This window comes from Platalea leucorodia (assembly GCF_965183815.1).
Source record: "Platalea leucorodia genome assembly, chromosome: 4".
Classification (NCBI taxonomy): Eukaryota; Metazoa; Chordata; class Aves; order Pelecaniformes; family Threskiornithidae; genus Platalea; species Platalea leucorodia.
The window spans coordinates 215,524-459,316 of NC_138826.1; the positions used below are offsets into that span (position 1 = coordinate 215,524).

The 243,793-nt window shown below is 43.2% G+C and overlaps 4 protein-coding genes across 51 annotated transcripts; 1 reads left to right on the forward strand and 3 right to left on the reverse strand.

Moving 5' to 3' along the window:
* Positions 1-63,852: 63,852 nt before the first annotated feature.
* Positions 63,853-103,621, reverse strand: ALDH18A1 (aldehyde dehydrogenase 18 family member A1). Of its 15 annotated transcripts, XM_082310539.1 has the most exons (21): positions 103,549-103,618; positions 101,915-102,111; positions 100,305-100,415; positions 96,325-96,466; positions 94,083-94,206; positions 89,339-89,562; positions 87,569-87,718; positions 87,374-87,478; positions 85,775-85,933; positions 85,125-85,215; positions 83,391-83,515; positions 79,720-79,864; positions 76,652-76,725; positions 75,909-76,008; positions 74,578-74,798; positions 70,251-70,388; positions 69,946-70,141; positions 69,690-69,811; positions 67,196-67,382; positions 65,551-65,646; positions 63,853-64,548 (listed from the first exon to the last, which is right to left on the reverse strand). In XM_082310539.1, exons 5-21 carry the CDS (start codon positions 94,174-94,176, stop codon positions 64,367-64,369), a joined length of 2,409 nt encoding a protein of 802 aa, XP_082166665.1. In that variant the 5' UTR covers positions 94,177-94,206; positions 96,325-96,466; positions 100,305-100,415; positions 101,915-102,111; positions 103,549-103,618; the 3' UTR covers positions 63,853-64,366. The 15 variants fall into 15 exon arrangements, 13 of the variants coding, with proteins under 13 accessions (XP_082166665.1, XP_082166668.1, XP_082166659.1 ...); XM_082310542.1 differs by lacking the exon at positions 96,325-96,466 and having other exon boundaries at positions 85,781-85,933; XM_082310533.1 differs by lacking the exon at positions 96,325-96,466.
* Positions 103,622-106,293: 2,672 nt separating this feature from the next.
* Positions 106,294-125,705, reverse strand: TCTN3 (tectonic family member 3). Of its 12 annotated transcripts, none has more exons than XM_082308604.1 (16): positions 125,637-125,705; positions 124,814-124,955; positions 124,335-124,410; positions 120,430-123,139; positions 119,596-119,717; positions 115,727-115,857; positions 115,294-115,402; positions 115,104-115,222; positions 113,952-113,987; positions 113,492-113,566; positions 113,275-113,400; positions 112,213-112,308; positions 111,847-111,944; positions 111,067-111,232; positions 110,178-110,315; positions 106,296-107,176 (listed from the first exon to the last, which is right to left on the reverse strand). In XM_082308604.1, exons 4-16 carry the CDS (start codon positions 120,759-120,761, stop codon positions 106,955-106,957), a joined length of 1,770 nt encoding a protein of 589 aa, XP_082164730.1. In that variant the 5' UTR covers positions 120,762-123,139; positions 124,335-124,410; positions 124,814-124,955; positions 125,637-125,705; the 3' UTR covers positions 106,296-106,954. The 12 variants fall into 12 exon arrangements, with proteins under 12 accessions (XP_082164735.1, XP_082164730.1, XP_082164729.1 ...); XM_082308603.1 differs by having other exon boundaries at positions 125,059-125,695; XM_082308602.1 differs by adding an exon at positions 124,616-124,785 and having other exon boundaries at positions 124,906-125,695.
* On the forward strand, positions 123,155-231,903 carry CFAP46 (cilia and flagella associated protein 46). 23 transcript variants are annotated; one of them, XR_014227845.1, is made up of 62 exons: positions 123,155-124,402; positions 126,139-126,292; positions 126,859-126,983; positions 127,977-128,108; positions 130,608-130,672; positions 131,207-131,371; positions 134,840-134,963; positions 136,371-136,465; positions 137,317-137,424; positions 138,439-138,538; positions 141,315-141,413; positions 142,737-142,927; positions 144,960-145,188; positions 146,382-146,502; positions 149,006-149,129; positions 150,076-150,206; positions 152,790-152,935; positions 153,497-153,630; positions 155,200-155,412; positions 156,729-156,942; positions 157,281-157,430; positions 158,177-158,284; positions 160,069-160,250; positions 162,211-162,342; positions 164,425-164,590; positions 165,350-165,434; positions 165,545-165,683; positions 166,211-166,394; positions 166,845-167,004; positions 169,225-169,448; positions 171,513-171,635; positions 172,042-172,209; positions 172,592-172,740; positions 174,220-174,318; positions 174,583-174,712; positions 175,651-175,797; positions 177,170-177,370; positions 178,987-179,093; positions 179,918-180,100; positions 180,908-181,043; positions 182,011-182,199; positions 182,928-183,116; positions 183,841-183,975; positions 184,916-185,095; positions 186,649-186,816; positions 188,218-188,315; positions 189,018-189,097; positions 189,530-189,681; positions 191,169-191,290; positions 191,721-191,803; positions 192,885-193,049; positions 194,827-194,903; positions 195,497-195,557; positions 195,654-195,689; positions 197,650-197,752; positions 198,971-199,083; positions 200,609-200,690; positions 203,442-203,578; positions 215,174-215,302; positions 216,931-217,030; positions 219,094-219,196; positions 230,998-231,903. XR_014227845.1 is itself a non-coding variant. In XM_082308581.1 (60 exons), the coding sequence occupies exons 2-60, from the start codon at positions 126,244-126,246 to the stop codon at positions 205,649-205,651; spliced, it is 7,932 nt and encodes a 2,643-aa protein (XP_082164707.1). In that variant the 5' UTR covers positions 123,155-124,402; positions 126,139-126,243; the 3' UTR covers positions 205,652-215,160. The 23 variants fall into 23 exon arrangements, 17 of the variants coding, with proteins under 17 accessions (XP_082164707.1, XP_082164720.1, XP_082164719.1 ...); XR_014227846.1 differs by lacking the exon at positions 230,998-231,903 and adding an exon at positions 227,678-230,920; XR_014227847.1 differs by lacking the exon at positions 230,998-231,903 and adding an exon at positions 227,693-230,920.
* On the reverse strand, positions 221,134-235,753 carry LOC309588869 (opsin-VA-like; the record flags this gene model as incomplete). Its single annotated transcript, XM_082308611.1, has 5 exons — positions 221,134-226,326; positions 227,493-227,732; positions 232,916-233,033; positions 233,643-233,853; positions 235,393-235,753. The coding sequence occupies 5 exons, from the start codon at positions 235,751-235,753 to the stop codon at positions 226,096-226,098; spliced, it is 1,161 nt and encodes a 386-aa protein (XP_082164737.1). The 3' UTR covers positions 221,134-226,095.
* Between the last annotated feature and the right edge of the window lie 8,040 nt (positions 235,754-243,793).

Sequence of the window (243,793 nt, forward strand, 5' to 3'; positions counted from 1 at the left end):
GAAACCACGTCAGGACTCGCTGTCGCTACTTACAAGGCTGGCAATGCTTCTCGGGAAAGCGACGCCGATTCCTCCTCTTTTGTCCACGTCTCTCCTTGGACCTTGATCGCTTTTAGTACGGACGCTAGTATCGCAGTAAGCTTTTCGAGACCTACTGTAAGATATTTTAAAAACTTATTGACTGAAAAAGCACACAGCTTTTATGACAAAAACAAAGCCTGTTTCTTCCGAACGCCTGAACTCTCACAAACATTGTCTTTCCTCTTTTAGGATAAAATTGTTTTCCCGATATCCTTTCCTAGTAAGCGCACAGAAACACAAGATTGCGCTTTCGGGAAGGCAAAATAAACGGAGGGAAGCCGACTTTGCACAGGCGTTAACACGCTCCAGCGCAGACCTTCTTTGACTTTTAGTATCTGCCTTAAAACAGTTCCTAGAAAAACTACAGAAGGAAGGAGAGCCGGCACATTCTTGACGTTAACTTTGAAGTCCGTACTACAAGCGCCTTAGGAAAAACGCGGACACGCATCGCGGACGTACCTTGTACTCGCAGACCGCTATGGAGCCTTTCCGTCCGTCTTGCACTTTCACGGCAGAAGAAAGGGCGACCACGGTGAAACGGCGGCAGCTGACACTCTGCTGAGAGAGGAAAAAAAAAAAACCCGTAGCATAAAGCTGGGTAGGAGTCCCAAGCTTCCTGGTTTTGTGAAGTTTTGCAAAGACTACAACCGAGGGAAGGAAAAAATAGCCGTTTGGAACATGTTGCCAAACAACATTTGGCCGTAAAACTCGGATGCGTTTGACACGCGCCCATTTTTTGGGAACTTGCTATTTGCTTCCCGTTATCGTTGTTCTTCCTTCAGAACCTCTGCTTGTAGCCAACTTGATTTGCTACCGGTTCAAGCGCTTCCCTTCCCGGTATTACTGGCACACGGACCCAGGCAAGTCACTGAACCGCTCTTCTGAACTTCTCCAAACGACAATTACAGCCACGAAAGAGGAGTTCAAGAGAGGAAAAGGAGAGGTCGGGCAGCAAAAGAGCCCTGCAGGCTGCCACCAGTCAACACTGCGCTCTTTTTTTTCTTTTAAATCCACCCCCCCCCCGCCCCCAAATACAAACAAAACCAACCCCCACGACCTTGTATTTTTTGCCTTTGGGAGCTCATCCCTGTCTCAGCACGAAGCGCAGACGACCCGTATCCCGATTTGCACGTGACGAATCCGTGTTCGGAAGAAATAGGCCAGATCCGTAAGACTGGTGTTATTTTGCGGGTTTTAACAATCGCAACGCAATCGCATCGACCGACGCGTTTGTGACAAAACTCATTAACTTCTAAACGTAGCACCTCCTTGGGTAAAAAAACGTGTTTGAGACTGAAAACAAAATGATGATTCAGAGCTCCCGCTCCTGATGGAGCCGTGGGGGAAGGAAGGAAAGTGAAGACAAACAGCAGCAACATCAAGTGAAATTCGCCTCCAATTCCGAGCACGTGCCTAAGAGACTCTGCAAGTCCACACCTCAATCCTAGGAGCGACTAGCCCTTTTCTGGAAGGACAAACTTCCTTACTTCAAAGTCCTAGACCGAAGGCTCCACGGAACAGAACGTGGACCGAGCCACAGGACACCGTGCCATCCACGCCCGTACGGCAAAGAAAAATCACGGAAAACTAAATTTAAGTATCAGTTCCCATCGAGCTTCATTCCTTACGTTTCCACTGGCACCTGGGTGCTCAAAAATGAACTCTACTGACACCGCGTATTACTAACAATTTACTTCTGCGTATCAAAACAAAAGGCTATTTCCAGCTCGCCCATCCAATTAGCACGACCAACCAGAAGTGAAACACCGGACCCTAAAGAAGGGAACAGGCAGCTCTTCATTTCTCCTAAGGCAAAGTCTGTTCTTTTGCCTGGAAGGCAAACATCCGTAACTCCCAAGGGAGCACTGCAGGAACGAGGTGCGCTCTCTTACCTGCAGTTTGTCCTCGGCTTTTCTGCACGGGCAGCAGATTTGCCTTTCCTCTGGCTTTGATGTGGCGCACCTGTGGCGTCCTTGAACCGGCAAGTGTTTCTCCCCGCTCCCGCAGCCCCAGACGCGCCATTACCTGAGCAGCGAGCGGAATCAAGCACGCAGGATTTTCTGCACGGGACGCAGAAGGTGACACTGGAAAGGAGGAGGCAAAAAGAGAAGCGGTTTGCCCGGCAGCCACGACCATAGAAACTACACCTGCCGGCACGGCCCGGGGAACCAACGTGGCCGACCAAAAGCCCCGGGCTCCAAGATGCCGCGAGACGCAGCCCTCCCTGCTTTTGACCCTGCGGGGACACCGTTCCCCACGCCATCGCCGCACGTGGAAGCCCCGCCGAGCCCCCAGCACGGCTCCGGGCAGCCCCCGCCACCGGCTCCGGCCGGCCTCCCACCACCGGCGCCGACCCGCCGACCCCTGCCGCCCGGCCCCGAAGCGGCGCGGTGCCCCCCGCCGCCCGGCCCCGGAGCGGCGCGGCGCAGCACCTCCCTGCCGCCCGGCCCCGGAGCGGCGCGGCGCGGCTCGGCGCCTCCCCGCCGCCCGGCCCCGGAGCGGAGCGGCTCGGCGCCCGGCCCCGGAGCGGCTCGGCGCGGCGCCTCCCCGCCGCCCGGCCCCGGAGCGGCGCGGCTCGGCGCCCGGCCCCGGAGCGGCGCGGCCCCCCCCCCCGCCGCCCGGCCCCGGAGCTCAGCGGCTCGGCGTCCGGCCCCGGAGCGGCTCGGCGCCTCCCCGCCGCCCGGCCCCGGAGCGGCGCGGCTCGGCGCCCGGCCCCGGAGCGGCTCGGCGCGGCGCCTCCCCGCCGCCCGGCCCCGGAGCGGCGCGGCTCGGCGCCCCCCCGCCGCCCGGCCCCGGAGCGGCGCGGCTCGGCGCCCGGCCCCGGAGCGGCGCGGCGCCTCCCCGCCGCCCGGCCCCGGAGCGGCACGGCTCCCCCCCGCCGCCCGGCCCCGGAGCGGCGCGGCCCCCCCCCCGCCGCCAGGCCCCGGAGCTCAGCGGCTCGGCTCGGCGCCCCCCCGCCGCCCGGCCCCCGAGCGGAGCGGCGCGGCGCCCCCGGCCCCGACCGGCTCCAGGAAGCTCCGCCCGCCGCCTCCCACACGGCACCGCACCTTCCCCGCTCCGTGCCTCCCGCCGGCCCGGCCGCTCCCCCGCAGGCACCGCCGTCCTCCTCGGGGCTTTCCCCGCTCACCTCCTCGCTGCCTGCAGCCGCAGCCCAACGACCGCGCCGCTCCGCTCCGCGCGGGGAACCTCCGCCCACCGCCCCATGCCCGCCCCCGACGCACCGCGCATGCGCCGGTTGGGACCGCCAGTTTAATCTCGAGGCGCTCGGCGACCTTCTGGATCATCCAGGGGACCTCTGGTTTCATCTCTATGCTCTGGACGACCTTCTCTATCGTCTGGGTCGACTTTCGCTGTCATCTCGATGGTCTGCGGAGCCGCTCTATACTCCGGGAGGACTTCTCCTTGCAGCTCTATGGTCTGAAGGACAGTCTTTCTCATCGGGGAGGACTTTCTGGCTCATCTCTATGCTCTGGAGGACCTTCTCTGTCATCCGGGAGGACTGTGTCGGCTAGTTTGGTGCTTTGGACGAGTTCGGTTTTTGCCGCGCTGGGTTTTGCTTTTTACACTTTTGTGTGCTGTGTACAATTTTGTTTGAATGATTGTGGTTGCATTTCTCGTTGTTTATTGTTTCTTTTGTTTTGTAGGGGGTGCCAGAGAAATGTAACTGCTTTGAATAATTAGTTGATTCAGTTTCATAACAAGATGGTAATTGCCCTTCCATGTGGGAGGAATGAATTGTTATAGGAATATGTGGTGTTACTAGTTTAATCATTGCTTCCTCCCACCTGGGAGGGTGTATGTATATATTTGTATACATATTTATATAGTACAAAGGAAAAAAAAACCAAATAACAAACACTATAAAAAAAATGAACTAAAAAAAAAATTAAAAAATGGTAAGGCTGGTGCAGCAGTAGCAACCAGCTCCTACCCTGGGAGTAATTTTTTTTTTAATTTAAATTAATTATGACTCCCAGGGATAATTGTCATAATTGTCATTTTGTTTTCATTTCTACGTGTCTGCAAAGGAAAAATTTCAATTCCACCTGGAACCTGCAAAGAAACAAAGCACCCCCACACCATCATAAAAGGTTAGATACATTCCAAACGCACCGCTCATTCAGCTACCACCCAAACCACGCCTCGGTCTCGGCCGATCCGTTCCACCACCAGCACGCCACAACGGACCGTCGCCCTGCCTCTGCGGCGCTCCCTGGGAACGGTGTTCCCGAGGGCCTCAAAAAAAAAAAAAAAAAAAATCGCCCTGCCTGAGAAAACCCCGGCCCGAGCCTGACCTCCGCCCAAACCTTGGCGATGATCATCGCCTCGCAGAGCAGCCGGGACCGGGGGAAAAAAAACGCAGCGGGGGGGAGGGAAATGCCCCAGCTGGGGTTTTTTTATTCTATAGTATATATGAAATAAATTACTCTCAACATTACATACGACCTGCAATAAAATACTTCACACGTACAAGGTTAGGCACATTCAGGAACCGAACAATCCTTCAACCACCGCTCACTCAAACCACTACACTTACACCACCCAGCTGCCACTGCAGCACAGCCCCCCGGTTCCAGAGCTATCCCTGCAACTGCCTCGCCGCGCACCTCTAAACAACCTTGGGCTCCGTACGATTCCCAAGTTTCACCTTCCGCTACGGCAAGGCGAAGAAGACGCTTCGCTACGTGCGCCGGTCCAGCCTCCGGCACCCGCAAAACACAACAGAAGTAACTGCGGCACCTGTCTACAGCTGCTTGCCTCGAGATGGCCCGTACAATCTTTGCCTACAGATACTGTACAAATGGACGTATCACCGTGAGGCTATGCTACCCCCAACTCCAATATCGCAACGCTCCTGGGCAGAGCGGCTCCAACCCCGACACACAGACAGACACTGCACACAGATGCCACAAACGACGTGACCTCGAGACCCGAGAAGATCACGAGCGGGAACGACTCCGGTAGGGAAGACGCCTCCGGCACGGAACCCCTACGGTGCCTGCCGTGGCCCAGGAGATAAAACTACCATCTAAAAAAGATAAATGGATGCATGACAAGCCAGGATTTAAGACCTAAGACCATTAAGGAACCAGGGATGAAACCCCTGAAGACGACCGTAGAAACGTAACTCTCAAAAGCAGACCTGCGGAGACCGCCCGGCCGGCCACCGCAACAGACGATCCCTCGGAAACATCTGGAACGCGACGCTTCCCGGACACGTCCGTGCTTTAAGCTACGACGGCAAGATAAGCAGGGCTCAAGAAACGCTATGCCGATGAGGCGATGCGTTCGAGACGCCCTCGAGGTAAGCCTCCCGAGGGGCCCGATGATCACAAAGAGCTACGGAAACATCGAGACCTGAGAAAGCCATGGTACGAGACACAGAAGACAGACAGACTACGCAAAAGCAAAACGCACAGACACAGGATGGAACTGCCCTGCTCAGCAAACGTCAGCAGCGCGCTAACAACAGTAACCCGCTCCTTTGCCCTTCCCAAAGGAGACTGCTCCTGGACAGGCCTCTCCCCGACACCAACTTTATAACCCCTCCCTGCAATTCCTATCCTTGTTACCTCCTCAGCCCTGATCCCGCAACTGAGCTTTCAGAGGGCCAGGGATCTGAATCGACCCTCAAAAAAAAAAGAAAACCACCACACACCTAACTAGAACATTCCTGCACTCACCCAGTTCCTCTTCGTCATCTAAAACAAAACAAAAAAAACACAAAAACCACACAACAAAAAAACCAAAAAAAACCAAAACAAAACAAGAAACCACACAAACCACACAAACCACACAAACCACACAAACCACACAAACCACACAAACCACAAAAAAACAACAAAAAAACAACAAAAAAACAACAAAAAAACAACAAAAAAACAACAAAAAAACAACAAAAAAACAACAAAACAAACAAAAAAACCAACACCAAACTCCCAACCCACAAACCCACAACCCACTAACAAACTAAAACACAGCGCTGGTATTCAGCATCGGTCTGGTTACTGCCAACCGCTTCTGCGACACCCTCCTCCTCAAAAGCACCGTACCGCTCCGCTCACCTGCTCCACGCCTATTCTAAAGAAAGATGCTGCGACTGTCACTCGGTGCGCCTAGGATGCCAGGAGACACAAAGTTCCCGTGGCGCTCGGGTGAAATAGCCAGCCCCGGGTGCCTCCCCTCTACAACCCAGCTCACCTCAAATTCTCAGCTGATTCTAAAGGCAGCCAGCACAGCTCCCACAAAACCAAAAGGTAAATGATTAATCAACGTGCCATTTCATACTTTACTATTAAATGATGACCCGGCTGACAACCACCTCGCCTCCTCCAACCGCTCCTCAGCGGGAAGCTACGCCCCCTCCGAGGCTGTTAAAAGGGAGGACCCTAAGGAAAGAGAAGAACTAACTGCAAACTAAAGACAGGGAACGGGATAAAAGCAAAAAAAAATTCAAGAGTGACGGGAATTAGGGCAACAAAGAGAAAAAAATGAAAAACAGGGACAGTGAACTAAAAGAGAGACGTAGGAAGAAAACGGACAAAGCAAAGGTACTAATAGAGACAAGGAAGAATTAAAAAATGGAAACGGCAGACGGAATACAAGTCGACAGAAGCTTTTGTCGTGGTTTAACCCCAGCCAGCAGCTAAGCACCACGCAGCCGCTACGCGGGAGAAAATTGCAAGGGTCGAAGTCAGAAAACTCGGGGGTTAAGGTAAGAACAGTTTAACAATTGAAGGAAAAGACAACAGAATAGTAGTAACACTAGTAGTAGCAGTAGTAGCAGTAATAAACCAATAAGAGTATACAAAGCAAGCGCTTCACTAGACAGGGGCTCACCACTCGCCGACCGATGCCAAGCACGTCCCCGAGCTGCCATCGCTGACTCCTGGCCAACGCCCCCCCAGTTTCCAGACCGAGCGTGACGTCCCACGGTAGGGAATAGCGCTGCGGCCGGTCTGGGGCAGCTGAGCTGCCTGTGGCGCCTCCCAGCTTCTTGCGCACCGGGCAGAGCACGGGAAGCTGAAAGGTCCTTGAGTGGTGTCAGCGCTACTTAGCGACAAACAAAACGTCAGCGCGTTACCAACATGATGCTCATCCGAAATCCAAACGGCAGCACTGTGCCAGCTACTAGGAAGAACCTTAACTCTCTGCCAGCCGAAAGCAGGACGTTTGAACAGCAAGGGCGACGGAAGAAATAAGGAAAAAACTTAATAAATAGCGACAGGGAGCTCCATCGGGGAAGGAAAATTTAGAAAGCGAGGGCACTGAGGGAACACTAAGGGAAGAGAAGAAACAATTAAACCCAGCTAAACCCCCAGGGGAAAAGTCAACCTAGAACATGGAAAAAGCCACAGGGATTAGGGAAATAAATGGGAAAATTAAAAAACAGGACAGCGAACTAGAGGGACGGAGAAGGAAGATTCAAAAAACGAGGGCCCTAAGGAAAGACAAGAAAGAATTAAAACAGAAATACAGGGGAATAAAGGCAGCAGCAAAGAGGAGAAAAGGAGTCAGGAAAGTGTTTAAAGGAAGCGGCGATTAAGAACATCGGGAAGTGATTTAAAAACCCGCATGGGTGAACTAAAACGGAGACGGAAAAAAGGGAAAAAGACAGAAAATTATTTTTTAATAATTTATATAATACAGCAGATACAGGTTTGTATTTTGAAATCCTCCTTTTTAAAAACTTATTGACTGAAAAAGCACACAGCTTTTATGACAAAAACAAAGCCTGTTTCTTCTGAACTCTTGCAAACATTGCCTTTCCTCTTTTCGGATAAAATTGTTTTCCCGATATCCTTTCCTAGTAAGCGCACAGAAACACAAGATTGCGCTTTCGGGAAGGCAAAATAAACGGAGGGAAGCCGACTTTGCACAGGCGTTAACACGCTCCAGCGCAGACCTTCTTTGACTTTTAGTATCTGCCTTAAAACAGTTCCTAGAAAAACTACAGAAGGAAGGAGAGCCGGCACATTCTTGACGTTAACTTTGAAGTCCGTACTACAAGCGCCTTAGGAAAAACGCGGACACGCATCGCGGACGTACCTTGTACTCGCAGACCGCTATGGAGCCTTTCCGTCCGTCTTGCACTTTCACGGCAGAAGAAAGGGCGACCACGGTGAAACGGCGGCAGCTGACACTCTGCTGAGAGAGGAAAAAAAAAAAACCCGTAGCATAAAGCTGGGTAGGAGTCCCAAGCTTCCTGGTTTTGTGAAGTTTTGCAAAGACTACAACCGAGGGAAGGAAAAAATAGCCGTTTGGAACATGTTGCCAAACAACATTTGGCCGTAAAACTCGGATGCGTTTGACACGCGCCCATTTTTTGGGAACTTGCTATTTGCTTCCCGTTATCGTTGTTCTTCCTTCAGAACCTCTGCTTGTAGCCAACTTGATTTGCTACCGGTTCAAGCGCTTCCCTTCCCGGTATTACTGGCACACGGACCCAGGCAAGTCACTGAACCGCTCTTCTGAACTTCTCCAAACGACAATTACAGCCACGAAAGAGGAGTTCAAGAGAGGAAAAGGAGAGGTCGGGCAGCAAAAGAGCTCTGCAGGCTGCCACCAGTCAACACTGCGCTCTTTTTTTTCTTTTAAATCCACCCCCCCCCGCCCCCAAATACAAACAAAACCAACCCCCACGACCTTGTATTTTTTGCCTTTGGGAGCTCATCCCTGTCTCAGCACGAAGCGCAGACGACCCGTATCCCGATTTGCACGTGACGAATCCGTGTTCGGAAGAAATAGGCCAGATCCGTAAGACTGGTGTTATTTTGCGGGTTTTAACAATCGCAACGCAATCGCATCGACCGACGCGTTTGTGACAAAACTCATTAACTTCTAAACGTAGCACCTCCTTGGGTAAAAAAACGTGTTTGAGACTGAAAACAAAATGATGATTCAGAGCTCCCGCTCCTGATGGAGCCGTGGGGGAAGGAAGGAAAGTGAAGACAAACAGCAGCAACATCAAGTGAAATTCGCCTCCAATTCCGAGCACGTGCCTAAGAGACTCTGCAAGTCCACACCTCAATCCTAGGAGCGACTAGCCCTTTTCTGGAAGGACAAACTTCCTTACTTCAAAGTCCTAGACCGAAGGCTCCACGGAACAGAACGTGGACCGAGCCACAGGACACCGTGCCATCCACGCCCGAACGGCAAAGAAAAATCACGGAAAACTAAATTTAAGTATCAGTTCCCATCGAGCTTCATTCCTTACGTTTCCACTGGCACCTAGGTGCTCAAAAATGAACTCTACTGACACCGCGTATTACTAACAATTGACTTCTGCGTATCAAAACAAAAGGCTATTTCCAGCTCGCCCATCCAATTAGCACGACCAACCAGAAGTGAAACACCGGACCCTAAAGAAGGGAACAGGCAGCTCTTCATTTCTCCTAGAGCAAAGTCTGTTCTTTTGCCTGGAAGGCAAACATCCGTAACTCCCAAGGGAGCACTGCAGGAACGAGGTGCGCTCTCTTACCTGCGGTTTGTCCTCGGCTTTTCTGCACGGGCAGCAGATTTGCCTTTCCTCTGGCTTTGATGTGGCGCACCTGTGGCGTCCTTGAACCGGCAAGTGTTTCTCCCCGCTCCCGCAGCCCCAGATGCGCCATTACCTGAGCAGCGAGCGGAATCAAGCACGCAGGATTTTCTGCACGGGATGCAGAAGGTGACACTGGAAAGAAGGAGGCAAAAGAGAAGCGGTTTGCCCGGCAGCCACGACCATAGAAACTACACCTCCCGGCATGGCCCGGGGAACCAACGTGGCCGACCAAAAGCCCCGGGCTCCAAAATGCCGCGAGACGCAGCCCTCCCTGCTTTTGGACCCTGCGGGGACACCGTTCCCCACGCCACCGCCGCACGTGGAAGCCCCGCCGAGCCCCCAGCGCGGCTCCGGGCAGCCCCCGCCACCGGCTCCGGCCGGCGCCCCCCCACCGGCACCGACCCGGCGCCCCCCCGCCGCCCGGCCCCGGAGCTCAGCGGCTCGGCGCGGCGCCCCCCCGCCGCGCGACCCCGGAGCGGAGCGGCTCGGCGCGGCGCCCCCCCCGCCGCCCGGCCCCGGAGCTCAGCGGCTCGGCGCGGCGCCCCCCCCGCCGCCCGGCCCCGGAGCGGAGCGGCTCGGCGCGGCGCCCCCCCCGCCGCGCGGCCCCGGAGCTCAGCGGCTCGGCGCGGCGCCCCCCCCGCCGCCCGGCCCCGGAGCTCAGCGGCTCGGCGCGGCGCCCCCCCCGCCGCCCGGCACAAGCGGCGCGGCGCCCTCCCGCCGCCCGGCCCCGGAGCGGCGCGGCTCGGCGCGGCGCGGCGCCCCCCCCGCCGCCCGGCCCCGGAGCGGCGCGGCGCGGCGCGGCGCCCCCCCGGACCGGCTCCAGGAAGCTCCGCCCGCCCGGCTCCCACACGGCACCGCACCCTCCCCGCTCCGTGCCTCCCGCCGCCCTCCTCGGGGCTTTCCCCGCTCACCTCCTCGCTGCCTGCAACCGCAGCCCAACGACCGCTCCGCTCCCCTCCGCCCCGGGCTCACCCCGGCCCCTCCGCGCGGGGAACCTCCGCCCACCGCGCGATTCCCGCCCCCGACGCACCGCGCATGCGCTGGCGAAGCTCCGCCCTCCCCGCGGCAAACCCCGCCCTCTGCAGCAAAGCTCCGCCCTGCACACACCACGCATGCGCCAGCGAAGCTCCGCCCTCTCCGCGGCAAGGCTCCGCCCCACGCGGCAAAGCTCCGCCCTGACACAGCGCGCATGCGCCCGTGGAGCTCCGCCCTCACACGGCAAAGCTCCGCCTTACCACCGCAACGCTCCGCCCCCCGCGGCTAAGCTCCGCCCCCGACACAGCACGCATGCGCCAGCGAAGCTCCGCCCTCCCCGCGGCAAGGCTCCGCCCCACGCCGCAAAGCTCCGCCCCAACACAGCGCGCATGCGCCCGTGGAGCTCCGCCCTCACACGGCAAAGCTCCGCCCCCCGCGGCTAAGCTCCGCCCCTGACACAGCACGCATGCTCGGCCAAAGCTCCGCCCTTCAGGGCAAAGCTCCGCCCCCCCATGCACTGCGCATGCGCTGGTGAGGCCCCGCCCCCACGCGGCAAAGCTCCGCCTTACCACCGCAAGGCTCCGCCCCCCGCGGCTAAGCCCCGCCCCTGACACAGCGCGCATGCTCGGCCAAAGCTCCGCCCTTCAGGGCAAAGCTCCGCCCTCCCACTGCAAAGCTCCGCCCCCCGTGCACTGCGCATGTGCCGATGAGGCTCCGCCCTCACGCGGCAAAGCTCCGCCTTACCACCGCAAGGCTCCGCCCCACGCGGCTAAGCTCCGCCCCCGACACAGCGCGCATGCTCGGCCAAAGCTCCGCCCTTCAGGGCAAAGCTCCGCCCCCCCCGCGGCAAGGCTCCGCCCCCTACGCACCGCGCATGCGCCGGTGAAGCTCCGCCCTCACATGGCAAAGCTCCGCCTTACCACCGCAAGGCTCCGCCCCCCGCGGCTAAGCTCCGCCCTGACACACCGCACGGGGTGGTCTCCAGGGGCGGGGCCTGTCGCTAGGGGTGGTGCCCTTCCCCTGCCGGGGAGCTCCAGGGGCGGGGCCCGTCGCTAGGGGAGGGGCCGCTCCACACCAGGACGGGGGCGTGGGCCGGGGCGGGGCTGCAGCGGAGGCCGAGGCAGCCGTGCCAGCAGCAGCCAGCACCTCCCGGGCGGCGAGAGCGGCGCTTCCTTACCGGGAGGCAGCAACGGCTGCGGCGGCATCGCCCCGCGGGCGCCGCGCTGTCGCATGCCCGGTACCGGCCACCGGCACCGGGGATCACGTGCACGCCACCGCCCCTGCGCGGCTCCCGGCCTGCAGTACCCGCTTTTGGACGCCAGGCGGCAGCACCGAGGCACGGCCAAAACACCCCACCGCCCCCGGGCGCCACCCGAGCTGCAGTACCCGCTTTTGGACGCCAGGCGGCAGCACCACACCGAGCCCCGCGCCCCGAGCGCTCCCCGCGGGGACAAAGGACTCGCACCCCGGCCCGCCTTGGGCCGCCCGCAGCCGCCGCCGCCGCCTTACGGGGGGGGGGGGGGGGGGGGCCACAAGCCTCGCCCTTCTCTGCCCCTGCTCCCGCTCACAGCCCACGCAGCCAGAGCCATTGCCTCGCCCCCAAAAAGCACCCAAGCGGCTCGAGCATTTCAGTCCTCTGCGCTTGACAGCTCGCAGAGGGCTGCTGGCCCTTTCTCTCCGCGCCCCTCACCCCAGGACCCAGCCGGGGGAAGCAGCGCAGGGAACCTGGTCAATACCTTTGCCTTGGCTCGGCTTTTTTGCCCCCAGAGTAAGCCCCCGGGATTGCTGGATTCATCTGCAGGTGGCATCAGGGGTGGGAGAGTGACACCAGCGAGCCAACAGACCCTGGAGAGATTTTATTAAAAAAAAAGAAAAAAAAAGCGACACTGATGACATCCTGAAGGCACGCGAGGAGATACTGAAAGCTGCTTTGTGTGAGAGGGGCAGCTACGATTATCAGGAAGCGGTGCACGCGAGCAGACCGCCGGCAAGCGCGCGATCTGCGAGCGAGCGATACGCCGGTGACCCTCGGGCTCTGCCGCGGTGCCCTCCGCTCATCCTGCGCCGCCCCGGGCTTCCCGCGCAGGGCTTGCCACTTAAATAAGACCTGCGCGATGTTACTTACCACCCTGCCCTGCGGCACGCAAAGGAATTAGACATGAAACAGGGAAAGCAAAGAGGCCCGTCGGCTGGCCGCACCAGATGGCCCTAGAGCCCTGCCGGTTCCCTCGCCGCTCTGGACGGCAGCGCAGCTCTGCGCTCCCTGCCGCTCCCGCCAGCGAGCGCGGCGCCTGCGCTTTGACCGCCTGCGGCGCGCCAGACTCGGGAGGCTGGAGGGGCTGGTCCACCAAGGCAGCTGAGCCGCTCGCTTCCTTCGGCTGCCTCATTTGCCGCCTTCAAACAACCACTTCCACGCTCCCTTTCTTTGTTTCAGACCCCTCTCAACATCTCCTGGCCTGCAAGCCATTTGCAGCAAGCAACACGGCTGAAATACCGTGCTGCTAGAGACCTAGCTGTCGTCTTGCTCCCACGTCCAAAGGCTTTGGGAACCTGAACCCCCTGCTTGTTTTGGCATCGAGACTGCGAGGCGAGAAACACGCCTGGACTCCAACAAGCCAGACGCCTGCCCCGTCGCTCAGCACAGTGCTACGCGGCTGCCCGACCGACACCTTCTGCCGCTAAAACCAGAGCGCGGTTCCCTTCTGAAGAGCCACCGGCAGCGCAGAGAGTCCCTCGCCTTTCCCTGCGCCAGGTCCCCCGGGAACAGCGTCTCGCTCGGACCGGAGCGTGCGGCAGCCTCCGGTCGTCCCAGCCCCTCGCCCGTCCAGAAAGCGCCTGCCTGTAGCAGCGGCAGAACCGCTGCTGCCCAGGGGGAAAGGAACGGCTCGGGGTGAAGCTCCCCAGGCTGCCCGTGGCCCGTGCGGAGCTGGGGGTCCAGAAGCAAAGGGGTTAGGGGAGGGGTGGAGCAGGGGAGCGGGGGCGCGAGACTGGAGGGCAGGGGACGCGGGGGGCACGGCCCAGGGAAAAAAAAAAAAACACCCGCACGGGGGGAAAAACCTTGTGTGGGGGGACGTTCGGGTGGAGAGCACTCGGGAGGGCGGAGAGACACGCAGAGGAGGACAGGGGGGAGGAGACGGACACGGACGGACGGACGGACGGCGGCTATGTGTGGGTACAAAGGTGCACGGGGGGACACGGGTGGGGATGACCTACACCAGGGGGTCCACCCGGCATAATCCACAGCAGATAACTCACCTGGGATAACCCGCAACGGATATTCCGCTCCGGAGAAGGAATCCACGCCAGATAATCCCCAGCAATGCCCCTCAAACTGTCCGCGGTTCACCCCAGATTTGGCCCAAATTGGCGCCGGTTTTTCGTTTGGGGTTTTTTTGTTTGTTGTTGTTCTTCTTTTTTGTTTTTTCTTTTACGTCATACAAAACTTGGGGGTTTCTGCTTTTCCAAAATATTCAGTTCTGGGGTTCTCCGGCGCTTTTCCACATCATAACAATGGGTCATTTTTGGTTTTCTGCGTTAAAATGCGGGGGGGCGGGGGGGGGTGTGAGTGTGTGCGTGTGCGGTGTGTTTGTGCTTGCTTTCCAGCTGCACAAATCCAGGCGGATTCAGCTTTCCTGGGAGCCCCAAACTGTGTTGCTCTTGGATATTGGATATTTTGCTCTTGGACTTGCATATTTTGACACTTTGATATCTTCGACTTCTCTCTTTAGACTTCAGTATCTACTTACAATCCTACCTCTTTAGACTTAGTTATCTGTTTACACTTCCATAGAACCTTTACTTCGATTACACGGGATACCTACTTAGGCTTACTCGGTGACACAGGGTAAGCGTAGGTACTTCTACCTATCCAGACTGACTTCTGGTTTAAATTCCTTCACCTACATCATCTCTTTTTGCATTTTAAACTCCTTTATTTCTTAACATAGAGACAAGTTCTTTTTTATTTTAAAACCCTATCTATCTCCATTGAGATTTTTTAATAATTTCTATAACATAGCAGGTACAGGTTTGTATTTTGAAATCCTTTTACATATATATATATACACACACATAAAAACGAATATTATTTTTCAATATATATATATATATAAAGGCGAGAGATTTTTTTCTACTGCAATGCCTCGCACCCGTATTTCCAGTTCTTCACATGGTTAATCACACACACACACACACACACGAGTTTTCAGGCATTTTGGGACTGTGACCCCCCTTCTCTGGGGGGAAACCTCCCCGTGACACCTTCATCCCCCACTCACCTGCTCCTCTGTTTCATCATCACGCCCCCGCCCCCCGTGACGTTGGGGGGCCCCAAATGACATCATCACCCCCCAGGCCCCTCCACACTTTTTAATCACCCCCCCCAAAAAGGCACAGAACAAGGAAAACAGCTACTTTAATAATGCCATTTACATATGTAGGCGCCCCCCCGAAAAGGGGAGCTCCGCCAGAAAAATAAAATGGGGGCAGCCCCCCCAAACGGCTGCAGCCCCCCCCGGCCCCCGTCCCGCAAGCCGGCGGCTGCCCCACGCCGCGGGGGGAGCCTGCCGGGGGACGGTGCCGCACCTCTCGCTCAGGCTCTGCTCTGCCGTGCTCCCCCTCCGTTCCCGCGCTGGGACGGGCTCCCCGGGGCAACGAACCTCCCCGCTCCCTCTTGGCCCGGGACTCGCCCCACCACGCAGCCCTCGCTGCCGCACCCGCGGGGCACCCGCCGGAGACAGAGCCGGGAGCCTCCAGGCACGGGGCCGGCCCCTTACCCTCGGGACGCTTCACGACAGGCAGGCCAACCTGGGCCGGGGGGTACCTAGCGAGCACCACGAGACGCTTGCAACAAGACACCTGAAAAACAAAAAGCCCAAGCGATATTTCAGCATGTGAAAAAAATAGCACAGCAGCGAGTACAGGAATTCAGTCAGAGCAAGGGAGAGGAGAGCAGCTGAGCTCAAGGAGGATTCGAGGTAAGCAGGTCAGCTCCAAATACAAGACATCCTTTAAAAGCTAGAGCGACCTGAACGCTTCCCATCAGCATTAAGACTAACCGGTACGATTCCGAACATGTTCTTCGCATACAAGCACACGCTCTTGCCGGCGTTGGAAAACGTCTCACCCCTTCCTTACGGCACGGCTGCAGGGAGACGTCCCTGCGAGGCTGCAGGACGAGGGCGTACCGCAATCAGAATCTACGCTTACAGGTCCGCCGCAACAGCTACGGCCCTCGCAGCTGCTGCTGCACATCTTGCTGGCTCGGTCGACAAAGCTGGAAGCGAAGCGTAACGCTTTCGAGGGGAAAAGGAAAAGCAAAGGACAAATCGCAGCAATTCGCTTCATACTAAAAAAGCTGTGCGTGTGTTTATAAACATCCAATAAAAATACTTCTGCTGGAGAAGGACTGGATTTTCCTTTGGCGTTAATTTAACTTGCACAGCTGTGAATCGATACCAGTAGATTATCTGTCTCCAAGATACGCAGTTATCATTTGACCAGGGGTTTTTTGCGCCTTACGTCATTAGGAGCGACATCTGGCCAGCCGCGCCGCCCAAGAGAGATGCTGCTGAACTGCCAGGGAAACGCACCCTTGAAAGCCAGACAGAAAGAAAGTACTTCAGAGCACTCCGTCAAAAGAGCGGGGGGGAAAACACCCCGTAACGTTCAGTTGCCTCTCCTGGTCAACGTTCAGAACAAATACCTAACTGCTTAAACACACCTAAGCAATTGTACGCCACAGCTAGTTGGCAGTTACAGCTGAAACAACGCAAGGCAGTTTGTAGATCCAATTTTAACTTTTTTTTCCTGAAGTTACATCTAGGAGAGAAAAATCCGTGACAGAAGAGATCCCCCATACGGTTTTACTTTGGGGGCAGAATCCAATCCCCGGGGCTGCAACGCGTAAGGCTACCAAAAAGGACCGGCAGATTTGCTAACGCTTTTGGCTGCGCCGAAGCACGCAGAGGAACGCGTGTTGATGACATCTCGGCTGTTGCAACTGAGAACCAGCGATGCCATCAACTTCTGGAAGACGTGCTGTGCTCGGGTCTTTGGAAGCAAACGGACTTTTTTTTTTTTTTTTTTTTTTAAGAGAGTGGAAAGTCTTGCTGCTGCTGACTTCCACTGCCAAGCGCATCATCTCTGAAGATCCCCACTCTGATGGGGAGCTCATAAAACACAACTTCTTTGAATGAGAAAGATTTCCATTCTGGAAAATCTCTTTCCAGCTGAAGTAAGAAATCACACGCTGTAGGTTAAGAAAAAAGGATGCTGCCGAAGCAGTAACTCACCGAAACCACGTCAGGACTCGCTGTCGCTACTTACAAGGCTGGCAATGCTTCTCGGGAAAGCGACGCCGATTCCTCCTCTTTTGTCCACGTCTCTCCTTGGACCTTGATCGCTTTTAGTACGGACGCTAGTATCGCAGTAAGCTTTTCGAGACCTACTGTAAGATATTTTAAAAACTTATTGACTGAAAAAGCACACAGCTTTTATGACAAAAACAAAGCCTGTTTCTTCCGAACGCCTGAACTCTCACAAACATTGTCTTTCCTCTTTTAGGATAAAATTGTTTTCCCGATATCCTTTCCTAGTAAGCGCACAGAAACACAAGATTGCGCTTTCGGGAAGGCAAAATAAACGGAGGGAAGCCGACTTTGCACAGGCGTTAACACGCTCCAGCGCAGACCTTCTTTGACTTTTAGTATCTGCCTTAAAACAGTTCCTAGAAAAACTACAGAAGGAAGGAGAGCCGGCACATTCTTGACGTTAACTTTGAAGTCCGTACTACAAGCGCCTTAGGAAAAACGCGGACACGCATCGCGGACGTACCTTGTACTCGCAGACCGCTATGGAGCCTTTCCGTCCGTCTTGCACTTTCACGGCAGAAGAAAGGGCGACCACGGTGAAACGGCGGCAGCTGACACTCTGCTGAGAGAGGAAAAAAAAAAAACCCGTAGCATAAAGCTGGGTAGGAGTCCCAAGCTTCCTGGTTTTGTGAAGTTTTGCAAAGACTACAACCGAGGGAAGGAAAAAATAGCCGTTTGGAACATGTTGCCAAACAACATTTGGCCGTAAAACTCGGATGCGTTTGACACGCGCCCATTTTTTGGGAACTTGCTATTTGCTTCCCGTTATCGTTGTTCTTCCTTCAGAACCTCTGCTTGTAGCCAACTTGATTTGCTACCGGTTCAAGCGCTTCCCTTCCCGGTATTACTGGCACACGGACCCAGGCAAGTCACTGAACCGCTCTTCTGAACTTCTCCAAACGACAATTACAGCCACGAAAGAGGAGTTCAAGAGAGGAAAAGGAGAGGTCGGGCAGCAAAAGAGCCCTGCAGGCTGCCACCAGTCAACACTGCGCTCTTTTTTTTCTTTTAAATCCACCCCCCCCCCGCCCCCAAATACAAACAAAACCAACCCCCACGACCTTGTATTTTTTGCCTTTGGGAGCTCATCCCTGTCTCAGCACGAAGCGCAGACGACCCGTATCCCGATTTGCACGTGACGAATCCGTGTTCGGAAGAAATAGGCCAGATCCGTAAGACTGGTGTTATTTTGCGGGTTTTAACAATCGCAACGCAATCGCATCGACCGACGCGTTTGTGACAAAACTCATTAACTTCTAAACGTAGCACCTCCTTGGGTAAAAAAACGTGTTTGAGACTGAAAACAAAATGATGATTCAGAGCTCCCGCTCCTGATGGAGCCGTGGGGGAAGGAAGGAAAGTGAAGACAAACAGCAGCAACATCAAGTGAAATTCGCCTCCAATTCCGAGCACGTGCCTAAGAGACTCTGCAAGTCCACACCTCAATCCTAGGAGCGACTAGCCCTTTTCTGGAAGGACAAACTTCCTTACTTCAAAGTCCTAGACCGAAGGCTCCACGGAACAGAACGTGGACCGAGCCACAGGACACCGTGCCATCCACGCCCGTACGGCAAAGAAAAATCACGGAAAACTAAATTTAAGTATCAGTTCCCATCGAGCTTCATTCCTTACGTTTCCACTGGCACCTGGGTGCTCAAAAATGAACTCTACTGACACCGCGTATTACTAACAATTTACTTCTGCGTATCAAAACAAAAGGCTATTTCCAGCTCGCCCATCCAATTAGCACGACCAACCAGAAGTGAAACACCGGACCCTAAAGAAGGGAACAGGCAGCTCTTCATTTCTCCTAAGGCAAAGTCTGTTCTTTTGCCTGGAAGGCAAACATCCGTAACTCCCAAGGGAGCACTGCAGGAACGAGGTGCGCTCTCTTACCTGCAGTTTGTCCTCGGCTTTTCTGCACGGGCAGCAGATTTGCCTTTCCTCTGGCTTTGATGTGGCGCACCTGTGGCGTCCTTGAACCGGCAAGTGTTTCTCCCCGCTCCCGCAGCCCCAGACGCGCCATTACCTGAGCAGCGAGCGGAATCAAGCACGCAGGATTTTCTGCACGGGACGCAGAAGGTGACACTGGAAAGGAGGAGGCAAAAAGAGAAGCGGTTTGCCCGGCAGCCACGACCATAGAAACTACACCTGCCGGCACGGCCCGGGGAACCAACGTGGCCGACCAAAAGCCCCGGGCTCCAAGATGCCGCGAGACGCAGCCCTCCCTGCTTTTGACCCTGCGGGGACACCGTTCCCCACGCCATCGCCGCACGTGGAAGCCCCGCCGAGCCCCCAGCACGGCTCCGGGCAGCCCCCGCCACCGGCTCCGGCCGGCCTCCCACCACCGGCGCCGACCCGCCGACCCCTGCCGCCCGGCCCCGAAGCGGCGCGGTGCCCCCCGCCGCCCGGCCCCGGAGCGGCGCGGCGCAGCGCCTCCCTGCCGCCCGGCCCCGGAGCGGCGCGGCGCGGCTCGGCGCCTCCCCGCCGCCCGGCCCCGGAGCGGAGCGGCTCGGCGCCCGGCCCCGGAGCGGCTCGGCGCGGCGCCTCCCCGCCGCCCGGCCCCGGAGCGGCGCGGCTCGGCGCCCGGCCCCGGAGCGGCGCGGCCCCCCCCCCCGCCGCCCGGCCCCGGAGCTCAGCGGCTCGGCGTCCGGCCCCGGAGCGGCTCGGCGCCTCCCCGCCGCCCGGCCCCGGAGCGGCGCGGCTCGGCGCCCGGCCCCGGAGCGGCTCGGCGCGGCGCCTCCCCGCCGCCCGGCCCCGGAGCGGCGCGGCTCGGCGCCCCCCCGCCGCCCGGCCCCGGAGCGGCGCGGCTCGGCGCCCGGCCCCGGAGCGGCGCGGCGCCTCCCCGCCGCCCGGCCCCGGAGCGGCACGGCTCCCCCCCGCCGCCCGGCCCCGGAGCGGCGCGGCCCCCCCCCGCCGCCAGGCCCCGGAGCTCAGCGGCTCGGCTCGGCGCCCCCCCCGCCGCCCGGCCCCCGAGCGGAGCGGCGCGGCGCCCCCGGCCCCGACCGGCTCCAGGAAGCTCCGCCCGCCGCCTCCCACACGGCACCGCACCTTCCCCGCTCCGTGCCTCCCGCCGGCCCGGCCGCTCCCCCGCAGGCACCGCCGTCCTCCTCGGGGCTTTCCCCGCTCACCTCCTCGCTGCCTGCAGCCGCAGCCCAACGACCGCGCCGCTCCGCTCCGCGCGGGGAACCTCCGCCCACCGCCCCATGCCCGCCCCCGACGCACCGCGCATGCGCCGGTTGGGACCGCCAGTTTAATCTCGAGGCGCTCGGCGACCTTCTGGATCATCCAGGGGACCTCTGGTTTCATCTCTATGCTCTGGACGACCTTCTCTATCGTCTGGGTCGACTTTCGCTGTCATCTCGATGGTCTGCGGAGCCGCTCTATACTCCGGGAGGACTTCTCCTTGCAGCTCTATGGTCTGAAGGACAGTCTTTCTCATCGGGGAGGACTTTCTGGCTCATCTCTATGCTCTGGAGGACCTTCTCTGTCATCCGGGAGGACTGTGTCGGCTAGTTTGGTGCTTTGGACGAGTTCGGTTTTTGCCGCGCTGGGTTTTGCTTTTTACACTTTTGTGTGCTGTGTACAATTTTGTTTGAATGATTGTGGTTGCATTTCTCGTTGTTTATTGTTTCTTTTGTTTTGTAGGGGGTGCCAGAGAAATGTAACTGCTTTGAATAATTAGTTGATTCAGTTTCATAACAAGATGGTAATTGCCCTTCCATGTGGGAGGAATGAATTGTTATAGGAATATGTGGTGTTACTAGTTTAATCATTGCTTCCTCCCACCTGGGAGGGTGTATGTATATATTTGTATACATATTTATATAGTACAAAGGAAAAAAAAACCAAATAACAAACACTATAAAAAAAATGAACTAAAAAAAAAATTAAAAAATGGTAAGGCTGGTGCAGCAGTAGCAACCAGCTCCTACCCTGGGAGTAATTTTTTTTTTAATTTAAATTAATTATGACTCCCAGGGATAATTGTCATAATTGTCATTTTGTTTTCATTTCTACGTGTCTGCAAAGGAAAAATTTCAATTCCACCTGGAACCTGCAAAGAAACAAAGCACCCCCACACCATCATAAAAGGTTAGATACATTCCAAACGCACCGCTCATTCAGCTACCACCCAAACCACGCCTCGGTCTCGGCCGATCCGTTCCACCACCAGCACGCCACAACGGACCGTCGCCCTGCCTCTGCGGCGCTCCCTGGGAACGGTGTTCCCGAGGGCCTCAAAAAAAAAAAAAAAAAAAATCGCCCTGCCTGAGAAAACCCCGGCCCGAGCCTGACCTCCGCCCAAACCTTGGCGATGATCATCGCCTCGCAGAGCAGCCGGGACCGGGGGAAAAAAAACGCAGCGGGGGGGAGGGAAATGCCCCAGCTGGGGTTTTTTTATTCTATAGTATATATGAAATAAATTACTCTCAACATTACATACGACCTGCAATAAAATACTTCACACGTACAAGGTTAGGCACATTCAGGAACCGAACAATCCTTCAACCACCGCTCACTCAAACCACTACACTTACACCACCCAGCTGCCACTGCAGCACAGCCCCCCGGTTCCAGAGCTATCCCTGCAACTGCCTCGCCGCGCACCTCTAAACAACCTTGGGCTCCGTACGATTCCCAAGTTTCACCTTCCGCTACGGCAAGGCGAAGAAGACGCTTCGCTACGTGCGCCGGTCCAGCCTCCGGCACCCGCAAAACACAACAGAAGTAACTGCGGCACCTGTCTACAGCTGCTTGCCTCGAGATGGCCCGTACAATCTTTGCCTACAGATACTGTACAAATGGACGTATCACCGTGAGGCTATGCTACCCCCAACTCCAATATCGCAACGCTCCTGGGCAGAGCGGCTCCAACCCCGACACACAGACAGACACTGCACACAGATGCCACAAACGACGTGACCTCGAGACCCGAGAAGATCACGAGCGGGAACGACTCCGGTAGGGAAGACGCCTCCGGCACGGAACCCCTACGGTGCCTGCCGTGGCCCAGGAGATAAAACTACCATCTAAAAAAGATAAATGGATGCATGACAAGCCAGGATTTAAGACCTAAGACCATTAAGGAACCAGGGATGAAACCCCTGAAGACGACCGTAGAAACGTAACTCTCAAAAGCAGACCTGCGGAGACCGCCCGGCCGGCCACCGCAACAGACGATCCCTCGGAAACATCTGGAACGCGACGCTTCCCGGACACGTCCGTGCTTTAAGCTACGACGGCAAGATAAGCAGGGCTCAAGAAACGCTATGCCGATGAGGCGATGCGTTCGAGACGCCCTCGAGGTAAGCCTCCCGAGGGGCCCGATGATCACAAAGAGCTACGGAAACATCGAGACCTGAGAAAGCCATGGTACGAGACACAGAAGACAGACAGACTACGCAAAAGCAAAACGCACAGACACAGGATGGAACTGCCCTGCTCAGCAAACGTCAGCAGCGCGCTAACAACAGTAACCCGCTCCTTTGCCCTTCCCAAAGGAGACTGCTCCTGGACAGGCCTCTCCCCGACACCAACTTTATAACCCCTCCCTGCAATTCCTATCCTTGTTACCTCCTCAGCCCTGATCCCGCAACTGAGCTTTCAGAGGGCCAGGGATCTGAATCGACCCTCAAAAAAAAAAGAAAACCACCACACACCTAACTAGAACATTCCTGCACTCACCCAGTTCCTCTTCGTCATCTAAAACAAAACAAAAAAAACACAAAAACCACACAACAAAAAAACCAAAAAAAACCAAAACAAAACAAGAAACCACACAAACCACACAAACCACACAAACCACACAAACCACACAAACCACACAAACCACAAAAAAACAACAAAAAAACAACAAAAAAACAACAAAAAAACAACAAAAAAACAACAAAACAAACAAAAAAACAAACAAAAAAACCAACACCAAACTCCCAACCCACAAACCCACAACCCACTAACAAACTAAAACACAGCGCTGGTATTCAGCATCGGTCTGGTTACTGCCAACCGCTTCTGCGACACCCTCCTCCTCAAAAGCACCGTACCGCTCCGCTCACCTGCTCCACGCCTATTCTAAAGAAAGATGCTGCGACTGTCACTCGGTGCGCCTAGGATGCCAGGAGACACAAAGTTCCCGTGGCGCTCGGGTGAAATAGCCAGCCCCGGGTGCCTCCCCTCTACAACCCAGCTCACCTCAAATTCTCAGCTGATTCTAAAGGCAGCCAGCACAGCTCCCACAAAACCAAAAGGTAAATGATTAATCAACGTGCCATTTCATACTTTACTATTAAATGATGACCCGGCTGACAACCACCTCGCCTCCTCCAACCGCTCCTCAGCGGGAAGCTACGCCCCCTCCGAGGCTGTTAAAAGGGAGGACCCTAAGGAAAGAGAAGAACTAACTGCAAACTAAAGACAGGGAACGGGATAAAAGCAAAAAAAAATTCAAGAGTGACGGGAATTAGGGCAACAAAGAGAAAAAAATGAAAAACAGGGACAGTGAACTAAAAGAGAGACGTAGGAAGAAAACGGACAAAGCAAAGGTACTAATAGAGACAAGGAAGAATTAAAAAATGGAAACGGCAGACGGAATACAAGTCGACAGAAGCTTTTGTCGTGGTTTAACCCCAGCCAGCAGCTAAGCACCACGCAGCCGCTACGCGGGAGAAAATTGCAAGGGTCGAAGTCAGAAAACTCGGGGGTTAAGGTAAGAACAGTTTAACAATTGAAGGAAAAGACAACAGAATAGTAGTAACACTAGTAGTAGCAGTAGTAGCAGTAATAAACCAATAAGAGTATACAAAGCAAGCGCTTCACTAGACAGGGGCTCACCACTCGCCGACCGATGCCAAGCACGTCCCCGAGCTGCCATCGCTGACTCCTGGCCAACGCCCCCCCAGTTTCCAGACCGAGCGTGACGTCCCACGGTAGGGAATAGCGCTGCGGCCGGTCTGGGGCAGCTGAGCTGCCTGTGGCGCCTCCCAGCTTCTTGCGCACCGGGCAGAGCACGGGAAGCTGAAAGGTCCTTGAGTGGTGTCAGCGCTACTTAGCGACAAACAAAACGTCAGCGCGTTACCAACATGATGCTCATCCGAAATCCAAACGGCAGCACTGTGCCAGCTACTAGGAAGAACCTTAACTCTCTGCCAGCCGAAAGCAGGACGTTTGAACAGCAAGGGCGACGGAAGAAATAAGGAAAAAACTTAATAAATAGCGACAGGGAGCTCCATCGGGGAAGGAAAATTTAGAAAGCGAGGGCACTGAGGGAACACTAAGGGAAGAGAAGAAACAATTAAACCCAGCTAAACCCCCAGGGGAAAAGTCAACCTAGAACATGGAAAAAGCCACAGGGATTAGGGAAATAAATGGGAAAATTAAAAAACAGGACAGCGAACTAGAGGGACGGAGAAGGAAGATTCAAAAAACGAGGGCCCTAAGGAAAGACAAGAAAGAATTAAAACAGAAATACAGGGGAATAAAGGCAGCAGCAAAGAGGAGAAAAGGAGTCAGGAAAGTGTTTAAAGGAAGCGGCGATTAAGAACATCGGGAAGTGATTTAAAAACCCGCATGGGTGAACTAAAACGGAGACGGAAAAAAGGGAAAAAGACAGAAAATTATTTTTTAATAATTTATATAATACAGCAGATACAGGTTTGTATTTTGAAATCCTCCTTTTTAAAAACTTATTGACTGAAAAAGCACACAGCTTTTATGACAAAAACAAAGCCTGTTTCTTCTGAACTCTTGCAAACATTGCCTTTCCTCTTTTCGGATAAAATTGTTTTCCCGATATCCTTTCCTAGTAAGCGCACAGAAACACAAGATTGCGCTTTCGGGAAGGCAAAATAAACGGAGGGAAGCCGACTTTGCACAGGCGTTAACACGCTCCAGCGCAGACCTTCTTTGACTTTTAGTATCTGCCTTAAAACAGTTCCTAGAAAAACTACAGAAGGAAGGAGAGCCGGCACATTCTTGACGTTAACTTTGAAGTCCGTACTACAAGCGCCTTAGGAAAAACGCGGACACGCATCGCGGACGTACCTTGTACTCGCAGACCGCTATGGAGCCTTTCCGTCCGTCTTGCACTTTCACGGCAGAAGAAAGGGCGACCACGGTGAAACGGCGGCAGCTGACGCTCTGCTGAGAGAGGAAAAAAAAAAACCCGTAGCATAAAGCTGGGTAGGAGTCCCAAGCTTCCTGGTTTTGTGAAGTTTTGCAAAGACTACAACCGAGGGAAGGAAAAAATAGCCGTTTGGAACATGTTGCCAAACAACATTTGGCCGTAAAACTCGGATGCGTTTGACACGCGCCCATTTTTTGGGAACTTGCTATTTGCTTCCCGTTATCGTTGTTCTTCCTTCAGAACCTCTGCTTGTAGCCAACTTGATTTGCTACCGGTTCAAGCGCTTCCCTTCCCGGTATTACTGGCACACGGACCCAGGCAAGTCACTGAACCGCTCTTCTGAACTTCTCCAAACGACAATTACAGCCACGAAAGAGGAGTTCAAGAGAGGAAAAGGAGAGGTCGGGCAGCAAAAGAGCTCTGCAGGCTGCCACCAGTCAACACTGCGCTCTTTTTTTTCTTTTAAATCCACCCCCCCCGCCCCCAAATACAAACAAAACCAACCCCCACGACCTTGTATTTTTTGCCTTTGGGAGCTCATCCCTGTCTCAGCACGAAGCGCAGACGACCCGTATCCCGATTTGCACGTGACGAATCCGTGTTCGGAAGAAATAGGCCAGATCCGTAAGACTGGTGTTATTTTGCGGGTTTTAACAATCGCAACGCAATCGCATCGACCGACGCGTTTGTGACAAAACTCATTAACTTCTAAACGTAGCACCTCCTTGGGTAAAAAAACGTGTTTGAGACTGAAAACAAAATGATGATTCAGAGCTCCCGCTCCTGATGGAGCCGTGGGGGAAGGAAGGAAAGTGAAGACAAACAGCAGCAACATCAAGTGAAATTCGCCTCCAATTCCGAGCACGTGCCTAAGAGACTCTGCAAGTCCACACCTCAATCCTAGGAGCGACTAGCCCTTTTCTGGAAGGACAAACTTCCTTACTTCAAAGTCCTAGACCGAAGGCTCCACGGAACAGAACGTGGACCGAGCCACAGGACACCGTGCCATCCACGCCCGAACGGCAAAGAAAAATCACGGAAAACTAAATTTAAGTATCAGTTCCCATCGAGCTTCATTCCTTACGTTTCCACTGGCACCTAGGTGCTCAAAAATGAACTCTACTGACACCGCGTATTACTAACAATTGACTTCTGCGTATCAAAACAAAAGGCTATTTCCAGCTCGCCCATCCAATTAGCACGACCAACCAGAAGTGAAACACCGGACCCTAAAGAAGGGAACAGGCAGCTCTTCATTTCTCCTAGAGCAAAGTCTGTTCTTTTGCCTGGAAGGCAAACATCCGTAACTCCCAAGGGAGCACTGCAGGAACGAGGTGCGCTCTCTTACCTGCGGTTTGTCCTCGGCTTTTCTGCACGGGCAGCAGATTTGCCTTTCCTCTGGCTTTGATGTGGCGCACCTGTGGCGTCCTTGAACCGGCAAGTGTTTCTCCCCGCTCCCGCAGCCCCAGATGCGCCATTACCTGAGCAGCGAGCGGAATCAAGCACGCAGGATTTTCTGCACGGGATGCAGAAGGTGACACTGGAAAGAAGGAGGCAAAAGAGAAGCGGTTTGCCCGGCAGCCACGACCATAGAAACTACACCTCCCGGCATGGCCCGGGGAACCAACGTGGCCGACCAAAAGCCCCGGGCTCCAAAATGCCGCGAGACGCAGCCCTCCCTGCTTTTGGACCCTGCGGGGACACCGTTCCCCACGCCACCGCCGCACGTGGAAGCCCCGCCGAGCCCCCAGCGCGGCTCCGGGCAGCCCCCGCCACCGGCTCCGGCCGGCGCCCCCCCACCGGCACCGACCCGGCGCCCCCCCGCCGCCCGGCCCCGGAGCTCAGCGGCTCGGCGCGGCGCCCCCCCGCCGCGCGACCCCGGAGCGGAGCGGCTCGGCGCGGCGCCCCCCCCGCCGCCCGGCCCCGGAGCTCAGCGGCTCGGCGCGGCGCCCCCCCCGCCGCCCGGCCCCGGAGCGGAGCGGCTCGGCGCGGCGCCCCCCCCGCCGCGCGGCCCCGGAGCTCAGCGGCTCGGCGCGGCGCCCCCCCGCCGCCCGGCCCCGGAGCTCAGCGGCTCGGCGCGGCGCCCCCCCCGCCGCCCGGCACAAGCGGCGCGGCGCCCTCCCGCCGCCCGGCCCCGGAGCGGCGCGGCTCGGCGCGGCGCGGCGCCCCCCCCGCCGCCCGGCCCCGGAGCGGCGCGGCGCGGCGCGGCGCCCCCCCGGACCGGCTCCAGGAAGCTCCGCCCGCCCGGCTCCCACACGGCACCGCACCCTCCCCGCTCCGTGCCTCCCGCCGCCCTCCTCGGGGCTTTCCCCGCTCACCTCCTCGCTGCCTGCAACCGCAGCCCAACGACCGCTCCGCTCCCCTCCGCCCCGGGCTCACCCCGGCCCCTCCGCGCGGGGAACCTCCGCCCACCGCGCGATTCCCGCCCCCGACGCACCGCGCATGCGCTGGCGAAGCTCCGCCCTCCCCGCGGCAAACCCCGCCCTCTGCAGCAAAGCTCCGCCCTGCACACACCACGCATGCGCCAGCGAAGCTCCGCCCTCTCCGCGGCAAGGCTCCGCCCCACGCGGCAAAGCTCCGCCCTGACACAGCGCGCATGCGCCCGTGGAGCTCCGCCCTCACACGGCAAAGCTCCGCCTTACCACCGCAACGCTCCGCCCCCCGCGGCTAAGCTCCGCCCCCGACACAGCACGCATGCGCCAGCGAAGCTCCGCCCTCCCCGCGGCAAGGCTCCGCCCCACGCCGCAAAGCTCCGCCCCAACACAGCGCGCATGCGCCCGTGGAGCTCCGCCCTCACACGGCAAAGCTCCGCCCCCCGCGGCTAAGCTCCGCCCCTGACACAGCACGCATGCTCGGCCAAAGCTCCGCCCTTCAGGGCAAAGCTCCGCCCCCCCATGCACTGCGCATGCGCTGGTGAGGCCCCGCCCCCACGCGGCAAAGCTCCGCCTTACCACCGCAAGGCTCCGCCCCCCGCGGCTAAGCCCCGCCCCTGACACAGCGCGCATGCTCGGCCAAAGCTCCGCCCTTCAGGGCAAAGCTCCGCCCTCCCACTGCAAAGCTCCGCCCCCCGTGCACTGCGCATGTGCCGATGAGGCTCCGCCCTCACGCGGCAAAGCTCCGCCTTACCACCGCAAGGCTCCGCCCCACGCGGCTAAGCTCCGCCCCCGACACAGCGCGCATGCTCGGCCAAAGCTCCGCCCTTCAGGGCAAAGCTCCGCCCCCCCCGCGGCAAGGCTCCGCCCCCTACGCACCGCGCATGCGCCGGTGAAGCTCCGCCCTCACATGGCAAAGCTCCGCCTTACCACCGCAAGGCTCCGCCCCCCGCGGCTAAGCTCCGCCCTGACACACCGCACGGGGTGGTCTCCAGGGGCGGGGCCTGTCGCTAGGGGTGGTGCCCTTCCCCTGCCGGGGAGCTCCAGGGGCGGGGCCCGTCGCTAGGGGAGGGGCCGCTCCACACCAGGACGGGGGCGTGGGCCGGGGCGGGGCTGCAGCGGAGGCCGAGGCAGCCGTGCCAGCAGCAGCCAGCACCTCCCGGGCGGCGAGAGCGGCGCTTCCTTACCGGGAGGCAGCAACGGCTGCGGCGGCATCGCCCCGCGGGCGCCGCGCTGTCGCATGCCCGGTACCGGCCACCGGCACCGGGGATCACGTGCACGCCACCGCCCCTGCGCGGCTCCCGGCCTGCAGTACCCGCTTTTGGACGCCAGGCGGCAGCACCGAGGCACGGCCAAAACACCCCACCGCCCCCGGGCGCCACCCGAGCTGCAGTACCCGCTTTTGGACGCCAGGCGGCAGCACCACACCGAGCCCCGCGCCCCGAGCGCTCCCCGCGGGGACAAAGGACTCGCACCCCGGCCCGCCTTGGGCCGCCCGCAGCCGCCGCCGCCGCCTTACGGGGGGGGGGGGGGGGGGGGCCACAAGCCTCGCCCTTCTCTGCCCCTGCTCCCGCTCACAGCCCACGCAGCCAGAGCCATTGCCTCGCCCCCAAAAAGCACCCAAGCGGCTCGAGCATTTCAGTCCTCTGCGCTTGACAGCTCGCAGAGGGCTGCTGGCCCTTTCTCTCCGCGCCCCTCACCCCAGGACCCAGCCGGGGGAAGCAGCGCAGGGAACCTGGTCAATACCTTTGCCTTGGCTCGGCTTTTTTGCCCCCAGAGTAAGCCCCCGGGATTGCTGGATTCATCTGCAGGTGGCATCAGGGGTGGGAGAGTGACACCAGCGAGCCAACAGACCCTGGAGAGATTTTATTAAAAAAAAAGAAAAAAAAAGCGACACTGATGACATCCTGAAGGCACGCGAGGAGATACTGAAAGCTGCTTTGTGTGAGAGGGGCAGCTACGATTATCAGGAAGCGGTGCACGCGAGCAGACCGCCGGCAAGCGCGCGATCTGCGAGCGAGCGATACGCCGGTGACCCTCGGGCTCTGCCGCGGTGCCCTCCGCTCATCCTGCGCCGCCCCGGGCTTCCCGCGCAGGGCTTGCCACTTAAATAAGACCTGCGCGATGTTACTTACCACCCTGCCCTGCGGCACGCAAAGGAATTAGACATGAAACAGGGAAAGCAAAGAGGCCCGTCGGCTGGCCGCACCAGATGGCCCTAGAGCCCTGCCGGTTCCCTCGCCGCTCTGGACGGCAGCGCAGCTCTGCGCTCCCTGCCGCTCCCGCCAGCGAGCGCGGCGCCTGCGCTTTGACCGCCTGCGGCGCGCCAGACTCGGGAGGCTGGAGGGGCTGGTCCACCAAGGCAGCTGAGCCGCTCGCTTCCTTCGGCTGCCTCATTTGCCGCCTTCAAACAACCACTTCCACGCTCCCTTTCTTTGTTTCAGACCCCTCTCAACATCTCCTGGCCTGCAAGCCATTTGCAGCAAGCAACACGGCTGAAATACCGTGCTGCTAGAGACCTAGCTGTCGTCTTGCTCCCACGTCCAAAGGCTTTGGGAACCTGAACCCCCTGCTTGTTTTGGCATCGAGACTGCGAGGCGAGAAACACGCCTGGACTCCAACAAGCCAGACGCCTGCCCCGTCGCTCAGCACAGTGCTACGCGGCTGCCCGACCGACACCTTCTGCCGCTAAAACCAGAGCGCGGTTCCCTTCTGAAGAGCCACCGGCAGCGCAGAGAGTCCCTCGCCTTTCCCTGCGCCAGGTCCCCCGGGAACAGCGTCTCGCTCGGACCGGAGCGTGCGGCAGCCTCCGGTCGTCCCAGCCCCTCGCCCGTCCAGAAAGCGCCTGCCTGTAGCAGCGGCAGAACCGCTGCTGCCCAGGGGGGAAAGGAACGGCTCGGGGTGAAGCTCCCCAGGCTGCCCGTGGCCCGTGCGGAGCTGGGGGTCCAGAAGCAAAGGGGTTAGGGGAGGGGTGGAGCAGGGGAGCGGGGGCGCGAGACTGGAGGGCAGGGGACGCGGGGGGCACGGCCCAGGGAAAAAAAAAAAAACACCCGCACGGGGGGAAAAACCTTGTGTGGGGGGACGTTCGGGTGGAGAGCACTCGGGAGGGCGGAGAGACACGCAGAGGAGGACAGGGGGGAGGAGACGGACACGGACGGACGGACGGACGGCGGCTATGTGTGGGTACAAAGGTGCACGGGGGGACACGGGTGGGGATGACCTACACCAGGGGGTCCACCCGGCATAATCCACAGCAGATAACTCACCTGGGATAACCCGCAACGGATATTCCGCTCCGGAGAAGGAATCCACGCCAGATAATCCCCAGCAATGCCCCTCAAACTGTCCGCGGTTCACCCCAGATTTGGCCCAAATTGGCGCCGGTTTTTCGTTTGGGGTTTTTTTGTTTGTTGTTGTTCTTCTTTTTTGTTTTTTCTTTTACGTCATACAAAACTTGGGGGTTTCTGCTTTTCCAAAATATTCAGTTCTGGGGTTCTCCGGCGCTTTTCCACATCATAACAATGGGTCATTTTTGGTTTTCTGCGTTAAAATGCGGGGGGGCGGGGGGGGGTGTGAGTGTGTGCGTGTGCGGTGTGTTTGTGCTTGCTTTCCAGCTGCACAAATCCAGGCGGATTCAGCTTTCCTGGGAGCCCCAAACTGTGTTGCTCTTGGATATTGGATATTTTGCTCTTGGACTTGCATATTTTGACACTTTGATATCTTCGACTTCTCTCTTTAGACTTCAGTATCTACTTACAATCCTACCTCTTTAGACTTAGTTATCTGTTTACACTTCCATAGAACCTTTACTTCGATTACACGGGATACCTACTTAGGCTTACTCGGTGACACAGGGTAAGCGTAGGTACTTCTACCTATCCAGACTGACTTCTGGTTTAAATTCCTTCACCTACATCATCTCTTTTTGCATTTTAAACTCCTTTATTTCTTAACATAGAGACAAGTTCTTTTTTATTTTAAAACCCTATCTATCTCCATTGAGATTTTTTAATAATTTCTATAACATAGCAGGTACAGGTTTGTATTTTGAAATCCTTTTACATATATATATATACACACACATAAAAACGAATATTATTTTTCAATATATATATATATATAAAGGCGAGAGATTTTTTTCTACTGCAATGCCTCGCACCCGTATTTCCAGTTCTTCACATGGTTAATCACACACACACACACACACACGAGTTTTCAGGCATTTTGGGACTGTGACCCCCCTTCTCTGGGGGGAAACCTCCCCGTGACACCTTCATCCCCCACTCACCTGCTCCTCTGTTTCATCATCACGCCCCCGCCCCCCGTGACGTTGGGGGGCCCCAAATGACATCATCACCCCCCAGGCCCCTCCACACTTTTTAATCACCCCCCCCAAAAAGGCACAGAACAAGGAAAACAGCTACTTTAATAATGCCATTTACATATGTAGGCGCCCCCCCGAAAAGGGGAGCTCCGCCAGAAAAATAAAATGGGGGCAGCCCCCCCAAACGGCTGCAGCCCCCCCCGGCCCCCGTCCCGCAAGCCGGCGGCTGCCCCACGCCGCGGGGGGAGCCTGCCGGGGGACGGTGCCGCACCTCTCGCTCAGGCTCTGCTCTGCCGTGCTCCCCCTCCGTTCCCGCGCTGGGACGGGCTCCCCGGGGCAACGAACCTCCCCGCTCCCTCTTGGCCCGGGACTCGCCCCACCACGCAGCCCTCGCTGCCGCACCCGCGGGGCACCCGCCGGAGACAGAGCCGGGAGCCTCCAGGCACGGGGCCGGCCCCTTACCCTCGGGACGCTTCACGACAGGCAGGCCAACCTGGGCCGGGGGGTACCTAGCGAGCACCACGAGACGCTTGCAACAAGACACCTGAAAAACAAAAAGCCCAAGCGATATTTCAGCATGTGAAAAAAATAGCACAGCAGCGAGTACAGGAATTCAGTCAGAGCAAGGGAGAGGAGAGCAGCTGAGCTCAAGGAGGATTCGAGGTAAGCAGGTCAGCTCCAAATACAAGACATCCTTTAAAAGCTAGAGCGACCTGAACGCTTCCCATCAGCATTAAGACTAACCGGTACGATTCCGAACATGTTCTTCGCATACAAGCACACGCTCTTGCCGGCGTTGGAAAACGTCTCACCCCTTCCTTACGGCACGGCTGCAGGGAGACGTCCCTGCGAGGCTGCAGGACGAGGGCGTACCGCAATCAGAATCTACGCTTACAGGTCCGCCGCAACAGCTACGGCCCTCGCAGCTGCTGCTGCACATCTTGCTGGCTCGGTCGACAAAGCTGGAAGCGAAGCGTAACGCTTTCGAGGGGAAAAGGAAAAGCAAAGGACAAATCGCAGCAATTCGCTTCATACTAAAAAAGCTGTGCGTGTGTTTATAAACATCCAATAAAAATACTTCTGCTGGAGAAGGACTGGATTTTCCTTTGGCGTTAATTTAACTTGCACAGCTGTGAATCGATACCAGTAGATTATCTGTCTCCAAGATACGCAGTTATCATTTGACCAGGGGTTTTTTGCGCCTTACGTCATTAGGAGCGACATCTGGCCAGCCGCGCCGCCCAAGAGAGATGCTGCTGAACTGCCAGGGAAACGCACCCTTGAAAGCCAGACAGAAAGAAAGTACTTCAGAGCACTCCGTCAAAAGAGCGGGGGGGAAAACACCCCGTAACGTTCAGTTGCCTCTCCTGGTCAACGTTCAGAACAAATACCTAACTGCTTAAACACACCTAAGCAATTGTACGCCACAGCTAGTTGGCAGTTACAGCTGAAACAACGCAAGGCAGTTTGTAGATCCAATTTTAACTTTTTTTTCCTGAAGTTACATCTAGGAGAGAAAAATCCGTGACAGAAGAGATCCCCCATACGGTTTTACTTTGGGGGCAGAATCCAATCCCCGGGGCTGCAACGCGTAAGGCTACCAAAAAGGACCGGCAGATTTGCTAACGCTTTTGGCTGCGCCGAAGCACGCAGAGGAACGCGTGTTGATGACATCTCGGCTGTTGCAACTGAGAACCAGCGATGCCATCAACTTCTGGAAGACGTGCTGTGCTCGGGTCTTTGGAAGCAAACGGACTTTTTTTTTTTTTTTTTTTTTTTAAGAGAGTGGAAAGTCTTGCTGCTGCTGACTTCCACTGCCAAGCGCATCATCTCTGAAGATCCCCACTCTGATGGGGAGCTCATAAAACACAACTTCTTTGAATGAGAAAGATTTCCATTCTGGAAAATCTCTTTCCAGCTGAAGTAAGAAATCACACGCTGTAGGTTAAGAAAAAAGGATGCTGCCGAAGCAGTAACTCACCGAAACCACGTCAGGACTCGCTGTCGCTACTTACAAGGCTGGCAATGCTTCTCGGGAAAGCGACGCCGATTCCTCCTCTTTTGTCCACGTCTCTCCTTGGACCTTGATCGCTTTTAGTACGGACGCTAGTATCGCAGTAAGCTTTTCGAGACCTACTGTAAGATATTTTAAAAACTTATTGACTGAAAAAGCACACAGCTTTTATGACAAAAACAAAGCCTGTTTCTTCCGAACGCCTGAACTCTCACAAACATTGTCTTTCCTCTTTTAGGATAAAATTGTTTTCCCGATATCCTTTCCTAGTAAGCGCACAGAAACACAAGATTGCGCTTTCGGGAAGGCAAAATAAACGGAGGGAAGCCGACTTTGCACAGGCGTTAACACGCTCCAGCGCAGACCTTCTTTGACTTTTAGTATCTGCCTTAAAACAGTTCCTAGAAAAACTACAGAAGGAAGGAGAGCCGGCACATTCTTGACGTTAACTTTGAAGTCCGTACTACAAGCGCCTTAGGAAAAACGCGGACACGCATCGCGGACGTACCTTGTACTCGCAGACCGCTATGGAGCCTTTCCGTCCGTCTTGCACTTTCACGGCAGAAGAAAGGGCGACCACGGTGAAACGGCGGCAGCTGACACTCTGCTGAGAGAGGAAAAAAAAAAAACCCGTAGCATAAAGCTGGGTAGGAGTCCCAAGCTTCCTGGTTTTGTGAAGTTTTGCAAAGACTACAACCGAGGGAAGGAAAAAATAGCCGTTTGGAACATGTTGCCAAACAACATTTGGCCGTAAAACTCGGATGCGTTTGACACGCGCCCATTTTTTGGGAACTTGCTATTTGCTTCCCGTTATCGTTGTTCTTCCTTCAGAACCTCTGCTTGTAGCCAACTTGATTTGCTACCGGTTCAAGCGCTTCCCTTCCCGGTATTACTGGCACACGGACCCAGGCAAGTCACTGAACCGCTCTTCTGAACTTCTCCAAACGACAATTACAGCCACGAAAGAGGAGTTCAAGAGAGGAAAAGGAGAGGTCGGGCAGCAAAAGAGCCCTGCAGGCTGCCACCAGTCAACACTGCGCTCTTTTTTTTCTTTTAAATCCACCCCCCCCCCGCCCCCAAATACAAACAAAACCAACCCCCACGACCTTGTATTTTTTGCCTTTGGGAGCTCATCCCTGTCTCAGCACGAAGCGCAGACGACCCGTATCCCGATTTGCACGTGACGAATCCGTGTTCGGAAGAAATAGGCCAGATCCGTAAGACTGGTGTTATTTTGCGGGTTTTAACAATCGCAACGCAATCGCATCGACCGACGCGTTTGTGACAAAACTCATTAACTTCTAAACGTAGCACCTCCTTGGGTAAAAAAACGTGTTTGAGACTGAAAACAAAATGATGATTCAGAGCTCCCGCTCCTGATGGAGCCGTGGGGGAAGGAAGGAAAGTGAAGACAAACAGCAGCAACATCAAGTGAAATTCGCCTCCAATTCCGAGCACGTGCCTAAGAGACTCTGCAAGTCCACACCTCAATCCTAGGAGCGACTAGCCCTTTTCTGGAAGGACAAACTTCCTTACTTCAAAGTCCTAGACCGAAGGCTCCACGGAACAGAACGTGGACCGAGCCACAGGACACCGTGCCATCCACGCCCGTACGGCAAAGAAAAATCACGGAAAACTAAATTTAAGTATCAGTTCCCATCGAGCTTCATTCCTTACGTTTCCACTGGCACCTAGGTGCTCAAAAATGAACTCTACTGACACCGCGTATTACTAACAATTGACTTCTGCGTATCAAAACAAAAGGCTATTTCCAGCTCGCCCATCCAATTAGCACGACCAACCAGAAGTGAAACACCGGACCCTAAAGAAGGGAACAGGCAGCTCTTCATTTCTCCTAAGGCAAAGTCTGTTCTTTTGCCTGGAAGGCAAACATCCGTAACTCCCAAGGGAGCACTGCAGGAACGAGGTGCGCTCTCTTACCTGCAGTTTGTCCTCGGCTTTTCTGCACGGGCAGCAGATTTGCCTTTCCTCTGGCTTTGATGTGGCGCACCTGTGGCGTCCTTGAACCGGCAAGTGTTTCTCCCCGCTCCCGCAGCCCCAGACGCGCCATTACCTGAGCAGCGAGCGGAATCAAGCACGCAGGATTTTCTGCACGGGACGCAGAAGGTGACACTGGAAAGGAGGAGGCAAAAAGAGAAGCGGTTTGCCCGGCAGCCACGACCATAGAAACTACACCTGCCGGCACGGCCCGGGGAACCAACGTGGCCGACCAAAAGCCCCGGGCTCCAAGATGCCGCGAGACGCAGCCCTCCCTGCTTTTGACCCTGCGGGGACACCGTTCCCCACGCCATCGCCGCACGTGGAAGCCCCGCCGAGCCCCCAGCACGGCTCCGGGCAGCCCCCGCCACCGGCTCCGGCCGGCCTCCCACCACCGGCGCCGACCCGCCGACCCCCGCCGCCCGGCCCCGAAGCGGCGCGGTGCCCCCCGCCGCCCGGCCCCGGAGCGGCGCGGCGCAGCGCCTCCCCGCCGCCCGGCCCCGGAGCGGCGCGGCGCGGCTCGGCGCCTCCCCGCCGCCCGGCCCCGGAGCGGAGCGGCTCGGCGCCCGGCCCCGGAGCGGCTCGGCGCGGCGCGGCGCCTCCCCGCCGCCCGGCCCCGGAGCGGCGCGGCTCGGCGCCCGGCCCCGGAGCGGCGCGGCCCCCCCCCCCGCCGCCCGGCCCCGGAGCGGCGCGGCGCGGCTCGGCGCCTCCCCGCCGCCCGGCCCCGGAGCGGAGCGGCTCGGCGCCCGGCCCCGGAGCGGCTCGGCGCGGCGCGGCGCCTCCCCGCCGCCCGGCCCCGGAGCGGCGCGGCTCGGCGCCCGGCCCCGGAGCGGCGCGGCCCCCCCCCCCGCCGCCCGGCCCCGGAGCGGCGCGGCTCGGCGCGGCGCCTCCCCGCCGCCCGGCCCCGGAGCTCAGCGGCTCGGCGTCCGGCCCCGGAGCGGCTCGGCGCCTCCCCGCCGCCCGGCCCCGGAGCGGCGCGGCTCGGCGCCCGGCCCCGGAGCGGCTCGGCGCGGCGCGGCGCCTCCCCGCCGCCCGGCCCCGGAGCGGCGCGGCTCGGCGCCCCCCCGCCGCCCGGCCCCGGAGCGGCGCGGCTCGGCGCCCGGCCCCGGAGCGGCACGGCTCCCCCCCCGCCGCCCGGCCCCGGAGCGGCACGGCCCCCCCCCCGCCGCCAGGCCCCGGAGCGGCGCGGCTCGGCTCGGCGCCCCCCCCGCCGCCCGGCCCCCGAGCGGAGCGGCGCGGCGCCCCCGGCCCCGACCGGCTCCAGGAAGCTCCGCCCGCCGCCTCCCACACGGCACCGCACCTTCCCCGCTCCGTGCCTCCCGCCGGCCCGGCCGCTCCCCCGCAGGCACCGCCGTCCTCCTCGGGGCTTTCCCCGCTCACCTCCTCGCTGCCTGCAGCCGCAGCCCAACGACCGCGCCGCTCCGCTCCGCGCGGGGAACCTCCGCCCACCGCCCCATGCCCGCCCCCGACGCACCGCGCATGCGCCGGTTGGGACCGCCAGTTTAATCTCGAGGCGCTCGGCGACCTTCTGGATCATCCAGGGGACCTCTGGTTTCATCTCTATGCTCTGGACGACCTTCTCTATCGTCTGGGTCGACTTTCGCTGTCATCTCGATGGTCTGCGGAGCCGCTCTATACTCCGGGAGGACTTCTCCTTGCAGCTCTATGGTCTGAAGGACAGTCTTTCTCATCGGGGAGGACTTTCTGGCTCATCTCTATGCTCTGGAGGACCTTCTCTGTCATCCGGGAGGACTGTGTCGGCTAGTTTGGTGCTTTGGACGAGTTCGGTTTTTGCCGCGCTGGGTTTTGCTTTTTACACTTTTGTGTGCTGTGTACAATTTTGTTTGAATGATTGTGGTTGCATTTCTCGTTGTTTATTGTTTCTTTTGTTTTGTAGGGGGTGCCAGAGAAATGTAACTGCTTTGAATAATTAGTTGATTCAGTTTCATAACAAGATGGTAATTGCCCTTCCATGTGGGAGGAATGAATTGTTATAGGAATATGTGGTGTTACTAGTTTAATCATTGCTTCCTCCCACCTGGGAGGGTGTATGTATATATTTGTATACATATTTATATAGTACAAAGGAAAAAAAAACCAAATAACAAACACTATAAAAAAAATGAACTAAAAAAAAAATTAAAAAATGGTAAGGCTGGTGCAGCAGTAGCAACCAGCTCCTACCCTGGGAGTAATTTTTTTTTTAATTTAAATTAATTATGACTCCCAGGGATAATTGTCATAATTGTCATTTTGTTTTCATTTCTACGTGTCTGCAAAGGAAAAATTTCAATTCCACCTGGAACCTGCAAAGAAACAAAGCACCCCCACACCATCATAAAAGGTTAGATACATTCCAAACGCACCGCTCATTCAGCTACCACCCAAACCACGCCTCGGTCTCGGCCGATCCGTTCCACCACCAGCACGCCACAACGGACCGTCGCCCTGCCTCTGCGGCGCTCCCTGGGAACGGTGTTCCCGAGGGCCTCAAAAAAAAAAAAAAAAAAAATCGCCCTGCCTGAGAAAACCCCGGCCCGAGCCTGACCTCCGCCCAAACCTTGGCGATGATCATCGCCTCGCAGAGCAGCCGGGACCGGGGGAAAAAAAACGCAGCGGGGGGGAGGGAAATGCCCCAGCTGGGGTTTTTTTATTCTATAGTATATATGAAATAAATTACTCTCAACATTACATACGACCTGCAATAAAATACTTCACACGTACAAGGTTAGGCACATTCAGGAACCGAACAATCCTTCAACCACCGCTCACTCAAACCACTACACTTACACCACCCAGCTGCCACTGCAGCACAGCCCCCCGGTTCCAGAGCTATCCCTGCAACTGCCTCGCCGCGCACCTCTAAACAACCTTGGGCTCCGTACGATTCCCAAGTTTCACCTTCCGCTACGGCAAGGCGAAGAAGACGCTTCGCTACGTGCGCCGGTCCAGCCTCCGGCACCCGCAAAACACAACAGAAGTAACTGCGGCACCTGTCTACAGCTGCTTGCCTCGAGATGGCCCGTACAATCTTTGCCTACAGATACTGTACAAATGGACGTATCACCGTGAGGCTATGCTACCCCCAACTCCAATATCGCAACGCTCCTGGGCAGAGCGGCTCCAACCCCGACACACAGACAGACACTGCACACAGATGCCACAAACGACGTGACCTCGAGACCCGAGAAGATCACGAGCGGGAACGACTCCGGTAGGGAAGACGCCTCCGGCACGGAACCCCTACGGTGCCTGCCGTGGCCCAGGAGATAAAACTACCATCTAAAAAAGATAAATGGATGCATGACAAGCCAGGATTTAAGACCTAAGACCATTAAGGAACCAGGGATGAAACCCCTGAAGACGACCGTAGAAACGTAACTCTCAAAAGCAGACCTGCGGAGACCGCCCGGCCGGCCACCGCAACAGACGATCCCTCGGAAACATCTGGAACGCGACGCTTCCCGGACACGTCCGTGCTTTAAGCTACGACGGCAAGATAAGCAGGGCTCAAGAAACGCTATGCCGATGAGGCGATGCGTTCGAGACGCCCTCGAGGTAAGCCTCCCGAGGGGCCCGATGATCACAAAGAGCTACGGAAACATCGAGACCTGAGAAAGCCATGGTACGAGACACAGAAGACAGACAGACTACGCAAAAGCAAAACGCACAGACACAGGATGGAACTGCCCTGCTCAGCAAACGTCAGCAGCGCGCTAACAACAGTAACCCGCTCCTTTGCCCTTCCCAAAGGAGACTGCTCCTGGACAGGCCTCTCCCCGACACCAACTTTATAACCCCTCCCTGCAATTCCTACCCTTGTTACCTCCTCAGCCCTGATCCCGCAACTGAGATTTCAGAGGGCCAGGGATCTGAATCCACCCTCAAAAAAAAAAGAAAACCACCACACACCTAACTAGAACATTCCTGCACTCACCCAGTTCCTCTTCGTCATCTAAAACAAAACAAAAAAAACAAAAAAACAAAACAAAACAAAAAAAACCCAAAAACCACAAAACCCAAAAAAACCCAAAAAAACCCACAAAAACCCACAAAACCCACAAAACCCACAAAACCCACAAAACCCACAAAACCCACAAAACCCACAAAACCCACAAAACCCACAAAACCCACAAAACCCACAAAAAACCCCACAAAACCCACAAAACCCACAAAAAACCCCACAAAACACCCCACAAAAAACCCACAAAAAACCCACAAAAAACCCACAAAAAACCCACAAAAAACCCACAAAAACCCCACAAAAACCCCACAAAAACCCCACAAAAACCCCACAAAAACCCCACAAAAACCCCACAAAAACCCCACAAAAACCCCACAAAAACCCCACAAAAACCCCACAAAAACCCCACAAAAACCCCACAAAAACCCCACAAAAACCCCACAAAAACCCCACAAAAACCCCACAAAAACCCCACAAAAACCCCACAAAAACCCCACAAAAACCCCACAAAAACCCCACAAAAACCCCACAAAAACCCCACAAAAACCCCACAAAAACCCCACAAAAACCCCACAAAAACCCCACAAAAACCCCACAAAAACCCCACAAAAACCCCACAAAAACCCCACAAAAACCCCACAAAAACCCCACAAAAACCCCACAAAAACCCCACAAAAACCCCACAAAAACCCCACAAAAACCCCACAAAAACCCCACAAAAACCCCACAAAAACCCCACAAAAACCCCACAAAAACCCCACAAAAACCCCACAAAAACCCCACAAAAACCCACCAAACAAAAAGAAAAACAACAAAAAAAACCCAAAACAAACAAAAAAACCAACACCAAACTCCCAACCCACAAACCCACAACCCACTAACAAACTAAAACACAGCGCTGGTATTCAGCATCGGTCTGGTTACTGCCAACCGCTTCTGCGACACCCTCCTCCTCAAAAGCACCGTACCGCTCCGCTCACCTGCTCCACGCCTATTCTAAAGAAAGATGCTGCGACTGTCACTCGGTGCGCCTAGGATGCCAGGAGACACAAAGTGCCCGTGGCGCTCGGGTGAAATAGCCAGCCCCGGGTGCCTCCCCTCTACAACCCAGCTCACCTCAAATTCTCAGCTGATTCTAAAGGCAGCCAGCACAGCTCCCACAAAACCAAAAGGTAAATGATTAATCAACGTGCCATTTCATACTTTACTATTAAATGATGACCCGGCTGACAACCACCTCGCCTCCTCCAACCGCTCCGCAGCGGGAAGCTACGCCCCCTCCGAGGCTGTTAAAAGGGAGGACCCTAAGGAAAGAGAAGAACTCGTTGAAAACTAAAGACAGGGAACGGGATAAAAGCAAAAAAAAATTCAAGAGTGACGGGACTTAGGGCAACGAAGAGAAAAAAATGAAAAACAGGGACAGTGAACTAAAAGAGAGACGTAGGAAGAAAACGGACAAAGCAAAGGTACTAATAGAGACAAGGAAGAATTAAAAAATGGAAACGGCAGACGGAATACAAGTCGACAGAAGCTTTTGTCGTGGTTTAACCCCAGCCAGCAGCCAAGCACCACACAGCCGCTACGCGGGAGAAAATTGCAAGGGTGGAAGTCAGAAAACTCGGGGGTTAAGGTAAAGAACAGTTTAACAATTGAAGGAAAAGACAACAGAATAGTAGTAACACTAGTAGTAGCAGTAGTAGTAGTAATAAACCAATAAGAGTATACAAAGCAAGCGCTTCACTAGACAGGGGCTCACCACTCGCCGACCGATGCCAAGCACGTCCCCGAGCTGCCATCGCTGACTCCTGGCCAACGCCCCCCCAGTTTCCAGACCGAGCGTGACGTCCCACGGTAGGGAATAGCGCTGCAGCCGGTCTGGGGCAGCTGAGCTGCCTGTGGCGCCTCCCAGCTTCTTGCGCACCGGGCAGAGCACGGGAAGCTGAAAGGTCCTTGAGTGGTGTCAGCGCTACTTAGCGACAAACAAAACGTCAGCGCGTTACCAACATGATGCTCATCCGAAATCCAAACGGCAGCACTGTGCCAGCTACTAGGAAGAACCTTAACTCTCTGCCAGCCGAAAGCAGGACGTTTGAACAGCAAGGGCGACGGAAGAAATAAGGAAAAAACTTAATAAATAGCGACAGGGAGCTCCATCGGGGAAGGAAAATTTAGAAAGCGAGGGCACTGAGGGAACACTAAGGGAAGAGAAGAAACAATTAAACCCAGCTAAACCCCCAGGGGAAAAGTCAACCTAGAACATGGAAAAAGCCACAGGGATTAGGGAAATAAATGGGAAAATTAAAAAACAGGACAGCGAACTAGAGGGACGGAGAAGGAAGATTCAAAAAACGAGGGCCCTAAGGAAAGACAAGAAAGAATTAAAACAGAAATACAGGGGAATAAAGGCAGCAGCAAAGAGGAGAAAAGGAGTCAGGAAAGTGTTTAAAGGAAGCGGCGATTAAGAACATCGGGAAGTGATTTAAAAACCCGCATGGGTGAACTAAAACGGAGACGGAAAAAAAGGGAAAAAGACAGAAAATTATTTTTTAATAGTTTATATAATACAGCAGATACAGGTTTGTATTTTGAAATCCTCCTTTTTAAAAACTTATTGACTGAAAAAGCACACAGCTTTTATGACAAAAACAAAGCCTGTTTCTTCTGAACTCTTGCAAACATTGCCTTTCCTCTTTTCGGATAAAATTGTTTTCCCGATATCCTTTCCTAGTAAGCGCACAGAAACACAAGATTGCGCTTTCGGGAAGGCAAAATAAACGGAGGGAAGCCGACTTTGCACAGGCGTTAACACGCTCCAGCGCAGACCTTCTTTGACTTTTAGTATCTGCCTTAAAACAGTTCCTAGAAAAACTACAGAAGGAAGGAGAGCCGGCACATTCTTGACGTTAACTTTGAAGTCCGTACTACAAGCGCCTTAGGAAAAACGCGGACACGCATCGCGGACGTACCTTGTACTCGCAGACCGCTATGGAGCCTTTCCGTCCGTCTTGCACTTTCACGGCAGAAGAAAGGGCGACCACGGTGAAACGGCGGCAGCTGACACTCTGCTGAGAGAGGAAAAAAAAAAACCCGTAGCATAAAGCTGGGTAGGAGTCCCAAGCTTCCTGGTTTTGTGAAGTTTTGCAAAGACTACAACCGAGGGAAGGAAAAAATAGCCGTTTGGAACATGTTGCCAAACAACATTTGGCCGTAAAACTCGGATGCGTTTGACACGCGCCCATTTTTTGGGAACTTGCTATTTGCTTCCCGTTATCGTTGTTCTTCCTTCAGAACCTCTGCTTGTAGCCAACTTGATTTGCTACCGGTTCAAGCGCTTCCCTTCCCGGTATTACTGGCACACGGACCCAGGCAAGTCACTGAACCGCTCTTCTGAACTTCTCCAAACGACAATTACAGCCACGAAAGAGGAGTTCAAGAGAGGAAAAGGAGAGGTCGGGCAGCAAAAGAGCCCTGCAGGCTGCCACCAGTCAACACTGCGCTCTTTTTTTTCTTTTAAATCCACCCCCCCCCCCGCCCCCAAATACAAACAAAACCAACCCCCACGACCTTGTATTTTTTGCCTTTGGGAGCTCATCCCTGTCTCAGCACGAAGCGCAGACGACCCGTATCCCGATTTGCACGTGACGAATCCGTGTTCGGAAGAAATAGGCCAGATCCGTAAGACTGGTGTTATTTTGCGGGTTTTAACAATCGCAACGCAATCGCATCGACCGACGCGTTTGTGACAAAACTCATTAACTTCTAAACGTAGCACCTCCTTGGGTAAAAAAACGTGTTTGAGACTGAAAACAAAATGATGATTCAGAGCTCCCGCTCCTGATGGAGCCGTGGGGGAAGGAAGGAAAGTGAAGACAAACAGCAGCAACATCAAGTGAAATTCGCCTCCAATTCCGAGCACGTGCCTAAGAGACTCTGCAAGTCCACACCTCAATCCTAGGAGCGACTAGCCCTTTTCTGGAAGGACAAACTTCCTTACTTCAAAGTCCTAGACCGAAGGCTCCACGGAACAGAACGTGGACCGAGCCACAGGACACCGTGCCATCCACGCCCGAACGGCAAAGAAAAATCACGGAAAACTAAATTTAAGTATCAGTTCCCATCGAGCTTCATTCCTTACGTTTCCACTGGCACCTAGGTGCTCAAAAATGAACTCTACTGACACCGCGTATTACTAACAATTTACTTCTGCGTATCAAAACAAAAGGCTATTTCCAGCTCGCCCATCCAATTAGCACGACCAACCAGAAGTGAAACACCGGACCCTAAAGAAGGGAACAGGCAGCTCTTCATTTCTCCTAGAGCAAAGTCTGTTCTTTTGCCTGGAAGGCAAACATCCGTAACTCCCAAGGGAGCACTGCAGGAACGAGGTGCGCTCTCTTACCTGCAGTTTGTCCTCGGCTTTTCTGCACGGGCAGCAGATTTGCCTTTCCTCTGGCTTTGATGTGGCGCACCTGTGGCGTCCTTGAACCGGCAAGTGTTTCTCCCCGCTCCCGCAGCCCCAGACGCGCCATTACCTGAGCAGCGAGCGGAATCAAGCACGCAGGATTTTCTGCACGGGACGCAGAAGGTGACACTGGAAAGGAGGAGGCAAAAGAGAAGCGGTTTGCCCGGCAGCCACGACCATAGAAACTACACCTCCCGGCATGGCCCGGGGAACCAACGTGGCCGACCAAAAGCCCCGGGCTCCAAAATGCCGCGAGACGCAGCCCTCCCTGCTTTTGGACCCTGCGGGGACACCGTTACCCACGCCACCGCCGCACGTGGAAGCCCCGCCGAGCCCCCAGCGCGGCTCCGGGCAGCCCCCGCCACCGGCTCCGGCCGGCGCCCCCCCACCGGCACCGACCCGGCGCCCCCCCACCGCCCGTCCCCGGAGCGGAGCGGCTCGGCGCGGCGCCCCCCCCGCCGCCCGTCCCCGGAGCTCAGCGGCTCGGCGCGGCGCCCCCCCCGCCGCCCGGCCCCGGAGCTCAGCGGCTCGGCGCGGCGCCCCCCCCGCCGCCCGGCCCCGGAGCTCAGCGGCTCGGCGCGGCGCCCCCCCGCCGCCCGGCCCCGGAGCTCAGCGGCTCGGCGCGGCGCCCCCCCCGCCGCGCGGCCCCGGAGCGGAGCGGCTCGGCGCGGCGCCCCCCCCGCCGCGCGGCCCCGGAGCGGAGCGGCTCGGCGCGGCGCCCCCCCGCCGCCCGGCCCCGGAGCTCAGCGGCTCGGCGCGGCGCCCCCCCCGCCGCCCGGCCCCGGAGCTCAGCGGCTCGGCGCGGCGCCCCCCCCGCCGCCCGGCCCCGGAGCTCAGCGGCTCGGCGCGGCGCCCCCCCCGCCGCCCGGCCCCGGAGCGGCGCGGCGCGGCGCGGCGCCCCCCCGGACCGGCTCCAGGAAGCTCCGCCCGCCCGGCTCCCACACGGCACCGCACCCTCCCCGCTCCGTGCCTCCCGCCGCCCTCCTCGGGGCTTTCCCCGCTCACCTCCTCGCTGCCTGCAGCCGCAGCCCAACGACCGCTCCGCTCCCCTCCGCCCCGGGCTCACCCCGGCCCCTCCGCGCGGGGAACCTCCGCCCACCGCGCGATTCCCGCCCCCGACGCACCGCGCATGCGCTGGCGAAGCTCCGCCCTCCCCGCGGCAAACCCCGCCCTCTGCAGCAAAGCTCCGCCCTGCACACACCACGCATGCGCCAGCGAAGCTCCGCCCTCTCCGCGGCAAGGCTCCGCCCCACGCGGCAAAGCTCCGCCCTGACACAGCGCGCATGCGCCCGTGGAGCTCCGCCCTCACACGGCAAAGCTCCGCCTTACCACCGCAACGCTCCGCCCCCCGCGGCTAAGCTCCGCCCCCGACACAGCACGCATGCGCCAGCGAAGCTCCGCCCTCCCCGCGGCAAGGCTCCGCCCCACGCCGCAAAGCTCCGCCCCAACACAGCGCGCATGCGCCCGTGGAGCTCCGCCCTCACACGGCAAAGCTCCGCCCCCCGCGGCTAAGCTCCGCCCCTGACACAGCACGCATGCTCGGCCAAAGCTCCGCCCTTCAGGGCAAAGCTCCGCCCTCCCACTGCAAAGCTCCGCCCCCCCATGCACTGCGCATGCGCTGGTGAGGCCCCGCCCCCACGCGGCAAAGCTCCGCCTTACCACCGCAAGGCTCCGCCCCCCGCGGCTAAGCCCCGCCCCTGACACAGCGCGCATGCTCGGCCAAAGCTCCGCCCTTCAGGGCAAAGCTCCGCCCTCCCACTGCAAAGCTCCGCCCCCCCGTGCACTGCGCATGCGCCGGTGAGGCTCCGCCCTCACGCGGCAAAGCTCCGCCTTACCACCGCAAGGCTCCGCCCCACGCGGCTAAGCTCCGCCCCCGACACAGCGCGCATGCTCGGCCAAAGCTCCGCCCTTCAGTGCAAAGCTCCGCCCCCCCGCGGCAAGGCTCCGCCCCCTACGCACCGCGCATGCGCCGGTGAAGCTCCGCCCTCACATGGCAAAGCTCCGCCTTACCACCACAAGGCTCCGCCCCCCGCGGCTAAGCTCCGCCCTGACACACCGCACGGGGTGGTCTCCAGGGGCGGGGCCTGTCGCTAGGGGTGGTGCCCTTCCCCTGCCGGGGAGCTCCAGGGGCGGGGCCCGTCCCTAGGGGCGGGGCCGCTCCACACCAGGACGGGGGCGTGGGCCGGGGCGGGGCTGCAGCGGAGGCCGAGGCGGCCGTGCCAGCAGCAGCCAGCACCTCCCGGGCGGCGAGAGCGGCGCTTCCTTACCGGGAGGCAGCAACGGCTGCGGCGGCATCGCCCCGCGGGCGCCGCGCTGTCGCATGCCCGGTACCGGCCACCGGCACCGGGGAGCACGTGGACGCCACCGCCCCTGCGCGGCTCCCGGCCTGCAGTACCCGCTTTTGGACGCCAGGCGGCAGCACCGAGGCACGGCCAAAACACCCCACCGCCCCCGGGCGCCACCCGAGCTGCAGTACCCGCTTTTGGACGCCAGGCGGCAGCACCACACCGAGCCCCGCGCCCCGAGCGCTCCCCGCGGGGACAGAGGACTCGCACCCCGGCCCGCCTTGGGCCGCCCGCAGCCGCCGCCGCCGCCTTACGGGGGGGGGGGGGGGGGGCCACAAGCCTCGCCCTTCTCTGCCCCTGCTCCCGCTCACAGCCCACGCAGCCAGAGCCATTGCCTCGCCCCCAAAAAGCACCCAAGCGGCTCCAGCATTTCAGTCCTCTGCGCTTGACAGCTCGCAGAGGGCTGCTGGCCCTTTCTCTCCGCGCCCCTCACCCCAGGACCCAGCCGGGGGAAGCAGCGCAGGGAACCTGGTCAATACCTTTGCCTTGGCTCGGCTTTTTTGCCCCCAGAGTAAGCCCCCGGGATTGCTGGATTCATCTGCAGGTGGCATCAGGGGTGGGAGAGTGACACCAGCGAGCCAACAGACCCTGGAGAGATTGTATTAAAAAAAAAGAAAAAAAAAGCGACACTGATGACATCCTGAAGGCACGCGAGGAGGTACTGAAAGCTGCTTTGTGTGAGAGGGGCAGCTACGATTATCAGGAAGCGGTGCACGCGAGCAGACCGCCGGCAAGCGCGCGATCTGCGAGCGAGCGATACGCCGGTGACCCTCGGGCTCTGCCGCGGTGCCCTCCGCTCATCCTGCGCCGCCCCGGGCTTCCCGCGCAGGGCTTGCCACTTAAATAAGACCTGCGCGATGTTACTTACCACCCTGCCCTGCGGCACGCAAAGGAATTAGACGTGAAACAGGGAAAGCAAAGAGGCCCGTCGGCTGGCCGCACCAGATGGCCCTAGAGCCCTGCCGGTTCCCTCGCCGCTCTGGACGGCAGCGCAGCTCTGCGCTCCCTGCCGCTCCCGCCAGCGAGCGCGGCGCCTGCGCTTTGACCGCCTGCGGCGCGCCAGACTCGGGAGGCTGGAGGGGCTGGTCCACCAAGGCAGCTGAGCCGCTCGCTTCCTTCGGCTGCCTCATTTGCCGCCTTCAAACAACCACTTCCACGCTCCCTTTCTTTGTTTCAGACCCCTCTCAACATCTCCTGGCCTGCAAGCCATTTGCAGCAAGCAACACGGCTGAAATACCGTGCTGCTAGAGACCTAGCTGTCGTCTTGCTCCCACGTCCAAAGGCTTTGGGAACCTGAACCCCCTGCTTGTTTTGGCATCGAGACTGCGAGGCGAGAAACATGCCTGGACTCCAACAAGCCAGACGCCTGCCCCGTCGCTCAGCACGGTGCTACGCGGCTGCCCGACCGACACCTTCTGCCGCTAAAACCAGAGTGCGGTTCCCTTCTGAAGAGCCACCGGCAGCGCGGAGAGTCCCTCGCCTTTCCCTGCGCCAGGTCCCCCGGGAACAGCGTCTCGCTCGGACCGGAGCGTGCGGCAGCCTCCGGTCGTCCCAGCCCCTCGCCCGTCCAGAAAGCGCCTGCCTGTAGCAGCGGCAGAACCGCTGCTGCCCAGGGGGGAAAGGAACGGCTCGGGGTGAAGCTCCCCAGGCTGCCCGTGGCCCGTGCGGAGCTGGGGGTCCAGAAGCAAAGGGGTTAGGGGAGGGGTGGAGCAGGGGAGCGGGGGTGCGAGACTGGAGGGCAGGGGACGCGGGGGGCACGGCCCAGGGAAAAAAAAAAAAAAAAAAACCCGCACGGGGGGAAAAACCTTGTGTGGGGGGACGTTCGGGTGGAGAGCACTCGGGAGGGTGGAGACACGCAGAGGAGGACAGGGGGGAGGAGACGGACACGGACGGACGGACGGCGGCTATGTGTGGGTACAAAGGTGCACGGGGGGACACGGGTGGGGATGACCTACACCAGGGGGTCCACCCGGCATAATCCACAGCAGATAACTCACCTGGGATAACCCGCAACGGATATTCCGCTCCGGAGAAGGAATCCACGCCAGATAATCCCCAGCAATGCCCCTCAAACCGCCCGCGGTTCACCCCAGATTTGGCCCAAATTGGCGCCGGTTTTTCGTTTGGGGTTTTTTTGTTTGTTGTTGTTCTTCTTTTTTGTTTTTTCTTTTACGTCATACAAAACTTGGGGGTTTCTGCTTTTCCAAAATATTCAGTTCTGGGGTTCTCCGGCGCTTTTCCACATCATAACAATGGGTCATTTTTGGTTTTCTGCGTTAAAATGCGGGGGGGCGGGGGGGGTGTGTGCGTGTGCGTGTGCGGTGTGGTGTGTTTGTGCTTGCTTTCCAGCTGCACAAATCCAGGCGGATTCAGCTTTCCTGGGAGCCCCAAACTGTGTTGCTCTTGGATATTGGATATTTTGCTCTTGGACTTGCATATTTTGACACTTTGATATCTTCGACTTCTCTCTTTAGACTTCGGTATCTACTTACAATCCTACCTCTTTAGACTTAGTTATCTGTTTACACTTCCATAGAACCTTTACTTCGATTACACGGGATACCTACTTAGGCTTACTCGGTGACACAGGGTAAGCGTAGGTACTTCTACCTATCCAGACTGACTTCTGGTTTAAATTCCTTCACCTACATCATCTCTTTTTGCATTTTAAACTCCTTTATTTCTTAACATAGAGACAAGTTCTTTTTTATTTTAAAACCCTATCTATCTCCATTGAGATTTTTTAATAATTTCTATAACATAGCAGGTACAGGTTTGTATTTTGAAATCCTTTTACATATATATATACACACACATAAAAACGAATATTATTTTTCAATATATATATATATAAAGGCGAGAGATTTTTCTCTACTGCAATGCCTCGCACCCGTATTTCCAGTTCTTCACATGGTTAATCACACACACACACACGAGTTTTCAGGCGTTTTGGGACTGTGACCCCCCTTCTCTGGGGGGAAACCTCCCCGTGACACCTTCATCCCCCACTCACCTGCTCCTCTGTTTCATCATCACGCCCCCGCCCCCCGTGACGTTGGGGGGCCCCAAATGACATCATCACCCCCCAGGCCCCTCCACACTTTTTAATCACCCCCCCCAAAAAGGCACAGAACAAGGAAAACAGCTACTTTAATAATGCCATTTACATATGTAGGCGCCCCCCCGAAAAGGGGAGCTCCGCCAGAAAAATAAAATGGGGGCAGCCCCCCCAAACGGCTGCAGCCCCCCCCGGCCCCCGGCCCGCAAGCCGGCGGCTGCCCCACGCCGCGGGGGGAGCCTGCCGGGGGACGGTGCCGCACCTCTCGCTCAGGCTCTGCTCTGCCGTGCTCCCCCTCCGTTCCCGCGCTGGGACGGGCTCCCCGGGGCAACGAACCTCCCCGCTCCCTCTTGGCCCGGGACTCGCCCCACCACGCAGCCCTCGCTGCCGCACCCGCGGGGCACCCGCCGGAGACAGAGCCGGGAGCCTCCAGGCACGGGGCCGGCCCCTTACCCTCGGGACGCTTCACGAGTGGCAGGCCAACCTGGGCCGGGGGGTACCTAGCGAGCATCACGAGACGCTTGCAACAAGACACCTGAAAAACAAAAAGCCCAAGCGATATTTCAGCATGTGAAAAAAATAGCACAGCAGCGAGTACAGGAATTCAGTCAGAGCAAGGGAGAGGAGAGCAGTTGAGCTCAAGGAGGATTCGAGGTAAGCAGGTCAGCTCCAAATACAAGACATCCTTTAAAAGCTAGAGCGACCTGAACGCTTCCCATCAGCATTAAGAGTAACCGGTACGATTCCGAACATGTTCTTCGCATACAAGCACACGCTCTTGCCGGCGTTGGAAAACGTCTCACCCCTTCCTTACGGCACGGCTGCAGGGAGACGACCCTGCGAGGCTGCAGGACGAGGGCGTACCGCAATCAGAATCTACGCTTACAGGTCCGCCGCAACAGCTACGGCCCTCGCAGCTGCTGCTGCACATCTTGCTGGCTCGGTCGACAAAGCTGGAAGCGAAGCGTAACGCTTTCGAGGGGAAAAGGAAAAGCAAAGGACAAATCGCAGCAATTCGCTTCATACTAAAAAAGCTGTGCGTGTGTTTATAAACATCCAATAAAAATACTTCTGCTGGAGAAGGACTGGATTTTCCTTTGGCGTTAATTTAACTTGCACAGCTGTGAATCGATACCAGTAGATTATCTGTCTCCAAGATACGCAGTTATCATTTGACCAGGGGTTTTTTGCGCCTTACGTCATTAGGAGCGACATCTGGCCAGCCGCGCCGCCCAAGAGAGATGCTGCTGAACTGCCAGGGAAACGCACCCTTGAAAGCCAGACAGAAAGTACTTCAGAGCACTCCGTCAAAAGAGCGGGGGGGAAAACACCCCGTAACGTTCAGTTGCCTCTCCTGGTCAACGTTCAGAACAAATACCTAACTGCTTAAACACACCTAAGCAATTGTACGCCACAGCTAGTTGGCAGTTACAGCTGAAACAACGCAAGGCAGTTTGTAGATCCAATTTTAACTTTTTTTTCCTGAAGTTACATCTAGGAGAGAAAAATCCGTGACAGAAGAGATCCCCCATACGGTTTTACTTTGGGGGCAGAATCCAATCCCCGGGGCTGCAACGCGTAAGGCTACCAAAAAGGACCGGCAGATTTGCTAACGCTTTTGGCTGCGCCGAAGCACGCAGAGGAACGCGTGTTGATGACATCTCGGCTGTTGCAACTGAGAACCAGCGATGCCATCAACTTCTGGAAGACGTGCTGTGCTCGGGTCTTTGGAAGCAAACGGACTTTTTTTTTTTTTTTTTTTTTTTTAAGAGAGTGGAAAGTCTTGCTGCTGCTGACTTCCACTGCCAAGCGCATCATCTCTGAAGATCCCCACTCTGATGGGGAGTTCATAAAACACAACTTCTTTGAATGAGAAAGATTTCCATTCTGGAAAATCTCTTTCCAGCTGAAGTAAGAAATCACACGCTGTAGGTTAAGAAAAAAGGATGCTGCCGAAGCAGTAACTCACCGAAACCACGTCAGGACTCGCTGTCGCTACTTACAAGGCTGGCAATGCTTCTCGGGAAAGCGACGCCGATTCCTCCTCTTTTGTCCACGTCTCTCCTTGGACCTTGATTGCTTTTAGTACGGACGCTAGTATCGCAGTAAGCTTTTCAAGACCTACTGTAAGATATTTTAAAAACTTATTGACTGAAAAAGCACACAGCTTTTATGACAAAAACAAAGCCTGTTTCTTCCGAACGCCTGAACTCTCACAAACATTGTCTTCCCTCTTTTACGACACAATTATTTTCCCAATAGCATTTCCTAGTAAGCGCACAGAAACACAAGATTGCACTTTCGGGAAGGCAAAATAAACGGAGGGAAGCCGACTTTGCACAGGCGTTAACACGCTCCAGCGCAGACCTTCTTTGACTTTTAGTATCTGCGTTAAAACAGTTCCTAGAAAAACTACAGAAGGAAGGAGAGCCGGCACATTCTTGACGTTAACTTTGAAGTCCGTACTACAAGCGCCTTAGGAAAAACACGGACACGCATCGCGGACGTACCTTGTACTCGCAGACCGCTATGGATCACAGCAGCGTGCAAAAGAGAGGGGGCCAGGGGAGTGGCAGGGAGGGCCTGGCACCCACCGCAGCTCTCGCTCTCTGCGCTGCCGGGAGAATTGGCCAGTTCAGACGCTTCTTTCTCCTTCTCTCCTCCCTTCCTCTTCTGTAACTCCGGTCACTCAGCTGTCCTGTACCTAAGAGGAAATGTGGGTGTCTTGCAGCTCTTATGAGACAAGGCTTCCTAGGCACGTAATCTCTGTCTCTCACGCGCTACGCAGCTGCACTGTGCTTTGGGTTACGTGTACCAGCCCTGCGGTGGATGTTGGTGGTCTTGATACCTGCGAATATAGATAGAAGCTATCAATTCAAGTTGTTAGAATCATTGCACAACAGGTGTAACCAAACAAAAGTAAATCTTTGTGAATAGTTAGGGCAGTTGTAAGATAAGAAGCTCCTGAATAATCCCCCTTTAGACAGCTAGGCCTTGGGAGAGCAGATGTGCAGAACCATAAAGTAAGAAAGGTGCAAGATGACCATTAGACCAGAACAAACCGACCTTGAAGGACATCGTATACGTGATCCCAGAACCGAGTTTGTGCAGAAGTAAAGGTCAGTCAGCGAACACAGTGAAGACGACTACGAGCCTTCATCTGAAGACCCCAAAGATCGCCTGAAGACCACCACAGAAGGCGACTGCGCATGCAGATCGGACATTTACATATGTTAATAAGTTCCAGGAAATCCCATGTTTATGTAAACAAATTCTCAGAAATCCTATGAATGTGTATGATTTCATCATATGTAATTACTGAAAGTTTATCGAGCTGTCAGAGCCGTCATGGTGGAACGATCCCCAGTGCTGCCCAGCACCGCAATAAAGAATGCCTGCTTTCTAAAACGCCAAAATTAAGTTTTAGAGAGTGAATTATTTTGCCGCTTTCCGTAACAGATTTTGGCACCCCAGGTGGGACACTGCTCTTGAACATCAACAGATCCGAGGGATCGTAGGACCTTCGTCCGGCACCAAGGGATTCTCGGGGAGAACCTCCGATCCCCGGACCAAAGAGCTCTGAGCAAGGACCGGCAATAAGGTAAAGGCATTCTTTCAGCATTATGTTCTGTTGCCTGCCCATCAGTCCTAGCGAAAGCTGCGCAGGGTTGGGCTGTATCCCTGGGGCACAGGGAAAGCCCCCTTGGATGCAAACTGAAGGATAGGTCTCCTTCCAGAAACCGAGGCTGGGGAGTTTGTCTGATCTGCGAATTTGAATGCTGAATACGGTTGCGACTGTAACTGGGTGCTTTTGTGTGTTTGTTGTGCTAAGAGTTTGTAATTGTGTGGTGGTGTTATAAAAAGCTTGGTTTAAATTGTTTTGTGTCTTGTTTTTAAAATGGGAACTGCAACTTCTAAAGGGGAAATGATCTTAAAGAAATCTCCTCTCGGGTGCGTTTTACACAATTGGAAGCAAACAGCAAGACCCCGGGAGGAGCTGCAAAGAAAGCTGATCTGATCAAACACCGTAATCAGTGGTGGCCATTGTATAAGCTGGGGGATGGAGAAAAGTGGAGGTTAACGGAACTTTGAATTGCCATTATACTTTGTTGCAATTGCTGTGATACTTTGTTGCAAGTGCATGTACACTTTGTTGTGATCGATGTGATACTTTGTTGTGATTACTGATACTTTGTTGTGATTGCCGTGATACTTTGTTGCGATCGCTGTGATACTTTGTTGCGATTGCCGTTATTTTTAGGACTGGAAGGAAAGTGGGATGAAGTCCTGTATGCGGATATGTTTTTCACTTTACGTTCACGCCCTGAATGGCAGAAGTGCGGGATAAATTTGGCTCCCTCAGATCCTTTGGTGCTGGCATTGGAAAAAAGAGAGTAAGAGCAATGGAAAAGGGAAAGGTTTGAAAAAATGTTGTTCTGCTGGTCGTGTTGGACAGAGGTGTTTACAGTGAGTTCAGGATGAGCCAGAGGATGACCCAGAAGCGTTGGTTGCCCCCAGGCCGAGGCAGAGATGGCAGAACAACAAACCTGAGCCCCTTGACGCGGGCGACTGAGAGCAGAGGAGGACGCCGGTGGCTGGGAGAACGCGTGGCCGGCAGGAGCAGCGCTGCCAGCGCCATTGGGACGGCTGTCGGGAACGAAGGACCCCGACTGTGAGGGGGCCCTTTTCAATTGCTGAGTTAAATAATTGGAAGCAGGCGGCGGGCAATTATAGCGATAACCCTGGTAAGGTGGGTGAAGCCTTTGATACAATGATCAGAACTACAGACCCTGATGGGAAGGATATCGATGCTCTTATGTCGGTATTGTTTGATAGCACAGAAAGAGAAGTCCTCTTTAGAAGGGCAAGAACTCAAACAGAGGGACAAATTGCTACAGGACAATTGCAGTAAGGCAAAAGCAATACCCTTTGAAACTAGAAGCTAGAATCGGGTTAATGCCAATTATTGAGAAATTTATAGAATATGGTCTGCTGAGGGAATGTGAATCAGAATACAACACCCCCATCTTGCCAGTAAAAAAGGCAGATGGGAAAAGTTATTGATTGGTACAAGATTTAAGAGCTATTAATCAAATTGTTCACGATATTCATCCAGTAGCTGCAAACCCATACACTTTACTGACAACGATAAATGAAAACCAAGAATAGTTCACAGTTATAGATTTGAAAGATGCCTTTTTCTGCATACCTCTTGAGCGAGAAAGTCAAAATATATTTGCCTTTGAGTGGGAAAATCTGGAAACTGGTCATAAATCACAGTACACTTGGACAGTGTTGCCACAGGGATTCAAAAATGGTCCTACAATATTTGGAAATTAATTAGCCAAAGAACTGGAAACCTGGAAAAGAGGATACAATACAGGACTGTGTTGCAGTATGTCAATGATATTCTAATTGCAGCTGTAACCCGGGAAGAGTGCTTACAATTAACTATTGATCTTTTGAATTTTCTGGGAATGAATGGTTACCAAGTTTCAAAAGAAAAGGCACAAGTCATTCGAGAATCTGTCAGGTATCTGGGATTTGAACTTTTGAAAGGACGAAGACTGAGCACAGAAAGGAAGGAAGCTATCTGCCAGCGTCCCGAGCCCCAGAATGCACGGGAGCTGCGGACCTTCCTGGGAACGGTGGGGTGGTGCAGGCTGTGGATTGCAGGCTATGGACTCATTGTGAAACCTTTATATGAGCTACTGAAAACTTCACTGCCTGGATGTTTGGAATGGGATGACAGCACCAGAAATGCTTTCAAACAAATAAAAAGAACTCTGATGAAGGCACCAGCTTTAGGACTCCCTGATCCAACTAAAACTTTTGAATTGTTCGTTCACGAGCAACAAGCTATGGCTCTGTCTCCTGGCATCCGAGAGCACTCCCAACAGATGCGCTGTGGGCTATTTCTCCAAGCAATGGGGCCATACCGGCAAAGGACGGCCAGGTGGTCCGAGGGCTGTCGCCGCTGCTGAGCTGTTAATCCAAGAAGCCCAGAAACTGACACTGGGACAGAACATGGCTGGGTTTGTAGCACACATGGTACTCACTGTCCTGGACCAAAGAGGTGGGCACTGGTTGTCTCCGAGCCGGCTGTTGAAGTACCAGGCAGCACTTCTTGAACAAGATGATGCTGTTTTAAAATCAACTGCAGTAGTAAACCCAGCAGTTTTCCTGTCATCTCGACAACTGGAACAAGAAGAACCCGCACATGATTGTTTACAGACCATCAAGGAGCTGTATTCCAGCCGACCTGGCCTGAAAGACACCCCTCTGGAAAACCCAGACTGGGAGCTATATTTGGACGGGAGCAGCTTTGTGAAAGAAGGGATCCGGGTGTTGGGATATGCCGTGACCACAGTGGATACTGTTGTAGAAGCAGAAGCTCTGCAATCAAAAACGTCAGCCCAGAAAGCAGAACAGATTGCACTAACAAGAGATTTAGAATTGAGTGAAGGAAAGCGAGTGAATGTATGGACCGATTCCAAATATGCATTTGGAGTATTACACACACACAGAGTGATTTGGAAAGAAAGGGGACTATCGTCATCTCAAGGGACCAGTTTTAAACCTGCGGAGCAGATTCTAAAGTTACTCAAAAGTGTACAGAAACCAAAAGAAGTGGCTGTTACGCACCGAAAACCTCACCAAACCAGCCGAACCTCAGAAGAAAGAGACAATCAATTGGCCAATTTGACCGCTTGTAAGGCTGCAGAAAAGGGTAAAGGAATATTGGCAATAATACCTGAAAAGAAAATAGAATTAGGAGAATCTCCTAACTATGATAGTCAGGACAGAAACTTAATTGAAACATTAAGAGCTGAAATACAGAAAAATGGATGGGCTGTTACTCCTATGGGACAGGTAATTCTAACCCCAATTTTGATGCATGAAATAGTAAAGAAAGAACATAATAGCGTTCATTGGGGAACCGAGAATTTACCGAAACATCTGCAAAAGTCAGTGGTGAGTCGTAATATGGTAGAAATTATAAGGTCTGTAGTTGAAACGTGTGAAACATGCCTTAGAAATAATCCAAAGGCACAGAATAGAATTCAGTTTGGATCCACAAAACCAGGAGATACTCCAGGAGAGCACTGGCAGATAGATTTCACTGAGCTGCCAAGAAAAGGAGGGTTAAAATATCTGTTCGTATTGGTGGATACTTTTACAGGATGGCCTGAAGCCTTCCCATGTCGCACCAACAAGGCCAGGGAAGTTGTCAAAATCTTACTTAAAGAAATACCACCATGACTTGGTGCTCTTTTAGGGATTTCCTCTGATAGGGGGCCACATTTTGTTGCAGACGTTGTCCGACAAGTGAGTAGAGTATCACAAATAACACGGGAGTTGCGTGCCCCCTATCGCCCGCAATCTAGTGGACGGGTAGAGCGCATGAATCAGACCTTAAAACTGCAATTGAGTAAAATTTGCCAAGAAACCTCAATGACTTGGATACAAGCACTTCCACTTGCGCTATTGAGAATTAGAGTTCAGCCTAAAGGAAAACATCAGTTAAGCCCTTATGAGCTGTTGTATGGGAGACCGTACCAGATTCCTAAATTACCAGAAGAATTAAACATCAGAGGTGAAACAGATTTACGAAAGTATCTAGTATCCCTAGGGACAGTGATACAAGAAATGAAAAAGAATGTGATTGTAAATAAATCTCTGAATCTTGATTCCCCAGTACATCTGTTCCAGCCCGGAGACTGGGTATACCCAAAGTTGTGGACCGGAGAACCCCTGCAAGAAAAGTGGAAAGGACCATTTCAGGTTTTACTGACAACACACACAGCCATAAAACTAGATAAGAAAGGGCCCTGGATTCATTACTCAAGATTCAAAAAGGCTCCAAAACCACGGACTTCCAAGGAGACAGCTCCTCCGAAGCTCATTTTCAAATGATAACTTTAGTTTATGTGTTATCAATAAGTTCAGAAGTGTTTGGGCCTAAACTAGGAAGTCCATGGCATGAGAACGTTCATGTGCAATTAGTAGCAGAAGCAGCTTCAGCTATTAATGCAAGCAAAGGTTGGATTTGGGCTAGATTCCCAAAGCATAGTACTCAGTCCGATGTAACACTAATTGGCCTACCAATTCCTTTCAATACCACTTGGAATAACCTTTGGGACAGCCCAAAAGTTTAAAATTTTGGGAAGTGCCCAAAGGAATGGGATGGTATTGGCTGTGCGGAGACCAAGCCCTTAAAGCACTGCCTCCCTGGTGGACAGGTTCTTGTAAGTTAGGGGTAGCGTCCCCAGACATTAAAGTAATAACACATCTCCATGGAATGGGGGGATTAAATCCCCAATTGGAAAACAAAAAAAGAGCAACGGATAATCCATTGATTACTTTGTCTACTACCTTTCACTCATTTGTAAGATGGTTAATCCCAGCATTAGGGTCAGTGAATTGGAAAAAACAATAGTAAACATAGCAGGAGTCATGGAAAAAATCGGGAATGCCACATCCGATGCTATAAAAGCTTTACAAGAAACAACTATCAAACTTTCAAAAGTTGCATTACAAAACAGGATGGCTTTAGACATGATGTTGGCTTCCCATGAAGGAGCGTGTGCGGTACTAAATTCAAGCTGCTGTACACACATTGATGAAAGTGAAAGGATATCCAAAGATTTAAAAATCATACATGGCCAAACAATAACCTTGCATGAACTAACTAAAGATAATACCTCTTTTGGGTTTGAAGAGATTTGGAATACTCCCACTTCTTGGTTCCCTAATTGGTTACGGCTGAAGAGATTATTTTTATTAGTGATTATTACCATAGCTTGTACTCCTGCCTACATAATGATCCAATGTTTTATCTGCTGTACAAGATATAATAAGTTTGTATAGTGAGGACTGTAGCATATAAGCTACAAGCCCTCAAAAGAACAGGAGGGATTGATACCTGCGAATATAGATAGAAGCTATCAATTCAAGTCGTTAGAATCATTGCACAACAGGTGTAACCAAACAAAAGTAAATCTTTGTGAATAGTTAGGACACTTGTAAGATAAGAAGCTCCTGAATAATCCCTCTTTAGACAGCTAGGCCTTGGGAGAGCAGATGTGCAGAACCATAAAGTAAGAAAGGTGCAAAATGACCATTAGACCAGAACAAACCGACCTTGAAGGACATTGTATACGTGATCCCAGAACCAAGTTTGTGCAGAAGTAAAGGTCAGTCAGCGAACACAGTGAAGAAGACTACGAGCCTTCATCTGAAGACCCCAAAGATCACCTGAAGACCACCACAGAAGGCGACTGCGCATGCAGATTGGCCATTTATGTACTTAATAAGTGGACATTTATGTATTTAATAAGTTCCAGAAAATCTCATGTTTATGTAAACAAATTCTCAGAAATCCTATGAATGTGTATGATTTCATCATTTGTAATTACTGAAAGTTTATCGAGCTGTCGGAGCCGTCATGGTGGAACGATCCCCAGTGCTGCCCAGCACCACAATAAAGAATGCCTGCTTTCTAAACGGCCAAAATTAAATTTTAGAGAGTGAATTATTTTGCCACTTTCTGGTAACAGTCTGGCCCGCTACAGACTGTGAGGAGAGATCCCTCCCCACCCGGAGAGGCAGGCTCGCACTTGCCTGCAGCGGGAGGCAGCTGTCGGCCCGACGGCCTTCAATCCCCTCTTCTTTACCTTTGTCCAGCTTCAGCCGCGGCAGCTCCTGTCCGCAGCCAGTAAGCGCTCCTCCTGTCCCTTTTCGCCCCCACACCACGAGGAGAGCGAGGTCAGGCAGAGACAACCCACGCAAGCCTGAGGCAGGTGCTGTCAGCAGCATCCCCACGGGAGGAATGGACAACCGCGTCCTCAGCGTGGCCTCTGGGACAGGGAAAGAAGAAGCGGCGACCGTTATTACCATAGGTCGCCCCTGGCCGAAGCCCTTCCTTCTTCAGGGGCTTCTGGAGACGCTGCTCCTTCCCCGCACTGCTGGTAACGGCACCCGCGTTAAGGGAGAATCCAGCCCATTCGAGGGCCAGCTTGCGGCCTTCACGACAGGGCTTGGGGGCGATGCGGGGCTATGGGACGGGCTGCAGGACGGCGCTGCAGTTCCACGTTTTGTGCACCGAGCGCCCGCCGACAGCGCGCCCGTGGGGCGGCACTGCCGCTTCCTCACCGGGAGGCAGCAAGGAGTGCGGCGGCATCACCCTGCAGGCACCACAGTATCGCGTTGCCGTTACCGGCAGAAGGCAACACGGACCACAGCGGCACCTCCGCGCGTGTGCGGCGCCTCGCCTGCAGCACCGTTATTGGGACAGCGGGCAGCGCGTCGCCGCGCACATGCTCTCGAGGCGCGGCTGCACCACTTATGGGGTGCAGCCACAGCTGGAAGCTCACAGAAAACCACGTGAATCCGTCAGCAAAACTACACCTCGTGATGCGCTGCGGCGGCAGCAAGGACTACACCTCGCCGCACGCGCCCTGGAGCAATGCGGCTGCTCGGCAGCTACGGCGGTAAAAACTACACCTCCCAGCACGCACTGGCAAGCGCAGCATGGCCGCCCGGCAGCCGAGTGCTGCAAGACTACAGCTCCCAGCATGCTCTGCAGAACAACATGGCTACCAGAAGTCCCATGCCTCAGGACTACAGCTCCCATCATGCTCTGCAGAACCAACATGTCCCGGCAGGCAGCGCCGTGCCCCAGGACTACAGCTCCCGGCATGCCCCGAGAGGCAGCCCTCCCCTCCCCGCGTTCTGGCCCCGCGGGGACACCGCCCCCCCGCCCCCGCCGGCCCTGCCGCGCCCTCGCCGCTTTCACCTCAGGCTGGCAGGCAGAGCTTCACAAACAGACTACAGACCAATATCAGAACCTACAAGTAGGCATAGACATGAGAGACACATGACAGATTCCTGAGCTCAGGTATAAATCAAAGCGTGCCTTAAGTTTTCTTACCCGGGGCCTTAGCTCGTGAGCTCGGAGGAGCGGGGATCAAGGTCTCCCCGAGAAATCTCGGTGCCGGCTGGACGTCCTTCGCTTCCTGCGTGTGTCGCGTCTCAGAAGCCGTGTCCCATCTGGGTCACCAAAACGGTTACCGTAAAAGCTGCTTAGAATAACTCTCTAGGACTCGTTTTGGAGTTTTAGCAAGCAGGCATTCTTTATTGCAGTGCTGGACGCACGGGGGATATCTCCACCTAACGTGCATACGGGCATACAAAACTACAGCCTATTCATCAGGTTACATGATTAGTATAAACCCGCCTAAATTTACACTTCTATCTTAGTGATTAACACTGCACACGCTCTTGGTTTACTCTATTTAAATTAGCCTTGCTTGCCACCTAAATTAGCACATATGCTCCTTTCAGGTGGGTGCGGGGCAAATCTTCTCAGTCCTGAATTGAGTTAGTTGTCGCGATCTCCCCTTGCTGCATTTGCCTTTCACCCACTTTCTGCAGTTTGATCAAACTTCACGCTTCTCTGGCTGCCGTCCAGTCTTTGGTGCCAAGATGCTCCCTTTTATCGGTCTGTTAGCTCTTCTCCAAGGCTAGAGCTGTTAGTTTTCCACAGTTCGTTACTTCTACAAACAGTTTCATATCTTTCAGCTCCCTCTCAAATTCCTTTCGCAAGGCACAAGTGGTTAGTAGTTTTGCTAATTGGAAAACTACTGTTTCTGCTTAGCTTTAGAAACTATTTACAACAGCAGGTCGGTTTGCGTGGGACATTCTGCGTATGCACGCACCATGCGCGCGCTACATGTGGGTGCACGCGGTGCCTGTTAGCAGTCTACATCTATGTACGATACCCTAGCTAGGGTATCAGCTCCAACGCGGCGCTGTACCCTCGCCGCTCCATGCCTCGCACACGGACCCCGCCGGCCCGGCCACTTCCCCGCAGCCGCCACCCTCCTCGGGGCTTTCCCCAGGACCCGCTGGCCCGCAGCCCGGCCCCTGCTCACCTTCTCCCTGGTGCAGCCGCAGCCCGGCGACTGCTGCGCTCCTCCCCTGCCTCACACCGGCCCCTCCGCAGCCACGCAGGGCAGGCCAGCCCCAGCCCCTCTCCAAGCAGCCACCCTTCCCAAGGGAGGGTCAGCACCAGCAGCCTCACTGCCCGCACCTGGGCCTTCTGCAGCCCCGGCCCCCAGCTGGAGCCCCGCAGGAGCAGGGGGCCCTCGCCCGACCCCCACAGTGCATCAGTCACCCCCTGCCCTGGGCTGCGCCACAGCCCCTTGCCCAGTGCAAAGGGAGCACAACCACAGGCGTGCAGGACACAGAAGGCGACTGTTGATTCGGTCAGGCGCGGAACAAGTCCCAGGAGCGAGGGTGCTCCGGTGCCCGGGACCCCCGATGCTCCCTCTCGTCCCTGGGCAATTCGGGAGTTGCTCCCAGAGCCACGCTCGTCAGTTCGGTGGGGAAGGGACAGACAAACATTTGATGCATATTATCTGTTTATACTGATATCTTTTTACATGTACGTGCCTATTTACACTTTGATAGATTTACACTTAGATACCATCTATATTTACACGTCCTTGTGTATTTACGCTTATTATTATATAGAACGTCTACTTAGACGAGCTGGCTCTTTAGACTTGGATATTTTGACACTTTGATATCTTCGACTTCTCTCTTTAGACTTTGGTATCTACTTACAATTCTGTCTATTTAGACTTAGTTATCTGTTTACACTTCCATAGAACCTTTACTTCGATTACACGGGATACCTACTTAGGCTTACTCGGTGACACAGGGTAAGCGTAGGTACCTCTACCTATCCAGACTGACTTCTGGTTTAAATTCCTTCACCTACATCATCTCTTTTTGCATTTTAAACTCCTTTATTTCTTAACATAGAGACAAGTTCTTTTTTATTTTAAAACCCTATCGATCTCCATTGAGATTTTTTAATAATTTCTATAACATAGCAGGTACAGGTTCGTATTTTGAAATCCTTTTACATATATATATATATACACACATAAAAACGAATATTATTTTTCAATATATATATATAAAGGCGAGAGATTTTTCTCTACTGCAATGCCTCGCACCCGTATTTCCAGTTCTTCACATGGTTAATCACACACACACACGAGTTTTCAGGCATTTTGGGGCTGTGACCCCCCTTCTCTGGGGGGAAACCTCCCCGTGACACCTTCATCCCCCACTCACCTGCTCCTCTGTTTCATCATCACGCCCCCGCCCCCCGTGACGTTGGGGGCCCCAAATGACATCATCACCCCCCAGGCCCCTCCACACTTTTTAATCACCCCCCCAAAAAAGGCACAGAACAAGGAAAACAGCTACTTTAATAATGCCATTTACATATGTAGGCGCCCCCCCCGAAAAGGGGAGCTCCGCCAGAAAAATAAAATGGGGGCAGCCCCCCCAAACGGCTGCAGCCCCCCCCGGCCCCCGGCCCGCAAGCCGGCGGCTGCCCCACGCCGCGGGGGGAGCCTGCCGGGGGACGGTGCCGCACCTCTCGCTCAGGCTCTGCTCTGCCGTGCTCCCCCTCCGTTCCCGCGCTGGGACGGGCTCCCCGGGGCAACGAACCTCCCCGCTCCCTCTTGGCCCGGGACTCGCCCCACCACGCAGCCCTCGCTGCCGCACCCGCGGGGCACCCGCCGGAGACAGAGCCGGGAGCCTCCAGGCACGGGGCCGGCCCCTTACCCTCGGGACGCTTCACGAGTGGCAGGCCAACCTGGGCCGGGGGGTACCTAGCGAGCACCACGAGACGCTTGCAACAAGACACCTGAAAAACAAAAAGCCCAAGCGATATTTCAGCACCCACAAACCCGGGGGGTGCTTGCTTTCCGGCTGCAGAAATCCAGGCGGATTTGGCTTTCCTGGTAGCCCCAACTGTGTTGTTCCCCCTCCAAATTGCGGTTCCCCACCCCCCGCTGCAGACGCAGAATCGGGGCTTTTGGGGTGTTTTTCTGCTGTGGCGGCGGGGAGCCCCCAGCCGCATCTGGCTGCGGGAAGGGTGCCGCACCCCGCACGGCGCCGTGGGGCGCAGGCCTGGGCCCGCTCGCTGCGGGCACCAAGGGAAGCGTTTCTTCAGAGCCAGCGTCGAAATCGTCTTGGTCTTGGAGGAAGGGTTGTGGAAAGTTAAGTTTTATATAAAACCAAAGAAAAAGAAACCTTTGGTAGAAATAAGTAACAAAATTCACGTAGTAGACAGTTGTTTTACTTATCTACAATAGTCAACAATACAAAGAAATTCGATATAAAAAGTTTCTTAGTCAAAAGCTTACTATGCATTTGGAACGTTTTATCACGAGAGTGATCAAATACAAAGACAGTAACTGTAAAGCCTTCCCGCTTTCAAGAGCTGCCATGCTCATAAGACTGAAGAAAAATAAAAACCTACCAAGTTTTTTCTCCAGAACAGATACTTGAATAAAACAAAGACTTATAAAAAAAAAATATGCTCCACCACCAAGTGTATTTGCTATAGGGAGCACTGAGATAAAAAAAGAACGCAGCATTTAAATCTTTCCTTATGTTACTTGTATGTGTTGAAGAAGTCTGTCTCTGGGAAAAGTGAGATCAGTTTGCAGATAACTAAAGAAACAGAGGCAGGGGAAAAAAAAAAAAATCTCACTGATGGGATCATTTTGTATTCATTGTACTGCACAGTGACCGAGAACAATGTTCCTGAAGATGAAAACCAAACTCCCGCCCCAGAGAGTGCCCTGAGGCCTGAACATCTTCAGGAAATATTTATACCCCCGCGCTTTCCCCCCCGCCCCGATGTTCTTAGTTGGTATTTCTCTGAGGGAGAGGGAGGCTCTCATGAAGATACTTCATGCTCCCATGCTCTGAGAAGTCAGAAACAACATGATTGTCCCCCCTCAGCAACCACTTCGTAGTTAAGAGTCCTTCAATTCCCACAGGTCCACGTGCATGGATACGAGAAGTACTAATTCCCACTTCAGCGCCTGTAGGAAACAGACGATAAGGTAGTTAATCCTCAGAAGATGTTCACTTCATACTAAGCAGTTTTCTGCCTTTATGTAAAAACAGCTGCCTGCCTTTCAGTGACCCGCCTTTCTCTGCTCCTCTCTGAATGCCAGCAGTTAAGTTTACCTGTTCCGATTTAAAAGTTAGAGGAGCTTAACTATTACATTATAAATTGTAATGTTTATACTTCTGGCTGCTACAATTACTTTTAGAGAGAAAGATGCAAGAGAGAGGGTTATCTCTTACATGGATCTTAGACTTTTTTCCTGCGGGTTTAATCCTTAAAGAAAAAAAAAAAAAGCTAAATTAGTCAAGATTGTGATCTTATGTCCTTTTTTATCATATTGAGGAGATATTGCAAGACCCTAACTAGAATTTTTTAATCACATGGAACACTGAACGTTCCAGCTGACACAGCAATAGCCTGCTATGGAGATTTCTGAGTTTCTGCCTCAGGAAAGAATGTTTCCCTTGTCTTCTGCAATTCACAGTAGGTGCAGCTGTTTATTTAAGCAACTGATAATCAGTGTGGTTCCTGCCTTTCATTCCTCAACACTGCAAGGCTGGCACACTGGACAGCAGCTCAGTCTGCCCAGGAATGAAGCATGGCATTCTTTACAGCATCATTAGAAAGACAAACAAAAGAAAATCTGTTCATCAATTTCAGATCCTGTGTTGCATTGTTCTATCATGCAACATACTTTATTCTGATTGAACAGAGCTTCAAAGGATCCAAAATTAATCTACATAGTCTGTATAGCAGTATTACCTAGTTCTGGCAGGAAAGGGATATTAAACCGTCTGCTGTTCCGCGTGGTTTAAATGTCTAGGCTTCAACTTTTCCTACGGTACCTTTCCTGAAAACCTTATATTAGACAGTAAGATCAGAGACTAATCCTATCTTCCAGGATTCAGACTGCCACACTTTTCACACAACAGCAAACCCTGCAGCCACATCCCTGCAGTATTTTCTCTCTTACCAAGTCCAAATCTATAGCCATCAGAGAATCGGGTACTGGCATTCCAGAAAACACAAGCGCTGTCCACATGCTGCAGGAAGAACTCTGCCGTTTTCTCTGGGAAAGAGGCAGAGAGAAAAATAAAATCCAGTACATACGGAATGATCACGCGCGCCAATAAACACAACATAATACAGTGAACAGATATAACAATACAACTTTCACATGCAATCTCATCAGACAGTGTTTAAACAGCCTGGGCTAATACATGTTCATTTACACCTTCTTCCCAGTATGCTTATCAAGCAGATAAGCTGCAAATGTTACAAGAAGCTTGCAAAGATTAGAAGAAAGCAAAAAGATGTCTAATTCTAAACACATCCAGTCTAGAACCTGCAAACAGGGATAGTTGTATGACTGGGGAGAAAGGACAGCTGCCCCAAACAACATTTTGCAGTCAAACTGAGACAGTTAAACTACAGAGTCAGCTCTCCATTAATCTCAAACATGGGATTGTTCCAGGCAATGAAAAATCCTAAACTAAATGGCTATTGCAGGTAATATTTGGGAAATACAATGCAGAAATACCACACGACATCAGCTAACTAACCGAATTTAACACAGAACATGCAAGACCTGAGCAAGGTCAAGCAGAGTTACGCAAGTCTTAGTCCCCTGGAGGACTCTGTTCTCTGTAAGGCTGTGAGGCGCAGGTCAGTCGCCCTTAGTGACAAGGTGAACATTAAAGATCAGCTGTATTTCCAGTACACTCCCTAGCAAATCACTAGTGCACCAGGTCCTGTGGCAGTGGGTTACATTACCAAATGCATGCCTTTTACTGACACTCGTTGAAGCTCGGCAGGAGGTACAGAAACAGAAGCCTGCTTGACTCACACACTGATCAGCCACAGATCAACATGACGTTACTGCAGCTGATCCTCAGCAGTTCCAGGCTTGGTCCGAGAGTCAACCTTCGGCTGGGTGCAGCTCTAGCTAGGTTTTGAACTGGCACAGTGTTCAAACTGCATGCAAGACAGGTGCTAGGGATGGGAGCAGCACAGAGCTGCAAGAAGGAGCGCAAGTTCACAACAAAGAGGCAAGAAACTGTGAATTGAGATAAATGCAGTTTTTGTACTAGGGATGCAGAAGTGGGAAGTAAAGGACTGGGAGAGGTAGGGGGAAAACATTTGTGGTCCTTGTTTTCAAGACATAAAAATGACATGGGAAGACAAAGTGGATAAAGTCTGATCCTCCCTACAATCCCTATTCCCTCCAGTGAGGTACTATAGAAGCTCATCTAATCAGCCTTCAGAGGCCTAAGGACATCTCCAGGATTCAGATGATGTTCCTGCAAAACCCTCTGATGCAGTAAGCGTGCACAACACAGGAACACAAAGCAATTTGCCTGGCAAGAACATGTGCTGACTTGCCATCGGCCAATTGCTCAAGCACATTCCTTAACATCCTGGAATAAGGGCCACACAATGACATGTTTTCTCTGAGCTAAACAGGACTGTAGGCACATTTAGCTCATAGGTCTCCAGCTGGTGATGCTTACTGCAGACCCAAGAGAAGAACAACTACTGCAGTGTAAGTAGTAACACTAACACCAAGAATTGGCAGTCAAACCAAAACAGTAGCTTAAGGAAGCAGACTGATCACTAACCATTCTCTGTGATGATAACATCTGTGTGAGAACTTCCATACTTGTGGATATGTTCAACAGCTTCTTGGACACTGTCCACCACCTCAATGCAGCACTCCAGGTCCCCATATTCTGTGCGGAGAGATTTCACTTCTGAAGGGCTGAATGTCAAGTACGATGCAAACTTTGGGCCAGCGTGAATCTTCACCTGCAATACCAGAAACATTTTGTGCTGCTGACCATACCAATGCCTTCCAGGTGAAAATGTGGCTTCTTGTACTCTGTGTGGGATAGAGTTAATTTTCTTCATAGCAGTCCCTATGGTACTATGTTTTGGACTTGTGACTAAAACAGTGTTGAAAACACACCAATGTTTTGGCTGTTGCTGAACAGAGCTTGCAGTGTCAAGGCCTCCTCTTTTTCCCTCTACTCTGTCCCCCTAGCAAGAAGGTTGGGAATGCGCAGGAAGTCGGGAGAGATGACCTGAACTAACCAAAGGGATATTCCATGCCATATAATGTCATGTGCAGCAATACAAACTGAGGGGAGGGGGGTTTTGAAGAAGGTAGGCATTGCTCAGAGACTGGCTGGGTATTGGTCTACTTGCAGCAGATGGTGAGTAATTAGCTTTGCCTCACTTGAGTGGGTTTTTGGGGTTTGGGTTTTTTGTTGTTTCTCCCCCCCCCCCTTCTGCCTCTTTCCTTCACTTATCAAACTATCTTTCTTTCAACCCACAAGGTTCCTTGCTTTTGCTCTTCTTATTCTCTCCCCCCATCCCGCTTGGGACAGGGGGGAGTGAGTGAGCAGCTGGATGGCGCTTAGCTGCTGACTGGGGTTAACCCACAACATTTGTGAATCAAATGTTCACTGCATGCAGTGTAAGAAAAATAAGCCTGCACTTCGGGAAACTTAGCATACTGGTGAACTAGCAACAAGGTACAATAGCTGACATGCTAGGCTGGCTACCTCCCATGACATGTTCCTAGTTCAGGACTCGTTTCAAATTATTTAAAGCAATCGCATCACTTAGAAAGTCATCAGGCAGGAGGACAGTACAACACTAGTACTGGGGAAACAGCTAAAATATTGCAGCCAGCCCTTGTTTTAAGAAAGTAACTGCAGTGCAGAGAATAACTACAGGAATGCTTCCAAGTTTCCACCTACCAAAGACTTAAGATCTTGAATGGCTTTTACCCTTTTATTTTGTAAACTGACACCAGCCCTCTCTGAAGCATGTGTTTCAGACACAAAGGAGTTACTGGGTCCAAAACCAGAAAACTCACACAGATATTTTTCATTTGTTATAAAGAAGCTCTAACGCATTATCAACCTCTGAGTTTAATCATAGTAGCTGAGGCACCTAAACAATGAGAGATAATTTAGAACTGATACAGACAAGAAATCCCCATGCATATAAAACACTGGAAATTTTGACAAGACAAACAAAAATGGGAAATAAGGCATGAGTCTGCAAAATTTGAAGTTGGAAGGCTTTTAAGAAGGTATCTGTAAAACGGCATTTTCTTGTGCAACTATAAATTACTTTAATTGCATAATCCTGCCCAATATTTGCATGTTTCTTGTTGCCAAGTCAGATTAGATGGAGGTAACATCCTCCCCACTGTATTAGGAGCTGGGTGGGTGGTGGTGGAAATGCACTAGTCCTGACATTCCTCCCATTCAAAATCCAGAGATCTACCCTTCCCTCTGCCCTTCCCAAGAAACGACCAAACAAGGCATGAAAAAAAATCCATTAAGTGAGGACTTGCTCCTGATTACCTATCAGCTTCTTTTACTATGACCCTTTCAACATCATCAAAACATATGGCCTCTCTATTTTACCTGCATTAATCACTGCCTGTACACTCTATTTGCCAGGTACGTCCTGCTGTGTGAAAATCCTTTATTTATGTGCAATTCACACTACTTCATGGATATTTCTCTCCTGATGCATCTCTGCTACGTTTACTGACAAAACATTACTTGTGTCAAGACAACTAATTAGTATACTGGCCTTTCCCTGTTCCTTTTACATACCAGGAAGGAAAATGGGTGGGGATAAAGGGCATGCAAGATGAAAGGTTTAAAAAAAAATGTGCATGAAGCAGATTCAGAAAGGAGAAACACAGAAATGGAATTCACTTGGGTAAGAAGCTAAATGAATAGATTCAAGAAGAAGAGGCTTTGCGTCTGGGAGGTTAACATCAATTAAGACAGAATTAAGGGGGGTAGACAAAGGGTTGTGTATATGCTCTTCTAAGGCAGAAGATGATTTTTGCTATATAAAAGGAAGTATTTGTATCTCAATAATGGCACGTAGCTGTCCTGAAGAAGCTGTTTTCAGATCATTTATATGGAAAAACTTGGGGTTGTGTGGAGAAGCAGAGACAGTTCTCCCATAAAACTAAACAGGGCTAAACCAGCCAGACGAAATGCTTCTAAAGTGTTAGGGAAAAAAAACAAAACCAAAACCAAAAAAACCCCACAAAACAAAACACAAGTATGAGTGACTAACCTGTTCTACTCTCAACATGTCTATGATCTGATCAAACAACGGGGTTCTCAGCAAGTCTCGATGAATTAAGAGAGTTTCCAGAGCATTACAGGCAGCAGGATATTCACACTTTGAGTCTCTGACTGAGGTTTAAGAGTAGATAATTGGTTACATAACATTTACGACAAAGATTTTGAACAGCATATGAATTATCAGTTACCATACCCATATTGCATACTCCAAATACGAAGTTCAACTACACCCTCTCCCAGCTTACTTATTCGTGTGACCTTCTCAACGCTGGCATCCGTGTCCACATACACGTGACAGATCCCTTCGCTGTGTCCCATCACTGGGATTCCCTTAGCAGCTTTCTGGATATTCCTGACTAGCTGTGATGAACCACGTGGAATGATTAGATCTATCAGCTTGTCCAAACGACAGAGATCTTCTACTTCCTCTCTTGTGTTCACCTGTGGTAGTTGCAATACAAACAGTCTACGGTTTGAACTCTCACGTTCTGCCCATACTTTTTATACATACCACAGCAGAGAAATTGTTGGTTTAATTCTAGGCACTTACTAGTTGCACCGCATCTTTGACTCCATGAATGGAGAGTGCTTCTTGTGTCAGATGATGAAGGATTTGATTGCTATGTGCTGCCTCTTTCCCTCCTTTAAGTAGTAAGCCATTTCCACTGGCTATGGCCAAAGCAGACACCTGTCAGAAAATAATTTATTTAAAAAAAAAAAAAAAAAAAAAAAAAGAGAGAGAGAAAAGTAATCTGTCTCTTCTGTCAGAATAACACCCACAAAATAGATTAAGAACAGGATTTTTAATCATGTTGATTTACTCAATGTTAATCTACAGTTTTCATTTTATTGCAACAAAAAATCATTACAAGTAACAGCACATTTAACTCCAGAAAAGAAATGTGTTAGTGTTTCAGGAACAAACTTGAGTTGTCAGGGTACTATTGCCAGGGGGACACTGCAGTGGATAAGCCAGAGGAAACCCTCAACGTAGGCACTGGTATGAACTGGGTAGCTGTGTGGGCAAGGACCCCAAGGAGAACAATTTTAGGTGCAAGAACTCTCGTCCCTAATCATTCTGGCATAAAGTGGCTAATAAGCTCTTCCTATGAGCAGGAAGAACATTTTCATTGTGCTGTCTAAAACAGAAGTTATAGACAACACTTGCCATAGTGTGGGGAAAAAAAACCTTCTAGACAATAGGCCCAGCATCATCTCTATCACTTTGCTTTCCTGTTGTCCTAGTTTTGGCTGGGGCAGAGTTAATTTTCTTCCTAGTAGCTGGTATAGTGCTGTGTTTTGGATTTAGGATGAGAATAATGTTGATAATATGCTGATGGTTTAGTTGTTGCTAAGCAGCACTTACACTGGTCAAGGACTTTTCAGCTTCCCATGCCCGGCCAGGTGCACAAGAAGCTGGGAGGGCGCACAGCCAGGACAGCTGATCCAAACTGGCCCAAAGGGCTATTCCATACTGTATGGCATCATGCTCAATATATAAACTGGGGGAAGTTGGCCAGGGGGGCAGCAATCGCTGCTCGGGGACTGGATGGGTGTTGGTTGGTGGGTGGTGAGCGGTTGGTTGCATCATTAGTTTTTCCTGGGTTTTGATCATGTGTCCCCCCCACCCGCCCGTTTTCCTTTTCATTACAATTTATTATTACTATTATTTTTATTTTATTTCAATTATTAAACTGTTCTTATCTCAGCCCATGAGTTTTCTTACTTTTGCTCTTCAGATTCTCTCCCCCATCCCACCGGGGTGGGGGGAGGTGAGCAAGCAGCTGTGTGGTGCTTGGTTGCTGACAGGAGCTAAACCACGACACACGTTTATAACCAGAAGGAACCGACTGATATTGTTGCTTTTCTGTTTAAGGTGCCAGATTTCACCCACTTGAGTCCAGCAACACAAGATGACTATATTTCAAAAAAATGCTCCAAAGAAGCCACTGCTTTTTGGAAGTTAGATAAAAAATTACTTCTGCTGTTGAAAACATATACCAAATTTGTTCCATCTCTGGACACTAGTTCTTACTGATGTTTTCCCCACTAAACTGAAAACCTCTTCAACACAGGGGTGGTGGTAGGTTTTTTTATTGTTTGTTTCAGTTTTTTGTTCTTTTCTACCTAGGAGTACGTCTGACATGATAAAGCTCTCTTTCTAGATTTATTTTACTTTTGTATCCCTTTTTGTCTTCCTCACCCCAATCCCATTCACAATGGCCTCACAATTTGTCCACCTATTTGAAAAAAATAGCATACATTCCTTTAGAAAACAAAATCACCTCCTCTCCAGAACCTTTCAGAATGAACAAATTAAGCATTTGAAGTTATTTTGCTGTATTACTATCTTCTGGGAAAGAGCATACGTATCCGTATGCACCATCACCAAACCCACACTCATTAGTATATCAGTTGTATGCTGTTGAGATGTTGATGCCAGAATTAGCCAGGCTTACACCTACCAAGCAGTTAGCTTAGTGACACACTTCAGATGCTGATTCATACAGAATAATGTTAAGCCCATCAGATACATCTCCTCAGACCACCTCCTCTCCCCTTCTAATATCAAATGGATAACACCAATCACAATGTTTGATATTCTACCTCATCCTGCTGTCAGCAATTTGAAACGAATATTGAAAAATAAGAAATACTTCAGAAAAATACACTAAAGTATAATAGCCTAGGAAGCCTGCCTTATATAGATACTGTGTGTCTTTCTAACTTACAAAACTAGACACTAAAAAGCAGTCTGATTGTACTTTGAAAGTATCTTGTAAGTATCTGCATCTCCAAAGGTCAGTATTACAAGGGAAAGCTAAACAAATAAGCTTATTTAAATAAAGAATTCCACTCTGCAGGCATCATATTAAAATAAAGGTTATGAACTGATTTGAACAAATGAAAAGAAAAAAAAAATCAAGAATTAAGACACAAAAATAAAAAGCTTTGTGATTAATAGGAGAACAGAAGATAAGGGGTTTCAAAACAGTTCAGTCCCTTCAAAGCATAGCAGAGCATGACTATACTTCAGAACAACAATTGGATTTGGTGGAACCTATAGGAAGCAGTCTGCAATTTGGCCTTGTAAGTATTAGAGGCAAGTGTGCTATTTGTATATGCTCATTAGAAGCTTATTAAATCTTAACTGGTAATCTGCAATTGTTTCACCTTTACTGCAACTCAAGACTGAACTCTGAGCACTGACCTAACTGTGTAAGCTAGCTCCAGGGAGCAAATCAAGCACGCTCTCTTCCAGGGCAAAGTCAAACTTCCCCTGTAATTGCTTACCCAAACAAGCATGAGATGCAGTAGTAAACTAAGAGGAGGGAACTGTTCCTCTGCACTCAGGGACCATCCTACTATCAGCTACAGCATGGGACAGAAACCATGCAATTCAAATGCAGAGGTATCAAAGATGATCCTCCGAAGTTGCATCAGAGAATGTGACATGAGTATGAGGACAGGAGGACAGGCTGGCAGGAAGAAAGGCAACTACCAAGAGAAGCTATTCCAAGTCTGTAAAACAAAGCTAGGAAAAAAGCCAGCAAGAGTCAGTCTGGTGTAAGTTTTAAGATAAGATAAAGGGGCGGAGAAAGAGGGAGACATCAGCTACGCAAGGCAAGAGACCAGGGTTGAAGTCCAGGAAGACAGACTAGAATTCAACAAGGAAACATACATAACATGGTTATCGATGAAGAACAGAGCTAGCAACAAGGACCTAATAATGGTAGGCAAGGGAGACTAATGCCTTTTTGTTTCATGGGAACTTTGCCTAGAGCATATTGCCTTTCAGAATGAAATGGGGACCTCTCACAAAATTCAGGCACGAAGTACCAAGCTGTCCACTGGCTGAGTCTCACTTCCTTTTAAAGTGCCTGTATCTATCACTTTCTCCTCAAACACCTGCTCATATGTTAGAGAACTCCTCAATCTTCCTAGACACCTAATGTGATTGTGGGAAATAGTGTTGATAATGAAGTTTTTTTGTTTTCTTTTTAAAATCTACTACAATTGCTCAGTAAAGTAGTTGGGAGTTAGAAAATAAGATCAAGGCTGCCTCTGCAATGTTAGTTCAGCCCCCGTATTTTCACGCATCATAACAGCATTTACTCACGGCACTACTGCCACACAGCACTGCAGATGAAGGTATTTGCCTTTAACATGGCTGCCTTATTCCTGGCACAAGATAAATGACATTCACTTACAGTATGCTATTCAAGATTTTTACCAGCCTTTCCAGCAACTTCAGTACTTAGGAACTTAGAACACCACTCTTCCTCACAGCATCTCACTAGAACTGAGTAAAAGCTATCATTCCCCTTCTGGCACACAAGCAGTATTATACAGAGGACAGACCAGGACAGACCACTCAAAGCCTAGAACCTCTGTGCTTTCTGTGCTCAGCCTTTTTAAAGTTTTTTTTTTTTTATCACGTATTTGTAACAGTTACAGTTAATTACTACCATCTGTATTAAACAGCTCTTGTTTAATCCCAGCCTGCAGTTCAGCTGTATGCAGCATGGACAGATAAAGGAGCCTCCCAAGCTGTGAGTTCGGCACTGAACATACATTTGTAAGACACATGCAGGAACTGCACCATCTGAATGTAAGATAACTCCTTCTACATGTCGGGGTTAAAAAAACAAACAAACAAAAAACCCAGGCCTGAATAACTGAATGCTGCAGAAGCAAGTCCTGAGAATATCTCTGCAGGAAAAATAGAGTTGCCAACAAAACCAATTTTAGAAGAATCCAAGCAAGAGACCTTTGAGACAAGACTTCTGGCAGCCTCCCAGTTGCTCACCAACAGAAATATCCTGTCTTTTGTCATCAAAGAATTCCCAACAGTGTGACCTGCCCTCCTTACATACCTGTGGAAGACAGTCAGGACGGGACTCAAAGATCACGAGAAGGACACCGATAGGCACCGTCACCTGCTCCAAATCCAGGTCTTTTGCTATTCGTGTTCGACGAATTACACGGCCAACACTGTCCTGCGAGGATGCTGCAATCTGACGCAGACCGATAGCCAAGCTGTTCAGCTTTGATGTAGACAGACTTAGACGTTTCAACAAAGGAAGTGCCAATCTCCCTAAAAGAAAGAAAAAATTGTGCTGTAGATAGATTGGTCTGCCTAGGCTCAAGCAAAAGCAACTTAAACAAGTGGTGAATCTAAGGAAAATTCAGGTATTTCCCACACCCTAGCAAGAAACGTACCTGAGATGAAAAATGCACAGCATTAAGTCCAGTAGCTACAATAACACGACTCAAACGTGACAATGATTTCACCCACCACCACATTTGCCCTTAATGTGGTTTAACTGATTGGTACATGAAGCAACATCAACATCCGCAAAGATAAGGTTTGCCCTGTTTCAAGTACTGCTATATGTCTGAATTTCTTACAAATTTCTACCCTTGCAATATTTCTGGAAGGTTCGGGCAGTAATTTCATCTTTCTGTTTTACAGATAGAAAACCAAAACCACAGACGCACGTATAGCATTTCTGTTCAGACTGGGCAAGAACTCCTTGCATTTTCTAGTCTGAACACATTCAGACAGTAAGTTAACCCAGCAATGTCCCCTCAAGTACTCTGGTCAGTAAAAAACGGTTCCCTGGCATCTTCCACAAAGTATTACGATTCATGATGTGTCATTTTCACACATTTGCTATCCCTGTATGTACACATCCTAATCCCAACTTCTCAATGAATGCACCAATCTAACAGAAGAATGGGTTTAATCCAAGCCACCTAAAGAGAACCTTCCTCAATCAGAAGGGGACATAGTTCTTTTTGGAAAGCATAAATTTGAGTATAGAGATGACAGCCTTCCCCTCAGGAGCCGAAGAGGAAATATTCACTTTATGCATGACAATAACAGAGACGATGTTTGTTATATTCCATTTCTAAAGTGAGCCTCCTTTGGCAAAATGGAGCACTAATTTTTTTTTTTTTTACAATACACTGCTTGGTGTTTTGCAAGGCCTCAGTGTCTTCTCTGATGAAGGCATCTGTTTTATCTAATTAAGGAAGCTGCAGCTGTTTACACTGACAAGCTCTCAAGGTCCTGGGTTCACTGATCTGTGACAGCCATACTACTCAATCCCAGGTGACAGAAGATTCTAGTTCTGCTCATTTCCTTTGAGGCCCAGAGAGGTTCAAGACAATACGATTACCATGGAAGGACTTGAAATATTACCTTTATTTTCAGCCTCTTCCAAGTCCTTTTTGTTTGCCAAGAGAATTTCTTCTCTCTGGTCGGTTAGTAAGTCAGCAAGACGATAAATAATCTCCGCTCTCTGAAAGAGAAAACAGTTTCTGAACTGACTTCTTACACAAAGTCCATCCTATTTGACATCTGGTCCCCTTCAGTCCATTTATGTTGACCACATTCTCTCACTGTCTTGACTCCCTGAATACTTGGGGCCAGAAGATTTTTCCAGCCTGCATCACATTGAAAAATGAGACTGAACACTGCTTCAACCTTTACTTTGCTTTTTATTATCTTGCTTTCCATGCCCAGTCTTCTTCACCAAACCCACAATGTTCTCCCTTTAAGACCACCTCGTCTGCTTCACAACAGATGCCACATTTTACCTACTCGACTGCAGAGCCGTAATTGACAGTCTACAGCCCCTCTTTTGCATACACTACGCACAGGAGTGAATGGAACAAGTTATTCCAGTCAATTCTTCAGCAGCTCTGATCACAATTCATTTCTATGTGATATTCGACGCTATTAAAATTTTTATAAACGCCACATGGAAACATATATTACTTCATAGCTACAACGCATTATCTTTCTGCTGTTCTCATCTCTTTAAGCACGCTACAATCCAAATGATGGATCTGGCACACAAAGAATATTGTGTTATAAATCTGTGTTGTAAAACTTGCCACACATTCACAAGCTTAACAAGTGAGGCCATATTGTTCTGTCACCTGCTCAGGCTGTAGAGCCGCCAGGGTCCTGCCACCAGCTCGAGCCATTTCACCCTGCTGCTCTACTGTAGGACCTGCAAAAAAACCAAAAATATGCCATGCAGACAAAGTAACAGCACATGTGGAAGTGAACGCTAGACCTTCCATCTTCCAATTCTTTGCTCAAAGCAGGAAAGCAGGTACAGAGTCTTAAACAGACATATTCAAGAAATCTGTTGCATACTAAAATAGGAAAATCTGTACCTGACACAAAAATACTGCTATGGTCCCCAAACGTAAAGAGTCATCACAGAGATTCTGTAAGGTTGCCATGTCAGAGGCAAGTGTGCACCATGTATCAAGAAGACTTGACAAAGGGCAAAAGAACACCAGGACAGCTAAGTCTCAGGGCATGGTAGGCTACTGAAAGCAAGGAGGCAAACTTTGAAAAGTTTAGATATCCAACTGAGGAAAACAGAAAGGATTACAAAATAGCATGGGGATGTGCAAAGAATAATGGCAGCCAAAACCCAATCTGAGTAACAGCTCACAGAAAAATTGCTTTCCCTCTGTCTCTCCCTGTGTGCATTTTAGAAGAGTTCCTATAGAAGAAAGGTGGGTTTTTAACTCTTCTGAAATTGCCTGTAAAACAGATGACTTGAAGGTGATAAATGACCCAACTTCTATTTAAGAAGGGTCCTATGGAAATTGCCAGAGCAGGAATTCCAATATCATGGAAAATATCAAGAGGTATAGTGGGAAGTGTAAGAAAAGAACTGGTGCACACATGATTAATTAGACTTATTTAAGAAATGTTAAAACAGCTTTCTAAAGTCAAGTCATACTTTACAAAGTATGGTATGTTTTGGTGTTGAGTGACATTTATGTAAGCACATAGAGTTGATTTAAAAAAGTTACTTGGATTTCCAAAGCGTGTTCTTTGGAAGATAGAAGACAAAGACAGGATTGAGTAAACGCTTGCCACAATAGCAGAAGAGTGCCAGTAAAATTCCACAGGGACTTTTGCTGTTTCCCACATTTGTAAGTGACTCAGAATGAGCTCACAAGATGAAAAGCTTTACTGCCGATACAAATTTATTATAGTGGGACAAACCAAAAAGTGTCACTATCACACTTTTTCCTAGAAAGCAGCTTTTCAGAGGAGGACCTGGGGGTCCTGGTGGACACCAAAAGTTGAACACAAGCCAGCAGCATGCCCTTGCCGCAAAGGTGGCTAACGGTGTCCTGGGCTGCCTTAGGAAGGGTATCGCCAGCAGGTCGAGGGAGGTGATCCTTCCCCTCTGCTCAGCACTGGTGAGGCCACACTTGGAGTGCTGTGCCCGGTTCTGCGCTCCCTAGTAGGAGAGAGACACGGACACTGTGGAGCGAGCCCAACGAAGGGCTGCAAAGATGATGAAGGGACTGGAGCATCTCTCATATGAGGAAAGGCTGAGAGAGTTGGGACTGTTTAACCTGGAGAAGGAGGCTCAGGGGGGATGTCATCAGTACGTACAAATACCTGAAGGGAGGGTGTAAAGAAGATGGAGACAGACTCTTTTCAGAGGTGCCCAGTGACAGGACAAGAGGCAATGGACACAAACTGAAACACAGGAGGTGTCTCCCATCAGGAAGCACTTTTGCAGTGTGAGGATGATCAAGCACTGGCACAGGTTGCCTGGGGAGGTGGTGGAGTCTCCATTCTTGGAAAAATTCAAAAGCTGCCTGGACACAGTCCTGGGCAACCTGCTTCAGCAAGGAGTCGGACCAGATGACCCTGTCATCTGTCATACTGTCCCTTCCAACCTCAGCCATTTGGCAATTGTGTGATTTCCTCTGCAGCCACATCACTAGGCCACAAAACAGCAAGTGTAATTCAAACCAGATAAACATGAAGCAATGTAGAGGGGAAAAGGAAAATCAGACCTTAGTACTGTCACAAATAATACTATGAAAACATCATTTCAGTGAACATCAACATTGAAAAGCAAATTAAATATTTGGAATTATTAGAAAAGGCCTAGAGAACATAACAGAAAACACTATCAATCTTATGAAAACTCAGTTAGTCTTGCCATCTCATAAATTAAAGCCTTACATACATCTTGAATGCTATGTGAAATTTTGATTTTTGCCCGTCTCAAAAAGGCCACAATAGAATGAAAACAGTTTCGAACAAGAGAAACGGCGTTGACCAAGTTTTTGGAACAGCTTTGGTACAAAATGTCTAAGACCAAACCTCTTTCACGTGGAAGAAAGATGATGAGGGGAAAGATGGTGTCTCACATCCTCAAAGTTAAACAGGGGTTGATCACCCATACAGGCAGTAGGGGCATCAAATGAAGCTATCAGGAAGAAAATTCAAAACCTTCTCCACCCCCCAAAGCCAAATTAAAGCAAGCAGTTTTTCACATAGCTCTAGCTCCAGAGTTAACACACAGTATCTACTAAAGGCTCTTGACTATTGTGACACAGAGCCCTGTGGATGCTAAGCCTTTACATGGATTCAAAGGGTGATTCGACAAATTCATACAAGAAATCCATTGAGGATTATTATACACAAAGAAATTCGCTTGGCTTAAAGTGCAAGTCAGAAGTATCAAGAGTATCAAAAGTATTTGTCCTATTCTGCTAAGGTCACAGATCTTTGGTCTGACTTTCTCCAGCAATTGTTACACTGTCCCAGCAACGCAGTGGCAAGAAAACATTCCTACCTACCATACCAGAAGACTGAGTCGTAAAAGGAATTTATGATAAGAAATAAAACGAAACACTGTCTTAGTTCAGCAGCACATTATATGTCCGCATTTTCACACTGAAATCTTCAATACTAGATGATAACCCCTAAGACTAAAAATGGTAAAAATTTTACTCATTGCATTCTTCAAATGCAAGTCTGATGCAGCAGTTTATCAGCTGGAGGGAACCAGAGCAGAAGATTCAACATTTTCTATTCCTACTTTAGAAAATACGTTTCAAAAACCATTTTTCAAGCAGAGTGTGGTATCCCAGTTATTGTACAGGTCTAGCCAAATTTTAACCTTTCAGGAAATCTCTACAACTCTCAATGTACACATTACCTCTGTACTCACCTGCAGGTTTTACCTCTGAAAAGAAAGTTCCAACTTTTTTCCCTTCCACGATATCTGTGATGACATGACCCGAGATCTTTGGGTGGGTTCCATTTGCAATCACTACAGAGGTGCCTCCTTGGAGGGCCCACAGAGCTGCTTTCACCTACAGTGAAGGATAGAGCCAGTTCCAGGAAATTCACTTGTTAATTGAATCACTCCTCTCAACAAGACTTCTTGCTCCACTTTGATGTCCAGATTGTTCAAAGAGCATTCAACACACTTCAGGAATTTCAATAACGTAGCATTGAATGAGATCATGTATTTGCGATTTACGTTCCCTTCCTGAACTAGCTGCCACTTTATGAGCGTACTTCAATTTTTCCTAACAGCTTGCTTTTTTCAAGACTTCTGCAAGGGCACTTTGGTCATACATTCTTTTTCACCATTACCTTATGTTGCAAGTTCTTCTTGCTCTTTGAAGAAACCCAATTTTCCTTTTTGAAAAGATTCTGTTGCCAATCTCCCTGACATTGATTAGCCATCAATAATTACTCTACTTTAAGCAACCACATGATATTACTTGGACTGTGAAGCACTGTTCTTGCTCAGGTCCTAGCCACTACCATATAACATTAAAATATTATTTGATACCTTTAGCTGTCTGAATTACTCCCTTAAAGTTTGATCAGCCTAAGCACTCCTCATGGGTCTGCTTAAGATGTAGAGGTATTCTCGTTGTTTATAACCCTTTGGTGAAGCTATGAAGTTTGCTGAAGAGTTACTTAGGTTTCCACGCAAAGTTTTTACCTACTTTGTTCACATTTCCTGTTCATGTTCTCATTGGATTTATTATTTATTTGCTTCTGCTTTTTGCCTGGGAGTACACCTATTGTCTTAAGAGTTTTTCCCTTCAGTAGGCTCTATTTGAAGAGTTTGCACTTCTTCAGTTTTGAATCATATGCTTTTTATTTGGCATTCTTCCCCCCGCCTTGGAGGAGGATTCTGTTAAGTATAGCATTTAGAAGTCATCTTCAAAGGTCAGGACCACAGTGTACTAAGCAATGTATAGAAGCAACACGCATAAGATCTAAGGCAAGAAGCAAGTCTGAAACAAGAACAATCTGATGTCCACAGACAGATGAGAACTAAAATCAATGATACTACCAGGTCACCTGTGGGCTGAAGGCTGTCATGGAGGTGACCATGGTGGGTGGGGAGGCAGGCATCATGTTCAACAAGAGCTCTATGAAATTTAGGGGCAGTATCTTTGTAGGCATTGCCCTAACATGAAGGGCAACATGAATTCCCTTTCTGAACTTCAGTGTTGGCATACTGAAGTTTGCTTAGTCCTTCTACAGAATGTTAAGCTTACAGCAGGATTAGCTTATTAGTAAGGGTCCTTCGAAATCCCCATGTACTGATTAGTCCTAAGATTACCCTCTTTCCACACACTTGAGCCATCGTTTAAGGCATCAAAACATGATTTCTCTAAAATTCCCCCCCGCACACAACATTTCACTGGTTCATGCCAAAATACAAAAACACAGACGCAAATCCCGGATGTTACCTGCTGAAGAGGTGCTGCCTGTTGTGTCCTTCATTTCTTTTCCTGACCAAGGTATGGGCAGCATTATCCCACCACTCTATTTAATTATGTGTCATTTATTTTACTGCAAATGCTTCCCTGCTTCTTCACTTCTACACTTTCCTAATATGGTTCTACAATTAGGTATTGCAGTCCATATTCACTGGGAGACACTACCTGTCAGATATGCCTATCACATCAAACTCTTGATTGCCCCAAGACCATGAACTGCTACGTTTTTGCTCAAGTTTCATGCTCATAATGAAGATTTGTACTTTGAGCTACCATCTCTTTATTCTATTATTTATGCAACAGGTTTTCAAAAATATCATGCAATTCTCAACTGTAACAAATTTTTGTTGCAACAGCAGCATTGAGATTTGCCTCTATGCGACTCAGACTTAAAGATAACCAAATATCTCTAACAGATTATTATTTTTACAACACAAGTACTCTCTGACCTTGGCAGCTTTCCCCTCAATACCTGGAATCATTTAAACTATTCCAGAAGCCAGATCAAGGGAAAGTTTTTTCTAAATAAGCTCTGTACCTCCCATAGTTACAAATAGAACACTCAAATGCCTCCTCCTTTTGCCACCTTCCAGTCCATGCTCTGATACTGAAGTATGCCTTACCTGATTCTTCAGAAAAGGAAATAAAGCATAAGATAATGGTGAAGAATTTCACTACGGTCTTTCCTTGCTTAGTCAAAATCTACTTCAGTTTTCACAGACAACCTTCCAAAAGTGTCCTTAGGAAACTCACACCAATTCGTACTACCACAGTGCATATCCCAGCATCATGGGAGACATATGCTGAAGTCTCACACTACACCCATGTTTATGCACTCACAGCAATGAATACTGAGGGCATCCGACTGTACACAGCACTAAAAACCATCGGCCCTCCTACCTCTACTACTCTTGTACTCAAGAACTAAAGTACGTTGGTGTCCACCAATATATCCTTCAGAAGCAAACAGCATACATACGAACTCAGAAAGGAGACAGAGGTATCGTATCAGATTCAAGTGACAGGGATTCCCAAAGCCTTTGGATTATCACAAAGGAAAGAAGTGAGGACTGACTCTTATTTTAATTTAAAACAACATAAGAGTTCCAAACGTCACATTTTACAAACTACCAGAATGTAATTTATTAGTTGCTCTTTTCAATTCAGATGGACCTAAGAGAGAAGCTAAAGGAACCCATGCACTGTTACAGAGTACTCACAGAATAGCTGAGGTTGGAAAGGATATCTGGAGATCATATAGTCCAACCACCTGCTCAAAGCATGGTCAACTAGAGCAAGTTACTCAAGACACCTTCCAGTCAGGTTTTGAACACTTCCAAGCACTGAGATTCCACAGGCTCTCTTGGCAACCTGCTCCAGCGCTTCAGCAACCTCACTGTAAAATTCTTACATTTCAGTTTAATTTCTTGTATTTCAGTCTGTGCCCGTTGCCTCTTGTCTGTTCCCTGGATACTACTGAAAAGAGTCTGGCTCTGTCTTCTCTACACCCTCCCTTCAGGTATTTATACACAAACCTTCTCTTCTCCACGGTAAGCAGTCCTAGCTCTCAGTGTCTCCTAGTGTGACACATGCTCCGATTCTTTAATCGTATTCATGGCTCTCCATTGGATTCACTGTAGTATGCCATGTCCTTCTTGTACTGTGGTGTCCGGAACCAGCCACAACTCTGCACATGTGGTCTCACTAGTGCTGACTAGAGGGAAATAATAATTTCCCTCAACCTGCTGGCTATGTTCTTTCTAACGGAACTCAGGATGCTGTTGGTCTGCTTTGCCCAAAGGGCATATTGCTGGCTCACATTCCACTTGGTGTCTACCAGGACCCCTATGTTCTTTTCAGTGAACCTGCTTTCCAGCCAGTCAACTCCCCAGCCCATACCGGTGAATGGAGTTGTTTCTCCCTAGGGGTAGGACTCAGCATTTCCCATTACTGAACTCCATAAGGTTCCTGTCTGCCCATTTCTGCACCCTGTCAAGATCCATGTGAACGGCAGCACAATCATCTCATCTATCTCCCTTTCCCACATCTCCCTTTCCTTCCCAATAACAAAACAAACATTCCATATTTCTACCTTGGCTTCCATGCCTCCCATTCCCACTCGGGATTTGGTTCCAAATGTTACAGACTGCTGGTCTCCTGGGTAGAATATGTCAATGAGCTTTGCATCATCAGATCCTGGAGGGCTGTCAAAGAGTCCTGAAATAAAAAATAAAAATCTGTTAGTGTTATATACCCTCATGTCCAAAGCTCACTCATGAAAGAAAAACAATAAAAAATAAAAAAAGAAAAAAATCAATGAGGCTGAAAAGCTCTATTCCACTTTACAGGACTGAAAACTTTCACTTAACTCTGCTTTTTGTGAGACCGAAAGCATGAAACACTTAGCAGACAGACTCAAGTAGTATAGCTTTACCGAAAGCATAATGAATAAGAAACCAAAAACCCACATGCTGAATAGCAACATGCAAGCTGGGAGGTAGTGACATTTGGTTGAGGTTACAGAAACAGTTCACAGCTTTTGTATGTTCAAAATCAGGGCTTACATATACAAACCCACAACTGAACAGGCAAAGGATAGTCCTCCTCACCAAAATCTCAGATGATAATCTTGAATGCTGGGTTGTACAGTGATAAACTGGGCAATTCAGAAATATGTAAAAAGGGTAACTATCGAATTCTGCTAAGAAGGAACACAACACTACAGAGACATACTCCTATTAATTTTTTTTTTTTAAATCTAGTAATTTTATGTAACTATGCTTGGAGTTGAATGACGCTTTGGTTTACCTAACATGTTAAACCTAAACTCTACCACCACACTTCCAAGAAATTCTATGTGAGCAAATACTGGCATTACAAATCAGAGAGCACAAGTGCAGACTATCTGTGTCCTTCCTTGATAGCTTGGGAAGGAGAGAACACACATCTTTCCATAAACAAGATGTCACATTGAATGAATAAGCCTGGAGGATGGGGGTGTTGGGTGTTAATTTTTTTTACAAGTTGTTTTGACTACTGCTTTCATGAGTTGTTCTCAGACAGTCATTTCAACTAGAATCAACCATGAAATCTAGCTGAATCTGCTAAAAGAAACTGTGTTTATGGAAAGGCACCTCCTTCCTCCTCAAGGCCTACAATATGTGCCAAAGTCCAGGATGCACCAAAAGAAACCCATCTGGGGAAGATGAAAAGATTACGTGACTTGGGTGATGTGGACTGCACTGATCTGAAACTGCACCCACTACCCTCCTCTCTCTAGAAAAGGAACTCCAACATCCACAGGTGACAGACTTACGTCACAGCAGCACAGCTCAGAAGAAAAACAGAAGCTCAGACAGAAAAAGCTAGCAAGTTCCAGGTATCTGGAAGGCAATGACCAGGACTTGTAATGTACCTGTAATTCACTGAAAGACAGAACCTGCTGCCGGAAGAAACAAACTATTGTAGAATAGTATTTGGCTTATACTCCTGACTCTAAACACATAGCCTTTGTCCTGCGTATTACTCATGACTATATCATACAATTCTGAGAAGACAGCAGAAGTACCATTGTACATATGGTATTCTGGAATGAGTCTCAAGTTCACATGCATTCTCACCCACCCAGATTCAACAGTGTGGCAGACAGTCTTTGGCTTATGCAACAGCATCAGCACTGGATATATGCCTTAAGGAGTTATGTGGCACGTTGTAATTGTCCCTGTGAAAGATACGAACTGAAGAGATCAGTAAAACCCAAATATAGGTTGGTTTGACTACCTGATGTACTTCAATAAAACAAGAAAGTAAGAAATGACTCACAAACCTTCTACGTCTGAGAGAACAATCAGGAGATCAGTTTTCATTTCCACAGCCAGTCGTGCTGCCAGACTGTCGTTATCCTTCACACTAATTACCTGCAATGAACAGCGGGAGAAACTAGGAAATATTTGGCTGCAACATACAAAAGCAAGCTACCTCAGCACTACCAAGTCCTTCTGAGCTACTTTGTTCACGCCCACTGGAAACTTAGAAGGTGATCTTTGTGTGAAAGTACATATGCTTTTGGAATGCAGTAAAGCAGTACCAAAATGACAAGCAGTGTGACCTGCATTCTCCACCTTGCTGCCCAGTGACAGGACAAGAGGTACTGACGCTGCTTTAAACGTGGGTGCTGGACTAGACAACCTGCAGAAGTCCCTTCCAACTTCAACTATTGAGTGAAAACCAAACTGGGTATGCTTGCTTTTGGCAGAGCAGACATCAGCTGCCCTGCGTCCACCCCACAGCACTGTATCCTGCCAGAAACAGACAGGTCAGCATAGTCTTCCAGTACCCTCTGTTCACATTACTAATTTTGTATGTTTGTTTCTCTGTTGCAGGCTTCAGAGGTCCCCAATTATGGCATTAGTGAAGTATACATTAGTGCTGTACCATCTACAAGCAGGATCCACCCCCTTGCAATACTTTACCCACATTTACCCCCTGCAGATCACTGTTCGGCTCCGGAGGTGGAACAACAGCATCATTAGTGTTAATTATAGGGACAATATTCATTCTTAAAAGCTCGTGCAATGTTCCATTTAAGTTCCGACGTTTCTGTTCATCATGGAAATCCAGGTTGGTGACTAAAATCTAAACGGAGGAAAAAAAAATTAATATATACTTAGCCTACCACTTTTCCTGAGAAGAACATCATAAACATATGTATTAACATATCATAACAGATCAGGCATGCCCTTCAGGTCACTAAAGAAACATAAGCCACATTTAAAGGATAAAGAATCCAAGTAAGAAATATTCTTTCCACAACATTTTCAGGTTTATGTACCTTAACTTCCACTGGAGCCTATAATGGCCTTTCTCAAGCTGACAGATCACAGGCTCCAGGAATCAACTTGGAAAAAAAAAACATAAGCAGAACATAGATGCTGATGATAACTACTGAGAGCCTAAACAATTCAATAGACTACTCAAGACACTGTCTTCCCTTTTTTCTCTCCCAGTGTAATGTTTCTATTGCCGCAAGCAGAAGGGATGCTTTGTCTCAAGACTTCTCTTCAGCTCTAGAAGAATCTTGGTCTTAAAGCCTCCTGCATGCAGACACCACCTCTTTCTTATTTGTATTTTAAGACAAAAAAACTCAATGTCTGCTCTGAAGAGACATTTTCTTCATTTTTACTCTGCCATTGGACATTTGAGAACTAAGCAAACAACTCCACCCACACAAATGTTACAATAGCACTTAGAATCAATGTGTACACTGACTTTTTTGGCATGGGTCATTAATTCTTTTAAATGAAAGGAATGATAATCGTCTGCAGACTTGAATAAGATTATAATCCAGCGCAACCTATAGTGATTGTTAGCTATACTGTAAACATTTTAGTGATATCAGCGACACTGTGTTACAGGAAGAAGTTCCTCCAAGCAAGACTTCACTCTAGGCTCCTAAATTCATTAAAAGTGTCTGAACAAATAAGGCCTTGCAGTTGATGCAATTCTGTATTCTCAAAGTATTTAAGATAAGCAAAGCCTGTTTAAGAGTAGTTCAATTAATACAGTTGCAGCATTCAGTATAGGTAAAAGACCCAGGCTAGGAATACCATCACCCACAAGTCAGAAAGGTTTGAGGAGCAGATGGACAGCAAGTTCTGAAGTGCGGATGTGTACTTCTGCCAGCTTTACAGAATATGTGGCAGTGATTTTTAAACCCTCACTTTGGATCACCAGCTTTAGCTTTTGTGAAGAGACCTTAACAGACACACCCCCCCCCCCCCCCCCCCCCCGCCCTCGGCCCCCTATACACAAGAGCAGGACACACACGAACTGCAAAAAGAAAAAGCATATTTGCTTCACCTTGACGATGGATAACTCCATTTCAGAAATACTTAGCAAGGCACTCCTGTATAAGCTACCATTTATGCTACAATAACAAGCCCCAAAAGTAGGTTGGTAATGGAAATGCAACACTACAGTAAAGATAGCAGCATATGAAACACGGAAAAAAATCCAAGAATAATTCCATCACTGACCAAAGTAGCAAGTCAGTCTAGGAAAGAAGGAATCCCTTACTTGAGCTGCGCAGATGCTGTACTGTGTAAACATGGCCTCATACAGAGCCATTAGTCCACTCTGGCCAGCTGCTGCACAGGCTCGGGCCTCCAAGACTGGAATAGCCTACAAAGATAAAGAACAGCTGTCAGGCAGTGACTTGAGCAGGTACTACCCAACATTCAAGGAAAAGCAGGAGTACCCCCAGCCACTCACCATATCCTTTAGCTGACTCTGGCCTGAATGAAGTGCTTGCCTCACACTCTGAGAAAGCAAGATCTCATGACGCAACCGCTGCTTTCCAAAAGCTACAGCACCACTGGTGACAATCATCATCTCTCGGCCCTGATTTTGCAGCATTGACACCTGTAAGTACAGAACATAAGAAACAGGGCCTGGAGTATGATCACTGCTAGCATGACAGTTCTGGCTATTATAGATAACCTTATGCTCACCAGTTCTTGCTGACACAAGCGTTTCGCTTTATCCATGGATGCGCAGAGCAAGGCAACCACCCTCTAAGATACTCCTGCACACGTTCCTAGCCACTTGGGAGCTATGCAAAGGACTGCATGCAATCTATAGATTCTGCTAAACTTTCTTTTCACAATACCCGTTTTCGTGACAGTCACGCTTGAATTTTCACAATACATATAACATGGTAACACTTCTATAATCCTCACCCCTCCACCTCCATTGCTACAGATAAGGAAAGATAAGATACGAAAAAGCCGTAAAGTAGCAGCTGTACCCTCCACCAGCCTTCTTATTCACCATCCATTCCCAAAGCTCCCATTATACAGTAACTTTGTTTTCTAGAAGTGAGGCAGCTAACTCCAATAGTACAGCTTTTAATTACTTCTTCCTTACACGCATCTGGCCAGATTCCTTTCAAAACTCTAAAGCTAAATATCTTATATGGATTTAATTTATTATGTTAACTTTACTTCCCAGAGAAGACACATCCAATCCCCCCCGAAGTCATAATTTCATTTTGGAGAACCAATCCATGAGTTGATCCCATCAGTTTTTCCTACAAGTAATGAGGTTTCAAGCTTTCTCCTGGAGGAAATCTGCAAATGCTCAGGTAATCAAGAAGGGTCTGCTTTTTCTGCAGACTTCACAAACTTCAGTGCCACCTTCCCACTAGATCCAACTAATGACCCAGTCATGTCTCACCTACTGCATGAAAATCTAGCTGTGCAAATCTCTTCCTCTATACTGGGTCTGGCCAAGATGGAGTTAATTTTCTTCACAGGGGCCCATATAGTGCTGTGTTTTGGATTTCAGGACTAAAGCAGTGTTGATAACATTCTGATGTTTTGCCTATTCCTAAATAGTACTGTGCACAGCATCAAGGCTTTCTTTTTCCCACTGTGTCCCATCACAGCAGGTGAGCTAGGGGCTGGGCAAGAAGTTTGGAGAGGACACATTTGAGACAGCTCACATGAACTGGCCAAAGGGACATTCCATGCCATGTAACGCCATGCTCAGCAATAAAACTGGGGTAGCAGAATAGGAAAGGGCAGCGGGTTGTCTTCCAAGGTGGCTGTCACTCAGGGACTAGCTAGGCATTGGTCTGCTTGTGCAAGGCAGTGAGTGATTGCCTTAGCATCACTTGTTTCTTTTCGCCTTTCCTTCACTTACTAAACTATCTTTATTTCAACCCATGAGTTCTTACTTTTGCTGCTCTTCTTTTCTTCCTAATCTGACTGGTGGTGGGGTGGAGGTGCAGGGAGCAAACAAGCATCTGTGTGGGTGCTTAGCTGCTGGTCAAGGTCAACCCACCACACCTTCAAACACCAATTTACTGAGTCACATGGTTTATGCTACCACAGCACAGGGGGATGAAAAAGGGAAAGGCCAACACATTGCTTTAAAGTGCCATCACTATTTTATGAGGTTTTCCTACAATCTTCTGTGCCATCCAACAATCACTGAGTATCTGAAGTTAAAACAAACATTCCACTTCAGTCACAGAATTACCTGCTCTACAATAGATGCCAGCCTCCCAAGGGCCAAGCCACACTCATCCCCTCGAGTCACAACAGCACTACCCAGCTTCACTACAATCCGCTTTGCATGCTTCAGCTCACTGCGGTGTGCAAATGATTTTCCATGTGCACGGCTGAGTGGCATGGTGATAAACGGGATGTTGCTCCAACAACGGATGGATTCATTCCTTAATCTTTGGTTATAGCGAGGGAGATCTGTGGTTAAAGAAAGAAAGAAAGAAAGGAACAAAAAAAAATGCAGTTTTAAGCATTTTATTCAGTCTTTAAGCCCTTGAGGTAATGTAACATTGCCTCCCTTTCCAAGCCTAAAGCTCACAACGCACAATTCTCAGTGACTGGGAATGAGAAACTAGCTTTCAAGTCACTAAAATAAAGTGAGAATCAACAGTATCTGAGCAGCACTAACCACCCCTAAGGTATATACGGCAATACCCCATGTGTCACAGAGCTTTGACTCTGGGAACCTAGACCAAACTGAAGGACACTGTAAAAAAGCCCATACAGCTCACATAAGAAGTAAAAGTACTAGTTTTTAAAACAATCTCATTTGCCTTGCCTCATTAGATACAGCTAGAGAGTTTTCCTGTCTGTAGTAGCACAGAAAGCTTGACTGTTAGGAAAGAAAAGAAACACAGCTTTTACAACATCTCTAAGGTATTTTTGCACGTTGCTCAACTAGGGGCAGCAGAAGGGGGATGATGGACATACAAACTGGAAGTCACCTTCCTACAGGATAAATAGGCATTGGAGGGAGAAGAGACAGTCATAGCATTACTCAGGTAAGATACATAAGGCTGGCACTTCGCCCAAGTCAATGAGCTAGGGAACATTTCTCAGCAAAATCTTTGTTTTCAAAATGCCTTCAAAGGACAGTAATACCACTATCAGCACAGCAGATTAAAGAGAATAGTCACTATTAAGGTACAATCACAAGGAACAGTCTGGATCCTTTCTAATTGACAAAGAGGTGGACCCAAACACATGAAGTCCCAAAGTTAAGCTGAAGGAGTGAAGGCAGATGGAAAGCACTTCCAACATACTTCATATGAAGTTTTGCAGAGCCACAGTGAATTGTGTCTGAAGAAGCAGTCGTACAGATAAGAATACCCACCGTCCAAGTGTGTCAACTGGATAATTAATATAACCTGGATAAGCCATATTACTTGAAAAAAAATTCGAAACCACATTTCCTTATCCAACATCTAGGTCTTCTTGTATTACTATTCAGAAACTGCATTAAACCAGGTCAACTTTTAGACATTCTCAAAAACACCAGTATAGCAAAAAAGAGGGAGAACACTTCTGATGTAATTACAGAAAAAACGGCTAGCGACACTACACTCCGGGACCAAAAGTGCAACTTGGTCAAAAGATGGCACACATTCATGGAAAAATTACGGAGAAGATCATACTGGCTACTGAAAGGCATTTAAAGAACAATGCAATCATCAGGCACAGTCAACCTGGGTTCACAAAGGAGAAGTCCTGTTTAACTAATTTGATACTGTTCTACAATAAGGTCACCTGCCCAGTGGATGAAGGGAAGGTGGTGGATGTAGTTTTTCTGGATTTTAGCGAGACTTTTGATACTGTTCCTCACAGCATCCTTCTGGACAAGTTGTCCAACTGTGAGATGAGCCGGTTCATGGTGCACTGGGTGAAGAACCGGCTGGACGTCAGGGCTCAAAGGGTTGTAGTGAATGGGACTACATGTGGCTGGCAACTGGTCACCAGCGGTGTTCCTCAGGGCTCAATCCTAGGGCTAGTGCTGTTCAATATTTTTATCAATGACCTAGATGCAGGAGTTGACTGCACTGTTACCCAGTTTGCTGGTGATATTAAACTGGGAGGTGCTGTTCACTCTCCCAAAGGACAAGAGGCCTTGCAGAGGGATCTAGATAGATTGGAGCATTGGGCAATCATCAATGGCATGAAATTTAACAGGAACAAATGCCAGATTCTGCACCAGGGACAAAGTAACGCTGGACACAGGTATAAACAGGGAGAGGAGTGGCTGGAGAGCAGCCCTGCAGAAAGGGATCTGGGGGTGCTGGTTGGCAGCAGGCTCAACAGGAGCCAGCAGTGCGCCCTGGCAGCCGAGAGTGCAAACCACATCCTGGGGGGCATCAAACACAGCGTAACCAGCCGGTCAGAAGAGGTGGTTGTCCTGCTGTATTTATCACTGGCGTGGCCTCACCTTGAGTTCTGTGTGCAGTTCTGGGCCCCACAATTTAAGAAGGATGTGAAGGTCCTTGAATGTGCCCCGAGGAGGGCAGCAAAGCTGGTGACGGGGCTGGAAGGCATGTCCTCTGAGGGGCAGCTGAGGGCTCTGGGTTTGTCTGGTTTGGAGAAAAGGAGGCTGAGGGGCCACCTCATTGCTCCCTGCAGCTTCCTGAGGAGGGGGCGTGGAGAGGGAGGTGCTGAGCTCTTCTCCCTGGGATCCAGGGGCAGGATGCGTGGGAATGGTTCAAAGCTGCGTCAGGGGAGGCTCAGACTGGAAACATTAGGAAGTCTTTCTTTACCAAGAGGATGGCCAAACTCTGGAAGAGGCTTCCTGGGGAGGTGGTCGATGCCCCAAGCCTGTCAGGGTTTAAGAGGCATTTGGACGACGCCCTTAGTAACGTGCTTTAACTTTTGGTCAGCCCTGAAGTGGTCAGGCAGTTGGACTAGATGATCGTTGTGGGTCCTTTCCAACTGAACTATTCTATCCTAGTCAATCCTAACCAATCTCTCATCTGAAGATGCAGAGGCTTCTTTATAAATCAGTAAACTGAATCCTATGCCATGGTCAGAGTTATCTGATTTTATTTAATCTGTTCAGTCTCTCTAATTTTCATGCTCTATAATACAAAATGGATTGATTTATAACCTAAAGTGACTATTCTGGGCATTATGTCTGCTGGAGAAAGACAGGAATGAACATAGTGCTACAGAAAAGAGAAACTTGTCATTTAACAATGTCTTAAATAAATAAATATTTTGTTTGTTATACCTGCAGAAGAAGCTTAAATGATTACTCATAACTGAGGGCTGCACTAACATGTCACGCATATAAAAGTAGAAAATGGAATTTGGAGATGAGTTTCATTTGCCCCTCATGTTCATAAGGGAAGACTTGTGAATGTAAATAAGGCCTACAATACACATGAAAGAATAGGTGAAGGAGTCCAATTTAACTGTTCTTTCCAGCATTATACTTTACTATAGAGGATTTGCCTATCCCACACAGTATGACCAGAAAGGAGTAAAAACAGTTTATTTCCAATTGTCTTGGCTAGAGCTTCAGGGTTTAGAAGGTTCCAAGGCGGCAGCTGTTGAGGGATAACCAGTATCTGAAAAGAAACCACTTATTTTTTCACAAAAACAAGGAAAGAGACAACAGTTCTAGAACAAGCAGAGAATTTCATTCATCTCCACTGAAGTCCTAATTGCTAACTTTACTCTATGACTGCATAAACATATCTTTTTTTTAGTTACTTTAGACTGGACTGAGATGTGAAATCAGCTCCCACGTTGCATATGCAAAACATTTCTGGTGATGCAAGCCCATTAACTTGCTTCATATGCAATTATGGAGAAACCGATACAGCCATCCAGTCAATTTTTTGGACAAATAGGCTTCTAGGTCTTCCAGTTTTTATATCCAGTACCTTGTCAACAGTTTCACTTGTTAATAAAGAAGGGGAAACATATGAAAAAGACTTAAGTATTTGGCTTGCAGATCCTTTTATGTAACCTGCATGAGGCTTGCTTCTCAGGAGTAAAGCAGCAGAATTTCAAAACACACACGAGCTGAACAGGATCACAACAGAAATAGTAGAGAAGAAAAGAAATCTGTTATAAATGCTCAGTCCAGCTTTAGAATGCAGCTGATGAAGTAACCAGAGTTGCTCCAATACTGGATATTGACTACTGTCAATACTAAGGAATAATTTTCACAGTGTTAACTACAAGTAGTTTACTGACTTTGGAAAACGTGGAATATTTAAAAATACTACAAATGCAGAAGTCAACGGAGCTATAGCTCAGAAAAAACAGGTTTAGCATTTTCAAGATTTCAACATTTATTAATTTAAACATATATCAACAAGAGAGAACTGTTAGCACACAGACCAATGGGAAATTAATTTTGCATGCAACAGTAAATAGTTAATCTCTTGATCTAACAGAGTCTATCTACCCTTGCCTTCTCTATTTCAGACCACTAATCAAATAAATAGTGAATAGTTCTCTCAAGTTAGGTTCTCAGGGAATGACCATTTACAGGGCACCTATGTTTTACACTCAGGTTTCCTGCAAGCATCTTTCCATTTTTATCTAATCTGAATAAATCTGAGCTTCACACCTTGCTTTACTCAAGACATCTGTGGGCTGAAAATGCAGATGGGGGAGCAGGCATAATCAGATCTTGTTTTCCAGGAATGCATGAGGTTGAAATAAAGAACTTTTACAGTACCAGTACTTTCACAATTGATTTTTTGGCTTAAAACGCACGTCAGAATGAAAAAAACACCCTCTCAGACATCCAGCTGAATGTTATAAGGGAGAAAGTAACATTACGAAAGTAGAGCTTCAATTGCAGCTCACTCCAGAGGCTGTAAGTTTTGCATGATGTTAATGAGGTGATTTTCCTTTCAACACAGGAAAGAGCATAGGCATGCCCAGACACATAGTGACCAACATTATTAGAAACGTGTGCTTTCTCTCATACATACATAAACGGGAAATGGCTGCGATGGCACGTGGCGACAACACAAAGCACCATCCAGGGGAACGGACAAGAGGGCTCAGAGCAGCTCGACACAACATTTTGAGATGCCTTCTGCAAATCAAGGATATCTGTAAGTTAAAAGGAAGGAAGGAAGGGGGAAAAGTGGTTAAATATCAGTGAACTTTCATCTATATTTCTCTCCTCACCCGCTCCCCCTCCACCCCAACTCCTCTTTGTCCTGTACAGCCTTAACACAATTTCCTTGTGCAACAGACAGCCCACTCTCTCCATTTTGCATAATTCTCAGACTGTGACTTAGAAGAACTGAAGGCCCCTGTTCCCTACCTGGGGGCAGAAGGTCATTATTAAAGATCAAGAACAAAACATGGTTCCCCAAGAAGGGAAAAGACTATTAGTGAGTGTACCTACAATGGAGAAAAGGCATAACTTTGTCCATAGAGAAGCTTGGAACAACAACAAAAATGTAGAGAGGCTGCGTCACCCAGACTTCTCCGTACACCCCACAACACAGCATCTACTATACTTCTCATGAATCTCAGCCCTTTTCAATATAGAAGACATGCTGATTCACTTTTCCCTGAGCGCTACCAAATGACAAGATGTTAACCATGATTACAAGTAAGGACACCAATTTCCAAGGTATTTGGCATTAGTTTCCCTTGACTGAACTTGTAAACACTCAGAATTCTTGTAAGTCAAAATCCACTAGAGCAAGTACTCAGCAGACAAGGGATACACAATTAGCAATTTCCTATGACAGGTCTAGTTGAAGTAATGCATCTAGTATCACAAATGATACAAAGGAGATTAACAAGAATCCAGTTCTCCCAGACAGTGCTTCAGCCACAAAACCTCTCCTTCCCCTTTTACAAAATTTTGCTTCCAATCCATCCCTCTGCACCATTGGAATAGAGCAAACAACATTGCACAAGCTGTGATAAGAAGGTATTGAAGAGAGGACAAGGAGAGCTCATAGTAACTGCAGTGGAAGACTGCTCTTACAAATACCATGAGAATTATAGCACCTGGCGGCTCTGGCATACGTGTGCGTGAACATGAAGCTGCTTCATTACCCTGCATCGGTGTATTGTTATCATACCTCATTATCATCCTTGCCAAAATATACACCTCTACATAAGACAAGTCAGCCACCAGCACATAATGGTTCTCCTGTTTTGTCTACTGAAGATTACATAGCATTGCAGATTAATATTGTTAAATTGCCATGTCCCTCCAGTTCTGTATTTCACCTGAAATGGCAGTCTTGACCACTGCCAGGATGAGGCAGACAAGGGACTCGGAGCAGATGATACAACTGCGCAAGTAGTCCAAGTTTTCTTCTCATACAGGGCAAATTTAAAGGAGCTGGTGAACAGTACCAACTAGACATTCCCTCCTTGAACCCTTACCAGGCACCTCATGCACCTGCCTCTGGGCGGCACAACAATTCCCACTGTTCATGAGTCTGTTTGACCCTTCCACCTTGAAGTTCACCCTGGTATCTACTGTCGGCCATCATCTTCCCAGTAGGGTCTTAGTTGTGTCTCAGAGGGACGCTCAGAGCCCAGCAGCTCCTGACAACCTGGCAAATGGCAGGTCCTTTATCCAGAACCCCTTCCACCACAATTATCCTGAGTGGAACTCCCTGTTCCTCTTCAGCTCCCTTCACAGGCCGTCTCCCTTCGGGAACGGAACCAGGCACTCCACCTGAAGTTTCACCCCCAGACATTTCCCGTCACAGCCTCTCCTGTGAGGCCTTTGACTCCCACTACAGTAATAATCTTTACCTGGTGTTGCACTGTCACTAGAATACAAACCCATACTAGCTAGATCAAGCTGTGTTGTCTCCTTGGTTGCTCCTACGGAGCTGCCAGAGAATCGCTTCACATTCTCACTACAGGGCTGCTTGCAACTAAAAGCAACCTTGTCCTCCTGGAAGACTGCCTCCTGCTTCCCTCTGCCAGAGACAACTTTGCTAAAAGCAAGCAGACAACGAGGAGTGAGAAGTGGCAGACAGCGTGGATCTTCTGAAGGAAAAGGATTAGAAAGAAATAGCATGTTTTTGAACCTAGCTTGTGAGAAAAGGCAAGGAGAGTAAATTAACAAGAAGACAGAAACAGACATTGTAAAGCAGTGCGGACATCAAGAAAAGAAAGAGAGATACGTGAAATGGGAATGATGCTGCCAGAGAGCACAGATAGAGCACAGGGCATGCTGTAAATTACCAGCTTTCTTTCAGGCTAGTCCGAGGCTGCCGAACAACTCCTTTCTCTCCTCTCACTCAATCAAGGATTTAAAGGTAATTTCAATCCTCTTTTTCCATTCCACTCCCATTTCCACCATTTCCATACCTGGGATGGTTCTGGCCTTCAGTAACAAACCAAAAAAGGTACATAATTAAAAAAAAACAAACCAAAATTAAAAATTCTGCCTTACTTGGAGGGGAGGGAGCACTAAAAAGAAATGCAAAATGCATTATTCAGGTATTTCTCCAAGACTCTAACATCAGCTTAAAAAATTACTTTTTTCATTACTAGGAAAACCCACTCCTTCCAAACTAGTCTCGAAACCTGACTTTTAAAAATATGATTCTCCGGTCATCTCTTTAAATAATAAAAGTTATCCTTATATTATCTCTCATAGAAAACAATACTACTGGCTGGTTTTTATGACTTTATCATCTTCATAACAGCTGTTAAGTAGCACAGTACATCTATATTCTGTTCCAGATCAGTGTAAAGAGACTTAGTCACCTTCCCAAGCAATCAAGAGGTCTCAAATCCTAAAACTGGTGCCTTTCACAACAACAATCTACAACACTGATTTTTCGGTCTGTTCGCTGCAGGCCCATGGGATGTCCACAACTACTTGCAATGAGTTGATAAAATAAAACTAAATAAACTTTTTCCACAGTTTTATATACAAAGGCCAATATCTCAACTAAGTGTAAGGACATTCCACAAGTGAAAAAAAACTGGAAACCAAGCTCCTACAGAAGGAGCTATACTGTATTACACAAGTAATTAACCAGAGATAAATCAAGTTCCAAGGAAATGCACGCAATTTTAAGCAAGTAAGTCTTTACCATAACACAAGTAAGTCCTCTGTAACATTCAGGGGCTTTTGTTATTTAAACAGCTTTGTTACCTTACCAACTAAAACTTCTGTAAGGCGCGGGGGCGGGGGGGGGGGGAAGCTGCAGTTCTTAGTGCAAACTGAAAAACAAGAAACCTCCCCAGAGGGAAGCCAGTTCAGAATAACTGGCTAAAATAAAGAAAAGCTTCAAATAAATTGTTTTCAGAACAGTTCGCAAATAGCTTTGCCCAGGTTCTACAGAAGTTACACACACAGAGAACAGGCATTTCAAAGCAACATGTACCACGCCATTCTCTTCTACCAAGAATCCACTCCAGCAGGACAGTGTGGTCACGGCAGCCTGCATCTATTGGCATTGCCTTGCACAGCGGAATAAAACCCTCTCGCTGCCCTGTTAGAGCCGTTCCAAGTATTTCAAGCCGAGTATCCCACAATATAGCGTCTGCAGAAATTCAGTACTGTTCCGGTTTGCTACGCCTTGTCTATAAAGAAGTTAAGCTGCACAGCAGCAGCACTAGAGACAGGACCAGGACCTGCGGCTGCCGGCCCTGGACAGGGCAAGCCGAGGAACCGAGCGACTCGCGCTCGGGGCAGGCGGCAGAACCCCCTCGGGAACGGGCAGGAACTTTAGCGTAGCAAAGCGCCACGACAGACGAACGCCTTGCCGCAGGTTTATCAGGGACACCCGCAGGCGCCACTCCGCGCCCGAGCACTCAGGCCCCCCGGGACGCCCGTACCTGGCCCCTCCTGCCGACGCCGTGGCACCCAGCTCCCACAGAGGCGGCAGCCGCGGGGACGCCGCGCGCCCGCGAAGGCGCGGGCCCGCCCCGCTGACCCGCCGCAGCCAATCCCGGCCTCCGGGCAGCCGGCCCAGCTGACCCGCCGCAGCCAATCCCGGCTTCCGGGCAGCCGGCCCAGCTGACCCGCCGCAGCCAATCCCGGCCTCCGGGCTGATGTAACCCCGGCGACTCCGGCTTCGCCCCGCCCACCCGCACGCGCACCCCGCCACCCCGCCGTCCCGGCAGATGATGTAACTCTGCTCCACGTTGCAGCACAAAATCCAGGGCTTTGCAAGTTGTAGCGTTAACAACTGTTTTCTGTCTCGTCCCAGACTAGTCCAGACAGCCCTACCCACCGCACGGGCTGCCGAGCTATCGCCCACATCCAGCTGCCCTTGACCTTGACTCTCCCTGTTCTCAGACGGTTGCAGCCCGATGCAGACAGCAGATGAAAGGCATCTGCAGCCAGACTTCTGACAGTGGCTTTACCTCCTTTATTTTCTCCACTGTAGCCCAAACCCCTCAACAAGGGCAGGAGTGCTGGGTTTGCTCTTCACTTGTCTCCCATATCCCATCTGCATTCATTTTTAAATTAAGAGAATCATAGAATCATTTAGGCTGGAAAAGACCCTTAAGATCATCAAGTCCAACCGTTAACCTATGACTGCCAAGGCCACCACTAAACCATGTCCCTAAGCACCACATCTCCCTGGCTTTTAAATCCCCCCAGGGATGGGGACTCAGCCCCTGCCCTGGGCAGCCTGGGCCAGGGCCTGACAGCCCTTTGGGGGAAGAAGTTTTTCCCCATACCCAACCCAACCCTGCCCTGGCGCAGCTTGAGGCCGTTCCCTCTCGTCCCATCGCTTGTTCCTGGGGAGCAGAGACCGACCCCCCCGGCTCCAGCCTCCTTTCAGGCCGTTGCAGAGAGCGATGAGGGCTCCCCTCAGCCTCCTCTTCTCCAGGCTGAGCCCCCCCAGCTCCCCCAGCCGCTCCTCCCCAGCCTTGTGCTCCAGCCCCTGCCCCAGCCTCGCTGCCCTGCTCTGGCCACGCTCCAGCCCCTCCATGGCCGCCTTGGGGTGCGGGGCCCAGTGCTGAGCACAGCATTCGAGGGGCGGCCTCACCAGTGCCCAGCACAGGGGGACGATCCCTGCCCTGCTCCTGCTGGCCACACTGTTCTTGATACAAGCCAGGGTGCCCTGGGCCCTCTTGGCCACCTGGGCACCCTGCTGGCTCGTGTTCAGCGGCTGTCGACCAGCACCCCCAGGCCCTTTCCCGCCGGGCAGCTCCCAGCCGCTCCTCCCCACGCCTGCAGCGGTGCCTGGGGTTGCTGTGCCCCCAGGGCAGGACCCAGCCCTGAGCCTTGCTGACCCTCACCCCGGGGCCTGGGCCCATCGATCCAGCCTGGCCAGATCCTTCTGCAGAGCCTCCCTACCCTCACGTAGATCAACACTCCCGCCCAACTTGGTGTCATCTGCAAGCACTCTTATCACTGCAATTAGTAGAAACCATAAATCTACAGTTTCTCATCTTCAAAGACTATAAAATTCATAGCAGTTCCTCAGTTCAACTCAGATACTAGTTATACTGTCTTCTGTCTATACCTATTTTACCAATGTTATATTCCTGTTTTCCTATTAGAATTCAAACAAATTCCAAAAGCACTGATTCTCATATTGTTACTAGACAGTATTTGGGTTTTGTTTGTTTTGTGGGATATTTTTGTTTGTTTGTGGGGTTGTTTATTTTGTAGTTTTGTTGGGTTTTTTTTTTAACTCTTTAACACACCACCTTCTGGGATCAGGAAACAATCCTCTCTGAAAGTCTCACAACTGTGGAGAAAACCTCATGAAGAGTGAACAATATTCAAGTGGTGGGGGCAGGGTTCAAGACACTTGCAAAAACCTCAATGTCTCACAAATTAATAGAAGACCTAACTCACAATTATCTGACATTAAGATTTCACTACGTCCCCATGAGGGAAAACAAACCAACACACAAAAAACCCCAAAACGGATAAGGTCATCACTTTGTTAGAAGACTATCTGGAGATCTCCACTTCGTCAGAAGTGGAATTTGTTTTAATCATCATAGCGCACATAAGCCCTGCTCTCCCCTCCTCTGCACTCCAATTATTAGCAAAGATAAACCTGATGTGTATTTTCAGAATAAAGACAACGCCAGCACCAGAATGTTGGTCACTCACTCACAAAAAAGACAGAACAGTGATTAAAGATATATCACAGCAGATGACTTTTTTATGTTAAGCCAAGCCTTCATTTTGATTTTTAAACTGCTAACAAGAAACAAGACTGCCTTCATTTCAGGCTCACCTGGCCAATTTTTAGCACATGCAACTTCTTTGAACTGTGCTTCCAAATAAAAAGCAACAGGTTCCCATCAACCCCTGCAGATGCTGAGGAGCTGCTTTTCTTTTTCAGACACTGAAATAGAGGAAGAATTGGTAAGAGAAAATGAACAGAAACTAAATTGGTACTTTCATTTGCCACATGAAACCAGTAGTTTTTATGGAAGAATGCTTTTTAGTGGCTAGGAACTCTAGATTTCCTACCTGGTCAGCAGTTATTTACTTCAGTGTACAGCAAGCATAGTAGGAAGTGAGGAATGGAAAACTGTGGTTTCAGACAGTTAAGGGTAGTGAACACCTTCAGCAGTCTTAGAGAGAGTTCCATCTTTGAGAAAAAGCACGGAACCATCCTGATGGTATTAACAATCTGTGTAGGCAGACACGCTACAGTCCACCTTCAGTACTAGACATAATTGCAACAAACACAGGTGTTTCTCTGTGCAAACACTTTTTTTTCCTTACCTAATGGGGGAGGGGGAATCATACAGAGTAGCTGCTTTAATCAAGATTACTAAGTGAGGACACAGGTTAACGTAATCAAGCACTAGTCCTCACTAAGAAACCTCAAGACAGGGTTAGTTAGCATTGTTCAAGCATTTCCTTCCTCCTAACATCATCTCTCTACTCTTGCCTGGATCAAATCTGGCTACTTTCTTCTACCACCTGTTCTCAGCACTGAGCAGCAAAACACCAGGTTCCACCAGCTGTTAAGGATAAAGGTGACAGAACTTGAATCCCAGTTTTGTTCCAGTTTCCCTACAGCCATCAAATGAAGGTTGTACAAGTGCCAAAGATCATGCAGGAAAAGCAATGGAGACTGAATAAAAATTTTGTAATAGCTATGGTTAGTAGAGTGACAATAGTGCCACTAAGCAATAAGATGCAAATCAAGCACCGGGACACATGCTTGTATCCAGGAGAAACTGTAGCCAAGGAAATGCAAGGATAGAATGAAAAGAAGTCTGAAAAATGTAGACTGAAGTCAGCACTCTTGTTTAATATTTCAGGAGAAAGACTGACTTCTACGCTTAGTACCCTGGGTGTCAGCCTCTCTTCCAGAACCTCTTACAGAAACTTCAGTTGCACTTTTTCACCCTACTAATTTTTTTTATTCATACCCTCCATATCCAAAGCCCCATTGTGGAACCTCTTCAACAACTGCCTTCTGGCAACGGTTAAGCCAGCCAGCCACAACTTCCTAAGAAAAACTAGGGAATATTCACCAACTGTAGGATTTATTTCTAAGCCCCTGTCCTATCATTTCTTATTTGAGCACCACTCAAAACAGCATTCATCAGCATCTCAACTTCAGGGAACTGCGCGTGCTCAGCTCAGCATTCTCTCCAGTTATCTTTAAGCCATTTGCCTTTACCTACCTCTCCTTTTTTATCCCCTGTCCTCACAATGTGTTTCCCTCTTCTTTTGGGGTTGGGGAGAAATGAGATTGCATTCAGTGTCTGTAAAGCATAAGCTGACACCCAAATTCTAATGGGGAAAATAAAACACATCAGTAGAACAACAGTCTGTCAGATGCCCAGATAAAGTACATGGCCAGGACAAAGCAATTAAAACTACCTGAATACTCTCCTGGTCTCCAGCTTTGTGCGGCTCTGGGGCTATTCACCTTCTCCACACATGGTCTTTTATTCTGCACTTCATTCCTTACCTGATAATTTCTACCATTCTATTTGCTTTTTGACTTTCCCTACACCTTGAACTGACTTTTCAGAGTACCATCCACAGTGACTCTCAGATGTTTTCTTCCCTGGATGCTGCAGAAAAACATAAAAATACCATTGTTTTCATATTCCTACTAATACAACATGCAACAAAAGCAGCTGAAAATTTACTGAAGCTAATCCTGAAAGACGCTCACTCTGCTATTGAATACGCTTCTTGTAACAATCCTGGCAAAGAGTAGCTTAGAAGAGGAAGGTAGTACAGCAGACAAACAAATAAATAAAGCAGTTAACAAAAACTATTCACTAACACAAATACAGACAAGGTAACATACTTTCTAAAGTGACCAAGTATAAATACATTACTATAGAACAGGGAAGAAGAAAACTTTATTTTAACCCTTTATAAATTGCTTCTCAGTGTCATCAAGAGCAAATCCGAGAAGAGAAAGAAGGTAAACACTGGCAAGCATCCATCATTTTTTAGGGTACAGAGTCAGCACAGGTATAAGCATTTATAGAAGCACTTTAGTTATTTTTCATTTAAGAAAAGTAAACTGTTCTTGACTTTATAGTACACAGACGCTTGCCAAAGGCTTTTGGAAAACTGTGTAAGCTTTGCTCATTAAGTCTCCTTTATCTACAGTTTTATTACTTCTTCCAGAGAGCTATCAGGTTTCTTAAAAAAACCTCTAATCTGATCCTGTTATATCTCCTGTGAAGAAAGACTAAGCGAACAACACAGGCTTATCGCCAAGAGTTAGGTCAAAACCTAGGTAATAACCTTTATGTGTCATACAAGTATCAGGAGGGTTTCACTATTTTCTTTGGGCATGGAGAAACCTTGCAAGTAGACACAAGAGAGGAGCAAGGAAAATGAAATCTCAAGATAGGCAACAGCTCTGCTCTCACAAAGCTCCCGGAGAACGAGGCCAACACAGCTCTTCTCAATTAGCCGAGTGCTTGCAGGGGTCCCAGCTGCAATTTCACGCAGTAGCAACGCTCTGCGGCCGCCAAGAAAATTTGAACCAAAGCCTCTGGAAAGCTTGCGAGGACCAAAAGAGCAGGCAGCATCCAGATGCAGCAGCACTGCAGCGACCGTACGTACAGTACCTCTGCAGCTTTCAGGCCTGGCACGCCTGTTTTCCCCGCGGAGCCCTCATTCCTCTGCTGCGAGCGACACAGCGAGGGCTCCTGGCCCCCGGGCGCAGGCGGGGAGCCGGCAGCCACCGCTCCGGCTTACTGCGGGCGCCCGGGAAGGCGCAGCCCAGCGCTGGCCGCACCGCGCTCCGCTCCCCCGCGCTCCGCTCCGGGCGGGCGCGACAGCACAGCACTGCACAGCACCGCACAGCACTGCACCGCACAGCACTGCACAGCACTGCACGCCCCGCTTCCGGCGGCGGCACCGGGCCTCGCCGCGACCGCACGGGCGCAGCCCAGGCCGCCCCCCCGCCCCCGGACGCAGCTCGCCACCGCGGCCCGAGGCTGCTCGCCAGCAGCGCGGCCCGGCCCGGCAGCACCGGCACTCACCTGCCCGGCGCCCCGGCTCCGCCCGTGGCCGCAGCCGCCCGCCGCCTCACGCTGCTTCGGCCCCGCCCCGCCCCCGGCAGCGGCGCTGGGGCGAGCGAGTGCCCTGCGGGGCGGGCCCGGCGGGGGGAGCGCGCCGGGACCCGCGGGCGCGAGGGCGGCAGCGGGACGCCCGCCTGGCTAGCGGCGGTTTTGGCGAGCTCCGGCCGAGCCGCGCCGAGCCGAGCCGGGGGCGGTCTGTTCTGCGGCCGAGCTGCTGCGGGGGGGGGAGCGCCTGCCCCCCGCTTGCCCGCCCGCCCCCGGCGGCCGGTGCGGGAGGGAAGCTCGCTTTCCAGGAAACCTGGGAGGTGCGCGGTGCCCCTGGCGCGGGCGTTGGTGACGCGGGGCCCGCAGCGCCGCGCGGGTCCTCGCCTGGTCGCGTGAGGAAGACTGCGGTGCGCCGCGGGGTCGCGTTTGCGGATTCTTATAAGGATTGTTTCTCAAGGCATGTGGGCATAGAGTGGCGGGCTGGAAGAGCAAGTTGAGCCAGATGGAGACGGCAAGTGTTGGGAGCACAGCGTGTAAGGCACCTCTCCTTTTGCTACAAACCCTACAGTGCTAAGCAGTGGCTAAAGCTTGGCAAATTTAAATTTAGTGCCTGAAGAAAATGGAAGCACACTAAGAAGCGTATAGAAATTTTTAAAATGTCTTCTTTAGCTTTTTATTTGCATTTTATGTATATTCTTACCTTACAGAAGGGGAGTATGATCTCAGAACATTTCAGAAATTCACTATTTCTGTTTGGGCTGGGGGGAGGAATCTATGATGGAAGCGAGAAGTGGTACTCCAAGAACAAAAACACTCACCGCTGTTCACCTCCAGCATGACAACAATCCGACAACCCCACAGACAGATCTTAAGGAAGAGCTGAGTGGGCAACCTAATTCACATCGCTACTGACAATGCACTTTATTAACTTCTTGTAACTCTGCTCCTACTTTGTAATCCAAAATTGCATCTTTCACTCGGACAGTGTAAAAATAGACTTACTGCCTCAAGCGAGGACACATTGGAAAGATGGTTCCAGATAGAATGCTGGCAGCAGAGAAATTACGCAGCGTTGTCTCAGCCCTTTGACATGGAGTATAGATACCACAATCCGTATATCTGACATAGGAGTCTGCCTTGTGTGTGACATACTGTTGCCTCATATTCAGTTGCAACAGAGGCCATTTAAGTTCAGACAGTGGGGAAAAACACAACATGACAAAGTAGACACTGAAATAAACTGTCGTGGGAAACTGCAGGCTCTAAACCCACATCCATGTGGTTATGGCATGGCTAGAATTGAACGTGCCTTAAGTCAGGCTGGACTGCGTTATGGACAAGGCTCTTTCCAGCTCCATTTCCCACAATGAGGAAATGTCAGAGGACCCAAATGTCTCCTAGAAAATATGACGTGTTGGAGGTTAGGGATATGACAGAGAATTACAATAGTAAGGTGATGCATTCTTTCAGCACTTCCATGTGCTTGCAGCTCATAGAATAAAAAGAATCTCTATGGTCACCTAACTGAATTATCTCAATAATGCAGAAAACAGAGATGTCAGATCCTTTTCATTCAAGCCATATCCTGACACACTTGGGAACGTGACATCTGGCAAGTTTCTCCAACTAACCCTTTGTCCAATTCAGTTACTGTCACCTCTAAATTAATTTCCTGGATACCACAAATGAGGAGCACGAGAGGACATGTGACATAGACTACAAATGTGTTTTGCTAAAAGCTTTGCAAAGATATCACAGGCACAGCTGAGAAGCCACGTCTATCTAAAATCAAAGCTTGCAGCTGTACTGGTACCACCAGCCCTATGTAACACCAGAATGCACGTGTGTTCAGACTGGCTTTCATGGGCTGCCCCAGAATCAGAAGCAGCAGACACCTGCACAGAATTCTTTCCAAGTTAATAAACCAGGCAAACAATCAGAAAGTTAAATATGTGAAGTTACCCCATAATCTGCATGTTTTAGCTGGGTCGTGGTTTTGTTTTATTCAGGTTATCTCCTTTGATGTCCTGACTAATCACAAGTTTTTCAGTTTATTTTTGCACGCTTCTGTTTAAGTTTGTAATGAGGAAGAGCAACAAAGTTGCTATACACAGTATATGAACAAAAGCAACAAATACATTTTGTTAGAGATAGGCCATATTTCTCTGATTTTCTTGCCCATTATTGATTCCACTAGAGTACTTGACATTAGATGGGGCAGATTTTTCCATCATGTGAAGAATTTAAGACAAATAATAAATCCTTTGCTAAAAAAAAAAAATGTACTGTCATCCAACAACTTCATGGAATGATTGAGAAGATTTCCTTAGCCTGTGTGATGCAGTGGGGCAGACCAGATGATCAGATCACCTTCAACTTCAAAAACAATAAACTTACATTCTGGTCCCAGAGACTGAGCCAGAGGTAAGGTATTGCAGTAAGCTTCAGTCTCATAATACATCTACAAATTCTTCCTAAAATAATTGTTTTGTTTTCTTTAGGACTGTTCCCAACTCTCTCTGATGTGCCACATCATAGAATTTCAGTGGCTATCATTATCAGTCCAGTTCCTATCTGGAGCCACAAGAGAATGCTTGATATCTAGGAAAAATCATATTCAGGCCTGTTTCTTCACGAAAAAAAAAGACCAGGAAGGAAGCTGTCTTGACAAACAACTAAAATTCAATTATATTTCAGATGGGACATTTACAATTACTTTGTTTTGTGTAACACTATTGCTAATGTAAAAAGTGATTAAAACACAAAAATTTCAATTGAATATCTGTATTTGAAAAGACATAGAAAAATAAGAGTCAAAAACTGTCACAGGGTCATGGTTGTCGTGTAACAAGGATGGTTTAAAGGTGACTGGCAGACATGTCTGCTCATAGTAATTCAGACTGCCTGGGAGGGCTCGTGTATTTTAAATGTTCAGTTAGTTCCATGTAGAAAAATCAGGTGCTTCTCCAACAGGAAGATGACTGAACGCAGCTCCAAAATTCTTGGATTGAACTTCACTCCTCTCTCCACACTCCTTGGTTTAGAAAGCACTCTTGGTTTCTGGGAACATGGAACGTTCATTTTAACATCCTCCTCCTTGTTCCTCATTAATGCAACATATCTTGATCCCTCCATCTCTCTCGTGTTTCACTGCAGTGAGGTTCGTAGATGGTGCATACGGAGAATAGGGGCGTGAGAGGACAAAGGACAGAAGCTAGTCATGTGGCTTAATCCAAGAACAGAAGGCACATAGATATCATAGGCACAGTATAAGAACTTGAGGAGAAAAGTCTACGATCTGGATCATATTCTGAATGTATCAATAATCAATGTATCTGAATACTCACCGAACTTTAAGTACAGGCCCCATCCATTTGACTTTTCAAAAGCAGAGAATACTAGACAATATTAGAATCAAGACAAAATAGCCAGCCAGTTCACTTCTATAACTTCTTTCCAAATTCATTGCCACCTTGAATGGGAAAAAGATGTCAAATGGGAGTTTCCAGTGCATTTGGGGCTGGCCTCGTGGAGGTTCTGGCCATTTCGTCATGTCAGTGAAGGTAACGACAGTTGTCAAAGGTACCATGCTTGTACTTAGGAACTGTAACAAGAAGGAAAGCACAAAGAGTTTAGCAAGCTTAATATAAAATATGCATCTCTCCTCGATTTGCTAATGGAGACCCACTGTGGATGGCTGGCAAGCAAGATGTCTTCAGGATGGTAAGAGTTAAGTATTCCAGATACATTTTTTAGTGGAGTAACTCCTCTTTCCCAAAATTGATACTTAGCAGGTAAATCGAGGGCACAGGTCTCAGGAATGATCAGTAGCTGCTGTGCATCCTATGTTACAGATCTCCAGAATGGAAGCAGTGACTCAAGCTCTGCTAGAGTAAGCTAGTTGGTAATAAGAACAGAAGCAAAACTAGCTTTATTTTTTATAAAATTATATATTTTATGTAAGATAAGATCACCTGGCCCTTTGAATAGGTGATTGCTGCCAGAAACAGACAGGACTGCCATAAGATTTGATCCTTTCAATAACATACCAATAAAATAAAGCAGGGACCCCATACAACAATGAATTTATTTCTCACATTTTAGGATATTGTTTCAGAAAGGAGACAGATTGGTAGGTCAGTTGGTAAAGACGGAACAAGAGACTGAAGGAAGGCCTCAGTTCCTTTGAACAATACATTGGGCAGAATCCTACCACAATACATGGTTCTACAGGGAGTCTGCAAAGATGCATCACGAGCAGATTCCTTATATGTGCTTGCACCAGCACCTATCCCGAGTGTCAGCATAGTGCACCTCAGCCTGGCTGTGGGTCCATCCCCCAGCCCAGCTCTGCTGCCCAAAGGTGGCCCCTGAGCTTGGGCCCCTGAGCGTTCCCATTCCAGGATGGCTACAAGACAGTGCTGAGGCTGTTTCTTATCTAATCACCAAGGGAAACTTTACTGCTTTGCAAGGAGCCTGTCTCTGGCATTCCTGCTTCCAGCCACTTTAACCCCTTCTTGTAGCTGAGCCTTCTTGCTCTCTGTGCCAGATCATTCCTCAGTCACAAATTACCACTGTTGAGCAGTTACAATGAGAATTTCCCCTTCACTCCTGATGGATATATGTTCTCCTGTCAATGAGGAAACACACAGTAGGCACAATCACCTTAGTCAACAAGAAGCCTCTGAATGATTCTGGCTTTGTGTCTGGACCTTCAAAATCTGCCTTAAAATCAGAGACATTAGTGGGGAAAAAACCCCATACACCACCCCTCCTCAACAGCTGGGAGCAGGCAGCCACAAGTAACTTCCAGCATGTTCCTGTATAGCTCTACATCATTTAAGGCTGTCTTGCATTTTCAGGAAGTCCAAATACAACTGTGACCAGATATTGTGGATGGGTGTACAAAATGGGATGTCTTTCCTGGGGTCTGTGTTTTCTGGTCAGTCACTAAGGCAACTCTCCTGTGACACAGTGTGGTCTAAAGGAAAAGGTTTTCTCTAAATAATGGATAGTTCTTGGATAGAGAATCTGTAGGCTAAAACTGGGAAGTGACATAATTTAAAAGTAAAGCAATATACAGCACACATTGGTGATCTCACTGGGATGCTTACAAATGGCTGCAGTTCTTAACTGCTGGGTATGGTACCAACTGGTACGTTTGCTAAAATGTCGTTACTAACAACCCTAATTTGTGGATTGCCGCTGATGAAGTCAGTACTGATTTTAATGGTGTGGTTTTTTCTTGCTGCCAGAAACTTGCTTTCTTATCATTTGCTTTGCAATATACCTTACAGTTCTAAAGTAATTAGCATCAGTGGCTCAAGCAGATGAAATCTGAATCTCATAGTTCTTGATTGGCTAATCCTTACCGAGGGATACGCACCCTGCACTTTTACTAGGAACGAAAGTCTCCCTCCTCAGACAGAAGTTTTGTTAATGGAGCCATTTAACAGCTCAGATTTAGAAAATATCTTCATGGGGTGGGGGTGTCAGTTTGCCTCAGGGCAATATGTATTTTACAAGGTGAACGTTTTCCTATCGTGTACTTTTCATGTATGTTGCAAGAAGGGAGGACAAAGAGGTACCATGAGACACATCCAAACAAGTGATGTAAAATCTCATTTAGACTGAGTCTGAAGTTCAAAGAGTAGTAACAGATCAGACAGACACTTGCCATGTCATGCCTCACTGCCATGAGAACGCCATGGGTAGGTGTCAGCTGTTCCCCCTAAAGCCCTTGCAGAGAAGTATAAGCCTTGAAATATATGTGCTGCCTAGAAGACTCTGTGATGTCAGGAATCCAGCCTTGCACCAAAATGGGATCCACTGACACATGCTTGAAAAAGAGTATTCATGCTCCTTTGCAGACCTGTTAGCTCCACCTTCCTGCTGACATCATAGAATCACAGAATAGTTAGGGTTGGAAGGGACCTTTAAAGGTCAGCTAGTCCAACCCCTCTGCAATGAGCAGGGACATCTTCAACCAGATCAGGTTGCTCAAAACCGTGTCCAACCTGACCTTGAATGTTTCCATCGTGTAACCTTCTCCTAGAAACCTGTTTTCTGGCTTACAAACTTTCCCTGTAATACTTCAAATCTTCTGCCATCAGCGTTAGCCTCTTCCTCAGCTACCTGTTGGTGATTTCAGAACCCCTAGAGGAACAGAAGTATCTTCCTGCACAGATTATCAGCATGCTGTGGAGTCTGTGAAATATAGATCAACTCAAATTCCATATGAGGGCTTTAAGAGACAACTAGATAAACATGTAGTTATTGAATGTTTGTAACTACAACTTTATACCGAGCGTAATTAAAAGTTTAAAGTTTGAGTCCTTAAGTGGCAGAAGGTGGTTTGGGGTTGGAAAGAAGGTACCTTTTCCAGTTGTACAACTGATTGAGGACAGTACTGATAAGACCATAAAACCACCTTCCTCTATGAAACTGTTAAATACAAACTCTTGCCATTGCAGCCAGACAACTGCTAAAGTTCAGTAAATCTCAACTCAGTAATATCAAGACTATTTGATTCCTTGTTTCTTAAATAACCTGTGAATCCCATTTAATTACCTCTGTGTGTGAGGGAGAGGTTTTAAATTCCATACCTTCAGGGGGCGACACTGGTAAAAGTACCGTGCACCCAGTATTTGAGCTTGTGGGTTGGACAGAAGGCCCACCTTAGTCCACAATATCTGTATCTCCAGGGTCACAGGAACCACACAACCGGAAGTGCTATTCACAGCCTGAAAATAAAATATACCCCAAACATCTTAATATAGTATTTCAAAGATGAAAAAGGACCATTATAGTCAAAGTCTAATATTTTGGATAGCATAGATCACAGAATCTGAATCAGTCACTTCAGCACTAACCCCATAACTTCTGGTCAGGTCAGCCACCCATTTTAGAGCTATATCCATCTCACTGTCATCTCATTTCCAAACAGAATTTGTCTCAGCTCCACCACTTGGATTTTGCATTCTATCAGGCCATCTCCTGACAGATTAATAATTATTAAAATAGAATTTCCCTCCTCCACAAGTACTTAGATTGCAAACTTTTACCCTTATTAGGTAGTATATAAATATCCCCAGAAACTGGAAAATCAGAAAGGATGATGATAATAATAAAAGCATCAAATTAATATGAAGTAATCAGGTAGTATTAGTTCTAGAAGGCTGTCAGAAAACTAGGTAATACAACACTGGATTCAGTATTAAACTCTTTTTGCCCATTTAAATAGCAGGAACAGGATTCAAGAGATATTAAATCTGTCAGGTTTTATTTTTGTTTATTAAGTATCCTAATAATATGAACCATAATAAGAATGACCGCTTACAGGCAGACTGGGAGTCAGTGGATCGTCACACAAAGAAAGTAAGCCCAGATGAACAAGATGGTTCTTTTTTTTTTTCCAATGCCCATGCTTCCCAAGGCAATACAAAGATAGGAAAGGAAAAATATTCACAGCTGGCCTTTTTGCATTCATATTACCTGCACACTGCAGTTCTGAATCAGAATGGTCGTCCACTCCTCTGCCTGGGCTGAATGAGCACTGCCAGTTATAGCAAGGTCCTCTCCTCTGTTCATCCCCTGAAGAGCCTCGTATAACCTCTGCTGGATGTAACTACAGTTACTTTTGTCCAGTATTGGGGATAAGCTGGAAATGAGAAAATAACAGCTTTGACAAACTGATTTCCAGGACAGAAAAAAAAATGCTATCAACATCCTTCCTTCATAATGAGTATTTCTTCCGCTCTTGTAATGAGTCAACAGAATAATTATGGAAGTATTGGTATTAAATGGATGCAGTTTCAATCCTCTCTGCAATGAGAAGGGAGAAGAACATGGCAGGGTAAGGCATGATAAGGAAAACTGACAGCTCTTTAGCCATCTTACCACATCAGTGGTTGCATACCTGCCCTGTCACCAACAAAAGAATGATCCAAATCATCAAAACAATCACTTTTTAAGGTTCCATTATAATTCACTCCTCAAATACAAACTCTACTCTTGCCCAAGACATGTTGCCAGACAACAGCCTCAAAATGACCTGGAAGACCTTCACAATGTTCAGATTGTTCTAGAGGTCCACCATCCCTCTGATATTCAAGTCCTTTTATGAGTATATGAAAGATCTGTAGAGACCCATTGGTGACCTCAGGGAAGGACCTAGGCCCCACAGCAGCGTATGAGTGACTATGGAAAAACGTGCTCAATGAGTCTACTCCTTCCAAACGTGTCAGGAAGGGTGACTGCAGAGTGTGTTGTTACCTGAGCTCGCAGCCTGTCCTCATATTTCTTCCAAATTGTACTGTGTGTCTGAGGAACTGTGAGCAACTTCCATCACCTTCACTCTGTAAAATGCTCATCTGACAGACTGCATGTCAAGAAGCCAAACAAAAGCATAAACAGACAATATAGGACACCCAACTTGTATTTAACAATCCTCTCACCCCACATTCCTCCTTATCCCTATCACAGGACTACAATTCAGTTGTCACCAAAAGGTCTGCTGAAGGCTGCAGTGTAATACTAAGGTATGCCCTCACAAGTAAAGGTAGAATCTCAGAAGACAGTAGAGTACCAGAAGTCAATAAACCCAGTAATAAATAAAACTTGATAGCAGAAAAATGATACATGCTGCATAGCACCACTGTTTGCAATCAACAGTGGCGCTCCAGTGATATAGCCGGGGTTTCCACTTCTAGGCAATGTATGAGAAAGAGTCCTCGTCTACAAAGAGGCAAAGGGCAGAAAGAAAGGAAGAGGAAAACATTAGCACCAATGAGATCCATTTGCCTCAGAAGATCAAATTCACATTCTCAAAAATGTAAATGTAACCCATTTTTTGAATGATTGAATATTATGCACTACTAAAACCTCCATTATTTGTTTCCAAATCATCTTTCTTACCTGGCAAGTTCATCTGCAGTCCAGGAGGTAAAAAACTAAATGTCAGTACCCTGCAATGTGGATACTACCAGGACAGTTCTTGAGACAATGAATTCCTGTTGCTCAGCATTTGTCTCTAGGGAAGTGAACATATCGGTCTGGGCAATTCTACATATGATCTGCAGAACAAACCCTGCCTTGACCCCAATTCTGAGTGGCAGATTCCACTTCTGAATTGTTTTATGGGGAGAACCCCTGGGGATAACTTCAGCAAGGTTACACTGCACACTTACCAGCCCCTGAGGTCACCACTTATGCCACTTTACGTTGCTGCTATGGGACAAGGTTTATATGAACTTCAGCACACATTAGTATTTCCCAGATTTCCACCCCCTCCAAAGTAACTCTTTTTCCCGCTGCACAGGCAAAGTTAAATAAGTACCTGGAATAAATTTAGCAACTTTGTTCACAAACACTGAACACCTCAGATACAGCACCAGCTCCAACCCCAAAAAAACCCAAACCAAATCAAAACAACAGCAAAAAATAGTTAATCAGCCCCTTCAAACTTGTGCAGTGCAAGACTGCATGCTTGCACCGAGCCTGAATTTTTCTACTAATGTGGTTTACTTGAGACCAGAGCAGTGTCCCCTGCTTCTTTGACCACTAGCTGTGTCCCAGGGTTCTGGTACTACCATACCACAGTGACACTGCTCTAATCTTTTTCATATCCCGTCTGTACAAAACTGGGTCACAAACTACAGACTACAAACTTTGTAAGATCCCAGGGAGGATGGGGGCACTGACCCAGAAGTGCAAAGTGAACTGCTGCTGCAGAGAGGATCCTGAGTTCCCAGAGATGTTGCTCACTTTGAACCGGACAGAAACACTCTGAATCCCACGTGTGCCACTGAATTCTATCTCGTAGATCACCTGAAAGTCCAATTCAGAGAAGAATCAGAGGCAGAGGCAGGTAATAGGGCAATGACTTAAAAGCTGCCCAAAGGAAAGAAGATTCAGATACCTCAGAAACAACATTGTTACACGTGTTGTCTTTCATGTGGGGAGCTCCAGGTGGTGCGACTGCGGTGACGTTTACCTGGAGACAGTAAGCATATTAACAATTAGCAATTGTTTAAAAGGAATGTGCCTTTCTTACTCTTTTCCACTGCTTTTCCAAGTCAGATTTACCTTCCTGCTGTAGCTGTGATCTGTGGACACACCCTGCTCCAGATGCCCAATTTTTTCTAAGAAAACAAGCTACCTCCCTGACTCCAGACCTATCTATGCCCATTCATTTAAAACTACATCTTTCCTTATATCCCTATTTTTTTTCTATAATGTCACACTTTTGTCCAAATCTCAGACACAGAACATTCCCATTCTCCCAAGTTCCCAACCCATGGGCATTACTATGAATGCCTAAGATTCCAGATGTTTTATTTCAGAAGCAGAAATTATTTTCATTGGCAATAGAGACTGACCTTCATGGACTGCACAATGGTGTCATTAATTGGGACCTGGGGAAAACAAACAAACCAACATACAACACCAAAAAAACAACCAATTTTCTGGGTTTGCAAGTGCCTAAAGTCATGAAACCATCATTAAATAGAGCCTACATATTATATTGACAAAAATTACTTTGTTCCAGATGTGTAAAATTCGTCATCAATTTGTGATCTAGAAATCACAGACATAATCCACAGAAAGCATCTTTAGAACATCAGAAGATAAATTTTATTCTTGGCCCTGCTAATGACCTGCAGAATGCAGATACTTTAAAATATCGGCATCTTTGATCCATTCCTGGAACTCCGCCTTCTAGAATCAAGTAATTACTTCAGCTTCCATTTAAGGAAAAATTAAATTTTGGCCACAGTGACAAAGAAAGCCCTGAAAACATGAATTAAATTTAATCAATAGAAGACTCTCTACTACAGTTACGTAGGTTTAGATTTCCAAAATAAGGGTAAACTGAGTCATTAGCCTTAATAAGGTATTAATATTTACACTGCCGTTTTATCTTGGAACACCAGAGACACTCTAGAAGGCGAGAGGAGATATTTTCACGTTAACATTCAGTGAGACCCGCATGATGAACCCAGAACAATAAATAGGTTATTTTGAAACTATTGTCAGGATAAGCAGTGGAGAAATCGATACGTAATTCAATCTATGAATGTAAATAAAGCTAATATTGATAACTGGCCTTCAGTATAATTTTAGAGATAAGATATTGCGTAAAACAAATCCTCATTCTTTACTAAGAACATGCATTGCTTGGTTGATCAAGTTGATGGAACAGATAGAAATACTTTGATAAACAGTCTGTTTAAAATGCAAGAGAGTTCTAGTTAAACCACTAAAACTATGAAGTATCAATAAAGTACCTGTTAAATGCATTAAGAATTTGCTAATAACTGAAATTTATTGCAAAGTAGTTTGAATTGAGGGATTATCACCGATCATGACATTTTTAACAGGTTTTCCAGCAAGAAGGCCTTAACAATCGGGAGATCAGGGATGACATACCAGATGACCTTTAGTTTTCCAGTTAGCTGAAGTTGCAATGGAAGGCAATGGAAAGTCAAGCAAATAAGATGTTGAGCAAAAGGAATAAATATGACATGCACCTTTAGCACAGTGAAGCCACGGTAGTAGGAGGCAGCATCTAGGGCAGGGTCAGTAATGCAGCTCTTGCTCAAGTTGGCAAAAATCCGAGTACAGCTTGTGCTTTTACTGTCCAGGAAGCCTGAGTTAAGACATGACAACAGATAAAACAGAAGCAGACCACCCTAAGAAATTCTTCCCCCCCTTACTAACCAGCAGGATTTCCATCAACACAAAGTCCACTGGCTCCCATTTTTACTGGCTGTTTAAGTGTGCTCAGTAGAGATGATGAATCAAAGTAGATTAGGATTGGATCACCAGCCTGAAAAGACAATTTGGAGAAATCACAAAGTGACCATGGAATACTAAAGCCAAGCGCAAGGTGATGACATCATCAGGGCACAGAGGCAAATTTATACTTCCTCTTTGTGTACACCCAGTTTTGTCTAAAGGGTTGCCCAAACTTTTAAATACAAGAAAACTAATCAGAAACTTTTTACACAAAAAGGAATGAAAAGAACTGAGAGATAATATGGATTATAGGTAGAAAAATAAGAATCTTTCAATCTGTTCTCGTTAGATCTCATTACAGACAGCTTTAGTAAAAGTGTACCTGCAAACTGATTGCTATTTTCTTTCAACTCACCCGGTAAAAGGCAGAGAATGATGGCTGGACTTGTGACGGCGCTAAGAAAGAGTATCTGCCATACTTCTCCAAGAGCTTCAAAAAATCAGATTCTTTGATATCCTGTGGCTGTTGGAAATAGTTCAGCTTTGCTAAAGGTTGAAAAGAGAAAAAAAAAAAATCCACCAATATCGAATTACTAGAAAAGACAGATCTAAGTAAATATTTTGCCAATATTTTTAAAAGGAACAACTTCAGTAATTATAAGCCAGATAGTGCCTTATATTAATTAATCCACAGTAACACTGCTAACAGGCTAATATGAGCGATGAACAGGATAATATCATGAGTACTGGTTTGTACTGTTTCATGGGAAAAGGTGTTAAAACACAAATGTGACTTTCCAAAAAGCATGAAAACTGCTTAAGACAACTATCTTCATACGTGCTCTAATTTCTGTAAGATGCCCAAATTAGACACACATGACATTTTAATGACAAAACACCACCAATATGTGAGTTCACTGAAAGCAACATTAAATGGATTCAAAATAATTAAGGCTGGTAAAATTCAAAGTAAGTATGAATAGGGAATAGGCATCCTAAAAAACCCCAGACTTTCTATTGGTATCCCACAGTGATGCCCTCCTGACCCAGTGGTATTCAGTGTGGTTACAATGTTCTAATGTATTAAATTATTATTGCTAAAACGCTAAGTCATAAAATGACAAATTGTTAAGGACATACTATGTAGACTCATGCTAATGGACTTGTTCGAACAATAACCTTTTTAATACATCCAAATAAAACATCTTACAAGGTTCAAGGACTACAGATCATACCGACAACGAGAGTGAGTATCAGTATCCTCAATTACAGTAGTGCCAAAAGGAATTTAGGTAGTCTAGTAGGTTGGGGGGGGTGTGTGTGTCAGGGAGAAACAAGAAAGAACTTAAGCTCTCAGTGTAATTCTGCTGTTCAAGGGCACAGCAGATCCTCAGATGTACAGAGCAGCAAGCAGAAATAAAAACCTTTTTATATCAAAATACAGCATTAGTCAAGCAGTCAACTAAATCTTTTAAGGAGATAAAGGCCGAAGGAGCATTAAGCTCCTACAAGGTTCACAAAAATAGCTGCACAGAGCAGCTTTCTTATTATTCACTTGAGGATATAATCATTACACTGAAAAAGAAAACATTGGTAGTTGTGCTACTCACAACCATTTCTTTTCTTTGGAATGCAGTTCTTTATGTACTCTTCTATTATCAAAACTGAATACTTGCTAATGCAGATTACAACATTACATAATGCAAATACATAATTTCTGAAAACTGGAAGAAAAGGCCTTCTGCAGCAAAACTTAAGATATTCAAACTGCTTAAGTTTTCAGAGAAAAGACATATATAACTTGTTCATAGTGTAGTTTGCTCAAGAAAGTATGCTAGCTACTAGAGGCTATTTAATCTTGTAGAAAAAGGCAAAAAAGAATTTCAGACAATTTAATTTGTCTGAAACCAGACAAACTTTAAAAAAAAAAACAAAACAAAACAGGAGTCAGGGTCATGGATAATGATTCTTGTAACTTTAAAATGCAGTCATATTAGTTCTTCCACTGATTTAGAAGTGGAAATAACAACAATATTCTCCTAACAGCTGCAAAGACTAAAGACAAAGTTGTTCTCTTGAGAAGCTAGTATGTGAAACGGGAATGCTTTTAAAAGTACTTTAAGTATTTTGAAAATATCCAGTATTTCCAACTGTCCCTGAGAACTGATCTCTTCCCCTTAATGAATTAATTGTCAGTCAGATCAGCAAGACTGCCCGAGTCAGCCAGCTACATGATCACTAGACAGAAGGAACTGTTAGGGATGTGGTGAGCAGTCACACTGCTCCATTTAGTATCAATACAGTCTAAAATCAGTTTAAGACATATATGAAACTCCACCCTTAGCACAACACAGTGAAAAGGCAGTACTGGGAAAAATTGCAAAAGGAATAAAGGGCCACAGAGGGCACAAAAGAAAGAGAAGATTGGGTGTGATGAGCTGTCAAGGTTAGAAGAATGCCAGGGTTGTGAACAGCTGTCAGATGGAGGACAACAGTATGAAAAAGTAGAAAAATAAAGGAACTGAAGGATGGCAATAGTCAGAAAAACAGGCAAGAAAGATGACTGGGTGAAGCAAAGGATGTTTTACACTTCAGGAAAGACAGCTGAAATAGAGTACTGCAGTCAAGAAAGAATGAGGAGAGTCATGGAAAGGGCCATTAGTGACAAGCAGAGGAAGAAAAAACCTGCATCTTTTAGAAGTATCATAAAGAAGTTTTACTAAAACTTGAACACTACTCTGGTATCTGCTAGCAACGGTTTCAAAGGGGTGAAGTAAACTTGTGCGTCACAACCTCTTTGTTACTGGCCACGAGAACTCATTAGGTTCAGAGCCTGTTCCCACTTGCCGTTTTCCAGGGGGCCCTCTGGAGCAGCCTTGATTACATTTCTTGCAGTGGTAGCTCATGTCACCATCCATCCTGCAAAGGCTTCCACAATCAGTTGATGAGAACATATGCATTTCTGTATTTCCTTGCGGAAGGCCAAAGGGGAGAAGGCTGTTTCTACCGGAAAACTTTATCATCCTTCAGGTGATGCCAAATAAAGTCTTTCCCAAATGTTCTTCCAACAACAAGCACAGAAAAGGGAAAGGCCATGTGAGCAGTGAATTCTGTTGCTCCCAGGTGTGCTACACCTAACGTACGCATGCAATTGGATGTCTAGGGCTTGCTCAGTGGGGCTAATCATGTGATAGTTGTGGGGCCCAAATATTAAATGGCCAGAAAAATCTGGTGCCATCAGTCTGGACACAAATGATCCTTCCTTTGGATGACATCACAAATTCAGAATCCTTCTAATCTTATTTTTATGCTACTATGGGTGGTGTGGGAAAAAGATAAAATTTAGCTACTTCCAAGTTATAGGCTGGAATACCCAGGAGCCTGATGGCACTTTCAGCTGTGGTTAAACCCTCATCAAAATTCATATTTACTCTGAGACCTACCAAAAATTGGAATGGGTGAAGTTCTAGCACTACCACCTACCATACCATGTACTATGAGGCTCTCATTATTTCTTTGCTCTTCCCTGTATGCAAAACATTCAGGCAACATCTGTGAAGAGCTGAAAGCAGGACTAGATAATAGCACTAGGTAATAGTCAAAACCCTGTTTTGACTAGTTGTTGGAGCAGTTAACCTCCTGAGCCCCACCCAACCTAAAATGCTCTATGATTTAGGTCAGAAGTAGATGGGACTGTGGGTCAAAACTCCCAGGCAAAAGACTCAAAAGAGAAAACCCTAAGTGTTCAAATGTGACACCCTAATGAATCGCAATGAATGCCAGAGAGTTGGGCATCAAGTCAGTCAAATGAAGTACAATGTAGAAAGCAGAAAGATAAAAAAGAGTTAATGGCATACCCTATGAGGGTATATCATTATTAGAGAAAAATCATTGCCAGCAGAGAAGAAAGTATGAAAATAAGCCTATGAAATAAAGAATCCAAGATACGATAAGAAATCACTTTCTGAAGAGGATAATAGTGGTATATTTCAAACATCAACCCTTATTTGCTGCTCTAAGCGTAGCAAACTAAGTAAGGTATCTCAGATACCGAAGCAACTGATAAAGGTTGATTTGTGTTTAGCCAGAGACCCAACCCTTAAACTCAATGCAATGATCTTTTTTTTTGTTTGTCTTTGGTAATGGGACTCTGATTCACTATGGTGTCTCTGGAACTACAACAGCCAAAATAATTAGTAACAATTATAACATGTAAGTTTAAAAAAAGATTCCCTAAGCGGAGGCAATCTATGAATTAAGTGTGTGGACAGAAAGGTCACTTACCGTCATCCAGCTGCACACAGAACAGCAGATCATGTCCACCAGGGACAGCTACGGTATCCGTAGGATAAGGGGTGTTACTTCTGAAGAGGAGTGATTTTTCCACACACACTTGACTCACAGACCTGCAAAGACAAGCCCCCCTCCCCCCCAGCAAACTGTTAAAGAGGCTGCTCTTGCATAAATTCGTATTTTACATTACTAAATGCCAGCAACAGAACACAGTATTACTTTTCATCAGCTTACATGAGTTATTGTACAATTTGCATTGCTGATCAATTACAGAAAGCCTCTCTCATCACTGTAGTAACTTTGGGGATATGCTCTACTTGTATCTTTAGAAATCGCTCTGAAACTCCCTGGAACACAAAGCAGGAAAGAAATTCCATGTCCGTGTATCACATCTCCCCTTGGTCCCCCTCACAACTGCAATCTGCAAAGACAGGGTTCACCCACAGATTTTGCTCTCCAAATAGCTGAAACTGTCTTCCTCACTGACGGAATCTCGCAGCCTGTAACTGCTTTACTGTCTCCCAATTGTACATTAAAGTTCTTTTTTCCTAAGGTAAGACTTCCTAGTTCCCACCGCCTTATCAGAGAGTAACCGAGCCCTGCTTTGCCTGGGCCATTAAGGTGTTGGCCATGGGAAGCCTCTCCAAGCCCCCGGCTCGGCATTAAGCTCTCCCCCGAGCCCGAGGCGAGGCAAACACGACCGCGACGCTAAGGCGGCCGGCCCGCCGCTCCCGCTGGGCGCCCGCTCCCCGCCTCTCGGCCCGCCTGGGCCCAGGCGCGGCGCCCGCAGCGGCGCAGCCCGTCCCCCGCCCGTCCCCCGCCCACCTGAAGCCGCCGGGGAGGCGGGCGGAGTCGGCGGCGCCGGGGCCGCGCAGGCCGGAGGCGGCGGGCGGCAAGCGGCGGTGGCGCGGGGCGCGGGCTGCCCGCGGGGCGCGGCGGCGGAGCGGAGGAGCCGGACCGCGGCGGCGGGGCCCGGCGGCGGAGCTCTGGGCGCCGGCTCGGACGGCGGGGGCTCGGCGGGAGGCCGCTTCCTCGCTTCGGGGAGCAGCCCGGTGCGTGGCCCCCGCGGCGAGCTCGGCTCCAGGCGGGGTGCCGGGGCCGGGCGCGGCCAGCCGCGCCAGCAGCAGGGCCAGCAGCAACCCGCGGGCCCCGCGCATGGCGTCGCCTCGTCGCTAAGAAACGCGGCCCGCCGCCCCTCCGGACGCGCGGGAGGCGAGGCGCATGCGCGGCGTCTGCGCCCGCCTCCGCGCTGGGGGCGCCCGGGGGGGGCGGCCGCGCCGGGCCGGGCCGGGCCGGGCTCGGCTCCCCTCCGCCGCGCCCCGCTCCTCCCGCGGCGCTCCGCGGCCTCGGCGGCGGGGCCTGAGGGGCCCGAGGCGCCTGCTGGGAAGCCGGGGAGGTCTCTGCTGCGGGGACCCTGCGGGGGAGGCTCGTGAGCGGCGGCGGCGCCCGGAGACGGTGGCTTCCCCGGCGGGCGCTGGCTCTCTCCTAGCAGGGAGGGACGCGGCCCCGGTGGCGGTCGTCACCGTCAGCAGGAAGCCCCGGAGGCTCAATTTCTGTTTCTCCTTTTCCCGTTACGGAACGGTTGACGGCGAAGGAAGCGCACCGTCAGGCTGTACCGGCCGGGCCGAGCGCTGCCGTCGGTGCCGCCGGGTTGGGGATCCGCCCCGCGGGAGCCTGCGGTTTGTCGCGGGTGTTGAGCCCCTCGCCGCGGGTGCAGCGGCGGGGCGGGGGCAGGATGGCTTCTCCTGGGCTCTCCGCAGCCGGCTGCACGCAGGTTAACTCTCGCTTCGGTTTGTTTGGCAGCTGCGGATGCTGCCTCGGTCTGCAGAGGCACTGTAGGTGAAAGCCTGTGCTCTTCCGCGGCATTCCCGCTCACGGGAGCACGGCCTGGAGCTGCTGCCTCTTTGCAAACTCGTCCCAGCAAAGGACGCAGAGGCGCACAATGTAAAGAGGTACATATTAGGAGCAGGCAAGCAGTGGTACAGCCCTGTAATGCTAACCACATGCACGTACATCTTCGAAAGTTAAATGGCATCCTTACTGTATACTTGGTGTTTTAAAGATGTTGTTTCATAGCAAATCTTGGTATGTTATTTCTCTGGCAGAATTAAATATTCTGCTATAGTTATACAGTGCTTAATTTGTTGCGTTTTGCTTTTTTAAAGTAGCACGTTTAAAAGAGTTAATGTCAGGTAACTGTAGATACTGTATGTTAAAAGATACTAGAAATTATCAAATGTTAAGGTATTCATATTGTGGCATAATGATTGCCTTAGAGCAGCTGTGTGTAACATTCAACATGAGATATCCTATTCTGCTATTGTTCACACGATATCAATCGAGTAAGTCACTAATCTCTTTTTTACATTACGTTACAGTGCATCATTTGGTCTGCAGGGCTGCCTAGAGAGAAACACAGTATTTCAGTAATTCTAGACTTTTTATTGCAAGCGCTTCCCTATGGTGGTTCAGATGGGAGAAGATTCTTAATTTCGACATCATGAAAATTCTTCTCAAGCAAATGCCGGAGCTTAGTTAAAACCACACACAGCTAATTCATGGCAGGTTATGGCTTGTAAAGTTACATTTTTTTAAATTTAAAATATTTGTGGAGGTATTTTTTGTGAGGTTCTTTTTCATGCAATATTTAGTTAAAAGTCTGAAACTCATTGGAAGAATATAATATAGATAACAAAAGTCTGCATGCGTTCAAAGAGTGAAATAAGGCAAATTCATGACAGAAAACATGTCAAAGATTATTAAAAACACAGGTACTGTAACAGGGTCAGATGCTCAAGGTTGCTGGTCATGAGCTGTTGGAAGTTTAGGGAATTCCTTACTGAGGAAATACCGCAATACCCTGTTCTAAACTTTTCTTTAGCCTTCTACTGTTCACCTCTGTCAAAGGAAAGCTGACTGGCTAGACCTTTGATCTGATCTACTTACATTCTTATGCTGTTCAGTAAGTACTAGTTTTTCATCAGAAGCAGAGATGAAGAAGAGATATGTTAAGCCATTATTTGTTTGGCAAGAGGTAATGACAGCACAGACAACAGATGCATTGTGTCATCAGATATTTCTTTATCATCTGCTGTCTCCTACTCTCCCTAAAATACCTCCATTCCTCAGTAGATTTACTGCTCCAGTGATTTGGTTATGAGTGCTTTCTAGGAACATACAATAAAAATTTAAATCCAAATAGATTGATTTAAACTCTTATCCAGGGAATTAAGAATGGAAATTAATTTAATACATGTTATCTGTTCATGATCAATTTCTAAACAAAAAGAATAAGATGTATAGTGTCTATAGATAATACTTCCAGTTTGTCTAAATCTCTTTGCTGCTTAGAAATTTTGTTTCTCCCCTTTGTTGCTCTTCTTTATGTGCATTCATGGCTTTATGTTAGTATGCAGCTTGGGGATAAATGGAATGTATATGTCTAGTCTCCTCAGAGTCATACCTGAATTCCAGGGTACATCATGAGATGGGACAGCATCTGCAGTACAGACAGTGCAGTTGGCCTTAAGCTCCCCTGAGATAGCACAGAGCAGAAGGAAAGGAGCAACAGATGAGAAAATGTTACGGAAAACCATTTTTGTTCTCTCTTACATGTTAAAAAAACCACACTACAGAAAACCCTTTGAGAAGGATAAACCTGTAATGTGTGAAATGAGGTGTTTGAATCTGCAAACCAGAGCACGAAAGAGTCAGGAAGTAATATAAAAGTACAATAAAAAAGTTAGTGCATATGCAGCAAACCGAGGGTTCATTTGAGGTCTGTACTATTCTCATTAGAGAGTATTAGGTCTGTACTATTTCTCATTCAACTCACCTTGACTGTAGAAGGACTGGAATCAGGCACATTATTATTCAAGGAAAGTGAAAGAATTCCTATAAAAGGCAACTGGAGTGTGAAGTAACCTCCCTGATGCGCTTTCTTTTGACCATTTACAGGCGCCATCCTATTTTTAAAGTTTCAATTATGTTGGTTAATATAACTACTGTAATCTCTTTGTACAAATAGAGGTGGCAATAGTGCCAGTAAAGAGTACACCAAGACCCTTTAGGAAAAGCTATCAGTGATTAGCCAAGAAGCAAACCGGGAATACTTTGTTTCTATCTATAAATTGTCAGGAGGTCATAACTGTTGTTGGGTAACAAGGGGGGGGGATGAATACCTGTTTCTTAATTTCCAGATTTGAATACCACAGTCATTCTATATTGGGTTACAATTTAAGAAAAGTCAGCAAGCTTAGCTAAGTAAAATGTGACCATCCCCCAGCTCTGCACTTCCTTTTTTTTTTCATCAGTGCTTTGATTTAATTCTTTTCAGTTCATTTCCAAACTAGTTCAAATGGGTGATTTTAACTTGGTCTTTTTTGTTTGTTTGTTTGTTTGTTTGTTTGTTTGTTTTCTTTATGTATTTTCCTGGTCATTTTACTATGATGTAATTAGTAGATTTTTATATTCACTTTTATATCACAAACCATGTGACCACTTTTCATTATATAGCAGTCACTAATTTTTAATTAAATTTGGGGATAATACAGCCAGACTCTTCACACAGGTATTTAATGAGTATGAATAATAAATGGAAAAATTTGAAACCTTTGTATTATTGTGGTGCCATTTTGGCTATTATCTACATTTCAGGAGTGCTTCTTCCTGAGTCGGTATGTGTAGAGCTTCCACATCTTGATTTTTATATCAGGAGACATTAGTCCTACCTGTGTCTGGGATTCTGCCGAAGGACATCAAGAAGTGGCTGGACTGTAGCTCACTCATCCACTAAGAGGTACGAAGCTTGGGTACAAATGTAAGCATTTCATGGTAAGTCACAGTAAGCCATTGCCATAACTACCTAACATAATTACACAAGACCAATATATTGCTTTCTGCTTCAGAAATTGCCACAGGTTCACTATAGGCTTTTCTTTCCTTGCCCACCTAAAGTTTTCAGATTAGTTTTATTTCTGTTTATTAACATTCATACAAGCAAGAGAGTTACCTAATTTCAATGGGCTGTGTGGACAGGAATAGGTAGAGAACAGGAAGGCATCTACTGCTGAATTCTTTACAGGTCCTTGTATACATTTGTAATGTTTCCAATGCATCATAAACTGAAGGATCTTCTACTGTTCTGAGATACACAGTATGCGTGGCATTCAGTAGCTGGGCCTGCAGCATAGGAATTTGTTGCGCTTACCGTTTGTATTGCTTGTCACCATTACGGCCTCTCCTGATACTCATCTTTCACTCGGCTAAGGATGGCTCCAAGAAACTTCTCTGGAAACTCACCAGCAATGCCGCACTTCCGCACGATGTGTTCTGTCCATCAGGATTGGAACCTGTACAGATTTTCAATTTAGCTCACAGTGCAAAGGGTTTAGGTTTAAGATGGAATTTATATATGTAAGCCTTTATGTTGTCTTCACGAGTATGGTGATCTACCTCAGAATCTGTCATGACTAAGGAGTTGGGGGAGGTCCCGCAGGCCTAAACACTTCATTTGGTATCTCTTGATGTCAGTGCGGTCAGGGAGCTTCCAGGTTTTTTTGACTGTATCTCTTTTCTGAACTGTTGTTCTCTGAAAGTTTGTTTTTTTAAATCATAAAATTGTGCCTGGTGATATACAGTGAAACGAGTCTCAAAAGACAATTGTTCACACCCTGGCCTATGGCTTCTTTCTGCATTGGCAGATACGATCCAAAGTCCTTCGCCATTTTGTTCTGCTCGAGCCCAAAGCTTCAGTCACTGTTTTTAAAGGTTTCATGTTAGAAGTTCTCAGGACAGGGACAAAAATTACTGTGATAGCATTTCTTAGCAATACTTTTATCTACAGGAAGCTATCAGCGTTGCCTTTGTTAACCTGCGGCTGTCTGAGAAGTGATTGTATACAGCGTATGCTTAATAAGAAAAGTGTGTGTTACGGGCTTAAATGCACTGATTTTTAGGGGGAGCAAGAGATGTGTGCCGGGGCGCACGCCGCAGCGATAACACCCTACCCAGCAGCAGCGATAACACCCTACCCAGCAGCAGGCTCCCGGGGGAGGCCGTGTTTGCCTCCCTCCCGAAGCGCCCGTGGCGCAGGCCGTTCCGCCTCCCCTGCGCCTTGGTAACGCCGGTCGCCGCGGCCGTTCCGGCAGCGGAGGGGAGCGGCGCTGCTCCGCCGCTCCTCCCGCGGCAGCCGCTGCCCCCCGGCCCGGCGCCGGGCGGGGCGGGGCGGGGCGGGTCCGGCCGGGGCTCGCCCGTCCCTGGGGTGAGGCGGGGAGCGGGGGGCGGGCCGGCGCCCGTGTTGTGGGAGCGCTGCTGGGATACGCGGCCCGGCCGCAGCGCCCGGAGCGGCAACGGCAGCAACGGGGGTCGCAGGCCGGGCGCGGGGCCGGGGCGGCAGCGGGGCCGCCGGCGGCCGCCTTGGCCGGGCGTCTCCGGGCGGGCGCCTTCCGCAGCCGGTTCTCTCGGTCGTTCGGGGAAGCTTTCGGAGGGTCTCGTCGGAAGACGCCTCCTCAAAGCCCCGTACTCGTTCCGCAGAGCTGCCCCACGTCTCTCGGGCTGAAGCTTCGGCCGCGGCGCCGGCGGCCGGCCGCGGGCTGAGGCGGGGCGCGCTGAGGTGAGGCGAGGCGGGGCGGCGGCGGCATGGAGCTGGCCGTCAGGGAGCGGCTCTCGGCAGCGGAGAGCCGCCGAGGTAAGAGGGCGTCGGGGGGCTGCGAGGTTTTGCCGGTCATTAAAAATAAGTGAAATGAAAATCACACTTGGAACACGAAAACTGCTTGATCTTCATCTGTTTTGTTTCTAGACATGTAGAAAACGTATTCTTTCCCTGAATGCTTTAAATGTGCTTCGAAGCTATGAATAGAAGTGGCTGCTGTAGTGTTCTTAATTTAATCTAGTTTTCTTCCAGTGAAGTGTACTTCATGTAAAAGCTTTAAGGACTGGATCTCGAATTTCTCTGTCAACAGAAAGAGTACTGTTGAGTTCGGGGAATTGTGAATCAGGCCTTCACAATAGTTCGCTTGTGTGCTAACATTAGTGATTTTAAATTGCGAGAGAGTTCTTAACATTTCATCCTACAACTGTGGCTGACTTTGAGCAACATTTGTTGGACATTATTTTCTTTAAACGTGCATAATTTATTTCTGTAAAGGACAAACAGGTTGCTGTATAGTTGATTTGAAATAATGCAATCATGTCTGTCAGTCCACCTTGAAGCATAAATTGTCTGTTACATTCTTTATTCCTTTTTTATTTCAGACGTTCAGGCTTTGAAGAATGCTTATGAGTTGATCAAATCAGCCAGTCAAGGAAAATCTGCACTTGATTCATCAGATAACTTCAGCACCGACTTATATGTTTTATGTGCTGAACAAGCGTTTCAGGTTTGTAATTTAGGCAGTTTATCTGTATTGAATAAAAACGTTTATATGACATATTGTATTTACAGTTGTTAAAGTTACTACTTAAAAATATTCCCAGAAGTACCTGTGAAAAATATTACACTCTTCTGTTTTTGGAGAGCAATTGTTTAAACGTACATTTTCAGTTATGACTCAGCCTCTAAATTATAATTTATAGTCAGTGAGCAAACTGTGGTTTGTGAAGTTTGTAATTAGACCAAAATACGCAAGGTATACCATAGTAATATAAAATAGTTTGCCATGCCTGTTTTTTCTTGTTATGGAAAACTAACGTTAGCAATTTGGTTATGACTGAAGAAAATGTGTTTGTGAACAGTCCCTACTGGGCAAAAGAAGAAAAGGTGACATTCTAATTATGAAAGATTGTTGCTAATTGAGATGTCTTCTATAAAATGTGGTAGGGGTTCTTAATTTTGAAGTATTTTTCATTTTCAATCCATGGGTACAAGTGACTGGATTTCAAGCAGACAGAGTTTCTAATAAAACAATTTTGTTTTCCAAGCTGCAAGCCACTCAAATTCTATCTGTTTTCTGAAAATTAACGTTCAGCACTGACATTCATACAAAATCCTGTGGGCTAATGTCCGTCCTTTTAAAAAAAAATTCTACTAAGAATTTTGCCTTTATGTTAACAATTCTGTTAATGGCTTTTAAAAAAGGAAACATTTTTTGTATACTGTAAGGGGTTCTATGACTGAGTGACTAAGGAGCTTTGTTAAATAAAGGACGCATTTTTCTACACATTTGGAATGACAAAAGTCTTGCTTTAAATTTTAATAAATCTTAATGGGTTTGTACCAGATCTGATACGCAGCTTTGTGGAATATTCTTTGCATACTGGTATGCAGTTAGATGTTACACTTTGAGCAGGCATGCATTTTTAAAAACTAACAATTGTTAATTAAGTATTTGTTGCATTTTTCAAATATTAAATTTTTTTTTTTTTACTCTTAGCTGGGATATCTGGAAATGAGCAGTGACTGTCTACAGATGTATTTTAAAGGAAGATTTCCTGTGAACCAGTTTCTTGGCAGAGCATATTTGTGCCAAGGCCAGTTGCACACTCCACTCTCTACAGACAATTTGGTGAGAAATTATGAAGGTTGCGTTATATTAAGCCAGTTTTTAAGAGTATTTCTTCCTAGGTTTTTATGTATTGCTTTCAGTCATTTAAAATAAAAATATAAAAATAAAAATAAAATAAAGTCCTGATTAGGGCTGTGGAAAAATCAAAGGAAAATATATTCGTGGGTAGTTTGGGAGTAAACAAAACTTACCAGCTGAATTAGACTAATATTGCAAATACTTTGAGGAGGGGAAAAAAAAAAAAGAACGCTTGAAAAATTTTTCGGAGGGTCGATTGTTTTAAAGTCAACCTTTTCACTTTTTAGATCAATATGATACTTTCAGAACAAATTTAACTGTAACTGGTAAAACAGTTACGAGTTTTATTCAGGATCACACTAAGCATTTCACAGAATCGTGGGAAATGGAAGACTGAAGGGGCCCTCAGAGAGGTTGTACAGTTCATTTCTCTTTTGTGGCAATGTGCTTCCACCACTAATCAGTAACCTTTGCATGTAGTACTTTGGATGTGGCTTTTTGAAACGAGAGATGAAGCTTTCTGGTAGCGACTCAGCAGGATACTTCTGTTCTAAAAGCTTCTGCGTGTTAACTGCTTGGTGATACCATGTCCGGACCTGATGAGTAGTTTTTACCTCCTGCTGAATTTAAAATGGAGGGGGGATCTGTTTTCTGTCTTCAGTATTTCACTTGTCCTTGTACTGTGGTCAGTCAGCTTTGGCAATTTGTCAGCGATATCTGGCTACTAAAATGGCCTTAACAGATATTTGTGGTATTTGTGTTCACAAATTTTCCTGACAGATGTTGCTGTAGTTTCTTTGAATGATGTGTTTGAATTAACTTTCAAGCTAGAATATTTTCCCTATTATATGTACTTTCTCTACCTTCTCTGAGTGCATGCGCAGAACAACTCATCAGTGGTCCCTTTAAAACTCTGTACACATTTGAAAAGTATTTTCTAATGTCCAGTTAGCCTTTTATATTTCTAAATTAAACAAACTATTCTGTGATGTTTTCTAAATCTCAGCCAAATTTTGCTGTTTTCTTCTTGACTCTTGCTAACTTCTTAGAAATTAAGAATTGTCTTAGTATGTGCAGTCCTGACTTGGTTCCCTTGTGCTGCATGTTGTAATGTGCTTTTAAGATACACTTTGTATCCATTGTAAAGTTTTTTCACTGCTGTGTTCCTAAATCATTTGGGAAAATAAGAGCGGCACAACATCTCATGTTGTGTGACTAGTAATCATCATTACTTAGAAAAGATAAATTTGTCCTTGTTTTGGTTTCCATCCTAAGGAATCCTTGTTAGCTGGTTAAGATGCTTATGTTCTTAAGGGCCAAGTGCAACTTTTCTACTTTAGTATCTAATACCTCTCAGGCTCTTAATTCTGGTTTTCTCTTTATCTAGGCAGTTCCCACTCATTGCTCAGTAGCCTTCTTATGCCAGTTCGAGAGTCCAGTAAATCAGTCCCAGCTCTCTTGGAGTTTTTAGTTATTCTGTTCTGTCTCACTATAGAGAGTCCCCTGGTGTTATTCCCTTCCTGCCCATCCAGTTCCACCTCCGCTTTGCCATTTCCACTGCATCTTTCTCTTAGGCTTTCAAAAATCCCTTTTTATGATCTCATCCATCTTCTTTACACACTCCTTTTGGGTATTTGTACATACTGATGACATCCCCCCTGAGCCTCCTTCTCCAGGCTAAACAGTCCCAACTCTCTCAGCCTTTCCTCATATGAGAGATGCTCCAGTCCCTTCATCATCTTTGCAGCCCTTCGTTGGGCTCGCTCCACAGTGTCCGTGTCTCTCTCCTACTAGGGAGCGCAGAACCGGGCACAACACTCCAGGTGTGGCCTCACCAGTGCTGAGCAGAGGGGAAGGATCACCTCCCTCGACCTGCTGGCGATACCCTTCCTAAGGCAGCCCAGGACACCGTTAGCCACCTTGGCGGCAAGGGCATGCTGCTGGCTTGTGTTCAACTTGGTCTCCACCAGGACCCCCAGGTCCTCCTCTGAAAAGCTGCTTCCCAGCTGCTTTAACAATAAAAAGAGCATGCCTGACACACCATTCAGTTGACAAATTCTTGTTGGAGCTTTTCTAAAGTAAATAATACCTCAAGTTTTTTAATGGAACAAACTAATATTATTTTTTTTCCCCTGACTTTGCTCTTGGACGTTTCTGAACTTTCTTTGCTGAAAGCTTAAAAAGTACACAGCTTTGCTGTTCTGGAAAATTTCAGTCCTGATAATTAAAGTTTGGCAGAAATGAAAGAAACTGAAAATATAGTCTTAAAATTTGAAATCAGGAAAACATAGTAATAGGCAATGCTACTGATTTTAGTTATTCTGTTTATATGGCAGCAACTTATTATGGCAGTATGCTTTATTTGAGAGTAGTCTGAAAATAAAAATTATGAGATGTGAACATGTTGAAATAAGAAAATAATTTATTGATTTATAAAAGCCATATTTAAATTGCATGAACAACTTTTTTGTTCTGTTCTAGGAAGAGTTCGAAAAGTTTGTGCTGTTTTTTATGAAGGCAATAGATTTTGCCACCCATGATCGAAGGTAAGCCCTACTGATAGGATTAACTGTTTAAATCTCAGGAAATGTTACTGAGTTAGGTTTTCATAGTTGTTTGTCTCTGATTTTCTCTAGGTAGTCTGGACTTTTGTTGTTTGGTATTTTTTTTTGCTTTTGTGGATTTTTCTTCCGTTTTGTTACTGCACTTCTGTAACTGCTGTGCATGCTGCAACAATATAAGAATATTGAACAGTCTTAAATAGATGGGATAAATCAACGTACTTAAGGCTGGTAGATATCTCTGAACATTTCTTCCCTTGTATATTTATGCTCTGCAGAAAGAGAGCATCATGTTAGCTTACTTTAAGTGGTTAATTACTGGACAGAGTGTAGTTGCAGGAGTTACTGTATTCTTGTGCGGTCCTTGCGTTCTCAGTTCTTAGTCAGGATTGGTTTTTATCTAAACACATAGGAAAAGTTCCAATTTGTGCTTCTTAGAAGTGTCTTAAAATACTCTGTCTGTAATTTTATGTTTATCTAAGTCCATGAAATACTAAATTCTTCATTCTTGTTTTTCAGATATTATTTTTTGATATATAATGCCTCAGTTCTTTATTGGCAACTTGTGAGGCCATATCTTAAGCCTGGATTCCGCTATTGTCTTATTCCCAGCCTTTATCAGATTGTTAAAGCGTTAAACCAAGCTGAAGAGCAAGACAATGAATGGAGAGCAGAACTCATGATGTAAGTTTAATTAATGCCCCTACCTATAGGCATGCTGTAGTCCTCTTGTACATGTGGCTGCCACCTCAGGTGGTCTTTAATAATGTATATTTCATTGGTAACATTGTAGATACATTTATTGTGGAAAGCTTAATTCATAACTCTTAAAGATACATAAATGGACACTTAACATGAGAGGGGCTTCATTTCAGTATTTACTTTGAGGTTAAAATTTTAGTGGCAGAGGCAGTTAGGCCCTAGGTCCGATCTGAAGTATGACAGTCATTTTGGATGTAGTGTTTGAGTCATTGCATATGTTCAGTCCTTTTAAGTAAGGAGAAAGACAAACTCCTGTTTTCTTTAAGAACTATTTTTTTCAGTAAAGAAACATAACTTTTAAATAGATAAACAAAGATCTCTTCTGTCCTCTGATCCCTGAAGAGAAAGGAACAGCCTGGTAAGACTGTGAGAACATATTCAGGATACCTTCTAATTTCCTCCTCCTTCGTTATGAAGACTTCATATATATTGACCTAAGTTATCTTTCTTACTATTTTTTTCCTCATGTTAACCCATAACTGTATGCTGAAATGAAACTTTATGAAAAATCAGTGAGCAAAATAAGTAGTTGTATTGCAAATACAGCAATTAAGAATACAGAGATGAGTCGTCGTCAGTAGTGATGTGGTTTTTATATGTCAGTCACATGCTTTGATGTACACTTTGGTCCTGTGTGGTTCTTATCAATGTAGTTAGTTTAGATCAAGCTTTTTCCTTTCTAATTAGTATTATATCCAGTTTTGTTCAGTATTAAATTAAAGGCTGTCCCTGCTAATTTGGGTATACTGCTTGGCCTAATGTTTCTAAGCATAAATGAAATAGGTCTTCTTTTAACCAGTCTTATGCAAAATAAGAACCCTAAAGTTATGAAAGGGAAAATAACTTGCATAAACAAGGCTTTAAGATTTAAACCAACAGGTTTTCTTTCTGGGAATTAATGAAGGGGAATAGACTGTTATTTGAGAGTTAAACCTCCCAACAAGGTGAATTTACACAATATCTTTAAGTATTATGCAAAAAATTTAGAATTAAAAGTCTTATAGTTTTTAGGGAAGAAATTAGTGATCTAGAGTTGGATAAAAATGCCTTCCATATTTATGTCTGTCATAACTGAAATTTGTCAACCAATTTAAGGTTTTATTTAGGAAATATATAGGTTTTTCTGCATACATACTGTTCAGAAGTGTGTATAGTGTAATTTACACTGAATTAAATAATGAATTATTGTCAGAATCTTTAAAAATTGATATTTCACTGAAGACAATTCGTGGCTGAAGAAGTACATTGTAGTTATTTTCCCCATTTCAAGGATGTTCTTATTAAGCATGACTGAAAGTCCTTATTACTTGTATAAGGAAATGAAAAATGCAACCTGATTAAATGTAATTTTAAAAGATAGGCACAAATACAGAGTTTTTAAATAGACGTGTAAGTTGTTACTTTCTGCTATAGCTGTTGGGTTTTAAGTGACTGAATAAATTAATACTTTTTGATGCGTTGCCTTTAAATACATTTTTCCATAATGAGAATAGCAGAAAGGTCCATGTTACCATATGATACAATATGCTTAAATAATTATCAGTGTATCTATTGAAAATATCCTTGTTTGTTTGAGCTATGTATAAGTGGTCTCAATCTGACTTCCCATTGCGTGTTGAACAGTGTGGATACGATGACACCTGCACACTTATTTTTCAGACATCATCAGCGGGTTGTTCAGATGGTAGAATTTAAATATTTTTGTGTTTAAACATAGTGACTTCTGCTAAGAAAAAATACGTGTGAAGGAGTTTTCTTCAGACAGAGTAAAGGGTTTTAGCAAAATATTCTTGGAAATTATTTTCTTAGGAAGTATGAGATCCACGTTAAAAGATTAGTTTTCCTTGAATTCTTTAGAATGTGAGAGCCTTTGACAATGGAGGTTGATTAAATTGCTGGAGTTAACAGTCCTGGGTTATAACAAAGCATACATTTTCTCAGTGAAAGGCCCCTGGTTCTGCCATCTTCATGGAACAGTTGAGGTTGGAAGGGACTTCTCAAGATCACCTAGTCCAGCCCTCCTGCTCAAGCATCTTGGTACAATGCAGTTGATTGATAGTTGTTGAGAGCAGTGTGTCATTTTTTATGGAGTGGCCACATATATTTAAGGCTGATACTGTCTTCTTTTGAGGGCATAATTGTATAAATTATGTCTGTGCCCAGATTATTTTATCATGTTAATTAATCTAACTGAAAGTCTTAAATGATTAATTCATTGACTTAGATTAGAAGTGAAGCTAAGCCAGATTAAAATGGAAGTAAAAAAAAACCCTCACAATCAACCCAGTGCAGTATCAGTACTATTATATACATTTGCATTATTATCAATTATTTGATAATAATTTGATAATAATTGGTAATAAATGGTGTATCAATATCAATGTATTACCATTCTTGCATTTCTTGAGTAAAGCTGGAGCATAAACCTTGAGATATCTCTACTGAGAGAAACAGTTTTATGTGCAAAATGAAGAGCATCCATGTATTTTTTCAAGGTCAGACAACCTTTTCTCAGAGATGTTTTGGTCTGCTATTCTACAGACCGCTTCGAGTTCCTGTTACGCTTCTGCCACAGTTTTTTCCTTTCTCTTTGTGAACTTTTCTATTTCTTTGGTCTATGACTGATGGTTTATTGCTATGCAGCATTTTCTTTATTAGCGGAAACTGGAGGGAAATAAAAAATTAAGTAACAAAACATTCCAAAGGATATGCTAAAGGTTATCTAGAATACCATGCATGCAGTTTTTTTATACCAAATGTACTCTTGCTGAGATATTGATGAGAACTAGCAAGTGCACACAATGTGTGTGTGTTATGAAACTAATGGTAGCATTTATTTTTTTCTTACATTTGTATTTATTTTTTGAATAATTTTTGTTGTTATTGTCGTTGTTTTTAATTTATTTCACGGAATCACAGGCTCTTTTTCAGTTAAATCAGATAAAGTATTGAAAACCCAGTAGATATGTTGCAGTTTCCAACCTGAATAGTTTTATTTTGCTAGATGGCTTTGAAATACTAGCTTTTCTAGTAGTTAAGGGACAATCTTAGAATACATCTCATAGACATGTTTTTCTCATACAACTTTAAATAAGTAATCATTTTAATTCCAGGTATCCTGTTGAGAAAAATTTTCACAAAAGTCTCCTTTTCCAAGATTATTTTTGTGATCTGCAATAAATATATGTTAGCTGTGTATCTCAGGAAGAAACAAAGACGTAGAAGCTAAAGGATCTCTCCTTTTTGAGTCAATGCCTTACCGCACTAATTGCTTGTACTGCATTTAGGAGTGGTACCTTGAATATAAAGAGTTTTTTGAAAAAATACAAGTAAGAATTATTTCAAAAAGCATTAATAAATATTTAATACAAATATTTGTTTGATCTGCAGAAATTTACTCGAGTGCTTCCTGGATGCTTCAAAACTGAAAGAAGCGAAAGAGTTTTCATGTACTGCAGCAATCTTTATTAAGGAAAATGTTCCAGAGAAATACTCTCAAATATTTTCTTTAATGGTAATGCTGTAAAATATTTTAAACTCCCAGTAAGACAGGAGCTTTCGGTACATTTCATAAGATCATAGTTATACTTGTTAAATATGTTGTTTCCTTCATTTAAGTTTTGTGAGCTACCAAACGATACAGTAGATATGCAGAGATTTTTACAATTTGTATATTTTTGATACTATAAACAAAAGAGCTCGCTACTGCTCCCTGTTATTTTAATACAACATAACATCATTGGGATAACTGTTGCTACCCCTAAACATTCTGTACGGGAATAATTACTATTAACACAGAAGGTGTAGTGGGTGCAACTTAACCCGCCTTATGCCATTGAGGGCATATTTAGCATCTGTTGACTTTTCTCATGCTGATAAATACTTAAATGACCCAACTTGAACCCTATAAATAGTTCTAGGAATCGGAGCATGTGACAGCAGTTCATAGTTCTTGCATGCCCTTAATTTGGGAAATAAGATGGTGAAGATGAATGTGGCAAAAGCAGAAATAGGCAAATAAAACTTGTAAGTTGCATGCAGTCATATTTTCTTTCATTCTGCTACACTATTGTCTTTTTTTGTCCACTCCCAATCACTGCATTTCAAGAGCATAGATTTATAATATAAAGTTCTCTAACATTTGAATTAAGAGAACCAATATACAACCTTCCAGAGGTGTGGTAGTAATGAAGCAATAACATATAGGCAAGGTTAAAATTACTTTTTTATTTTTTAGAGGCAGTGTTGAGCGAAGCTATTTGACAGTGGCTGTAAACAGAAGAATAAAGTAGTTCTAAAATTGTACTTGGGCTATGTGTCTCAGCAGGGCTACAGAAGTCTGATCCACACTATTGAGTGCTTTAGTAACAGCATAATTAAGGCCTGCAAAACTTACTTTTCCAGTACAGCTTAAGTAATCAGTATTGATTGCTGTGGGCAATCAGTGTGAGAGAGTCAGAAGAAATGATGTGCACACATTTAATGTGTAACTCTACAGTTAAATTGAAGTAACTACAGTTTATTGTCATTTCTTCATAATATTTTTTGTTATATATAATTATAGCTACAGATAAATTTGAATAGGACTCATTTCTCATAGCTGGATGAGATGATTTCAGAATGAGTGCTATCAAAAGGTGTTATTAAAAATGCATTCATTAGAATTCTAACTCAGATGTTAGTTCCACATTTAGATTTCTGCTAATACTTCTGATCCTCACTATGTGAAGATTAGTATAGCTGTACTAGGTGATCTTTGTGGTATCTATGCAGAACAACATAGATTATCGTAGTAGCCTCACTGCTCTTAAAGTCCACGAAAAAGCCTACAGTCAACATACCTGCTTTATTTTAGCCCTGTTGAGTGTCTGTCCTTTGTTTGCTTATTCAGTCAATTAATAATTAAATTGTTATTTTATAGGTATATCACAAACTAATGGATATTTCCCAGGTAGAGAAGGAAATACAAAATTCCATCCATTTTTCAGTTATTTATAAAATGCAGATGTTAAAATTGTAAGTATTAAAATGTATCCTTCCACTTGCACTTTGATGCTTGATATTACAGAGGTAGGGTCAGGTTCTGGCATCCCATATGCCAGTAGAAAAATTTACAGCAAAGATTAGTTTCTCAAACGGAAAACTATAATGACAGTTTGGGTACTAAGTGTCAGGCCTGTCTAGAGAACAGCCTCAGCTAAAAAGTGAGATAGTGCTTTGGGAATATAGGGAATAGTGTGTTATACAGATATTCTCAGGTGAAAGAATTTAAGAGATTGAAATACATTTTTGTATCCAACAGATTCAGTTCAGTACACAACTCGTGTAAAAGAGTAAAGATGAAATGGGGAAATCACACCTAAAATATAACGCGTGGATCGCGAGGATGGGAAGCATAATACTTTTAAAACTTTTAAAATTTTGAAGTCATAAAACAATTTTGAAAATTAGACTTCATAACAAAATCTCATTTAATTTTTTTTCAATGTCTCAACACTTCCCCATTTGAAAAGTATTAATTATTTTCTTAGTGGATTAATTTATGTTGACATTATAGGAAAGGAGTTTTGCACACCATTTTTCTTTGCTTCTGGACTAAAATTTACCATCTGAAATATTAATTCTTATGCTGGAATATTCTTTGTGCTTCATATCTGGCTGTCTCTGAGTAACTTGCTTGGCATACTGAAGTAGGGTTTGTTGACTTGATTTTAAAATTTTTTTTCTTTGATATCTCAAAATCCAGGTATCCCACTGATACATTGGACTAAGAGTCATCCATTCTAAAGTTAGGAGAGTTATTTCAAATTTTTAATGCAATAATATCTCTTGTGAAAAGATTATGATCAATTCCTAATATATTGCAGGCAGTGGGACACAAATGAATTTCCAAGTGATGCCACCGCAAATCTGCATTCTGTATATGAACTTCTGAAACAATATGATGTACCTCCAGCATCTGTTCTCAGTGGGAGGTGAGTTTTACTTGTCAGAGCCCCATGAAAGTTGATGCTGAAGCTGATCCTGCTTTCCCTGAAGCCTGTCAAAATTCCTGTTGACCTTGAAGAGAGGAACTCGTACTTAGTTGTAGTAGTTTGTGTTGTGTTAGTGCTTAGGTCATCTTAAAGAAAGACAAAGATCCTGTTAGGCTTTATTGAAGAATCGAAGATTAAATATCTTCTTCCATGTAGCTGTTTGTATAACGTGATTAAATCTTTCCATAACCCTTTGTTGTTGATAAAATGAGATTTTTAAAAGGTCTTAGAATTGACAAGTGCTTCTCAGACTTTAGTTCATTTTTAGCTTTTCTTGGGGCCCTTCCCAATTCTTCAGCATAATTTTGAAGTGCAGACTAAACTGAACTCTCTATTCCAGTAGTTATATCACAGCTGTTACATATGGAAATAATACTGCATTTTTACTTGTTAAGGTCAATATTCTTTGACGACATTCAAGCATCTGATTACTACTTCTGTCCCAGACAGTACACTATGCTCATTCGGTTATTTACGAAGATCCAAACATTTAGAACACAGTCTCCTACTGTGTGTGTTCTGTGTTCTTATCTTACCCATCTGTGACCAATGGATTTGAGTGTTTTAACTTGTGTGCTAGTTGACTGCATTGTATTTACAGAATTACCCACAATCTTTGTTTGCTATTTCACAATCTTTGTGCTGCATACATTTCATTCTGTATTTTTTATGTTCTTCAGGAACTGTTTGTGCAGGACTACAGTAGAAGTATACTAATTATTTTCCACAAACAGATGAACTTCTGTATTTTTCATGTAGCCACCTTTAATCTTTTTCCTTTTTCCTTGTTAACTGTAGTTACTAGTAGTTACTAGTATAATCATGTCCTCTAATATTCAGATGACTTAAAGGTTTTCAGATATATTGCACAAAGTAACTTTCATATAGTGTTTTTCTAATTCCATAAAAGAGCAGTATCAGATTTTCTGAAGTGATGTTTTTCTATTTTGGAAGGATTCCTTTGATTCTGGAATTAGCTCGTTTTTCTATGAAAGTAAACTGCATTAAGGTTGCATATGATTGTATACTTGATTTGAAGAGAGCTGGGATTACTGTAAGTATTAATTATGGTTGATTTTCTTTTTTACAACACCTCCTCCCCCCATTGTGATTATACTTCAAAAATAATACTGATGGTTCTGGGATCTTCTGTCCATCTCTGTATTGTTTATATATTCGTTAATATAAATAATTACTTGGATAAGTGATCTATTCCTAAACTAGAGAGAAGATGTAAGGTCAGAAGGTAAGGTATAGGTAGCACAGGGTAATTAGCAGTGCAGTTAGTTTTGGCAAATAAATGTTAACTGTAAATTTTTGCCTATTTTTTTAAAATGTTATCTGTGGAACAGTTTGATTGGAAGTTAAATGCTGCCTGTAGGTTTTGAAGATTTAACCGGTTTACCCATTGAGATTGTAATTGGTCACCAAGATGTAAGCTCTAAAACCAGTTAATGTTACATACATTCACTTTAGTCTTTATGAGTACTATACCAACCTTGCAGAACAGCACATAGATTCTAATTTTGATGAGGAGAAAACAGAGCATTTGTCTGGAGCATGATTAGGGGACTGATGGAAGGAGGAGTTCAAGAAAGCTTGCCAAAAGTAAAGCCCCAAAGTTGTTACCTTTTCCGGAAAGTAGGACTTAAGCAGTATAGTTCTCTCATTGCAGTGAGAAATCCAGAGATGTTGTGCCACAAACTGCACTCCCTAATCCTTTCCTTTGCGTGGATCTTTTCTGATGCTGTTTGTTCCTATACATTTCCCGGTTTCCTTTAGTAGGAATGATTCATTTTCCAGCAAACAATTATTTGATTTGTTATTTACTAACATTTAATAATTTTTACTCTTCCGCAGCATTTTATTATAATGTTAGAGTAGGGGTATTCTTAGATTAAAATTTTAATCTGGTCTCCTTAATAACTGATCTTTCAATGTGTATGCCCTTTTTGATTCTTACGTCCAGCTGACTCTGAGATTTGTTTTTTCTGTTCCTTCCCTGTTGTGGTGGTTTAACCCCAGCCAACAACTAAGCACCACACAGCTGCTCACTCACTCCCCCCGACGGTGGAATGGGGGAGAGAATCGGAAGGGTAAAAGTAAGAAAACTCGTGGGTTGAGATAAAAACAGTGTAATAATTAAAAAAAAAAAAAAAAAAAAAATTTAAGGAAAAGAGGAGAAAAAAAGTAACAGAAAAATAAAACCCAAGAAAAGGTAAGCGATGCAAATTAAAACAATTGCTCACCACCAACTGACCAATGCTCAGCCAGTCCCTGAGCAGCGCCCTCCCTGCCAACCTTCTCATTCCAGTTTTATTGCTGAGCATGACATCATAAGGTCTGGAATATCCCTTTGGTCCGTTGGGGTCAGCTGTCCTGCCTGTGTCTCCTCCTAACTTTTTGTGCACCCCCAGCCTGCTCACTGGCAGGGCGGTGTGAGAAGGAGAAAAGGCCTTGACTCTGTGTACGCACTGCTCAGCAATAACTAACACGTCCCTGTGTTATCAACACTGTTTCCAGCATGAATCCAAAACACAGTCGCATACCAGCTGCTATGAAGAAAGCTAACTCTATTCCAGCCAAAACAAGTACACCTGTTGAGAAACAGAACTGTTCGTCACTGTATTCAGAAAATCAGTATGTTTTTTGGGTACAAAAATGGATGAAAAAGTGCCTGGTTGTGTTGTGATCACCATGAGTAAGTTTTTAGTTATCTGAAATGTGCGTGTAAAGAAATATAAGTGGGAAACGCTGCCAAACACATTTCGAAACCTATTTCCAAATTTCTATTATAATGATCCTACTTTGATTTACTTGTAAATTTTACTTATCCTCACCGATTTTTTTTATTCCAGGTGTCTGCCTCAGGCCTATTTTTTCTGAAAATTTCCCGCAAGTCTAAAATCATACACAATTCCGTAGCATTCCACTGGAAGATATGTTTAAATCCCCTAGATCAAAGATTCACAAGGATTTAGATTGAGTGTTTGTATAGACACTGACAGCAAGTATCCCTTCTGTGGTAGCAGTAGAGAAGCCTTGCTTCTATTTCAACCTTCTCTTTTCCCTTAGAGTTAGTGAGTGTTTAAGTGACCAACTTCAGATTGCCCAGCATCATTTTGACAGTGACCTCTTCACGTTAGAGTGAGAGAAATCTGTATCAAGTTCCAGTTCCTTGGCTTTTGCCAAATACTGAGAGATTTCTCAGCCATAACATGAATTCCATCTCTCTATGTATTTGTCATTACATGATAGTGGCAGTTCTACATTCATATTAGTTTTTTAAGATCTCATCTGTTTTGCGGTCATGGGGATGTTAAATTAACAAAGGTCATGCTGAGTGATTCAGTAATAGTTGATAATGAATGATGAATGGAGATGCTGCCTGGCTTTCCCTACTGCACCATATGAAACCAAATACAAAGTATCTTAGATGATCCATACATATAATTTGTGTGATTTAATAGCCAGATCTTTCCGGAGGTATTAAAGATCTAACCTGTTTTTTCACTTAAGAATTGCACTGCCCGTCAAGATGAATCCTTTCTGTCGTGACTAGCTCTCATTTATTCCAAGCATGTACCTTTTTAATGACATTAGTGAGCAAGAATCTACTAGGACTGCTTACACCTTTGGCTTAGTAAGAAGTGACTGCTGTTGAAACAACAAATTCTACTCCCTTTTTGTTGTTTCAGTTAATTAGCTAGTATAGTGAGATTTTCAGTAAGAAAGAACAGTGCTGTATTAGTGTAATTGCATGCGTTTAATCTTCTTTTTGTTCCTTTTTAATTACTAAAATTAGTGTTTTCTATATTAATACTTCCTAGGAGCAAGGGAAACTTATTGAAATAGAATGCCTGGAATGTGAATATGAAATAAAAAAAATTGGCAATAAAATTGTGACTTATACCAAAGGAGTCGTTGAGGTATGTTCTTTACCATTAAATTTGAGAGAAAAGTAAAAGTTTTAATTTGTTAAACGTGGAAAATTACATTTGACTCGTGTGTCTTAATTACATTATACTAATCAGAAATTCTTTTAAACTTTATATTCTTAAATTAATTAAATTAATTGGACTGCCAAGAAGAAAACAGGGAAAAATAAACAACAGTTGTATATTCTTCCCTTAAGTCTTTTGTCTGACTATAAAGGTTCATAATATATTACTTTCCAAGAGTAAAGATGGTAGCATTGAGGCATGCAAAGGCAACACTCTCTATTATTACATGCTATGCGCGATCTCATACGAATTCTTCTGTCAGAGGAATGCAGATTATTCCTGATAAATTGTCACACTGGGGAGGATTTTCTTAGATTTCTATAGTCAGTTGACTCAGTTATAATTCAGACCATCAAAAGCAGAAGCCTAAATTGTCAATATTATCAATGGGATTAGATAGATGCCTACAATGAGCAATTTAGAACAGCTATTAGAGGTACCTAAAGTTCCTAAAATAGGAAGTATGAATATGCTTCCTGGAAATTGATAGTGTTAGTGCATAAATTTACTCTTATCTACAACTGTTCTCATTTTGGAGTTCCGAAATGCCATTCGCGTTTTGAAAAAAATTTTCATTGATTCCTCATAATATGAAACACTGCTAATACTGCTTAAATAGAAAGTAGAGTGTTTAGATATTTAGGTATTTCTAAATATTCCTACCACAGTGTATGCAGTTGGAGAAGTTTTTTTGTTGATTTTTTCTTTTTTTTTTTTTTTTTTTCAATTGCACAACCTCTAAAAAGAACTTAATAATTAGCGAGTGTCTGTTACTGTAGGTAAAGATTTGCTTTTAGATTTAATAGGCACCAAGTTTAATTGACAGTATGGCAAACCCCATTCATAATATTTCTTTTTTTCCTCTCCTACACTGCATTTGTCACTTAGCATAAAAATGAAAAAGAAGCTAAGCCTTCTGAATTCACAGATGTTTCACAATTATCAATTTCTGCTTATCATAAGAAAGGGGTATAGCTGACAGCCTTCTGCCTGAAGTATGTAGTAGTAGCATGGAGTACCTAAAAGAAATACTCCTTAGTTATCAATGCCTATTTAAAAAAAAAAAAAGTTTTTATTAAAGAAAGTATTTTTAGCAAAAATTTATTAAAAAAAAAAAAGTTTCCGAAGTCTGCTGGCTGAGGGACTGCTTTCTATTGGAAACAGCCCTAACATTAAAATTTGGAGGAATGTGTAAGAAGTTGTATTCATTAAATGCAATATATGCTAATTAATTTTTCATTTGTGTAGGCTCAGCTGGAATTGATAAAAAATCTTGAGTTAACCTTAAAACACGCAGTTCAATTGGGAGATCCTGATGTGATTCAGGTTGTTTGTACAACCCAGTGGAATCTGTGCTTGCCACTACTACAACACAATTTGTATCAACGTGTGCGAAAGCCATTGATAGCAGTTGCTGATGTCCTTGAAGAGATTGACAGGTAACTTTCTATGCTGTATACTTTTTTTTATTTTTTACTTTGAAGGGTCTAATGACTGAGCATCAAACTCATTTAAAAGCTCAAGCTCTATGATGTTAAGTATCTTTGAAAATTTTCCACTATCTTGTAATAAATTAACATCTGCGTATTGCATACATTTCCTTGATAATCATTTAAATACAGGTTCCTTTCAGGCAAAATCTTACACTGTTTAATGGCCTATAGCAAATACTGACATTTTTTAGGAACTGAAAAATACTATAATTAATCAAAATTATGTGAGAAAATTCCAAAGCTGCACCATGAGTAAATGTGTTGGAATGTGGTTTAGATTCTTGTATTAACATCACTTTTGTTGGTTAAAAACATACAATTAAAAAATTACTTTTAAAAACCATCATGACTTCTGTATTACCTATCAAATAAGACACCTCTTGCAAGATACTATTTTTGCATCTTCGGTGATCCTTCTTTCTAACTGAAAAACCTACTGTATTAAGAAAATGTATAGTTTTTTTAGATGTATTCTGTTTGCTGTTATGCTGTACTTAACCTTAAGCAGCTAAATGGCTTCGCTTTTTCCGTTAATTTGAGTGGAACAAGTAAACCTTAGTATGTGGTACTTAATTAAGTTTGGACCTATACATAGGCTGACTACTAAGAATAAAGATCATAACTTTTGTAGTAGAGCTAGTTACAATCGACATAATCTGTCATTTCAGCAGAACGGTAGGTGGTTTCTGATAAAAGTATTACAGAGGTAGGTGAGGAATATATTTTCAGTGTTTTTAAAATGCGATTTTTTTTAGTTGCATAAGGAGGAAACAGAAGCCTGAAGAAGCAGATATACAGATATATAAAACCACTATATTGTATTACTATACTGTTATTCAAGCATTTCTTATGCTTTCCATATAAAGAGTGCAATATCAGCATATGTGACTTTGATATTTCTACTAAATGTCAGTAATGACACTTTTTCTCTAAAAGCTTGCAGGTTAGGTTTTGGGGGTAGGGTTTTGGCTTTTGTTATCCATATATTCCTGACAATCCAGTAGACTCAACCCCAGCTCTGAGGGGGTACTGTTACTAGAGACTGAATGACATCACTTGTCCCTATTAATTTGCCTGTCTTCATTTCTGTTTTGGTTGTAGCATTGATTGTAACTACTTGGGTCAGCAGTAAAAGGGCAATACTTGCTCAGTCAGGTTAGCTCTAATGTGGACATACATTAGCTCTTTGGCATGACATTTGATAGCCTTGAAAACCTTCCTTCTGTTCTATTTTTCATAAGATTGCTTTCATTTATCTGATTTTTTGTTTTTCTTCCTGGAAATAATCTCAAGTAGCATGTAGAGCTCACAGCTGTCATGAACAGCTTCCTGGGGCAGGTGATGGATAGGGAGCATAGTGTACCTGAGACTGGTGAACATGCAGTCTTCACTGAAAACATGCTGACTTCATAGAGTGGTTTTAGCAACATCTGGGCAAAGACACTGCCTATAGTGAGTGTGGATGCCTATGGTGAGCCAAATCTTTAAAAGTGATGAGCTAGTGCAATCGGGGCTAGATTTTTAGAAGTATTAGCTTCTACTTAAATGTTACGAACAGAGAGTGAACTTATATCACAAGTGACCATTATCCAGTACATTGGGCTCTCTCCGAGAGTTAATGAATGCTTTTGAAAATCTGTTCACTTGGTTTGCATACCTAAGTGGTAACTTCAGTGTGGTACTGAAAAAGAGTTCTGCTAATACACAAAGATCAGTTCGTCTGCAAGATGTGTTGCTTCCTCATGGCTGTGTTTTCTCATGCAGGGTTAATGGAAGTAAAATGCAGTTACATTTTCTAAGTCATTTCAATAAAAAGACATGATAGTGAAAATGAGTGACAAGTAAGTTAAAAAGGGAATATCGATTTTCATACTGGAGTCACTTTTAATTATTGAGTTTCACTTTTGGGTAATTTTTATGTCTAAGGATTTTAGTTTGCCTCATTTTAACAGTTTATATTTAAATTCATATTCCTTAGCATGTTGATTTTGTTGCGTTGCCAAGTTCATATGGAAATAGCTCGTATTGAAGAAGATGGGGATAGAATAGACGCTGCTGTGGAACATTTGCAAAAAGCTATACGTCTGAACCATAATGGGCAGTATCAAGAATATCTAAGACTGACTTTTAACCGTCTTCGTTTGTGCACTATGCTGTATAAGTCACCTGAGCGTCTAGAGGAACGGGCAGTAATGATGATTGAACAGGTAATCATGAGGAATAAAGTCAGTAGCTGAAATAGGTTTGCTTATTAAATTCTGGCAGAGGAAAGCCAGCTGTTTAGTAGAACTGCATATTAGTAGAGCCAGCATTAGCTTGCCTTCAGCAAATTGGCATTCGTTGGTGGCCTTGAAAAACTCTTTGAATTCTCTCTATGGTGGTCATGCTGCTTCACGCTCTGAAGACTACAATAGAGGATTTTTTCCAGTTGTGTTCAAAGCTTATTTCTTGGGGGGGAGGGGAAGTTATTAATTAGCAAAAATATCAGCAAAAAAGAAGCCTATTCGTAATTGTCAACAATTAAGATTTCATTGCATGGAACAATGTTTTAATTAATGAGGGGAGTAGTGGCCAAATAGCTCAACATCCTAGCTGGCTTTGATATAAATCAGTTTTATGTCACAGTTACAAATGATGCTAAATAATATAATCTAAAGTCACAGTGTAGTCATTGTCAAGAGTTTTTCCACCTAATTCTGTTGTGATGCCTCAGCACCTGAACAAAAATCATATTGGCAACTGATTGTTAGTTGGTTAAAAGAAATTTCAGCTATACACCATTTTGGGATATTCACAGAAATTAAGACGTGTTCACTGAACCTAAAATCACCACTGGAAAGCTGCTGGTGAGTTGATATGTCTATTGTTAAGACAAAGAACAGTGAAGATTTTTTTTTTGTCTAGTTTTAATGCCTTTCCATGCACGCTTACTCTGTTTAAATGTTATTTTAAAAAAAAAAGCACTTATACCTCCTCTGACTTTGGCTAATTCTGAGTGGACTAGGAATTTTTTATATTTTGTAGCAATTCCTAGTTATTGCACAACAATGTTATTGTTGGTTTCTAAATAAATACTGTTCTTTATTTAAGAAAGTATAACATAATGACAGGTTATACACTGAGGAATATACTGTAAAGATCCATGAGGTGCATGAACAGTACTTTGTATTCAGTCATCTTTGATGTATTCGTGTCACGATCAAAGTTCCACAGTCACTTTCAACAACAATAGTACTGCAGTGATGTGTAAGATATATGAAGATATACAATCCCTAGAGGTATTTTTTTGGTAGTACCAAATTCTATGATCTGCATTCTGTTATGTTTAGTAAAAAAAGATAAAGAAATAGGAATATAATAAAAATGAACCTTATAACAGTTAGTTCTTTTCTTTATGTAGGCTAAAAGGGGAACGCAGAAGGATAATGTGAGGAAAAAGAGGTCCCTTCTGGTAAATGCAGGTCTTGCACTAGCTCCTGAGTCATTTCAGATTGTCCTTGACAGTGAAAATGAAGCTAAAGGTAAGGTACGTACGTGTGACGAAAAGTTACTACACTTGACTTTAACTGCTTTGCGCATTCTTAAAGGTTGGACATAACATCTAGTGGCCACATGTAGAGAATATTGCAGTACAGGTGAAGTGACAGTTCTGCTGGATTCTGTGGCAAAGCTCCTATTGATTTCATTAGGGATCTAAGATTTATATTGTGATACTGGAAGAGGAGGTGTCATTGTTTTCCCCTCTGAATTCATCTGAATCTTATTGCTGTGCTGTAGTGTGCTGTAAGTTGTGCTGTAATTTTATTTTCACTTTGTGCAACTTCTGAATGCTCTTGCCCAAGGTCAGTTTTAAGTGATATTTTCAGAAGTTTCACCCCATAATATTCTGTGTTAATTACATACAATATTGAGTATTCATTCTGTATTGTAATTGTCTTTCTAGTCTAAAATCTGGCTTTTGAGAGATCGAGTTTTGCACAGAGATATAGCCATGAATACTTTATTTACTTTCTAAAACATGGATCATAAATAGGCACGTTCCTTATGCCACAAACACTTTTGGTTTGTGACTATACAGCCTGTTGTTGAAGAAGAGCAGACAGGGAACAGATTTTCCAGATTGCTTGAACTGTTTTATCTTATCTTGGCAATAAAGCAAGTGTGTGACTAATTTAACTAACTTTCTGAGTATACCCAGTGTACTCCCAGGGTAGAGATTATGCTGGAAGAAGTGAATGCTAAAGAAGGAGTCCTGTAGCTTCCAAAGCAGCCTGTTCATGCCGTGGAAGCCCATGCAGTTCTCTCATGCCATTTGTTCTTCCAGGCCAAAATGTTTACCTTGCATATTCTCATTTCAAACTTGATCAGTTGGTGACTTGCAAGTACGAGTGTTATTTACAGAATCAACAATCCCACTTCGTGCAGTACATTTAAGTATGTGAAAATGATTTTGTGGGAAAACTTCATACATGATTTAAGGTGATAAAATGCATTGTATTTGTGCAATGAAGAGAATTAAAAGCATGCGTGTATTTCTACTTGCTCTTGAATTTTGAGTGGACAACTGTAAAATTATATCCAAACTTCCTCAGAATAAATCTTACTACACATTAGCCTTCCAAGATAAGCCATTATAATGAGTGAGATTATCACAATATTACAATTATTACAATACTTTCTATCTGTTTGGCACAACATTTTGTAAAATTTTGTTTCGAAAGATTTCAGTTGTTCCTGAAGCTGTCATCCAAAGAGTTGAGTTTTTTGCTCTTTCCATGACACTTATGTTACAACAAACTTAAACATGTTCATTGAAGGAGTAAGAAATTATATATGCAACTGTATTATCAAAATATACATAGGACAGGACATCAGATTTGTAGGGTTATTTTTTCTTTTAAGTTGCATAAATAACTGTGCATCAACATTTCATTCTTTTTTGATGTATATGCTGGCCTAATTTAGTGAGGGGTGTACCCATAGATCCAGAGAACAATGTACTTTTTTAATCCACCATTCTTTACCCTACAATGTTACATGATATTACTGTCTATGTATTATACTGAACAATTTCTGTCAGTTGATCTATGTGCATAGTTAGGTAACACAGCCTTATCATATGCTGGATAATGCATTGCAAAATATTTTTAACAGGAATGGTAAGACACTATGCCTTCCTCTTTTCATTGTAAGTGAATGTAAGTGAACCTGCTTCTATATATGTATTTTAAAGCCAGAAATACCGTATATGTATTTGCTGCTATTATTTGGCAAATTTTTTGAGGATCAAATTAAAGCTTCCTCAGTCTGCATTATGTTAGGGGCGATCGCTTAGATTCAAGTGAATGTACAAAGTCATCGGATTTCCCAGTCACATGAAGTTACTTGTATTCTATTGCAGAACATCTCCTCTATGTCATTACACTGCAAAAAATAATCTCTTTTTGATGTATCTGTACCACTGGAGTAATTTTCTACCTCAGGGAGTTGGCTTGTTCCTCCATTGCATAATTTTTTTGTGTTGATTATTCTTTGTTTAATAGTTTTGCCCAATATCTTGTTGACTAAGTAAAACAAAAGTCACTATTCTCAAATTAAAACAGAATAACAAACTTTAATATTGATTGAAAATGTGTTTGGTTAGATAAGTGTTCTTAAAATTCAGCATGAATGTGAACTTTACATATTACTGCATCTATTTACTCTTGACTGAGGCTAATTAGAGCAATGCATGTCCTGTCAGAAAAGAGGTGTACTTGAGATATTTGGGGGCCAAACAAGCATAAATCAGTTTTTGTATGGGACAACTATATCTGTAGATATAGGAAAAACAGAATAGATGCTGGCTGGGTGTGGTTTCTTTCATGTTGGTTGGTTGGTTTTGGGAAAGCTTAAAGGACTGAAAAAAGGGCTGGATTTCAAGTGTTTCAGAAAGTAGTTATGAATAAAATTGCATACCCTTCATGTGGATTTTTTTACCTCTCATGCTTAAAAATTACCTTAAATTCTTTTTTCTTTGCTAAGTTTCCTCAGGTAAAAGTAGAAGTCAAATAAGCTACCTCTGTGCAAAAGCACAACATCATATTAAAAGTGTGGAGAAAGTCGATGAACATTTGAAACACGTAAGAAATGAAAATGACAGAGAGAGGTAATCACTATAGACAAGAAGCATCTCTTTCATCTTGTGTAGAAGTCTCTAACGGGAAAGTTGCTTATTGCAGCTGTTAAGTTACTTGGTGATACCTTGTAAGAGGCTGAATACTTCAGTCAGACCTGGCAAAGCATTTAAGCACGTGTTTAACTTCATGACTGAAAAGTTCCGCTACCTTCACATGCTATGCATAATTGTATTCTTTCACTGTTTCTAATCTGCTCACTCACATGCAAACATTAAACTCACGTATTCTATTGGTATGAACTGAACACACAGATGAACGAGTGAATTAAGGCTGGAAGACTAAGTAAACTTGAAGTACAATTGAAACTTTGCTGAAGTGTCTTTTTAGGTCCTTGTACCACGTTGCATGCTACAGCATTTTTGATAAAGAAATTAAGTAGTCTATTCTGAGAGTCAGAAAGAATCTGTAGGAAAATCACAGGTTTTGTTTTGACTATTTGTATATCATTTTATTGTTCTTTATTTAAAAGGAGGTGTTTCCTTTTTTTTGCTGCACTAAAAATTCCTGTGATGAAGTTTAAACTAAATTTTTTTCTAAAAAATTTTAAATCCAAACTTGTTTTCAAGACTTAATTTGAAATTCTCAACATCAGTTTTGAAATATTTAGTTTAGTTTAGTTTATAAGATAGATAATCACGGGTGTGACACACGTTTTGAAATTTCAGTATAGTTACTATCCAAAACAAGAATTTTGTTCCACTCTCACTATACTGAGGGATTTATTTTTTTTTTTTAAATTAATAAAGTAATAGTGTTATCTTTGCTGGTAAGAAGTCTTCCATTTATTAATTTTTATTAGATTTAAAATTTTATTTATAGTGGCCATCATTATTGTAATGATTTTTTTGTTGATCCTGAAGTGTGGAAGGTAATCCTGTTTATAAAGTAATTTTATGTATGCTTTTTCTTTGGTAGAATTATACTTTGGGCAGACTTGGCAAAAGTTGCACGTAAACAAGAAGTATGGGATGTCTGCCGCGCAGCATGCAGATTTTGTCTCTTGTATGATGATACTTTGTTTAGGAAGGTAACAAAACCTAAAAAAAGTAAGTGAACAAATTATTTTGAATGTTGTAAGAGAAACTTCTTCCTCATTTAATAGTTACTTGAAGGAGTCAGCCAATATTATTATTTTCTTCCCTCCCATTCCCAGAGTTCCCTGAGACTCTTGTCTGTCAGTGCGTGTTGGCATACATGGAATGTTCTTTCTACGTCTGAATCTAGAAATCAGTCAATACATTTTTGTGTTGAAACCATACTTTGCCTTCAGAAGTGTTTCATGAATGCTAAAGAAAAGTATTTATATGAAATGTATCTACCTATCTAAGAAAATAGGTTAATTCCCTAATGGTGATCTAGGTCCATATTATCCATCTCTGCCATAGCTGAGGAAGCTGAAGAAAAACGGATTATCAGTTACTTTGTATGAGGCTCACATGGTAGTATTTTTTACCCTTTATTCCCTTATTAGTGGTTCCTCTGAGTTATTTGACATTGTTTGTGCCTTGTTCCTTGAGGGTCTGCTGAAAACCTACCGCATGTGTTAAAAGAGTTCTCAACTCAGGGAGAGAGCCCTTTCAAACCACTAGCTGCTTGCTGACTTTTACATATCTCTGTTAAAGTTTTTTTTGCCTGGGAGTTCGTAAAACTCGCCTTTAAGAATAGGTGAAATTCTAGTACACACCCTGTTGGCTGTTTTTTTTTCTCGAGTCAATGTTAATTGCACCTATTCCGCATTTTTTTTCTCTGGATTGTCTCCAAGGTCCACTTAAAGTAGGGCATTAATTTACCTGTTTTCTTTGAAAAGTTTTGCATCTCCAGACTAGCCATGTTTCATCTTTGAGCTCTTTTCCAAACTAAAGAGAAAAAGAAGTACTTACCAGAAACTCAGGGCAACCGCACGCCAAAAGCGTCATTAATAGGAACTGGTATGTTCTTTTTTTCTTTCATAAGTTTTGCATCTCCAAGGTAAAGGTGTCTTTCTCATACTCTGAATCTTTACAGGGTTTATAATTCTATCTGTGTCAGTCTAAACACTTTTCCTGCATAGGCAGGAGATCAAGACACTTTTCATCTCTGTTCAGAAGTGTTTCGAATGGTTCAATCAAAGTTTGTTATGAGGTTGCTGAAGTTGGTTGATGCTTTCAGAGGTAGAACTTCACTAGAAATCAAACAGTAACTGTGACCTTGCTGAAGGTTTCCATTCTCAAGAACTGTAGAATGGCCTCCTGGAAAGCCATTCATACTTTCGTTGAGTGCTGCATGTTTCTGTAAATGCAAAGGAAACAATGCCATATTTGGTGGAGCAGTTGAGGTAATCTATTCTGGGCAGTTTCTAACTGTGGGAATACTACTTGTGATTAAATGAAATGTGAATAAGCTTGTAGATACTCAAGGCAGGAAGACAAATTTATGGTTGACTGGAGTTCTCTGAGAACTGTTGGCACCATTCATTTTCATATTCCACTTAATTTTTCTTTACTACTACTAATTCTAGCATTAGTGGGTGAGAAAAATGAAAGGTTGTCTTTATATATATCATATTGAGGATTGGGCAAAGATAATTGTAGTGTGAAGACCGTCTACAGAGGCTTGCTGGGTTGTCAGGCCTGAATAAAGGCAAATAATTCAAGATGTTCTGGAGTTACAGGAAAAGAACATACCAGTTCCTATTAATGATGCTTTTGGTGTGTCGTTGCCCTGAGTTTATGATAAGTACATCTTTTTCCCTTTAGTTTGGAAAAGAGATGAAACATGGCTAGTCTGGAGAAAGTAAATATGTGTGATTCATCTAGGAACCAGGAGCAATCCAGTCAAATTATCAGACTGTAGGTTTTAAGACAACAAAACCATTACTTTTTAACAGAAATTAAAAGGTTATTTTGGAATATCAAAGTATGATGTAAAAAATTAGACAAAGACTAATAAGCTATATTTATTGAAGAGTATTGAACTCGATGGGTCAAACAGAAACTCTGGTTCAGGAGATTGCTTGGATGCAGATTCTGAAAAACTGAAGATAGGTCAGGAAAAAAAGTAACATTGTGTATCCTACTTTTTATGCCTTTCCTCAAACACCCCCTATTGGCCAACAATGTAGAGGGAACCCACTATGACAGCTTTTATGCTCTTACTTTGTGTTTATATTAAAATAATCTTGGTCCTTCACCATTAAACCAAAGAAAAATAATGCTATTTTTCTCTTTATTGATGTGTATGTTGCCAGAAAGTCAACCCCATCCGTGATTTAAATACACTGAGATTTTAGCCATTACGTAATGTCCAACACTCTACTTCCATTGAAGCAATAAAAATTGAGCTAGAAGCCATGGATTATATTCATGTTATACCTGGAGCAAGTTTATTTGCTGCAAATATTGAAGTTTATGCACAAATGCAGCAGAATCACAAGTAACCAATACCTCAGCACTGCTTCAAAAGAATGGGTCTGCAATAAACTGTACTGATGGAAAAAAAAATTGAGTGAAATAATTCTAAATCTGTACTTGTTAACTCTTTCTTGTGGATTTAAGAATGTGTAGGGATTTTTAAATTTGAAAATGAAGATAGTGTTTTCTGATTTGCATGGTAATAATAATGTATTTATTTATTTGCTTATTTATTTTTAGCACAGACGAAGAAAGCTAGTACAACTATGATGGATGATGACCAAGGTGACAACTTACCAGGAGAATCATTACTACCTGCTAAATCCTTCTCTTTCAAAAGAGATTTACTCAGAATATTAGCAGAAATAAGATTCATTAATGCAGAGGTAAATAAATTACACAGCTGTCATTCATATTTGTTTCATTTAGCTTTGGTTTATATATACTTTTATGTATACATCTTAAAGCACTGGAATTTTGAGTTTAATTATTTTCCATCTCCAAAGGAACTAAAGGAAGAAGTAACTTCATGAAGCATCTTTATCAAAATACTATGTGAAAGTTAACTATAGCAATAGTTTCACTGCAGGTGGTGATAACGCTTTTTTACAAGGGATTCTATTGTAAATGTTTGACATGTGACATTATATTTCTGGATTCTTAAAGTTCCAGCATGACTAAAAAATTATATATATATATATATATATATACACACACATTTTTTTTTCTTTCCTCAATGAAATGATTTAGTAAAATTAGCTGTAGACAATTGGAAGATTATGAAGTATTTTACATTGTATTTCATATAGTTGTACATGCCTGTAAACATCTGAAAAAGCATTTTGTATTTTTTAATTTTTGAAGAGGTAACAACGCTAATACTAAGTCACAGTCTATTTTCACAATGATAACCTGGGTAGAAAATTTATTTTTCTGTATCTTTCCAGGCAACTGTTCATTTATTAAGATTGCAGGGAATTGAACTGAATGATCATGCTGTACCTCCAGAAGATACAAGCCAGTATCATCCAGGATATGTTTCGTATCTTCCTGAATGTGATCCAGAATGGAAAACATACAGGTGCTTTTCTTTAATATACAACAAGACCTAGGAACTCTAACAGATTGTTATCATCACATACAGATGATAATTGCACAATTTATTTCTTCTTAGTAAAACTCATTATCACCGGATGCTTCATATTTTTAGGTAGTCATGGTAATGGGAAAAGAAAAAGACTCTAAAAAAATAATTTTAAATAATTGTTCTGTAGTTTGCTTTCATTCTGGAGTGTGTATTTTATTTTGCATTTAACATATATTTCTCTGAAACTAGAAGCCAGTATCCCAACCTTTAAAAACTATTAAGTCTGTGTTCTACTGACATTTAGACCATGAAATTCTATACTTAAAAAATATGTTTCCCCAAATCAAAAAACTCTTTGTCTTGCTTTATAGCTCCTATAACTATAACGATGTCTGAGTACCCAAATACATACAATTAATTACTTCAGTTTGCAAAACTAGTCTGGTCCAAGCAATCAACTGAAATAAATAAGGGAGAGTAGAACATAGCAAGTATCGTTTTTTTTCCTGGTGTCACACAATTATTTTTTGTGAAGGAGGAGAGGGGGGACAATTCTGAAGATGATATTTAATCTCTCTTCTGTTCACATTCATACTAATATTAGCCTTATTGTGACAGTGGTCATGTCCTGAAAGAGTAGGATGTCAGAATTTTGTCCCTAAGTCTGTTCATTAAGTGTGAAGATTAAGTAAAGTTTCTCACACTGTCTGCTTGCAAACGTTCAGTAAAACGGGAAAAAGTATAAACTGATCAGAACCAAGGGACAAAGATGAGGATTCTGTTTGAAAACTTGCTACTAAGCTGTTTTTGAGTTTACCCAGTTAGATTAAAAACTCGTAGGAAAAAATCACTTCGGTCCGCTGTGTCCTGTACCATTGTTGACATAGTAATACCCTGTGGCAGTTTGTGCTTTCGGTTTTGTGACTTAACCGTGGCCATTCTGTATGGTCATTCAGGACTATTTTTAATATTGCTTTTTCTAGGTAATGGTACGTCTTGATAATTAAGAAAAAAAAAAAAAGAAAAAAAATAAAGTGATTGGAAGAAAGTTATTGCATAGACTATGAAAAAGATGTTATTCTATTAAAAATGAATTTAGTATTTCAGAACATCTGGAGATATCTTTGAGTGCAAGAACATATGCAGTTGTTAAGTGAAAAAGGCGCCTTCTTAACACTTGAGTGGAATGTATCTTGTATCTGTATTCAAGTAGAGGCCTGTTAGGAATATGTAATGATTTCTAGCACTAATGTGTGGGTTCACACATGCATTTTAAAAAAACATGTGGATGAAGCATGAACTATAGCCACTATTTTTTAGGCTAATAGCATTTGAGTGTCAGAGGCTCTTAACTTTATAGTGATACTAATTGCTTTCCCGAGTCATCTTCTCTTCCAAGTAAAATATAAGTTAATGGATGAAGACTTAATAAATGCAACTGAAAAGTAATTAAAATTTTTGTTGTTGTTGATCGAGATGTACTACTGCATATTTAACCTTATGATATAATTCCTTCTAGTGTTGAAGTTTTGGAATAACAGCTTCTTTATACTGATTTTATAGTTTATGGATAGACTGCTTATCTCAGTATGCTATGGAAAACTTCCAACGTGCAGCCGAAATAGGAGAAGAATTGAATGAAGCCTGGATTGTTCACAATGCTGTGGTGTATATTTTAAACTACAATAGACATCTTATCTCTTCAGGAAGACAGAGGGAAATTATTGAGTATCTGCAGACTCTTCTTGGAGCCATCAAGACTGTTGGGCACAATGGGTAAATTTAGATATTTGGTTATGAACATGGTCTTATTTTTCTAAAACAGAGAAAATATTTTTACAAACATTGTAAATTACTCTGTGCCGTGAAAGACTTATTGCTGGCTTTTAGTAGTAGTAGAAGGACTTTGGTATATACAGAGTAGTTCAGAAGATAAATTTAATTTTGTGGTACGAAAACAGCTTTTTAATCCTTTCTATTTGTTCTTTGTTACTAGCCACTATAAGCTATATTAACTTTAGACTACGTAATATTAATTCCTCTTCATTGTGGAACAGCTACATGTGCATGTGAAATAGCATCTTGTTAAGCTAGTCAGAAAGAATCAGGAAAATTTTCATAGCCTGTGAGTCTGCAGGACAGCTTGAAATGTGTTTGCTTGCTGTCAGTTGCTCTGAAGTTGAATTATATTGTAAATAAAGTTCATTGTAAATATTTCTTATCAGAGTGAGCTGGTTACTACTGGTTCTAAAATATAATAGAAAAGGGGGGAAAAAAAAAAGGGAATGTGCACATTAATAGACCATGAAAATGGGAACACAGATTTCCACAGTGATTTAGAGAAATCCTGTTCTGTAGTAAATGCAATGGGAGAATGATTGACTATGACAGAGGAGATGCTCAAGTCAAAGTCTGACTGTGGGACAAAATCCTAGACATTTTAGCACATTATTGACAGTGACCTCAGCACCAGGCAAACTGTTAGGACTAGCAGCAAAGACTTTTTTTAACAGTATTGGAGAACAAGGCCTAAAGTGTAGTTTGTGCAGAGATGAAGACTTGTAATACGTGCCTATTAATTCTGATATTTATATTAGCATGTATCAGCAATAATCTCTTAGTCATAATTCAGTTTGTGTTTACTAGGAAAAAAAAAAAAAAAGGTAATTCCATCTCAGCAGTTGATTGGCATGAAGAGTATTACAGTGTACTAAATAAATAGTTTTATCTGAGGGGTTAGGCTTAGGTTAATTTTTTTGGAAATAGTTATTATTTTCTTGGAAAAAGTTACTATTCTCATGCATAGCAGACCGCTAATAAAAAATATGTTTTAAATGTGGTTGTCTGACATAAAAATGATTTTTTTTTTTTTCTGTGAGGAAATGGAAGCTTCAATTATAGAAAGAGTTGATAAAATATGATGTAAACTATGAAAGCTGGTTGTGTTTTTTTTGTACGTTTAACCATTTTAACTGCTTTTCCAATGGGAAAATTTTTTGTAACATCCATTACTACTTGAAAGTAATAAACTTTATTACTTTCCTCTTATATCTGTTGCAGTATGCACTTCTGATTTTTGTTTTCTTCTACAGAAGTACTGCGATTTTATTGATGTTATGTAATGCTTTGGCTCGGGGCTTAATTCTTTGTTGGATTCCAAAGCCAGAACTTGCTGAGAAGAAAAAAGAAGATGCAGTAACAGACAGAAGCAGAAAAGCTGCAGCAAAGAAACATGAAAAAGCAAATGTCATACAGTCTTTTTCAGTAGATCCCAGTGGACTTCCTGATATCAAAGCTGCCTTAGAGGTATAAAGCCCTCATTTTTTGTAGTCTTTTTTGTTCTGCTGTCATATATTACAATTCATATAAATTAAATTGTAGAAATTTTTGCAAAAAAATAAGCTACCATCTTTTACAGTGCCTGCCACCACAGGTCCTCCCCAAATGCACACTAAAGTTCCTTACCAACTGGGGCTGAGTACTGTAACTTCTATTTGCTATATGGGCCGACTTAATGGAGATGTTGTTAGGCTTAGAGGTGCATGTGCAATAATTTTAAAATAACTAATGGATGGCATGTTCTATAAAAGGGCTTTCCACATTTCTCCTGTGTTTCAGTCTTTTTTTTTCTTCTTGGTGTTTAGGTTTGTGAATTTGCCCTAAATGTGACAACTGGAACAATACCTAATGAAGCAGTACCTCTTGCTGCACAGCAACAGATCATTGCTACGTGGGTGAAAGCAAAACAGTTAAATCAGCAGCAGATTGGACATAAACTTGGGACTGAGGAGGAGGTATTATTTCTCTGAAATCCTACATAATGCCGAATCTTTTCTTTGAAAAATTAAAATTAAATTAATAAATTCATTTAATAATGATTGAAATGATCAATGTGTATTTTCTTCTATATATTTGAATACAATGTGAAAATAAATTTTGGCTGTAGTTCCCATAAATCTTTACGGAATACAGCAAATTTTTCACATTGGGCGTAGCAGTGTGTCTACATTTCTTAACTCTGCCTTCTGTGTTTAGCTGCCAAGAATAATTACGGTGATGTTTGTCATATGATGACTGTATAACAAAGTTGGTTTTGAATTCATACATTTAAAATAATAAAATGGCTATATTAAAAATGTTAAGAAAAATCAGTTATATCAACATTTAATATGGTGTCTTTATATATAGAATACAGACCTAGTAAGTTGGAAATTAATATTTTATTCCTATATTTTTATTTTATTATGTTTATAAAACAAGAATCTCTCAGTGATATAGGGAATTTACTTTCATTGTATTGTTGTTGTGTTTTTTTAATGTTGAAACTGTAGTAGTTCAGAGTTCACAATGTTAATTAAAAATAAGCAAACACATAAAATCTCCCATTTTAAGGACACAATAAAGAAAGGAAGACTTGCTTAATGCAAACTGAGGTTTTCAAACATAGTTATTATTACCTTGTTATCCCAATTAATGTCCTTAATAATGTTTACATGCAAAAAAAAAAATCTGTTAATGTGAATTTTTTATTTCTGCTTAGAATAATGATGAAGCACAAAATCCTACGGCAAGAGTTCTTGTTGGTCTAGAAATGTATTCATGTAATGGCTTGGGTCTCATGGATTTCACTGTTCCTAGCTTATCTCAGGTATTCAGGTTTTTTTTATTAGCTCTCAAGTTTTAAGAAATTGCATCGTATAAATGTGATTTTAGTTTTGCTTTTGGATGGAGGCAAAATTAATTTCGAAACTTCATTGTACCATTATTTCCTTTAAAACTTTCCAAGAGGTTGAATAGTTATGACAGGTAGAAGATTTTTGTGACTGAATATTTTCATTCATCAAAAAAAGAGATAGTATTAGAATGCCAGTATTACAATTGTCCCCATGGTGTTCTAACAGATTATTTCCATAACCATCAGATGAGCATAATGGGTTCAGATTAATTCTGTACAGAACCATACTTCTGACCTTTCATTTTTATGGAGAAAACTTTATAGAATCATAGAATCATTTAGTTTGGAAAAGACCCTTAAGATAATTGAGTCCAACTGTTAACCTAACACTACCAAGTCCACCACTAAACCATGTCCTTAAGTGCTACGTTTACACATCTTTTAAATACCTCCAGGGATGGTGACTCAACCGCTTCCCTTGGCAGCCTGTTCCAATGCTTGACAACTCTTTCAGTGAAGAAATTTTTCCTAATATCCAATCTAAACCTCCCCGGGTGCAACTTGAGGCTGTTTGCTCTTGTCCTATTACTTGTTAATTGGGAAAAGAGACCGACCCCCACCTCGCTACAGCCTCCTTTCAGGTAGTTGTAGAGAGGTCTATTTTAGGGTTTGTATTGGAAGTATTCAGAATTTCAACAGAAAACTTTGTGTTATAGTGAATTCACTTTTGGCAGTTGCAAGGTAGAACACAACTACAATTTGTTACTATTTAAAGAATTAGGTGGCTTTTTGATGAGTCTTAATTGAGTCATAGTTTCTTAAAGTAGTTGCTTTTGATCAGTCTTCCATGATTGCTCACGCTGAATAGTGCCACACTTTTTCTGTGATCCTGTTGGTTACCAGGCTGTTCAAGAGAAATAAAGGTGGTGTAGAAAGGTTTATATCCTGTATTTTCAAAACAGTGAGTTGTAGTCTTACCTATTCGGTTACCACATTTATAATTTCTGCCTCCTGTAAAGAGCTTTCTTAAAGGACTAAGAAGTATTTCCCCATTTAGTTAGGAATCTGGTGACATTGTCTAATACTTATGTAGAAGTCCTTCTTTCTAAAGACTAGGATCTGGGTCCTTACAAATATATAGGTATCTAATTCTAGTTGGTCTACAGATTTATGCTAAATATTATGAGTAAACTTTAGCTACTACTTCAGTGGCTTAGTTTTGGAGACCAGTGTTGTAGTATCCTCATTTTGACCAATTCATTAACAATTCCCATTATCTTAAAAATATGGAACTTTCTAACTGACGCATGCAAAAGCAAGGAAGTCGTTTAGATCCTATAATGAAACTATACATGAAACACTGTTGTAAAACCAGTTCTATCTCCCATTCTTACCTTTGGCTTAACTAAAATGGGCTCTGAATTTCTGAAGTCCTGTTCCACTGATTTTCAGAAGAGGACTGAGGACATATAATAAGTCCTGGCAGATACTGCTGGTCAAAAGGTATGCACACTTACAGCTGGATTTACATACACTATTTTAATACTTACTACAGGGTGGACGATGCTTGTATATTTTGATTTTTCTTGTAACACTTTGGTTTTCTAGATTGTTTTATCACGTACTTGTTCCATGTCCAGGTGGGTTGTATGGAAGGTACAGCTGTAAGCATGTAAGTGCTATAGAAAAGAGCGTGATAAACCCCTGAGATTTAAACTTTTTTTTTCTTTTTTTTTTTTCTTTTTATTTTTTTCCAGTTAGTGAAACTGGCTTTAGAATGCAGTTGGTCAGATTCCCTAGTGGAACTGCAGACACTGGCACGACTTACGTATTTTGCATATGTATCACGTGACTATGAAACAGTGATGACTTGTTCCAAAAGGATCTTGCAATCAGATGAGAATTTTTTCCACAATAGAGATACTAAGAAATATGAAATGTAAGTACATGGAATTTTGCATGATACTGTAGTATACTTGAACTAAGTTTTGAGGAAAGAATATATAGGGTAAATGCATCTGATCACATAATCAAAAGTGAAAGAATCTTTTTTAGAAAGAAACTATACAGTTAGAGGTGAAAGCAAAATTTTCCTAATTCTGCCGACTCTGTCATTACCAGTTATTTAAGTGCTGCAGATGATGTTTTAACTCTGCAGCGTAGCCTAAGCAAAAGGCAGCGTTAGATCCAGATTGTGGCTCTGGGCCCAGTTCAGGAAGATCTATGAATTTTGTTATCCAAGTGAATCAACAGGTCATATATGCATGCATTTGAGTGTCTTCCTGGGGAGCATCGCTTTTCCGAAATGGTCTCTGGCAATCATGGTCTTTTCATACTTTTGTAATTTCCAAACAGAAAGTAGCTTATGCTAGTTCTTTTGCTGATGCAAATTGCTTCCAGTGCTGAACTGGCTCTAATACACAAAGGGTCTACACAGTTTATGGAACAAGATGGAGCTGTGAGTAACAGGTGATGGCAGCTCCTATATTCCAAGCTCTGGTGTCAGATAGTCTTTATGGCCTTATTACCACCTATGCATATGGGTGCAATAGGAATGTAACTAATTTCTTTAAAAACCCAATTTCTTACTTAACTCATAATTTAAAACTTTGATCTCAAATTAAAAAAGAAAAAAAAAGGTTTCGTATATAAACGGATCTGTTAGTGGAGTCCTGTATTACAAAAAGGTGATATGCTTCGATCCTTCTATTTTTTTACATAATTTCCTCCAAAACCAGAATGTAATTTTATCAAAAGAGGGAGGAATCAACTCCATTTAGTAACAATTTGCTGGAATGTAGGAAGTTTGAAATAAACATGTGAAACACATATAATTTATTGTTTCACAAATAAACATGTGAAACATATACTTTATTGTTAACTTTTCTCTCTGAAAAATAATTTCTCTTTTAAAAAAATATTTTGCTCTTTGAAATTCATAGTTGTTTGCTACATGGGGAAAATCCCGTAAAACCAAATAAGATATCTTAATATGAAATATATAGTTCCAGAACATTATAGAAATTGAGAAAAATAGTTGCTGCATATCTAGCAATCTGCAAACTAGTGAATGATAAAATGTTTGCTTCTTTGACAAAGAAATGTAGTCATGGATTGTCAGTGCTGTTTCCAGAGAAATGGAAGATAAACTTAGTCTTCCCATGGTAAAGCACAGCTTCAGGACAAAGAAGGGTTAAATATTTATTTTTAAATTTGTTGTTGTTAACTGTAGAGCACTAGTGTCCTCTTGTGGACACAACTCATAACTGCATAATAGTTCTCACCTTGGCCAACTAGAGTGTCTATGTTTCTATATATGGTTGCACATTATAATTAAGACATTAAAAAAAAAAATCTTGTAAATTGTATTATTTCTTTTCTTACAAAATCACTATTAACCAAAGATGTCAAATTTATTTACGTATTTATTTTTAACTGATTAACTACTGGGACTGAAATCTACATTCTTTTCTCTTAAGTGTAGTGGAGTATGATCCAAATCAATTTCTCCAGAACCCTGTGCATACTTTACTAAATATAAGAGAAACCAATTCCAAAAGAAAACATAAAAAATTGTCTAATTTTCCCTATTTCTGTTTTTAATTGCTTGCCATGTAAGTTTGACTTTGGACTAATATTTTGTTTGATGTACAATAGTGAATAACGTTGGAAATATTTTCATTAGATGTGTGAAAAGATATTTTATTTCTGATAAGTTTTCACAAAATGTTCAGTTTTTCAAAGATTTTCTGATTTTAAAAGAAAAGTCAGTAGAAGCATTTGTAAATTCCAAAGCTAGGGACATCTATTGAGTAACAACTTGAAAGCATCATTAATAGGAACTGGTATGTTCTTAGACTGTAGGACTAGCACTTCTTGAATTATTTGCCTTTATTCAGGCCTGGTAACAGAGCGAGACAAGAAATGTTAAGCACTACTGCCTGTATACAAGGAAAGAGTATAATGGAAAATTCGTCTGGAAGAAAACATTTGCGTGTAGCAGCATCAAAAGCCTTTGTTCAAAGTGCCAGGTATGTTTTATTTTGAGAGAAGACTAATATAAAACAGAACTAAAATTAGATTTACAGATTTGGAGATCAACATATTCTCTCCCAAGACTGATAAAAGTCAAAATAGTTGTGAGTTGAAATGCTTAACAAAGGATTTGACAGATTTTTACAGTTTAGTAAATTTATCAAGTACCATATCTTCCACATAGCTGATCTTGCAATGTCATAGGATCATAGGAAAATCTGGTTGGAAGGGACCTCAGAAGGGCTCTAGTCCAAACTGCTGCTCAAGCAGGGCCAGCCCAGGGCTTTATCCAGTCTGGTCTTGAAAACCTCCAGCAATGGAGACTGCACAACCTCTGTGAGTAACCTGCTCCACTGCTTGACTCTACTCATGGGGGAAAAGTTTCTGCTTATATCCACTCTGAACCTTTCTTATTTCAATTTATGCCTGTTCTTGCTTGTCCTGCCTTCCACTTTGAAGAGCCTGGCTTCTGCTTCTCAATAACTTTGTTAGGTTATTAAGGAACTTCTCATTAGGTCCTCCAAAGCCAACTCTTCTCCATGCTGAACTAGCCCTGAACTCTCAGCCTCTCCTCTCAAGGCAAGTGTTTCAGTCCCTGAATCATCTTGGTGGCACTCCACTGAGCTCGTTGCAGTTTGTCCATGTCTGGAGTGTGTTGGGTGGCCTAGAACTGGATGCGGTAGTCTAGATGTGGTCTAGAGAGCGCTGACTAGAGGGTGATAATCTATTCCCTCAATCTGTTGTCTGTTCCTATTAATACAGCCCAGGATGCTGTTGGCCGTTGTTGCCAGAGCACACTGCTGGCTGGTTTTCAGCTTGCTGTCCACCAAGACCCGCACGTCCTTTTCAGCAGAGCTACTCCTCAGCCAGTCAGTCCTCAGCCTCTACTGTTGCAGAGCATCATATTAATATTGTGACCTGTATGTCATGAATCCAAAGTGGAAAGATTGCTTTAAATAATGAATAGGCAGGAGAAGGTGATACATGGTTGATGCATGATTTTGGTATTAATTCTTTGCTATTTGGAAGAAATAAATTGATGAGCAAAAGTAGGCAATTAGAACTCTTAGAAGATGAACACGTGATGGCTGATGTGAGGCTGTTAATATTATAATACTTTTCCTTCCATTGATCATTAAAAAGAGAGTGATGAATGAAGTTAGACTAGCCAGTGTAACATAACTCTAAGGTGATGTCATGTTGCAGGCGAATCTGTATTTTTTTAAATTTGCATGTCATGACAAGCACTTTTTCAGGAAGGACTGAGCATGTATATATAGCTCAACACATTCCAAAAGGGAGACAAAAAGTGGTGAGCAAAAACTAGGCCTTAATAAGTCTAGTGTTAAGGCATAAGGTATGTGAACATATGGACTCTAAAAATCATGAAACTGGGAGAAAATGACAAAGATCGCCAGATTCAAAAGCTGCTTTTTTTTAAAACAGTAAAACTGTTCAATGGGTAGTTGTTTCATAAAAATCCGTAATTTTTAGCTAAATTCTAAAGCTTTTGCTCACTCATGTGAGTACTATGTTGTGTGACAATCTGGAGAATTATTAAATTTTATTAATTCAAAGTAACATTTGCATGGAATATGCTGAACACAATTTGAATGCAGCTAGAGGCATTCTGGGCATATTCTTGTGTTACATTGGTACTGTAGTATGCAAAATCCATAGCATTTTAATAATTGTTTTGTTCTATTTTGTAATGTTTTTAGAATGAGAAATTAACATAATAGGAAGCCAAAATAGTAGATTATTCCAATGAGAACATCTTGAATAGATTTCTGGTGTTCTTTTAATGAAGGCTCTTGAGCTAAGATTATACACAAATACAGTAAAACCATGAATATGGTACTTGTTTATTGCTACTTCTGCTGAATGTGTGAAGGTGTTTTGTACATAAAAATGGAAAATATCTTTTGTATGAAGCTCACATACTAACCCGTCATTGCTGAGATTGTATATGGTAGTGCCTAGATCAGGTAAACTCGGATGTTTGTAGAAGTACAATCCTTTATTTTGGCTTGAGTGTGATTGTTTTCCTTCATTAAGCTGTACTTCACTTTCTTCAGGTACGCAGGTGAAGCTGGAAATTGTTCCCTTGTAATGTTTGCAGCTAGACACTTTTGGAATACATGTTTACCTTTGCTAGGTTCTCCACATGACAGAGGGCAGTTTAAAGAACCTATTGAAATAATTCTTAAGAATATAATTAAAGCGGAATCTAAAAATACACAGGTAAGAATATCTAGTAGGGATTGTTAATTGTGTTTGTGTTTAGTGATTGGTACTGATGATAAAGAAAAATTTTGGTTTGCTCTGAAGCTCTGGGTGCGTACTTCAGGATACCTTTCCTAAGAGGGGAAAGTGACTTACTTGGTGAGAATTTTTATGGTCAAATTTTCACAGGTAAGGCCAGCTAAGCAAAATGGGAGAAGAGACATTAAGTCATCTTTTAAAAATGGTCTGAAAATAGTCTGAAAAAATAAGCAGTTACTTGTTTTTGACCAGAGAGGTTGTGGATTCTCTGCTTAGAGTACTTGAAAGATGATCCTTGTGGGTCCCTTCCAACTCAGGACATTGACTCCATGATTCTATGACTGAACAAGGCCCAGAGCAACCTGCTCTATTTCAGCCTGCTTTGAGCAGGGGTGTAGACTAGAGAGCTCCAGAGGGTCCCTGCCAACCTCAACTATTACATGATTCTCTGACAGAGTACTTCAAGATTTCACGTTATTTAATCAGCGTAGCTGATTGAATATTACTGAGTCTGGTTATTGCTATATTGGTTTTGTATTATAGAACTCATTCTGGAGAAATGGCTGTGGTTTTCATCTCCTGCACAAGTAGCTATTTAAGTAACAGGTTAATAGTTCATATTAACAATATTAATTGGTTTACAAATTAAACAGAAGTACAGTAATACTTAAAGACATATGTTAACCAAAAGATAAAGGGCTTGTTTTTTTTTTTTTTTTTTTTTTGTCATCTTTTTAGGAGAAGAAAGATATGTTGCCTTTGCATCAGTGGATTACAAAGGATTTTCAAAGTATTGGGTTATCAATTGGATGCTTTGTCCCAGGCATGTTTGTCCTTCTTTTGATCTGGTACTAAAAAAAAACCCCAGTATTTTGTAATATCATTATTCGAATTCTGCAGTATATTAATAAATCATTTGAATATACTTCAAAGGTGCTGAGGAAGATGTAACATTACGAACCTCCTTGTATGGGTTATTATTCCACATATACACTGATAAAGCTGATTGGGACATAGCGCTAAAAGTCCTGGATGAAGCTATTCAGGTTTTGCCTCAGACAAGACACAGGCTGTAAGTTGGTTGACTTGTTTTTATTAAAATCAGCATCCTGATTCTTGAGAAGTGTATAACTCTGAGTATTTTTTTTTATTTTGCATTGGGAAAATACTATGATTACTTTTTGTCAGCCTGTCAGTTCTTATAACAGAAGACACTGTTGTGTCTTTTTGATGAAAAAGACATACGTTGGCAGTGCTTCTTGCCATTAATCTGTTCATAATATTTGTAAATTTCATTTTTTTTTAAACTTGTATGTAAGTAGTAGCTTTTCCAAGAAAATAGGCACATGAAATGTGGCTACATAGCAGAAACTTCAATTTTCCTAGCTGTAAACCCTTTTACATTAAATGGAAAAGAAATTATCTAGGGTACTGTTTACATAGTCTTATCCAAGTTCAAAGATTTATGCCCTTTTATGTTAGTTTATGAACTTTACATCTCTGTACTATACTGATATGAACTGTATATCTATCCCACTCACAAAGTTACTTTACAGGTACAGATGGAAGTAATTTGCAATGTTTTTGGTCTTTTTCTAGCCTGATTTTTAAACATATGGCTACAGTGAAGGCAGCATTGGGATGCAATTTTATGATGGACATTCAAAAATTCAGAGATGAAAGTGAAGATTATTTGTCACATATGTGGCATCATTTGGTAACAGTCTCCAGAAGTATTGTTGGACAGTTAAGCTGTTTTCAAAATGCAATTGTTGCTTTACAGGTTTGTCAGTTTTTAATATGTGTTCAAATGCTGATAGAATGATGTTTCTCAAGTGATTTATGGGATTGCCAGTTCTGTGAAGTATATAATTGAACTGGTAGGAAGGCCATATACTTGACCATTACTTTCTGTAACTTTGAAATTGCTCCTCAGTTGGAAAACTATGTAAAGTTGAATCTTAGTATCCAGTAAAAGTTCAGTTGAGTCCTGTCAAAGAAAAATGTCTAAGAGTAGCCAATTGCAAGAAGTTTTGATAAAGCAAAGAATTAACTGATGGAGTTTTCTGTTACATTCTGTGTAGCATAACTCTGGTTATGTGATGCCAATAAAACTGCTCACGGTCAAATTATTATTTTTTGCTTCTGTTAAGACTATATTGAACTTTTGAATATAATTTTGATGGTTTACATCACCAAATATAAACAAACTCTTCCTTTATTACTTTTATAGAAACAAGAAAATGAATGGCAGAAAGTTGATTATCTGATAGAATTTGCTGAATGGTTATATTGTAACCAGTTTCCCCTCAATGATGTTATTAAACCTCTGGCCTGGGTGGTAGATCTCTTGCTACATATGAAATTTTCTATGCAATCCTCACAAGAAGAAGGTATGTAAAAGGTGTATATCATTCAGAGGAATTTCTCAGCAGCAAATGCAAGGGACGTGTTGAATTTACAGCTTAGTTACTGCAAAGAATGGCACCAGCTTGGCTGTACTTTCTCCGATATTCACTGCCATTTGTTCAATGCTAGCTTAACTATATCTGTGAATTCTGTGTCATGCCATGGAGACCTACCCTCAGTCTTTTGGTATAGTAAGATACAGCTCCTATCTGACGTAGGAGTTCCTGAGTTGTGAGATGCTAAGAGAAGGCAATGCTAGGCAGTTTGTTTCAAATGCATCCTCATGGAGGGCCAGATATAACTGTAGAAGATGGTTTCTGTGCCAAGATTTGGGTACCTATGTCCATTGCTCTTTCCGTGGCTTTATCTAGTATTTTAGGATTGATTTTTCAAAAATGACTTTCAAGGGGATGTAAGCTTTCGAGTACTTACGTAACTGTAAAATTTCTTTGGTCCTTCTACTTTGTGTCCACTTGCAGTGGTATGGACTCAGTGACCTATTTTGATAGGGTACCCTGTTACTGGAAAAAAAAGTATCTAATTTCTGGAACAATACTGTACTGTGTGGCATTAATCAACAATCTGCTTTGCTCTTATTTTTGTGTGGATAGATGAGACAGATCATACAAGTACTTCTGGTGTTTGTGTTGAAAAAGCTCAGTGTCTCTAGTATCACACGTTGGATTAAAGTCACATTAGCAATATTCTGTTCATACTTTTCTGTTAGTGGTTTTGTTGGGTTTTTTTGCAGCCCTGTGGTGATTTAAAGTTTGTACTTGTTCTTTAATGATCTTCACATGGTTGCTTATGATTACTGGACTTCTTACACCACCTATGTTTCAAGAAATTTTTTACAAAACTTTTAATGGAAACTGAAATAATATAATAAGAAAAATTAAATTCAAATACAAAACAGCCCAGGTTGGAAGGGACCTCAAAAGATCACCTGGTCCAGCCTTTTGTGGAAAAGGGAGCCTAGATGAGATTATCTAGCACCCCGCCCAGCTGTGTCTTGAAAACCTCCAGTGATGGGGACTCCACCACATCCCTTGGGAGGCTGTTCCACTGATAGGTCATTCTCACTGTAAAAAATGTCTTTCTTATATCAAGATGAAACCTCTCCCATTGCAACTTGTACCCATTGCCCCTTGTTCCCTCTGCGTGGCTTCTTGTGAAGAGAGAGCCTCTGTCCTCTTTGTAGCTGCCCTTTAAGTACTGGAAAACTATGATGAGGTCCCCCCGAGCTTTCTCTTTTCCAGGGTGAAAAGACCTTAACTCCTTAAGACTTTCTTCATAGGGCAAGTTCTCCAGCCCTTTGATCATCTTCATGGCCATCCTTTGAACCCTGTCTGGCCTGTCCGTGTCTTTGTTGATTTGTGGGGACCAGAACTGGACACAGTACTCCAGCTGCAGCTTACAAGCACTGAGTACAGTGGGTGGGATGGTCACATCTCTATCTCTGCTAGTAATGCCCTGACTTGTCTTCACTGCTGTAGCAGCACACTGCTAACTCGTGTTGCTTGGTTTTGAGCTGAATTTCAAGCAGAGTTGGAATTTCTATAAAACATCAGTCTTTACTGAAAAATTACTAGAATTACACAGCACAAAAGAGAGGATTGAGTAGCAGAGTATCCTCTATAGTTGCCATCAAGAGCCATTAAGGTATCTCGTTACAGACACAGGGATGAGCTTGAGCTATGTTCTAGACTTAGAGTTGACATTGACCCATCTGTAATTGGATTATTGCCCGTTTCTGTTTTGGAAATGAGTGCTGGCCAAATGTGCTTCTTGCCCGCTAGGCTACTGGTAGTTAGGACATGGTCTTTGGTCACCGTAGAAACCACTATGACAGGATCAAGAGGATTTTTGATTTGACTGCAACACTACTTGAGTGGCTGAAATAAATACGTTAGACCGTCTTTCCCACAGATTTATTTTCACGTGACACAGTTAAAGTGTGCTGGCTTTGGATTCAATTTCTGTGTCAGACTTACATCATTTAATATACATAACTGTTACATTATTTATTGAAAACATGGTACAAATAGCATTGCATCACCGTAAGAATAACATCTTTAGTAGATGAATTTCCATTTGTCTGTTTTTTTTCCTATAAATATTTTCATTTTCAATTCAGAAATTTTAACTTTTGAATACATTTTTAAAATACTGTCACTGCAAGCATGTTATTTGTTTTTTAACAGAAAAAAATACTATACCAAAATTTTTGCCTACAGAAAATTTGAAGATAGACATTGGAGCAAATGATACCATGCCCCAAATTAATTTGGAAAATTTGAGTAATATCAAACAATTGGAAGCTTTGTTTAGAGCACAGACATTAATGGCTTTAATTTCTGGTCAGAGTTCTCCTTTTCATCAGCAGCACTGTTTGATGGCATATGCTTGTATCGTCCGTATATGGCAGGTGAGATTGTATGAGATGATATTATATTGTATTATATTGTAATGTGGCCAGTATATTTCAAGTTATCTTGTGTAATTGTGGTGCCAGCTATTCATTTGATGTTTTAACTATGTTTTTAGAATTTCCAATTTTATCGTATAGTTAGTATATTTTGTCAGGTTTAAGGATTAAACAAGAAAATTGTCTCTCTCAGGAAAATAGAGCAGAGACATATTAAGGATAAAAGCAGTGGCCCGTTGTTTCTCTGGAGTATGTTCATATGTTTCGTGCAGAAGGTTCTAAAATTTTGTATTTTTAATTTGTTAAAGAATCTTAGTAGTGGCAGAATACATGCTGAAGACATTGCTGACAGTTCTGAAGGACGGTAATTACAGATGGACCTTCACTTCGGTTGAATCAAAGGAGCTGTCATTTGATTGAAAGGAATTGTGTGACATAGTTAAATTAAATTCAGATGTTGATTTGTTTGTTAAGTTTTGAGGAAAAGTATAGACAGGCAGTGTTCACCAATTATTATTCTTGAATCACTTCAAATTAAACAAATTCTTTCATTTCTCATTGTTAGGAATGCCTAACTTAAATGGCTATTGTGAATAATAGCAAAAATCATAGGAAAACAATTATACATTAAATATAAGTAAATCTTTGAAGGGACTAAATCTATACTTAATAATAGTAATGCCACAAATCATTATAGAAACAATCTTAGTGCTATGGATGGGACATATCAGCTAGATCGGTAAGCTATAGCTTGTGCATAATTTTATTCCAATTAGCTGTAAAAGCCTGCAATTTCTTACTCCTGTGGTAATTATGATCAAGTTTTCATTGTGAAATCAGTTCACACTCTAACATTTGATGGAAGACAGGAATTTGAAAAATAAAAATTGAATATTAATATTTTCAGATTTTACATAAGCATAATTTTTAATATCCTGAACTTGACTGTCTGAGTGTCTTACTAGAGAAAACGTATCTGAAAGGAGTATTACTGTTTGAATAAACTATTAAAAATAAAAACATTGAGTTAATGCAGCTGTCAGTGCCAGTTGTAGGACAATGACAGTAATTCTAAGAACTCATATTTACATCTGAACAGTGCCGTGAGAGAAAGAATAACCATGTGGCGTTAAAGGAATGAAAATACTATAGGACAGCTTAACCTTGTTTTGGAGTACAAAGTAAAGCAGACTTGACTGCAGATGTCCATTTCTAAAGCAGTCTTTCAAGTGTTAGGACTCCATAAATAACTCTGTAGAAGACATTTAAATGTTCTCTGAAAACCTGGATGATGCAAGCCAAATCAGCTGCCTCTGACTTTATTTTAAAGACATGTGCTATCTTTAATTTGAAATTTTGACAAGTCATGCAGCATCCAGCATTATTTTTTGTTCATATTTTGTGTTCTGCTCTTGATCCCTCCAGCAAAATATATTCATCTTCTCAAATTAATGTGTTTGTTTTATTTTAGGTAAGATCAGAAGCTGTACTATTGCATGTGCAGAGAAATTTTCAATGGATACTTTCATATCCTTAAATAATATTAGAAATTTCTTTTACATAACATTCATTAGTAGCATTATAGAAGACTAATCCAGAAGGAGAACAGAGTGGCTCTTTGCAGTCTTCCAGATTACATTGATATGAAATTCATCTCTTGTAGAAGATTAAGCAATCTAAACTAGTGGTTTAAAAAAGGGAATTAAATTTACAACCATATAGGTTAAAAAAGTAGCAGTGGTATTTATCACAGGGATGATGTAATCTTTTGACAGTTTAGCTGCTTAAGTGCATTGTCACGATCATCCTAAATGCTTGCACAAATAATGCGAGCATCTAGGAGTCTTTGAAATTCTAGTTTTCTGAAGAAAGCTCTTAAGCAAACATAACATGGTATGTGACAGTTGTTAATAGCTGTAGATAGTGACTTACAGTGGATGATCATTATTACTAGAAATTGACATTATAATTGAAAATGGAAAATAAGTAACTGTAATTATTTTATTGTCTTGACATTATAATTGAAAATGGAAAATAAGTAACTGTAATTATTTTATTGTCTAGGTATCATTGTCAGCATCAGGACCTATTACAAAAGTATTATCAAAGTCTTCACAACTTACAGCTCCTCAGAAGGTACAATCAATAATTGCTCCTAAAAAAGAGGACAAAAAGAACAATAAACAAGTAAGAACCCCTTTCCTCTGGAATTAAAAAAATCCTCTCTTTCTGAAAGATGTTTTCCTGGGCTCTTTTGTTAAATAGTTCAGATGCCTTCCTGTAAAGACTCTCATAAACTGTGAAGAATTTCTGTGTGAGTCTGTGTATCATACCTTCACTCTTGATCGCATGGACTTGACAGGTCATAAATTTACAGATACTTTTTCTTTTCTTTTGTTTGTTGCATTGGTCAAAATACTGCTGTTTTGTAAAACCCACAGTCTAGAGGTCAAAAAAAAAAAAAAAAAAAAAAAAAAAAGGACAAAACTTCAAAGGATATTAAGCAGATCTTTTTTTTTGATGTTAGCTGAATATTTAATACCAACAAGAATGTTAATTTGACCTCATAGATGTCCTTATTTTTTTATTATAGGTTGAAGTTTCTGTTGTGAAAGAGAACCCTAAAGGGAAAGGATCCGTTGATACCTTACCAGCAAATGTGGAAGAATGGGCTCATTATGACTGTCCCAATGAAATCAGAGATACTTTTAAACAGAAAACAAATAGTTACGGTATTAACTGGGGCAATTTCCCCAAACCTGTAAGTATACTCCTCAAATTTCTAGCATTTATTATTTAGGGAAAAAATGAGTAGCAGAGAACTCTGTTGTGTTGTAGTTTTTCTGTCTGTGCGATAAAGAGCATGTTCAGACAGCTGTCAGAAATACTTCCTTTTCATATTATTCAGTAATACTTCAAAAAGTGTTAGTCTGTCCTCTGCATTCTGAAATGAACTTAACTTACAGAATAAGTTTACTGGCTTTCTGTGTATCTAGCTGCTTTTTCAGCTTGAAAGTTTGTTTCATATAGATAGATAGATATTAGTGAAGTTTGGAACTGAAGATGTAATCATTAATTTAAAATTTATTCTCTATAAAATGATGTTTATACTGATTGAATTTAAAAAAAAATTTTTTTTTCAGACTTGTACTTTGTATTTCATGGACCTGTTGTCTAAAGAACTACAGAAAATTTTTTGTCCCCACTTGATTCTTCCCATCTTTCAGCTAGCTGAAGTTATTGCTAATGAAGTTGTGGAATGTAGAAGTCTGTCTGATCTCTATCACCTTCGGTTTGTATCCTTTATTTATTTTAAATAAAAGAGAAACTGAACGGAGTGGACCATCCATTAATATTTCACTAAATAGTAACAAGGCTTTTTGTAACTTATTGTTTTATATTTGTAATGTTTTTTTATTGCTTTTCATTCCTTTTTTATACATTTTAATAGGGTTTTGATGAATTGGCTTGCTTGTGGAATTCAAGCCACTAAGTTTGTCTGTTACTAAACATGATCTCCACAAGGAAAGGTGTACAAGATTATGAACTCAAGCCACTTCCATGTGAATAATTTTTGTAATGCCTTATTGTCACCTAACTGAAAAAAACAAAGTCCAAAAAAATTTCAATAAAAGTATTATCTTTTAAGTATTCAAAAGGCAGACTCCTATCTTGCATCAAAAATATATTGTCTTTAGCTTAACCCAAATAAATATCCCCAATAAGCTCGTTCTATTTTATAGAGAGATTTGCCTTTGTGACCAAAATTCTGTTATTTTTATGGATGGTTAGCCCTAAAAGTTTTGATTCAAAAATATTTAATATGCATGCAGTGGTAAATTATTGCTGTTTTAGTTAAAACATTTTATCCTGCTTTTTTGAAATTTATTGATTAATGTTTGCTTAATAATTAACAGTTATAAGCAATAATTGTTTGCTCAATTCCTGAGAGTTTGTGAAATGCCACATAATGTATTTTTAAAATGCCTGAAACTGATCCCACGTAACAGAATAGATAAATATGCACATATACAAATGTATGTGTGTTTATCTGGATTGCCAACTGATTACAGAGTTACTGTCTTAAAAGACTAAAAGTAATTTATTAATAGGAAATTGATTTGCAGCCGAGCTTTGCCAGACAATTTTTTTTGTTGACTCCTCAAGGTTTGGTTTTATTTCTTTTTTTTTTTTTTTTTATATCTATGACCTGATTTTTATCTATCATCAGATAGGTGTACATGAATATATTACTCTTTACTCAATACAGAAAAATAGGTTACCACATATACATGTATGGGGTTTTTTGCATGCTGTCGTGTGACCATATTATAAATACTTTCGTACCTTTTACTGCATCATTTTTGCCGCTAAATTGGAGAGAGATGGGTTTGATGGATGGACTGGGGATACTGGTGGATGCCCCATCATTGGAAGTGTTCAAGGTCAGTTGGACAGGGCTTTGAGCAACCTGATCTAGTAAAAGATGCCCCTGCCCATGGTGGGGGGGGGTGGACTAGATGATCTTCAAAATGTGCCATCCAACCCAAACCATTCTGTTATTCTGTGACCTCTATCAATGGGTAATTTCAACTGCCACATTTCCCCCGTTTTTATTTAAAATTTTTGTTATTGCCAATATTAATCAAGACATAAGAAGGTAGGATTGAACAAATGTGGAATGTATGCTTTTTATATATAATGTGTTTATATGAAGCAACATATGAAAGATTCTGATTGTTTCTTAAACATTTCTTCTTTTTATTCTTAGAATTGCCCTGGTATGTTCAGACTTAAAACTGAGTCAGGCATCTTTGTATCATGAGAAAGCTGCCGGAGAAGCATACATTAGTGAATTAGAACAAGCAATGTATGTATTTTCACTACAGAGGCTGTATTTAGTTGTTTTTTCTTTCCCTACAGTTGATAAATGTTGTTGGGGGAAAAAATTATTAAAAAACATGATGTCTTAACACAGATTTGGTATATTAGCTGTGCCCTAAAATTCTGTGCATGATTGTTTTTTATCTATCTACAGAGTGAGTGTATGGTGAAGATGCCTAACACACTAATACTTCATTACAAAATACTTTAAAAACATACTTGAATTTACTTTTTCTTTCTTGTGATTTAGGTGGAGACAAGAGATTGCCCTGAAAAAAGAAAAAAAAGTACATACTAAGACAGAAGAAAGAAAAACATTTTTTGAAAATGCTCAGCTGGGTCATAGTAGGGATGAGAATATCAGTACTTCAAGTGAAAAGGTTTTTATTTCTAGTCCAGTTTCTTTAATAAATTACTCTTCACTTTTTATTTTAATATACTTGCTAGTTTGTTTTTAAATTATTTTATACTTGAGAAATACATGAACACAAAAAATCATTAAAAATGCGTACTACTAAAATTCTGCTGGTAGGCATCAGCTGAATGTGAGCTGGGTTTGCCTGGCATATTATTTGTATTGTGGAAGAACAAGAATAGAATCTGTATTCATACAAAGTAAAACTACTTTTCTACAAATGGAATTTGGGACTAATGCAAATCAATGGAAAAGACTGAGAAGCAAAAAAGACATTGTATTCACTCTTGGTCTCGGCTTTCTTTTCTTCCTCTCTCCATTACATCAGTGCATACTGTTTTGCTCCCTCTTATACGTTGTTTTAAAGGCATGCAAATATTTCAGCTCTGTCTTTTCTGTCTCTTCTTTAGGGAGATAATTGCCTTACTGATATTCTTAAGCCTTACCTCCACTTTTCCTCTTTATTATGGCAATTGCGTCCTTGTTTTCACCATATCATTTTGCTCTCTTTGTATATTTTTCCGTTCTTGTGCATGTAAAATATCTTTTTTTTCTAATTACTAATCCCTCTTGAGTCACCTCTTTTAGCTCTTGCAAATAGTTTTTCTCTTTGATCGTTTTAGTTATTACCAAGAATCAACTTCTTCACGACAGTAGCAGATCTGAAGTAGTTAATCTGTTCTAAAATTAGTTTTAGTAGTATATACTTATTACTTGAATGCCTTTTGAGGATTATAAAATCCAAATCTCACAGTAAATCTCTTTTTCCTGTAATATAAAGTTGAATTTCGAAGTTAGAAAATAGAGGTGGACTGTGGGATATATCAAGAATTGAATATGATATGTATTCCATCTAGTATAGTTTTGAAATTTATGAAGGTGTAATATTTTGTTATTTTTCAGTTTTTTGAGTTAAATGCGGTAACAGGAAAGGGACTGAGTGCACTTTTTTTCCCTTACTTGTGGATAGAAAAAGCTGAAGTACTAATTCAGCTAGGCTTGTATCAACCAGCAAGACTTCTGCTTTCAGAGGCCCATGCTGCAACTCAGGTATGTCAGAAATAAAATAGAAAAATTAATAAAACGTGTAGGAAAAATGTTCATTTTGATGCAGTCATTCCTCATAATAATAATCAAATTGCAAAACCAAACTTTCCCCCCCCAACCCTATGTTATCTGAGTTTCAGCATACATAAGGCGTACATTTAAATATATGGCACTTAAGTCCAACTTTATGGGGATTGTCTGAAGATCATTTCAACTTGTGAAGCAGTGTCAGCATCTCTGTCTGCTTTGCAGTGACCTTGGAAGATGTATGTGTATCCAAACCTTGTTTGTTAAAATAGTTTAGGGATGTTCCAGACTTGCTCATAAAAGAGAGAGGGCATTTAGCTCCATCGTCTCAACGTTTTGATCATTTGAAAGTCTAGTTATATAATGAATTTCATTGTGGTTTTACTGCTAACTGTGTTTTGATAAACAATCACTGACACCGAAATTATAGTTAGAATTCCGGCAAATCTGAAATAAGTGTCTGTATGTTCCACCAAACAAATCCACATCGTCTCATTATTATGAAGAGTTTACATTAAAGATACTCTTCCTATATCTGCCGTTCTCCATTATAGCTCTCTTCATGGTTATATGGCTTACTGAAACATAATTATTGCAATAAATCCTTTACTTTTTAAAGAATCTAATTGTTATCCTGTTATTCCACATAATAATTTTTCTCATGTAAGTAAAAACTGCCTATGTATATTTAGCATGAATCATTAATACTTTGAATAATAATATATGAATAATATATTCATTAATATATATCTCTTATTAAAGCATGAATTTAGTATTGTACATTGAGAAAAGTTCAAATGACATTAGGGAGGACAATAATTTTAATGATATAGTTTCTAGTGTCTTGAATGTCTCTATACTAGTATACTATCTATACTGTACACTATATTTGTCTCTTGTATACTACTAATATATAGTTTATAACTAGCATAAAGTAGCATTGTAAATTTACTGGAGCTCTAGTGTATCTAGATCCCAATTCACTAAAAAAATTTTCATCATCACATTTCTTCATCAGATCCTGACAAATGCTAGCAGCTATATACATACTAAATAATAGCAGAAAAATAGCTTATTTGACTTGTGTGGTAGAAGATATGGGAACATAAAGAAATATAAAGTACATTTTGAAGATTTGAAGTTCTTGATATGAAGTAGACACTTCACGTTTTTGAAAAAAATGAATTAATATAAGGAGTAACTAAGAAATTCTACAGATAATTGAGGAAACACCATTCGCTTCTTATTTCTGTGCCCATTTGTAAGTTTAATCTAAAATATGAATAGAAGTAAATATGAATAGCAGTAGTGGATCTTTTGTATATAGGTCACCTATCTTTCTTCCTAGGAATTGAGGGCCCTGTATGATGTGTCAAGGTGCTTGTACTTATTTGCTGTATTGGCTAACCTGGAAAGAAACCACGGACAAGCTAAAGCACTCCTTGAGAAAGCACAGCTTCTAGGAGGAAATGAGCAGTTTTGGTACAATAGCACTCTTAGTCTAGTAGAAGCAATTCTAGAGGGAGAGGGGGAAGGAAAACAGAGCACGGTAAGGAAGTTTTTTGCGTTTGGTTTGGGGTTTTTTTGGGGTTTTTTTGTTTGTTTTTTTTTTTTTTTTGTAGCAGTGGTGGCTCTTTTTCAGTGAAGAGAAATGTTACTGCCTTTGCATTTCAATAAAAGCAAAAATAGGTGTTAAATACAGTTAATATTATTTTCTCTGTTGTGCATTCAACAAACATTAATTACAGATTCCAAACAGATTTAGGCCAGTAGGAATGAGATTTCACCCACAGAAGTTTAAGATGTTTTTATGATAAGCTGTATATCCTTCTATTGAAATAAGAGCAATTGTAATCTAGTATGTGTAACCAAATCCAAGACATCTGATTCTCTTGGTTAGAATGCTTTTGTACTCAGACAATTCTGTTAACACTGATGTGCTTATTTTCCATATTTAATAAAGATTATAACTGTCAATATTATTTCCTAGTATGCACTTCCTTTTCAAATATTTCAAATAGTTTTACAAATATTATTTCTAGATTTTGAAAGATAGTACTGTAAGTATAAAAATATATATTTATTAAAAACCTTTTCCTGGTTGACCCTTAACATTAAAATATCTGTTTACTGTTCAACCCTTAACTTTCATGGGTTTCGGCATAAATATAATCTTGTTGTGTCTGTGATGATCTGTCCTTTATTGATAATCTGTGTGAGTCTGTTCTGTATAGAGGGATTATTTTGATTTGGGTTGAACTCACATTTACAGTCATTGAAGGACAAAATACCTGGTTACCAGTGAGAGTATTTACTAAGGTTTTACCAGTATAGCTATTAATGAAATGTGTGAGGTTGTTTTTTTTTTTTTTTCCTCCACGTCTGACCAACATGAACGCAGCAGCAAAATTTTTTAATAAGGACAACTCTGTAGATGAGGTTTTGAGTACCATCTAAGGGCACTTTCATTCAAAACTATTAGTTGGGGACTTCTTTTACATCCCCAGGTGACAAAACTATAATCACGTAAGGTTTACTTGTGGATTAATATGCTAGTCAGTATAAGTAAGGATGCAGGAATCTGTCCCTTAGAGGATGTCTGTGAAATACAGAAACAAATGACTATTTAAGTGAGAGGTCATCTGGTCTAACCCCAGGCAAAGCAGGGGCAATTTTGAAGTGAAACCTAACCTTGTTGTTGAATCAAGTTGCTCTGGGCTGTATATGGGCACTTTTCACATATCTCCAAGAATGAAGATTCCACAACCTTTCTGGCCCCTTGTTACACCCCCACCCCCCCAAATAAAAGAAAAAGTGACTATCAAGGTGACCAAACACTGGAACATCTGTTTAGAATTCCCTTTTTTCCAAGTTGGGTCTGTTTCCCCTTGTTCTTTTGCTATGTACCTCTCAGATGAGTCTGGCTCCATCTTCTCTCCTTGTGTGTTTGTGCTCCATTCACTTAATCGTATCAAAATATCTAAATCTGATCATAACTCATACTTTCTAGACTTATATACAGTTGTCAAGAGTCAGTCATCTTCGGGAATATGAGGGAAAGATACTTAACATGTTCTGCACAAAATTTAAGGTTTCTAAATTAATGTTTAATATCATACACAGACATTTAAAATAGAATGATTAAATTTCTGATGTTACGTGCAGGCTTGTGAGATACTGGAACACACTGTAAATGTGCTCAGATCTACTTTACAGAAGAGACCTAACAGACAATCGGAGTTGGGTTTTATAATTGCATCCCTTGAAGCCAGGTAATTGTCTTTTCATTAAAATGTGCCCAGCCTCTACTATGCAGCTACTTTGCAAGTACATGGTGATTTTTACCATTCGTCTTTATTTTAGTATGGTGCATTCTGTGGATTCTCAAATATTTTTCTTCTAAGTAATTTATGTTTATTCTTTTTTTAAAATCTAAATTTCCTTTACAATTTCTTCATTTTTGTATGTAGCCCTGCTACCTGTTAAGTTAGTAAGCTAGTTCAGATACCGCAACCTATCGTGCATAGTTTGTGGTGTAGGTTAGCCAAAGGAGCAAGATACATTTGCCTATGCAGAGGTATCTGTTTGAGCACAGATATTCCCACAGTGCTACTGTAGTCTGCAGTATTGACCTATTTCTCTCCTCACCTTGATCCAAGAAGTCTTTTTATGGTGAAACTAAACAATGATTTTGGTTATGTTGAAATCCAAGCACAGAAAGCTTAAAATGTGTTAGTAAAAGGAGAGAAGTATATAACATTTACACTTCCTTCTCTTTCCAGAAATGTGAAACTTTTGGAATAGAAAGGGAAGACTAATAGTCTTCTCAGTTCAACTATATTTAGAAGACTGATTAGGCCTAGGCAGTTTGAATAATTAGATACATGGAAGAAGTGACACCAAAGTTCTAACCTGAAAATATAATATTTTTATTTTTTTCAGGACCTACTATAATTTGTAGACCACAGATTTAATGAATGAAGAGGCTTTTTCTAGGTTTCTTATAATTTAAAGGGAGACCAGAGAGGAATATGTCTGTGTTCAAACACAGCCTGTGCTTTCTGACTGCTATCTTGTACTTAATTTTTATTCCTAGGAAGACACTTATTCAGGTACATTTTGCCCAAGATTGTATGACAATTAATGCTGAGTCTTGTCAGTTGCCACATATGCTACAGGAATCTTACAATAAATTAGTTCAAATTGAGAAGGACTTCTGTCATTATGGGCATAAAAACTGCAGCGCTGAGATACTGCTAGAATGTGCAAATATTCACAGGTAAGATTATACCTCTGATGAAAAATTTTATTTAACTAGTCCATGAAGTGTATTGTTTAAATTTTTATAGTCTAATTCAAGATGGAAAGGCGCAGATAATATTGTCGGGTTTTATATCTTGGCGTTACACATCTATTTGCATTCTTGATGTGTTCTGTATTTAGAAAAATACTGTAGAATCAAAAATTCTTTTCACTGAAGGCAGAGTTAATCTTACATGGTGCTCGTGATTTTTGTACTGTTTTTGAGGTCAAAACAAAGTATCAAGGTCTCTTAAGTCATCTTTTTGTCTTCCCATTTGTAAAGGCATTTTGGCAGCCACACCAATCATTCTCAAGTATTTATAGGCTTTTGCAATTCTTACTGTTGAAATGGTTCTCTAAAAATTGCTGTAATAGCAAAAGTGCAAAACACAATATGCCTTGACTCCCAGCTGTTTCCAAGCTGTCCCCTTAAAACGACTGCGATGTGTTTTGTAGCTGGCTATTCTACCATTTTGTTCCTGGCGAATACATACTCTTGAATATGATCTGCCTTTTTTTTTGTGTGTGTGTCTTGGCATCTTCTTGCATTGCAGCAGTACAGTTCCGAGAATAAGGCCTTGAAAAATTAATGTGTGGGCATTCACTTTTCCTAAAAAACCCCCCCACATGCACAAATTAATTCTATTTTGTCTGTTAATTAATCTATTTAATCTATAATCTATTAATCTAATTATTTTATTATATATGTTCAGTAGTGTTGATACCATAAAAATAAACACTTTATGTTAGTTCCTTTGAGTTTATGGTTTGTTTTTTTTTTCAGGATGATTGCCAAGCAGGAAAGAAACAAAGAAGAAAAACATAGTCACTATCTAGATGCTTATGACTTAGCTCAGAGGGCAGTATCCAAAACAGAAGAAGTATTTCATAATGTTTGTAGCTTATTTGCAATTAATGAGGTATGGAGGTGTATTTTTTTTTTTTTTCCTACTGATGGTAAAGAAATCTAATTTAGTTGTACTATTCATTCATTCTTGAATAATTCCTGGAAGCCCCAAATGAGATTATCTTCCTGTAGTGATAGGCATGGTTCGAATATAGAAGGAAACATTGCATGCCTAAAGAATTTACAGTTTAAAAAGTGAAGAAGAGAAGCAGAAATTAGAAGATCTGTTTGGTCTTTGTCAATTTTGTTTAATTCTGAAATTTATCTAATAGCTACAAAAGAGAAAGTCTAAACTTGGAGATATTTTTGATTCTCTAAATACCTCACAAGTTTAAAATTCTCCACAATAAAGTGTTTATTTCTCAGGAGGAAAAAAAGGTTACACAGACCATTATGTAAATAAAGAAAGCCTGTTTTCAAAATAGTGTATTTTGGGTAATGAAAGCCTGCAGCCTAGTTTGCTAGTGTGTACCATTATTATACTCTAGCACCGAGCATTTTTTCTGCTTTGCCTTTTTTAAAAAGCAAGTATTTTTATGCAGCTACCAAAACCATTAATATTAAAATTCTGATTTTATGTACACATTTGTAACTCCTTTGGAATTAGATATTGGTACCAGGTACATAAAGCGTGAAAAGCAAAAACTGAGCTGCTCTTTTTCTATGCAGCTACTTTGATTGCTTTGTAATATATTTGACATTGAAGTTTATCTTTTAAATTACTTAAATATCTTCATAGCAATATCTCTGATCTATTGAGGTGATATTGTTAAAACATTTGCTTTGTTAGTTAAAAGAAATACAACATTCTAACTTCTTATCAGGTAAATTTAGGGACATGGTTTAGAGGTGGACCAGGCAGTTAGGTTTACGCTTGGACTTGATGATCTCAGAGGTCCTTTCCAACCTTAATGATTCTATGATAAATTTGCAAACATATTTGAAATTCGAATTCTACTTTCCTTTCTTTTGTATTTCAGACTACAAATATTAGTATCCCATTAATGAGAGAATTAGCTAACAGGAAAATAAATCTTGTAGAAATTCTTTTGGACATTTTTCATCTTGTTATTACTGAGAAAAAGCTAAAAAAAGTGGGAGAAGCATTGTCTGATAAAATCGTGGAGGCATTCTTCAGGGAAACTATTGAAGATGATGCAACAGAACAGGTAATACAAAATATTTTGTCCCGTGATTTGCATATAAAGGTATAACAAAGTTTCCTAGGGATGTTTTCCATAACAGAACTTCTTCCACTACTGAGGAAATGGGTCCCCAGGCCATTCGTGTAGTTTTGCAGCAAAGAATGTTTAAGTGTGTGGTTTTTGCCTTAGGGATGGTTTATTGGGTTTTTTGTGTGTTTTGTTTTCTTGGAAAGATTTTCTCAAGTGTAGAGATGTAAAAAACACTAAGAGTAGCAGGGAAATTACTTGAAGCTTTATAATTGACGGAGGGGTTTTTTGCATTATTGTCTCTTCTTTTTAAAACAGTTGGTTTTAAGCAGAAATGCCTAACTGAGCTGATGAATAAGAACATAAGACATGCCCCACTGGAACAGAGCAGTAATTCTTGCCCATTATTCTGTCTCTGACAATGACAATAGAAAATGCTGTTACAGGAAAGCACAGTGTCCCCACCATTCTCCGCGGTACCCTCCCCTTATGCCATGTTTTCCTCAGCACTGATTGTTGTTTGCTTATGGATGTTACAGTGTACTTTTCTTTTATCAATTGTTAGTGAATTTGTATATCCATTAAAGACAGCTCATTTTTAGTTGAAAGTGTAGTCACATTTAACAGATGTGTTTGTATGTAAATATGTGTTACATTTTTTAAAAAAGTGTTTCTGTATGTGTGCATATATATGAGGAAATAAACATAAATATGTATTTTACCAGGATTGGAAGCGTATGGAATGCACTGTGGGTCACATTACGCTGGCTCAGTTAGCAAACGTACAGAATCTTTGTAGAGGCTGTCCTGACATCAAATCCAAATGCCTATATCTCACAGGAAAAACTCTTCGTTTACTTGCCGTTAATGTAAATCCTGTCCATTCAGAGATTTACTGGAAGCCAAATGTTATGGTATGCATTCTTTTCTGCATTTAAATTCATTCCTATGTGTAAAGTTTGTCTGCCATAATATTTTTTCTATATACACTTGTATAATCCTACTCTTTATTTAGAGCTAGGTTTTACAGACTGCATGCAAGCCATAATAAAAACGTATACTGAACCAAGTAATTTCAGAAAAAAATGCTTCTGCTTACATGCCATCCTCACGTAGATAATTTTTTGGTTCGTTCCTGAGATATGCTAATTACAATATTTTGAAAAGAGAGAGAAAAAAAAAAATCCTTGAATGCCTTAAAGGGCTAGGTAGGTTGATCTCTGAATCCACACAAACAAGAAGTAATGACTTGTAGATTAAAAGCTCAGATTTGTAAGTTCCTTTTACGTTGTAGTAGGAACGCCATGTAAGAAAAGGAAAGTTGATTGAGTCATAAATTCAGTGATAAATTGAAGTGTTCAGAAGAAATTAACTGAGGACAAATATCGGAAAATCAAAATATTAGAGGTTGTATGGGGGGGCCTTTTTAGTTTCTATTGGTCATACTGTCGTCATAACATATTAAGACATTTTAATGCCTGATAATATTGCTAAATCTCTCACCATCAAGGGATTAGTATAGTGAGATGATTTCTTTTAAGATGAGTTCCATTTTCACCTAGACTTTCACAAAAGAAATGAAGGCAGCCATACTTAATGGAATGATTCATTATTCTTTTTTTATACTGTGGTGAGTAGGAAGAAGCTAAATCAGACATCGCAAAAACTTCCCTGACTTCAGCAGAATGCAGTGAACAGGAAGTGACAGACAGCAGTTTACCGACTAATAAACGTCAATATGATAAGTACAGGAGGAAAATACAGGAATTAAAGGTATATTAGCGTATGTGCCTGCATTAGAATTTGAGTGCTTCCTTTTTATGGAATAATAGTCACCTTACCTTATCAATTCTGTTTGATAACGGAAATGTTTGTAACGTAAATTTGATCTTACAAAACAAAAAAATCTCCAAACACTCCCAAAAAAACAGCTTTCCATCACTACTCTGCTGTGTGTCTCTGTCCTGCCCCTCAATACATGCTGTGGGAGCTCCTGATAGAGCTTTCCCTGTTGCTCCCAGAAATAAATAATTTCTCCATCACTGGTTTCCCACTGACCGAGCATGTAGCAGCCAGGACAAGATGAAGAGGCAGCTTTCTCTGTGCTTCACAGACGTGCCCTTCTAAGGGAGCATTACATTTTGCAGACTGGGAACAAAGAACGAACGAACTTCTATCACAAAACATTTGTAAAATTCTTACAAAATTTAAGTTGTATTTCATGGTGAGCTGATCTCTGTTAACTACTGCAGTTCAAAGCACGCTAGGAATTGGGAATGTACAGTTTGTGTTGCTACTATAATCAATAAATACCTGAGATAAGAAATTTGCAGGTTTATTTATATTAAATATAGTTAACTGTCAATGGAAACAACTGTTCTGAGAATTGATAGAAAAATCCTTTGTTCTGAATGGCTCATGTTGCCTGGAATTTAAATACTGTTCCACTAAGTATGCATTTTATATTAAAGAAAGTATCTTATTAAAACATTTATTTTTTAATGTTGTATAACAGATGTTGGTGTCTGCTAAATAATTAATCATGTTGTGGTCATACATTAAGTGAATGCCTTAAAAAGGAGAAAAAGCATTAAAATTAGTCATGAAAAAGTAATACTTACGTTTTCTAACACACTAGTCATCTGTACACATCTAACAAATATTTAATATTAATGCATATTTTAATATAAGCCTTTTTATTTTTATCATCTAGAAGGAGCATAGGTTGGCTCAGAAATATCTTTCTCAAACCAGCGAAGCTTTGCTACAGTGTATGGGTATTGCATTCGGTCATAATATTACTGAGGTACTGGCTCCTGCTAGTTTTGAAATGGTTGAATGCTTTCGACAATTTGATCCAGTTTTAAGTAGCCAGTTTTTGGCACTTTATCAGGTAATGCAGCTAATGTATTGTGCTTCTTTCCAGTAAAAAAAAGGTATTTTAAGTTACATAAGCAAAAACGTCTGTTCATGTAGCCTGAAAATGGGTCATACAGAACACAATGTGTGGATGTATATAAGAACTAGTGAGTAATACAGGTAATCAAATATATGATATGTTTACTGAGTTCAAAATGCTTGATTAGTGGCTTTTTAACCATTCTAGTATCTGTTGTGTTTGACTTGATGTTTTCATTGATGGTAGCATATATGAAAAGATTTTAATATGAATAAATTACTATAATGTGATTAGCTAAGATAAGAGTACCACAAAATAGTTTCATCCTGCCCTAACAAATAATTTAAAAAATGCTTCTCTGAATTTGTTCGTTCGTTATTTTGAAGTAGATAGGAAATGTTTACGTTCAGTTTGTCAAATCAACACCTACACAATGTGGTCCCATAGATGGCTTGAAGGTGTACAAATCATTCATATGAGTATGTGCCTTCACCACAGAGAAGATGAGGAATGGCTGTAAGGCTTATATTCCCTACATCAGGAACAAATAATACATACTTCCTACACCATCATCTCCACTGTAGAAATACAGGAATGCACAGTATACTAATTTCCTTCCTGCCACATCAAGGAAATCGCAGGAAATTATCACAGACAGTAAGCACTTGCCTCTGTGTCAACACTTAGATTTGCAAATACCTCCACCCATGGGTGGAATGGACTACGTAGGTCTTTTGATAAATCAGAAAACAGCTAATACTGGGTTTTGTGGTTCAGTCCTTTATTCCATATTATTTATGTTTTGCTGTCATACTTGTGAGTGAACAAGCTAATTGGAATGCATATTAAGGCACCAAAACCATGAGTAGTCATGTCTTTTACTGGGCAAAAAATTCTGCAAATTCAGTTTCTATTCTGCCCAGAAAGGTTTGTATTAAAAAAAAAGTTTAAAATTTTACTCCATGTCAATATTAAGCCTCCCTTTGGAATTTTTGATTAGGTCAACCCGAATTGCATTTTCTTAATGTGGCAGCTGCATTAAAAGAAAAAAAAAAAAAAGATGCTTTAGCTCTTAGTAAGCATCGGTTCAAAGGGCAGCATTGGTATGTTTGCTGAAAGAAAAGGATATAAAATCTTACCCTTTATATTGCTCTTTGTAGGACATCTGTTAATATGTGTGATGTGATGGCTATACAGTAAAAGGCACACAGAAACACAGAAAAGACTCCGCTTACTTGAAAGGCTAAGTTCAGAACACAGGCATTTACCTTTCCATGTAGACCTTAGATGACTAATGCAAGAACATAGATGATAAATGTAGACAAAGAAGTCAATTCTAGCTGTTCATGTTTAAGAAATCTTCATAAGTTATTGCCAGACTTACATTAGATTGTAAGCACAGCTAGCAGACAGACTTTTGCTAATGCATCTCACCTTTCAAGCGAGAGACATTTTCTTTAATATATATATGTTATAATAAACATAGAGTGTATATGTATTTACATTATTTTGGAGAGGGAAAATAACTAGATATAAAAATTTTACAGAGCTGTTCAGCATCTATGATGATGAAGAGTATCCTTCTAACAGCTACATCTAACACCAGCAGCTCTCAGCTGGCAGCATTACTGCATCTTCAGAATCATTTAAAACAAAACAGAAACACAAGTGATCTTCTAAAAAATGTGGAACAGCAACTGACTGCTACTTCAATGGTAACTTTTTGAGATATTCTACTTATTAGGGGCTTATATATATGTTATATAAATACACACAGAGAGACGTATATATATGTGTACATACATATATACACACACATACGCAAATATATAGTTTGAGTTATTCCTGGAATTAAATAATATTTCATCTGTTTTCTTTAAACTCTGTTAACTTTTTTGTTTTCTTAATTTGAGTCATGGGTTGACTTGGTCATGAATTGAAATACATTTTTATTAGTATGGTATGTACTGTCCTGTGGTTTTGTTTATGCTAGGTTATCTGTGCGGCATGAGCTATGTAATTTAAGTCAGAAGTGAGATTTTAAGGATGCAGTTCCAGTTTGTCTTATAGTTACAATTTGGTATAGCTGGATGTCAGAGTTGTGCTATCTGCATACTTAAATAATTAATTCCATGTGAGGAATTAATGCAGGGGGACAACCTACGTCACCATGGTCTTCACCATGGGCTGCAGGGGAATCCCTGCTCCAGCGCCTGGAGCACCTCCTCCCACTCCTTCTTCACCTGACCTTGGTGTCTGCAGGACTGTTTCTCTCATGTTTTCTCACTCCTCTCTTCCAGCTGCTGTGCAGTGTTTTTACCCTTTCTTAAATATGTTATCACAGAGGTGCCACCAGCGTTGCTGATGGGGTCAGCTTTGGCCAGAGTTGGGTCTGACTTGAAGCCGGCTGAAACTGTCTCAATCCAGTGTGGGGGCAGTTCCTGGTGTCTTCTCACAGAAGACAGCCCTGCAGCTCCCCCTGCTAACAAAACCTTCCCACGTAAACCCACTACAATTTTATATAGTTCCTTTTGGTGAGGTGTCTATTAACAAAATTGTGAAGGAGTTTTACAACTGTGAATGTTAAAATGAATTATTCTGCTCCCTTCCTTTGCTAATATTCTGCTAGGATTTGGTAGCATTTTAACTTCACAGATAGAGTAGTGGCCAAAAAGTCATGTTGTTATGAAGAGTGGAGTAAGTTACAGTATTTATAATTTATTTTAAATAATATTTTTAAGTTCTTCTGCACACACAAAAATCACAAAGTCACAGAATGGTTGAGGTTAGAAAAGGCCTCTGAAGGTCATCTTCTTCACGCCCCCTGCTCAAGCAGGGCCACCTAGAGCCAGTTACCCAGGACCATGTCCAGATGGCTTCTGAATATCTCCAAGGATGGAGACTCCACAACCTCCCTGGGCAACCTGTACCAGTGCTCAATCACCCTCACAGGGGAAAAGTGTTTCCTGTTGTCTGGACAGAGCCTCCTGTCCTGGCACATCTGCTGAGTGTTTGGTTTGGCTTTTTTTAAAAAATATTACACCTTCTTTCCTAGAATTTTTATAAATTTTTAGGTGAAAGAACTGAGATAATTCTACTTTTGAATTATTGTACAGGCATGGAGAAATCTCTGTATTCCTGTTGAACATTTTAATATAATGGATGAATTGCCATCTAATTTCTACATAATTATTCTCCAGCATTCAGAAGACAGGTATAAAATTTCATCATTTTGGTTTTGCATTCTGTTTGTTACAAATGTAATCTTTTTTCACCTGTACATAAGCACTCTTTTAGTTGTTTATTGCCTTTTACTTCTAATTTTGCTGGACTTGAATTTTAGGATAGTGAACTAATTAATATGTAAATAAAACGGCCTGCAGCTCAAAGCTGTATGTTTTTCTGTACTTTTGATTTCCCTAATTATCTCTTAAATCTCCAGAGGTCACTGGAAAGGTTTCATGCTGTTCTTGGTATCCTCCTAAATTCTGTTAAGTTTCCAGCTCTTATTGCTTATGCTCTTGAAAATGTTAGGAGGGGTCATATTTAGCTTTATAAAGCCACAAATTATCTCATTACTGCAGCCTAATTAGCGACTACTCATAAATTGAGCTATAGCAACTGACTTATGAGTACCTTCACCAATTGTGAAAAGTCTTAAACAATTGTCATAGAACAAATAAAAATCTACCTTACTGGATATATAGCAATGAGAGAACTTTCCTTACAGCTCTCAGTTTGTTTCAGTTAGATTTTGCAGGTTTTGCACCCCAGGGTGAGGGTAAATATTGCATCTTGAGAGTATTTGTGAGCACATTAAATTAGAGGGTAATAATTACTCATCTAATAGATTTGCTTCATATAAACAAGGCTGAACAGTCAAATAATCTACTCAGCAGTTTTCTGCTTTCCATAGATCAAATTTGTACAGTTCATTGATTGACATGCCAAAAGTAAGTGCTGCACAGCAAAAAGGAAAACCTACTCAGCGAATGGGTAAGTGCCTCTTACATTTAAGAGATAGAAATCATTACACTGATGTTATGAGAAAGCTCATATCTTTTTCACTGTTGCAGTCAGTAAAATTTTAAAATAATTTTAAAAATAATTGGACTCTTATTAATACCAGAGGAAAGTAAATACCTAAATACATGTGGTTCATTATCAGATATAATGTATCTAGTCACAATTTACAGAATTTTTGTTTATATTTGAAGGCTAAAGTTGTTAAAGATAAATAATTGTAGAGATTTTCTGCATTGTACATTTCTGTATATATTTTGTGCTAAATATATATATAAACAGTTATTTCATTTTCAAAGAATACCATGGCTTTAGAAACTGATGGTCTCTGTACAGTTATTTCTTCAAGTACAAATATGATGTCTCAAAAAGAGTCTTAAGATGGCGTTATCCTCCTTTTCATAGTGCAAGCTAAAGTTTCTCGGTTTCCTGTGAATCCTGATACATTTTGTATTTTGTTGGAAAAAGTGCGTCTTTACAAGCAGAAAAAGATGAAGAGTCATCTTAAACAGACTGTCATTCAACACTTGCAAGAGTGTGTCTCCAAAACAGATGTGGTAATATATTTGATTACTTTATATTTAAAATAGGGTGAAAAACATGTACTAAAAAACTATCATAAACACTCTTTATGCAGAATTTTCAGTTTATTCCAAGTGTAACAACCGTAGTCTTCACAGTTGCTAAATGCTGTGTACTCTGCTTTAAAATTTAATCTTACTATGTTATTCTGTTACTGTTTTCAATGTCACTCAGGAGCTTTGGAATGTTCAGTAGTTTGTCAGAATTGAAAATTGATGCAATTGAGATCAATTGACTTAAAAATGTGCTGTACCTCTAAGGTTTGCATTTGCAAATGTACATTGCCTTTCATATCACATGAAAGCCCCAGCTGTCCCCCCCAAAAAAATAGGATCATAGATCTCAACCCTTTAATCAAAATAAAACTGTCTTAGCTGGAGATTTATTACTGATTTCCAACACAGAAAAGTTTCTTTCTAGGGCACACAATATCTTTTGCACTATAGCTGTTTATTTGGACGCAGTTGATCCAAGTCTGTTAGTCACAAAATTTTGCTTCAAGGACACATCTCATTGGAATTCCAAATTTGTAGCTATGAACACTCTTAAATTCTAGATGATAGAAGTTTTCTGTTACCACAAGAAGGCTCAGTTCTGTAAGGACATTGTTTTTCTCAATCAGTGAACACAAGTTGTGTAGCATAAAAGTACACTGGAAAAGTCTGCGACTTTCACATAAGCTTTTAAGCTGCAAGGTGACAGAAAGTTTTCTACACAGGAAATGTGCAAGTCTACCTCCTAGCATTCTAATTTACTTTAATTTTGGCTCCGTTAGATAAAATTTAGGTTTTTCAATATCAATCAAAATTCACTGTTAAATATAGTATATTAACAAAAGCTGGTATAGACCTATTTCCGTCATTAATATAAAGGTAAAAAATACAGATCATACTGAATTTTCTGTACAAGTTTTCATTTTTTTAATCACACAACTTTGACACACCTGGTGTGTCCATCTATATTGGCTTTTAGGAGCTTCAGTTTTTAGTGTCATCTTCTCCTACATGATTCTATTCTCTCCTTATCTATTTTCTTGATTCTGTTTAGTTTTTTCGTAAGTTGGCTCCATACACTTTCATTTGCTTCTTCAACATTCATCTTGCAGTTTCTGTTTACTTCTTAAAGTTGTTCTTTCACAATTTCTTTCTGTTATTTGGAGCACCACATTATCTTTTCTTTCTGCTGGACTTCCCTGCCATTCCCTATTGAAGTATATTAATCGCTTAAACAATAAATATTGACATCTTGTACTGATTCCTATGTTAGAATATTTTGCAAAATGCTGATAGGGGTGATGTTTTGAAGTAAAGTAGTTTTGAAACTGACTTTCTATATTTATATTTTCCATTTTATGATATTTCAAATTATTTGATTTAGCCTCTGATTTAACATAATACACCCTCCATCCTTGTTAAATAGCATTTTGTAAGTAGTATGTTTTTTGTTGCAATGTGCGTGATAGACTCCAACAGAGAAAATACGTGATAATGGACGTGATTTGACATCAGATTTCTCTGAAATATTAGAAATTATGGAAGAATACCTGAAACCAGTGCTGTCACAGTTTGATTTTTCTGGTATCAGGTAAGACATTTAGACTTGTTTTATCATCATTTGTGAAAACAGAATGGTAACTCAAGTCCTATAAATACAGGAATGGTTTTAGCAAGAATAGACCCTGTTGAATGAACTTTTTACATCTTGAAAGACAGTATATGCAGGATATGCAAGACTAAGAGGTTTGAACCATATGATAGACTAATGGCCATCTCTAACAAGCACTGTTCTCCAGCTTAAGTTATACAATATTGAGTTCAGAATGAAACATAATTTAACTAGCTAAGGATGAGATTTCCAAAGGACAGGAACTCCAAAGGGAGTACATCCTTTGTGTAAAATTCCACTGAGATTGAAGTAGTTTTGTCTTTGTGTTTCCTGTGAAAACTTTTACTTACAAGTAAATACTTATAAGTATTAGTGCTGGTAATATTTTCACTGTAATTCCTCTTCCCAGAGAACAGAGCACATCAGTTTCAGCAGCTGAATCAGGAAAAAGAAAAGTGAAAGATAAGGACCCCAGACACACTAGGATGCGGGGTATGTGCTCTCTTGAGTACAGAGAGAGTTGTGCGTGTGCATGTGTGTGTGTACAGATAGAAAAATCCTGTCATTTTAGTTTCAGGTTTTTTGAAGCCAGGGAGAAGAAAAAGGCTTTAGCAATGGTTTTGTCTGTTTATTTTCTATATCTAGTCAAGTATTTTAGTATACTTCCAAAGAGATTATTTATATGCTGGATGAAGCTATCCTTCTGAATGTTTACAGTCTTCCAAACTATACAGGCTTTGGACAGCTAAATAACATGGATTTATTACAAAACAGTCTTTTCAGGAGAAAGGCCAAAAGAAATAACTTACTGATCTCTTTTTGTTTTGTCTTTTCCTGCTCTTTACTTTATGGACTCTCACAGGTTGTTTGCTTTAATGCAAGCCTAATGCTGGAATATGTCCCTAAACACATTCCAAGAGAAGATGCAATCGAGTCCATGGCTTGCTTTGGGGATGAGTTTTTTGCTTTATGGTGGGGAGCAGTGAAGTTTTTTAATTTAAAATTACTAAAAAAAGATATACATTTACATTTGCTTTTACCTGCAAAAGTTTCTTTCTGCAGTCTGGCAGCTGGCTGCTTCAGTCGTTCTGCAAAGACTGATTGTTGTTTCTCTGTAGAACAGGAAAATGTTGTCATAATGATATTCAGTACTTCTTTTTCTAAATAAGAGAAACAAAAAGTTTCCTCCAGAAAGACACGGTTAGTGTTGGATAAGAGCTCCTTTACAACTCTGTACTGTTCAGCCAAGCGCTGGTAAGGCAATTTTGCATTTCCAAACATCATTTTCTTGAATGCATTGCATACACCTGGACTTCAATCTGAGACGGTTAGTTATTAATACGGGGATACGGAAGAATCAGTGCTCACAAGTGCATATGCATAGAAGTTTGACAACATCTTAGAAGTAACGGTACCAAAAGAAATATTTTTGCATAAATCATTTAATCCACAGTAAAATGGAGTTTAGGTGTCATACAATAGAGGAAATTTAGGTTTTTACATCTAACTTCGATTATTTATATACATACCGAGAGCTACTGAATCTCAGTCATGTTCTGTCACATTTCTTCAGGTACACCTATGGATTTAGGATTGTGTGTGGTATTACTAGCAGATACATTATTTATGGAATTGCCTTTGGAAGCTCTGAGTATCTTTAAAGAGGAAGGAATAAGTTCTGTATCCCGAGATTTTTCTCTCCAGATTCTCTACAACCGAGTACATCTGGCTGAATCAGGTACTATTGGATAAACATTCTTTGCATTAGCATAATGATGCAGCGAACAAGATACTTAAATTTAAATAATATGAATGGTGTATTATATTTTACTAGAAGACTGCCACATGCAATAGGTTTCTGGTATTTTAGATGGAATAGATAGTACAGTAGACTTACTTCAATAATGTACAGGCTGATTATAGTTTCAGTGCTACCTAATTTAAAATAACCTCTACATACTAAAGAATTATGTAAAACAGTGGAGTCTAAGTGGGATTGCAAAGTTTCAGTTATACAGGTATGGTCTTAAACTCTTTAAAGCTGTTTTCAGCTGCACTGAAAAAAATTGAAATAAGAATTTAGACTTCTGTTAATTTTCTTTATCATTAACGTAAGACTTTGCTCAAAATATCAAACGTAAAAAACTTTAAATCATTGAGCTGCTTCCTCTCTGTATGGCTAAGATTATATTAAGGGCTCGGGTCAATCCAACGATTCTTGTGCTATGCATGAACAAAATTAGGTCCCACAGGCTTTAGGGACTTCTTTCATTACTGCAGACACTTGCACCCTATATAAACTCTTCAGTGAATGGGTTTGTTAAGTGAGGTAGTTGGACAGTTGGTAAACTTGCCCTTATGGCATCTTAAAATTAATTTCTTATTTATTCTAAAAGTGAGTAATAAATGCAAACACTAAGCAGTTTTTTATATAAATCAAAGATACCTTCTATTACTGAAGTTAAAAATTTGAAGTCACATTTTGCTCATACATAGATAAAAACACATTTTAACTCAAATTATATTATTAAAACTTGTAGACCTAAGCTAAAAAATAGGCTAAGTTTAGAAAATCTCACTCTGTACCATGAAAGTATTATGTTCCAAAGAGGTTCTTGTATTGTGTTCATATCTGTAAATATTTAGCACTTTCAGTATTAGCCGTCCTCTGTTTTTCCATTTCACCCCTCCTTTCTAAAGGGAAAGTGTTGTGAATAATCTGAGATTAGAATATTTTTGGTCTACATACACATTGATATACTGTTACAGATCTGTTAGAAATAGGAGTTTTAGAGCATGTGGGGGATTTTTTTCCATTTCTGTTTTTACCTTTTTTAAAGTGAAACTTCTTATGGTTACATAATTTTAGAAGCAGATAAAGGAGAGGAGGCATAGTTGAAAAGTCTCTGTTCATGCAATTATGAAAGTAGCCACTAAATGAGGAGAGAAACACTAGCCATAGGAGGAGTAATGCGTGCCTCAAACTTCCACCAACTTGAGGTGCACTCCAGTGATAACTGGCTGAAACGTACTTTGGGTGATGGTCATATATACAGTGAGAAATATAAGTCAGTTTTCTGTGCTTTTTTTTTTAATCCCTTAAAGAAATAAAAAAATCAGATTCAGATATGAAACTTACTTTTTGCTTTCGATCCCTGTGTGTCTCACAGAAGCTTCAGTTATTCCAGTAACATCAACAATGAATAGATATGGCAGTAGGCTTAGAAAGTGCTTTGCCAATCACTATTCAAATCTGTCCTAAACCTGCAATGTAATGAAGCATTTGCATGTCTAAGGGATCACATCTCTTGCTTGTTTTCCACTTTCAAGCCATTGTTTTTAGCCAAGAGGGTTTGGGGAATGTCCTTGCTTTGCTATGATGTGAAATTAATTTTTATTTTTCTAGTTTAATCTGTTAGTACTATTATATCATAACAAATATAAGTCCTTCCAGAAAATTATATTTTCTAAAACTGCCTGTAACTTAAAAAGCCCTGTTCTTTTCAATTCCACAGAGACTGAAGTTAAAACAGCTGTTGAAATGTCTAAAGAAACAAAACCAAAAGCTCATCAGAAAAAGAATGTCAAAATGGTGAACTTTCCACATTTTTAAGTAAACTCAATAGGAGTAGCTCTTCTTTTTGTGTAAAAAATATTAAAGAACTACAAGTGGCTTGCATAGAAGTTTATTATATGTGCTAGAATTCTGAAGTGGAATAAATATGACATAAGTCCATAGGAATTTTGCTTCTTGTTGATTTTGGAATAATGACAGAGTTGTTTCTTTGAAAAATCATACTCTCTGTGTAAATGTGACATATTTAATGACCCATCAAGGAAGCTGTTTAAAGTTACTAAAATACTTCCCCCAACATTAGAGTATATTTTATATAGCATATGCACATATTTTATAAATATATATGTATGTGTGCATATATATCTATATATGTGTGCACACATGTATGTATATATGTATGTATATATGTATGTATATGCATGGTAGATAATGCAGAATAGCTTATGCTTTTAATTTCCATTGACAATTGAGTATCATGCTGCTTTTAATCCTACCTTCAAAACTTCAGGACATCTTTTTGTTAGTTGTTTGACACAAAGAATGCAATACTGTTAATAGTTGATTGAGACTTCTGCGTGTAATAGAATATGTATTCTTTTTAATTGTAGGCACCAATTAATCATGATTTACCCTCTAATTGCTTGCCTGTTGATACTCATAATTTTAAATGTATCCTTTCACAAACTGTTAGCTAAGTTTATCGGTTAAACTTTCTTTTTTTTGTTGTTGTTTACATTGCATTGTTTACACTTAACTGTTTATCAGATATTGTGGACCCCTATAATGAAGGAAGAGAGGCAGGTAATATATATCAAATAATAGTTTCTCCACAAACTACCCATGGAATTTAGAAATGTTTGTAACAGAAAATGAAGTCATGACATCAAGATGTTGACAAAAAAGCTTAGCTTTTCATCAGAATAGTACTGCTTATCACCTGTCAAATGGTGCATCAGTGAAACAATATAACCTGTTGCAGATTCAGGAAAGAAATTAGATTGTCTTATTATTTCTTTTGTATCACTAACTATTGACCTAATATCTCCAAGAAAATAATTACTTGACTAGTCTTTCTTACTATGTAATCCAATTAAAAATACATGCTTACTTTCAGGAACTTGTTATAGTATTTTTAATTTTTCAAATATATGCCATTAAGATCCAATATCAGTAGTGCGGGGAAGGATATAGGTTAATTGAAAGGATATAATGCTTTGTATGATCTTCTTTGTTATACAAGAAATTGCTTGAAAGCCATGAATGGGCTTGGAGGAAACAGTACTGAGTGGGAATGGACTGGGACAGGAACAATTGGACTCACCACACCTATACAACAATTCTCAAGCTAAAGACTACAAATAAAGAATGTGTAACACAAAGTTTTTGCAGTCCTTTGAAAGGTGAAGGGTACCATGATAGACACAAACAGCCGTATAAAGATCTTTGAGAGGGCTGTTATTTCCTTTTGGAATGTATTTATCAAGGCAGTAGGCATTTAGTGTATTAGAATAGAATAGAACAGAACAGAACAGAATAATTTTCAGTTGGAAGGGACCCACAACGATCATCTAGTCCAACTGCCTGACCACTTCAGGGCTGACCAAAAGTTAAAGCACGTTATTAAGGGCGTCGTCCAAATGCCTCTTAAACCCTGACAGGCTTGGGGCATCGACCACCTCCCCAGCAAGCCTCTTCCAGTGTTGGACCACCCTCTTGGTAAAGAAAGACTTCCTAATGTTTCCAGTCTGAGCCTCCCCTGACGCAGCTTTGAACCATTCCCACGCATCCTGCCCCTGGATCCCAGGGAGAAGAGCTCAGCACCTCCCTCTCCACGCCCCCTCCTCAGGAAGCTGCAGGGAGCAATGAGGTGGCCCCTCAGCCTCCTTTTCTCCAAACCAGACAAACCCAGAGCCCTCAGCTGCCCCTCAGAGGACATGCCTTCCAGCCCCGTCACCAGCTTTGCTGCCCTCCTCGGGACATATTTATTCAGTCTGACACAAACACTTTAATAATACAATTTTACCTCACTTTTTCTCCCAGTGTGTGCTATAGTTTAACTGATTCACGTTCATTACCAAACTCACATGTATATCAAATGCCAAAAATTGATTTAGTGGAGGTTTTTAATTGAGATAATTATTAAACCTAAACTTAATGCAAAAGAAGCTACTGAACAATCAGTAGCATAATAGGGTATGTCTCCATATGTTTGCAGTTTCTGCTTCACAGCAGATCAAAATAAAACACTGTTTACACTGTAGAGTGTATCTTTAATTTATAGCAGTGTGAAAATGTAGTCAAAAAAGAGAAAATGAATTATCATTAATTATGCAATGTCCTTGGTGAGCAGAGGTGGGTTTGGAGTCTTGCTTTCTGAAATGAGGGCTCTGGAAACTCAGTTACTCCATCTACTTAAGTCCTGTCTGAGCCTCTGGAACAGAGCTGTATGAGCAGTGATGGGGTTCTCAACTCTTTACACGTTTCTCAGAGTATCTAGAATTTTTTCTTTGTGCTTTTAAATTTAACCTATCTACTGAATAATTCTTGTCAGTTATAAAATATGCTTTTCAAATGGGAATTATGAACAATTTTACTCAGAAAATGTCACAATTGCTACAGTTTTAAAAACCGGACTTAAGATCAAATGATGGCCTAAAAACCCCTAAATATTAAATTGTCATTTTAAAATGATTAAAATTAAGATTGCCCAGCATCCTTTGTAGCATGTTAAGCTCATAATGATGAAATTCTATTGTTACAGAAGCTTTAAGTCCTTCCCAAAAAATAAAAGAAATCCTAGAAAAATACCATGACCTATTTACACTACAGTGGGAAGGAGTTATTGGCAACGTACGTCTTCCAAGGTTTGTAATATTCTATCTGCTTTCATGTTTTATCCATGTTTTTCTTTTAAAATTGTGCCTTTTCCCAGAGGCTTCAGTCATAAAATAGCGTCACATTTTGTTGAGATGGTAAACACATAGCTAACCATTGTCTTTGTCTCAAATGCATATTTAGATTTGTAGACAGAATATTTTAGGGCTCTGAAATACAGTGCCACAAAGTGATTTAGCCAGATTGGTTGCATCAGAGTTGCTGTATATGTAGATAATCCAATTTTAACAAAAAGTCTACTGGTGCAGTCTTTGATGAATATTGTAAGTATATGTTAGCATAAATGTAATTTCTGGCTTTGATCATAACTGTTTTTAAATCCAAGTATTAAAAACTATAGCATCTCCATGCACGTTGTTTCAGCTGTAAGATTGGAGTACAGATTTCAGAAGCGAAGTAGTGAAGGTACATCTCACAGTTTACAATTTCAAATATCTGATCGTGAAACTAATACTTTAGGGAGTTTATTCATAAACACAGTTTGTTCTTTATAGAAGTACTTTACTTTTAAGATCATAGAAATAGAGAGATAAAAGGGATCTCGAGAGGTCAAGCAGTGACAAGTCCTGTAAGTGAGTCAACACAGTCATCACTGGAATTTCCTTTAAAACTGCTAGTTTAATCAGTCCTTTGAAATCTTCTCTACTTAGGTAAAATCACTGTGTAGGTACTCTAGTGTTTCTTCATAACAATTACGGAGATTGTTACCTGTTATCAAATTGCATAGTTTTTGCCCCCAGCTAGGCTGATTATTCACATCTGTCTTCAAAACTTAATTTCTTCATATCCTGATGGGTGCATACATCAATACTCCCATGGAATGTTAGGCTAAATACTGTCATTTCAAAGACGTACAATGCATATATATGGATGATTTATTTTTTTTTTTTAGGAGAGTCTGGTATTTATCTAAAAATACACTATACCTCTTGTTTACCATGAGATGTTACTAAACTAAGTATACCTCTGTATTAAAATAATTATTATTAATAGTTCATATGAGTTATTACACTTTCCATAGAATTCTGCAGTCTTGTTTGTCTCCTTGCTTTGCACGCTGACTTTTCTTACAAATATTTCTGGAGTAAATTACACTGAAGTGTTTGCTATGGATAATTTCTGAAAAATATTCTTGTAAAATAGTAACACAAAAGTAACGTCCTTTCTTTCTTCTTCCCTCCTTTCAGCCAAGCTGACTGGGAGCAGCTGCTGACAAACTGCAGTGCATTTCTGTTCTATGGGATGGAGAGATTCATGTCTCATATTTTACTCAACAGACTGGTTGCTATGAACATCCCAAGTGAGATAGGCGAACTGAAAAACATGTTTTTAATTACACCACCTTTTGTTCCCAGTTGTGTTTATTTCATACTGTATCATTATCACAGTATTGATGCAATTAAGGGCTTTTTTCCAAGATCCAGGGTTTTAATTGGAAAAACTTTGCATTATGTAGATTTTATTCTGTTGCACAGCTTTCTTGTTATTCCTCACAAATAAGTTTAGTCGTTGCAAAAATTAAGTAATCATCTGATGGTTTTCCCAGTAACTCCTCTCCCTTTCTATGGAATTTAGTATTTGGTAACAAAGCATTTTTTATTGTTAAGAACAACCTCTGCAGTACCACTTCTCCAAAATTCCTCAGTCTTCACTCAGGCAAAGCAGAATAGTCTGTCAAGACTGGGTTAATGCTGAATGATTACTCTGGTATTATGAAGCATTTGTAGACTCTGAGAAGGTCTTTTTTTTCTCTGCTTCTTCACAACTAATTAGTCTTTCTGGTGTTGTAGCATAAGGCTTAGATTCAGGACTGGTTTTTCAGATCTGTTGTAGAGCCAATCTTCATGTTAAAAGTACTTAGCAGGGGGTAATTCAGGAAAAGCTAGAGGGAGGTATTATGCTTGAGCAGAAATAATCAGTTAAACATTAATGTTAAGGAATGACTGCTTAAGGGACAGAATTACAGAATAGAGTCGAGAGATCACAAATTAAACACTGTCATCTTGCTAGGGGAAAAAACCCAAGCTCTGTATAGGGGTAACTATACAGGAGTGTCATTTGCAAGATATATGAAATAATTCCCCACTGTACTTAGTTTTGCAAAGGTCTCAACTTGAGAAGAATATTGACCAAATAGAATAAGTTATCGGTGGATATCGGTGGATATGTATGTGCGTTCATACATATATACGCATATAAAACATACTTTAGGAGGAAAGATTGACATATTGAGGGGAGACGTGATAATAGCTCTCAAGTAGGTCAGAGGCTTTCCAAGCAGAAAGGTAATTCTCATCTGCTTCGGTTAGGAGAATAAGTAACAGGTTTAAGCTGCAGCAAACCAAAGAGTAGGGAAAGCTTTTTAATTCTAAGAGTATTCTAAGTTATTTCACTGGGGGCCTTTAAGGAAAATAAGCAATGTTTGAGATGTGCCTTGGTCCTGACTTGTGGAGAGGAGCTATGGTAGATAACATTTCCATACCTCCATCTTACAAGAGTTTATAACTACAGAATTGAGTCATATAGGTCATGAGCCTGTAATAAGATGGTATGTGGACTTCATTATTAGTTATGCTAAGATGGCACAGGAAAAAAATCTGCAAAACACTGTGGAAAAGTGTAGCAAAGTTACATCAAATTTAGGATGACTGTATTAGTGTTCTTAATATTTGACAATTTTGGCTGAAATATATAAATTTTATATTAGTTGTTTAGACTGTGTTCAAGAAAGTCATTAACTTAAGAAAGGCCTGATTTACTTATATTCTTTATGTTGGGCATTATTATTAGTGCAAATATCATTGCTATAACATATTTTTTTCCAGAATGCCATTTGATGATACTTCTAGATCTGGTGCGATCAAAGCAAAGCTATCAAAGAATTACAAACTCTGATATCCACAAAAGGTAAGATAAAGTTTATTTTGGTAAAATCCACAATAAGGCAGATTATTTTTATTTCAAAGTAAAGTTAAAATCTTGAGTTATAGATACTCTCATTTACTTCTGCAAGTAGAAGGGCTCATATCTACACCTAAGGGAGAAGTTAGTCTCCTTATCTTGTAGCTTCATTCTTTACATAGGGCTAAATAGGATGAAAGCTCTGTTAAAAGGCAGTGATCAAGAAAACATGACACAGAAACGTTGCTACATTATACATACCTCCCAATTCTGAGTTCAAGATTCTCAAAATGTTCCAACTAAGTATATAAAACTTCCCTTTAACAGGTAAACTGTTAAGAGTCCATCTAAGGTTTCATACACTGAACAGTTTAACAATCAGCCAGTTTTTTATTTAAATAGATTATTATGGCATGTTAAATAACCTGTTCAGAATCTTTGATATTATTAATCAGAGCTTTTTTAGCCTTAAAAGCATCTCAGTATTTTCCTTGCTTTTAAGTTGACAGGTGGCAGGGTTTGTAATACTTCTGTTGTGTGTCCATTATGAATTCATGACAGATGGCACCCAACAAATACCTTTTGAAGTATTAAAAGCAAGAAGAATAGTTTTAGTGTCCTAATTTTATTCATGAATTATTTAGTCCATGCTGAATTTTCAGATAACCCAGTTATACTCTTGAGGGACAAGAGGCCTTGCAGAGGGATCTAGATAGATTGGAGCATTGGGCAATCATCAATGGCATGAAATTTAACAGGAACAAATGCCAGATTCTGCACCAGGGACAAAGTAACGCTGGACACAGGTATAAACAGGGAGAGGAGTGGCTGGAGAGCAGCCCTGCAGAAAGGGATCTGGGGGTGCTGGTTGGCAGCAGGCTCAACAGGAGCCAGCAGTGCGCCCTGGCAGCCGAGAGTGCAAACCACATCCTGGGGGGCATCAAACACAGCGTAACCAGCTGGTCAGAAGAGGTGGTTGTCCTGCTGTATTTATCATTGGCGTGGCCTCACCTTGAGTTCTGTGTGCAGTTCTGGGCCCCACAATTTAAGAAGGATGTGAAGGTCCTTGAATGTGCCCCGAGGAGGGCAGCAAAGCTGGTGACGGGGCTGGAAGGCATGTCCTCTGAGGGGCAGCTGAGGGCTCTGGGTTTGTCTAGTTTGGAGAAAAGGAGGCTGAGGGGCCACCTCATTGCTCCCTGCAGCTTCCTGAGGAGGGGGCGTGGAGAGGGAGGTGCTGAGCTCTTCTCCCTGGGATCCAGGGGCAGGATGCGTGGGAATGGTTCAAAGCTGCGTCAGGGGAGGCTCAGACTGGAAACATTAGGAAGTCTTTCTTTACCAAGAGGGTGGTCCAACACTGGAAGAGGCTTGCTGGGGAGGTGGTCGATGCCCCAAGCCTGTCAGGGTTTAAGAGGCATTTGGACGACGCCCTTAATAACGTGCTTTAACTTTTGGTCAGCCCTGAAGTGGTCAGGCAGTTGGACTAGATGATCGTTGTAGGTCCCTTCCAACTGAAAATTATTCTGTTCCATTCCATTCCATTCCATTCCATTCTCTTAACATAGGCCATATCAAAATGTATGTACTTTTATTCATGTCATTTTTGGGACTGCCATAGTTCTGTAGCCAATTAAATTTTATATCCAATCCTGGTAAGTCTGCATAAATAGCTCTTGAATTTTATGATTATTCATTCCATAAAAAAGAAAAAATTCTTCTCTAAAAATACTGTTTAACCAACGCAACAATGTGTAAGTTAAAATGAATTGTGTGTTAGATAGGTTATACACACATCTACATACGTAAATATGCAGATCTCCAAGTGTTTAAACAACCTCCTGGTGTTTTTATTTTTAGTATCCTTTTTCACCTCCCCCAAACAGCCATTTCCTAAACCAAACAAAACAATTCCTTAAACTAGTTTTTCCAACTCTGAACTTTTGAAGTCTCACTTTAATAGATTGGTGAATTTATCAACAGGACTTGCATGTTTAAGCCTGAAAGCTTCCAGAAAGTTTAGAATAACATTCAGTTAAAACTAAGTCACATAACTCCATATACAGACAGCATCTCCCCAAAAGATTACAGAAAACTTTATCATCTTCTGATAAAGTTACCATGAAAAGCAGAGGCTAATAAAAACAAAATTCAACCTTCAATTTACTGCAGTTCCAACCTTACAGAGTATCACTCCCTCCCATCACTAAAACAAGAATACCAAAGATACTTGTTTAAATATTCAGCAGTAAAAAAATCTAATCCTGCCTTACAAGTGATTTGCTTTTAAGCCTCCAGATTATTGCCATGCTTATAACAAAGAGCAAGCTTTCCGTTCTTGCAATATTTTATGTTTCCTTTTAGCAGCTTCAGCAGAACTAAACAAGGCTTTTCACCTGATTCCCAACATTTTGACTATCTTATAAAGGGTATTCTGCAGTATTTTGTAGAAGTTAGTGTGTTACTCCTCCTTTCACATTTCCTGAGATGCCCAGAACAGTAATATGACTATGGAGCAATCCTCATGGTAAAATTGCATCATGAAAAGATGTAGAGAGAAAGTTACCTACGTTCTTTGTATTAAATTTAAGGTACTGTATGAATGTTAGAAAACACTTTATGCTCCGCATACAAGAAAATGCAGTCTGGCATTCCCTTTCCCCTTCTATTAAAAAGCATTGTATATTTAGTTATGTTTTTTGATATATTATGTACATTTTTAGTTTATTGATCTCATACTTCTGATTTTTTTTTTTTTTTTAGTTGTCTACATATTTTTATAGAAAGACCAACAGAGACAGCAATGCTTCTAAGCCTTACTGGTGTTCGTTCTATAATAGCCAACCAGTGGCACACTACCTTGCAAGAGAATGCAGAAAGGCTAGAAATTTTGTCTGAGAGTAAGTATTTGTATTTGTCTTCGTTTGCTTGTGTATTATTTCAGGCATTTGTATGTATGGGCTCATGGAGTGTTTGTGTATCTACTTGTCTCCCTTCTCTCCTCCTTCTTTGCTCCTCACCAAATTTTGCCTGGAGTTGCTGTACGAGGTAAACTGCTGTGGTTTAACCTGGCAGGCAGCTAAACACCACACAGCCGTTCGCTCACTCCGCTCCCCCTGCCCCCAGTGGGATCGAGGAGAGAATCAGGGGAAAAAAAAAAAAAGTAAAATTCATGGGCTGAGATAAAGACAGTTTAATAGGACAGGGAAGGAAGGGCAAATAATAACAACAATAATAATGATAAAAGAATATACAAAATAAGTGATGCTCAATGCAATTGCTCACCACCTGCTGACCGATGCCCAGCCAGTTCCGGAGCAGTGATCGCTGCCCCCCGGCCAACTCCCCCCACTTTATATACCATGTATGACATTGTATGATATGGAATAGCTCTTTGGCCAGTGTGGGTCAGCCATCCTGGCTGTGTCCCCTCCCCGCTTCTTGCTGGCGGGGCATGAGAAGCTGAGAAGTCCACGGCTAGTGTAAGCACTACTTAGCAACAACTAAAACGTCAGTGTGTTATCAACATTATTCTCATCCTAAATCCAAAACACAGCATTGTACCAGCTACTAGGAAGAAAATTAACTCTATCCCAGCTGAAACCAGGACAACTGCATGCAGGAGCCACCGTGTTGTTGACAGGTTGATCTTTGAAACAGAAGAGTAACCTACTTAAATCAGTTTTAGTGGAGGGGGTTGTTTATGATCATATGGTAAAAACAGGATTTCTACGGTGAGGAGCAGTGCCCTAGGACTTGGCAATCTGTAGTTACATGAACTATGTGGAAAACAAAAGCTGGAGATAACTCACACCTTCAGTGATACAAAACTAAATCTGTAAAGGTATCCCTTTTCATTAAGTTTTAAATGTGAAGACACTGGGCTGTATGGTTGATATTTTCTTGTTTTTCAAAACTTTCATTAAAAACTCACAGAAACTAACATTTCTTTCCAGATTTGTTGAGCATTGGTAGAACAACTGGGCAGACAGTCCGTGTTCTTCAAAAGAGTAAGATTCACAGGGAAGGAGATTCCATTAAAAGTAAGAATTACAGAGCTTAGTACAAAGGACTGGCAGTGCATGTTAACTAGAACTTGGTAGACATATGGGTAGTTCGCAGGTATAAGTGAAATATTTCAGATGAGCTATGACAAATTTTTGTGACACTTCTTAGAAGAATTGAGAGTGGGAAGACCACTGATACAATATTATAATTGGAGTGGCTATGTTTTACATATATAAAATTTTGGGGGAGACTTTGTCATAGCTCACCAAAAGCTAAAATTTATGCTCCGCTGAACTGTTATAAAATGAAGTAGTGTGACTGAAAAGTTACATCAGGAGCGTGACATGAACAATATAAATGGTATGGATTATAGACCGAAAAAAGATAAGTTGAACCTGCAGTGATTTGACAGTCTGCATTGTAAAGGGCACACTATATATACGAATTCCACCTCGCATCTTGTTGGAGCGGGGAGAAGGATTTTTGAGTAAAACAACTCTTAATATACTGTTTAGAAAATTATATAGATATTTTTCATAGCATGGGACTTACCTCTTAAGCCAAGGGTAAATAAAGTAAATTTTAATTATAACTTACACTGTCATAGAATTGAAGAGAGAGAGAGAGTTCAGATCAGAAACGTTGCGTAGTTTTCTGCTTTTTCAGAAAATGCTTCTTGGATATAGTGGCAGTTATTAATATTATAAAAAGAATGTAAAAGAACCACAAATATTAATGAAAGAGAAGATGTGATAAATTACTGCACTTAAAGCATTCTTATATTCAGTCGTATTCAGAAATAATAATGTTTTAAAAATATTTTTGTAGTGGAAGTGGATTCTCACAGTTCTCCTAGAGACAAAGCAGAAGAACAGACCATTCACACTTGCTCAAATCTTCCTGCAACTCATCCATCGTTTTTTAATTGTGTGTTATATGGTTTACCCAACATAATTATTATGTAATTTGTGTCAGACTTTTCATGCTAGCAATACCACTACACTGTGTATAGGGCACACTTTGCATTTAAAGGTGTGGCAGATACTTATTTCTATATGGCCTAAGGAGAGGTGAGCTTAAGAAAATGTACGTTTTGCTGATAACAACCAGCTATCGGAACCAGCACAGGCTGATTTCTGTTTCAGATGTAAACAGTTTGATATTAGAAAAAGTGTCAGGAAAATATCAAAGAACACTTATTTTAGAGATTCAGTTAGTACTCTAAGGTTTGCTGAGCTCAGTGAATCCCTTAAAAGAATTTGGCGAGTACCAACACATCTTAAAGGAAATTAGGCTAGTATTTTTGGGCATTGATGCATGAGTGGAATTGGAATGTATCATTGTCAGTACTTCCATTTGGAAAAAGTTTTCCTTGATGTATTTTATTTTTACATGGAAGATTTATCAGGAGCATAAGCTGAAAAATTTACCAAGTCACCTTATTCTGAGCAAATTGGTTTTTAACTTTTTATATAGTGGTAGTTGTAGTTTAATTAGAAAAAAAAAAGTAGTATTAAATAAAATGTTTAATAAGTTTTTTGCTTTCTTTATTTCCCTATAGTTTTCCTGAATAACATATGAAGATATATTAAATTATTCCAAAATCCCAAATAAGATCTTTATGTGTATAGATTTTGTAACATGCTCTTTTAATCAGCAATGCATTTTTAAAATACATACTTTAAAACTTAATTTGTAGTGATAACAGTAGAAATAAAGGTAAAATAATTTAGCACTTATGGAAAATACAAAGATTTGATCATTATCGCAGCTAAAACCATTTTAAGAGTCTCTTTTTTTTCCAATAAAATGGTGATGCTTGTTTCCTGTGATACATTTTTTTGTGTTCCCGCTAGAGCATTAAAATGGCACTGAAAAGACACTGTTCTTGTCTACCTGCTGTGCTATAGTTAATTAGAACCTGGTAAGAGTTATAGGGCTATATAGACCATAATTACAAAATCATGACATGCAAAATACTTTTTTTATACACACAATAGAATATAAATTTGTGCTTCCTTCCCCCTTGCTCTCACAATTTAATTAGATGACCCTATATGAACTGCAGCTGCTCTGTCAAACAATGTTCCATAACATGCATGATTTTTATTCCCTTTATACGTATTTTTCTTCTTTATCTAGACATAGGACATACATTTTTTTTTATGGCATGTATCTGGGCATTCAGTAACAATACAAATTAAGTAAAGAAGAGATCATAGTCTGTACTTAAGTTATCCAGCCTGAAAATTAAGGATTTGGTGTAAGATATTTTAAAGTCTCTGAACTTGCCATGTTTCACCAGATATTGGCATGAGTCCCTTTCCCCAAGTTCTCTCATTTATTTGTTTATTTATTTTTAAGTCTTACCAGGTACCTTTTCATTGCATCACTATTACTCAGCTGCTTTTTTTAAATCCTGTACATGGTATTTGGGAAACTCAAGTATTTCTGAGTTTGAAGAAGCAACTTCTCTTGAATGAAGCAAATGTCCACTATATTGTTAATTTCTTTAATTATTTCCTAGATTATTTCCCACATCGTTCTCCAACACATTCATTGCTATGAAATTCTATTTCCCTGTGATTAATGGCATTTTTTACCTGGAATGCCATCTTCCTAGTGCTGTCTCTTTTTCTGTAACATAAAAGTCTTTGGAAAAAATGGGAATCATGAAGTCTTGTCTGCCTTGCTACATGACAGTTTTCATGAATTTGTATTAACTTTCACCTTCTTGAAAGGAGAAATTTCATAAATAGTAAAGTCCAGAAAAGTTTCAGTGCTTCAGAAATGGCAGTGGTGTTCTTTGAGAATAATCCAGGATAAAAACTGCAAGATTGCAAAGGTCGGAAAAACCATTGATATCCAGGTACAATGGGCTTATTCAATAGTTTACTGCTGTGGTTTTATTTATGAAACTGATGGAAATAACTTAATCTACCAAAGTGTTTTTCTCCAAAAATATTCCCATTTGTATTTGATACTTTAGCCCTAACTACGTTGCAACAACCTCTGTCAGAAAGATGAATGAGTATGACCAAAAAATTCTTTGCAGTCTGACAGCACTGCTTTATCAGAAAGCATTGATAAAGAGCAATGGCCTTATCCAGGAAACTTCAGGCCTGTAAGCTTTACTTGTTGAGAGTAAGATATTGGAAATACTAATCAGAGAAACTGGCAGAATACCTACGAATGGGCAGTGTATGCTGGGTAAGCATAGTAAAAGTGGATGGTATGCATAATTACATAATATATCTGATTGGCGTTTCTGAGGCATTAAAAAATAATTGACTTAGGGCCACTGAGTGTAGTTATAACCAAATTGCCTGGGGTATTAGGAGAGTATTCTCTGTCTCACTGTGCTAAATACCAGTCAGTAAAATCATTAATAGTAGTAGGACTACATGAGTAGATGATAAACTGTACTTTAGGTGACAGTGGATATGCATTCAGTGACATAAGAAGACATCTAGTTCATTCCTTCAGGAATTAGTACCAGAAATAATATCTTCTTTTCCATTATATGTTTGTAGCAATGTGCGGTGACATGATTGTACAAAAGTAAAAAGTCATTTCAGGGAAAGATATATAGCAGAATTTGGAATGATTTCAAAAGAGCAGCAGCATAGACAAATTAACATTTTTATGTTTCTTTTAAATTTACAATGGCAATTTAACAAAGGAGAAGAACTTGCTTCTTATAGAGGAAGGATTCAGCAGCTCAGCTGATACAGTTTTAGAGTTCAGAATGCTTGTCTGTTAAAGACAGTAAATAGGAATGGAACTGAGCAAAGAAAGGTTGAGAAGGAACACTGTAGAAAATGTCTGTTTCAGAACCTGATTTGAATAAGCAACTAAAAGCTTCAAATTTTCTGATATTCTTCAGATTGTGATTGAAAATTTAGGCAGATGGACTCCTCTGTGAGGACAAAGTGAGTTTTAATTAGGAAACATGAAAAGACCCCACTTACAGTTAATGATAAATGCCTAACAAGTCTCAGCATTTAAGAAGCTAAATAAGTCCTAAATTTACATCTTTGTCACACACACAAACATTTTCTGCAATTTAGAAGCTCTTGCAGAAATGTAATAGTTCTCACTTAAGAATTTTAGGGTCAGGCAGCTCTGTTCCAAGAAATGGGACATGACAGATAGTTCAGGGCATATTCACCAGACCAAATTGAAATGTTTCCATTTATCGTTAGGTCATTTGGCCATCAGCTGAGAATTATAAGGTAGCACCTACTCAGGTGGAGTCTAGAATTAGGGGAGAGAGTGGGAGTGAAAAAACGAAAAATAAAAATAGACAGGTTCTCAGATGCCTTCTGTGATCATGGAATGAAAACCATGTCAGGTTTCAAACAGACTTTGCCGAGGTCTGGGTAAAGGTCATCTCTGTTCAAGGCAAGGTTCAAAATAAAAAAAAAAAAAAACACCAAAAAAAAAAAACCAAACCCAAAAAGTGAGGTGCTCTCATAGCAAATTATCTGGACTAACAATAGCAAGCTTTCTCCCCACAGAGTGAGCCAACAGATGGTGGCAATGAAAGCAAAAGAAATCTTCTGTGTGCAGCACAGAAGGAGCAAAGAGGGGTATGTTTATCTTGTAGCGGCCTAATATGTGAGACCCCTAAGAGGATCCTTGGCTTCAAATTATTTGGAGAACAAAATAGTAGCATAGTCATACAAGGTGCCATACTGAAGGTTTTCATTCTTTAAGATTCAATATGAAATGAGTGGACCAAAATTTCCAGCTGCAGATACAAAAATGGAATTAAGACTGTTGCTTACATATAAAATTTTGTATAGAAAGAGTACTCCCTAATGACTGCAATGGAAATAGTCACGATGAAATGCTGATGTGATTATTTTAAGCCATTCATTAAATACATATGAATAGCAAATTCAAAAAGGTAAGTCCTAGTATTTCTATCATATAAATAGAACCATAGAAACAGAGAATGGTTTGGGTTGGAACGGACCTTAAAGATCATCTGGTTCCAACCCCCCTGCCACGGGCAGAGACACATTCCACCAGACCAGGTTGCTCAAAGCTCCGTCCAACCTGGCCTTGAACACTTCCAGTGACTGGGCACCCACAACTTCTCTAGGCAACCTGTTTCAGTGTCTCACCGCCCTCGTCGTAAAAAATCCCCTCCTTATGTCCAATCTAAACCTGCCCTCTTTCAGTTTAAAAGCATTGCCCCTTGTCCTGTCACTACAGGCCTTGGTAAAAAGTCTCTCTCCATCTTTCTTGTAAGACCCCTTTCTATAATGAAAGGCTGCAATAGGGTCTCCTCAGTGCCTTCTCTTCTCCAGGCGGAACGACTCCAACTCTCTCAGCCTTTCTTCATAGGAGAGGTGTTTCATCCCGCTGACCATTTTTGTGGCCCTCCTCTGGACCGGTTCTAGCAGGTCCATGTCTGTCTTGTCCTGGGGACCCTGAACTGGATGCAGTACTCCAGCTGGGGTCTCACCAGAGCAAGAAATTATTTTTACTAAATAAAAAAATGAAAATAATTTTAAAATATTTTTGTTAAATAAAAAGTAATTTTCTACATTTTGGAGGAGTATTCTAGAGAATGCTCTCCATTTATTTGACTGTGAGCTCTTAATTTTTAAAATATTATATATTGTTCAGCAACTTGGAGGTAAAAATCCTGCTAACTAATGACCAAGGAATAAATTACAGTAGATACAGCTTAGGACGTATGAGCTCTCTACTAGAAAGACATTGGCACAAGCCCAAACAACAAGAATAAAAGCTTCTGAAAATATTTCATCTACATGGCACCACATCGTTCCCTTGTGCTGTATCTATTCATACAAGAAATATTAAAGTTAGTGCTATTCCATGTATCAACGGCTTTAAAATAACTTTCTGAATTATGTCTCAGCAACATAACAAATCACATTATCAATTAGCTTTTATAACAGAAATGACATTTCATAATATATTTGAGCATGAAAAGAATTGGTCAGCTAAAATTTATGTAATCTAAAAAATGTGAGGAGAAAAAAAATCATGGTGAATTTATTGATAATATTCTAGGACAAGAATATAATTTGAGTAGTAGGTAGCTGTCCAAGAAAAGTGTGTAGTTCTAAATGGTCTGCAGGGAAGAACCGCAGCAAGTTTGCTACAAAATGATAAAACAAAAAATAAAAAAAGAGTAGTTCTGACATTAGTCCCTGGTGTAACTGCTCTAAAACTAAACTGCCATAAGCAATCATTCAAGGATTGCGCATCACACATGCTGCTCTCTCCAAAGCTAGGATGCCTGGTCCTCTCGGTAAGCCTGTCTCCCCACCTTGCAAAGGGACGCGGCAGAGCAGATGCCAAAACTTAGCAGCTGATGGCTATGGGTATTTGTAGGCAGGGAAAGGAGAGCAGATGGGAGACTGTTGTAAAGACACATTCCCATGACTATCTAAGCCCATTCCTCTGAGTTTGAACACTAATTTAATGACTTTACAACCTGCTAAGCCTTCTGACCTCTGCTTTGGCACTCTGTCTGACCTGAAAGCTATCCAAGAATAGGGTATCGGAGGGCAGCCAGCCATCCTATGTGAATACCAATTGCTTCCTCTGTATATCGTGGATGAAAGACCAGCTCGATGGCTGTAAAGCCACAAGGTAGAGCTTTTTAGAGTACCTCTCAGGTATTAATTCATGTCTCCAACTGAAGCGTCTTTATGTGGCTACAATAACACAGTTACTAGCATGGATTTTAGGAATGTGGTCAACTTAAAACTGAAGGCATGTTTACGTGCCCTGAAATATTTACCAGGTGTGGAAGACCTGAGTCATTACTCAGGTAATGAGTAGATAGAGTATTTCTCTGCCAGCGAGAGCAGAACATGAGTGGTCTTTCATGAACCTAGTAGGTACCATTTTCAAAAGCAGCAGTCACAGAAGTCTTCATTTAAGTATAAGAAGAAACAATTTTAATAAACTGCAGCTTTCCAGAGGGTTGCCTAAGACTTATGGTAGAAGGTATAATTTTAGATCACTTAATCCTTTTTTTACAAAAATGCAGTATGATATGTCAACAATGTTGCTGGTATGTAAAATATTAATTATAATATTCCCTGAAATCTGAATCTTGCTATCTATTATTATACATGTGTATATTTTCAAAGATACTAAAATAAACATTGTAATCACAGTAGTACATCTCCCATGGAATATATTGTTCCCCTGCCAAGAGAGTATACATACACTAAGTCAGTGTTAAGTTTAATGCAGTTGAAGCCAACAAAATAAAGACCCCTTTCAGAAGGCTAAGAAGATAAAAGAAATGAGAAGGGAAATAATCCTCAATAATCATAATCGTAAGCCTTAGTGTTTTGTGTCACCATCAGCAAATGAAGATGTCGTTAATAGAAATTACATACATTTGACTAGCTTTCTGAAAATTTTCAAACATAACATCCCCCTCTTTTAACTTAGCTTTTCATTTTGGTGGCAACGTCCATTACTATGGGAAATATTTAGGGAGATATTTCTTCATCACTGAATTACTGCTGTCATTTATTTTTCCTTTATTTCATATAATGCCTCAGCCTAACACATGATGGCAGAAGAGGGTGAAAACTGGCAAGATGAAACCGAAAGCGAGATCCGTAGTGAGCTCTAGTATTGTGTTCTTTCCTATAACTGAATGTTCATGACCTATTAGTTTTCTTGATGGTCTCATACTTGACATTTATCATTTGAAACTGTTAGGAGAAACTAGATGTCCACGGAGATGAACAGCTTTTCCAGAAATCTCCAACAGGGCTGCACTAGTTAGGAATTTGTGTTTATTTTCTGAACATACATCTGAAAATATTTGTAATGATGTTCTGTATTTCCCTCTAGCCTTTTCAATGACTTAATTTTTTTAAAGGAATTAAAGTTACTGTAACAAGACAAGTTTCTTACCAGAATGGATGATTCAGACTTCCATTTTTATGGGCCTACTGTACCCATATTCAACAATTCAATAATTCAAGAGTTGACATAACATTTCCATGTCACAGCTGCACTGAGATAACCTACAGATGAGAACACTGAAGTAAATTGAATTGGGTTCATTATTGTCTAAAATTCTTTTTAATTTGGGGGGGGGTTTGTCTTAATTTTGCAGAAGTCAGTCAGTTGTGAAAGAAGCCAATAGTAGCTACACTGCAGGGAGAGTTGCAGAAAACAACAAAAAAAAAAAACAAAACAAAAACCAACCAAACAAAACCCCACCCAAACCCCAAAACCTGGGTTTTTCAAAAGTGCAGCTAGTAATTTTCCTGGACAATCATATGCTGTACTGACTTCCTTATGAAAATATATATTATGGGTGTTTTATTATCTGAGTGGGTACTGGGTACTAGGTCATACCTATTAATCATATCCCAGTGACAGTGTCCACACTGCTATACTCTGTGTTCTTTTTCTGTTTAATGCCAAGATTTTAAGAGACAGATCGCTGCTCACAATTTGTTTTGATTAGCACAATGAAGGCATGATCACAATCGATCAGTAAAGGAAAATGGTTTCATACTGCAGGCCAGAAGTGTTAATTTGGAAAACTGCTATGGATGGCATGGAGAACAAGCTCGTAAGTACAAAGCGAACTTGATGAGAGAACAGTGACAATGGAATTACAGGTAGAGCTGTAATCTGCAGTATCCTGGAATAGAAGAGGAATGTGGGGGGAAAAAAGTTTGTGATAAAAACATTTAGTCTGCTTGGAGCAGACATCTTGACCCTCGTTCTAGTATTAATGAGCTTGTCTGCTGAAGTTCTCAGCATTCTTGGAGCAGCCAGAACAGTCTGTTCTTCTACTGATGTGACAGGTACTTATTAATTACCTGTCAATACGCTGTCAGAAAAGTAACTAAGAGTTTCTGTTGGAAGAAAAGAATGAGTTTCCAAAAATATTTGCAATTCTGTCATGTTCTCAGAATTTATCTGGACTTACAACTCTTGAAGTAGCTTACAGAATATAAGATAAACGAGTATGAAGTGTGCTGCAGCTGAGGTATGTAGATGGCTATCTGTAATCATTTGCTTAATCCTGGTAGTGAGGTAGCAGCTAAACTGCATATAGCAATAAGCGTGATATTGGCATAGTATTTAATAGAGAAAAAACTATTCCAGTACATGGTCACTGAATCAGGAACCCGATGTCACTTAGAAGTCATAGGAAATATCTAAACGTACTGTCTCTGTCACTGACTAATAATAAAAGGCTAGAACAAACTGTCTTGGCTCTTGTAGGAGCTCACACCTACCAAATCAGTGATATCCACATAAAAAAAATGCAAGGACTCAGTTCAGAAAGGGTTTGGAGAAAACAGTGCCATCTTTTCCATGCAGACAGTTATCCATATCCAGCACAGTAAATACATCCCAAATTCCCAGCCCTGGACAGCCTTCATCACTACCTGAGGTAGAGTGCCATGAAATGATTTTTCAAGAAAGCAAGCAGGTTCAGTTTTTCCTACCTGCATTAGTGCCCTGCTAGAGCATCAGTCACAATGTCTAAGAAATGTAAACTGGTACTCTCATTGTCATATACAGCAGCCACTACTTTTATGTCTTGCAAAAGTAAATTGAAATGTTTTCTCCTGTCATTTTACTTTAGCTAAGTCATTTTGAGTCTTGCTATTGTATTCCATTACACATTCTTGCCTGATCTCTGTCTCCTAGCTAGTCCTGCTGGTGAGCTTCTCCTTGGAACCCAGAAATGCTAGTCAGGTCAGGGCTCAGTTACTCTGTCTATGCAGTAGGTAACCATCTCCTCGGTTGCCAGCACCCAAACATGCAAGCCTTGGATGTTCACGGCCCTGCTCCAGCTGCAGGTACACAGACTTCTTATCCTACTCACTAGCTTATCTTAGCAAATGGAGGTTTACTCATGTTCACACATACCTTCTCAGAACAGAGAGCACACCCACGCAGAATATAGTTAGAAGTAGGATTAATGAGATGAGAGGATAGATGGTGCTGATCAAGTGCAGGTCTCAGTCAGACAACATACTGACTAGCAGCCTGTTTACATGCAACTGACCCCCTTTAGCCCCTTTCCCCTCTCTTTTTCTGCACCTGATGTATCTTGAGCCCTTCTTTTCCCCACCTTTGGTCCTTCCTCTAAACATCCCATAAGTCTCATCAATTCCCATAAACACTTTAAAACATCTCATACTAGACTTCAAAACTCCAAAACTCTTTTTCCCCTGCATCCTATATTCTGCTGTAGGCAATGACCCCCTTCAGTCCGCAAGGCATACAGGAAGAGAGTTTCTCTCCTTGACCCATCTCAGTGAGTTTCATCCCAGGGCAACAGGCTTATCGTCCTCCTTCGATAGCCCTAAGAGTAGCAACTTGCTTGACTCCTTACATTGTTCAGGTTACTAGAGTTCCTTCCCTGTCATCGTTCATTTGATCCTCACTGGGCCTTTGTGTTTATGACGATTAGCCTGCAATCTTATAACGTAACATCCCAGGTGCATGCTTTCTCCTGCACGGCTGCTCAAGACCAAATACTAGCTCAGATGCACATGGATAAAGATTTGCTGGAGTAGAGTGGGAACGGACTTCTTCAGCTGAGGAAGACCATACCATGGAGATACACGGTCAGTATGCTTTGCCTGTTGTGTATCTCTTCTAGCAAAATGCGAACAACTTAACCATGTTCTGAATTTTTATCATATATGGAACAGAAACTGTTTTCAGCTTTTAAGTTATAACAACATAGCTTTAGCTTTTAATTACATGTGGTCTGTGTGGACACCAGATGGTTGAGAGGTATTTCATCTGTAAGCACTTGTTCCTTTCTGTGCATTCCATGACAGTGCTGCACATGCAACTAGGTGCATGCACATATCGTACGTGCATAGAAAGGGAATTCCACAGTCTTACTGGCTTGCAAAATGGCATAGCAGCCAGCACCGAGACATTTGTAACCAGGTATCTCTATCAAGTATTTATACGCTGCTTGTTTTCCTGACACAAAAGTATGTGTTACGTTTCCAGGCAGGAACAGAATTTTAGCAGTGCTATTCCCATAAGTAAGAGAGATGTTAATTTTGCTCCTTTGGCATAGTCACATCTGTGCAATGGAGCAGTGTCTATGTTTGTACCAGCATACTGGTTTATGTGCTATTTTTATAGTTTGTTTTTTTTTCCTCCTCCAAGAGAGTTCATTAGTATTTGTCCTGAATGACATTGACTTTTATTCCATCTGAAAATACCTGTTTAGCATTTTTTGGTTATTAGTATTGCAAGTACTGACATGAGAAACCTAAATGGTACGTATATTGAAATAAATTTGCACTGGAGTTCTACAAGCCTTTCTGCTTCTTCATCAGTATGATTCAAGGGACGTGGCCTACATCTGTACTCAATCAAACAGGGCTATGTTGGCCAATATAATCTAATTGGTTGACATTTTTATAGCAATTCATTGAGACTAAAGAGAGATGACTACATTAATATCTTGATGCAGCTAGATAATAGCTGAGCTAAAACTGATGTGCCAAATTACTGAAAGGCTCTTAAATTCTCTTACAGATTTTAACTCTTTGTGACAAAGAAAAGGAAAGAGGCTTCAATATAAATGCAATAAAGAGAAAGAATAGTACAATTTATAATACAAAGTATTATAATAAAGAACATTATCATAAATTTTCTAAGAATCTTCTCTTCACTAATCATTTACAAATTGTATTTCTCAATAATTGAGATGAGAATTATTGTTAATGTTCATGACTCTGTTTTCTTGGATAATCATTTTCACTGAGGTCAAAATTAAACAGAAAAGGTTTTAGCTGATGAATATGTACTTTATTCCTCTAGCTAGACTGTGAATAAACTTGTCTGCCCTGCATACATCTGTGGGAACATTCAGGTTGGAATAGTGGTAGAGGAATATCATGGAGACTCAAAGCATATGTGAACGTGGACCTGCTTAGGCTTAGACAAGTCACCTCATCTCACTGAGGGATCCCATCAAAACTCTCCCTCCTTTGTGAGTGTTTTTGTTGTGAGAAAAGGTCTCCTCTGAGTGGGGTCACAGATCTGCAGGTAAGAGCAAGCTGAAGAACATCAGAAGTGTTTTATTTGGGGGGTTTTGGTCTGAGCCGGGAGAAGAAGTGAATGGAAGAGAAAGCAGGAAACAATTAGAAAGCCAGCTAAAGCCAGAGACACGGAGAAATGTGTTTATCAAACTTGGTTTGATTGTTAGTTGCCTTTTTGCTTTCAGAGCCCTCGGCAGTAGAGACTCAGTGTGGGCAAGGACAAGGTCTCATTACTCAAAAGTGGAAACTCTGACATGAATAAGTGCATTCTTACCAAAAAACAAGGTAAAAGTATTTGCAAAAGGAGCAACCTGATTATCATGAGATGCAAATGGATGAATTAGAGGTTAATCTCCATCTCCCCTACTTCAGAGCTATGCTGGAATGATCCTGCTTATGATGAACTTTTGGTAGAGCTGGTCCTTAATAATCTGCCCTTCTCCATGTGCTTTCACTTTGAGCAGGTAGTATCTCCTCTAGCAGTTCTCTGCAGTTACATGTGATTTTAGAAGAAACAAAATCTACATATTAAGATATTTGTAGCTTCAAAAAGCAGTAGCAAATCCCTAGAGAAGCTGTGTTTGTTGCCAGAGCAAGAACATGAAAACTTTTTCAAGTGCACCAACACATCATTCAGTGGCCAAGCCCTCACCTTCTTCCCTGCTAGTGGGTGGTGAGGTGAGTTGATCTTATGACATTTTAAAATGTACTCTTCCTCTAGATTTGAGGCTATGGAAAATAGCCTAGATGATAGTATATTTTTAAACCTCAGCATTTTATCTCTTACTGAAATAATTGATTTTTGAAAGCTATTTTGATCCCCCCCCCCCCCCCCCCCCCCCCCCCCGCCCCTGCCAAAATTCAGCCAGGAACTTCTTTTTATTTCTCAGGAATGTATAGCCTTGAGAACAGGGTTTGGTTGGTTGGTTTTTTTCCATGAGAAAGTGCTGGCACAACTACAAATGCAGAGCAGCTGTGGTGGGCAACTGCAGAAGACATTCTAACTAGGAGACAGCGATTTCAAGCAGAATCTAGGCAGAGTTTAAGCATAGGCCTTGGCTGTAGAGGCCCGTATGTTAGCATGAGTGACCTGAGCACATGCCATGACGTTAGTATACACTGCCCTTAACAATACCACCCCTATGTGCTGCTTGTAAGAGCTCATTCCTATGGAGATGTGTAAGAGTGCAATGCTCTCAGTGAACCTTGGTGTGCCAACTAGAAAGTTTAGCATTGTACAGATAGAAGATAGGTAACTGTTCACTTGGAAGAATACCATAAAGATGTGAAGAACAACAAGGTTGGAAAACCTCACCGTGGATGGGATCTGGGCAGTGTGCCATGATCTACAAGAAAGGACTCGTTCCATGCTGAAACAGCTGGGACTCCCAGCATCAGAAGGGTCCTAAGATTGCTATTACCTTTCCCATAATTTCCTTTTTTTTACTCAGTAAACCATTTAGTTAGCCTTGAGTGTCGGTGCCTTTCTTACTGGTATCCCAAAGGAACCAGCATGACCTCATAACACAACAGTAGCTCTTATGGCAACCATAATTTATATTCCAAAAAAATAAAAATGCTATTTCCATTATAAACAAGTAAATTGATGGATTATTGCTGACATTTTTAAGAAAAGCACAAAGTAATTATCCCCCAGTGTCATGGAAGATTTATAAGAAGGGCAGTTATTTTGTCTAGGTTGCTTCATTAAAATGTAATAAATGATCACAAAGCAGAAGAATGGTGTAGTGTTAACATTGCTAATTTTGCAAACTGTAGATAATGCTATAATACATTTTTTAGAAAAGGGATGTGATTTCTAGGCATACTCTTGGCGGCAAAACAAAAATTCAAGGACACAAGAGGCTGTTTATTAGTCCACAATCAAGTGTGAGCACATTGACTTTGGCAGCATTCACACCTTTTAGTCATGAAATATTAAGATCTTTAACACCATCCATTGCATAACTTTTTGTGCATGGTAAAATGGTCATGCCATGCCCTTGCCACATAATGCAAGAGGTGTCTCTTCAGTCACTGTGTGCAACTCAAAAAAAAAAAAAGAGCCTGCCTCCTGCCCCTTGTTTTGCTTGTAATTCTAAAACTTTTTTTATTGTGTTACATTGAAAGACTTACTTAAATATCAACTGGGAAGTCTGTAACACTTTGTGTCAGGGCTTGTATTGCTTGGTTGGACTCCTACCAACATAGCAAGGTGTTCACATGTTTTAAAAAGTACTCTCTGACTGACAGGCAGGAAAAATGTATCCTCCTCCTGAAAAGCATTACTGAAGATATTTTAACATGAAACCCCCCACTGATTCTGTTATTCCTTGTTTGTCTCAAAGATGGGAACCTCTCATAGAGACACTATCTCACTAGAGCCGGGGAATGTTAATGCTGAAGAATTGGTAAACATTTACAAAGAAAAGTTGTTCATATGTGCAGAAGGTAAGAACCAATGCCTTGTTCAAGAAAATGGCTTTCCCCACAGTTATGGGAGTACTCATATTAATAAACCAAACAAAATCTGGCCCTTAATGGAAAATACTGGTGAGGAACTGAAAAATAACAGTTATGGGCAGTGAGAAATATTGCTGACACCCTGTGTTTTATGAGAATGATTGATTAATTGTTGTTCAACATAGGCTTTGCTTGATGGAAAGAAAACATTTGTGATGCCTCTGTGGTCCTATTAAGACTAATTAATTCCTTCTCCAAATGAAATGAAGACCAGTCAGACTCTAATATTAATTTTCTGTTTGTCCAGAACCACTAATTTTCATGTCACCCTGTTGCAGCTTACATTTTTATGTCTGTGCTTGCTGCATGTCAGTGTTTGTCTAACAGGGTGGCAAAATGATGTAAAAGACAACCATAAATGTAATCTATTAAAGTGTGCTAGAGGGCTAGTGTGAAAGGAGTACAATTCAGATCTTAACAGTGGTAGTTAGGCCATGAGCTACATGTGGAATTAGACATGAACTTTTTCTCCATAAACTCGCAAGATAGAGCTTCACACTAGGAACACAGGTTTAGATGATGAACCCTTGTGTGTCACTTAGATCCTGCTCAGGTGTTTTTCAGTATATTTAATTAAATTATGAACTTCTCTGTTGAAAATAAACTACCGATACCTTCATGCTAATCCCACTGCTCCTAACAGACTATGAATGAATGCTTGCTTACCCCTATTTCTCTGATTTCTCTGATATGCTTTCTTTACCTCCTCAACGTCTCCTGCTTCTCTGCTTACTTCCCTTGACAACGCAAATACGGTTCTCTCCAGAAAGCTGCTGGATGCCCTGCACCATCCCCAGCCATCACCCTGAAAGTCCGTGGCACCTCATCTGCCATGTTCTACTTCTATGGCTCAGATTACACTCCCCTCTCTCAGGCTTTCACGTGTTTCACCCTGATAAATTACTTCTCAACAAATGTCTGTTAACATCTATAAACCTAGCTCTCCAGATTACATTCCCCACTTGTTTTTGTGGGACTGATTACATCCTGCACCGCATCTCGCAGTACTAAACATTGTTTTCCTTATAACTCCTTGACCAGTCACTCAGGGCATGAGACTCCTTATCTCACCATCCTCTAAGTTCAATCCTTTTTCCTGCATAACCTAAGCAATTGCCTCCACTCCTGTGGATTCCTCTACTATCCTTACTAACAGCATGCAAATCTAGCTTTTTATTTCTAACGTGTCTCCATGCTTCCTAGCCCTGTGTTGTAGCCAGCCTCTGTTTTCTGAATGTTTCACAGTTATTTTCGAAGTTGTGTGTCCAAAACTGTATGTCTGATCATCTCTTGTGAGATTTGCGTGGCTGCTACTCTTTCTTCCTCCCACAATCCTGTTATCGTCAATTTTTCATAATTATAATATATAGTTTTTCATAATTCTTTGGTGCCATTTTGGATCTGTACAATGCTTCTCTAAATTTGAGTGAAGTCTGTGAAGTCTGTAAACACTTTTTCTCTTCTGTATGTCTAAATACTACTGTCACACCTTTAATTAATGATCTAAGAGCAGAACAGCTGAGTGCAAAGAGTAAGAAAGTGGTTAAAATTCCCTTTAATTTTAAAAACTAACAAACAGCTTGACAAAGAATTCTCTGTGAAAAGAATACTGTCAGCGCTTTATCATCATCCAGAGAATGGCAACAATTTGAAGCCTCTAATAATGTATAGGAAAATAGTTTTTTTTTTTTTCCGTGTTTTCTTATTATCTGTCAACTTTAATAACCAAAAAACCACAGAAATGCTGCAGTTTCTAAACAAATTTTTAATTTTTTTGTTCTAAAAGTCAGTCCCTGAAAGTTATCTCAAAACTGTTTCCTGTGAAAAACATGTATATGACAATTGGTTTTGCACAGAAAAAAAATGACGTTACAACTTTTGGCTATGGAAGAACTCAGGTGGCTGTCGCAGGAGTGCTGCAGGTGGATAGGCAGTGCGGAGTCCTGTACCTAACCTGGGGAGAAAATCTTGCCTTCTCTTTCTAGCTTATGACCAGGCAAAAGGAAGCAGGGCTTAATGTTGAGACTTTTCAGTGTATTCCTAGATGTTCTCTCATTCTGAGGATTCCTGCTTTGTTCCTATTGTGCTGTAGTTCTCCCTTTTCCTCATAAAAAAGCCAAGGTTATTTGTCTGCTCTGTGGCTGAAGTGTGAGCACTGCCCTAAAGCTCCTCTGTGAATACCCTTATAATGTTTTGAGTACAGTAATTCAAAGTCTGGTGTCAGACTGTCCCCCCCGCCACGCACAATGGTAATGTGACCTGCGGCTAACCTCGCGCTGGCTACTAACGTATTAAGTGGGTGTGTTTCCATTTCTGTTAGTTGGAGACACTGCCTTTGACTATCTTTACAAACTGGTGTCCTCAATTAATTTATAGATGCAAACCAAGTTTTCCTTGGTGAAATAGTCTAAAAGGCTCACCAGTACCACTTCATCATGAGTGACTTGTATTGAGGATGATATAGGCAGTTATCAGATGGCAAATCTCACTTGAACTTGCTATTTTCTAAGGTTTTCCATGCATAGTTACATTGTGTTTTTCGTTGCCATTACTTAAGTTTTGATGCTCTATTTTGTACTACAGAGCTATACTCTATGTATTCTCACCTTCTCAGGAGATAAAATAATTCTGTTGCTTTTAATTAAATACTAACACTTCTGCCAATTCTTCATGATTTAATACATCTAATACCATTAACATGTGATTAACCTAGGTCAACATATCCTTGAAGGAGAAAATCTGAGTCTTAAATGCAAGAATTTTTGCTTTCAAATCATACCTCACTGTTTTAACAGACTAATGAGCACAAAAATGTGCATACCAATAATAACTGAATGCCTTACCCTTCCTATCTCACAATATTTACAAAACAGTTAAAAGAGGCATAGGTATCTATTCACTTTTCTGCTCTAGATCCCACAGCATTAATGGTAAAGAATGTGAATCACGAAAGGATGTGTCTGTCAGAATGTGCTTCATAGTTTGGGTTTAAGACTGAGCACTGCAGAAGTTCAAGCCCACTGAGACCAAAATTATACTGTAAAAGACAATCATCTCATGAAATTTTGTGAGATGAATATGAAGGCCATAGATGTCTTGCAGTGAATTCTCCTATGTGCAGTTCATGATGTTATTTGTAGATTAATGCCCCTCTTTGGATTTTACCATTCTAAAATAAAATCAGGGCATTTGAATCTGAACAATCCTACTCAGAAAATATAAAAAGGATAAGATTCGGATTAATTTTGAGTCAAGGATGAGTTAAGAGGAAGACCGCAGTGTATAAAAATCGCTTATTAAAAATTAGGTTTTTAAAATGTTACAAATGACTTTGCTATACCTTGCAATTAAATTTCTCTAACAAAGAGAATTGTCAAATAGCTCCACAGCTTGACACCTCCAGGGTAAAGGGTGGTGAGGCCTGGATGGCATAGTTATGGCTGTCCTTTGTGGGAAATGTTAAAAGGTATTCCAACAACAAGAGATTCCTACAGCACCCACTGACTTGCAGCATTAAAGGCAGGATGGTAGAGTTAACCAGACTGCCTAAAGAAAGGGAGCCCCTGGATACTCACAGGTATTACTTCTTGAGAAGTGCCTTCTTCCCGACCTTGCCCCTTGCTGGAGACCACGGTGTCTGGCATGGCAGCAGCTATCACTGGGCAAGGAAAACTCACCATGATGCAGACACTTCTTCTGGAGCAAGGGTATAGGTACCCATCCTGCCCTCCCCATGTTTGCTCATTCACTCCAGTGATTAACTCCAGTAGCTCAGCTTCACGTCAGTCCTGCCCTCCAGCCTTGCAGTCCTCGTGCCTGGTCTCCCGCCACAGGAGCTAGGCAGCACTTCATGGGCACTTCACCCCTTGCACGGTCAACCACCACTGCTTCCTAGCTTCTCCTCTTCTTCCGCAAAGGACATGTGTTGTAGAAAAGGTCTGGAGAGCTGTCTCATGCTTTTATAAGATGCAAAACAAAGAGCATGATGGGAGTCCTTTGCATTCATAGCTGTCCTAGGAGAACAATGGAAAGGTGGGTAAAGGGGAAAAAGCGTAGGGCCAAAGAGATTGACCACTTAGAGTGTTAAGGGAAAGCTTTACAAAAATAAGGGATAGCTAAAATAAATTGCTGAAGGGATCACATTTTACCTATGCACTTATAAAAGACCTTTTAACAGGAAGATCTTACTGAATAACTCTTGCTATTTGATGAAAAATGTAAACTATCAGCAGTTACCTAAAGCAGGTATGCATAGTTACCTTTTTTAACATGTTTTTCTTGGATGTCAGACAGACTATTACCTGCAGCAGGCTACCCTTCCTGGCACCGCCAAGCTCCCCTTTGCCTTCAGAAGTGAGGCTTGCAGAGGGTGGGACCCCCCAGACACATCCCCGTGAGAGGACTGGTGACAGGGAGGACAAGTGAAGAGCTCATGCTTTCTCCCACATGCTACTCTCATTGCTGCTTCAGTGTCTAGATTGCCTTCACAGAGCTAAAGCAAAATGAATCAGAAAGCCAGGGCTGTGTGGAAATACGGGGGCTGAATTATTCTGTACACCCATTGGTGTGAGTGCTGTCAGGGGCCACAAGCAGGGAACGGGTGGCCAAGCAGTCGCTGTGAGCATGCCAAGGCCTGAGTGGCTGCAGGGCCACGCTGCCCATGCCTGTCCCTCCACCCCTGGCAGGGAGATACAGCTTTTGTCTCCTCTTGAGCAGGAGAATTGTAAAAAAGTCAGCCTTTGCAAGATACCAGGGTTTCAGCATGTGTTTTGTACCGTGCTTCTGTATCGCCTTTCCCTGATCCACCAACATCCCCATCCGCTGCAGGAATGGCTCTTGACTTCCAACTCAGCAAGGTACTGCTCTGGGACTAGGTTTGACCACAGATACCTCAGGTAGCCTGTCATTCCTTTTCAGGGCAATATAGTTTTTTGAACTGTAACTTAACAAAATAAAAAGAGAAGAAAAATCTGGTAGAAACAAAATGTCTTTATTCTGTGTAAAGAAATTGTAATTTTTTGATGTAAAACTGAACACTGGATGATTCATCCATATCACATTTCTATTGCTAAGGTCTGTACAGTATGTAGCTAGCATAGCTTCTCTATTCTACTATGGAGCAACATTTGTTTCGACTGGCACTGTATTAATGTCTTATCTAGAAATAATGGTTTTCCATACTAAAGCATCTAAATATAGTCAGCCGTTGCCTTTTCTTCTAAAATGCATTCAGTTAAGTATAGATCTTATATAGGATTCAAAATCTGATATGCCAGCTCTTAGCAACATTTCGTAAAATGTTCACCAAAGGCTGTTTAAAACAGAAGCCTGTCTTTATTACGCTCGTGGCGTAGTTTGTTTCTGCATGTGCGTAAGTGACATTCTGCTAAAGCTAAGTATATTGCTGCATGTCATTTGTGAATTAAATATATGAGATGGAATACAGCCATGGAAAGCTGGCAATTTCTGTTCTTTTTCACTGTTTACAGAAAGTGTATTTATGTTGCACTCCTTGCTTCTGATATCAAAGGTATAATAACAAGTTAATGATTTATGCCAGGATCAGTAGCTCAATTAAAAGTAGTGAGGATGTGACTTAGGCAGAAACAGGAATTTAAGGGCTGAAGGGAGAGAGACACAACTGCTCCTCAGGGAACAGCAGCAGTATGGTGCCACTGGCTGCTGCAAGTTGCCTGCTGGGCTAGGATGTTGCTTATGCTTTCTGGAGAGGCATGCCCTAGCTCAGAAGTGAGGAAAGTAAAAATGTGCAAATGGAAATACAGACATCCAACATGCTCTGACATAACGTGGCCCAGCACATACAGAATATTTGCATTCTCTAACCACTGATTTCTGAAAGTTGTAATTGTTAAGAAACAGAAATAATAGTTGTCACCTGGAGCCGCACGGTCTCAAGAACATGATAGATCTTAGCTCTGCACAGTGCAGGCACATACAGGGAAAAACTTCTGTCCCACAAAGCTCAGCTTCACTCGAAGCTGTGCTACTGGCCCTTTCTCCAGCATTCCTGCACAGCTGTACTTTCCTATACCCTACTAACTCCTCTTCTAAAGTTTAGTTAATAGAATAGTTCAGTTGGAAGGAACCTACAATGATCATCTAGTCCAAATTAATTTACTTCAAAAGTTGCCATAAGCACAGGAGATTTTCTTGACAAAAAGAGGGAATGCAGAGAGAGGACATGCACAGCTCTTGATAGGGCTTGTTTTAATAAAATAGTGCTCGGGAGTCTGGATGGTTTGTCCAAGGTGCTGGAGATTTTAGTGGCCCAGATGAGGTTCTCATCAAGGATGGACTTAAGTGCAGAAGCCTCTGGCTTTCTCTGCTTTTTTTGTAAAAATACCCAAACAAACCAAAAAGCACTCAGACCTGTTCTCTGGTCTGAACCTCCAATTGCACACAGCTGTGTGCTATATATTATTTACATGCCCATTAACATACTGAAGCCATGTGCCACTTCATGTTTTTGTCCAGCTGACCAAGGAAGCGTCATCAGCATAAAACTCTCCTATCCTTACTGTGCTACTTGCCAGCATAGCAGCACTGGGCTCCCCTGATGTTATTTTCAGGAGCAAGCAGGCTGTGGACTGGGAAGAGGAACGCAGTGGAGGAAGGGATTCATCTTATGGCTGGGTGTTTGACTGCAACTACAGAGCCAAGAAACTCTTACATGAACTCAGGAGCCTAGAATCTCAAAAGCCGGTGTCCACAGAAGCATAATGTCCCCACTGACAACATTTTTTGTATTAAGTGATGGTAACAAGGAACTACGCTGTAGCACTGCATTAATGATCATATCTCCCACCCTACATGGGACAGATTTTGTTTTCTGAAGCTGTCAACTGAGCAAAAGATCGGCAATTTCTATGTTCATCTCCGGTTTTCCTCTTAGAAACGGTGCTACGTACTGCCATGGTGGACATCTCACTGCCTCTTTTGTCCTGGGTTAGCATTGCTCTCTCTGAAGTCGGGTTGATGTTGGACTCTCTGGTTTCTATGGCACTGCAGCTGAACATCTGAATCAGACACTTCCTGAACTAGAAAGTTAAAAAAAAAAAAAAAAGGAGATCAATCAAAACACATAAGGAATTTTAAGATATCTCTATAAAGCAGTCAGTGTCTTAGCTAAAACTCTTGGAAATTTTCTCATGAGTCAGGTGGGAATATAAGGAAATAGCCCCATAAAATATATTTGCCTGTGCCACCATGAAGAACTCTAAAACTGAGAAATAATGATGTTCTTAAAAGACCCAGACTACTGGAAAATTTTATTGTAAAAAAATATTTTTCCTCTTCTGCTTGTTACTAATCATGTCTAATGGACAGAATTGGTCATTTCTCCAGGCTCATGAGTTGCTTTCATATGCTAACACCCAGCTATTCAAAGATGGTTTGTTTCCACGTTGTTCATGTCCATGAGCAGGGTAAGAGTAGCGTACATCTGCCACCCATTGGGAGATCAGGGTACTGACCATAGGATGTGAGACAAGCAATAGCTCTCTCTGCAGGACTGAATGAATAAATGTGTTCATCACTTCTTACTCAACAGTCACTTTACTATTTTTCTTCTTTCCACTTATATGCTTATACTCTGCTTGATGCCACCACTCTTAGTAGCCACATTCATTGCATAAATCTATTCAAGTTTATTATCATGCCACAGTGAACACATAGCACTGGTTCATCCCCTTGTCAATGCTTCCTCTCTGCATCCAGTCCTCTGCCCCCGTGCCAGAGAAGAAAGCTCCAGGTCCCATAAGCACATGCAATGCTTCTACCCGCCCTGTACATACAACCACAAATGCAGCATTTCCCCTGACATAAATTCAAGCTATTGAAACTTCCACCCCACCTCAAAATCAACTCATTGGTGTTGCATTCCTAAAGAATTACAAAAATGTACTGGCACAGTCTTGAAAATAGAATTTTCATACAGAAAACTAACTGATGTTGACTAAGGGCTGATTTTCCTTTATAATACCTAAACCTAATAATTATTAACGTTCATATTTTAATAATGCACAGAGGCTTATGCTATCTTCCAGAAGGTAGATACACAGTGATTTTTTTTTTAGTTCTAAATGCTGGATATTGCAATGCTGGTTAAGTAAGCAACGTGTAGGTAGTTAGAAATAATTCGTTATAAAGCAAGACAAAAATAACAAAATATGAGTGTTAAAGATACTTTGAGAGCATACGGTACCTGTTTGTTCATAAAGACATAAATGATTGGATTATAAACAGTAGCTGTTTTAGAAAAGAAAGCTGGAATTGCTGCCAGACGAGGATCCAGATCAACGGAGGGGTATGCAGTGACTAGGATAGAAAAGGCGGCGTATGGCGTCCAGCAGATTAGAAAGGCAATGATCATAACGACAACCATTCTAGTCACTTGTCTTTCAGGTTTCCTGGTAGTTCCCAGCCTGCCTTGTGTATCTGACACCTTTAAAGAAAAGACAGAACATTCCAGAAATCAAACAGCAAGGCCTCCATCCAGTGAATTCAGTGAGCAGGCTACCCATCTGCCATGCTAGAAGGAAAGACCTACTCTTCTTGAGTATGACAGCACATAAGGATGCCGTTACTGGGCCACAGGCTGTCAACGGTACTGCTGAGGAACGTGAATTACTGTATACTGTCATTATTAACTTTTCCTTTGCTTAAGTATCTTTATGTTTTTACTGTCAAAGTGAGAGCAAAAATCAATTACTAGGGCAATCTATGCATATAAATCTAATTGCAGTCAGGCATGACTGCAGCCAGTAGAGACACTCCCAAGCTAGCTTCAGCCAAGTCATGGGGAGCGAAGCGATGGCACGAGCTTGCTGTCCAGCCTTACAAAAGTTAATCTAGCTCAGGTAACTTCATGGGTGCTGCAGCAGCCCACCCCAAGGCAGTGCAGAAATACCTTTCAATTCCATTTGTGAGAAAAGTAATCCTAATGATTTTAGTCAAATCAGAGACAAGATTTGGCCTCTATTTAGAATGCCAAATAATGGAATACAATGACCCTCACAGAGTAAGCAACTGGCAGTATCTGATAACAATAAGCTAAAAACATGAAAGAGAAATTAGGGCTACATTTTTGGGTGCTACAACTTGCCATACATCACTAACTTCAACAGAGGTACCTCGGTTTACAGCAGCTCTGGATCTACACGAAGCCTAATAAAGCTACGCTTCTTGGCTTGCAGGAAGGCTGCCTACAGAACCTTTTGTCTATACTGGTAGCATCAGTATCCCTCTCTTCCCCTTTTCTGGTCGTTTTGTGAAATGCGTTTGCTGCTGTCCTGACAAACCAGTTTGTGCACAGCAAAATATAATGAAAAGCACAATTCCATAACAAGGCAAATATGAGAAGCAAATACACCTTTGAACCAGCCTTACAGCCAACCAACTTTAATCTTACCTACACAACTGTCTTCTGCAGCAGTCGGCCCAAGCACAGCATTGTCCTTATGAGATCTTTTTACAAGTCTCAGCAGTTTCAGATTTCTTCCAAGTTCTCATTCAGGCCACTCTCAGGGGCTGGCTTTAAGTAAAAGCACTTGCCTTGGACCACAGACTTTTCTCTGCCAGAAATTTGGAAAGACAGGCTCATGGCTGCTGCGGTCAGGATCAGCAGAGGGGCAATAACGCCTGCAAGGTGGGGCAGGAAAGGAGGCTGAGCTGTGCCTGTCCTCCCGCCGGCACCTGAGCCCCAACCGGCTCCCAGGGCTTCACACCAAGCTGCTCTCCCCAGCCCTCTCCTGCTGCCTCCTCCTGGTGTACCTGAGCCCTGCCAGCCTCCTGCCACCACATCCACAGGCTGTAACAGTTCAGCTTTGGCTAACCTTTTGAGAAGTTTCCAGCCAGCTCCCAGTCTGCCACTGCCATTATGGCTACCCACAGTAATTGCAACAGTTTAACTGAAGGCATGATCGTGACTTAATTACTGAAAAAGAAGGGCGCCTTAGCGAGTCGTAAGCAGATAGTGAGCCTGAATTCAAGCACTTTCTTTTTCATGTAGCCTTCGCAGACAACTACGTGTCCGATATGGGTGTTAAAGACAGCACTTTGCTGTGCAACCTCCTTGCCATAAGTGAAGTTTAGGCCAGACTAAGCAGAAGTGACCAGGAGGGGCTGTCAAGCTCCGTGGTGCTTTATGGCCTTCTCCAGAAGAGCATCTATGATCTAATGCCACCAGAATTAAAGTGGGATTGGGGCATTTAGCAGGAATGCTCCCACTCATTGATCAGGCAAGCAGCTTAGATAGAAATGTTGATACAGAGATTACGTGATGTCATACAGTGTCTTTCTGGGAAACATCCTTGTTTTGTTTCCGATGACTTAGTGAAACGAGGCACTGTTACGTAATGTTAGCTTACATGGGAAGTAACTAATGACAACTCTGTATGGCTCTAGAAAAACCTGATGCCAGGTCTTGCAATAATACATGTTAATAAAGTAAGAATTTTTGGTGTAATATGGCCTTTTAGCTTTCCACAGTAATGTTAGAACTGAATGGAGACATTTTCCCTAATAACCTTTGCACTGCACGCAGATAATTTAACATATTTAGTACTTACAGAGGCATAGAAGCACCTCCTGGGGAGAGGGGTGTCCTTACCTCTGTAGAAAGCTGTAATTTATGTAATTTTTTTAACAATAAATACAACAACAGCAACAACAATAATAAGAATGAATTGTCATAATACCTACAAATTCTCAGGCATCAATGAAGGCTGTGTTAGGTGCTGAGCAAAGCTAAGATATTCCCTGCCAATACATGACATTTCTGTAGCATATTTTTCATATACACTGTACATATGTAGAGAGCAGCCCAGCCTCCCTTTCAGCAGAAGTGCCGTCACCTTGGGGAAGAAACACAATATCTCCTGGATTGTGCTTGTGACTGTTTTGTCGTTGTCTCATATCAGCCTGGCCTTTTTCTCAGCTATGGCTTTTTGTGGATGGCAGTAGATTCCTTTCTCTCTAAATCTGAGAACATGAAACTGATAAGGACCCACGTACTGGTGCTTTATCTTAAAAGCAAGGAATACTGCCATAATAATTTATCATCTCCGTTGTAAACCGTTAATTAGATCTTTTCCTGAACATTCATTTCTTTCATTAGTTTTACAGCTGTAGTGGAAGCTACTATCGGCATTGTAAAGCTGGGGTCACGGGGACTGAGGGACCAGCAGACTGTGGTAAGACAAAACAATGCCACGCAGGACAAAGTCCGCACTGTGGCAACCACGGGACATGGCAGTCAAAATGCAGGAAGAGGGCTGGTTGGGAACATCAAGACCCCAGTTCTGGTGCCTGGGTCTCTCTCTGTTCACCATAGTCAGATTTTTAAAAATTAGCCTAGTTGTGAGATAGAGCCTTATGGCAATTCATTATACATTTACAGAATATATCGCAGCCAGTTAGCTTTTCTACACCAGACTTTTAAGCTGTTAAAAGTAATAGAGGCCAATTCGTGCAGTTACATCTCTCTGTAAAAGCCAACAAAAGCCAAAGGCAAGGACTGGCACAAGCCAGAAGGCTATGGGGAAATCATTAGTGATGAGGTGCCCTGAGGCCACCTCAGCATTTCCCAGCTGTGTGGTCTGCCAGGTCACCGAGCTGCAAGGGGAGCGTGAAACACACAGCTGACCGAGAAGTGTGCTTTTTTTTTTTTTTTTAATATTAATGCTATTCTTTCTGGATAACGGAGAGAGGAGTGAGAAAGACAGCCTAGCAAGATCACACCACAGTGGCTGCAGGCCAACGCTGGGACCCACCACCTGGCACAGATCAGTCTTCCAGAAGACATCCTGACCTGACCCAAATGGCAAGACGGACCATTCACTGGCTTCTGCTGTGACTGACGGTGATGTTTTCCTTCGTTGCCTCCCTTGTTCCTCATCTCACCTGCTTTGTTTTTAGCTTGCAGCCTCTTAAGTGGCTGCAAGGGAAGGAAATAGCCCTTTTTGTGCACCTCCTGAAGCATCCGAGTAGCACATTAGCCACTGCTCTGGCAAACCCATCGCAGTGCTGGACGCTTGGCAAGTGGTCTCGTTTCCTTCACATCCCCTCTCTTGTGTTAACATCCCTCCCTGTCATGCCAGGCCACCGGGCCACCCATGGGCTCTCCCTCCCAGGAACAGCCTCCTGGAGGTGGCCCTTTCCCATCCCTGCAGGGCAGGGCCCGTGCCGTGACCACCAGCCCGTGGGAGGGACGCCTGCCACCCGCGGCACATGCCCTCACCAGGGGTGCCCGAGGCAGGAGCTGGAGCCCTGTGAGGTGGCTGGTCTGGGGTGGCTGTCCTCCGCCTCCCAAGCCAAGTGGCAGAGCTCCTTCCCTGGGGAGCGCATCGCCCTCCCGGGCAGCACTGAGAGGGCTGCATCAGCAGCAGGGAGGCCTGCCCCCCTGCTCTCTCCATTCCTTTTTCCCTGCAGGTAGGTTAGGAGAGGGAACAATAAACACTAATAAAAGTTCTGGATATTCAGAATAACAGAATCATAGCTTTACAAGTTATCTTAGGACAGTCTGAGTCATCAATGATTTTCTTCAAGCATCTCCATGTCTTGTAATTCATGTCCCCCACCCTTGCACCAACAGACACTGTGCTGCCTCACCATGAGCGCTGTGAGCAGCAATGCACCCGTGCTGCAGTTCACATTCAACTTGGGAAACTTCTTGTGTTTAATACTGAAACCAACCTCTCCCAGCCATTTAACCTTTTCTCCCCTAAATGCATTCTGGAGGAAATAAAGAAAAATCTGTTTAGAGGAATCATGATGTCACCTGAAGTATGCATGTTCCAATCTGTATTTTCAAATGAGAAAATAAAATATTTTTTGCATTTCCCTTCTGTTTTGTTTTACTTAGAGACAACAACACTCAGAATAAATACAAACATTTGACTGTCCCAAATACTTTAAAAACATGAGTAAACTGAAGAAATTTACTGAATTTATTACTGAAGCAATAAGACAAGGCAGCTTTGCAGTAAATAGAAATAACAATATTGTCCCAAAATCCTGTACCAAATAGGAATTTTCCTATTTTATTGTCTCCTTCTTTTTCACTTTTTGCAGATTCTCTTTTGGATCAGGTCAACATAATCATTAAATAAAATTCAAAAGCATTTCTCAAGTCTTTTAAATTTTTCTGGACAACCTAGTATTTTATTTACTAAACAGCATTACATTATTTACAAATGCTACATCTTATTCTGCATGTGTTACAAAATATTAGCCATCACTCTTAAAATTTTAAGCTAAATTCTGATTTGTCTGGTTTGAGTCTTAAGAAACGTCACTGAATTGAAGTACAATTGTAAATAAACCAGTGTTGGGTCACTCAGTTTCTTTATTTACGAGGCAGACATTCTTTCATTTGTATGATGTTTGGTTCATGAGATGTACTGATAAGTGATGCAAACTGCACACGTTGAAAAATCTTTTCTAACCCTAGCATGAATTTCTGTGTGCAAGGACAACTATATAACAAGGGATGATAAGTGAGAGCACTTGCTGCCTGGAATTTTGATCTGCTTCTGTCTGATCTTTATAAAAAAATCAAACACAAAAATTCCAAATGTTTGCATACATAAACATTTTAAAAGTTTACTTATAAGTGCTTCTTCTTACCTTCCTTAGCTTCTGCATCAGTTTTCCATAGGATACCAAAATCACCAATAAAGGCACTATAAAGCAGGTAGTGAAGAACGCAATAATGTATGTATGGTCGATATAAGCTCCTGAGTACCTGTATAAAACACAAAATACGATTGTGTATGTATCACTAACGTGTGTTCTTATTATTTTCTTGAAATATTAATTTTGCTCTTCAAAGCTGTCACTAGTTTTTTGTCAATTATTTTTACTCAAAGTGTGCCTTTACAACTTTACTCATATCGCCAGCTGGAGCCCTGGCCATCTCCCTGGCCATGGGCTAGGACAGGATCCTATGACCGCAGGACCATAGGCACAGTGGGACAGTTCAGGCGGGAAAGGACGTGTAGTCCAACCTCCTGCTCAAAGTGCAGCCAGCTATGGGGTCAGACCAGGTTGCTCAGGGTTTTGTCCAGTCTTCTGAAAAATCTGTCTCTTTGTCCTCTTTGAATCCTGACAGAAAGCACAAGGTATAGGATGGTGATTTTCATTAGAGATTGAAGCTCCTCCCTGGAGCTTTTTTTTTTTTTTTTTTTTTTTAGATATGCTCCTGGCAAATTTTGCTCAGTTTTGTTACAATTTTCTTTTTCCATTTTTGCAGAGATGTATACCATCTTTAAACCTTTCCTTTAAATTCCTGCCCCTGAGACATCCTGAGCTGCAAGTTTCATTCCTTTACCGTACTCTTCAAGAGTGGCCTTACCAGTTAGGCTCACAAGTAGTTCCAATCTTACTGGTGGTGTAACTGCTCCAACCCATTGTCGGTGGAATGGTCCAAATGAAGGAAAATGTCCACACAAAGGCAATACCTAGGCCTGCATGCTTCCCCCTCAAGCGCATATTTCCCAATGGGCGGCAGATCACAATGTACCGCTCAAAAGCCAACAGAGCAAGAGACCAGAGAGCAACAATGCCTATAGTAAGAAAACACAGTCAGCATCAAAAATTGGGTAGATTCACTGAAAAGCAAACACCATCTCACATTAGAGAATCACAGAATTGTTTAGGCTGAAAGGCATCTCTGGAGGTCATCTAGTTCAACACCCCACCCCCCAACTCAAGCATGGTCCATACAGCAGCTTGTCCAGGACCAAGTCCAGCTGGGTTTTGAATATCTCCACAGGTGGAAACTCCACAACCACTCTGGGCAACCTGTTCCAGTGTTTGACCACCCACCACATCAGGCACCTTTTCCATCAACCCAAGTTGTGAAAGGATGTGCAATTTATGTGCATTATTCTGATATTTCTTGAGCAAAGATTTTCATATTTGTCTAGTTTGTCAGTCTACAGTGTAATGACTACAAAACCAAGCAGCTAATTGGGCCCTTTAACTGACAAAGACTTCTTTTTTTCATTTGGTTCTACTCTGAAATGATGCAAATTATGTGTAGCTTCCAAATTAACAAATTAAGATATATCTTCAAAAATGCTATCTTTGCAAGAAATGTCATATTTCAGACTGTCATAAAACTCTAACCTACAGACAGCTGCCCACAACATCAAATTATCAGTTTATTAGGCGCATATCACCTGGTTGGCCACCAAAATCTTGAAACAGCCCGATCCTTCTCCATGGGACACGGCTTACATGCCAGAAACTGATTTAGTAGCCTTGTCCCTCACCGACATTCCCTCTGTATAGCTTAACCAGGCTGAGAGCATCTGTGGGACTCCTTTTCAGGCTGAGGACCAGCAGTGTGTTTGATTTAGAGCAGTGACAAGCGTAGAAGGCTGTGTTTACGATGCAGCTTCAGAGACAGGAACGGTGAGGCAGGAATGAAAGTCTATCTCAAGGAAGTAGATGTCCCATATTAAACTAATTTCCCATTTATTCTGCAGAGGTGTTTTTACACAGGGAACTACGTGGTGAGGATTTTTCCTTTTAGAGTACTTCTAATACTTTTTGAGTAGTTAGTAAAACAAAGCCAAGAAAAAGAATCACAAAAAGATGTAGCTGTGAGGGGTGACTGTCACACATGTGTCACGGTTCCTCGCAACCACTGGCGCGTAGCTAACATACGATGTTTCTATGCCCTGATATTTTCCACAGTTTAAGACCAGCCACCCACTCTTTTTCTCTCTTATTTATCTGTATATGCACACACCTAAATACAAACCTTGAAAATGTTACACATAGTGTATTTTTTTCTGACATTGTTTTACCAAAAACCCCACAACACTTATTCCATTAGCAAGCTTTTTCTCATTATATTAAACATATTCAGCGATCAGTATACATGTGACAAGCCACTGATATATGCCAGAGACAGATAGCAATACAGGTTATTCACTCACACATAAGATCCACTGCAGAACAGATGTAACTGGGGAAAGAACTAGCGAGCGCAGAGGCATGCAGTCAGAGACGGGAAGCTGCCAGGATCGCTAGCAGAATACACTGAAGGAAACTGAAGGAAAAGAACACACAACTACAAACAAAATCAAGCTTACCAAAAAATGTGACAGCAAATCCTTCCAGTACACAAGCCCAGTATCCCATATAGAAATAACCTTTCAGATTGGTTAAAAAGCTGATGGTGCCACCAGTCAGTGAGACCAGGAAATCGGCCACAGACAAATTGACTATAACATAATTGACAGGTTGTCTCAATTGCGTGAACTTCAGAGTCACCAGGATTACAGCCAGGTTCTCAGCAAGCGACAGGGAGGTCACCGCCAACATTACTGCTGCCAGGAGCCTGAAGTGCCAGGGCTGGACGGAGTCCAAGGGACGACGGAAGGGATCCCATCTGGCAGGACCAGAGGAACTGGACAACAGCGACTCATTTTCAGGTGCTCTGAATGCATCCATTTTTTCTCTCTCTCTAGCGAAAATAATATTGTATAATACTGGAGTTTCTAATCTGTAAATAAAATTCAGGATTAAAAGGAGAAATTTGCTGTCTCCAACAGCAGTGTGAACAAATTCTCCATGCTTCTGCTTTCCAGTAATAGTCCAGGAAACGAAGTTTTGGTCAGAGGAAAGTTTAGTGCTGTGCAGCGACTGTGGGAACAGGGATGAGTGAGAAAATCTCTTAGAGCAACTTCTGCCCCCTCTGCCGGTGCTCTCCCGCCGCTCTCCCGCTGGAGCTGGGTCTTCGTCTGGAATAAAGCCCGGCCAGAGCAGCTGCAGGTTCCCTCCTTCTGCAGCAGCCAACAGCAGTGCTGAAATATCCCTCAGATCATCCCTATTCCCTGGGGAAAAATGAAGCGTTTGCTTGGATCCCTCCCTGACCTTGAGGACTAAAAATGAAGCTTCCCTTTTGTTACTAGCGAGGGTGCAGTGATCTTCCCCATGCCGTGCCCGGCTGGGGGCACAGCAGGGGGAGGCTCCCACCCGGCTTCTTTGCCTGGAAGAGGGCAGCCCTGAAAAGCTTTACGCTGGACTACCACAGCAGCTGGAAACGGGGCAGTGAGCCTGCTCTGTAAAAGCCCCTGCCCACGTCTCAGGCTAGCTTACAGCCTCAGAACTGAAGCTCCAAATTAATAAGTTTTCTATGTTATTCAGTGGAATTTCAGTTTCTATCAGAGACAGTATAGATGTTATCCCTGATGAAGGCATAATGATTGTAACGGCAGCTTTAGTACTAAAAACTAGAAGATGCACAAAAATATTTTAAAGATAGTGTTTGCAAACACATGAAAAGAAATAAAATCAGTACAGCATGACGACAGTGGGAAAATTAATAGCCAGTCATATATTTCTGATAAAAATGACTGGCTGTATCTGAATTCTTTAATAATCATTAGCAGTTAGGGTTACTTGTGTTCGTTTTCCCAGATAAGTAGCTCAGTCATCTCTGCGCCCTAACAAGACACAATACTCTGATATTCCAGTAGTCCCATGCTAAAGGGCTGCCAGTAATTATTCCACAAATTAAGCTGGATACCCCAAGAATATGGAAATCATTCAGCTGTGTTGTAAGTGAGACAATTCTTGGGGATCATAATTGTTAATCAGAGCCTCAGAATATTAACCAGAGTCAAAAATACAAAAGCAATGCACTCCCCATCTTGGAGAGTGCACACTTTGGATGCACACCATATACACAATACATGAATCAACAAACAGGAGCTGGAGTGAGAGTGCAAATGAGTAACACTACCTGTCCATACAGTCCCTTAAGTTTATATTTGCTTTGGTTTGTACATGAAACACTCTGTTAACAAAGGTTAAAATCTTTTGGTATGCAGGAATGGAATCAAAAGGATTTCTGGACACTGGCAGAAAGAGTTATGCACCAGAACATTTCAGAATATTTTGAACAAAAAAAAAAAACCAACAACAACAAACCCCTCCTTACCATAACCAAAATAACAAAGATATTTTTAAATTATTAGTATATACTCAACTGAAAAGGAAAGAGACAGTGCTTAAGCAGGTTAACTCTAGTAACAAAAATACTCACAAAATAATACTCATTCCACAGGAATATTAAAAAAATTCCAAGTGTCATAAATAAAAGAAGGATCAACACACAGCAACATTAAAATACCTCCAGCCGGTCCTTGTACAGCGTGATTCAGTATAGTTCCACTGCCTGCAAACTACAGCAGAAGATCCGGACCACAGCTTTAAAATCAAGTTTGAATATTACGGTGTTTGAAATTATACATGATTTTAAATTCTTGTGGGTGTCAGAACAGAACTAGAACTCTGAATTTAGCACACGACAGAGAAGGTAATATCCAGACTTCTCTAAGGTACAAATCTATTGACTGTACAATGACACCCCTTTAAAGAATGGATAACTATTGTTTCCAGTTATTTTGTTGTTGGTTTATGCTGTCATATTGTTCAAGTTGTTTGTATGAATTAAGATTTTGGTTACAGTTTAAATGCATTCTCTTTTCTTTATCTTGTGCTTCCTCTTTGTTTAGAATCCTTTAAAAATATTCCTATACTGTCTTGGTTGCCTGTTTTGCTTGTTTTTCTTCTTCAGCAGGTCAACTTTATCACTGAAAGTGATTCTCTGAGACATGCTCTCTTATTGCAACTTACAGCAGTTGCACTTCTTCCAGCATCACAGGTTTGCATTTGCTACTTTGCTCTACATTCGCTACCCCTCTTACACTGCAAGCCTTTTTTTTGTCCAAATAATAGCGACATGGATATTTTTTTTTTTGCAATTTTGTTGCGACACTTTTTTTCTGATATCAATATCAGATAAATCTAGAAAGACAAAGCATTGTCTTAGGAGCACACACATCGAACAGGAGCATCTCAGGCCTATAGCCTCCATTTAAAGAGACAGCTGTTCTCCAGCATTACATCACAAGATCTTTAGCTCCTTTTATTAAGGTCTTGTTTTCCATTAGTGTCAAATTCCTTTTCCTGGACTTCCATATACTGAAAGTTTGTTGATAACCTTGGAACACATGCAAACCAAGGAGTCCCTGTGTGTCACATCTCACACATCTGACCTACTGCAGTCTTCATTTTCTTGGCCAGTACTGAAGCACGACTTGCCTCCTTAGCAAAGGTGTGCCTGACTAACACTTCATATGAAGAGGTAAGTTGGTAGACAATAAAACAGCCTCAGGCTATGGTTAAACTGCTGCTGGTTGGAGCAGGGAACATACGGTCAGTGAGGTGAAGAGGACGTGTAACTAACAGCACTTGTGTAACATGCCTACAGTAATTCCAGCTGTAAGACAAAATCAGGATGACAAGAACTGTGCTAACTCAGATCAAATACGGTGCCTGAAATTGTATGTGGCAGTTAGTGAATTAGCCCCAAATTTACCATTCCCACAAGACACAAACAGGGAAATGAGCTATGAAGTCAGCGTGATATTTCAAGTGGTGCACTCGAATTGGTTCTCTCAGCTTTTGAGCATGTGATAGTCAGGCCCAAGGTGCTGCCATCTAATGACAGCAGTGGCCTTCACTCCTCAAAGGGATTGTGAAAAATTTGCTTTGTCCCCAAGAAGGATTTGGTTTAGTCACATTTAATTAGAGCAAACAGCATTTTCTGCTGTACAGATGTTTTGTGTGAATCTGAAGTGAAGGATCCCACTTTTGGTACAACCAAACTGGCTGCTGTGTCATATATGAGTGCCCATCTCAGTGACTGACCTGGCCACCCAATAAGTTAACTTCTATTTTGGGGGGGGGGGGAATCCAACCAGGGATTCAGGCACTTATTTCTGTAAGCAAATGGTTCTGACCCAATGCACCTACACAGACTGCTTCCATCACACATGAATACTTCACCCCTTCAGAGCATCTAGCCTCTGGGCCAGTAACTGGGCTGAAGCTAGTATTTCTCCATTGCCAGATACTGCTACGGATTGTTTTAAACCACTCTGAAATTAGGGAGTCTGGCCTGAGTCTTCCTGCAGGGAAGTTGTGGTTGCATGTGCCTGTGCAAACTTGGAGGCGGCAGCACAAGAGAGCTGCCCTGAAGTCCCGGCGATGGGAAACCCCAGCTGCCCTCCCAGAGAAACCTCCTCTGCAAGGCCCGCAAGGGACCACTGGCTGCACTGCTTTGGGGTGGTTACTATAAAAGAAAGGCAGTAAAAGCTGGTGAACACTAGCGGGGAAGAACCAGGAGCACCACGGGCAGGTGCAGAGTCTGTGGCCTTGAGAGAAGCTGGAGAGCAAGTGCTCCTTGGGCGGGGTGGGTAGGGAGATGCTTCAGGCACAGAGAAAGGACAGGGGGCCAATAAGAAGCTTGAGGGGAAATCATCCATTTCAAAGCAGAGTAAAATTTCAAACATGTCAGGCAGAAATCAGTCTTACCAATTCTGAGTTATGTTTCTTTTTTTTACATAAGATATTAAAAAAAGCCAGCAGCAAGTGAGGTCTATGAATGACTTTGGAATGAAGTGTATTTATATTGATCTTTCAATGATGTCCTCTATTTGATAATGCCATTCCCATCACATATCTCTAAAAGGAATACAAGATCATATTTCACTACAGTGTTTTTAAAAACACATATTGCAAGGCCACATTTTGTTCTGCCTTCAGTAGGGGAGAAGCTGAAGAGAATGCACGAGCATTTAGTTTAAATTAGAAATTAAGCAGAAATTATGGTGATTTATGCATAGTGGCTATTACAGATTACATTACAAATCTAGAAACTATAACTCTCAGATCACATAAGCAAATATGCTTTTGCTGAGCCCAATTAATCACGGAAACATAAAAGGGCTGAGGCTGGCAGGGACCTCTGACAAGCTCCAGTCCAGCCCGCTGGTCAAAGCAGGGGCAGCCACAGCGGGTTGGCCGGGATCGTGTCCGGTCGGGTTTTGAATGTCTCCAGGGACAGAGACTCCACAGCCTCTCAGGGCAACCTGTTCCTGTGCTTGACAACCCTTACTGTAAAGATTTTTTCTTATTTTAAATTTTTGTTAATCTAAGTATAAAAAATTACATACTGCTTCACATTAATTATAAAACTTGTAAACCCAATATATTATGGGGCTGCATTTAACCTTTTTATGCCTGGGGAGATTCAAGGAAAGCACCTGCGAAACCTAATGGCAGACTTTGCTTGAGAACACTGTTACAGGACTGCAGTGATTAATATCTCATTTACCTACTCTCAATATAGGCCCACATTCTTTTAGAACCTGTTAAAACTTGAGTGTAGGAAATGGGTTTTCTGTTCACTGAAACTTGTGGAAATGTCGACACTCTCCTGCGGCTGCCTGACTAAACCGAAACCATTCGGAGCGTTACATCAGACGTGGGAGCAGAGGAGTGAGTTGTTACTCCTTTACAGTACCATATTATAAAGGTAGTGTAAAGCACCTTCATATAACCCATTCAGAAGCTTCTATGGGAGGATACTTTGGCTAAAAAACAGCCTGAACATTCAAGAGCCAATGCAAAAAAATAATCAGTGAAGCGGGCTTTTCCAGTTGATCAGGCTGTGTCACTGAAGCATTTGTTTCTAGGTGGTCAGTTTGTGAGTGTGCCTGTACAGAGAGCACTCCAGATGTTGGTACCTGTTTTTTTAGACTTATTCCTCCATCCATTTCTTTTTTTTTTAGCTGCAGTTTTATTTTCTCACAGTTACTGAAAGCCAGCTATTACACATTGGAAGTCTGTTCTCAGAGAACACTGAATTATCATAATGGAAAAATTTTGTCCTTGCCCTTTTGAGTGACTTGGAAGAATTATTTTGCTCTCTTGCTCATTAAAAGAATGGGAGTGGAGACTTCCTTGTGTCAAAAGATAAAAGCTGTGTACAAAAGAGGTGTTCTACGCTGGGAAAGATACCAGCATAATTGCAGGAATGTCAGTAACCAGCAATATACAGCAAAGCTGGTAGCTAAACAAAACATGTTCTATTAACTATGAATAAGAAACTAATTCAAATAAAAAAAAAAAAAAGGGCACATACCGAGCACCAGAAAAGGAAATAATTTGTTAGCAGGCTGTATTTACTTAAGACATGTTAACGGTATCTTGCAGTTTGGGGCCTCATCTGAGCAGGTAAGACTTTGTTTAATTTATGATAGCACAGTGCTTTGCAAAGCACAGTTAAACCCAGTTCCTTGGACATTGCATAAAAGCAGTTAAGTAAAAAAGGCAATGGTTTCATACTTTTACTGATTCTAACTGAAATTTTGCTGTCACTATGAAAGTTCTTCTGCAGATCTTTGAGTTTTTCACCCACTTGTTTTCACATGATACTAATCTGTTAACACTCCAGTAAAAGAAATTGTTCTTTTAACAATAAGCAATAAAGTCAATAGGCATTGAAAGGGCTGACTATGTCACTATCATGAGCAAAAGAACCCTTCAGTGGTTTGTTTTTTTCTCAGAAATCGTATATTCCCCAAAAGATCAGTGTGAATTCTTATCCAGTGTATTATACCTAGCAGTTCAAAGTAAAAAAACTGTTCACATATTTCTTATTTAAGAGGATTTTTCTATTATGCAACCCTCATTCAAAGGAAAGAGGACTTAATCGTGCAAGAAATCCTACTGTCTTGAGGAGGACCATGAACATGAGAATCTTTAGCCTTAATAACCATTATTAAAAAAAAGTTTGTTATTAGATACATCAAATACATTTTGCTTATTTTGCAGTCCTTGAAGACAGTATATGGCATTTGCCCTAAACTTCATACTAGATTGAGACCAAATCTTTGAAGAAATTAAGGTCAGAATACAATTTGCAGCTTTGCATTTGTCATCATATTTACATTTACTGTAAATATGATAAAGAAATTGTCATCTTGTCCATGCCTAGTTTCATCAGAGCCTAAAAGTCAATATTCAAATAGACTCTCACCATCATCTTAAGAGTAAGTGGTTTTCAAGAGTGATTATATGTAGAAGTTTTTCTAGATTTTTCATTTCTGTAACATTGGCTGTCAGACATTTAATGATTAATACGAGTATTTCTACATTGTAGTCATAAAAGAGTGTGATGCAGTAAAGAGTCTAACCTAGCAGTCCCATCAGCATACGTGGCATGCGCTGATTTAGCCCGCTGAGGAGCAGTGGGGGCATCCGATACAGGTGACATTTCGGATTGCTTTCTGGCCCAGAGAGGTGGAGGCATGCCGGAGACGCCTGGCCAGGCAGCTGGGACCAGCCGTGCCCCATGCTGTAAGGTGACCACGGGGCACACCAGCCCCAAACAGCAACAGGGTGCACGGCGCAGTCCTGCTTTTGGACTGTGCAGCGCCGTCGTTGGGATGACTGGCCTCTGGATGGAGCAGGTGCACCGGGGCTCAAACAGGAGAAAGGCATTTGGGGCCAATCTTGGCTGGGAATTAGGAGTCTGTGAAGGGTAGAATGGTACCAAACTGAGAACCTCCTCCAAAAATTCATCTGTCCCCGTCCTTGGCGCAGCAGCAGTCAGTCCTTCCTATGCCCTTGGGAAGGCTTGAGCTGGCTCTGCACTCAACAATTAACCTAACAGCAGCAAGAGGAAGCCTCTACATACAAAAAAAGGCATAACAAAAACACACAAACAAATCCCTCTCTATTCCTCCTATAATCATCACAAACTATTTCCACAACATTCAACTTTAAACTTAATTTTTGTAGCAAAGTCTAATTTTTATCATGCTTAGACCTCAAACAGCAGCAGGTCACAAGGTGACTTTTGCTCTCCTTCCAGCAGAGAGGCAACATTTTCTCACTCTACAGCTGTACACTCCTGGTAAAAGACAACAGACTTGTTTGTTTACCTTTGTTACCTCTTGTTCAAGGAAAACAATAAAAGATACGAGGTTTTAAAATTGCTTTCATGAAGATTTATGTGAGCACTGCAGTGCACTGCAGAACCCAAACCCCAAATATCTTCTGTTCATTCACATAACTTGATTTTTTCAACATTACAAATTTTTATGGCAAAGTCTGCTCCATTTGCCAAACCAAACAGAGATGCACAGAGTCCGTACAGACATTTTAACATTCTCATTGCATCTCTGGAGGTGAGGAAAGCACAAAGGCTCTGAATGCTGGCAGCATTCACAGCTACAGTGTGCACCAGACTAGCACCAGCACTGGGAAGTCAACTTTTGGTTCCTTTAGAAATGGGCCTACACCATGATATTTGACCCCAAGTCCTAATATCCCTGAAAGCTGAAGTTCTTTGAATGAAAGATGTTTGTTCAAATCCCTCTCTGCTGCCTGCATTAAAAGCTACTTCCTAATAAAATTGAGCCAAGACAAAATCTTGGATCCAGGATGCCACGTACTTTTGGCTACAGTTCAGAAATGGAATTCAGCTTGTGCTGAGCATGTGACTTATCTGGTGGTCATTATTTTATTTCTGTATTATTTTTATTTTTGTAGGTTTCAGAACCTGAATTGTAAGTGCATGCTGCCCTAAAAAAAGAATCTACATTTGGGACAGGGCTTGTGCAAGCGTCACAA

Excerpts from the sequence above, each read along its gene's own strand:
- ALDH18A1 (XM_082310536.1), bottom strand. The coding sequence starts at position 94,176 with ATGTTGTGTCGAGCTGCTCTGAGCCCTCTTGTCCGTTCCCCTGGATGG. Across the intron at positions 87,719-89,338 it reads TGGCATCTATTGTAGAGCAG|GTGTCAATGCTGCAAAATCA; the intron begins GTAATTCTGTGA and ends CTGTACTTACAG. Across the intron at positions 76,009-76,651 it reads CGGCTCTACAGCCTGAGCAG|AGAGCGGAGATTATTTATCG; the intron begins GTGACAGAACAA and ends TTTCTCTTTCAG.
- CFAP46 (XM_082308581.1), top strand. The coding sequence starts at position 126,244 with ATGGAGCTGGCCGTCAGGGAGCGGCTCTCGGCAGCGGAGAGCCGCCGA. Across the intron at positions 152,936-153,496 it reads TAAGATTCATTAATGCAGAG|GCAACTGTTCATTTATTAAG; the intron begins GTAAATAAATTA and ends GTATCTTTCCAG. Across the intron at positions 177,371-178,986 it reads GGGAAGGAAAACAGAGCACG|GCTTGTGAGATACTGGAACA; the intron begins GTAAGGAAGTTT and ends TGTTACGTGCAG.
- TCTN3 (XM_082308604.1), bottom strand. The coding sequence starts at position 120,761 with ATGCGCGGGGCCCGCGGGTTGCTGCTGGCCCTGCTGCTGGCGCGGCTG. Across the intron at positions 115,858-119,595 it reads CTGTGTGCAGCTGGATGACG|CAAAGCTGAACTATTTCCAA; the intron begins GTAAGTGACCTT and ends TTCAACCTTTAG. Across the intron at positions 115,223-115,293 it reads TGTTGATGGAAATCCTGCTG|GCTTCCTGGACAGTAAAAGC; the intron begins GTTAGTAAGGGG and ends GTCTTAACTCAG.